At 31.9% G+C, this 288358-nt stretch overlaps 3 protein-coding genes across 5 annotated transcripts; 1 reads left to right on the top strand and 2 right to left on the bottom strand.

Moving 5' to 3' along the window:
- The first annotated feature begins 10074 nt into the window (after positions 1 to 10074).
- On the top strand, positions 10075 to 80996 carry LManII (Lysosomal alpha-mannosidase II). 2 transcript variants are annotated; one of them, XM_035371899.2, is made up of 25 exons: positions 10075 to 10315; positions 16406 to 16508; positions 16911 to 17084; positions 20812 to 21005; positions 23382 to 23487; positions 24639 to 24736; positions 24814 to 24885; positions 25705 to 25821; positions 30816 to 31019; positions 36059 to 36116; positions 39327 to 39366; positions 41644 to 41713; positions 42964 to 43086; positions 43217 to 43333; positions 46039 to 46165; positions 53014 to 53084; positions 59444 to 59662; positions 63143 to 63261; positions 66715 to 66816; positions 70274 to 70361; positions 70570 to 70656; positions 72852 to 73088; positions 75820 to 75969; positions 78946 to 79078; positions 80584 to 80996. In XM_035371899.2, the coding sequence occupies exons 1-25, from the start codon at positions 10223 to 10225 to the stop codon at positions 80673 to 80675; spliced, it is 2994 nt and encodes a 997-aa protein (XP_035227790.1). In that variant the 5' UTR covers positions 10075 to 10222; the 3' UTR covers positions 80676 to 80996. The 2 variants fall into 2 exon arrangements, with proteins under 2 accessions (XP_035227790.1, XP_035227784.1); XM_035371893.2 differs by having other exon boundaries at positions 10076 to 10315; positions 53011 to 53084.
- A 4733-nt stretch (positions 80997 to 85729) lies between these two features.
- On the bottom strand, positions 85730 to 137542 carry LOC118200008 (acyl-CoA Delta-9 desaturase-like). Of its 2 annotated transcripts, none has more exons than XM_035371920.2 (5): positions 137219 to 137542; positions 104282 to 104481; positions 98685 to 98815; positions 93549 to 93754; positions 85730 to 86663 (listed from the first exon to the last, which is right to left on the bottom strand). In XM_035371920.2, exons 2-5 carry the CDS (start codon positions 104466 to 104468, stop codon positions 86216 to 86218), a joined length of 972 nt encoding a protein of 323 aa, XP_035227811.1. In that variant the 5' UTR covers positions 104469 to 104481; positions 137219 to 137542; the 3' UTR covers positions 85730 to 86215. The 2 variants fall into 2 exon arrangements, with proteins under 2 accessions (XP_035227811.1, XP_035227815.1); XM_035371924.2 differs by lacking the exon at positions 137219 to 137542 and adding an exon at positions 115007 to 115155.
- A 1055-nt stretch (positions 137543 to 138597) lies between these two features.
- On the bottom strand, positions 138598 to 238718 carry LOC118199999 (acyl-CoA Delta-9 desaturase-like). Its single transcript, XM_035371909.2, has 5 exons — positions 238488 to 238718; positions 161485 to 161675; positions 154002 to 154132; positions 149923 to 150128; positions 138598 to 139627 (listed from the first exon to the last, which is right to left on the bottom strand). The coding sequence occupies exons 2-5, from the start codon at positions 161666 to 161668 to the stop codon at positions 139168 to 139170; spliced, it is 981 nt and encodes a 326-aa protein (XP_035227800.1). The 5' UTR covers positions 161669 to 161675; positions 238488 to 238718; the 3' UTR covers positions 138598 to 139167.
- Between the last annotated feature and the right edge of the window lie 49640 nt (positions 238719 to 288358).

The raw sequence follows: 288358 nt of genomic DNA on the forward strand, positions 1-288358 counted from the left end.
AAATATTATTTTTATACTTTTGAATCAGCTTAACTTAATTTAAAATACATGGAATTCATGATACATTTAATTAAAAAACATTAAAAAAATCTGAAAGCTTTCAAATTTTACGTTACGTTCAAAGCGGCCTTTTTTTTTAACGTTTTGTATGTTACCTTTACTCATTAAATATGTTCTTCGCATTTAAACCACATAAAATTCAATTCAATAGCAATATCACAAAATACTTAAAAACAGCAAAACAGCATATTTTTAGATTTTCTGATACACAGTCCCGCGCGCTGCATATAATTTTTTTTTTGGGGGGGGTATATAATGTTGCCATTGCTCGTTTTGAAATGGTCGAGTTTGTTAATCAAAAATACGTTAAAGTTTTACAAAATTTTAAGTAGATAATAAAACAAATTCGAAATTCAAAATTCGGGCTTCCAAGTGCCCATGTTTGGTTGTTGGAAGACTACGTTATTTAAAATTCGATGGCTCTAGATACCATTGTTTTTTCACAATGCGAGAAACATTCATGCAGATTCTTCCTTATTTAGTTTCTTCAAGTATAATACATAGCGATAATATTTGGTGGCAACAGTTTGAAAAGTGAATCGAAGCAAAATGCCATTTTGAAATTAATAGCCCTTCTGGGCTAACGCCCTTTGGGCTAAAAAGAAATAAAAGTAAAAATTCAGTTACTGATGAAACTTTTAACAAAGACTTCAGAAACATTTTATGGAAGGTTATTCTCGCTTAAAAAATGAAACTTGCAGCTTCGATAACGACTCATATATATTAAGCACATGTTTTGGGTCTTTACTTTCAAGGGAAGCATCAAATTCTCTTAATATTCGGTGTCTTTTTTTAAGCGTGTCTGTCATTTTGCAATGTCTGTGTCTTTTCAATTGTGTGTGTCTTTTTTCAGTCCTAAGTCCTTTTTTAATAATCCTTTTTCAATCCTAAATGTAAAATTATGGAATAAAATATCAAAATTCGTAGTTTTTTTCTTTTTTTGTTTTTCTTTAAAAATAGTAAACTGGGCCTTTGAATTACTGAAGAATACAGTGAAAAATATAGGTTTTAAAGCTTTACAATGAGCGAGATTATGTAATTCTTAACAATTAAAAAATTAATTTTAAAGCTGGTCTACATACAAATTTTGAAGAATCACCCAATGAGAAGAAATGGTTGTTTTCATATTTTAAAAAGAAAAAAAACACTAAAATTTTAGAGGCTGTTTACATATTTTAGGACGATTTCGATAAGGTATTAAAAAAAGAGAAAATATTTTGGAATAAAAATTTCTGAAACAGCTTATTATTTGAAATGAGAAATACGTCCGCTACTTTTACTCTTCTTTCAAAATTTTTCATGTAAACAAGATGTGCATTTAAGGAAATGTTTTGCGCTTTCCGAAGAGAATTATTCTTATTCCATAATTCTGAAATGTTGTGAAATGCATGGTATTAAAATTTCTAAGTGAAAAACAAGCAACATTATTAATCGGTGATAGAAAAACCGCCAATCATTACTTCTACATGGAAAGAAAACTCCGAGCGAATATCCAAAGAAAGGTATATTCTATTTCTATTGTTTGTAAAATCGTTAGTAACGAGACAAAATCCGCTGACGCAGAATCGTAAAGTCTTTAAATAGATCTGCAGCAACAATAAATAAAATAATAAACCAAGATTTAGAGTTTAAAAACTAAAAAAAGTAATGTTCATTAACTTTGCCCGAGGCATGTGGCCTAATGAAAAATGAAGGCAGGACATTTTTCAAAACCCTATATAAACACTATTTAGCAGGAAATAAATGGAAATGTCATTGAGTCTCTTGATGATGTATTTGCCTAAATAAGTGCAGCAAAAAAGCGTTATTTGTTATCTTAAAGGAAGAAAAAGAATTTATAAACCTGGTTCCGTCAACGGAGAGAAAGTTTCAGTAAGGGGTTCGTGATTATCGCAGGGTAGTCTTACAATAGGAAATTAAAAATAAGAAGAGAGGAAAAAATGTTAAAATAAACTCCATATACTATCAAGAGATAGTTTTGTGACCGATATTTGCAAAAGAAATTCTTTTTGCTTATACCAGTGATTTTTAAAGAGTGAAATTTCATCAAGGCAAAGCAACAAGTCATACTTCGAAAGGTTTCATTGCATTCCTTGAAAAAATGGAGACCGATACAGATATTGCATATAAGGTTTTTCAAAAAATTCCTACGAATCCCCTAATGTTTCAGCTATGGATTATTGCGCCCTTGGTCTCTTAAAAAGGGCTCTTTCTAAGCGCAAACCCACCACGATTGACGGACTGTGGAAAGTAGTGGCAGGAGAATACTTGGAAATTTTACGAAAAGGCCTTTCTTGCATCGAAGATTCGACTGCAGACATACAAACAGAGAAACACACAGAGAATAACAGAGAAAAGGGTTATTAGATCGAACATTTAAAAGAAGTATTCTTTATATTTTAAACATTCATTAAACGGCCCCAAAATAGTTCTAAAAATGTTTAAACACCTTCTGTAACTCTATAATATGTTCAGAACTATTTAAATGCATTAATTTGGTTATTTATATATATGTAATATATTCAGGAGCAGGAATTTTGATGGTGTCGAATTGTTGATCCATGATGACTAGGAAATTGGAGGCGACGGCAGATTAAATCTTCAGTTTTATTTTCAGCAACATATTGTGGCTACACACAAGTCGGCACATTAAATATGCCTTTTCCCAAAGGCTTACATTTTTGATAACTTCGTAGCAAGAACACAGAAGCAGACAGACAGCAATGTAGCTAGGCCAAAGGGTGGAAAGCAAGTGCGTAATGTTCAGGATGAAATCTCCAGTCAAACTGAGTTAGTTTTGGTTCTCAAAGCATTTTGATTGGATAATTAATATTGCTGTAAAATTATTATTGGCTGCTTGAGTTTTAGTTCAGTTTACATCACCAAAATTACGTAAGAGTCATATAACATAGATTTTTCTCGAAATGACGCTGCAAATAGATGTTGCTATTTTTAGAATACAGAAGGGAAATTAATTTACGCTGTTAATTTAATCTTTTACATATTCTTCATTTTTCTTACATATATATATATATTATATAGCAGAGGTTAAGCACACGTCAGCGAGCAAAGTAGCCTCTTGGGTGCAAGAGAGCTAAAGCTTAGTGCCCAATTATGCAATATGGAGGCTCACCCAGAGAAGGTTTGGATTTTGGTTGCTGATTAAGAGAGAGGTTTCAGTTTTCAGTTCTCGCAATTTGGAGTTCATGTTCTGAATTAGTTACGTCATCAGCATTACACAATTCATATGATATGGATTGATCTAGAAATGACGCAGTCCAGAAAAAGGGCATTACTGTTTTTTAGAATGGGGTGGGGGAATTAAGGATTATTGCTAATTTAAATTACAATTATGATTTACATATTTTTTAATCTTACATATATATATATTTAATTTGCACACATTTTGAAAATCATAGAATTTGGATAACTTCTTTTTTCCCCTCCTAAGAAGAATTTTTTCCCGCGTATCTCTTTTGTTGCTTCTTCTGACGTTGTCTTCGAAAGCCTGACGTTTAAATGAAATAAGACTGGCGTTTTCATTGAAAATGCTTACCCTGAGCTTACTGCTGTTTTATTAGAGTAAGATCTTTGCAATACATCTTACTCCAATTTGCACACAGTCAAACTGAGTGTTTTTAACTCTCGAGACACTGTTCGTCATTCGAGACCTTTTTTCCCCTTCAAATTAAGTACTTCAATGATGAAATCATGCGTTCGTGATCCGAGGTTTTACTGAATCTCATATGATCAATTTTTTTTGTATAAAATTTACCTTGCTTCATTTTTCGCTACAAAGTTTGCCGTTGAAGGAGAGGTATAGTTCGAAATTTAAAACTTTTATATTCATATTTAAATTCGCCCAGAATTATGCGGTTGTTTTCATTTACTATTATTCATGGAATAGCCGTAGTTATTGCTAAACTGACTAACCGAATTGGCCCTGTAGTTAAATGAGCTATCAAGAATGGAATGTAAGGAGACAATAACATGACTTCATTCCTCTATGTTTTGTTGAATTGCTTGATGTCAAAGAGATGAAAAAAAATTAAAATTTTGAATTTTGTTGTGCAGGAATTAATAGAAACTATTCCAGCTAACTTAAGGTAGCTAGTAATAGAGAACACAAAAGCACTTTCTTCTCCAATACCAGTAATGTCCCCCCCCCTGGAAAAAGGTTGCCATAATATTGGTAAATACTGGTAGTAAACAAACCCTATTTTGAAAAAAAAAAAAAAAAAAAAAAAAAGATAAGCACAGTAAAAAGTAAGATAAGTGTTTCCATATCAACATTTCTATTGAAATAAAAACTAAGTCAAAAGGAAAAATTGGTAATACTTATTAACAACAAAAGGTAATAATTGTAATTAAAGAATTATTAGTTCACCAGTAGAGAGCGGATAAGACCGCTAAATAGCGGTAGTTTATACCAAACTCACATTCTGAAAAATCGGTGGGGCTGAATCGATATTTTCTTATTTCCCCCTTACGTGACGTAAATACGAACAAGTTTCTCTTAAAAAGTCCCCCAAGTAAGTACACTTTCCCTTATGCAGATAGGGTTTACTAGCGGCAGAGCGGTAAACTGCTGAACACTGATAGTTCGACGTGGATTAGATTCCACGCAGATAGGCTAGCTGCATATTTAGCCATGTTTTTCTCATGTGTAAGGGAATATTAGTCAATTTTCATTAGAAAGTGCTCCACGAAGGCATCCCTTTTCTAAGGAGATAATCATTTTACTACCGGAGGTGGGGCACTTTTTAGTGGGCTATTTCGTAGAAAAGTGTATAATTATTGTGATTGTATAGAGGAGCGCGCGTTTACAATTTGGCTTCAGGCGAAAAATATCTACGCTCAACACTCTTGTATTGAGTTATGTAGTTTATCAGTCTAAGAAAGTTTTAAAAAAATCTTGAATTTGCAGCAATCTCTTCGTTTTGGAATTAAAGCTTTTGCTATTTATAATCACGGAAGTACTTTGGAAAGGGCGAATAGCAATGCCATTTAATTGAAGAATTTTAAGGACTATTGCTAATTTAAATATATAAATACCAAATAAAAGGTAGCTTCCGGAGATTTGATTAATTGTGCAGTGCAGAGAAATATATTTCAAAATATTGGCCGTAACAGTAATAGCAAGCTTCTTAGCTAAGATAAATTAATTTGAATATTATAGTGTAAAACTATATATTCAAATTAATTTATTTTGCTTATTATTCATTTTAATAAGCAAAAGCTTAATATTTTATTCTTGTTTATCATTTATGATTACATCATCGTTTTATCACCAATATTATCAATTAATATCATTGCATCATTTTTAGGTAACGGTGTAAAAAAAGGTGAGAAGATAATACTCTTGCTCGCATTTTTTTATTGAGTGACTAAACGTCGCAAATAAAGCCTTAAATGTCATGTAATATTCTGGACGCATGATTTTATCAAACGATTGATACATATCTCCAAGCATGTGTGTCATATACTTCCAAATAATAGTATGATGTATTTTCGTATTTGAATTATTTGGCTTAATATCCCAAACAACATTAATTAATAATCATTCCAGTTTTAATTCCTGCTTGGTAAATGAAATCAAAGTTTTAGAGCCACATTCTGCATGCGTAGAGAGTGCGTGATATAAAATTAGAATTAAATAACTCATAAACATTGGCAGTAAACTATGCATTCAATCCAAATTCTTTTAAAAGCACTTTCTTTCAGTGCGAAAGAAAATGATGTGTTCCAGTTATTCCTCTTCTAACAAACCGGAAAATTACATGAGTTCACTATGTGAAATCTGTCCTGATAGATGATCTATGTTGGGAAGAAAATAACGATTTCAAACAATCGATTAGAAACTCTACAAATCATTCGCGTTTTGTTGCAAGAAATCATTGAGATTTGCAAAAGTACAGTGCCGTGGTTGTGAATACCTTTTTCCTGCGTCCCTGTTTTATATCTTCTTTCTTCACATTTTGGAAGGCCTCACATTAATTGTAATATTAACAATTCAAATATTTAGCTTTTTTCGTGCTTCCGTTTTCTTAGTCCTCAGTACAAATTTATGCGTTTATTTTCTTATCATTTTTGTTCATATGGTTTCTGGTAATTACAAAGAGCACAAGGCATTTTCTGTAAGTAAAGTGCCTTGAAAGGAGACTTTCTAATATAAAGTTCTTCGTATTTTTCCGATCACATTACTTTAAAAGTCCTCAAGGAATTTCCTCTAGCTAGTAGTTAGTCATTTCGCTGGTGAGCTTTTTAACTAGCGATTTGGTGGATATTCGAAGTTTATTCGTTTCACTCTTATCGAACTGTAGAATATAAAATACTTTTAAATATTGCCCCTGTAGAGTCATTAGGTATTTTTGGAAGCAGGAGACTTGAAAAATGAACAACGCCTTCGCCGTAAATCGAACCAAGGACCTCTGGAATCCGCGCCCAACATGCTGACCACTACAGTACGAAGATATGCTAAGCAGGCGGGAGAAATACCTTATTCCTCGATAGTTTACCTTCTTTCATCATTTCGAAGCACTAACTCCCGTGTACGTTTATTGACCGTTTCCAATCATAAGAAAGACCTAGTAGTTAACACTTAAATAATCGCTGTTTTACAGAATTTGCTGATCATAAGATACCTAATGCTGTAGGAAAGCCAAACGAAACGGACAGATTTCAAAGAATTATGGAAAGATGATTGCGATCATCACAGCTATTTTATTTCTTGCATTTTGATTCTGCAATATGATCCTCAAGATCATATAAAGTAAAGTATGCATGCCTCACATCCCATTTTTCAACTGTAACAGAAGAATGAAAGCTGTTGAGTTGACAATCTATTTCTATAGCCTACAGCAACATACGATCGCTTAGAATCCCTCCCACAAGTCTCCTAGCAAATAATGTTAGAAAAGTAGAGAAGACATACAGTAGCAAAAATAGAAAAGATTTCTTTTGATACATGTCTCTCAAATCTACTTATTGTTACCAGGTGATAATGGTGCAATCGAAATTATGCAAGCGTATCCAAAGAATAAGTACCTGTTTTCCACGAATGAAAAACGGAAGCTGAGGTTTTACTGAATTCGCACAAATCCTCCTCCCCCCAAAAATTGAGTTCGAGATGCAGATATAAATTTTAATCGAGTCAATATTAAAAGCGTGTGATAGTGGTTTGGGATGATGTACGATGCTAAAAGATTTGAGAATGCAGGGTGATTCCAAACAAAGCTTGCATGATGTAGTTCGGAGGGGAAAAGAACAGAAAGAAAGGGGGAAACTTTGTCTTTGAGGGAAAAGGAACAACAGAACAAACTAATAAAACAATTCGCGTGAAGCTGCTCATAGTAAATTTAATCTCATGTCTTTTTATGACCGATTTATGAAAATTTTTAGTTAATTTGAATTTTTAGAGGCTCTTGATCTAAAGAGATGGTTATATTTACTATTTTACAACATTAATTAATAATTTGGGGACTCTTCAAAGCGAGGTTTCTTTCACAGTTGCGACCTCTGCAACACATAAATTCGTCTCTGAGGGTGTCTAAAATCATAGGCCGTATCAAGAGTCATTGCAAGGTATAAAATTATGTCTTAGTGAAATATAAGGGAAGAACTAGGTGTGTAGTTTATACGTCCTTTTGGGAAAGAAAATTACACCAGTTTCTTATTACTCATTACAGACTATGATGCGCCATTATGTAAATACAGTGTATGAGAAATTAAAGCAAATTTTACGATATTAAAAGAATAATACTGGAATTTGTTGGGTGAGATTTAGTGATAAGTTGTAGGGGTTGGCGTGAGCTCTTTGAAAAATTTGTTTCCAATTTCTGAATTCTTTTTATTTGTTTATTTATTCCAAGGAAAAAAAAAATGTCTTACTTGCCATGATCATTTTTAGATTACTATTTCTCTTCTTGAGAACTGGATCTCACCAGATACAGCTAAGGTTTCAACGCCTGAGGACAACTGAAGATTTTGGTCCCGTTCTGTTTGCCAAAATGCTATCGCGAAGGGCAAGAAAATTGTATGAATGCTGCGACCAGAGACAGATGTTCGCCATACCTCCTGGATACGCCACTGGTTCTCGTCTGGTTTTGCTTAAGTTCCATCGAACGCGATGTTGGTAACCTTAAATTTAAACAGGTCCTGTATAATGTCTTTGTTTTCAATAAATGTATTGTTGGATATTAAACTGTTTAACCCAAGACTGTGAGATGAGATTCTTGTTGTTTGATTTTCCATGTGAGAAAAAGAATCCTTTAAGAAAATTTAATTCTAAACTTTGAAAAATCGTCATTAGGCCTTGGAATCGTTTAGAAAACCAACTGACGTGAAAAAAGAAAATAATGTGTGACAGCTTCTGGCAAAAATACCGCCGCATAGTTAAATTACTTGTTATTTTTGGTAATATCTGTAATATTTTGTTAAGTTTTAATTTTAAAGATTTTTTTTAAATATTTTTTTCTTTTTCTTTTTGTTCCTTTTCTTTCTTTACGTAAAGTCATTTGCACTTCCTGCTTAAAATTAAAACACTTAACAAGAATTTGATATTAAATTTTTATAAAATAAAATGCGGCCCCAACTTGTGAGGATAAGACTGCAGAGTCATTAGGATTTTTCGCCGAGAATCGAACCACGGACCTCTGAAATACCGGCTCAGTGTGCAGAACCACTACACCACGAAGGACGCTAGGAAAGTGGGAGAAATACCTTATATACTCCCCTTTTTAAAGGGCGACTAGGGTTTTAGGGGACCTAGTCGCCAAATCCTGGGTGCGGAGAATCATCATCCACAACCCTTTTAGTTCGGGCGCCACTTGCAGAGTCATTAGGATTTTTTTAGAGGCCAGCAAGATGAAAAATTAGCAAACGTCTTCGCCAGGAATCCACGGACCTCTGAAATACCGGCTCAGTGTGCAGAACCACTACACCACGAAGGACGCTAGGAAAGTGGGAGAAATACCTTATAAGACTACACCCTCTTCAGAAGAATTTAAGTGAGCTATTGAGGTTATTAAAGGTATTATGTATGTATATGCTGAAAAAAAAAAAAGAAAGAAAGGGGATTCACATTAAGTACTCACGTTTTAACGCCTGGGTGTAGCAAGCATTACACTATCTGCTATAGAAAAGCATTACTTTAAGAAATAATAGTACAAGCCGGATGATATTAAAGGTGAAGTTAAGTCGAAAACAAATCCTTGATACTATTTAGATGCTGTCAATGACTTTTGCAAGCTCAAAAAGTGGAGCACATGAGAGCATTTAAATCCGGGAATAAATAATAAACTGCAAGACTTGGTGCAGTACAAAGCCCGAATTCTGGATTTCCAATACTTGGAATGATCTAATACGCAGCCATCTGACTACCAGCTAAAATAAATAAATAAATAAATAAAATAATAATACCTCCCTCCTTTACGAAGGTCTAGGAATGGAGAATATAATGTTCAACAAAAGGTAGGAGGCTTGTCTTAAATGCGGTTTACCTACATTTCTCCCGACTGCATGTCACTTTCAAGTACCTGCTAACTAGAACGTTCTGTGGTCGCCAATTTTTTTTTTTTTTTTTTAACGGTACGACGTAAGGTTCATACTTTGCTTTGTGGGTGAGCACTTTTGTGGCTGTGGTGAGGATAGTATTTTTCTACTTAACCTAAGCAATAATACTATGTCTGCGTGTCATCTTAACTGATGATCTAAAATCCAGAAGCGTTGAAGTTCCGACGATTCCGGATCTCGGAATTAGTGCTGTTTGTTGTGATTTTGAAGAACAAAAAGTTCCCGCATTTTTTTCAAAATGTACTTTCGATAAAATTATTCAATTTTATTTTTAACTCAAATATTAATATAAACAACGTTTCTTTTCATATATAAAAGAATCTTCGAGAATTAGATGTTTTTATTTATTTGATTAATTTTTGTTAAGCATTTGATAAATAAAGCTTAATGTTATGAAGAAGATACTGGAGATGAATATGGAAACCACCTGAGATGTCACGTGATGTAAATAAACGTAGTTTCGAGTGATGATCTTCGATACGTTATCGGCTTATTTCGTAAATTTTGCAGATAAATGTTCATTTATGTTCTAAAGTCTGTGAAGACAGAGTTTAATGTTCCAGTCGATGAGCGCTATTGAACTGTCACGATGAAACTGATTTTATTACTGACTGCAATAATAGCATCTGCTACTGTTGTGTTGTCCTTCCCAGTTCAAGAAACTCCGCGTTTCGGTTATGAGGTAATATTTCAGTAACATTCCTTATAACTGAAAACGAAAGCAGTAGTTTCTTCTTTTGCACTTTTATTAATCTTTCGGATGTTTTTCATTCGTTATTAACTCTTAACTACTCCTAAATTAAATTTTTACACTTCATATGTACAAGATATTCTGACTGTATATAGAAAAACCCCGATATTATAGCGTAAGATATTTGTAATTTCACAGCTTCTGTTAAGTTAAACTCGTTGAAATACAAGATATATTATATCTACCGGCTAGCTTTGACTTCTGAAAATATTACTTTGTTAATTCATAATTCGGTAGCTTAGTCAGATATGCGAAAAATTTGTCTAGCTTCTTCAAGTATTTTGAGTAAATAACGTGTCTAGTAAAAATACACTTTTTTTACCCCTTTCTTTCTTTTTATGTAGTTTGATTAAAAAAATGAGGCTGAGCAATTTTGATTCTAGTAGTCATAAATGTGTGTCGTTCGTTCTTCTTGAAACCTTTTTGAAAATATTAAATGCTAATTTTTCTCATATCATCGCAGTTCTATTCGTAAAGAGATTTGTGCCAACTGGGAGAAAGGAACTTTATTATGTAATGTTAGATGTTCCATTTTATTTGTTTTATTAAATATACTTGCAAACTGTTAAATGTTCTTGTATCCTGTATTTTATGAATGACATTAAGCTTGCATTTCTCTTATTAAGGGAAAAAAAAAAAAAAAAAAAAAAAAAATCAAGATATTCATATTATTTGAGATTAAGCTTCAGAATATGATATGGTTTTTTATATTCATGAAATTTTTAGTATTTACAGATGTTGCCAAATCAAATCAATATAATGTGTAGAATGTCTCACATAGTGTAACATAATTTATTTTTACAGATTTATTTACTAAATCTGAAGTATAATAAAAATATTTTCAAAACATCTCCTAATAGAAGAAAATGACTAGCGTACCATTATTGGCCTCTTTCCTTCTTCCGTGAGAGTTTTTGCATGTAGAGCTACATTAGAGGCTCATGATTTGAATTATCTTCCTCTCTGAGTGAAGCATTGAGGCGGACCATTGTCATAATATTGACATCTTTGAAAAAACTGATTGTTCTTGGTGCTGTCAAGGATTAGTGATGCATTAGCACTTCCATGTGTTCAAACTCTGTATTTCAAAGGATGTGCCATCATCAGGATGATTGGTTGCCTATATAATAGATTATAGAGTTAAAAAATGTTCATTTTTCATCATCATGAAGTGAAATAGTTGCTGTTTTTCAAGAAGAATAGCTGACAGTACATATCCACAAAGAATTTCTGCGGTATAGAATTCCCAAGGAAAGATCTGTATGATATTAATGAAATATACTTTTGATGCATGTATTTCAGTTTTATTAGCCAACTCTTGTATAAACTCATAAAGATTTACCAAGGGCCGACTAATTAAGGTATTTAAAAATTTACAAGTCATTGGTTTTATTTGTAAGCTTTTTTATTGTTTTGATTACATTTTACTTGTCAAGATTGGAGATATTTTCAATCAGTTTGATTATATTTTTTCAAGTATTATGATCAGGCCTTTTTACTTCCTTTTATGAAGTAAAAGTGTTGTAATTGGAAAAAATTTCAGTATTATAATTAAATAGAAATACCTATGCTGACCATTCCCGAGTTCATTTGGACAACTTTTTATGTGACATCTGTATGTATGCACAGAATGAAAAACTGTTTTCTCCAAAATTGATTTAAAGTGGATTCAGAAGGAATTTTTTCACAACATCTGCATGTACATACATATATACCTCGCATAACTAAAAAAAAAAAAAAAAAAATAGCCATAGAATGTTGAAATTTTGTATATGGGACTAATATAGCATTGAGTTATGCACCTTCTTTTTTTATTCCAGTCAGTGGAAGCAAATGTGTATATATATATGTGAGATGAGTTAAACTTAAAGGTGTATATAAACCTCTCTCTATGTATATATATATAGATATATATATATATATAGAGAGAGAGAGAGATCTTTAAACCAGGGTTTCTTAAACTTTTTTCAGTCGTGACCCCTTTTTATCAGTGAGATTTTTTCGCGACCCCCAGGACCCCATAATATTTACAAAAATTTTGTGGGACCCCCTTAAGTATTCCACAAATCTTACACACGCGTGAGTGAAACTGTCAATTTTTCATTTGTACTGTAATATACTATTGTAATTTTAGGTCATTAAATTTAATTTCTAATTTTAAGACATAGAACAATGTGAAAATTTTAAATAAGTAACAGACGAAATGACAGCGTCATGTGCAAAGCAAGGAAAATGAACGTCTATATTATAAAAAGAATGCATCGAAACGTTTTCGTTCTTTTTTTTTTTTTTTTTTGTATTGTCTTATGTTTATCTGTTTTCGGATACATTGTGTAAAAATATTTGGTAGTTGTAAAATTATTACAATAAGTTAAAGAAATATCAAAACTGCTAAAATTTTTGGCCACCCCCTGCTTTAGGTCATGCGAGCCCCAAGGGGGTCGTGACCCATAGTTCAAGAATCTCTTCTCTAAACTATATATATATATATATATATATACATAGGTTTTCTAAGTTAAACTTTAATTTGCGAAGCTGTTGAGACATAGCTAGTATAATTTAAATTAATAATTTTATTAATGAATTACTGCTTTCAGTCTCAATTGTTTCGTTTGACGAAACGTGCTTATGGTATTAGCTAAATTGGAGATTTCTTACGCTTTTCCCTTAATAAGTCTGTGAGAAACCTCGAATTGAGCTAATTAACCATTTATTGCAATTATTTGTATATAATTTCTTTGTCTTTAAAATGTTTTTGATCGTTTACAAACAAAATATGATGATGTTTTTTAGGTTTTTAAAAAGTTTTTTTAGTCTTTTCAAATTTCCAATTTTGTTTTTGTAGTTTATATAATTTAGTAGTAATTACAGTAGGTTTTTTTTTTTTCCCATGAAAATTAACTGCTTTAGTATTGTATAATTGTTTATACTTGGTGTTACTTGTTTGCTTTGGAATTGCAGTATCAAATTAACTTTAAAGCATTAGCAAATTTTAACTTTCCTCTTCTTTGCAAATATTTTAAAATTTGCAGCTCAGTGTGCAAATTGTTTGACCAACTAGGTCTCTCTTTTTAGTTTACTACTTTCTACTACTAAACTATATATGCATAGTTTAAAAGTTTACCTTTCACTTTTTTGTAAGGGTCGAAGGGGTAATACATGTGATGTATAATGCAGATAGTGTAATAGATGTCGTGAACTGTAAAATCCTTGGATAGGACCATAAAATTCTTGGATAAATACAATACAGTCAAAAGTCGTTTATCCGGACTCGTCGGGACTTCGGCGATTCCGGATTATCGAATTTTCCGGATTATAGATCATCAGTTTAAATATGGTAAGATGGCATGCAGAAATTATAAAATTGAAAATATGTAACTGTAATTTATGAAATAAAGAACAATTATGATCTTAAAGGGTATCAAAATTTACAAAAAAAAAAAAAGCTTAATATTTATTTGTTTACTTTTTTAAACATTTCTTTCAGTGTAAGTTGTTTAAGTTGCTTCGCTTTTTATGTGATAATACATTCTTTTTAATTCTATAAACAGACTTAATTTCATGTTCAGTTACAAAGTTCCGCTGTTCAAGTCCTATAATTGCTGTGTCGAGAATACCGACTAATTTGTGAATCGAAATTTTTTCGTTTTCAATAACCTCTGTCACTTTCTTTGCTATCGGAAGCGAATTATAATGACGAGGAATTTGATTTAAATCATATCAAAGACGAAGTACATCGAGATGAAATACCACATTTAGTAAGGAATTATAAGCCAAATAAAATAAAAACATCTGCCCTGAAGATAAGGTAGTGCTGACAGATCAACTTCCAATTCATTGCGCGCCCGTTGCGGCGTTAAAGATAAACAAAGTTTAGATAAACAAACGTTCAAGTTTAGATAAACAAAGGATATGCCTTTATCCATTTTTGCAGCAATTCTACTTTTTGTTTAATAGACTTCGAAACATACTTTCGCTTTGTAGATCCTTTACATATTAGTAAATATATATCAGAAATTGTATTTGACATAATCAAAAGTTCAAGCTTACTTTTATAAAATTGCTTTAACAGTCTGCAAAAAATAATAAGCCGAATCCAATTCGAAGATTAAGGAACAACGCAATCTGCAACATTAACTGAATTAGATAATTTTAGCTTAGCTTATACCATCCGTTATACATTAAACGTGCATTTGTAAACGTATTTTGTGCATGTGCACACACATATACGCAGCCGTAAAGGTCTATCGTCAACGTTAACCGTCAACTCGACGCATGCGCAGAAAGTTTGTAGCTTGGAGGTCCGGATTATAGATCATTCCGTATTATGGGTGTCCGAATTAACGACTGTTGACTGTATATTTTTATTACTTGACGATTATGCTGTTCAAGCATGATGCTGAGTAGCACAGTACAATGAAGGCAGTCTGCTCCGTAAAGTTTTAAATATACACTTAAATGTTTTTGAGCAATACAGAAAGAAGCCGAAGTAAGACATTGTGTACTCAAGCAGAAACAAAAGAGAAAAAGAGATGCATACTACCTTTGGTCATATTTATAACCTGGAAAATCTTTATTTCAATCCTGAGCAGTGATTGGGCTAAAAATTTTGCACTGCAGTGAAATTGAAGGGAAAGAGTGAGTTAACATACTGCAGAGGGATGAAAAATGGTGCAGAACATGTTATTGAAGCAGGGATGTATTTAATTAAAATTTATGAATTTAAAGGTCATTTACCAGTTGGTTCCAATTAAGTTTAATTATTTTGTTTGTAATTTTATATTTTACATATTTTGGGTCATATAAAAAGTCTCCATGGCTCTTTGCCTCTAGATGGTGTTGATGTCTATATATACGGCAACATTCACCCAGTTGTCTCAAACGAACATGTGTTTAAAAGGTAACATTCAGCTTCCATTGTTTGTGAAAATAGTTTTCTAATTCGTTGTTCATGTAAAAAGTTATATTGATTTGAAAAGAGTGAAATATCTGAAGAAATATGCTATGTGATGCTTTTTTACTATAAAAAAAGGTAAAAACTCTGCAAAAACATGCCGAAAAGTATACATTGAGAATGCTGTGAGTGAATGAAGGACCCAGGAGTGGTTTGATCGATTCCGTTCCGGAAATTTCGATCTCGAAGATGCACCTCGCTCTGGTTGGCCAGTTACTGAAGAAGTCAATGAAATTTTGTAACTAGGGGTCAAAACCAGCATGCAAGCTGTCAAGAATGTGGAGGCACTAAACATCAACCACATGACAGTTTTGAATCATTCGAAATGAACAAGCTACAAAAAGAAGCTCAATGTTTGGGTGCCACATGAATTAACTCACAGAAATTTGCAACTGCAATCTGGCAAAACCATCAATTCTGTCCTGTACTCCACAACTCGTCCTGTGTCCACAACTCAATCATTTGAATGAAGCAATCCAGAAAGAGCAACCAAAATTGGCTAACAGAAAGGAAGTTGTGTTCCATCATGACAATGCATGGCCACACACATCTTTGATGACTTAAAACTTGGTTGGGAAGTTTTGATGCATCCATCGTATAGTCTGGACATTCCACCATCTGACTATAATTTGTTTTGGTCTCTGCAAAACTCTCTTGTTCATAAAAAATTGGCTGACCGAAGCACCGCTGAAAATCACTTGGCCAAGTTTTTTTACAATAAACCACAGAAGTTCTACACCAATGGAATTATGTAGCTACCTGAAAAAGGGCAAAAGGTCATAGATAATAATGGTCAATATGTGCTTAATTAAAACTGAATTTCAATAAAGAAAATTTTTGTTTAAAAATGTATAAAAAAACCACAGAGACTTTTTATGTGGCCCAATATGTATGTATATCATCTGTTTTACTGAGCTTAAAAGTTCTTACTTGGCCTTTATTTTTGCATTCGTTGGTTGTAGTCATATGTTTTAAATGGAAAAATATTTGTGTTTTGGAATAGATCATTTTAGTGTGGATTACCATATTTGTAAATAGATCATAACTTTTCCTCCTCTTTTCTGCAGTCATGCCCAACTGGAGAAGCTGATAAGTTGAATGTTCATTTAGTGTGTCATACTCATAATGATGTTGGATGGTTGAAAACTGTGGACCAATACTTTTATGGAGGTGATTATCAGATTATATATTAGTTATTAAGAATTACAATATTTTAATTATATTGGAATAAGTTATACAAATTGTTAGGTTTATTACTGATTTGTTACTTTATAAAATATGTTATTGTCTATTCTTCTGTAGAATGCTGTGTGTTAATTTTTGTTGCAAAATTTTAATATCAGTACACATGTTAAGTATCTAGAAGAATGAACTTTTAAAAGTGTATAGTTTATTTTATTTTTTCAGAAATGGTTATGAAAGGTTACTAATGTAAAATAATCACACTTTTAAACCTAGTTTTAACATACTGAGTATTATAATTGTAATGTGTTGGCAAATATCTTTCAGCCCTTTATTGAAATTTTTTAAAGTTAATTAAAGAGTGAATATATATTTATTTCTTTTAATTAGCAAATCAGTCAATTCAACGTGCAGGAGTGCAGTACATTTTGGATTCTGTGGTCCAATCTTTGCAGCATGATCCAAAGAAGAAATTTATATACGTGGAAACTGCATTCTTTTCTAGATGGTGGAACGAGCAGCATGATTCAGTTCGACATGCTGTGAAAAAACTTGTTTGCAATGGTACGTGTTGAAAATAAGTCCTGTTAAAGTTCTGATAAATTTTGTTTATGCATCTGTTTTGAAATAAAAGCAATTATGTTGCAAGTGTTAAAAATAATATGGTAGTCCAATAATTTTATGTTTTATATTATGCACATCCTGTAAATATTTATGTATTTAAAGGCAATATGCTGAACCTACATTAATACGACAGGGTTTCACATGTGAAATGACCCTGCCTTTTTTAAAGTGAGTTAAAAAAGAGAAGAGCCTCACTGTAAGATATCTACTTGCATAAAACCCCAATCTGCTGAAAGTATTCTTAAAATATATATCTATATATTCAGTGTTCTACATAAGATTTGTCCAGCCCTGCTGTCCTCTGATTCTATTAATATACATAACTGAAAGAATGATTGTCTGCAATGTTAAATTAAAAATGACAATTTGTTGAATTGTTTTTAATGGAGGTGATTGTTTGAATGAAATGAACTTGTGTTTTAATGCCAAAAGCATATAACAAATGATGTTTCAAAGAATAACTCTACTCTCATTTGAAATCATCTGCTTAGTTAATTCTGGAACATTGTTTGGAAAAATCATGTAAAGAGAGCGAAATATGCAGTATTAATTGCTATTTTATAAGATAGCTTTAAGAAAACATCCACTGCATTTTAGTTATTTTATACTTTTTCCTTCACTGATATCAGACTTAACTGAAAGGTGAACGTTAGTAGTCGCAGTCTATGCAATATGGAGAAAACTGATTTTAGTAGAATTTTATAAGTTGTATCTGTGAATAAAAATGTTGAGTATATCATGAACATTCTCTGTTTGTGACATTAATTTTTGAAAATATGTATGTTTTATTGTCTTTATGTCCCCTGAAATGAATGCAAAAAGTAAAAGAATGACAACATGTCCAGGTGATTCTGAATATACTTTTCATGGTTGCTAACATGTCTCTCAGTGGTAATAGATATACTACTATTTCTAATAAATATCTCTGAATTTCTTAAATAGACATAATATAGATAATATTTTGTTTACTTTACTATAAGAAGAATGTATTTATTTCATTATAAGAAAGGCATGGTGTTATAAAGACTCTAAATATATAAAAGGAAAATTCTTGGCTAAGCATTAGGATGCAAATTTACAATAAGTGTTCACAATTATGGTCCTCAAATGTCCTGACATTTTGGAGTTGAGCAATTTTGACCAATGTTTGCACTAGGTTTTGCAGGATTGTCTTGCAGCTGTTTAAGTGCTATCCCGAAGTGTGGTTCAGTGTAGTTGGTATCTTTGGCACACCATATTCTTTGGTATCCATTACAGATAAAAATCCAGAAGCATTAAGTCTGGAGAGCATGTGGAGAAATTCAGTTAGATCTTTTCATCCTAATGTTCCTTCATCCTACATGCTGTCTTGTTAAATTCTAATTAATTATGATCAGGTATCTCAGTGGCAGTGTGGAGGAACCATATTTTGTTGGTAATGCAGCTTCTCATTCCCATACATTACATGAATGCTGGGTAAAATTGGTGACTGAAATATGTGCAGATAAATTACGCCAGTGACTTTACCTTCAAGAAAGAGGGTCCAGTTAGCTCTTTAGAGGATAATTCACAGTAAATATTGATCCCTGGTATATTGATAGCCTTTTGCTCAGTAATTAATATGTGAATTTTTTTAACAAATCAGTTTTCTCTACAAATCCCTGATTAGGATCTTCATTGTTTAATTCGTTTTGTAACCTGACAATGCATATTTTCCTTTTTACATCCTTTAAGAGTACCTCATGTGCTCATTATACTTATATTTCTTCCTCACAAACATTACCTGGTTTATTTCTGAGGTGAATATATTAGCTGTTCCGGCAGCAGAATTAAGGAAGAGCTGTTCTATCTAACTTTATATGACACATACATGTGTGTCATGAAATGTGAATTTAATCAAGTTTTGTAGAAACTAAGGCATAAAGGAAGGCAGCTGTATCTCTCCATTATTGTTGAATCTCCAATGCATTCTCAAATTTCAAATTTTATTTCTAGAATCCTTCAACAACTTCTCAAACTTCTCAAAGGTCATTTGGGATTCTGTCATGTTGATTTTCATCACTGCATATGTTGTATGGTGATACAAACTTTTAAATGGTATTTTAACCCCCTTTAAGTAAAATTGTAATATATGTTAATGTGTATGTATAAATTTTTTTCGCACACTCTCTGTATTTTCTTATGTAAAATGGAGAATGAAGTATATAAATATACTACTTTCTAAAATATTAAGTGAACGAATAAATGAAATTTGAAATCTAAAGAAAAAACTGTGTGTTTTATTTAAATCAGTATATTGGCTCATGCAGAGTGATTTTTAAAATCAAAACACAATTTTTTGTCACTGCTGATGAGGAGTGACCTTGATTGAAGACAATATGTAAATACGGTTTTTAATACTGACATTGTATAATTGTAGCGTGTGCTGTGGCATAATTTTCATGTCAGTTCAGTGCTAGGAATGGCGAATTCAAAAGTTCACTTTCATCATATTATGCTCTTTTTTTTTTTTTTTTTTTAAAGGCAGATAGCCCTTTAAAAGTGCTTTGCCGTAATTAAATACACCACACCTCTTTTGTTTTAAAAGAGGAAAAAATGCTCATCAGAATGCTCATAAAATTTATGTTGTATATGGACAAAGTGTTGTTTCTAATGACAGCTCAAAGATGGTTTCTGAAGCACAGAAATTTCAATCTCAAAGATGATGCCTGCCCTAAATGCATAATCTCTGTAAAAGTAAAATAAGCTACTGCTGAAATTCCACATCATTTAATTCAAGAATAATCAGACAGAATAAATATTCTGAAAGTACATGACCATTTAAAGAAAACTAGGTATGTAAGCCACTACTGTGTTCGATTACCTTCTTACTTTACCTAAGCAGAATATGCTTTCTTGAATTGCATGATGTGATTCCATGCTGGAACAAAATAAAAAAGCTCCTTTTTTGAAATGGCTTCTTTTAGGAGATGAGAAGTGGATAATATGCAGTAATGTTACTTCTTGTAGCATTTTTCGTCTTCTTGTTTCTTCTTGTAAAGATTATCAGGTCAGTCAAATGAACCTCGTTTAGTAACATCGAGAGGGGAATAACATCCCCATAAAGTAATGTTTTGTGTATGGTGGGACTACAAAGAAATTGCGCTATGAACTTTTGTCAGAAAATCAGACAATAAATTTGGAAAAATACTGTTCCAAAATGGCATTTTTAAAACCAGAAATTAAAGCAAAGCATCTAGAAGTGACCAAGGCATTTGTTGTCTTCCATCAGGGCAATGCTGAGCCTCACATTTTGCTAAAGACTTAGACATCATGGTCATATTCCATAGAGTATCGCCAATATGTTTTGTGTCACCTACCATATTTATCAAGCCTTTCTCCCTTGAATTTTCATTTCTTCAAATCACTTCTGTAAATGGCCTGGAGTTCACTTCTTTGGAAACTGTCAAACAGCACCACAGTAACTTATTTACAATTAAATGCAATGAATTTTTTAAGAAAGGAATTTTCCAGCTGCCAGATAGATGGCAAAAAGTCTTAGATCAAGATAATGCTTATGTGATTCAATGAAATTTTCAGGTTTTTCTGTACTGTTACTGTTTCATTTGTATATATCATTGAAAAATTATATGCACAACTTTCCGGATGACCCAGTATTTGATCTAAAATATGATTATATATTTTGTAGGTCAGTTGGAATTCATTGGTGGAGGCTGGAGTATGAATGATGAAGCTGCAGCTCATTATAATTCTATCATCGATCAAATGACTTTTGGGCTGCGAGTGCTGAATGACACTTTTGGCAAATGTGGTGTGCCTAAAATTGCATGGCAGATTGATCCTTTTGGACATTCAAGAGAACAGGCTTCATTATTTGCTCAGGTAAATTTTTGTTTTAATTACAGTGATAATGTAAGTTGTTATGTGCTTAAAGTAAATATTTTGTGAGTAGTACTATTTTTATATGACTAATAGTTTATACAACATGTTTAATATTCCAGTTATTTCTAGTGAAGATAATTTTAAAATTTTTAGAATTTTAATTACACTGGAATATATATAATTTTAATGTATACCGTATTTGACGGCATATAAGACACACTTTTTTTCCTAAATTTGGTCTCAAAAAAGTTACCAGCGTCTTATATGTGAAGGTAATTGCATTCAATAATTGTTTATTTGGCTTTTACGAAACGTGGAGAACTAAAAGAAACTACGCTATTGAAACTTTTTTTCCTTGTGTGTGGCCATCTAAATAAGGGTGCATCTTATATGCCGTCAAATACGGTATATATATTTTCGGTTAATCTTTGGATTATGGTAACTCGGAGATTTTTCGGCGAAAATTTGGCGACCAACCCTGCTACGGCAACCTGCTAGTTTTGTTTTGGACGCCATTTTGTTTTCACGAAGTAAAGGCTTTTTTTTTTTTTTTTTTTTTTACTCAACACTCTTTCCAACAATCTGCTAGCCGAATTACGCTTATACTAGAACTTTTATGGAACAAAAATGCTTAATCATGATGAAGATTAGGTGCGAAATTGGGAGAAAGTGCAGAATCGCCCACTGCTTGCCGCATTTTTAAGAATTGCACATACACGGTATCATCCATGTTCATGTCGACCTATTTTCACTTAAGAAAACATCCCAGAATTGCACAAAAATGGCATTGCGCACACTCTTGACTTTATCCATGTACACTGCTAAAGTCCTAGCTAGTAACCTTTATCGCCTTACCAAAATGTCGTCAAACTACATGTTACCATATTCCAAAGATTAGCCATATTTTCAAAATGCATATCCTGGTGCATTAAAGTTTAGGTATTTATAAATCAAGCATAGTCTGGATCTTGCTAATGAAAATAATTTTTGATTTGAATTTCTTTATTTTTATTTCTTATGCACATATTTTATTGATATCTGTTTTGTTTCATTTTATGCATATTGCATATTTTGGTTATCTATTGCTGATAGCTTGAATTGGCTGTTAGTGTCAAAATGAGATTTTGTATTGTCCACTATAAACGGCCATATCACTTTTCAGAAAGTTGCCATGAAATATTATCACCCTGTATTATTTTTAAAGAAATTAAGTAGTGAAGAATCTGCATGCATGTATGTTCCCTGCAGTGTGAAAAAAAAGGACAGCACCTAAATCCATCAAATTTTAAGCAACATAGACCTCTACCCAAACCTGAAACTGGGCAACTAGAAGCCCAAATTTTGAATTTTATATTTCACATTTTTATAAAAGTTTAATGTATTTTTGATTAACAAACTCAACAGTTTGAAAGCAAGCAGTGGCAACACTGTATATTATAAAATATTTTTAGTTATTTCCTGTGTGCGAGACTGTATATTGGAAATTCTAAAAATATGCTATTTTAAAATATTTTGTGGTTTTGCTGTTGAATTGAATTTATGTGACCTAAGTGTGAAGAACCTGGTATTTTAATAAATAAAGTTAATGCACGAAGCATTAATAATAAAAAGATTAAAAAAAATTTGAGCCAACTTTCTAAGAAAATTGAACATTGATGTGATGAACTGAGAAAAAGACTGAAAAATATAGAAAAATGTATGCCAACACATATGCATTAGGAGCTCAAAACATGTGGTGCTTTTAATTTTTTTTAAATTTTGCTGTTGAATTATCATAATGGTCAAAGAAAATTATGCTTATTAATAAAGCTAAAACGACAAAAGAAATGGGTTAACAGGAGTGAATGAAACAGCAGACTGGTTGACTGCAAGCTCAGTGAGAGTGTACCTTAACAAATCCTTTTGGGCAGTCATTAAAATCTGAACCCTTTTCAGATTTTTTTAAAAAATTAATTTTATTAAATTGGATTTTGGTAATCTTTGTTGATTATAGTATTGTATACATATGTTACAGCATTGCCATACATATGTATGTATTAAGCAAATGTATTTATATTTATGTGCTTAATAGTTTTGTGTAACATTTTTTAGAAATGCTGTGAAAAATGAGAAAAATTTCCGATATTTCATAAATTTGTCCTTCTCTTCTTCATTTTTTTTTTTAAGTGCTAGCATAAGGTTTAAAGTTTATATATTATGTTAGAAAATTTACTCTTTACTGGTTTGAAATGTAGAAACATGAATTTTAATCGAAAAATTATCTAAGAAACATGATAGTATATTAACTGAATTAGTTCCTATTTCTTAAAAATGAAATATGTCTTTTATACTTTTTAGTTACAATTCATTACATAATCTCCCCTTTTTTATATGTAGATGTTTTTTGATGGTTTGTTCTTTGGGCGACTGGATTATCAAGATAAAAATCACAGAGAGAGTACAAAAACGATGGAACATGTTTGGAAAGCAAGTGCTAATTTAGGTAGTACTCATACGTATTGTTTCATATTTATTTTTATAATCAAACCTGTGTAGAACGTTTTTACAAAATTCACAATTTAAAAAATTTTACAGTGTGCAACATTATAGTGATAACTATTTAGCAGATTATTTTTCAAGGTATTTTAGCATTGCTTTGAAAGTGTAATCAAAATATTGAATTTTAAGCAATGTATTCTTTTTATATTAGAATCTGTTTTCAAAATATTATTTTTCAGAGGCATGAATGCTATTAGTTTAAAAAAATGTTATTTAAATTAATTGCTTGTTGATATTGAACATATGATTGTAATAATTTTATTCAGCTTAAAATCTAAAATTAGTGATTCAGATTTATGATTTCTATAAATAACATTCTATGCAGTATATTTACTTTTTATTGGATTGGGGTTTATAATAAAAGTTTAATTCTTTTAAATATAGATTTTTAATCCAGATAATATCAAATGTACACACTTTGTTAAAATCATTTAGAAGTATGAACAAGAAATTTTTTTCCGCTCGTCTGCAATGAGAAAAAGAAAAGGAAAATAGGTAGCAATAAATTAAGAAGTTCCTTGGCGAAAACTGAAAAAATATGCCAAGATAAATTTTTGAATTTCTCTAAAATTTCGCACCAAATTTTACAAAATTTAATTTGAGTTGCAGAATCAAAATATGGAAAAAACTGGCCTGTCATTTTAGAAGAAATCCGATTTTGTTTAAAAATACCTATGTTAGAATGATGCTGTATATAAATTTAATATATATCCTAATTTGCGTTTTTGAGATGTAAAAAACGCACTTTGAATTTCGTAATTTGGCTCAGTAGAATGGGAGATATAAAACTGTCCCCGCCCTCCCCCTTTTTTCACAGTGTACATGGGTTATTATTGTAATTATTGTACATTGATTTATCATTTGAAAATACTGTATTTTGAAATCTGATTGTTTATAGTACCCTTGTCTTTTTTAAAGAGCTTTTAAAGACCCTTTATCAGACAAATTGCACACCTATGATACCATAAAATAAGTTTATTTTATTTTATTTATTTATTTTGTATTTGTGATTTTTCAGAGATAATGAATTGTGTTATAGAATGGAATTGTATGCATTCAACATAGCATACACTGAACTACTTTATAAATTTTTAGGTGCCAGAGCAGATTTATTCACTGGAGCTTTGCCTAATTCATACAGTCCGCCTGCTGGCTTCTGTTTTGATATTCTTTGTGACGACCCACCTATTATGGTACATGTGATGCTTTTTTATGTTCTCTTTGCCTAATTCTGTTTTATGTTTTCCTCTAATGAGCATATTTATTTTAGGATGATCCAAATTTAAAAGATTACAATGTAGAGCAGCGAGTGTCAGAGTTCATTGGAATTGCTGAAAGCCAGGTTAGAATTTGAAATTATTTTTCATGTTTATTAATTAATGCTTTTTAAAAGTTTGTAAATTTTCTCTTAAGGAATTTTTTTGACTGTTTCTGTTATCTGCTTATTTATGGTTTTAAATGTAAAAGATTGTTAAGCCACCATATTTATTACGGTACATATTTAAAAAATCTTCCTAAACCGATGTTCATTCGTTTGTCACACATGTGCATATGTATGCATTTGTATGTACATGTATATACACATATTTCTTTGTTACCTTTAAAATAAAGAACTAGTTATCCTGTCCTCTCCCAAAAGACTTTATATTCTAAAAATTATGTCTCTTGAATATATAGTTTTAAAAACGGCCTCCTGGGCTGGCTGCTTTATCCTGGTAGAGTCATGAGACACTTTTCAAATGTTGTTTAACATTGGAATGGTATAAAGTTCTGTAGAATGACAGCAATAATTTTGACAGTAATAAAATGGAGTAGCAAGGAAGAGGGTGGGTTTCTTGAGTAGTAAAGTCTCTATCTGTGGTGCATAGCAATCAACTTCAAGAAAATGAGAAAGATGTTAATTGGCAGGAGGAAATGTGTTTACTCACGTGCAAACAGTGGAGAAGAGAATAATTTAACTTGTCTGGTGGCTAATATTTATCAAGATTTAAATAGAGTAATGCATTATAAATATGGGCATATAATAAGCCACCTTGTACATTAGACATTTTATCTTTTGAGTAAGGTTTGTCCAGTTTTATTCAATTTTTAGTTAGAGGAAATATTCATAATATTGTATTTATTTTCAAAAACTAATTGAATGTTATTTTCTAATTTTTAGTCCCAATTTTATGCTACTAATCACATAGTGATGACGATGGGAAACGATTTCAATTATCAAAATGCAGCTACTTGGTTTAAAAACCTTGACAAGTTGATAAAACATGTTAATGAAAAGGTAAGTAAAATAATTGATTGTTTTTTTTCCTTGCTATTAAGGAGTGTGCTTTATGCAATTTATCTGATCCGCTGTATCACAAGCTAATATTATTATTATTAAATGAAATAATTCACAAATAATTTTGAAAAGAACCAAGCAGTTTGTGATAATAAATATAAGAATTTCTTGAACAACATCATCTCATCTCAATTCAAATTCTTGTTGCATTTTCAGTGAGCCTGTAATAACATAAGATCCATTTTTTTATATAATCTTAAAAATCACCAAAAAAGTTTTCTTTTTTTCTTTTTTTTTTTTTTTTTTTTTTTTTTTTTTTTTTTTAAGAAGAGAGAAGGAAATGACTGTAATTTTAAAGATATATTTGTAAATCGCAGATTTCATTGTATTGCCTTGTTTTAATTTGAAGTACTGATATATGAATAAGAAAAATATATTAAATTTGAGCGAATGATCTTGATTAAATGTATTTGATTGATTTTGCTTTATTAGCATTGAAGTTTTCAAGAATCTCCCGAAAAAGTTATCCTTGCTAATTATATATATTTTTTTAACTGCATTAAGTGCCATACTTATTAGGCCACATAAAATGTTTCTGCGGATTTTTGCCACTAGATGGTGTTGATGCCTATATATCCAGCAACATTCACCTGGTTGTCTCCAATGAACATGTGCTTAAAAGGTGACATTTAGCTTCCATTTTTTGTGAATGTAGTTTTTTAATTTGTTGCTCATGTAAAAAGTTCTATAAATGCTGCAAAATCATGCCGAAAAATTTGTGAAATGTACAGTGAGAATGCTGTGAGTGAATGAAGGACTCGGGAGTGGTTTGCTCGATTCCGTTCCAGAATTTCGATGTCAAAGATGCACCTCGCTCTGGTTAGCTAGTCACTGAAAAAGTCAATGAAATTTTGCAACTGGTAGAGCAAGACTAGCATGAAAGCTGTCAGGAAATAGCAGAGGCACTAAACATCAACTATAGGACAGTTTGGAATTACTTGAAAAAAGCAGGCTTTGGGTGCCACTTGAATTAACGCAAAGAAATTTGATTGACTGAATCACTATTGGTAAAATGCTGCTTGAAACACAATGAAATGGAACCATTTTTGATATGAATCATTACAGGTGATGAAAAACGGGTGAAATACAAGAATACCAAATACGAGCAATTATGGTCAAAGGCTGGTAACCCTCCACAAACACCTTCAAAGCCTGTATTGTCGCCAAACAAGGTGAGTGTTTGAGGGCATTGGAAAAGGAATTGACCATTTTGAGCTGCTGAAACCTAATTTTGCCTAACCTGGTGAAATCAGTTTAGCCCTGTACTGTGCGCAACTGTACTGTTTGAACGAAGCAATCCAGAAAGAGTGACCAGAATTGGCCAACAGAAAGGGAGTTGTGTTCCATCATGACAATGAGCGGCCACATACATCTTTGATGACTCAAAACAAATTGACGGAACTTGGTTGGGGAGTTTTGATGTATCTAGCGTATAGCCCAGACTTTGCACCGTCTGACTACCATTTGGTTTGGTCTCTGCAAAACTCTCTTAATGGTAAAAAACTGGCCAACGAAAGTGCTGCTGAAAATCACATGGCTAAGTTTTTTGATTATAAACCACAGAAGTTCTACACTGATTGAATTATGAAGCTATCCGAAAAATGGCAAAAGGTCATAGATAATAATGGTCAGTATGTATTTGATAAAATTGATTTTCAATAAAGAAAATTTCTGTTAAAAATATACCAAAAAACCACAGAGACTTTATATGGCCCAATATTTCTTATACTTCTGTCACATAGATTTAAATTTTTTTATTTATGTTAATCTAATCATATTTGATAATTTTCAATACAATTAACTTATTTATGCAAATCTTCCTAAACGCAGAATGATTCGTTATATGTTACGTCCATAAAACATAAAATATTCTCTTTTTTTTTTTCAAAATTTCCAATTTTTACTAAAAATAATAAATGCATAAATAGGTTAAGCATGATACAGCCATTATGAAAAAAATTAACTTTTCCTTAAATTTGTTGAAAGTGTTTAATATACTACTTAATTTGTTATACATTAGTTTTACAATGTGTTTACGTTTCTCTTAAATATTAAAAATATGCGAACATTTTCACTATTATGCTTAAAAAATATATACAAAAGCTTCACTGCATGTTCAAATGTATGTTTTTGTTAATTCAGTAACATAAGTATTCATAATCTTTTTTTTTTTAATTATGTATGTGTAATTTTTATATTTTTATCAACATTATACACTGCGAAAAAAATGGGGTATGGGGAGGACAGTTCTATATCTCCTGTTCTACTGAGCTGATTGATGAAATATAACATTGTTCTAATATAGGTATTTTGACACAAAATCGGAGCTTTTTCTGAAATAACAAACCAATTTTTTCCATATTTCAAGGTCTACGACTCAAATTACGCCAAACTACCAAGTTTTGTAACTCGTGCGATTTTTAAATTAGATCTCAAAATTTAAGTTCCTCAGTGTTAATTCAGTTTGGTATATATTTATTAATCTCTCTTTTTTATTAAACTTATTTGATTCCTCCTTTCACATTTCGAAATTCACATTCATTCCAAATAAAATTTGCCCATTTTTTATGATTTATTTTTAAAAATCTGTATTTTTAAATAATTTTTATAAATTTTTCAAAAAAAATTTGAATTATAATCTATAAAATTTTAACATCATCTTAATGTAGACATAATTTCTAAGCATACCTTAAAAAAATACAGTTTTTTATTCAAAATTTCCGAAGATATACATGAATTTATATATTGGTGGATTTTGAAATTTGGCATATTTGTTGAAAGTGATAAAACATCAAATGTGGTTTAGACACCTTGCTAAAATTATTTGAAAGTAGGAACAATGTGACTTTTTTCTCACTCATGCACAATGTAAAAATCTAGGAACAAGGTGCCTTTTTTTCCACTCTGGCATAATGGACGGGAAAAGAAAATTGGTTGCCACATATTAAGAAGTTCGCCAAGTGAATTACTCTTGGCGCAAACAGAAAAAAATCGCGCCAAGGTAAGTTTTGGAATTTCTCCGTAAATTTCGCACCAAATTTTACAAAATTTAATATCTAGGTTTAATTTGAGTCGTAGAATCTAAATATGGGAAAAATTTGTATGTTATTTCAGAAAAAGTCCGATTTTGTGTCAGAATACCTATGTTAGAACTATACTATATATAAATCTAATATATATCCTAAGTCGCGCTCTCGAGACATGAAAAACGCGATTTGAATTTTGTCAATCGGTCCCGTAGAACGAGAGATATAGAATTGCCCCATATTTTTTTTGCGCAGTGTACACCTATAATTGCATATAAAATATCAATTATAGATGTAGAATTTTAATAAAAGTAATATGTCATTATTATACATCCTTATGGAAGAAAGTGGATTTAAACAAATCCGTTGTTATTCCATTTGTTAAATTTTAAATAATAAATCCTCTTTAAATAGAAATTTTCGAAAAATTCTTTTTTGTTATTTTTTTTCAAAGAAGCACTGTAATTCTATATTTTAGTTCAAATTATTTTTTGTGAGTACTTATGATATTTTCTGTAACTTCATGATAACTTTGATGCTTCTAGACTAGCATCTGCCTGGGCTTTTCTTTCACAAAAATTTATTTCTATACTGTCTGTGTACATAAATGCTATTTATTACTAATTAATATGCTTCAATTAACAAAAACAAAAAATATTTCGAGGATTTGAAAATTCAGGTTTTGCAAATTACACCTAAAGCATCTGAGGTTTCACCATAGAAAAGATAAAACATAACTGAAAAAATAAGACAAAAATTTTAAAAACTAAGACAGAATTGTTATTCAGTGTAACTAAAAATATTTAAAACAAAATAAAAATTCAAAATATCAAACATTTCAATTCCAAATAAAAATATGGATTGTTGTTTTGTCTCAAATAAAAGTATAGATTGTATTTCTGAAATAAATTGCACCTTTATTAAAAAACATTTTGAAATATTTGCAACAGAAGCAAATATGAGTTACTTGGGATGAATAAATAGCTCAGAAAATCATTGACTACAAACTACTGTGCATTTAAGGATTCTTTGAAGGAAGTTTGATTTCTGGTGGTTTCAGATAATATACGAATTTTTATCAAGAAAGAAAGGTTATGAAAATAATTTCATTGTCATTCTAAAAAGTTTTACATATCAGATATTTCAAGTTATAGAAACTTAGCTATCATGAAGAAAAAAATAATATTAATTTTTAATAAATGTGTCTGTTGGAAATTATTGGGTTTGATTTACTGAAAATTTTGTGTTATTGAAGTTTAAATAATTATAGCTTTGTTATATTAGAAGCTGTGATATTTCAAGATCTGTTTTATTGAAAAAGGCATTATCCCAACCCTGAAAATGTTAGTGCCAACAATAATTTGAATGGTTACTGGGTGTAATAATTCGTTTGATTTCTAATATGATATAAACTGTTTTGAAAAAATTCAGAAATGTGGGATATAATTAAGGTGATTTCAAGGAGAAAAAATGATTAGAATATGATTTTAGCATCATTTTGGTTTATTTGATTTCAGACACACTACTATGCTGGGGCATTTTTTGCATTGCTTTTCTGATATTTTGTGTTATTTAAAAACATGCATTATAAGCAATACAAATGAATTAAAGGAATGAATTTGAATTATAATCTGATGGCCTTTGTGCAGTTAACTGTACTGGATTGCTGGAAATCCTTTGCATTTCACAATTAATTATGCAATCGTACGAGATTATTCCAGGACAGGAATAGTACGTAAAATAATTTGAAAAGACATGAATAAAGTCTAAACATTTTAATTCAAAATAAAATTTTATATTGTGATATTTAAATTTAGTGCTTATTAATCTAATGGTTAAGTATTAATTGATCATTTTGTTCATGTGATAAGCATGATAATTTTTAGTAACTATAACCATCTCTTGCAGCAAAAGAATGGTAGTCGTGTGAATGTATTTTATTCGACTCCTTCATGTTATCTCTATGCTCTGAATAAAGCCAATCGCACATGGACTGTGAAATATGATGATTTTATGCCATATGCAAGTGACCCACATGCCTATTGGACTGGATATTTTACCAGCAGACCATCAATAAAAGGATATGAAAGAGTAGGAAATAATAAAATGCAGGTATTTCTTTAAGGAATACAACAATATTTTTATGTAATTATAAATTATATATGTATTTACATATGTAAATCAAAATGCTAACTGTAATTTGCAATAATTCCTTAATTCTTTTTTTAAAATTTGGTTATCTCTTCTTCCTAGCCTAAAAATAGTGACTGCTTATAACAAATTGCTTTAAACTACATTATTTCAAAATTAATTCGTCTGTTATGCTCATGACGCAGATGTTTACATAATGCTTTAATCAGTAGCGATTTCAAATTTTGGTAACAAAACTTAATAGTAACCACTCAAAGTGTAAAGCTAAGCAAAAATCATTTCTTCTTGAACATGTTCAGTTCTCTCTTTTGCTTCCATCTTGCCAACCTGCTTACTTTCCGCTCCTTCATGTTCCTTCTTCAGATATTAGAAAATTTAAACATTTTTTAAAGAACAGGAGTACATATGGGCACAGGGCAATTCAGAGGTGCTTTTTAGAATAAAAAGTCTTAAAATAGTACTCCTGCTAACATCTTTAATGTAATAGCCAGCACTTGCCTGTAATAGGGCACAAATACTTTATAAATAAGAATTTGAAAAGTAATATAAATATTCAGGAGAAGCAATTATGAGATTAGTTTCAGATATTAAAATCGAATTGCATGGCTCTGATACTGTGCAGGTGGACTTTCTTTAAAGTATGCATCTGATTTTCTTTATTAAAATCAGAAATGTTTTCAAACAGTCAAAGTCAAAAAGGGATTGCTATATGTTTTAGTATTTATTTTATTACTACACACAAATTAAATAAACATTTTCTTAGTATACTTTCAATCGAAGAAAAATAGATTGTGCAATTTCTTAGTTTTTTTTATTTATTTTTAGCACAATAAATGTAATAACGTATTTATCTCTTTCAGTTAGAACTTAATTTCATTTATTTACTTTAGTTCAAATGGAAATTATTTGTATTTATAAAAATAAAAGTAATTCTACTATTTAATTTTGTAGGGAAAAAAGGAAAAAAAAAAAAAAAAAAGGCATATTTTATATTATATTATGGGCAGAAAATGATTTCAATTTTCAACTACATAAATTTACAACTTTTATTAAAGTAAAACATAACAAAAATATAAAACTCATATTACATTAAAAGAAATATTTGTTTGCCCTACAGTAAAAGGTAGAGGGATCATCTGGAGTTTTAAAATACTTGATTGACTCTCCAGGAATTGTCTTTCTGCTGTAAAGGAATTTCCAATAGAAATTTTGTTAATTTATTTGAATGTAGCAAAGAACATGAGGTCTGTCCCAATAAAAAGAATTTCATGAAGGTATATTTTCCCTTAAAATCAGTTTTTCTTCCACTGCATGGTGGCAAAGTCTTTTCTTTAATGAATCAATGTTTTAGAATATGCAAGTTTCCAAGTTATTACAGTGAAATTTTTATATTCCTTTCTGAAAGATTCCTTTCTTAATTTTTCTATGCTTTTTAAATACAACTGGAGAAATTAATATAATTTCATTTTTCGTTTCTGCAAATGATACATCAAAGCAAAACTAGATATGATATTAAGTTAGATAATTAAACTAGACATAATTAGAGGGGTAGATGTAATTTTTAAATAACTAATAAAAAAATAAAGTAACTTGTTTGCAGAAAGAAATACATTCATTTAAATAAAAATTATTATTTTTGATAGTTTATCAGAGTGTGTGTGTGTGGGGGGCCTTTAATATGCATTTTGATTTTTTTTATTTATAGTAATTTTTATTATATTTATACAAATTTCCACAATGGGTTAATTATGTTAAAATATTGCTTTAAATTAAATTTCTGTATGAAATAAAGTAACTTGTACTTTTGGACATGATTTAATATCAATTTGCGCACTTTTGTCAAAAATGCGATTTTTAACTTCATATATAAGTACAAATGAAATGTAATTTCCTTATTTTTATGTTGTTATCATATAATTAATGTATCTGTTTAAAAATTTAAAACTTTAATTATTATTCCCTTAATCTCTCAAGTAAGAAATACTCTTACATGTTTGGTTTTTCTTAATGTATAACATGAATATGAACCAGTTTCCCTTAAAAACATCCTCTGCAAATGCATTTTTCCTCTTATGTAGGCAACCCTTGTGTGTTTTGCCGTATTAAAAAAAAACCTAACCAAAACTAATGAATATTTTTTATCTAACTAAATTTCTTAATAAGGAAATTGGATTACTTTAACAACACGACTTAAATATGTAATATTTTAAAACGTAACATAATTTATGGGAAGAAAAGATCTAATTTTGGAAATTTCAGAAATTTAAAGGAAGCTTTGTAAAATTATAATAATTAAAAAACTTATTATAACTAGAACTTGCTTATGGAAGTATGGCATCCTTCGTAATGTGACAGAAAGTACCATGCATGGAAGTAACTAACTAATCTGTGAAATTAGTTTTGAAAAATAGCAGAACATGATGCAAAGTACTTCAATAAAATGCATAAAATAATTTCCTTTTTCACATTATCTTCTTATATTAAAAGCAACAGAAATTGAATTATATCTACTAAATAAAACTGGCACCCTAAATTAAAGTATCTAAGCAGTGAGACAAAAATGAGCGTAAACTTTTCCTGATGATTCCTTGCTGCCACACTCATAGTAATACAAATAAAAGTGAATCGACCACTAGTTTAGTATTTCTTTTTATTTGTAGCTTTTTAAATAGCACTATAAAGTGATTAGATTATTTTGTAGCAGGAGAAGTGAAAAATATGCAATACCCACTATGGGATTTGAACCTGGGCCTCTCAAATATGAGCTAAGTATGCTACTATTACACCACAAAGGCATGATGGAAGGAAGAAGAAAATACCTTATAATGCTTTTATTATAATACATTAATTATGACTGATATCATTCACATCAATGTACAATAAACAATGCTTACCTGAAAATGTAGGAGTGACAAGATATTCAGCTTACTGAAAGAACAGAACTAAAAAACTGGTTGTGAAAATCCTCAAGAGAAAAAAAAAAACAGTATACTAAACTCTTTGGTCAGTCTCTCTTGATAACACTAGATATGGCAGAATGTGTATGCATTCATCACAGATTGTAGTTTCATAATTCCATAGTATCACACCAAGTAAAAAATTGTTATAAACTATTAGTATTTTTAATAAAAAAGAAATAACTAAAATCACAAGCAATTAGCATAAAAGATAATTTATTTTGAAAGGTTTATTGAAACATTTAACAATGAATTAGAGAAAGGTGCAAGGTCAGCACACTGGAATACATCCCATTAACCTATTAACTACCATGATCCCCATTCAGGGATTTATTTTAGTAGAAGAAATTTGGTAGCTTTAATTAGGTTGGCAACAATGGTTAGTTTTTTACATTGTTGTTTAAACCTTTCTCAAGCATTTGCATGAGGTGTTGAGTAGTAGTTGTTAAATGAGTGAGCTTCACAGTATTATTTGTGAGAAGTAAAATTTTTGTTTCAAAATTTCAACATTTTCAAAATGCAGTATGTCATATTATTATGTACATCGTTTCCAACTCCTGTGTACTGCCATGTTCTCTAATGGTTTTAGAATATGTTTACTAACTATTTATTGTCAATTTGAATTTTATTTTCCAATGAGAGCTTCTTGAATGTTGTTCCCCATTTAGGGCTCATGGCAGATTCCATCTATATTCTAATTTCCAGTTTCTATGTCAATCTAGACACCCAGAAATAAATGTAAATTGAGAGAAAAAAAAAATTGGCAGTTAATGGGTTACAGAAGAATTAGATGAGCAAGGTCAAGAAAGGTTAGGGTGGGAGAGACTGAGAAATTTCTTGTGGTCACTTTGAATGTGTGTGGTGATGTGTTTGTGACACCCATATCTATATCACCATGTGACATCTCTGTAACATTGTATCATGATCACAAATGTTGTGTAATAAAAATGTACTATTGGGATGTCAGTGTAACATAAGAGCAACTATGTGTGTTATATGGATAGTGATCTATGGTGATTATCATTATGATACAGCAAATATAGGATAGAAATTAAGATGAAATTAATTGGTTATAAAACTTAAGTCAAAATATTCAAAGTAAAACATACCTTGATTTCATTGTTCCACGTGAATGACTTAGCTGGTGCCCTAAAAAATTCAGCAGTCAGATGGCTGCCTATGTCCTATGCTTGAAGGCAGCCATGCAATCAGGCACCAATATCAGGTCTGAGCAAAAATACCAATTTGTTGCCAGTTCATGAGGATCCAATTTACTGTTCTGATTTCATGTCTAAAGTAGAATAGTACATTAACTTACTAGTGTAAAACAGCTGAACCATTGAGCTGATTGCAGATGGGAAATACAGGTGCTGACATCTTCTGAACAGAATCAAAGAGAAAATTAGTAAGAGGAGCAGTCAAACTTATGGGATAAAATTTAAAACAAAATTAGGTTTAAAATAATTATTTAAAGTCATGCTTTTTTCCCCTTGATGTTTTTTTAATGATTCATGTTTTTTCAATTTTCCTCGTATGGAACATAAATCTGAGCCAGTTTTCCTTAGAAAATCCTCCACAACAGCATTTTTCCTTAGAAGCCTCTGCTTACTTTTTCTTGCCCTTAAATTAATGAATCCAAATTAAAAGAATTAATATGATTATTTTATTTAAATTTTTTTTATTAACAAAGTATTGCAGGTAGAATTTTTTTTTTTAAATTCTTAGTTCTTATATTTCATCCCTTTAATTACAATAAACAGAGCTTACCTGAAATTATGTATGAATATTTAAAATTATATATGAAATCATATCAGCTGCCAATGAATTTTTAAAGTGTAACAAACAGGTTTCTTTTCCAATGATTGCTTTAATTTTCTTACTCCACTGCTATTATATATATTTGCTTTATTTTAATGAAATAAATATTTTTGAAAATATGTTAACATTGGCAAATTATTGCATTCACTATACCCATGTATTTTTTCATATACTTTATTTTTGTTTCAAAATTGCATTTACTCTGATGTATTCATAATTTTTAAGGTATGCAAACAGTTAGCAGCCAGGACTGATATTGAAGAAGTTGCTCTTGATTTCATGAGTGAGTGCTTAATGTGCTTATTTTCTTTGTGTGCACAATTATTTATTTCAGTTAATGAAAGTATTATTATCAAATATTCCATCATTTTTAAGTGTGTTTCATTTTGTTATTAGGATGTATACATATTAACTTGTGTATTGAAAGCTATAATGCCTGCATTTGCTTATTATCATAACATCTACTAGTTCTTCAGTTCTTTTTTACTCTTATTTGATAATTATCTATTCCAAAAAATCACTCTGTAATCTGTTCTCAAATTATCATGTGATTTATAAACAGAAATTATTATTAATTATCTATAAATTGTTATTAAGTCAATTTTATTTTCATAAGTGGAATTCTTTTAATGGGTTTTACTGAAAAAGTGATTCAATATATTTTGAGAATATGTTTCAGTAGTTTTTCTTATTTAAATATATATTGCTATATTTAAATAAATATATAAAAATATATTTATGACTGCATATATTTCACATTATCATTTTCTAAATCTGATCTTGAACAAAGTTAATGCAGAATACCTGTGTATTGGAATTTAATGGCTTAATTTGTGGATTGGGAATTTTTAAAAATTAGCTGGAAATTTTTAATTGAAAATTTTACAGCTCTTTGTCTTAGCTGCAAAAGAGAAAGATTTAGCAAAATCTATTTTTTGAATATTTATTTAAGTTTTAATGCCAAATAAATATTAAATGAAATGCTTTAATATCAGTGTCATATTTGTCAGCAAAAATTACTTTCATGTTAATTATACAAAAATATCTCTTGGCTTAAATGTATTCTTAGCTGTGAAGTCAAAGCAGATAATAAAAAAGTATATTTCAAAAGCAGTAAATTTGCAGACCAGAATTATTTAAAATTTGTAACATATGGTATCATAATGTTTTTTGAAAAGAACTTTATGAATCTGTTCTGTAGCAGAAGTTTTAAAATTTTAGTATTTTTTCCTCATGATATCTGATTTCTGTAATTTAAAAAGTTTGTACGGAATGTTAATTCTTTTGAAAATTTCTCTAAAGGAACTATATGAATACTTCTCAAGAAAACCTTGTAAATTGGTAATTAAATTTATATTTCTTTAGCTAGATTTAAATATTTGTCTTCAGTCAGTATGAATCTATTAACAAAGGCCTGGGTGTTTGTTAGCAAAATATCTTGCTTTTTCAAAAACAGTAATTTTAGATAATTGTTCATGAACAAAAAAATATTTTAAAATAAAAATAAAATAAAAAAATTCTTTCAAATTTAAAAAATCAAAAATTCACAAAACATCTTTGAAACTGCATAAAGTAATGAATAAAAATAGGCTTGTGGTAGTGGAGTAGGCTCACGATCATTGGGTGATGGTTGAGTTATTTCGATATATTTAATATCCATATTCATGGTGCAAGTGCATTTTGGCTATGAATATCTTTGGATGTGGAACATTGTTACGATCACATCGATATGAATTTTATCACATTAATTCAGTTCTTGGCTGATTTTGAAATTTAACTAATTTACACATGCGAATTCAGTTTGGATCGAATGAACAGCCCTAGCTCCATCTGGGCTGTTTTCAAGTGTTTTTCCCCCCCCCCCCAATTTCCACCAAATTTGATCTCAGAAACTGTAATGAATACACTAAAGAAAACTTCTTTATTTCTGAGTGCCTGTGAGATTAGTTAATTAATAATTATTAATTTGCATGAGAGCTTTCACTGCGCTACCAGGAGATTGTCCTCATAAGCTACATGGATATCCATACTACTGTGTTCATTCTTTCCGTTGAAGTGGAGAAAGATTTTACAACTTCACAGCAAAGACTTTCAAATTTCCCTGACCTTTTAAGTATTTGGATGGTAGTGATGATTTCAATTTTGTGGATTTATACTACATTATTTTTTAATAGTGGACATCACCAGTGCTCATCCCCCCAGTGAGTATTTCATCAGGGATCTCAATTTCCTGTAATTCTTGCACTCAGGTCACCCCCTCCCCAAACACTGCCGAAAATCGTTTTAGTGTAGCGCTTATCTCAGAGGTACATTACATGACATTATTCTCAGGTTCCTGATTTTTGTATATTTCTGCACTGAAGTAGCGCAGTAGATTTTCCAGTATCCAGCGTTATTAGCATTTTTCATTTCTGTTTCTGCCGTATTTAATTATTGTGTATTTTTACTGCATTACTATTTTCAGTTCTTTAATTATTCTGCACTATTATAATTATTATTATCATTAAATTGCTTTACATTCATAATATGAATATACATATGAATATTTTTTATTTTCTCATTTTATGTATTTTTAAGTTTTATGTCTTATTTATTTTTTCTCAATGCATATGTTTTTGTATTTATCCATTGAATAGTAGTAGCGTGTAGTAATGTAGATATTCCTGTGTTCCAGGTAATTGTAAATATTATACTAGTATTTTTGTGAGTACAATTTTTCACGTTTGAGTTAAATAGTGTTACCCCCCAAAATTTTTTGCTGTATTTATTAGAGCTTTAGGAACCTTATATGTGTTCTATTTTGTAGAGGACTACCAAGATCAGAACATTTATTAGGACTTTAATGTTTTTAAGACCTTTCATCAGATTCTCTATTTAACCGTATTTATAGTCTCAATTATCTGTACAATTTCAGGGTATGAAAGTAGGCAATCAACTTCGGCAATCATAAAAGTTTTTTTTATGATTGCCTGTGCTTCATATATATGTAATTGAAAGTGGAAATACAAATAGATTTGAGAGAACTTGAGTTAGGAAGTTTTTGCAATATATTTTCGATTATGAAAGATTACTAAAAAGTGGTGGAGTAATAAAAGATGAGAAATACATCACTGAAGAATTTTAAAAGCTAAGAGAAGATCAGAAAATTTAAATTGCACTTGAAGTAAGAATTTTCTTTAGACAGGTTAACAACAATTAGTTCAAATCTATTTGTTAAACTTATAATGAAATGCAATTATAGCCTTCTTATAAGATAAGCTAAAATAGTTTTGCTAATGGAATATACTTGTTAAGTATATGCAAGCCTAAAAATTATTAAATATATATATATTATGTATGCCAACATTTTTGAAAAGTTTTAATATATATTAATGAAGATATATTCAGTCTTAAAGATTTAGGCTCCAAGTAAGATGTTAAATTATTCATTAACATATATTACTGAATACTATGTGCTCAATTATAGTTTCATAATAAAAAAAATTTTTTGCAGGAAGAGCCATGGGTATCATGCAGCATCATGATGCAATTACGTAAGTGGTTTAGTTATAATTTTTTAGTTTTAACAGTACAAGATAGACATGTTGTTTGAATTAACATTGGTATATTTCTAGAATATGATTATGTTTTTTTAAATTTTGCTAAATAATAAAATGTTGAATTTTCCAATTTGTCATCCATTTCATTAGGTTCTAACAGGTTTTGTCAATGAAGTATACTTTTTGTTATGGAAGGTATATGAAATATGAAATATATGTATTTTATTTATCACTACTCTTCGTAAATGTTTGAATGTGTATAAAGTATTTCTCAATCGGGGTTCATAACTGCTTTTTTGAAATATTTGAACATATCTGATATAATACATTTTCAACAAAACTCATTTTGGACCTTCTGAGTGATATTTTTTAAGCATAGATTTTGTTCTGGAAATTATTTTCCCTCTATTATTTTTCTATGCAAAAATTTATCATGATTTGCAAATGTATGAAATTCTGTTGTTTTCGCTCAACAAATTGCATGTTATTTCAAACAACAAACCTCTCCTTTCAACATAATATAGGTTTAAATGTTCTTTTAGCTGTTATGCTTTAAAAGACACTTTTTAAAGATATACTTCCTTGTTTTATGCATTTTCAAATTTAATTAAATAATAATACATCAGAGTATATATTAAGGTACTGGATTCAATTAAGGTTTGGGCATGCTTTTTTTTTTTTTTTTTTTTTATGAAAAGAATGCTAAGGTACCACTGAAATTTAATGTAATTTGAATAACTCTTTTATAAACGAGCAATTAGCTATTTTGAAATGTGTTATATTTAAACTTTGATCTTCATTTTGAAGTTGATTTTCTTGTAGTTGATCATTATATTTTTCATGTCTTCCAAAATTTATTAAATTCTGTTATTCTGAAGGAAAAAATGTATTGTTTTGTTCATCAAAATTTAAATTTTTATGTGTTACAATTCTAAGAATATGTCTCACAGTTCTTAAGAATGAGTAGAATCATTATGTGATAGTATGATTTGGAAACAAAAACCACATATATTGTTCATTTATGAAATGAATTTAGGCAACAGAAACCAATTGATATAAACTTTGATATTATTATAGCTTACTATGATTAAAAAGCTTTGATATTCCACTCAAATGATAATTACTGCTACTGAAAGTTTTTTTAATAATAAAGTGATTTTAAATAATTCTGAATTATTGGACTTTTCTATAATATTGATATAACTATTATTAAAGAATAATATCTTAAATAATAGTTATATCAATATTATTTAAGAATAAAGTGTTATCTTTAAATCATTTGCAATTAAAACATTTGTGCATACTGTGAATGAATGCTTGATATGCTAAATGATGTGTACAAATGCAGTTTAAGTCACTTGCTTACCTATCTAAAGATGTACATGCTTATTAACTTTTTTTTTTTTTTCCCTCAGTAATAGCCCTAAGTTATGTGATAAGTGGGCTCAACAAAAACCACATAAGTCAGTGTCTAATTTTGAAGTTAAATACATATGAATTTTAATTAATTATGACCAAGGGCTAAAAAATTCTTAGTAAAGTATATGATAAAGAATTTAATTTTCATACATCTTAATATAAAATAGTATTAAAATAAGTGTTCTGCATACAGTGGAGTTATTTTGATGTTATTAGCTTCATAAAATTTAACAAGCTTGTCTGATCCCTCAGTGTTTTTTTTTTTTTTTTTTTTTTTAAATAGGATTTGTGTTCTCCAAAATTTTTAACCTTTTGTTAATTTAATTGAGCTGAGACATTTTGTAAAGTTTGCAATTGTTATATGCTTCTTTGGTGGATCTGGATCTGAGATGCTGCCTTTTTCAGCAACAGATTGCTCATATATCTCTGCAAGTTTCTCGATTGTCATCTGTTTCCTATATAAGTACAGCTGTTCACTGACATTATCATTGCCAACTTGAACTTCCATGTTGGCAAGAGTGGCAACTTCTATTATATAAGTGACTTGATCAGTTTCTGGCATTGATTTAAAAAAAAAAAAAAAATTGACAAATTTACTCCCAGATAACATTTGAGGTTTTTCTTGAGAAGTTTCAAACCAAAATTCTTCAATGATTTTTATAGCATTTAAAACATTGCATTGTATATGGTATTGCATAACATTTTATGAAAGTCAAAGTAGCATAAGTTGGATATTCCTATAATTATATTTTATTATTATAAATCTGATCTCATATTTATTTAATCTCATTATAAATAAATTTTTCTTTTGAGTTTTGTACTTTTTATTTTTTTAATTAATTTTTTTAATAGTGGAACAGCAAAACAACATGTCACAAATGATTATGAGCAAACGTTGGCAGCTGCCATTGAGAGTTGTTATGTATGTATACTTTATCACTTGATTTGAAATCCTTCATATAAATGACTCCTATAAATCTTTATAATAAAGTTTAAAAAGCATTTTAAAAATTTTTACTTTTTTTAGAAAAATATGAAATTTAAGTGAAGAACTGAAATATTTATAACATAAATGAATAATTCATGATTGCATTTAAAGTTTTACTTCTGTTTGAATTATCAGTGAATCTTAGTATAAATAGAAATAAAACAAAAGTACAGAATTAATGTATATAAGATAATATTTGTAAATGATCAGCTAAATTACCTTATTTTTTCCCTCTTTGCTTTCACGTTTTCAGTGTAAATAAACATAAAGCAACAAAAAAAAAAAAATTAGTATAAAATATTGCTGCATGTAATCAGTTAAAGGGTATAATATTACATAATAATAAATTTCATTTTTAAATTTTAGTAAAAATAAATATTTGGTTTACATATAATTTAAATATATATTAGTTTAGTTGATTAGTTATTTACTTTAACTATTATTATATCCTCTTAAAACATTCATTAATTTTGAAATATGAAATTTCAGCAATATACATCCATAATACTTCATCAAGAATAATATTACGAATGTGAAGGGTAAATGCTATTAAAATGATAAATATGTTATAGCATTTACACATTAGGATTATTTGGTATGTGAAATTTTCCTTTATTTTGTAGAAAGAAGGTTTGTAGTTTAGGAAAGCTGTGACATTTCATGCATTCCGATGTTATCATTCTCAATTTCAAATCATTTTGTGTTTAAAGAGAATAGTAGAGTATTTAGTTGTAGAGGGCTAAATAAGCATAGATTATGGAATAATTAAAAAATGTCTACTTTCTTGGCTGAATTTCCTCATCAGAAATATGTGGCTCAATTTAGTTATATGTTTGCATCAATGGTAATAATAGAAAAAGTGCTAATTACAAGTGAAATTCTTTTATTTAAAAAATTACATAGATAAAAAATACAGTGTAAATTAATTACTTAAGTAAAATTTTCTCAAGCAATAAGCATATATATGGGTAACTAGGGATTTATTTTAGGATAGAAATAGTTGATTTATTTACTGGGTATATATTCCATTTTCTTTTTACAGCTATTGCATTTAAAGGGAATATTTTAATATGCATATTGATTTAGTTTATTTAATATTTTGAGAAAAGGAAGTGATTTCCAAAGTATTCTATTTTAATAATCTGATTTACTTTATTATTTAAATTATTTTAATATATTTTCAGGATATTGTCAATGAAGCATACGAAAAGTTAATGCCAGCTAATGTCAGTAATCCTTCTCTTAAGCAATATTTCTGCAATTTTCTGAATATTAGTCAATGTAATATAACTGAAGAAAACTCTGCTGTAAGTCTTACTTTTATATGAATGTTTTTTCTTGCAATCTTTGAAATTATTTTGAAAAGAAAAGTCTTAAAAATATGCACTTTGCTTTGATTGGAAATGTGAATTAAACTGTCTGACTTTTGTACTACAGATAGCTATCACAATTTACAATCCTCTTGCATGGAATGTTACAGAATATGTACGTGTACCTGTTACAGGAAAAGCTTATAAAATACTTGATTACAATGGAAAAGCTGTGGAAGCTCAGGTAAAAACTTAAGAGTTTTGTTTGTTAATTTTTTTACTGCTTTATTTTATATTTTTATTACATATTTTCAGGTTAAGTAATATAGGAATATTTGATACACTTTATTAGTAGCTATAAGGTGGTGCACCTATAGCTTGAAAAATACATACAGCAGTGTTCAGTTACTAAGCTTACTTATTTGCATATTTAAATCTTCATAACTCCTATTTTAATAAAGAGAAACAAATGAAATATCTAAACAAAAGCTTAAATGCAATACTGAAAAGTTTTCTTTAAAACAACTATAAATAAATTTTAAAAAAAATGTTGTATGCAGGTACATTAATTTGAATTACATTGTTTTGGTTATATTATTCCTTTATCTATGTTTAGGAATATTATTGCATGCTGTGCTACTATTTAAGCAATAAATTAAGTTTTCTAATTACTAAATAGTTCTCATGACCAGTAAAGCTTTACATTAAAAAACAATTCTAAATATTTGCTTTATGTAGTAAAATTCATTAATTTGTTAAAAAACTGTAATCGTGAAAAAGATATTCTGTAAAAATACAGTTTGCTTCTATCTCATTTTCCAGTCATTGTGCATTATACTGTAGAATTTTTTTTTTTTTTTTTTTTTTTTTTTTTTTTTTTTTTTTTTTTTTTTGAGTTTTTCTTATATATAAATAAATACAGGAGTGAATCAGAAAGTCTTTGCCCCTATTTTTATCAGCCAAAATAAGGTACATATAGGTAATTACAAAAATACATACTATTCTATGTACCTTAGACTGTTTTTCCACATATCCCCTCACCGGCTCTGACATATGCCCCATCGCAGCACTAAATTTGAGATGCCCCTGTGGTAGAATTCATCTGGCTGACTGTGGAACTTGGCTTCATTATTTCAGGTGAATCACTGTCCTGCCAAGAACTTCTTCAGGGGACTGAAAACATGGAAATCACTAAGGGTGAGGTACGGGCTGTCTGGTAGGTGGCCGATATTCTCGCAGTAAAATGACTACAGGAGCTTGTTGTCAATTTTGATTGCCATATGTGGCCTGACATCGTCGTGTAGGATAATCATGTTGTCCATATCGAGAATCCTTCAGTGCTTTCACCTGATGGCATGATGAAAGCCCACAAACATGACAGTGTGGAACTAGTAACTGTCACCAAAGATGGATGCACTTTGTAGCATGAAATCCAGTAGGAGAGGTTTAAGGTGATCTCAGAAGAGCATTAATATAACTTTCCCAACAGATGACACTCAACAGAAATTTTTTGGTCACAAGCAAACTGGATGTTTGCTGCTTTGATTCTGACATAAAATGAAGTATACACATTTAATCGCCAGTAACGATGTGGCTCAGGAAACTTTTACCCTCCTCAGCATATTATTGCAGATATTTCAGTGAAGCAGTCATCACTTGCTTTTCATACTATTCTTTGTACCTTAGAATCCACTGCTTAGGCACCCTTTGACATGAAACCTTCTGTAGCCTAAGGACCCGTGAAGAATGTTGTAAACACTGCCATATGAAATGCCAAGCTCATGGGATATGTTCTTGAAGTGCACACGCCAATCTGCTTTCACCATTGCACCCACATGGGAAATGTTGTTGTCAGTCAGTGATGAACGCAGCCTTCCCGAATGCTCATTGTCATGCAAGTCTTCATGACCATTTGCAAACTTATAACACCTCCACCTCACGCTCCTCAAATCAAGACACTTTTTCCTATACATGGGCTGCATTTCCATGTGGATTTTGATGTTCATTTGTCCCTTACTTCATAGGAAATGAATCATATTTTGTTGCTTGTACACCGTGGATGGGTGAAGCACAACTGCCATTTTCAACCAACTGGCAGCAGAACCTGCCATGGAACTACTGGGAGATAAGACTGGGACAGTTCAAGAAAGGTCCACCACTGGGAATGGGTGCATTGACTTCACATTTACAGTTGTAATTTGGCTAATGAGGGCAAAGACTTTCTTATTCACCCTCTTATGTATTTGTTTGAGAATCCTTAATGATTTTCATGCTTTAGAAAGTAATTTTCATTTCAACAGTTTTGTTCTCAAGTTAACAAGGAAAGCTAAGAAATTTTTTGTTGAAAATTTTGGCATACCTGATGAAACACTCAATTTCTGTTTGAAATAAGTTGTTAAGTGATCGGTATTTGAATCGAACATGAAATAAGTTGTTCAGTAATTTGATTCTAACATAACTCTTCAATTGTCCTTAAGCTTCGAAGAAAAACTGATAAGACAGGTATAAACGAATTAAAATAAAAAAATTTTTAATTTTAATTTTTAACATGGTGAAAGTTTATAAAGTGAACTTTTTAAATCTATATTTTAGCATTCTTACACTTAAGAATTCGACATTTTATCATAATCGATTTTTCTAGAAATAAATCCCAAAATATTTTGATCCTAAATAAACTAGTTCAGAAAAATGTGTGCTATTGTATTTACTATTTTGCTATTGATTCATAAATAAACTGACCTGCAACTTTAGTTACAGGTTTACAGTTTTTTTTAACAGTTTCCTTTATTTTCTTTTATTTTGTAGTAATTTTCTAGGTTTTTTTCAACATATGTTTCCTTTTTTTAAGACACAGTTAACATATTTTTGATTGTATGTGTTTTGCGAATTGGGTTATTGGTGTTATTTCATTTTATGATTGTACTTTTCTGCATATTTTCATTGTGGTAGGTGGTACCAGTGTCATCAGCAATGTTGCAAGTGCCTGGCAGAAAATCAAAAGCTGTGGCCGAAGTTGTATTTCAAGTCCAGTTACCACCTTTGGGGTATGCAACTTACCTTTTACGAAACTCATCGTGTAAGTTTTAGTTTTACTTTGATGATTATGATTTTTTAAAAATATTTTAAGGCGTTTTTCAGTTTTCAGTGTGTTCTGTATTTATAAAACTGAAACTTATTTAATGAGAATAATAATTTTTAACTCAATTTGAAATTTCTTTCGAACTTTTAAAATTAAACGATTTCTAAAATATCTGATGTGGCCAGAACAAGATCTCCTTCTAGATCTATCTACATTAAAATATAGAATTGGCAGAATAACAATGAGCTTTAAGTAAACTATCACTTCTTTTTGATTGTTTGTGAATATAATCTAACTTTTTTATAAACTTTATGGCTAAATGTTAATTATAAACACTACTCATTTTTCACTATTCTAGTCTTCCATATAATGGGTAATGATAACTATACATATTCGTGTACATATCTGTTATCATGCTTTGACTTGAAAGCATTGCATCGATCATAGTACATCCTTTGTTCATATAGTGTTTCAAATTCACAAATCAATGACTTAACAACCACAAATTTTTTAAAAGCAGCATGTCATTAGAATTCCCAGTAAAGTGTTGCCATGCATTTCTTTTTCAGTTTTGTTTTTTAGTTTATAATATCAGTGTTCAGTTTTTAATAAGATGACCAACTTCGTTTATTTTTAATTTTAGCTTTATTTATTGAACATCACTTTCTTTGTACATACTCCACATAAAATTCAACAATAAATCTCTAAAATCAACCTATCTTTAGAATTCCCAATGGAATGTTAAGTGTTGCCATACAGTTTTTTAATTCACTTATATTATATCTTTATTTCTTGAAAAATAATACATAGCAATAAGATTTGGTGGCTGCATCCTTTTCATTTGAAGAGTGATTTGACACAAAAGTGAAACAAATACAAAATTGGTGATTGAGGCTGATACATTTAATTATTTCATAATGAAAGTTCATCTTCGTAATGAGCATTTAGAATAACTCCAAGAATAAATTTAATGCTTATAAATGAAACATGATGTTTTCAGTCACATACCTATTTTAAATACCTTGGATTATCTCATAATATGTTGTTTTTTACGAAAGTCTGTTCAGAGCTTCAAATAAAGTAACACTTCCGGCTTATCAATTTTAGCCAAAATCTATTGTGTTCTTGATATAAAAGTCTTAAATAATAAAATTGAATAATTCTGGATTATAGTTTAATATAATATTTTAATTAATTTTCCATGCATTACAAGTTTGGCCCAGAAATTTCGAAATTCCTGAATATGTCATGAATAAATAATATTTTCATAATTATAATACCAAAAGACCTCCCTACTTTGTACCTTGACTCCTTTTCTTCCAATATTTATCCAACCCAAAATTGGATACATTAGAAGCTAACAGAAATTTTCGTGTGTGATGAATTGGAAACTAGTCCATCTATATGGAATTTTATGTTCATAACTCTTAAAGTGTTAAAAACTGTTATGGGCTTCAAGTACAGTACCACTTCCATACCTCCATTAAAGATTGTCATAAGCTTTATGTAAAGTACTGCTTCTGGGCTGCCCAGACAGTAATTCCAGATGGATATGGTTAGGGGAGCCGACTGTGATAACTAAGGGCCCGGGTTCGAATTTCAGAAAAGGCCTGGATATAAATTATCTTCCCCTCTAATGGTGGCCGCCTATTAGGTATTTCCATAATAAAATGACCACCACTTCTGGCCTTAGTAGTGGTGGCGAAGTCCTAAAAATGGCTATTGACCGCCATTGAAAAAAGTACAATTTCTGGTTGTTAAATTTTGCCCAAAATCTAATCTTCTTTTTTATATGAATGTAAAAAATTTAAATATGGAAGGAAATTTTGCAAGTTTGGTAAAGAATTGTCATGAACAGAAAATTCATCACATGCACACAGACATCATTGTAAAAATGTAAAACATATTGTGGGGACATTAATTTGTGCTTATTCACTGAAACTCACTATCAATAGACAGACACCACTGTAAAAGCATTTTGGGGGATACTATTTTATACTTAATCCCTGAAAACTCATTATTGCATTTTTGGACTGAAGACATTACATCCCTTACCTATGTATATAGGTTGCTGGAAGGTAAAAATGTATAATAGTCAAACCCTGCTGTAATGAACATTAAGGGAAGGAAATTTTAGTTCATTGTATCTATGGTTTGCTACATTCATTCCCAAAAGAAAAAACAAATTATGTGTAAAGTGTAAAAACTGGCTGATGAATCAAGTAATAACAATTGTAATTGACTAACATTATCACATATACAAAAAAAAAAAAAAAAAAAAAAAAAAAATGAATAATAACTCTTAATTTAAACAAAATATTATTAAGCTTTAATAGTAATTTGATGTTTGTTCTTTTTCAGTTTCACTACATATTCATAATTTTTATGCAATAAGTTAAAGGCATGGTTCTGATCCTTTTCTCAAATTAAGCACCTCCATTTGAAATAAACTAATAAATAATTCTTTTATCTGTAAAAGTGTAAAAAACCATAAAATGAATGACAAATGTTGAATTTAATTTTAACTTTTATTTAACGTCTAAGTAAAAAGTAATTTATAATTTGCTGTTGCTGTAATGCAGAACTCTTAATGAATCCAAATGAATAGAAAGAAGACTCCAAATGAATATCCAAAAAAGATACGTACTGTTTTTATTGTTTCAATTAAAACATTGGTAACAAGAGAAAATCTGCCGATGCAGAAATCAGTTACAAAGCATCTTAATACATCTCTCGCAACAACAAATAAAATAATAAACCAAGGTGAAACCAACTTGAAAACTAGAAAGCATAATGTTCGCTAGCTTTTGCTGAGACATGCGACTTAACATAGAAGAATTCGTAGGAGACTGTATGAAAACTAGCAATGAGGAGATAAATGGTAATGCATTGTGATCCATTAAGGAAGCATGGGTTTACCTCAATATCAGCAATCAAAAAAAGATCTATTATCAAAAATAAAGAGAAAAAATTGTACAAATCAAGTTCTGTCAATGCAAAGAAAGTTTCGGTTAGAGATTTATGATTGCCACAAGATTCTGTTACAGTAGGAAATTAAAAATAAGAATAAAAATAGTGGGAAAATCATTAAAATCAACTCAATATACTATCAAGAGAAAGTTTTATGTCTAATATTTAGAGGGAAAATTCCATTTTTGACCAGTGACTTCCAAAGAATGAAACTTCATCAAGACTTTTAGAAGAAATTCTGCTTTTTTTATCCCAGAGACTTTCAAAGAATGAAACTTGATCAAGACAAGTCATCTTGTCATACTTTGGAAAGTAACATTGTAATTATTGAAAAAATGTATTCTTGCAAGAGCACACCATATATACCTTTTCAACATATTCCTGCAAATTCCCTTGATGTTTCATCTATGAACTATAATGCCTTTGGTGTCTTCTTAGTGCAAATCCACCACATTTGATAAACTGTGGATAGAAGTGCAAGAGAAATGGAAATAAATACCTCCAGAAAATTTATGAAAAACTCTTTTAACATAAAAATCATGATGCAGACTTAATAGTCCAGAAAAAAAAAAAAAAAAAAAAAAAAGAACATTTAAAAAATAGTTTTTACAGTTTAAACATTAATTAAAAGGCCCCCTAATCATTCTAAAACTGTATAAACACCATTTGTACAATTACAGATAATAAACAACTATTTTTTAGATACTGAAAAGTCTCTTAAAGCCTTCAAATATATGCAACATATGGTATTTTTATACTTAAGCTAACACAGATGTTTGAGATGGTGTATATTGAAAACCTACAGGTTCTTCAACCAGTTCAACAATTTCTTGAAAATTTTCTTCGCTGATAATATTTTCTAATACTTTGTAAGATAAATTTATTGTGTTTAACTTAATCATATCTGTGCATTTAAAGAAATATGTAGACAACTTCATGCCAGCATGATAGGCCTGATTTTTACTTCCTTGTAGGAAGTTTTTCGCAATTACAATACTTCCTTTTTACTTCCTTGTACGAAGTAAAAAGGAAGTATTGTAATTGCGAAAAACTTCAGGCATAATATTTCAACGAAAATATCCATTTTGACCGCTATCGAATGCAATTTAATGATATTTTTGCGTGACATCCGTGTGTAAGGACAGAATAAAGGACTCTTTTTTCCCCAAAATATTATAAAACTGATTTAAAATGAATTCTAATCAGAATTTTTTGTGGCGTCTGTGCGTACACACGTAAGTATGTATGTATCTCGCATTTGAGTAGCCTCAGAACATTGAAATTTTGTATATAGGATTGCTATAACATGTAGATATGTACCTCGTATTTTGGTTGCAATCAGCTACACCAAAAACATAAAAATATATGTATATATATATATATATATATATATATCCACTCTGTTACTCGGCTCAGTAATCTCAGTTTCTTTATTCTTATATGTTTGGTCAGGTTAGGTTATTTAATTAGGGCAAAGCCTCGAGGACTATCTGCCTAAGGGGAGGGATGCCTTCGTGGAGGACTTTCTAAGCGAAACTGGCTCGTATACACGTTACACATGGGAAAAACACCCATGCAGCCAGCCCATTCGCGGGATTCGATCTTATATGTTTGTAAATTGTGCATTTTTTGCTTTAAAGATGATTGAATTATGTTGTTCTTATCTTCCGGTTAAGGTTTCTATGCCTTTAATAAATCTGCATGCAATATTTTTAGAATTATCAACAATTTATGTTGTTTATGTGCCGCTAAGCCTAAGTATTTTTGCCATGGCGGCCATATTTGTATACATTTGAAACAGCATAGTAATAGATTTATTGCCAATCTAGAAAAAGTAAGCTTCGCAATAACAAAGATAACGCCGTCTTTTATTATTGCGAATTAAATCATGCTTAATCCATTTTGGAATTTATTCAAGGAAATAATTGTGTAAGATTTACTTCATAATTTTCAATACAGATATTTTGAGAGTTTTTATGTATTTTTGCCTCGTTGTGAAGTAAAAACTGAATTAATTGAACGAGAAATACTGAATTGTCAGTGAAAAACTGTTTCTTGCAATTTTTGTTGTTGTTGTTGTTGCTTGCTTGATTTCTTTTGTACATCATTTTATATTTATTATAGTATTTGAATAGAACATGTGACAACGATTATATAATTCTTAAGGTGATATAAATTTTGTGCACTCTGAGTTAAAAAAATGAATGAAATGTAATGCTGTTAAGGAAACCTAGGGCCAGAGTGTCCCTATGGTAAACAAATATGATGAATTTTTAAGAGTGCATTTATTCTATTGTAGTTAATGCACTATCGACAAAGTAAACTTAATTCTATCCAATAAGTTTAAATGAAATGCTAGAAAAAATGCGTATAATTTAATATTCTGTACAAGGAAGTCTTGTGATGTACACATTATTAATTAGCCGTAGGCTGTATCTATCTTTTCTCATCTTGCATTCATATAAAAATTTATCTTGATTTTTATATTCTACACTGCTTTGATTTTGGCTTCAACCATTCTTTCCTTGAACAGTTTGAAACTGTAGCCCTTAAAGATGGAAACAGTCTGATTGGAAAATTATTACTTGTTGTTTGATTGTGAGGTTGATTCCTAATAATAAGTTTGAATCTGTACTATGTGACCAGTATCGTATTTCTTTATCTACTAGTAGCGGTAAAATACCTTCCTTTTGCAGTTTTAGCATTTCATTTAATTCACTAACCACTGATAACATTCCTTAGTTAGAAACACTTCTTTACAGTAACATATAAATTTTTTCTCTGTTTAGCATAAAATATTGTATTACTACATAAATAGTTTCATTACATATACATATCTCTTAAATTATCTCCTCATTAATCAGTTAAGAAATGTATGCCATTAGATTTATATAACTGAAGTGATTAATGTTAAGCAAAATGTAAATATTTGTGTATAAAGTGTTTTGAACCATATTGATTCATGGACAGGGCTGGTACTATTGATATGCATGCATAATATTATAGGCAGTTACATATTATCACAGCCACCCTTATAGAAGTCACCAAATTGCGATTTGTGCTCATGGCTGCCTTTGGAGAAATTGTTATGTGCATTAGGCAGCCATGCACATAACAATCTTTCAGTTTTCATATGTAGTCATTTTCAAACACACTGTTTTTGCTGAACTTAAAGTTCCAGTATTTTTTCCCATAAATTCAGTTTTAAATTTTGCAATTATGAGGTTTGGCTATTATGGAAAAATTTCCAGTAATTATAGAAAAATTTTGCAAAAATGCATAATATTGTTTCAAAATTGTTAAAGGAAACAATTGCTTTTAATGTAATTTTAAAGATCCTGAATTTTCAACAGTCCAAAGGAAACAAAAACCCACATGTAAGTAAGTCGCTTTATTGATTGATGTTTTGCTATAAATACCTAACTAAATAAAAAAAAAAATGTACATAATAAGAAATTTTTCACAATTACAAACCTTCACTTTTTCTTCTGTAAAAAATCACCAGACTGCATCAAGGTGGTTGTGTTAGTACACAAGTGCCATTTTAGTAACTGTTTGATGTAATTTACTTGTTTTACAAGTTTCTATGCAGTGCATTTGATTATTTGTAGAATTCTAAGAACATTTATGTACATAATTTTATTTTATTTTTTACCTTGGCTTGATGTTTTAGAGAGTATATATAATGCCTAAGTATTCTTTAAATTCCAGATTTTTCGTTTGGAGAGTAATATGTTCGTTAATACTTCAAGCAGTTATATTATTATGTGAAAATGATTTTGTGAAGAACTTAATGAAAGAACTTAATTTGTGAAGAACATCATGAAATTTCACGGTTTTTGTAACTTGGAATTTTCTTTGATTTTCTATAGCAGGTGCTGTTATGAAAGATCAAGCTAGTAAAATTCACAGGAAAGCTCAAGGGGATTGGATAATTAAGAATGAAGTAAGTGTATATTATTCTGTTCTGGGAAATGTTGTGGATGCCCTTAACTATTAAAAATATGTTTTGTGTTTAGCTAGTGTATAATATCAAAGTGAAGTTTCTCTGTATTACTATGAAAATTAACACAATTATATATTAATTATCATACACTATTGTTATTAGGTCTTAACTACCGCCTTCTAAAAAGGCCAAAGTTAACACTAAAGCCATTGATGATTAATATGCAGTATTTCTACACAGAAAATTTCACTCTTTTTTATATTTAAGTAGTTTTAGGGTTAAGGGTGAATGTAGTAAAAAAATAGTAATTTTATATGCAGGTAAGAAATAATAATAATAACTTAACTCCATAGTTGCTGATTCTTAAATACAGATAATTCAGAATAATTAGATTGAATCTTTTCATTGGTCATGCATAAATATAATCCGTGTATTTCGTCTAATCAGGAAACTTCAAAGTATTTAAAACATGCCAAATTAAAATTGATTCAATATTTAGAACAGGTAAAAGAGGTATCTAATGTAAAAATAATTCTGCATTCATGATCTTATTCAAATTTAATGAATTAACTATGTTTATCATAATTATTTAACTTTTAACTAATTCAGAAATTAATAAAACTTTTCTACAAATATAAAGAAGTATATTAATTGCATTCTACTATCATAATGCTTCTATATGAGTTGATTGAACCCTACACTGAATGGATTTTTATTTTAACAGTATAAAACTATATAGTGTTGAAAAGGCTTGAATATTTGGAAAAATATATTTCTTGTTTTGCTGTATTTAATAATAACAAGAAATATGACTTATAAATCAGTTTTACACACCTAAAATTTTACAGCAGTAAGGAGTTTTCTTGAATAGTGGAAACGAATATGATAACTAATATGATGATGTATTTTGCCTGTGATAAAAGCTTAACAAATTTAGAGTACAGAATAAAAGCAATATGTTTAGGAGAGAAATAAAATTATAGAATTTAATATTTTAATAATAAATGTAACTGTTAATTTAATAATAATTTTAATAATAAATGTAACTGAAGATGCATTGTCTGCATGAAAGCAATTGCAAAGTTCCAAAAACTTTTTTTTTTAATTAAGATGGAAATTAAATCTTAGACTGATGTTGATTTTATAAAAAAAAGTATTTTTACCCCATCTTCTAGTAGGTCACTGAATCTCCTGGTCTTTCATTTTTAGCCCTTGCTAAGGAAAATGTTCCCAACAATAAATGGAATTTATGAAACTTTAATTGTACAAATTTCATTCTGCTGGCCCTAGTGATTTTTAGCAAAATTTTTCTTGCAAAATTTAATTTGATATGAATTATGTTAACCTGCTATAGACATTTGTAGTACATTTTATGAAGATTCAGCCATAAATTTAATCAATTAATATTTGGATTTAATTTTTTTTTTTCATCAATGAATGGTACATTACTAAGTTTATCTACACAATAATATGTACATTCATCATGAATTTTATTTTAGTTGTATTTGAAAGTATTTAAAAAGGTAAATGAAGGCTTTCCATCTTGGCTAAGGATTTTCTTTGTATAAAATTGTAATAAAATTACAAAATGAAATATGCCAAAGAAAATAATATTTAGAATATCTAATTAAATATATGATAATACTTTTTTATTAGAATCACATTATAAATCTATAAGTAACCATGCCATGCATTTTAAACTGAATTTATGACAGTTTGGAGTTTTGTTTTAACTACCATCAATGTTCAGTATGAAAACCTCCAGAAACTCCCATTTTTTGCTAAAAGATCTCTCATTTTTTGATATTTTAAGGTATAGAGTCTTTCTTTTTAGAACAGCAAAAATATTCTGCATTATAATCTTTAAATATATTTAAACAGACAAAATTAAATAAACAAACAAATAAGGGGAAGCAACAATTAGGGCACTATCTATTAAGCAAAATAGGAATAAAATTAATCAAACAAATTGTGAAAAAAATCAATACATTAAGGAAGCTAAATAAAATTTGATTGCAGTTGAAATTAACTTCAGACAAAAGATTTTGGAATATCTAATAAATAAATGAAAAAAAATGATTGATTTTAATGCAGCTAAAATTGAAAGATCATTGTTATGGAAGATCTTTTAATTTATGCTTTTTTAGCATAATGTTAATTTTCTTTAATACAGAATTTAAACTTTTGTTAGTTTAGCCAATGTATGTTTAACATGCTAAGCACCAAGCCTATTTTATCTTCCTTCCCATTTACCCCACAATATTGAATCTCACTGATAAGCTGGCAGCTGGTGTGATTGATGCAGTCTGAATGGTAAATATAGTATCAGTCACTGATGTCCAAACAAAAAGTATAGTGTAAGTCACCAATGATTAGCATGGTGGTTAATGCTTTAAGAAAACCATTATTTTTATATTAATTTTTTAGGTACTTTTATTTTTTTTTAAGATTAAATTTAGAAAGTTGGAACTGTGAGTTGTTTTAAAAAGTGTTTACTGCTATTCATTCTTAAGACATTAAGCATCATGTGTGTTTTATCTCCCTCTCTATTTTACCCACAATATCCAATTTCATGAATATGCTGGCAGAATTTTTAAATATTATATCATCAATCAATAATGACTGATTAGCTTTGAACAGAACATATAGTGTCAGTCGTCAGTGGTTGATATGGTCTGAACAGAGAGCATAGTATTAGTCACCATTGATAGATATAATATTTAACATAATAACTACACAGACACGAATGTGAAAAGTTCCCAAGAATTAAAATATGAAACATAATATTTGAGGAATAAACAGCAAATTTATCTTGAAACTATTGTCACTAATAATAATTATTTATCTATGGAAATTAAAAACAGGCTTCTCATTGCAAATAGATGCTACCATGGTCTTAAAAGTCAGTTCAAATCTTGATTTATCTGCCATAATACTAAAATTAATATATATATATATAAACCCTGTTACATCTCATCATATTATATGTCTGTGAGTGATGAGCAATGACTAAAATAATTGAAAGTAAACTACTGATCTTTGAACATAAAATATTTTTAAAAATATTTGGCGCTGTTTATGAAAATGGTGTTTGGAGATCTTTAAAATAAAAAATCATCATTTATAAATCTTTAAGTTCTTTAAAATAAAAAAAATCATGTATAATCATGTAATCTACCAAAAATTTAGACAGCTTGATATTATCAAGGTAATAAAAAGCCACAAGATTCGATGGTTTGGTCATTTATACGGAATATATGAAGACACAAACCCAGTAAAACAAATCGCGTTTACCAAATCTGTGGGAACTAGAAAGTGAGGAACAATTAGGTGGCTTGATGCTGTTGAGGATGACATTAATACCATATATAGGGAAGATTGTAGGAGTATTGCCTTGAATAGGTCCAGATGGCGTAGACTGATTGAGATGGCCTTGGCCAGCAGTAGGCTATAGTGCCTAAGAAGACAAAGAAATAGCAAATTTCATTAGTAGAAGACAAAAAACTCAGACATGTGATGAAGATTTCAGACAGTTTTATAACATACAGAAGAGAAAAACATGGCATTCAGATTTAGATGTTTTTAATGAGATATTTTTCTTTGTAATGGTAAACAAAAAATAATTTAAAAACTTTATTGATAATGAAAAGAAAAAAAATATTAATAGTAACAGCTTGCAAAAAAAATTACTGATCAAGATGAGATTTTGCAGAACAAATCTTCTGTAGGGCATCTTCTGTATGCAGAACAAATTCTTCTATAGGGCATGGAACATAAAAAAATAAATACAGACAAAAGTCTTTAATCCAGACGTCCATAATCCGGACCTCAAAGCTACAAACTTTCTGCGCATGCGTAAACGCATAATGCACATATGCATTTATGCATGCCCATAATACCTTTACACATGCGCATAATACCTTTATGCATGCACGTTTAATGTATAACAGACGGTATAAGCTAAGTTAAAATTATCTAATTATCTATTTCAGTTAATGTTGCAGATTGCGTTGTTCCTTCGAATTGGATCTGGCCTATTATTTTTTGCAGATTGTTAGAGCAATTTTATAAAAGTAAGCTTGGACTTTCGATTATGTCAAAAAGAATTTCCGATTCTGGAGCTGCCAAAGGATCTACAAAGTGAAAGCATGTTTCAATGTCCATCAAACAAAAAGTGGAATTGCTGCAAAAAGTGGATAAAGGCATATCCTTTGTTTTTCTAACCATTCCGAAATCTGTTTATCAATTTCATGCTGCTCTGCGGGTGGGGTAGGGGACATCGCGGCGCATAATGAAACTGGAAGTTGATCTGTCAGCACTATCCTTATCTTCAGGGCAGATGTTTTTATTTTATTCGGCTTATAATTCCTTACTAAATGTAGTATTTCATCTCGATGTACTCTGTCTTTGATATGATTTAAATCAAATTCCTCATCATTATACATATAATGAATACACATCAAATAGTTTTCTGGTTGCAATTTTCTAATTTCGACTATGCGTAATATATGCTTAACGCATGCGTTGAAAGTAATGTTTAATAAAGTAAACAAATAAATATTAAGCTTTTTTTTTTGTAAATTTTGATACCCTTTAGATCATAATTGCTCTTTATTTCATAAATTATGGTTTCATATTTTTAATTTTTTAAATTTCTGCATGCCATCTTACCAGATTTAAGTTGATGATCTATAATCTGGAAAAAATCAATAATCCGGAATCGCTGAAGTCCCGACGAGTCCGGATTAAAGACTTTTGACTGTATATACTATTTTTAGAATAAGAACCAGATTTGGCATGAAAAGGAAGACAATCAGTAAAAGTTTCTGATAAATTGTCTCTATTTTTCACATCTTCAATGATGAAGTTAAGATTCAATTAAAAAAATATTGCTCAGAAACATGATTTATTTTCAGTAAGAAAATTGTCATCATATTTGTATTAATTAGAATTATATGTTTTATTATGGTAACAATAAAGTGACTTCAAGGAGCAGGCACTGTACAGTTTTAACGGAAAGTTATTAGAAATAGAATATATATTCATTTGTAAGGAAGGAATGTAATGTAGTTATTGTAAATTAAGTTATGGTAGTTTAATTAAAATTCTGTAGATCATGAAAATAACACATAAATGGGTAAAGGGGGGGGGAAGTTTTTTTCAATGCACCGAACATTTCTAAAATTCCACAAAATTTTAATCAAAATTGTTTGGAACTTGAAAAAAATATATAACTGAATGAAGATGAGAAAATTATTTTCTATATATGCACGATATAAGCATGATATGTAGTTTTCTTTTCTTAATATGGGGTCCACCAGCGGCCAAGCAGTAAAGTCGCTGAACACTGGTACTTTGGTCCGAGGTTCGAATCCAGTGAATGGGCTGGCTACATGGGCGTTTTCATGGTTTTCCCCATGTGTAACGTGTATTCGAGCCAGTTTCCCTTAGAAAGTCATTTACGAAGGAATCCCTTCCCTTAGGCAGATAGCCCTCGAGGCTTTGCCATGATCACACACACACATCTTTTCTTGATATGTTTTGATAAAGATGGGAAAAAAATAAGATTTACTATTTAAATATTTGCTGAACATAGCAGATTCCAGCATTATTTGTGAACATCATAATAAGGTTGATATTTGAATTTAAAATGTAAGCATTCTGCTTAAGAATGAAAAAAAAAAAAAAAAAAAAAAAAAAACTTTATAACCATTTAATTTACTTACTTGAATTTAATTCTGCTTATTTTTTCATTATTTATCTTGCTTGAAGTTGAATATTTATACAACTTATATAAAAATTTTGAGGTGAAGTTTAATCATTTGATTGGATTGGATTGGATCATTCATTTATGGCAAAGCACACGAGGGCTATCTGCCTGAAGGGAGGGATGCCTTCGTGGAGGACTTTCTAAGGAAAACTGGCTCGTATGCATGTTACACATGGGGAAAACCACGAAAACGCCCATGCAGCCAGCCCATTCACGGGATTCGAACCTTGGGCCACACTACCAGTGTTCAGCGTCTTTACCGCTCGGCCGCTGTTGGGCTTAATTATTTGAAGAATAGACTTGTGCTCTTTCAGTTGTAGAATCTGGGTGGTTATTTATTTATTTATTTTGTATAGGTTTGCTTGAGAATGCTGCAGTAGTTTGGTTTAAAAAAATATTTAGTTAAAATTACATTAGCTAAAACATTTTTATGTATATGAATGGTTGCTATAAGTATTCATTTTACAATATTTTAGCATGTTTATATAATAGTTTTATATCATGTCCTTTTTATTAATAATATAGTCATTTTAAGAAGGCGTTTCTTCATAAGTAGTGCTTTAAGTACTTGAATATTCTTTTTTTGTAGCATCTTACTGTCTTTGTTGATGGAAAGTCTGGTCTCTTGAAAGGAGTTCGTTTAGCAGATGGTTCCAATATAACTGTGAATCAGTCATTTTATTGGTACAGAGGTATGAATGGTAATAACAGTGAATTTCAGTTTAGAGCATCTGGTGCTTACATATTTAGACCAAATGGTACAGAGCCCTTACCTTTGGGAAATAATGTTGATATAACACTTATAAATGTGAGTATTAATATTTTATTTTTATTTTTAAAGAAGTGCATATTAGAAATTTTTGAACAAAAGTTTTGTTTGTTATAGACATTTAGAATAATTGATTTAAATTTTTGTTTTAAAAATCTTTGATTATCATTATTTAGTCATTATGATTTGAGATTCTTATCATCCTAAAAAATATCTCAACCTTATGAGTTAAGTATTTGGTAAAGAACATAAAAACTATGAAATTATTTTTAATACACTTTACAATATATTTATCATTTGTTTATAATCTGAATGAGAGCAATTATTTTTTGATAATTTATGAGAAATTTCTCATATTGAAAGCCAAAAGTTCATAGTTACATCTTTTTTTTTTTTTTTTTTTATTTCAGAAAGGCTCTTTAGTTCTTCGACATTTGGTCATTGAATGTAATTTAAGCTATAAAATTATCTTACATATTTGCTTAATTATGTGCATTTATGTGTGTAATAAGTAAACTCGATAATACTGAAGCAAAGTTTTCATGTCTAAGTGATGTTAGCAGTTATAGGAATATCTGTTAATATTGAAAATATCAAATATCATTTGGTGAATATTATTTATGAAAGAATTATGAGTTCTTAATGAAAGAAGACATAACACTGATATTCATAAATGCATATTCACAATCTATGTTGATATATCACTTTCATATCTGGGTTAAAGGTCTAATACTTCAAATTGCCTCAAGTAATAAGAAACAATTTATAATGTAGCTGAATTTATGCTGAAATGTGACAGAAATTTAAAGCAAGTGCAACAAAAATATTATAAAGCACATTTCCCGAATAACATTTTAGCAAAAAGAAATAGCAAAGTAATCATGTTAAAATTAATTTCCATTCAACTTTTTTTTTTTAAATGATAAGTGTCCCCCCTCTATGTAAATGTTTCAAAATAATCAGGTTGAGAATTGTTTCAAAATATTCAGTGACTCAGATAGCAAATTGTTTCTAGAAGATTCAAAATGTTCAATGTTACATATTCAGGCAATTTTCCCTTAACATTCACCTTTTTTATTCCTCCTTCTTAATTTTGTTAAAAAATTTCCGATTTTCACACTGATAAAGTTGGCAGGTATATAGATATTAAAAATTTGTTCTATCATTTATCTGACAAAACTGTTTTGCATGTGGAAATCCCTAAATGTGATTGTTGCTTTATTTGTGTGTGTGTGTGTTATGATTTTGATGTACTGTTGCATTTAAAAATTATAAACAATGTTCAAATGCAATAAGTGTAATTTTCAGTATTTTTTCTATAAACCGCTTACACATATCTTGAAGATAATTTTAATACATTAAGTGACTTAGTTTGTCATTGAGAATGAAAGTAAAATCTCTTAAATGTGTTAAAAATATCTGAAAAGTAGCTAATCTGAGAATTTATGATGCATCATGATGTCGCATAGTTCCCAAGACAAGTTCATCTTGGCACCACTCTCTTCAAAGGGATGATCCAGCCCCTTTTTAATTTAGTTCTGCCACTGTATGCCACAGTCAGAAAATAAGTAGTCTGCCATATTTATAGAGGAGAACATCACTCGAAGGCAATTTCAGACAAGTCACTGTGTCAGTGCGAAGATATATTATATTTGCTAAAAACAAGGAATATGTGATAAAAAAAAAATAGATGAGAGACAGTTTCTCAGATTGCTATGGAAATGAACATCAGTGCTGAATCAGAAGAAAAAATTCTGCAGGAAAAGTTGGCAGTGTTGTAGGATTCTCCACTGTGTAATTCTAAGTTACTGTTGGAATTGAAGAATCTTATGAACTGATAAGCAAATAATCGCTTGAGTTTGTGTGACAGGAAACAACAAGATAGAAGGGTAAAATAACCCTTTATTATTCCAATTAAAGTTTAGTAAAACTCCGTCTTGGAGTTGTACATTAAAGCCAACACTTGGGCTTGAACTTAAGAGACTAAGAATTAAACTAAACTAATCTTAACTAAAGAGATATAGCCGAAGTTATCAAGATTCTAACAGGGTTGGCCCTTTAATGCTAATTGACTGCGAAGCTATCAAGGGCCTAAAGTATGGCTGAGCATAATAATAGCTTACAAGAGAGTAGCCTAAAAGGGCGGACGCGTGCAGCTAGAATATCTGGTATCTCCTCTCACTAAAACTGTAGAACTTCGCTGTTATATACTGCTCTTCCTCATTAGCATTCAGACGTGATTCTAAAACGACGTTCTGGCTGGAAATGGTAAGTTGAAAAAAGAATCGATAGGAAAAGAATTTTAACTCAAAATTTGACTGCTAATAAAATTAACACTATCCTTACAGTGTCAAAGATAAGTACTTAGAATGTTGCTAGATATAAATAGGTACTCACAATAAGATACTAATATAGGTACTAGAATAAGTATACTCTAAGATAGGTACTCAGAATGTTGATGTCTAAAGTAAAAAAAAAAAAAAAAAAACATTTGGTCAAATATTTTAGAAAACTGTTCTCTATGATAAATGCCAATAAAAGGTTTTTGCACGACTAATGATAGGAGAGGAAATATGACATTACACACCAAGCAATGAAACAAGATAGCATGAAGTTGAAGCACAATCTACCTCTTTGTTTCATAAATTTAGGACTAAAAACTTTGTCCAGTAGATTGTGTGCATTTTTCTTGTGATGAAAAAGGATCATTAATTTTTTTATTATATGTCATATACTATCATGATATAGGTGTTATATTAACTAGTTAACTAAAATCCGATAAGCCATAAAGGTAAAAACACCATGACAAATTACAGAAATATGTTGTTTTAATATGACAACATTCCAGCACATAGGTCTCATGTTTTCAAGACTGTTGTTGAATGCTTTGGATCTCAGCTTTATGTTCATCCATTGTGTTCACCAGACTTGCCTCCAATTTATTTTGTATCTAATTTTTATTTATTTATTTATTTATTTATTTTTATTTTTTTTTTTTTAAGTGAAACCACATTTTCATACTTCACATTTACAATGATAATTTGAAGTATACCATTCGGGAGTTCTCTGAAGGTTGTGACAAACATTTTTGTGGAAAACTATGAAAGTAATTTAAGACATTTATCTTATAAGCATTAGCATTGAAAGTTCCTCATATCAATCCTCTTCTCTCAGATGTTGATAATTTAAGATCATACCTATTTACATATAATGTAATATGCTTGATCAGTGTAGTTCGTAATATAATGGTAACATAATTCTTTATTTATAAATATTTCCTTTGGAATATTTTTTTTGCATTTTTATCAAATGAAAAAAATAATATTTTTTCTTCCCCATACCATCTTGCCATCAATATAAAGTAGTTTGTTTTTTCCTTTCTTTTCCTGTAATATATTTTTTGCTTTTAGTGCTGAAATGATGAAGCAGTGATTGATAAAGCAGTGAGTGAACTATTATGGTTTACAATTTTTTAATGATTAAAATAATCTTTTTTTCAAATATTTATTAAACATTTAGGGTTCATTAGTTCAGGAAATTCACCAAATTTTTACTCCATGGCTGAGTCAGATCGTTCGCCTTTATAAGGGATCAGAGAATGTTGAAATGAAATGGCTTGTGGGTCCTATTCCTGTCGAGTAAGTCATATTTTTGTACTCTTAAATGTAAATTTTGATGAGATTAAATTATTTGTACTTCTTGGGTTGCTTAATTGGGTTTATTTCATTAGTTAAGATGAGGCATCTGAAAGGAAATTATATGAACTGCATTGCAGCTTTTTGTAGCAGGATTTTATTTTTGACAAATAATTTGGAATATGTAAATGATGGGAAACATTTCCAAGATCAAATTCCATTTTCTATACCGCATATATAAATTATTTTTATAGGGATTAAAAAAAAATTATGTTGATATTTTCCTAAGAATTTATTGAATATTTCCAGTTGACTGAATATGCTTAGTAATAGATATGTACTGCGCCCCAAGGATAGTGGTTTGCAATGCTGACTACCGTGCCAAAGGGCCCGGGTTCAAATTCCAGAGAAGGTATAGATGCTTACAGTTTCTGTGCAGCAAGGGGGGCGCTCTAAATATGTGGTGAGTCAAAAGGCCTCTGAAGAGGTTGGTAGTAAGGGCAGGAGACCTTCAGACCTGTTCCCCTGGAGTTCTCTCCATCAAAATTGGGGGTGAAGATGAGCAAATTTGTACTGTTACCTGTATGGTGTTCAAGGCCATTGCCAACAGCAAAGACAGTCTTGCACTCCTTGCCACAATGAATTTTGTGGACTTGTTTTGATGTTACGGTCAGACAAGTGAGATAAGTCACAACAACAACAGATATGTAAAATTCTATGAAGTAAATGAAATTCAACCTAACATTCAATGTATTATATAAACTGACATTACAGAACAACTTCTTGAAAATGACTTTTTGTCAGAAATTTTTTCTCTAGGGTTTTAAGTCCTGGGTTTTGATTTCAAATAGTGGTGTCATTTTCTAGTTATTATACAAAGAGAAATTGCTTGTAGCTTACAATAACTAAGGAAGATGGATGTTTTATAATATAATAAGAATAATGAATATGATATGTTAGTTCCTATTAGTGTGTATGTCTTAATGATTGTGCTGGTAAGAAGTCTACCATGATAGGATGAATTAAGTCATAAAGGAAGGGGTGAACATTGGTTTAAATTTTTCTAGATAACAGTTGAATTATATCTGTTCTCTTTTGTTTATTTTTCTAAAAAATAATTTTGTAAAAGCACTTGGTTTCATGTAATTAAGAAATTAAAATGGCTGTATAATATAATTAACAGAATGTTTATCAGCAAGTTTAGAGGCCCAAAGTTTGAATTTCTTACAAGGTATCTTTCTAATTTCATTCATTGAAATAGCATCTATCTTTATCTAGGCCAAAATATATGATTTTATGAAACCAGTAAAAGGTTTACTAAAGTAAAGTCCTAAGTAATTTCGTCTGTAATGAATAAAAGGCTATTGAAAAGAACAGTGAATTGCTTTGTGCAGTTGGGTAGATAGATAGCTGTAAATTAGTCTTTGAATTTAAAGTGCAGTTGAGATAACCTGTTTGACAGAGTGAAAACAAATTAATTTTGAGTTTGTAATGAAGAGAAAATTAATTTTGTTTAGCTGATAGAAATTGTGATTATTTTAGTTTCAATAACAACTGTTTTATGAGCAATTACAGTAAACATAGAAATCAGTTTTGGAAATGTTACATTATCTTATTCATGGAAGACTTGCTTATTCATCGAAGACTAAAATTGTAGAATGTGGCTACTTCCATTTTACATTTTTTTTTTTTTTTTGTGATACTGATTTGCATTTACCATTAACATTAGAACACATCTACTATATTTACTCCACAAGAAAACTCTCCTTTACATTTTAGAATAAATTTTAAGAAATAAAGGGTTGATTATTATGTGATGAGGGTATTGTTTTGATTAGAATTCAGTTGACTCTAATTAGAATGACAAAGATAAGCTATCTTATTAAATACAATATTTTACAATGATATAGAAAAAAAGAACAGGAAAACTCAGTGATACATTGTTGCATCTTGGTTCCTGGGTATACCAGTGACCGGTATAGTAGATACAAGCCTAAATTGAAATCTCTCAGCTAGACATGGCTGTAATAATGATTGGTAGCTATGGTGTTTATATATACAATAATTACTTTTGTGGTTTATTTAGTATTTAAACAGTGTAGTTATACTGTGTTGTAATAATTATGCTCCTTCCTCTTGTTTCCCAATTTCAATTATAAAAATACTCGATTATATAACACTACCAAATAATATAACCAAAAATATGCAAACAAAGGATCTTATATTCAAGTTATAAGATATTAGACTTTTACTAAATGTAACTTGTGACTAATCCTCAGTAAGATTGTGACTTATCGCTATGTCTTCAAACTACAACAGAGACTTGAGAAGGTTATAAAAGACCCTTTATTTTAAAACTAAGATGGACAGAAGGCACACGTGATGCTTACAAATCGTCCACATTTGTGGCGAGAACTCAAAATAGAAATTCAGTGTAAATCTGAATCTAAATAGCTAGCCAAAGGTTATGCAGAGTAAATTAATCGCAAAGTTGGCTTTTAAAGCTTCACCAGTGTGAAATGCTACCAGCAATTATAACTCACGACCAAAGACATGAATTCTTATCTCAGATCAGTACATCTAGCAGCATGGCCTTCACTAGGCAAAATATGAAGTGACTTCTCAGTCGCAAACATCTACTTAAATACACATGAGCTAATTTGCATTCTGGCAGGAAAACAGAAAGAAATGACAGTAAAGATTCTGAACATAAAATAACTGGTTAAATTAATTAAATAAAGGTTGAAAAGTCAATATAATATTTCAGTTGGAGGACCCATCATTTTTAAGAAATGGCAGCTCTAGTGTTAAATGTTTTGTTATTTTTATTAAAAATATCTTGAAAATTGCTAGTTATAAAAAGCATCCTTTGTCTGGCAAAATAATTTTCTCATTCTTCATTTTGTACTGACTATATGATATGTTCATTAATCTCTTGTATCAGAATTTAATAAATATCCCATTATCCTATGGTTCTAGAAATCTAGTCTCTAATTATATTATTTATGAACAGTTTGTATATGTTCTGTATTTTTAGCTTCATGCACTGAATTTTGTTCTTGTAGAGAAAGGAATGTTTTAGTCGAATTACAGAGAGGCATTTTCTGTGTTAAGTTATTATGAATGTCTTTCCTGAATAGAAATTTTGAAGCTTTTAAATTCCATACATAATTTAAAAGGATTTATTCTTAAATGATGCAATTAAATGATTATGTAGTGTGATCATTTGAAAGAGCGGGTTGTAATAGTTTAAAGCATAGGGTACACATTCAGTTTAAAGTGTAAACTAATTATTATGTTATGGAATGGAATTATTTTCTGTATTTAATTTTTCATGCTTGTGCATGTGCTTAAAATTTGTTTTGTTCATGTGCTTAAATTTTGTTCTTTGTATTCATAAATCAAACTTCTTAATATCAGATATTCATTTTCCCCCTAATATTCAATTTTTTCCAGAGATAATGTGGGAAAAGAAATTATTACAAGGTTTGATACAGACTTAAAAACTGGAGATCTCTTTTATACTGATTCTAATGGAAGAGAAATGGTTTTAAGAAAGTAAGTATTTCCATTTTATGTAGCTTTATTTTAATATGCATACTTAAATAATACAACTATATATATATATATACTGTTCTAATATATATATATATATATATATATATATATATATATATTTACTCATAATTACTTTTATTTAGAATATATATATATATGCATGTATACTTATATTCTAATGTATGTTTTTGTACATATATATTGTCCTAATATATATACTTTTATTCTAATGGAGAATAAATAAATGAAAAGTATCTCATATGGAATGTGAAGGTAGTGAATGTGTACTATTGGGGAAATTAAAATTTGATATTGGGAGTGATTAAACTGGAATCTTTAATAATATGCAAAATTAAAGATATGCAACAATAAGGACTAAAATAAAGTCTAAAAACAATAGAATTATTTCTGATTCCATAGAAAAATCTCGACTTATCAAGTGGGAATTAGAACTTCTTCATATAACCACCAACAATTCATGAGAAGTGTGTCGTCATTTTGCATATCTGGACAAAATTCCTTTTTCCAATTTTAAATTTCTATTCAATTTTATAAAATCCAAATTTAAATCTTAAAAATTCTTATGTTCTAATATGTGCATGTATATACAAAACATATATGTATGTAAAACGGACCAGTCGGTATAGTGGTTAGGGGAGCCGATTGTGATACTAAAGGGTCCAGGTTCGAATGCTGAATAATGCATGGTTGTAACTGTCCATCCCTTCATAGGAGGCAAAGGTGGTCCACCTATTAGGTGCCTCCATAATAACATGACCACCACTTTTAGCCTTAGTTATGGCCAAGCCGAAGTATGCTGAGGGCCCACCATTGGGGGCGGGAATATAAAACAGATCAAGAAAGACTTCTAATCTTTGAAAGAAAAATGCTCTAAAAAGTATGTGGCCCAATTAGAGAACATAATAGATGGAGAATTTTATATAATCACGAAATCTATAGAAGATGCAAATAACCTAATATTATTCGAGTCATCATATCTTATCATATCAGGTGGCTTGGACATATTTTTAGACATGACAACTTAAACTTTGTTAAAAATGTGACCTTTGCAATTGTAGAGGGTATCAGGAAATCAGGGAAGACCTTGCACTAGATGGCTAGACTGTGTGGAGTCAGATCTCAAGACTTTAAAATCTATCATTAGCGGACTGTAGTGACTGATTGGGTCCATTGAAGGAAGCTCATTGCTTATTGTATAAAATGTGCATGGAAAATATCTGACAAAAATGTAAAGGCAGGTAGAAGAGACTGAAATAAACAGATTTAGTAGCAGTACATATGTTTCCAAATAATACATTGAAATAGCAGAGGATGCTATTGAGTGGGAGGTAAAAGCATTCTTCTGACATAAACTATGGAAATAGAGCAGCTTCTCAGAGGAGGTACTTGAGAATAATTATTGAACCTCTTCTTAGTAAATGCTTCATTTAAGCCACAGTCTCATACTAAATAAAATGTATATCGGAGAGCTTCACAGTTATGTAATGATGCATATGCTCAAAATCTGCAAGGGAATGACAATTTGCACCAGTTGAATGCTTTTATGTTCTGCTTAACAGCACACTATACCATCACAGTGTACCATTTTGGCATGCATTTTCCTTACAAAATCTCTTGTTTTGGTCTTCTCTACCTTTCTTTACATTTTTTACAGGCTTTTTATTAATACAGTCAAAAGTCTTTAATCCGGACTCGTCGGGACTTCGGCGATTCTAGATTATCGGTTTTTCTGGATTATAGATCATCAGTTTAAATCTGGTAAGATGGCATGCAGAAATTATAAAATTAAAAATATGAAATCGTAATTTATGAAATAAAGAGCAATTATGATCTAAAGGGGTATCAAAATAAAAAAATAAAAAAAAAACTCAATATTTATTTCTTTACTTTATTAAACATTTCTTTCAACGCGCGCATACGTAAAGCATACATTACGCATAGTCGAAATTGCAGCGTGAAATTGATAAACATATTTCAGAATGGTTAGAGAATCAAAGGATATGCCTTTATCCATTTTTTTTGCAGCAATTGCACTTTTCGTTTGATGGACATTGAAACATGCGTTCGCTTTGTATATCCTTTGGTAGCTCCAGAATCGGAAATTCTTTTTGACATAATCGAAAGTTCAAGCTAACTTTTATAAAATTGCTGCTCTAACTGTTTTAAAAAAATAATAAGCCAGATTCAATTAGAAGATTAAGGAACAACGCAATCTGCAACGTTAACTGAAATAGATAATTAGATAATTTTAGCTTAGCTGATACCATCCGTTATACATTAAACGCACATGCATAAACGTATTACGCATAAGGTATTATGCGCATGTGTTGACACATGCGCAGAAAGTTTGTAGCTTTGAGGTCCGGATTATAGATCATTCTGGATTATGGACGTCCGGATTAAAGACTTTTGACTGTATATTTTTCTGAGTTTAAAAATCTTCGGCTTGGTTCAGTATTATGAGATGTTTTCCCTGTATGCATAATATGATACAAGGTAGCTTTTCTTAGAAACTTCTCAACAGAGTTCTTCCTTTTCTGTTTGGATGGTACTCGAATGTTTTGCCATTATTTAATTACTAAGACACAACAAAAACTACTATAAATAAACAAAAGAATTTAATTAGCATTTTTTTTGCTTATTACGTGCTTCGCCCTTAGGCACTACATGGAAAGGGAGGGATGCCCCGTAGAGTTCTTTCTAAGGGAAACTGGCTGGTATCCATGTTACTCATGGGAAAAGCCACGAAAACGCCCATGCAGCCAGCCCGTTCGCTGGGACTTGAACCCTGAACTGAACTACCAGTGTTCAGTGGCTTTTACCGCTAGGCCGCTGGTGGGCCTAATTAGCATATTGACAATAGAATTATCCTTGTCATAACAAGTGTTGTTACTGCACAAAACATAAGTTTGTTATTTAATCTTACATGTGACCTTACATCTAACCACTTCTCAAGAATTTTTCTATTTATCAAAGAGAAAGATCTTTATCTTCCAAATTTAATTAATTTGTAATTGTCCATCAAAAGTTATGTTTCATAATAATTTAATAGTTATTTTATTTTTAATAATATAGCTAATTGATATAAATAAAAATGTGTTTAATATAAAATATTTCCAGTGGATAATTTTTATGGAATTTTCAGGATAGTTATAATTAATAAAAAATATTTTAATGACATTTGTATGTATGTTACATACAATATGGAATTGTTTACTTTTTTAGAGTTATTTTTGATTTAATTCATTAGATAAATAGCATTTTTATTTATTTGAAGAATTGATTTTGTACGCTTTTGTACATTTATGTATTTAGTTGATTAGTATGTCTAATTTAATGTTATTTTGTTATTATAATAGTGTGATGTGTACTTTTATTTTGGTGAAGAATAGTTCTATATTTAACTGTTATTTAATTTTGCAAAATTTCTTTATAGGAGAAACTATCGTCCTACTTGGACGTTGAATCTTACTGAACCAGTGTCAGGAAATTATTACCCTGTGAATAGTAGAATCTTTATTCAGGTGAGCTTTTGTCATTCTAAAATTGATAATATTTATTTGCTTTAACAAGAAGTAACTTTATTTTTTTCATCAAAGTTTTTAAACAGCTTTTCATCATAGCACTTTGAATGCACCTGTTTATCTGTTTATTTATTTTTATAAAACATATTTAGCTAAGTCTGTTATTGTAATAAAAATTAATTATTCAGCTATAATATTGTGATTTTAGGATAAAAAAGCTCGTCGACAGTTCACTGTTTTGTCTGATAGATCACAAGGAGGATCAAGTTTAAAAGACGGGTCAATAGAATTAATGGTAAATATTTCACTTCTATTTAAATTGTATCTATTAATTTACATTTCAGGGGTGATTATTTATCAATCCAAAAGGGATATTTTTTTTATAGCTTTTAAATTTTAAGATGAAATTGATTAATCAGCAATTATTTATTGATATGCAAGTAATGCAACTTAGTTCATCATTATATCTCCTGAAACTATATGCTGATTATATCTGTTTATGTAATATATAATGAATTTGTTTTTGATACTGGGCTACAAGTTACTCTGATCTTATTACATTGTAAAAAATCATTTTTGTGTTGTACAGGTTATTGGCATAAATAATAGAGTGAAATATTGAGCAAGAAAGGACAATCAAAAGAGTTGTGTGCATGTTGATATGTTCAGTGCATAAATTCCCATTTGTGAATAAGAAGGATGACACTACATAGAATGCTCTAAATGTAAAGTTTTAAATGTTATGAGAACTTCTTTTTTAAACATCTTTCTACATTCTAATATTTAGCATTGATTTATAAAGTAAAAAACCTGCACTGTGTTTGAGTCAAAATTAATTTAAATTTTCATTCTTAGATGCTGATTTTTCTGCCTCAGCTAAACTGAAAGTTATTTTAATGTACAGCATTTAAATAATTTTACCTAAATTATTTGCTGTAAATCAATATATTTGTCAGTAATAAAGCATTCCTTTCAATTAACATTACTTGTATTAAAAAACATGAATTTCGTTGTTATTCAGGTAGTTAAAAAGACTGGTTTTTGCAGTTTACAATAAAATTAACATAAAAAGAAATAATGCATATTGTATTTAATATGTATAAAAATGAATGCAGAAAGTGGTATGAATGTTTTTGAAATTTTTAAAAGATTGAAGCTCATAACCTTAAACATATGCAAATTTTATTAAAACTTCCTATTTGTATATTCACAGATACAATATCCATTTTAATCAAACTGGAAATGTAAGATCTATTCATTTGAAGGAAAAAAAATGCTATAAAAGTTAAATAACCTCTGAATTCACTATTTCAGATTTAATTTTATGTAAAATTCATAATCATTAATAAAAATAGACTCACAACCAAGTAACCATCAGGAACAACATAACTATAGATCTGAGGGCAATTAACAAAATGCTGGAAATAAATATAACCCATGTTATAGCTAACTGAAAGATACTATAAGTAAGTTACCTGCAATTTTATCTGGAGGGAAATTTCACTGGTTATGCAAATTAAATCAGCATTCAAAACAAAAAGAAAGAGCTTTATATTATTCTTTTAATTTGATAAGAATTAGCAAAGGAAAAAAAAAAAAGATTAATTTCTTGTACATTTGATATTTTTTATGACCTAGCACTTTATTTTTGATGGATGAAATAACAGTCTTTATGTGTTCAGGATATTACATACAGTTAAATTATTTACTGTTTTGTTTAAAAACAGGTCTCAAAATAGTATGACATCATTTGCTATCATTGCTATTATCCCATGCATTTTAGTTTTCTTTTTTGTATTTTTTCTAACAGTTCTGTTTTACACTCATAGTTTGTTTTAGTAAATTTCCCGTTGTTCCACAATAAATAAACTATTTTTTTTTAAATATAGCCTGATTAGTTAGGTGCGTACTGTATGTATGTCTAACATAATTTAATTTTATATTCAAATTCGATCAAGTATTGTTTTACCTTAGAATTTTGAACTAAATATCCACTATAATTATTTGTATATAAGTGTGTGTTAATGTATTTTATGATTGTGCTAAGTTTAAAGTGATAAATAACCCTATATTTTTTAAGCAATGCTGTTTAGTGTGGTAGTACCTATATGAAGAACTGATGCATATATTGTATGATTATACCTAGACAAAACTCATTTAAATATTTTTTTCTGTGTTAAATATAAATAATAATGTGTACTTAACATGTGGCTATTAATGTGGCTATGAATTAAATGAATGCTAATCCAGTGCAACAAAATTTTAATAATTCATCAAATCTAAGTATGTATCTGATACAAATTAGAAATTGTTGAAATATTATTTTTGCATTTTCCTAATTTTCAGAAACAAAATGCTGTTATGTGTGTATGCCCTAGATAATTAAATTTTAAAAAATGCTTATAGTTTCTGTGTAAATAATGTTGTTCCTTGCTGTGCCCAAAATATTTTAATTAAAAAAAAAATAATAATTTTCTGTTTTGTTTCTAGATTCACCGTCGCTTGTTGCATGATGATGCATTTGGGGTAGGTGAAGCTTTAAATGAAACTGGTGTAGATGGCCATGGTTTGGTTATAACTGGATCTCATTACTTGCTCTTCACTAGCATAGATAAAGCTGCATCAAAGCACCGACCACTTGCACAGAAACTGTTTATGAAGCCTCAAATAAGTTTTGCATTCTACAATACCTCAGAAGATGAATATATGAAAGCATATAAAATGATTGTAAGTTTTTTTTTTTTTACTCTGTATTCTTTTAGTTTATTTATAAATCATTATTGATTTTTATCCATTGCATTTAAAGAGAGAATCTGATTTGTTTTAAATCATGAAATCTTATTAATTATGACCTTTTGTAATGTTATTTGCCTGAGAATTTTTTTTAAAGCCTTGAAGAAATGTTCATTGTTTTCAGTAAGTGAGTTTGTTATCCTGACCAAATATAAATAATCCTTTGTCACTTGAGAAAAATATCTGTGGCAAGCCTCCTGTTTAAATCAGTCAAGTAAATGCATAGCTATGGCTTAAGGAGTCTTTTCTTTATTAAATAAGTGCACATGATGTTAATTTACTTTGAAATAATATCATAGTAAATTTCTGTCATTTGCCATTGTTGTTATTAACAGCTTATTTTAAATGTTGTGTTTTATGTTCTATACTTCAAATTCCTGAGCAATTAATTTTAAAGTTAGTAAATAAATTTAATAGATTTAGTTGCTGTTGTGTATCTTAAAATTGTAATGAATATGCAAACTGGAATCTGGATACAATGTTTTAATTGCAAATTTTGAAATAAAAATTGTATAATTGCATTTTTTTAATTGTTTATTATTTTTATATTTAAAAATATTAATTATTTTTAATTTTAATTTATTTTTAATCTTCAAAATTTTAAATATTGTATTATTTTTTTTAAGTGTGGATAAGCATTATGGGGTAAGATATTAGTAGCAGTTTTCTCTTTAAAATTATATAATTGGAAATTGCTTTCTTTGCAAGATAATTATTTTCAATAAAATACCATTTCTGAAGTTTAACCTTTTACAATGAAATATATCAAATTTAATATTTGAAAAAAATTGCTTGTGGCTAAATTTTCTGGCTCAGTTCATTAGAAAACCAGTGGGAAGAATTTCTAAATAAAATGAATAATGAATCATAGGAAATAAAAACTAAAAGGCTAGAGAAAAAATCCTAAATTCATAGTTTTGGATTAAAGTGGAACTTGTATGAAAATATGTTAATGTTAGAATAAGATTTGGAATGAGTAACAAAATAGAAAATATGTATGTACATATACTGTGTATGTATCATTTTCTGCAGGCCAAAACCATGAATTTACATATTTTGCAGTTTTTATTTATTTAGATTTTCCAGTTAAAATAAAATTTTTACAATTAGAATATGTTTAACCAAGATGGAACGATTTTATTCATATTTGCGGGAAGAATGTACGTGTATCTTCATTAAATGTATTCTTCTTTGAAGGCACATTTGTATTTCTCAATATGTAGATTTTTATTGCTCTATAAAAGAGCTATATGGAGTATGTATCACACATTATCCTCTTTCTGTTGGATCAGTCTACTTGTTGCTGAATCTTTGTGTAGAAATGCAGCCTTTTTGTAAATAATGAACTGAAATTTCATTTTTTTGTAAATCTGGGTTGTCCATATTCCATTTAGTAACAAATTTATAGAAATGATGTACGTACTATAACATCTGAAAAAATCTTTGTTAGAATGTAAACCACTTAAAAATATGTTTTTGGAAAGTATCAGAGATTAGGTTAAAAAGCCAGTTTGGACCTTTTTATTAAATTATTTTGGCACTTGCTAAACTAATGGAAACTGAATACATCAGTTAATTTATGGGAATGATTAGACTTTTTTTATGAAGTTGCTTATATAAAAACCTGGGTGTATTGTGTGACCTTTTTTAAATAAAACTAAATCTAATAATTAATAAATGTTTGAGAAAGATGGAAACATACATTCTTACCTAGCTTTATATAGTAAAGGTATATTGATGCCATCAGCCCAACACTTTCTGTGTATATTTTAACATTATATTAATGTATTTTTAGTCTAAGTTTGATAGAGTGGTGTGTTTTAGTCTGGAAATTAAATAACTACCTTAAATCATTAAAAAACCTTAAATCATTAAAAAATAACCTACCTTAAATCATTAAAAAAGTCATGGCCTCTATGCACTGAAATTTCTCTTAAATCTTGAATTAATGTTTTTCTGTGATTTTATATTTCAACCTCTTAATAGTACTTGTTTTAATTTGTGAGAAAGCTTCCAGAATAATTTTTTGACAGAAGATACTTAAAATTTAAATATATTTCTTGCTTTGAAAAGAAAAACATGAATATTTTTTACTTTAGTATTCCTGACAAGCTTTTGAAATCCTTTAGCATGTGTTTGGGCAGTTTATGATGTTTATTTTTAACAGCACAGATCTTAAAATTACTCAAATCAGACACTGGCATGTGTACCAAGAGGCTGAAACATATTTCTGAAATATGATGAAATATCATTTATTGATAAGATTCTAGCTCGGACTGAAATATGACAGTCCTAGAATATTTACTGGCATTCCATACAAAGAAAAAAAAAATGGGAGATATATTTGTTATATTACTAGTTAATAAAATACATATCAGTATTAGAAATATTTATATTATATTCATATTGATTAAATTGTTCTAATATATTAAAAAATATTTGATAACTTTATCCTAATTAAAGCTCCAAATTAAAGTTCTGTTATCAGGTTTATATATGCTTATTCTAGTAAACAGAATTATTTAGCTTGTAATCTTTGATCTCATTTCAAACTGTAAATTTTCTGCTGCTTTGGTCCTCTTTAAACGAGCGATTTTACTATAATATTTGCCAAGCTCATATCTATTGTCTTTTAATTTTTATTTATTTATTTATTTAATTTCAGTCTCCAGGATTGAAAACATCACTACCACCTAATGTCCATTTTCTTACTTTGGAACCATGGAAAAGAGGCATGCTATTACTTCGTTTCGAACACTTTTATGAATGGGATGATGATGCAGTTCTAAGCAAGCCCACTAATTTTACTCTGAAGGTAACTGTGTATATGTAGATATATAAATTATAAATATTTATTTATAATTTTTTTAATGTGTAGTATTATCATGAAAGTCGCATTTTAAATGAAATAAAGGGAACATTTTATTTAGGCTTTACATTATATATATACACACACATTTACAGGGTGATTATGGATGATACATACAGTAAATATAAAAGAAAATAATTACCATATAGTTTCGATTATTAGCTATTCTGTGCGTAAACTGAAAAGTTAAATGGCGCTGTAGAAATTGAACCAAGCCAAAAGTGCGAATAATTGGTTGTCTAATTAAGATAAACGTATTAAAAAAAACTAAAATTGAAGATCACTTCAGCTTCAGCTTCTATTTGAAAAATAGGGATGAGAGCATTGCAGAATGAAAGTGTATTTTTAGTGCTAATAATTTCTGTTTCTGAACCTCGCCCCCCCTCCAACTTTGAGGCATGCACATTTGGCAGTTTGGAAATAAGATAGCAAATTTTAATTTGGTTTTCAGTTTTAGTAATTATTCTCAAGCAGTCTCTAGAATTTTTCCCGCTCAGTTGCATTCTTGCTTTTATAAATAAAATACAAACTATTTCTGCTGTACTGGGAAAAATACCTAAACAAGGTATCCTAAAAAGGACTAACTATTCTTCTAGTATTAAATTAAGCATTACCACTTTTGCCTGGGCAACAATGTGGGCACAATTGATGATGATGATATCTATAGGAAACAAGATTGGATTTTACTGTGCATGCTATTAAAAAATCTAAATCAGACTAATTAATAACATTCAGCTGTTTCAAGGGGGGGGAATCCACCATTTGCTTACCTCGGGTAGAAATCATAGTGTTTTACATCGTAGTTTTTTAAATCATAGTGTATTTTTGTAGAGCAGTATGTAATAATATTGAATTTATATGAAATAAAAATTGAATATTTAATATGTTTGAGGTAATTATTAATTAATGTGTATAAAAGTAGCAAGAATTAGAGTGTATGCAATTTGAGTTTGTAAAAGCACATTTTAATTAAAAAGTTTTAAATCTATAAGGGGTTTTTTAGAAATAAATATTTGCTGTGATAACCTAGTGTAATCATTTAAAACCCTAACCACTGCTCTAGCATACTTAAAATTAAAAAAAGAAAAAAAAAGTGATTTTCATAGTAGTTGTTTTTCACTTTTTTGAAAATATGTAAAATTTTGTGAAGTATTTTTGCAGAACCGGATAAATTAATATTGCATTTATATAAGGTCAAACACTGCGTTAGAAATAAAACTGAGAGGATGCTGATTTAAAATATTTTTACTTTTAAACTGAAACTTTTTTATACACTATGTATAATTTTATGCAAAAGGATCCAATTTGCTGGCAGAGGTTCTAATTAAAAACAATTATCTGTAAATATGTGGTAGAACTTCCATGCTTTCAAAGAATAAAAGTGATATTTTGAAATACTCATACAGCTTTAACATGTATGAAAAATTTAGTAAATGTTAAGATAAAAAAATTCCCCCCTTTTTTTTTATTAAATTTGACTGACTACTTACTAGACACATACTTGCACATGTCATCTTTTAGTATGGAGTAGTCTTAATGTTTTTTTTTTTTTTTGAAATATTAGATTGCATTAAAATGTTTATTCTCTTAAAACATCCTGCAGATAAATCCTCAAGTTATAAAAGCTGTAAATGTTTTATTTACACCACAGTAAAATGTATATTCATAATCAGTTAAAAACTGGAAATTTGCAATTTAAAAATCTGCTTTTTTTCAGTTGGTATCAACATTAAATAAGTGAAGGGATATATTAAGTTTTTTTTTTTTTTTTTTTTTTTTTTTTTTTTTTGTTGTTGTTGTTGTGATTTAATATGCTCACATAACATTAAAAAGTTTTTGCAAACTCTGTGAAATTTATTTGCTTACATTTAAAAATGTTGGCTAATGAGCGTTTTCTTAGAAATGTATAACGTGTTGACTATGTAATTTTAAATTAATTGATAACACACACACACACACCAAAACAAAAAAACAAACAAAAAAAAAAAAAAAGCATACAGATTGCGAAAGTGTAAAGTCATATGCAAAAATCAAATCGAAGTAATTGAATGTATCTAATATCGGATGGTGCAAGACAAAAATTCTTTGCAAAGACAAAACTGATGTAACTTCACACTTGTTTTATCTGTACTTCAAAAATGATGATGATAACCTTTTTTTTTTTTTTCTCTCTCTCTCTTTCTTTTCTCTTCCCCCCCCTTTTACATGTGTATGCATGTGTGGCTATGCAAAGATTCACGAAGTAAACAAATAATTGTAGATCTCTATGCATAACATATTGTTTTCCTATTAATCTCTGGTGATTATATAGCTACTGGACATTGCAATTCTATCTGTATATCATATACATTCACCTAAATTGCATAATTTCATAAAATGCATCTAGTAGTTTATTATCTTTTTAGATATATTTAAACCAATATACAGATCTTAGGTGCATAAGCAAACTAAATTTTATATGGACTAGAATGGAAAGAATAAGTGATACCAATAATTGGAATTCCAAATATCAGGGGTCTAATAGGAGTTCTGCTGTACATAGAATTATTAAAAGCTTTTGTTATATGTTGTTTAAAATATAGTCAATTAAAATAATTTCTCGTGATTATATATGAATTTTAAGATTCTGTATAGTTTAGTTCTAATGAAATTAATTTGTGATATTTCTTAATAGTTTTTCTTAATAAAATTTATATTTAATATAATTAAATATAATTTATTTAAATAATTAAATATATATATATTATGCTTTATAATAGTTTTTATTAAGAATATTATTTAATAATATTCTTCGAGTCATTTGGGGAATGTATGAGAATTATTCCAAGATTATTTCTGATTTTTTTATTGAGAAGAGTTTGCTTATTTTCAGAAAATATTACAAAACTAAATGGCATAACAATAAACCTCTGTATCTTGCAGAATCTTTTTAATGATTTTGAGGTCCTGAGCATTGATGAGACAACACTTAGTGCTAACCAATATTTAGATGAAGCTAAGCGATTAAGATGGAATATTGAAGGAAGGGCAGTGCATGGCAATTCAAATGTTACAGGTATATTTAAAAATTTGGAGTTTAAATTGTTTTAAATGTTTGTAAAATTTGTTTTATATGACATTAGGTAGTATCCTGAAAAGTAGTGATGTATAGTTGCTAATTTATGAATGCAAATAAAATGTAGCATAAGAAATAGAATGGATTTTATTTTTTTAACCCTTTTATTAAAAACCATTTTGGTCATCAGTGGCTGACTTTCAGCTCAGATCATAACAGACACTGCTGACCAACAATGAACTTTTTATTCTGCTATATCTAATACTGTGACTGCCAATATAAAATTTAACAAATATTAGTATTATATTATAATCAGAAAGTTTAAATTCTGAAATGAGGAAAAGTGTCCTCATATTATTTTTATTAATAGCACTTATAGAAAGTATCTTCAACAGTGTATACTGAACATTATTTTTGATGCATTGTGATATTAGTGTATTTGATTGATCCATTCTTCTCTGAAGAAAATATTGCATGATGCTTTATTTTTGACTGGCAAATATAATTTCCTTGAATCACTTTCATTATATCTTGTCATACATTTTGTTAGCATTATGGGTATGAAAAGAATCTTTTTATTTTTATGAGAACTTGTCAGAACTAGCTGATACAAACAACATCTTTTATTCAATTGTTTGTGGCCTGTGTTTAAAGACATGAGTTTTTAGGTATCACTATCTCCCTCCTTCCCCTAAAAAGCTGTGGCAGCTCTGATATTGCATGGTTGACTCTACTTCTAATCATTTTCTTTGGGAATAGGTTTCAGGAATGTATAGCTGATGAAAGCAAACATTTGTATAATATTATCTTTAAAACAAAAGCTTGTCAAAAGGAAAATTCTTGTTCTATATTGTCATGATGGCAAAATAAAAACTGGATATAATTTTTCCATTCCTACCCTCCTGTTTTAAATCAGACAGATATGAACTCTGTATAATCATCTCATATCAAGTATAGTAAAACCTGACTGTCTGACATATAATTAACCAGAAAACTCAAGTAACTTAAATACGTTAGAATTTTAGTATTTCTCCCTCCCCTTTTGAGGCCTCTGATAATTTTAGACTAGAAATTTCTTCTTCAATTTATTAAGGTTTTTCTGCCATGAATTGCATTTTTATATGCTCAGTTTTCTGAAATTTTCATTTGTCTTGCATTTGGGATCTTTTGAGCTTTATGAACAGTCAAGCTTTTACTGTAATACATTGCATAATACTGTATGGCTGAAATGGAAAGATTAGGAAGAGGTGCTTTTCACTTAATGTCTTTAATTAAAAATACTAAAACTTTTTTAACATTTAAAAATTTTAAAAAGAAGTTAGAATTTCAAAAGTGATGTTAAATACTGTAAAATTATTCAGTGATTCTTATTTTATATGATTACAGTAATTTAATGATAAAAGGATTATGTATTTTGCAATTTTAGAACATGGGAATCATTTAAAAATTCTTCAAATATTGTATCAAAATTTAATGTTATTTTAATTGATATTTCTTGTTTACAGATTATCACAAAGATGTTGCCCTTGATCATTTGAATATTAATCTTACGCCAATGCTGATACGCACATTCCTTGCAAAAATTAAACAGTTATGACTCTGTTAAAGGTGTTGAATTGTGCAGAGAAGAAAGGTGTAGGACTGTTTGTTTAATCGATGATCTACTCGTTTGTTGCAAAATGTTATTTATATATTTCTATGTACTTTTTGTTGAAAACAGGTGCTATTTAAGTTTGTTTCTTTCAATAACATTATACTGCTGTTTATTTAATTTGTCTATTTATTTCAACAACATTTTGAGGATATTTATGTAAAGTACAGTTGTTGGGAATCTCATTAAAGGTAATGAAAAATTTGTTTTGGTAAGATGTAAAATTCATCTCTACTTAAAATAGTTAAATAAAGAGTTAAATAAAGATTTCTGTTCTATTTTTGAATTTATTTTTTATCTTCCTTCCCAGTAATGGTTAGCTCAAATTCATAACAAAATCATAGCGAATTTGATTAATTATACTTATTTATTTATGCAAGGTTAACTAATTTTTATTAATATTTTGACTGTCAGTGATAATTTTTAGTAGATGATCTGGCTGAGAAGACTGACTACAAGATAATTAGTAGTTATTGGACTGACCTTGACTGAGTTTGATTCACTACAATTGAATTTACAACATATATCACGTACTCTGCTTTAGAAAAGCAGTGGCAAGTCGAGAATATTAATTCACAGTGCACTATTGTAAAAAAATTTTTTCTGAGACATACTAATTATGTGGCAACTTTTGAAAAATCTCTTTTTCCCAAAAGAAAACATTCCATATGCTTTTAATGACACTGTACATTGTATTTAGGATTTCAAATGTTGCAATGTAACTAAATTAAATTAGGATTTTGCTATGTGTGTCATTTTATAAAATTTCAGCTACTTTTTATCTGACATAAAATTGGAATAATTTTAATTTATCAAAAAATAAGCTGTATTGTGGATTGATTTGTAATTGTTTATACACACAACTTTGTTACTTGAATTATGGATAAGTAGAATTTTTTATTTACTGAAATGCTTTAGAAATATTAGAGAAATTACATTTAGAATCAACATTTGTTATGATAAGTTAAAATCATTCCTTTAAAAAAATTTGAGTGTAAAATTTAATATATTAGCTGAAAACTTTTCATTCAGATTTAATTGACAGTTTTTACTAAAAAATTTATGAAACGAAAGAATTTTTTTCGTTTCATAAATTTTTTAGTTTACAAATTTCGTTTTGTGAATGTTTGTAAGAAAATTTGATGAATAATTCATATTAAATTAAATATTTGATGATTAAATTCAATTACTTTAAATGCTTGAAAATTTATTAAAAAATTTTTTAAAAACGAAAGAAATTTACCTTTCTTGTTATTCTCAAATTTTACTATAGAATAATAAATTTTATTATATTGTAATTAAATGTTGCATCTTTGAAGTGCATTTGATGTTAACCTTTGTAAAAATTTATAATTAGGAAGACTAATATAATATATGTAGTTAAACAAAAATCATTTGACAAAAGTTTTTCTTTATCTGCTTTTCATATATAAGTTACATTCCTGGATATGTTTATATTGTTATTAAATGGGAATGCCTAGTTGATCAAAGGATAATTATTTTATACCATTTCACATAATTATGGTTCAGAGCTCAGTGATTAATATTAATGTGATACAGGGTTGATATTTTTTATAACAATTCCTCATATTGTAATGAAAAAGGCTATAAAATGGGTGCTTTAATGAACATGGATTAAAATGCTCTCATTAGCTGGGGAGCTTTTTACTGATTGTTGTAGTGAAATGGTCACTATAATAAACAAATTTAGAACAAGCATTGATCGCACTTTTCTTCAACTGTTTTGTATTAAAGATGATTGTGGAGGTTTTAGTGTTTTAATGAACATTATGCATTATTTGAAATTAATTGATACAGTAATATACATCAAGAAAGAATACGTATGAGTGTGAAATAATAAAAGTTTGGAAATGTAGGTTATTGATACAGTAATATATATCAAGATAGAATACATATGAGTGTGAAATAATAAAAGTTTGGAAATGTAGGTTATTGCTTATGTAATTTTTGATAAAAGATATGCTTTATAATCAGTGGAAAAGACTAAATAGAAATATTTCTTATGCAACACAATATTCCTACACAATGTCTTCACTGTAATGCCATACGGAATTTGTGAAACCTTTATATAACATGGAAATTCCAGTGAAAACTGCACTAATATTGATTCAAATTTTAAATATATTTTATGTATTCTTGCGTTTCTATTTTATGCACAGTTGGAAATTTGGGGTTTGCATTCGTGAACTATTTTTTTAAAAGAAAAGTTAAAATTTTTATGTGAATTAAGTTATAAATGAAATTTAATAAAAGTAACGGAAGGAAAAGAAAAGAGTATTCCTTAAAAGATTTTTCATTTTCATAAGAGTCAAAAACACAGATGTTTGACTTGTGTGAAGAAAAGAGAATATTATTATATATTGTCAAAACATCAGTTGTTAAAGAAGCAGTCAATTCATGCTGGAAAAGCAGCAGAAAATTATAGACTGTAGCAACAGGAAGAAAAGGGAAATTACAGAGTTTATAAAGAATGTGGAATATCAAAATCTAAATGTGCCAAATGCAAAAGAAATTTCAGAACATGATAATTTTGCAATTAAATAATTCTGCTTAGCTGCAGCGAAGAAGATAGGTACAGTCAACTTCTGATTAACAGAAGATGTTCTCTATGGCTAACACAAAATCGCGGTTTATATGAAGCAGTTACAAAAGTGTACCAATGAGAAATAATTCATATTATAATTAAGAGAAAACTGCTATTAACAATTTAGCTATTTTCAAGCTTCTTAATATAGAGAATACATTCATTAGGTTACATAAAATGAGGTTTTGTAACAGTAATTCTTCCATATTCTGCAATAATGTTCTCCCAGACAGGGCTCGATTAATCGACCCTTCAAGCGGCATTTGGCGTCGATTTATCTCCATATATTTAGTTTCGTATTTTTACTTTCATATTTTAAATAAAGTTAATTTTACGTTTTGCAAAAGTTCTCGACCTTACTTTTGACAAGTGTGAAATCTGGTGGCATAAACCATCGCCACATTTGGTGACCCATGAAGTATATATCTGGTCGTAAATTTGTGTTAAATTATTATTTATTAATTTTATTTCTCCTCAAATTTTTTGTTTTTCCCCAAATCAAAATTTAATAAAATTCATTTAGAAAAAAAAAAAAAAAAAAAAAAAATCTGAAAAGATTTTGAAAATATCAACCTGCTTCCTGAAGTAGAATTACAATTTATCATATTCAGTCTACAAGTGTTGGATAAAAACTAATGGCGAAACGTCAATAACTTTGAAAAGACTTCATTACAGGTACAGACACTTCAGTTCTCGATAAAATTGCCTTCCTTGTCTACCATCTTCTGATAAATTACGGAAAAACATAAAACACCATCAGCACGTCCTTTCTATCGATACCCCATAGTGGTTGTCCTATGGTCCTAAAGCACTTAAAAGCTTTTCTTTACTATTGTAATGGATCTCTCGCAGTGAAGATAAAACAAAAGAACCCTGCTGCTCCACAGATGTGCAGTACCACTGCGAATAAACTAACTCGCAGTTTAAAAGATCTTTAAAAGAAAGAATAAAAGAACGAGATCTCTCGTTCTTTTATTTCGGCGATGATCTCGTGGTCAGATGGGCTTGTATCGGGTGAGTATAGCGGGTGTTAAAGACCTCCCCTTACCACTGTCACTAGAGATCTGTGTCAGCGCTTGCACTACCACAACAGGCATTGTCATAGATGATGGAATTTTAATCCAACAAATGTCGTCGCTTTCTATGAGTGCTAAATACAAATACCTAAAGTGATAAATCTTATCTTCCATGATAATGCACGGTGTCATAATGCGAGCGTCACCAGAGATTTCTTCCGACGGTGGCGATAGGAGTACTGGAACGGTACTGAAACTGCAGGAGATGGAACACCATGCCAATCTTTCTGTTATCGGTTGTTGGGCATACTCATCGGATATGTGTGTGATTATGAACGCTTTACCAAAACGAAAAAGTTATAATGAGGGATTCATGACAATGTTAGAGAGGAGGTTATCCGTGCTTTAGAATAGTTATGCGGGGATCAGCAAAAGTGGACGTTCTGATGGTGTACCACTCCTTACAGTAATTTAGTAGGAGCTGCTAGGCACGGCAGTCGATTATATTGAAGATACGTGACGTGATAATAGAATCGTTTCAGAAATATCAACGTGTTGCCATTGCTTTTTATCCAACTGTTGCAACTCTCTCTTTTTGCATATCTGAATTAACTCTTTGCTTTTTGATTTTTAGCTATCAAGACTAGTTTCCTCATGAGGTGCAACTTAGAAACTTTTAAAACTTTTTGCTTACTTGCTTACTTTTTTTTAGCAGCAGCAACTTGCTTGCAACTAATGTATCTAAAGATTTGATTTCTTTCTCCTATTTTCTGATAAGTTATTTATTTCGTTCTCATTAGTGTACTGTAACTGTATACTAACCTATACGATGGATACGGTAGTTATATACACAGTCAGGGTGCTTGTGAAACATTAAAATGATGAGAACCACTGGTGTAGACAAATTAATTTTAAATCGATAGTTTAGCTCATTTTACTCAAAACGCGTAAATAACATTTGATGATGAAACTGAAGTCATAGAAGCTGTTTTTCTTTGTAAATTTCTTTATTATTTTTCGTTTAATATAACATTTTGATACTATAAAACTGACTGCAGGCTATAGAATATTTAATACTCTATTTGTTTATTTTATAAGGTATTTCCTCCCCCCTTTCCGCATGCCCACGTGGTGTAATAGCATACTCGACACGTATTCGAGAGGTCCAGCTTCGAGTTCCGGCGAGGGCATTGCATTTTTTCACCTCTCTTGCATCAAAAAATTCTAATCAGATTCGTTTTATTAAACGAATTTAATTATAATTTAGCATTAATTAAAATTATACTTCATTTTGTTCAAACTTTAAAATAAAAGTATTTGATAGGTTTAAGTATAACATAGCCATATTACTGATAAGTAATTTTAAGAGGAAAGAAACATAAATAAAAATACTATTTAATTTTATAATAAATTGTAAATCAACAAAGGCAGTAAAATAATTCTACACTTGTTACGGAAATATTAACTCAACTTATAATACACATGTTTCAAAGAATATAATAAAAGTAAATTCTTTATATGCAATTACATATTCATGTAAGCAAGGAACATACGATCATAATAAAACGATTACGCTGTGATTACATAAACTCCAACAACAAAACTCAATTGTTTATTTGGGATTTATTTCTTTGGGATAAGTTCGCAGTTCAGGTAAAGCTCTTCAATAGTAACAAGCTCTGTAGATATATTAGAAAAATGTCCATGTTTCCTGATCATACGTGCAGCTCCATCTTGTGATACCAGGAAAAGGTATTTTTTTTTCTAATTTGCAATAATGTCTTCAACAAAAGGCTAGCACTTAAAGGTTCCTTGCTTTTAGAATAAAACCCTTCTCATATCTTCAGCTTCCTTGGAACTTATGATCAGTCTTTATGATCCTTGTTTTTGAAATAAGACCCATCTCCTGTCTTCAGCTTTCTTTGGTGAACAATTTCAGGATTTGCAGTTTTAAGGTCGTACGCTTGTCCAATGTATGACATGCAATCGATGAAAAACGTGGTGAAATTGTATTTGTACCCTAATTCGCTGGTGGCATAATCCCATGGGAAAGTGTGATGGTAATTGTGGAAACCTTCACCAATCGCTAAAGCAGAGACCCACTTTGATTCGGTAGCACTGCTGTACTTGTCATAAGGCTTGTTGCCCCAGAGATGTGCAGCACTATTGACAAACCATGTGAAATGCAAGGAAACCATAAATCTGAAGAATCCTATTGAAAATACGCAAACATACCAGTTCTCTTTCCAACAATAGTAAGGAATGGCTGCAGGTATTACAAAGCAACATAGAACAGCTAAAGGTACGTAAAACCTAAAGAGAAAGAAATGGTAATGGTTAAGAAAGGAACAGTTGGGTAGTTTATGAACATATGCATATTAAGTGTGAACAAATGAAGCAAAGAACTTTTGATGAGCAGTGCAAAGGAAGTTCTTACCAAGGTGGGCGCACGACATTTCATTCACTGATCTACAAGGAAAGTTATGAGACTTTCCGGCATCAATCACTATAAGACTTTCAAGAATGATAAAGCACTAAAAAAAAAGGGGTTGTTTAGTATTTTTCGTACCAAACGAATTAGTGTGATTTTGCAACATTAGATGGCGTTGCCGCCTGATGATTCAATTCTGGTTGCTATAACGAACTTTCAACTCATAATTTATGTGATTTGTATTCTATTCTTTTTTGTTTTATTAATTGTTGCTGTGCTTGGAGTGATGTGAGCTGTGTCGTCACGTGGACGGCATTCCTTCTATTTCAAAGTGTTATGTAAAATAAACAAGTGATAATTACAGTCCGCTTACCTTTTTTTGTGAAATTATTCTTAACATTCCTGGTCCTAGCGACCGGAGAGAAGAGTTAGCGATCTTTGGATATGATGTGATTTATTCAAATATTAGCAAGTTAAATCACTTTCGATTTGTGGAATACTCCCGTGGTATGGTGTAGCGTAGAAACCTCAACACTGAGGTGAGTACGTTCCAATATTTCATCTTCTTTTGCTAGAGTTGTTAGTATAATATTTATTGTTATTCATAATGGCTGATTTGAAACCAGTTTTAACTAAAAAGAAGGTTCTAAAAAGCAATATAACAACGTTTAAAGCCAAGGTAAATTCGAATTTAGAACAAGCAGAAATTTTAGAAGTAAAGTTGTTCGAAACGAAACTAAACGAAACTAAATGCTTTTAACAGTGAGCTTTGTTCTATTTATGAGGAAATATTTTTGTTGTGTCCTGAAAAGGATTGTGATACATTCATTACGGGACAACAAACAATACAAGAAACTTTAGATGAATTATGGATAACTATAAATAAAAAGTTACAGAAACTTTCCAGTGACTCTGTTATCGAAACAAGTAGTGTAGCAAAAGTAAATTCGTCTGACGTTCGATTACCAAAATTAGAACTTTCTACCTTTACAGGGGAAAATATAGATGAGTGGATTAGTTTCTATGATCTTTTTAAGGCTAGTGTAGATAACAATCCGAATATTTCTAAATGTCAGAAGTTTCAATATTTAAAGGCTTCTTGTAAAAAAAAAGGCTCTGTCTATTATTGAGTCAATTCCTATTTCTGATGCTAATTATGATATAGCGTTGCAACTTTTACAGGAACGTTATTCTAATAAAAGAGAATTAGCTAATGCATTAATCCGTAAAATGTTTAATTTGCCAAATGTTTCTGATTCAGCTCAAGCTATTTTACATTGTGTTGATGTAGTGAATGAATGTGTACGCTCTTTGAAAACTCTTAAGCTAGAAGTTTCTGATCTTTCTGATGTTCTTTTTGTTTATCTGATAACTGAGAAATTAGATAAAAACATAAAATTTTGGTGGGAAAGAACTTTGAAAAAAGATGAATTAGGCACTTTAGATAATTTACTCGAGTTTCTAAAAGACCACGGTAGAACCCTTCAGAATAGTAGAAACCAATCTAAAGATTTTAGGAAATTTTCTAATTCCAAATTAACTTCTTTAGTGTCGAGTAAAAACAGTTGTATAATGTGCAAAGAAGATCATTCTCTTCACAAATGTGGTAAGTTTTTAAACTTAAGTGTCCAAAAAAGAATCGAATTTGTTAAGAAACACAAAACTTTGTTTTAATTGTTTATCTTCTCAGCCTCATTTAGTGAAAAACTGTCGTAGTTTACATAAATGTATGACGTGTAAGTTACCTCATCATACTGTTCTTCATTTTGATAGAAATATCAAAACTAGTGAAAATGAGAAACCAAAACAAACGTCCTCACTCTCCCCCAGAGCCGAAGTGTTCTTACCAAAGAATGAAGTCGTTACAAATGCCACAACATGTACAGGACAATTTAGTTATTCTAAAGGTGAATCAAAACGTGTATTACTGTGTACTGCTCTCATTAATGTTAGTGATTCTAATGGTAAATCCATCCCTTGCAGGGCTTTACTAGACTGTGGCAGTGAAGCCAGCTTTATAAGTGAAGAGTGTGTCAGTAAACTAAAGTTAGTTAGATTTAACAAAAAAATTGAAGTATCGTGCCTTGGTTCGTTCAACACTGTAACAAGTGGAGAAGTGGAATTAATCTTTACCCCGCACTTTGAGTCAAATTGTAAATTTCGAACATATGCAATCGTGATTCCAAGGATAACTTCAGATGTGCCTAACGTGTCGCTTCCTTCTAAAATTGTGAATCATTTTGACGATCTAGTCTTAGCTGATCTTAAGTTCTATGAAAGAAAACCTATAGATATTTTGTTAGGTGTAAATGTATTTTTTATTATGCTTAAGGGGGGCATCATAAAGAGAGGAGAATCATTACCCTTTGCAATTTGTTCTCAGTTGGGTTGGATCATTTCCGGGAACACTATTACTGATGATTCGAATCTAACTAACACTTTTACAGTGAATAATCTTCAGTTGAATACAAACGAATTAGTTGAAAGATTTTGGTCTTTAGACACCATTCCGGAAGTCAAATTTCAAGTGAAGATAAAAAATGTGAAGAGTTCTTTAAAACAACACACTTCCTTGATCAAAATGGTTGTTATGTAGTGAAACTTCGATTTAAAGATAACCCTTCAAGGTTGGTTAATTCTAAAGATCTTGCTTTACAAAGATTTAAATCTTTAGAGAGAAATCTCTTAAGATCTCCTGATACATATGATATGTATAAACATTTCATGAAGGAATACTTGGATCTCGGGCACATGGAACCAGTCCGTAGTTCAGAGTCCCCAAGTCAGGCATACTACATGCCACATCATGCAGTAATTAAGGAATCTAGCTCTACGAGTAAAATACGTGTGGTATTTAATGCTACTAGTAAGTCTTCATCAGGACTGTCTCTTAACGACATATTGATGACAGGTCCCAGAATACAAGAGCTGTTTCCAGTTTTGGTCAAATTCAGATGTTACCCAGTAGTTGTCGCAGCTGATATCATGAAAATGTTTAGACAAATTCTAGTTAATGAAGAGGATAGAAACTTTCAAAGGATATTTTGTCTTAATTAAAGGATATTTTGGTGGAACAGTCCAAGTGATCCTATTCAAGAATTTCGACTTAATACTGTCACATACGGCACTGCCTCGGCTCCATATTTGGCTACTCGTGCTTTATACCAACTTGCCTACGATGAGCAGAATAACTGTCCTTTAGCTTCGAAGGCTGTACTTCAAAACTTTTTTGTAGATGATTGTTTGGTAGGTGCTCAAAGCACTGAAGAGTGCAAATATCTAGTAAATCAACTCTTGCAAATGTTAGAACGTGGAGGATTTCTTCTGCGTAAATGGTCATCCAATGACTTGTCAGTGTTAGAAAATATACCCCAGGAGTTGAGAAATGATTCTGAGGCTATGAAAATTCAAGACGAGACCTCAATCAAAGTTTTAGGAATTAATTGGAACCCCCGTGAAGACTACTTTAACTTTTCCGTATCCATTTCTGGTGAAAAGCTTAAATACTCTAAAAGAGATATCCTTTCTGATTTAGCGAAAATATTTGACCCATTGGGTTGGCTTGCTCCTTGTATTATTTATGTCAAAATCTTGATACAAGACATGTGGAAACTCTATTTATCGTGGGATGAACCTGTTAGTGATGAGATTGCTAACAAATGGAAGATTTTCCGAAATGATTTACATCTTATTCAACAATTAAAAATACCGAGATTTGTTTTGATTCCTGACGTGAACTATATTGATATCTGTGCTTTTTGTGATGCCCCCGAGAAAGGCTACTGTGCAGCAATTTATTTGCGTTCAGTGTCACGTAATTTGGACATCAAAGTAACACTCTTAACATCAAAAACAAGAGTTGCCCCTGTGAAAGTGCAATCATTACCTCGATTAGAGTTATGCGCCGCAGTTTTGTTAGTGAATTTGCTTAAATCAGTGTTAGAACATTTAGGGTTTCCTATACGTAAAGTTTTGGCCTGGACAGATTCAACTGTTGTACTGTTCTGGATTTCTTCAGAACCATACCGTTGGGTTCCCTTTGTTGGAAACCGCGTTGCTAAAATACAGAATGCAATTCCTAATGTAAGGTGGAACCATATCAATGGAAAGCGTAACCCAGCTGATTCTCAGGTACAAGAGGAATGTTTCCAGCAGAATTTCTGAAGTGTGAACGATGGTTCATTGGACCTACTTGGTTATATTCACAAGATTTCGAACCATGTCCTGACAGTGAACATCTTTCTGATGTAGATTATGAAGGAGTTCGTAGAGAAGAAAGAAAAACTTGCATTTCAGTATCTTGTGCGGTAAAGGAAAATGACATTTTTAAACGGTATTCATCTTGGACAAAATTACGTCGTATAGTTGCATTATGCCTAAGATTTATTTACAACTGTCGAAACTTTTCCGAAAATCGTTTGAGAGGTTTTCTGACAACCGATGAGCTTCGATTAGCTACAAAAACAGTGATAAAAAATGTCCAAGAATCATATTTTCCTCAAGAGCTCTCTTATTTAAAAACATCGAGAGAATTAAAAGGTGTGAGCAGCCGAGTAATACAATTAACTTCCTTCCTTGATGAAGAAGGCGTCATTCGAGTAGGTGGTCGCTTAAAAAATGCAAACATTCCTGAAAATAGCAAACATTCTATTTTGCTTCCAAAGGAAGGACATGTCACTAATCTCATCGTAACTCATTACCATGTCAATTATTTGCATGCTAGTCAAGAGTTATTAATATGCACTTTACGAATGCAGTTTTGGATTCTTTCGGTGAGAAGCGTAGTGAGAAAGATTATTCACAGATGTATTCCTTGTATTAGAAATCGAGGCAAGACTGTGACCCAGATAATGGGTGATTTACCCTCGCCCAGAGTTCAACCATCAAGACCTTTTGCAGTCACCGGTGTTGATTATGCTGGTCCATATTCTATTAAGTCCCAAGTTGGGAGAAGAACAAAAACTTTCAAGTGTTACGTATCCATTTTTGTGTGTTTCTCAACAAAAGCTGTACACTTAGAGTTAGTCAGTGATTTATCAACTTTAACGTTTTTAGCAGCTCTAAAAAGATTTATCGCCCGACGAGGCAAACCATCTAAAATTTCGAGTGACTGTGCTACTAACTTCAAAGGTGCTAGTAAGGAACTGAAGGAGATTTATAAAAATGCAGCACGCATTGAGAAAAGCAGTGAATTATGTGACTACATTACCTCAGAAGGTATAACTTGGTTATTTAATCCTCCGACATCTCCTCACTATGGTGGCTTGTGGGAATCTAATGTGAAATCCATGAAATTTCATCTTAAACGAGTATTAGGATCCACACTTCTAACTTACGAGGAATTTTTAACAGTGCTTACACAAGTGGAAGCGTGTATGAATTCCCGTCCTCTTTGTGCGATGTCTAGTGATCCAAACGACTTTAGTGCATTGACTCCAGGTCATTTTCTGATTGGAGCCCCTTTGCTTGCCATTCCGGAATCTGACTTGAGTGATGTGAAATCTTCACGACTTAAACGTTGGTCTCTAGTTCAACAGACTGTGCAACATTTTTGGAAACGATGGTGTGCAGAATATTTAACAACACTTCAACAACGTGCGAAGTGGTTTCGTGCGTCTCCAAATCTAAAATGTGGTGATTTAGTTCTGATCAAAAACGAACAACTGCCTGCAAACCAATGGAAAATTGGAAGAATTGCCTTAATTCATCCAGGTAGTGATAAAAAGGTTCGAGTGGCTACAATCCATACAGCCGCTGGGGATTTCAAACGAGCTGTTACTAAATTGTGTCTTATCCCCAATCATGACTAATATGAACTATGAACTATTGACTTTTTTCATATTATAGAACTTTAATTTTAGTTATATTTTCAATTAATTTTTTGTTCGTTAATGTTATTATGTATGCTTTAACTATTTGTCTTTTTTGAACCCTTAGAAGGCTTCAAGGCCGGGGGCTATGTTTAGTATTTTTCGTACCAAACGAATTACTAGTGTGTCTTTGCAACATTAGATGGCGTTGCCGCCTGATGATTCAATTCTGGTTGCTATGGTAACGAACTTTCAACTCATAATTTATGTGATTTGTATTCTATTCTTTTTTGTTTTATTAATTGCTACTGTGCTTGGAGTGATGTGAGCTGTGTCGTCACGTGGACGGCATTCCTTCTATTTCAAAGTGTTATGTAAAATAAACAAGTGATAATTACAGTCCGCTTACTTTTTTTTGTGAAATTATTCTTAACAGGGGTGATAAACCTGCAAAATGGAACTTTTCGCAACCGCGAAAATAGGGCTTATAAAGTGGTTCGTACCCCCAGTATTTGCAACTGTTAGATTGGCAAAAATAATGTATTTATGAAATGGCAGATGGAATATTGTAATATAAAGCACTGGCTATTAATAGACAACATAGTATCAACAAGTACTTAGCGTAAGAGATGTTTACCCTGTTAGAACAATGAAAATCCTTAGCTACAACTGCCAAAAAATATAAGATAACTAACACCGAATAAAGTGTGGCAAATTTTCAAGGCCCTCGTACAGGCAGTACAGTGGAACACAAAGTGGCACGAATTGATTAGCATATGTACGTGAAACTTCAGGAGGCGTATGATGTGGAAATTGTTGATAATAGATTGCCTCAAATTTAATCTAACATCACTCAAAGTTTTTCAGTTGTCTCAGTGTGTATTAGTAGACAGAGAACCATTAGCAATACTCTTTCAGATTCATAAACAAGTTTAAAAAAAAAAAAGTAAATCTTACCTGTGCTGAAACCTAACCACCGGATCTGCCCAGACGTCACTCACATCAACAGTTTTGCCTTTTTCTTTAACATCTTCGTGCTTCCTCACCATTAACCATCCCATGTGAGCAAAGAAGAAACCACGATTAATGTTATGAGGATCAGCATCTGTTTCAGAAAACTTGTGATGAACTCTGTGATCCCGTGACCACTCATATAAATCATTCTAAAAGACAAAAGAGTAATTAGTATACGGAATAAGATGTTATGTATGTATTTTTTTATTGCATATACATGTGAATCAATGTGACAAATGCATTAGCGACACAGTTCTGTTACAATAATTTCAGATACTTTCTAGTTAGCTCAGCCCCACTTTTTGTGCTTTTGTGAAAAACGAGAAGGATTGAGAAAAATGAATAAAACGATCTTCGAGTCTCCTAAATTACTGGATAGGAGATCTGAGTCTTTTGGGCTTAAAGACATAACGGAGTACCCGAAAAATGATAGAAAAGCGAGAAAGTGTATCAACTATAGAATCTCCATTATTTTTATTGCTTCCTGCGTCTGAGAATACGGCATACGCTTAAAAAAGTCGTAAAGATTCATGAGGCATAAATAAACAATCAATCAAATGTCTTTATGTTTAAATCCAAAATACCCTGTAACCAAACAACTGAGACATAGTTTGTTGGTGTTTGATTTTGTCTGTATTACGTAGAAATGTCAAAAGGTTAAAGATGTGAATGGGAAGTTGAAATGCAGGACTTGCCAAACAATTTTTAATGGAAAAATTTGTATATGGACCTTTGATTGTCAAGATCTGGCTAGGTGAAATTCGTGAATTACATCTAAAGCAGCCTTGGTCCCCCCCCCCAAAAAAAAGTGTGGAGTCCGTCTATTCCGCAGAATGTTGGTTTACGTGATTACGGCAAAGCACTCGAGGGCTATTTGCCTAAGGGAAGTGATGCCTTCGTGGAGGACGTTCTAAAGGAAATTGGCTCGTATACACGTTATACATGGAGAAAACCCACGAAAACGCTCATGAAGCCAGCCGAATTCGAACCTCGGACCGAAATTGTTCAGCGACTTGAGCACTCGGGGGGATCCACAGTATGTAGAAAAATGATTATTGAGAACGTAATTCCGTTAATAAATTTCAAGTTTCCTGTAAATCATAAATAAAAATTGACGTATATATGTTATCGCCAAAGTATGAAATCCGGCATTCTATAGAATGCTAGGCATTGTATACAATGCCTAAAACTAGCCGCCAGTGTATGAAACGATTCATATTTCACACATTTCCTAGGCAGCTCTAGAACAAGCAAGATCTCAAATTCATATCCCATGGTCTAAATCAGTTCAAACTAAAACAAATGGCGAATGAAAAGTGGCAGCGTCAATGGGAACAAGGACCACAAGGACGACGTACATTCGAACTATTACCCAAGGCTGATGAAAATACCACAATTTCAACCAATTTCCTCACCCAGTACATCGCGGGTGATGGTCCCTTCCTCAAATATTTTTATGATCGCAACATGGCTACGTCGTATAGATGCTATGCGGGGAAAGCGGAGACTCTGAACATTACATGTTTCAGTCTCCGCTAACGTCAGCCCATCAAATTCGCCATCCCACCGTCACTGGAATAAAATATAGAAGATTCATCATTAAGCACCGTAAAGTTTTTCAAAACATCAAAAATATTATTGATTTCCTACATCGTCAAGGACTGGACCTGTTTCATCCATAGCTTACAACCCAAAATAAACCTCTAAGTTCATAAAACGCAACAATAAGAATATCCACTCTCACTCTTATATTATACAAGTCTTTAGAAAACACATTTAAATATCTCCATTTATTGAGACAACCGTGACTTTTCTCATACTACTCAAAGTATGAACTACTTCATACTGTGCTATGTGTGACAGATACACCAGTACTAGGTACTCAACACTATGTATCATGAAATGAATTCATAAACTGTATGCTGAACTATGAACTACATTATGAATAAACTTATAAACTGTGAACCGTGTAACAAAAAAACCAAACAAACAACGAACCACACACCATAAACACTCCCCCCCCGCCAACAAAGCTCCAAACCGAAACACAAAAGAATTATGTATATACATCTGTAAATAACTTATTGTATTTATTAATCCAACTGCAAAGTACCCGTGTAAAGTATATCTTAGACAATATTGTCTGCAATGTAAATTATGCACCATTAATATACGAGGGCTATCCAGAAAGTAGATTACGTTTTGGAATAAAAAAATAAACAAAGTATAGGAAACAAATTTTATTATATACAGATGAAAGCCACACTCAAATACTACTTTTCTACATAGTCACCATACAAATTAAGGCATTTATCGTAGCGATGTACGAGCTTGGAAATTCCTTCGTCGAAAAATTCGGCCGCCTGCGCCTTCAACCACTTCGTTACCTCTTCTTGCAGCTGTGCGTCGTCATCAAAACGCTGCATAGCCAGCCACTTCTTCATTGCTGGGAATAGGTGGAAGTCGCTCGGTGCCAGGTCGGGACTGTAAGGCGGATGAGGAAACAACTCCCACTTAAAAGATTCAAGAACTTTACGAGTGACATTTGCCGTGTGGGGCCGGGCGTTGTCGTGAATCAACAAGATCTTAGAGCTCAACATTCCTCTGCGCTTGTTTTGAATTGCTCTTCTGAGTTTTTGGAGAGTTTGGAAATACCTGTGAGAGTTTCTTGTAGTGCCTCTTTCCAGGAAGTCCACCAAAATTACACCTTTTCTGTCCCAAAAAACAGTCGCCATCATCTTCCTTGCCGACATTGTTTGCATGCATTTCTTGGGTTTTTGGGGAGAACGTGTGTGCCCCCACTGCATTGATTGCAATTTCGTTTCACAGTTCACATGTTTCACCCATGTTTCGTCACCAGTAACTATGCGATCGAGTAAAGAGTCACCATCCTTATGGTAAGCGTCCAAAAAGTTCAACGCTGCAGCCATTCGCTGATTTTTGTGGCCCTCTGTCAAGATTTTTGGAATCCATCTTGCACAAAACTTGTGGTAACCAAGCTTTTCGATGATGATTTCGTGCAACAAACTTCGCGAAATTTGTGGAAAACTCAAAGAAAGTTCCGTTATTGTGAAATTTCGATTTTCACGGACTTGAGCATCGACTTTTTCGAGAAGTTCGGCGGTCACTATGCTGGGTCTCCCACTTCGATCTTCGTCGTGAACATTGGTTCGGCCATTTTGAAATCTTATGACCCACTGACGCACTCCACCTTCAGTGATAATGTTGTCCCCATACACTTCACGAAGCTGCCGATAGATTTCTATCGGTTTACAGTTTTTTGCAGTCAGAAACCTTATTACTGAGTGCACCTCGCGGGATTTTCAATTAACGCAGACATTTCAAACCGTCACAGTATCTGAACGGAGCACAGCACGAACCTCTCACTAGCACGGCTAGATGCAGACTGAGCTGCGCAACGCTCTGACCCCAAGATGGCCGCGCTAGCCCCGCCCCTAGCGGACACAGACGGAAACGTAATCTACTTCCTGGATGGCCCTCGTATAACTGCATATTATGAATGCTGCAATGTAAACAAATTCTCGAGCATGGTGTTAGCGTTCCCGGTCAAGGTACACTTCCATAGATGGTTAGTGCAGTGGGGCGATACCAGTTTTGCCCATGGCGATGTTTTCTGTCTGTCTGTAGAATTAATGAGAAATCAGAGCTAAACTTTAGCAAATATCATAGCCTAAGAATCGATATGGCGGGATTGAAATTCGTCAGTTTAACAACCAATCAATAAGAAATAATATAAATTCTGGATTATGCACTTTGCAGTTTCGTTTTTAAAAGTATTCTAATTGAATTTAGTGCATATTTTTCTCTGTTGGAGTGAATGCTAGATATTTGTCGACCAAGTATCTAAATGAAAATTATATTTGACAAAATACAATTTTCTGTGCAGTATAAGCCAGATTTGAATTCTGGCGAAAAAGGCCTGTTGTATGGGTTTTTTGTGGCTTCCCATGTGTAATGTAACTACGAGCCAATTTCTCTTCGTGAAAGCTTCTCGTGGCTTAGGCAAACAGCTTTTGAGATGCTTTGCAGCATCCGCTTAAAGAAGCAAGATTTGCAGTATAAGAATAAGTCATGGGCGTTCCATTAAAATCAAATCTGTTGATTACAACTATCAGAAATACGTTATGCTCTATTCTGAAACCTGTAAATAGTTTTGTTTTTAAAATCAATGGCGGGCCCTTGCCAATTCAGCAATGGCCACTCCTAAGGCCAGAAGTGATGGCCATTTTAGGCACCTAATAGGCGGCCACCGTTGCCTCCTATAAAGGGATGAACAGTTACAACCATGCCTTCTTCGGGATTCGAACTCAGGCGATTCGGTGTCGTAGTAGGCTTCTCTAACCACTATACCATTCTGTGTGGCTAATCTCGAAATAGCACGAAAGTATTGACGTTGGTAAAACACTTAGCCCTGTTGCAGTAGTTCATTGCTAGATGAACTTCAGAGGTGATGATACGTGAGTTTTCAAAAGTTTTTATTAGTACGCGAGTTCAGCTAGTGTTAGTAATACGGAAATATTCAACAAGTTTTAGCAAAGGCCTTCTATTGGGGGATATTAATATTAACACAACTAAGAATTCGGAGCTGAGAAATAGTATTGGCTCACGTTTCATACAGTCTGGACTTCGCATTGTGTAATTTCTAGACATTCCAACATCGAAAGACTACCATGAGGAAAAAAGTTTTCTTCAGATGATAAACTGAGAAGTACCATCGCCAAAATGTTACGAAAAGGAATGTTCTAAAATAATCGCTAGTAAAACACTGAAAAATTCTAATCAATAGGAGTAACTGTATAGATCTTGCAGAATAATTTGATTCTGAACTAAAATACCAGTCTAAAAACTTTAAAGTCGGTTTTTGTAAGCTCTTTATTATTATTAATGAATGTGTTAAAAGTTTGCTTATCCATTCATTCCATATTACCTGTCACAAAGCGAAATCGTGCAGTTGTCAGTTGTATTGAAAATCGTCAAAAGAAGAAACATGTTTTCCCGAGGCTGCAACAAAGCCTTTCTGAAACGGAATGAAATGTAATCTATGGATGATATACGTACCTGTAATGCCATGCAGTTGCAAAAGGCCAAAAATATTCTTAGAGGTAATTTAGCTTTATAAGCCCTGTGAGTCCACAGCCTGTGAGCTCCTGCTGTTACTCCTAGACCACTCACGTGAGTGAGAATTACAGCTACAAAGTAAATAAAAAAAAATCTTATTTTCAACATGAAAAACACATCAGTTTTAAATTTAATTATTATGAAGTCTGGTATTGTTACATGCGTACGGGTTCGTAATAAATTGAATGCACACAGAACCGATGATAGCTTGATAACAATTATTTTGTCAAAAGAAACACTTCACAGAAATACTCGTACAGGTGTTCACAGTATCACAGAGTACAGTCAGTAGTTACGCTTCAAACTACTAAGAACGTTCAGTACAATGCTATGCAAAGTACATCTAAGAGGCGAAGCTCACTTGGATATCTCAATATTCCGAAGTCGCTTTGAACTAACAACAACTGAGAAACTGCAGTCGACTCTCTCCGATTTTATATAGTTCTCACCTGGCTGCCGAGAAATCTCTAGAACTTTCTACTTTTCGAAATTACTGGAAGGTATATGAGGGCCGGATACTGTTACAGCTAATATACAAATAGGAATCAATTACAGTTATCCATTGCAGTTTTACAGGTACCGGACCAAAATGTCGCTAAGTTTGGAGATTTTGGCGATTTCTAGCCAAATTTGGCGACAAAAAGTAGTCGCCAAAACTGTTGCCAGCTGCCAGCTTGGTGATATCTCGCCAAATTAGCGAGATAGTCATTTAATCGACGTTAAATAGACTTGCCCCTGTATTTTAATTTTCCGGCAGAGCATCATTTCTCTCATGCTTTTCATGGTACATTATACAGCGAAATACAATTTCACTAAAATTATCTATTTATACACAAAATTCTTAACAATATAAATGTGAGAGACAACACAATTAGTATTTTAAAATTGATTTTAATTGATCATGTTTACATGCTGGATTGAAACTATTTCTCAATTTCCTTTTAAGCAATATCTTTTTAAGCATTTATTTAAGCACTGTAATTTTTTTTTTAAATTACGTGTAAAAGCCATGTTGCACAACACTGCAGCTTAGAAATACTGTAGAATTATTCAAATTATTGGAATCGTTTGATATTCGATCTTAGCAAGTAAAGTTCAACTTTGTTAAATTATCTGTCTGATTTTAAGTTTTACCTTAAATTAAATCGTTATACGAAAAAGTATTTTACTTTCATTTTACATCAGTTTATATTATTTACTTATAGTTGATTATTTTATGTCAGCAAAATGAAATAAAGAATTAACGGTTTAGCTTGAATTTTACCGAATGAAAAGGAAAGTTGTACGCTTTATTTGCTCAAATGGAAAATATTTTCTTTTGCTTTTAATCTAATTTAAGAATGTAAAAAAGAAACCATGCACTTAATTTTAGTTTTTATATCACTAAGAAATTAATTTCATTATATTATTTAAACGGAGACTATGCAACTAACCTTTATGAAACTAAAAATGATTTTGCTGTTTACTTTTTCAAAAAGGAGAATGTTTTCTCATATATTTAGTTGAAGAAAAAAAAATTGTATTATAATATTTTTGATACAAAATGCGTCAAACAGAGAATAAATTTCTTTCTTTTATTTAACAATAAATAAATATTCGACTAACATAAAAAAGATGGTCTAATTATATGGATGTGTTCGAAGTAAATTCTAATAACTGGAGTTATAATGTACTTGGAATCATTTAAAATTTCAGTAACACTACTCTGTTGTCTTTTTTGATATCTAGCATTGGCTGCAGTGATATTAATCATTTACGTAACCATTTATAACTGCAACCGCAAATACATGTTCAGAATTATGTACTGGAATTGAAATTATACTTTTTTCGTTGTTATTTGCTGTTACTGTTATTTCACGTGAGAAACTCCAATTTGCCTCGTCGATAAAATTGCAATCATTCAAGAAAGTTTCTGAATTTAAGAAAAAAAGACGTGATTCTGAGAAATCGGTTCTCATACTGAACGAAATCAAGTCATAGTTATATGAATATGGAATCGGTGGGTGCAAGGAGGGATGAGTCGACCGAAGAGAGCAATTGCATCGGCCTCGTTCAATCTCTGAATATGGGGACTGGCATGTTGAGCGTATTGCAGTGATGGATTGCACAGTGACATCAAGAACCTTAGCGCAATTAATTAAGGTCTGCTCCTCTTAACAATAACGTGTTCAGACGAACAATTAAAACTGTTTGCAAAGGAAAGGAGCCTTTGCAATACAATATATTGTTAATTCTATATCCACGCGTATCCAATTGCAGTAGTGTGCTGAACGCCAGATATGGGCAAACGAATGAAATAACGTCTTTTCAAATAAATCTTGGCTTTGCCTGCAACAACACGCGATCGTCTCTGAATTTGGAGGCTTCGAAGTGGTAGATATCGTTATGTTAATGTTTTTACATGGTGCATCACTTTACCTTCAGATTATGATTTGAAGTGCGATGGGATTTTACTCCTACACATGTCATGCCTCTAACACGTGCCTGCACGCGCGTGTCCCTTGCCGGCGCAATTAACAGACATTGCTTGATTTGCAGCCAGTTGTCCTCTCTTGCTTTCGAAGTTTACTTAACGTACCATTCAACAAGTTTTCATTGCCCCCAAGGTGGCACTGCTGCTTTGGGTCATTTGTCTCCTGTTATGTCACCAATCGAATACATCTAATCGGTGATTGACAAAATGATACAGCATAAACGAACCAGAGGAACTTTGGTAACATGTAATATTACTTTTAATTATATTCTCAAATACCAAAGGATAATGCACACAAAGGTAATAACGTTTGCCGATGATGCCACTTTTGTTGTTCGAGCGCATAACAGAGACGTATTCCAGGCAAACTGTAACGAAACAACAGCTCTCTTTAATCGCCCCTGCAACCAGAAACACCTGAATATTTCAAAAGCAAAATCTTGGTACATCTTGCTTCGCAAACGCTAATGCGTAATCCAATTATAGAGATAACGGGAAAAAAGTGAAGTGCATTAAGGAACTCAAGCTCTTGGACCTCGCCCTTAGTTAAGATGTATCTTTGTTACCGCACTTGCGTGTGCAGAAGAAAACGATTCAATGTATAGAAGCTAGGTAATAGTAGTAACTAAAGCGCACCCAGTAGTCTTCAAATAGTAGTAACTGTAGGCTTTGGACTGATTCAACTAAATAGAAAGACTGAAATGGTCACTGGGAAATCTGTTAATGTTTTAAGGTTATAAAAGTTCCCTCAGATTCGTTCAGTTCTTAATTGAGACTTCGGCTTTTTATGGTCATAAATATGTTACCAGAGGTAATCGTTTGTTTATCTTTATTTCTTTATGCAATCTTCAGCTTTAAAATTTTTTTCTACCATTGTCCAGTATTCTCCTTATTTTCGTTCATGCTTTGCTATCGTAGCTTTCGTGTTCACGTATTTCTTATTTACTGCATCAATGGCCCCAAACTATAACATTAGAGATTCCGCTAATTCTTGGGTATTAGAAAATGAATAATTCTCATTTATACTACACGTGTAAATAGTACATTATGTTGTACAGCGCCGGAAGTGGACTTTTCTTCCTTATCGCACTCCTTTTCTGTATATTAGATTAAAATATATAAGAATTTCTTTCACAGGAACAACAGGAAAACAATATAACGTATTGTATAATATATTTTGCAATATTTCATCTAGTATTACAGTACAAAATGTAACACAGTGTATTTTATTATTCACTTTGTTCATTTTGGAAATATCTTACATTGTAAAATTTGCCAGTTAAACATGACCTTGCTCATATAAGTAACGCGAATATCTTGTTTTTATATATCCTTTGCTGAAAGGGTTGGAAATGTAGATATATTTTAAAGGCATGTTTTAGTAATTAGCACCGTAAATAATTATGAAACTTACTGGTGTTTCTCTGTGTTAAAACAGTGCTCTTACAATGAAATACATGAACACAGTCTTCCTAATTAGTTAATTATGTGCATTTATTTATTAAAGTAGTCTGAATTGGGAGGTTTTAAACCATAATTGATATATAATAAAATTATCAAAGAATTATTAAATTGTATAAAATTTTCTTATTAGTATTTCTAATAAATTCGGTTAATAATTGGTCAAAACTCAATTTAAATAAAATGGGTTATAACGTAAATTTTTCATTCTTAAGTACATTTTTTTATGATTATTATTCATTTTACAATGAATTTATCCTATTTTACTAAATACGAAACTCATTATTGATTCGGTACATATTCATTAAAATAATTTTATTAGTACAAATAGCATGTTCTGGAAGAAAGACCCCTTGCAAGCGAAAATAAATTAAAGTCTAGAATAAATATATATCACGTTGGGTGGAACTGGCGAAATTTTACAATGGCGAAATTTTCTCCATATAATGCATAAAATGTAACCAGTGCTTTTTATTTATACCACATATATTAATTCGAGATACAATCTACCTCAATAAATGGACTCTCTGTTTCAATGCTATAGGCATATGCTACGCAATGACGATGGGAAGAGTTTCAAGTCAAGTAACAATATATAACTTTGTAGGTAGGATGTTCCTGAAGTAAAAAAAGTGAAATTGCTGGAAATGCAGAAATGACTGCTGTAAACTGCTGCTGAAAACCACTTCGAGAGTGGCTTGGAAGGAGAGACCTTTCTTATGCTGTATCATTAAGTCGGATGAAACATGGACATAATCATCAAAACAAAAATTGGAACACAAACAAAAATTGAAACTTCGAACATTGTTACCGGTCATCAAGAAACTCAAAAGTTCATCAGAACTTCAGAAATAAGATTGCGATGATCCTCGTGTACAACTGTAATGGCGTTATCCTGATGCATAGTGTACAGTATTACCTTTCATTTTTGGAACTTAGCCTTTGACGAGTACTGGAAAAGTAGCAGAATATTCTTAACAGAATCTTACTATCAGTTTGCAGAACAACATGTGGGTGAATGTACCGTAAGCTGCTGCCGAGTTGTTAGTTTATTGGGACAAAAAAGTACTATACCCTCCCATAATATTTCTAGAGCTTGCATTCTCGGGACTGTGATTTGATTTCGAAGAAGAATAAACTACTTTATGGCATTAGCTTTCGGAATGTTCCAGACATTTTTCAGGCAACAGACCACTTCATTTGAGCCACCAATGGAACAGGTGTTGCTACAGCAACGTTACATCGCAAGTAACAAGTTGTATATAAAGCTGGAGATTACATCTAAGGACAGTAAACGTTTCCAGCAGATATCTTTTTATATCAACTGTAAATGAATAATTGTACCCTTAAATTTCCTGTATAGTTTCCTTCGTATGTTGAAGTCTATCATGTGTTGATTTGTTAGCCTTATAGTGGAGAGTAGGAAACAATTTATACTTTTCATCAATTATCTACGCATTATAATGAAGTTTAGTTAAATCTGTATAGGTGCTTTAAGCAGTGAATTTCAATCGTTAGCAGATAATATAATATATTTGTAAGGAAAATTTCATAAAATCCTATACACTTAATTTTTTAATATATTTAAAATAAAACATCTTACCATACAGCCAAGATATTAGTTTGGCCTGAACGCAGTAATAAATTCCCACAACAGCAGCTATATGAAGTCCTAAAAATAAGAAAACGTTTCTCCATACGATTTTGAGCGGCTTTAAGGGCTTTTGTTGTGATTTACGATGGTCATGAGGGTCCTCCTGTACGGTTCCAGACACAACATTTGGAGCCATTTATCAGCTAAACCTGAAAAAGATTGAAACATTGAAGCATTCCTCACATTTATTTTCAGCATTAAAATAAAACTTTTAGTGTTAGTACCTCGCTACAGCGAACCCGGCTTTTAACAAACCCCTGGCTATAACGAACAAGCGTTTTGTTCCCATTCAATTTATGTTATTTTATACGGCTGTAGAGACATTAGGATTTTTGGAAACAGGAAAGAGGAAAAGTTTGCAACACCTTCGCCGGGAATCAAACCACGGACCTCTGAAAGCCAGCGTGCAGACCACCACACCACGAAGGCACGAGAAATACCTTCTACGGTCATAGTGAACTTCCAAATATAAAAAATCGGGTATAACGAATTTTATGGGTACTTTAGAATGAAAATGTTTTGCATCTTCCTTTTTTTCAGAATTTTCTGCAGTCTTCGGGTGAAAAATTATTAATTCTTAAATTCATCCTGTTTAGGGCATTAGAATAACGAAAAACACCTTTAAGTTACCTTTCTTTTACTCAGAACCCCCCAACCTTTCTCTTTTTTTTTTCTGAATAGGTTACATTAGGTTATTTAATTACGGCAAAGCCACGAGGGCTATCTGCCTAAGGGGAGGGAGGCCTTCGTGGAGGACTTTCTAAGGGAATTTGGTTTGTATACACGTTACACATGGGGAAAACCACGAAAACGGCCATGCAGCCAGCCCGTTCGCTGGATTCGAACCTCGGACCGAACTACCATTGTTAGCGACTTTACCGCTCGGCCGCTGGTGAGCCCCTTTTTTCCTGAATAAGAGGCTGTGCTAGTCGGGAGTAGCACTCAACCCTTGGAAGGCCAGGTCATGAAATAAATATATCTTAAGAAATTTTTACTGTGTCTCGCACTGAGCCAAAGAATCACTCATCCATTGAGACAAAGAGCTTGAATCAGTCTTTGATTCCATTTGAGTTCTTTGACTGAATTTTGAGAACTTCCTGCTCATGGCTTATTCATTTTTGAGCGAATTTTACATTAAATGGAAATGTGTAATTGGAGGGACAGGTCTAATCCAGGACTCTTACGCTAAAAAATTTTTCGTATAAAATCGTTAACTTATGACGAAACTGAAAAACAATGAAAAATATTAACTGTTATTAACATTTATATTTTTTTATAAATTATAGCGATTATTAAAATTTCTCTTTGGAGATTTTACAATGTTAATAATTTTTCTGTGAGATTCATCAATAAATATTTACACTATTTTGTGATGATTCATTTTTTCCCCTTATTTCCTTATTAGATCGGATATAACTATCCACCGGAAATATCCAACGAAAGTCCCTTGAAGTTAATTGTGAGGTTCCTGTTGTAGTAGCAACTTGTTGATGGTTCAGTTAAGACTATTGCCATATATACAGATGATTAAGCGTCCGTTGGTAAAATTGTTTGCCACCGAAAACGTACTACATCATCCTTCCTTCTACATTTGTTTGATATCCCAGAGAAATTGCCCTGTAGCATTACAGTCTGTTTAAAAATAGGCATTTTAAGGCTATTTCTTTCCTACAAACCATCCTGCTTAACTATGGCAACGACTATTGCGGAAAATAAAAGGTTTAATCCTCTAATATATTAAAATTTTTAAATTCCTTTTTGCATAATAACGATGACTTATATTGCGATCGCAAATGGGGATGGGGAAGGTTACTGTTGTAAAGTAAGAGGCTAATAATAACCTCCTCTATACTATACTGTTGGAATGGTTCGCTTGCAATTTTTTTTTTTTTTTTTTTTTTTCATTTTAGAGACAGAATTCTCATACAGATTCATACGATGGTACAGGAACAGCAACCATACACTGTGTATAGTTGCTGTTCCAGTACCATACATCGCCACCACCGCCAGAAAATCTGTGACTGCTATCGTATGATCACACAGGATGATGAGATTCGGACATCATCTGTGTCCAGCACTCAGAATATGACAGCATTTATTGGTGTTCACGTTACTTCCATCGTTGCTGTTGGGGGAAATCTGCAACACAACTTGTGTACAGACAAGTAGATTTGTTGTGGAGGATGATAAGATCCGTTATCCTCCATTGACAATGAGCGGTGCCATTTTAACGATCCGTCAAAAATAGGTCGAAGCTATAGAGTTTAATGCCGAAATTGTGATGTCTCATCTTCTTCTAGCAGTACCTGTATTTTATTCTGCAAACTCAACAAAATTCCTTTCTTTACTTTCAATGTCTTACTGAAATGTGCTTGACTTAATCGCATTTGTAACAACAACTCCCCTTCCTCCAAAAAACAATCTGAAGGTATATAAGTTTTAATGTCGCAACAAAGGGTTTGTTAAGATTTTTTATGCTCTCGCCGAGTTCGCAATTTACCAATCTGCTTTGAGACTTACTTGTATTTAAACAACGTTTTTTGTCTTTTTAGCTTTATTATTAAACATTCTTCAACTTGATCCTCATGAAATTTATCAGTAAAATCACAAAACTTTTAAAAGCAGCATACATTTAGAAATCCCAATGGAATGTTAAGTGTTACCATATATTTTTCTAATTTTTCAGTTTTTTTTTTTCTCAGCTTATCATATCAATGTCCATTTTTCTTAATAAGATGACCCATGCTTTTTTTTTTGTTTGTTTTTTTAACTTTATTATTAAACAAAATTTTCGTCATACTTAATACAAAATAAAATTCAAATTGAAAATCAAAAATTAAACAAAAAATCCTAAATAAGTATATTTATATAATTCCCAATATCATGTTAAGTGTTGCTATGCATTTTTGGAATCTTTTCTCATTTCATCGTATCAATGTTTAATTTTTTTTAACTGGATGATCTACATAACTTTTACGCCATTTAACTTCAATATTATACATCACTTTCTTCACACATACCCTACATAAAATCCAATCGCAAAATCACAAAAGCAGCATACGTTTAGAATTATCAATGCAATGTTAAGTGACGTGTACATTTTTAATGTACAGTTTTCTTAATAAGATGCTTTTTTTACATTCTTTTTCGTAATAAAATAAAGTTTTTCTTAATAAGATAACTTTTTTGTCTTTATATTACTAATTGTTTGTCGTTTTTAATTTTATTTATTAAACACCACTTTTTTCGCACTTACGACAGACCTTCACAGCAAAATCAAAAAAAAAAAAAAAAAAAAAAAAATTTAAAAGCAACATCTCTATAGAGTAGCGGTTTTCAACCTTTTCACTAACGCGTACCATCTGAACAAAAATTAAAAACCTTTAGTACCACCACTATATTTTACTATGATTAATTTTCAGTTTCTGAATAGAAATATTAAACAGCAACAATAATAATAATAACAATAATATTAAAATCTGAAAGCATTCAGATTTTACATTACGCCCAAAGGGACGCTTTTTTTTAACCTTTTGTGTGTAACCTTTATTTATTAAATATCATGTTCTTCACACCTAAGCCATAAAATTCAATTCAACAGCAATATCGCAAAATAATTTTAAAATGAGCATATTATTAGAATTTCCGATACACAATCTCGCGCGCTGGAGATAAAAATCTTGTTCTTTTCGGTACAGTTTTGCCATTGCTCCCTTTGAAATCGTTGAGTTTGTTAATCAAAGATTCCTTGTACATTTAGTTTCAGGTGTGACTTTCTTTATTTGAGAAATCTCTCCGGAATGTTTTCCTGTTAAAGCCCGAGCTCTGTCACTGCAATGCACTTAATTCGAAGGACATTCTCAGACATAAAAATTATCAATTACTTTGAAAATTTCATTTGCAGTTGCTCTATCATGAAGAGATTCACAAAATAAATACTCTTCAGCAAATTTTTTGTCCTCTTCGAAACGTATGTAAACTAATAATTCAACAAAGCTCGTTACATCAGTACTTTCATCCAACTGCAATGCGAAATACTCACTGTGTTTTATTTTTATATTGTGTGTTTTATTACTGTGTTATGGAGTTTGTCATTTCATGAATTCGTCGACTTACTGTATCATTTGATAACGGAATATTATTTAAGTCCATTAGTCTCTTTTCGTTGAATAATTTTAAAACGATATCTTTAGCTGCTGGTATTATCAGGTTTTTTCCAATAGCGTGAGCCTGCCCAGCTTAGCAATTCCGAGGCTTACCAGGTAACTAGCTTCCAAAGCCTTTTCACTTGAAGTAACAAAAACCTTTCATTACTTGTCTACTATTTTTTTGAACTCCGATAACTTCCTTTTAAAATAGCCTTCAGATATTTCCTTTAAATTGGCATGCTTAGATTCAAGATATCTTTTAAGAGACGATGGTTGGATAATAGTTCACCGCAGACAACACATTGAAGTTGAGGGCCCATTTCATCTCAATTACAAGTAAATCCAAATGATAAATAATTTTCATTACATTTTCTAGAAACATTTTTCTTTTCTTTTCAATATTCTTAGTGCTAGTAGATTGTCCTGGATCCATCACCTGCGAATCGTCACTTTTCCGCTTAGTCAAACCTAGCCATTTTTCCATTTTGAAAATCTAAGTTTGTTTGATTATTTTTTCACAAATTTTTAAATGCGTAATATACTACGAGTTCTTCAAAAACAGTCGACGATATTCTTAAATCGCGTAGAAAAGTAAGGAATACGAAGCAACAAGAAGACAAAATACGTACAGCAAACCGACTTAAAAAATGATATTTATTGAAAATGGAGCAATGTGAGCCCGGAAATGGTGACATATAAAGTGTTGATATGCTAATAAATCGATAAACTCTAAGAGAATTAATAGAACTATCCTTTTTATAGAACTTTATTTCCTATATTAATTACAGCGTCCATTTCTATCACGCCTTTTAAAAACATCATTTATGGCAAATTTTGTTATGTCGACGACTAAAAGAATATTTGTGAAATGTACAACATGGAATAACCACGAAACCTGTCAATGCAAACAGATCGTTTGCTTTTTGCTAAAGTCTATGATAGGCTACTGACCTTGAATAAAGCTCAGATCGCATGAATTTAGGAGTGCTGGAGAAAAACCTGAAGTAGGATGTCAGGGGTTTAATTTTTGAATTTAAATTTCAAGTTTAAGTAGTTTCTAGTAGTTCTTGCCAGTTTTATAAACCTACTGGCAATTTACACTAAAATACTACGATTTCACGTCTTGTATAAATGATCTCTTATTTATTCAATCATTATGGTGAATCCGTATAAAAAAAATTGGAATTAGTTCTACACGAAACGCATTGCATTTGTTATATTATCTCGGAAAGTCTGTGCAGAAAACTTTGGGATGTTTAGATCTAAAGGAAGCAATTTTTGTTTATTAGTTAAAAATACTTTGCTTCTTTGCGTACTGCTTATTTTTCGCTTGCGTACCACCGGTTCGAATCCCTGGTATACAGTGTCAAATGTTGTCTTACATTTTTTTATATACGCTATATTATTTTTTGAAAAATAATGCATATCTATAGTACTTGGTGTCAACATCCTTTTATTTAAAACGTGATACAGAAGTAAAAGTGGTATGGCCAAATGAGTTAGGTTCGACAATAGTGCGTCTGGTGCTAAAAAAAGAGCGATTAGTTGGAAAATATAACAAAAATGGTTTGTTTAGAAAGATTTATGAACTTATCTTTACCAAATACTGTACAAAACCTATTTCATTAGGAACGAAGTGGAAGAAAGGCTGAATAAAATTCAATACAATTCCCGATAATAAAGTCTGATTAATAGCATACATAATTTTATACAACTTTGTGATACATTTATTTTCTTGAGAAAAATGTTTGCTTTATTATTTGTTATAAATTCGTAACCTTGAACGTTAATATATATATATATATATAACAACCTTGCAAGTTTACGATAAGGAATATAATTTTATATGTGTAGTTTAATAGGAAACAAATGAAGCCATTCAACGTAAATTAGCACAGATAAGCATGGAACTTATTGCTGACTGCAGTTTCATAAAAAAATCTGGGCAATGTTGTCATAGCATTGTTATTATACTGAAGAGTTTGAATAATATGGCATTACTCATGTTTTGCACGTATAACTGTAGCGCTTGGCCGAAGCTCTGCATAAGGATGTGCTTGCTGGAAGATGAAGGACATATCTAGCGTTTGATACGTATGTACTCCAAACAAGATAGAGTAGTTCTTGCCAGTTTTGTAAACCTACTGTCAATTTACACTAAAAAACTACGATTTCACGTCTTGTATGATTATTCAACCATTATGGTGAATCTGTACAAAAATTTGGAATTAGTTCTACACGAAACGCATTGCATTTGTTATATTATCTCGGAAAGTCTGTGCAGAAAACTTTGGGATGTTTAGATCTACAGGAAGCAATTTTTGTTTAGTACATCTTAGAGAGTCTTTAGATGTTCTTCATGTCTTAAATTCATCATTCTGCGTGAGATAATTATGATAATATGATTGCAATAATTCGTCAAGAAATGTTCAAGTTAATACTAATGAAAAAAACTATAACTTCTGCAGTAGTGTATGCATTAAGTGGGATTGCTTAATATAATCTACACGATAATCTATACATTTATTGTCATAACATACCTATATTATTTTAGACATCCGTTTGTTTTCGCTTTTACCAAAACTCACATTAAGAAATGTTATTTTTTATATTTTGATTATAAGTGCTTATACTTTTATACCACGATTGTAAATTACGATTTTCTATATTACAAAACTTAGTATCATTAGAGAAGTTAGTTTTTATTATAAAACACAGAATATTTATTTCTGCCCAGTTAAACTAATTGATAAATTACTTATGTCGTTTGATTTGTAAATTTTTTCGGCAAAATCTAATTTAAAGTATATAAATTGAGAACACAGTTTTAGGTCAGAAATATTTTTTACATAAAAATGAATCATATTTTCTGATCAAATATATATATATATATATATGTATATTTGATATATATATATATATATATATGTGTGTGTGTGTGTGTGTGTGTATGTATATATATCAAATATACATATATTATCAGGTTCAATGTTCCGTCTTACCTTCTTCGGGAACATGCAAGGACCTGACTCGGAACAGAGAGCTTACTAAAGCTATGTTCAATCACTGTGGGAAGTAGACAGGATACACAAGAAGGGTATACAAAACCCTTTATTTTTCTCTATTTACAATAACTTCCGTACTTCGGAATACACAGACCCACTACTTGGGGTCTAAACGTAAAAAATATAAAAGATAAAACTAAACTCTAATTTAACTTTAAAATGATAAACGTGGAAGATTGGCCTTATATTAACAGGAAGCCGTATGTAGTACAGAGAACTGTGAACACTACAATACGTTTAAAAAATTATCAAGAGGATTAAAACCTCTGGGCTGGAAGGCAACCAGCAACTGAGTAAAACTTCTAAGGTAAGCCGCCTGCTTCGACTCACTGCTTTCTCTCTCTCGCTTGGCAAAAAGCCACAACTTAAATACTTGGCGTTCGCCAGACAAACTTTGCATAAATACATTAATGCTTATAATTCTGGCCGAAAGTAGAAAATAAGAAGTGATAGTAAAGATTTAAAATAAAATAAACGTTAGTAAAACTTAAGATCCTTAAAATATATTTCGAAAAGTTGTAAGGAATTAAATTGCTTAAAATAAAAAAAAAAAAAAATAAATAAATTAAAAAAAAATAAATAAATAAAAAAGACAAGTGGTTAATCAATGTCATTGCTGTTTAGAATAAATTCTGTTTAAATATTCGCAATAAAAAGGCTCACTTATTCATATTAAAAACGCTGTACTGAATATTTTTGCGATTAAATACGTTTTGGGAATTAAAAATAAATATAATTTTATTAGATCCGATATTAACTTAGGTTTTACTACGGTCTTTAATAAATATCAAATTTTATGTGCAAATCTTAGCATTATTCAAAATTTTTGAGTTATACAACCAAAAAGCTTTGAAAGATTAGAAAACAATCATATATATCAGTAACCTCTAAATTTTGAAGGTCGAAAAACCAAACTATAAAATTTTTCTGGAATTCTCTTCGTGATCAGAAATAAATGTGCAAAAAATGCTTAAAAGACAACGTAAAATGAAAATAAAAGAATACAGCAGCTCATATTTGTTTCCGAACACGTGTATTTTAGACATTTTTTTGCATATATCGTGTACTAAATATTCAAATATATAACTTCAGATACTTTTCTGATATGTTATTATTTCTTTTTAAGGCTTGTAAATATCATCAAAACACTCAAAATAAATATCATCAAAATACTCTTTCGTAATAAAATAATTTAGCCAAAAGGCATTAATCAGTAACTCATATAATAATTCGGACTCTCGAAAGTTTTGCTTGGATATTTTAATGGCTGAAGGTTTTTGGCCACAATTTTTCATTTAATGAAAATACCGTGTTTACTCCCGTAATAGGCGCACTCTTGTTTCCAGTTTTTCATTGTGAAAGTGTAGGTGCAACTATTACGAAGAGAAACCTACTTCACAATACTGTACACTTTTGACGATTTTTTCTGTTTAAAAAGGGGGTGGGCGATAACTTCGCGAGTAAATACGGTATATTCTTGTTGTTGTTGCTAATGCTCACTTGTCTGACCTTGTGGCAAGGAGCGCAAGTTTACGCTTGTCGTTGGCAACAGCCTTGAGCACCATACAGGTGACAGTGTGATTTAGCTCAGTTCCGGATCCAGTTTTGATGGAGAGTACCCCGATCAGACGGATCCGAGGATCTTCCACCCCTCTTCCCTAACCACCAAACTCTCGGGAAGACTTCTGGCTCGCCGCATATTTAGAGTGCCCCCAATGTCACACGGACACTATACATTTACAAACATCCATGCCTTCTCTGGGATTCGGACCCGGGCCCTTGGGTACGGTAGTCAGCGACGCTAACCATTATACCCGTCGGGCGTCACACGGTACATCACAAAAATTATTGTCATAATTTGAAAATCGTTATTCGCTTAGCAAAATATATTAACATCTGAAGCGAACATAACAAAATGCTACAAATGAAAGTTAAGTTCTTTCGGAAATTTAAATGTTCTTCATTTTGAAGAAAATAAAAGTATTAGAAATATCCAAAACATCCTTGCTGTGAAACGTTCAACTATATTTGACGTCATAAAAGATGGAAATTACCCGAAAATATTGAAATTTGGACCACATTCGAAACTAACCGCAAGAAATCGGAAATTTATCCTTTAGAAAATGAAACTAAAAAATTAGTGCTGAGAAACTTGTAGCGGATTTAGAACAGCGGTTTGCAATAAAAGTTAACCCTGAAACTGTTAGATCATAAGAGCACGTGGGTACAATGGGAAATCAACAAGAATGAAATTCTTCTGTAACAGAAAAACAGGGAAAATAAGCCTAGCGTTAGCAAAAATCCATGATAAGGCAATATTTATCTCATTGAAACATTGTTATATTTGGAGGGTTGCCAAAATTTATATATTTGTGTTCAATGGATGAACTGCGTACCAAAAGCTGAATGATAAATATAATCTGAGAAGCTTATTGCTTGCTGTTTAAGCATGGGATTTGATAATTGGAGAAGTCAAACAATAAGAATTAGTGTTATATTTGTAAACTTCTGCAGGACTATTTTTGATGGTTTAGGTACAGAACCATCTTTCTCAGCTGCCAAAGGGAAAATTACTTTCTTAGCTGCCCATTTGCACTTTGGCAACTGAGGGGGATGGTTCTGTAGCTAAACCATCGAAAATAGTCCTGCATAAGTTTAGAAATATAAAGCTTATTCTTGTTGTTTGACTTATTCGGCGTGTTAATTTAACCTAAATTATGAGATATGAGGTATGGCGGAGACGTCTTTTGTGTAAGAAATTTAGTTTTTATAGAAAATAATGCAAATGAGTATAAATATATGAATATTGTTAATGCAAACATGGAAACGTGTGTAAGAAATCTTCGAATGCAAAATACATCCAAGCTACATCAGAATAACGATCCTAAACATATAGCCCTACGTTGTTCACTTGGAGTTATTACACTATCTTGAAATTATCAAAACTCCCCCATATTTTACGGATTTAAATCATATTGAACATGTATAGAATGAGTTGAAACAAAAGTAAATAAACAGGAAATTTCTTCGAAAGCTCCACTAGAAGCAATTCTGACAGAGGAATGGAACTTCTTACTCGAAAACATTATTTTAGTCCCTACCGAAGAGCATGAAAAGTGCAATTTTCGCTAAAGGATATCCAACAATATTTTGAACGCCCTTTCATTTTCATGTTTTTATAAAATATGAACTGTTTGTTCAAAGCGTGTGAATATTTATGCGAGTTCATTTTCAAAACCTTCTGAATAATTGTTTTTGAACGAAAAAAGTGATAAATAATTTTTTTTTTCAAAATAAGCAGGCTTTAAAAAAGGTTCAAGAGTATACGAGAAATTAAAATAGAATAATTTCGCTAATATTTAATTAGCTGGTATTTTCAAATATAATTAAAAAAATATGAATCGCTGTAATCTTATTATAAATGCTTCTAAGTACATAATATAATTAGTCCATTTACTTACCATTGATAATTACATTGAACTTTGACTGTCCACTTTTCTTGTCACATCCTACAGATGCTCTGTATGATATCCTTTTGTCATGATACGTCCAGTCTGCAGCAAACGACAACTCGTTGTTCTCTTTGCTTCTAAATTCGCTGGACCTCTCATTCTGCCACATTATTCTTTTTGTATTTGTGCATATGAGGAGGGGGAGGGGAGGCTAAAGATATCGTTCTTGTGTCGCTGTTGCCATCCAACCTTGATGAACTCAATATCCTCATCAATCAAGCCGTTGCATCGATCACATCGGATATGCTTCAGCGTTTTATGGATTGAAATGGGACATAGACTGGAAGAGTGTCACGTGACAAAAAATGTCACCTTAAGCATCTGTGATGTGTGACAAAAATTCTGGATAGCTGGAAGTTCAATTTGATGCATCATAGGTAAAAATATGTACCAATTAAATTGTGTCACAAGATAGGTTATTTTCATGTGTTATAAGATAGATTATTTTTCAGCATATCTCTGGCAATGCTACTTGCGTTTTATGAGGAAATTAATATAAAAATTATTATTTCGTTATAATTTTTACTCAGGAAAACAGATTTATTTATAATAACGTTATTTAATTAATTATTTTAGATGTTTAGTTTTGCGATCCGCATGGTATTAAAAAAATTCTTTGAAACTTTGATTCTAACTTACGGAACACACACAGGATTGGCATGGAACCCCGGGGTTCCGTAGAATACATTTCCAAGAACACTAATTTATCGAAGAACACTCATCACACATCATTTTCGAAGAACACTCATCACACATCATTTTTGAAGAACACTCTCTCACAAAGCTAAGAGCCGTATTACACATAAAAACATTTCGGAAGAACGATTTTTGAATGTGCTTTTTCATGTGAATGGGCTTTTGTCACATGATATTAAAACAGACAGTCACCACGGATCTCTTTGGGGTTATCACGTAAAACAGAAATTAGTTTTGTATGATAAATTTACATGAAAATTGGTTTTACATGGAAAAAAAAAAAAAAAAACCCTATCAAAAAGGAATTCTCATTCAAGTTCTTTATTTCAAAGCCGATAACTGATTGGGTGAAAGTGTACAATCTACAACATGTCTTTGTTTCAATGATAAAACCGGCAGAAAAACTGTTTGTAACAACTGTTTGTTGGAAACAGACAGACGTGTCCATAGAGCAGTGGTGTCGAACTAGAGGCCCCTCATGCAATTTTATGCGACCCGTCAAGACATTTCAATTACGAACTTGTTGGAAGCATTTCGACATTTTAGTTATTGAGTCTGAATTTATATTATTTTCATTTCCATTAAAAACGAACATAGGTAAAGCATCAGAAAAATCTATAAATTGAGCTAATTAACTAACGATGTGATATAAATCTTATTCATGTATTTTGGCTTACAGATTTTACTAACTTTTATTTGTAGATGTCAAAAAGTAAATAAACTGATTTACAAATTTTGGCACTAGCAATTATCACTTTGCTTCGGGAATACATTTATACGCGAACAGCTCTTTCTTACAGTTGAAAATTAATAAAAAAAAGAGTCCGGCTGACCAATGGGGACATCTACAGTTTGTAAAGATAATTTCTAGTAATTTATCTTCAAAGCTCTAGTTTAGCTTCAACTTTATCAGAATCGAAACGCTATCAAGTGTCAAGCTATAGTAAGAAATAAAGTAGTTTATAATTATTCACTTACAAACACATGCATTTAAGCGTGGAAGAAAATTTTAATAAAAAGGAGGAAGTGATTAAGTTGCTATTATTTATTCTAGAGTTTTGCCCATTTTCTCTAAAACCTTAGAAAGTTTTCATAATTTATCTGTTTTTAATTTAAATTAAAGTAAGGAATTGAGTGATAAATGAAATACTTTAGAATTATTAGAAAGAAATGTCAGTTTAAAAATTTAATATTTAGTGTATTTTAATTACAAAATGTAACCAATAAAAGTATCTTGCAATTACCAAACTGTAGATTTCAGGTAAAAAATAAATATAAATTTGAATTTCTTTTATTGTTTATGCATGTTTTGATAAATATTTAATAAGCAAAATTTGAAATGTTTTTATTCTGTTGGTAAAAATTTTCATTTAAAAAAAAAAAGCATGTTCTGGCCGTCAAGTGTTTTTAGATGCAGTTTGGGTTCGAGGCCACTCTCTTAAAGTATAGATCAAACGAAAATTAAATAAAATGAAACGAGACATTATCTTTGTGCAGTTCTTTGTAAATACAATACATTTCCATTTTACAAGGTTTTAGAGTTATCCGAAGACACCCGTACGACAAAAATTGACAGGGTCATTTAATTTCAAAATTTGCAGTTTTTGATGTCATTTTCAACTTGCATTGAGTGATTGGTTAATTAAATTGGAATAACTCGTGTAAATAAGTTTAAATGAAGTGCAGAAAAAAGTGTGTATAATGTGTATGATTTAATAGGCGTACAAAGGGGGGGGGAGTCATACAGAATCCACGTCAGATAGTTTATTCTGCAGTTGAAAGAATGAAAAATAAGGCAGATAATCGAAAAATTAAAATCAAAAATAAAAATAGACAGACAATCGTTAATAGCAGGATTAATCGATGGAAGATTTCACAAATTCGAGATTCGAAATCTTCCGAATAATTTTATTAGTGTTTCTCCAAATAATGCTTGATGTATCTAATTAACGCCACATGAGTTCAAGAAATTAGGATCAGTTTATTGGACGATTCTATTCTGACGTCATATACGAGTTGATAAATGTATAGTATATATAGTAAAGATATTATCTTTTTAATACGACCTTCCTTGGCACAAGGAAATTTTGATCATTGGTGAAAGTAGTCACTATCGATATTTGTTTACGTTATAAGAAATTCTGATAATTTTCAGAGGTCTTCTGGAAATGGTTGCTAATTTCATATTAACCGTATACCAGCGATTAATTGCTTTATAAACTGAAGCGAAGTGACTAATGACCTTTAAAATTTTTGCAAAACATTTTTTAGGATCACTAATCAATGTTCAGTGCGTAGTTTCTGTAGATGCATCTGCTCTACTTTCGCTGATTTTACGTCAAAGTAAATTTTTACGAAACTCTTGATCATTATGAATCATACTCATATTGATCATACTCACCACAAAACAAGTAATATGAAATTTTTTTTTTTAAAGTCAACTCCTACTACTACTCCTAAATTTTAAAAATACAAGAAAAAAATAAAATAAAATAAATAAATAAATAAATAAAAATAAATAAATACAATAAAAATAAAAAATAAAAAAATTGTTTTAAATTAAAAATTTAATATGTGAAAAAACTGTATTAACACCAAGTGTCATCCACTACAAGTTAAAAAAATGTATTTGAACTTGAATGGATGAATAAAAAGTATTTCATAAACGATTGAAAATTTGAACAAGATGTAGGGAGAGTGTGAGCTAATAGTACGAATTTAATAAAACTGAGTCTGTTCGTTATTTTCAGAAATACATATAAAAAAAAACTACCAAATAATATCAAATTCAGAAATATACTACCAAAAATTAGATATTGCATTCTTTCGCATCCAATGAAGTTGCATTCCAAGGAAGAGCGTATTTATTGGTAATGCAAGATCCGCACACGTCGAAAAACTGGTTCGATCCGCTCATGTCAAAAACTGGTTCGAAGGAAGAAGCATTAACGTATACAGCAGCTTTACGATTCATTTATTGCTGGTGTGAAGAATTAACGTCAATCAAGTTCTGCCAAAAGAAACTAAAAATGGAAGACAAAACGGTTGTTGATTGAGATAATTATTTACGGGAAGACTTCATCCTCGAAATACTGGAAAAAAAAATTGTCGGCCCGATAACATGTTTAGAAGTTTAGAAGACGAAAAAATAATGCTGGAAGAATACTGTCTCCCTAGTAGATAATTAGGGGCAAATTTCACAAAAAAAAAAAAAAAAAAAAAAAAGTCTTATGTGTACACCACATTACTTCTTCGCACGGTCTATTAAGCTATACACATTTTTTGCTACATTTCATTCAAATTTATTTCCCCCGATTATTCTAACTCAATCTCTCTAAAAGTAAACTGAAAATTATATCTAAAATTTCAAATTTTGAAATTCAATATCCCAGCAAATTTTTGTTATACATGAGACAATTTTTTTTGGGGGGGGGCCCTAGCTCATAGGGGCGTTAGCTCAGTAAAGCTATTAATTTCGTTTTGGCATTTTCGTTGGTTCACGATAAAAGTCCGAATCACTTTTCAAATTATTGCCACCAAATATCAGAGCCCCCCATTACATTTAAAGAAGTTAAGCGATGAAGAATTTGCATGAATGTATGTATGTTTCTCGCATTGTGAAAAAGCAGCGGTATCAAGAGACATCAAATGTGAAATAACGTAGTCTTCCATTCGAATAGGGAGATCTGAAAGCCCAAATTTGGAATATGTTTTATTAGTTATTTCCTATTTTGTAAAACTTTAATGAACTCAACGATTTCAAAAGCGTTCCATTAACATTAACATCGCGTGCCGAGTGCGAAGAACATGATATTTAATAAATAAAGGTAACACACAAAATGTTAAAAAACGCCCCTATGGACGTAATATAGAATCTGAAAACTTTCAGAATTTTATCGAGCAGTGGAAATATTATACGGGGGGGAGGGACTTTTTTATGACAAGTAAAAGACTTTCCCAAATATAAGTATAGGAAACCGGAGACCGTCTTATGATTTCGCTATTTGTACAAATCAAAATTAAAATTTTTAAATCTGACATTGCCAAAATTTGAATATTTTCGTCATTTAAAACCCTCCTATAACAGGATATATATGACTACACCCAGCGATTGTGACAATAAATGCTAGGTAGGACTTTTAAGTCTGGTGCCAGTTAAGAAACTAAGTACAAATGAATATTTTCGTCATTTAAAACCTCCTATAACAGGAAATATATGACTACACCCAGCGATTTTGACAATAAATGCTAGGTAGGACTTTTAAGTCTTGTGCTAGTTAAGAAAATAAGTACAAAAATATTGCTGATTTTTTGTGTTTTGACCTTGAGCGCATATAGAAAGCAAGAAAAAGGCCTAAAGTAGTCGCTGAGTTCCACTTTGTTTTTGTTGCAAATCAGTAACATTATTGTTGTCACCTCCTAAAAGACTGACGAGGGAAAGGCCGAAATGGGTTACTTAGTAACTTTAACAACATATAAGAGCTATTAGATTTATTTTACATTTCAGCTCGAAGTTTAAGTAAATTAGCAAAACAGTAATGCATTAGAAAAAAAATTCTGCTTCTTGCGGGCTGGTTGGATGGCGACAGAGAACGGGGGCGGGCGCCTGATGTTTGATAGAGGTATACAGGCACTGGACAGACAACAATTAATCAAATTAATTATAAGCCATATTGATAGATTTTAAATTTAAAAAATAATTTAAAATGTATCAATGTGGCTTCGCCATTCAGCGACTAATAAGTAAGTTTAATTAAAGACAAATTCAGTAACCCGGCTAAGTTTGTAGTGGCCTATTAAAGGTACTAACAGAAGAGTGTCATGAAGGCAGACTGAGGTTGCCAACCATTTCTCCTTAACTTAAATTCTTGTTCCTTATTTAAAACTTACTTCATTTACAAATCTTGTCGAGAAGAAGCGAAGCAGTAGAAGTGCAAGGGAGAAGTCAATTTATTATTTGGAATGTAGCTGTAATTTTCATGTCTTACTTCAAAGTTCAACAGTTAAATATTACTTAAAAAATTCAAAGTTGATGTTTGTGAAACAAATGCGTCATTTACACTATTTAACTTGATAGAAAAGAGTTCACAACGATCAGCTTACCATTTTAACACAGAAATATTTCATAATGCAGGTTTAGTATGATTTTATTATAGAAACCGAATAAGAAATAAAAAAAAAAAAAAAAAACCTGTAGGATTAAGGATAATAACAGTTGATTTACTGTTTTTCTTTTTCGGTTAGGGCAGTACCAGCGCAGCTTATATTTGACCTTTTAATGCTCTGATTCTTATGCTTAAAATAGGTTTCATCCTTTGAAACACCGAGCAATGACTTCACATCCATTTCGGATTTTTAGCGGGAGGCAAAAATGTTTGAAGTATCATGAATAGAGGATAAAAGGACTGCATTTAGTTCTTGCATTTGGATCGTTTTTCTTACATTCGGTTAAAAAGGGATACTTATATGCTTGGCAAAAAGGATTTTTGATTAATTGTTTTTTGATAATGAATAAACGGCTGCATAAAGAGGGAGAAACTGTATTACTACTGCACCTGGAAAAATACAAAAGAAAAAAAATCTGAAAGGTTTCAGATTATAAATTACGTCGTCCAAAGGGGCGTTTTTTAAACATTTTGTTTGTTACCTTTATTTATTAAATATCACATTCTTCGAACTTAAAGCATAAAATTCAATTCAACAGAAATATCGCAAAATAATTTTAAAATGAGCATATCTTTAGAATTTCCGATACACAGTTTCGCGCGCTGGAGATAAAAATGTTTTTTCTGTACAACTTTGCCATGGCTCGCTCTGAAATCGTTTAGTTTGATAAAAGAAATTCGTTGAAGTGTTACAAAAATATAAAATTAATAATAAAACAAATTTCAAATTCAAATTAGGGCTTCCACATGTCCATATTCTATGGAAGATTACGTTATTCAAATTTTGATGGCTCTAGGTACCGTTGTTTTATCACAATGCTAGAAACATATATACATTCATGCAGATTCTCCATTATTTAATTTCTTTAAATATAATACAGGGCGATAACATTTGGTGACAACAATTTGAAAAGTGAAACAGCGCTTGTAGTGAATCAACGCAAAATGCCAAAACGAAATTAGTAGTCCTTTTGGGCAAATCGCCCGTTTGGACTCTAAAACACTTAAAGAACTGTAAATTTAGTAATGCAGTTTGTATAATTTCACTTTAGAATTACTCTTTTTTCTTTACAAATTTACTGAAAGTTCTTAACTTTTTGCTAATCAATGTTTCTAATTAGAAACATAATTATTTTAGTTACTTATTATCAAATTTTTCAATGCAACTGGAATCTTGTATATTTTCTGGAAATCAGTAGAATAAAAAGAAACTAAAGAATTCTTTGCGAATTTATTAAAAACCTCAATTAATTAAATTATAGAAATTAGATTGAGAATTCAATTAATTGTTTATCTAAATTGATAAATCAAGTATATTGTAACATTTAGAATTTTGCTACTTGTAAATGGCAACCGATTAAAAATATGTAAAAACAGAATGCATTTTGGAATGTGAATCACATTGTAAGGTATATTTTAATTTTATAACAGTTATTTTAAATTTATGACACTTTCCTATCTCTTCTAGCTTCAAGTTACAATTCCTCACCAGAATAAGTTTTTAGAATCGCGTTAAATGCAAATGAGAAGTAGAAAGTATTTAAGTCATATTTCCGCTGACTTCAAGAGAGAGAGTTAGGATTCCTGAAAAGTGAGTGTTTGGCCTTTTGGCTACGTCTTTCTAACTGTTACTTCGTTCGGCCGTATTACGTGCCTTTTGATAGCTTCGCTGACTAAGTTAATATTACGGGCCAACTAGTTTAGAATTGTGTTAACGTCGGCTAAATCTCTTTAGTTAGTCATTATTTAGTTCTAAATTCTTACATTTTGTGTTCAAGCCCAAGTGGAGGCTTTTCTGTACGCCCTGAGAAAGGGACCAACCGCGAAATCTTTATTTTGAGCCAATAATGGGTAATTAACCCTTCTTGAGTCTACGTTTCTGTTCCTGGATTTAAGCGATTATTCGCTTAGTGGTTCACTAGGTTCCTCGACATTACATTTAGCAAGATAAGAGCGAGGGATCCTACAACCTTAGATATCCTGTATTGGAACATCTAGTATTTTTCCGTTTAATTTTGAGATAACATTTGTCCGGTACCTAAAGGCAAATTAATTTTTATTACTTACATTAACATCAGTCCATTTCATTTTGAGTTTAGAATTTTAAGTTGTGAGTGACAACCGATTTAAAATACATAAAAACAAAATATGCTTTAGAATGTAAGTCAGCTTAGTAGTTTCGTATCATGATTTAGAATTCTATATTTATAAATAAATAAATTTTCTTATTTAAAACTGAACGTTATATATATGATCATGCATGTGGTAGTCAATAAAACCTTACATTTGTTAAGTATTATGATTCTTATATGTGCTAGTGGTATAATAAATAGAAGAAATTGGCTGCTCCACTTAGAGCTAGGTCACAAATCTAGCCTTCGCTAAATTATTTGTAACGACTTATAAAAGGAAATAACACCCTATTTTTAATATTAATTTTTATTTTCAGGAAAGCTGCTTAAATGTTTAATTTAAACGAGACCAGGAGGCAAAAGATATGCTTAAAAATACTGCACAAAAGCAATGAAAATGCCCTTAAATTACGTACGTCTCAGGAAAAGTAACGAGGAAAAAAAAATATTCGGGAACCAAAAAAAGTATTTAAATGCAGATAAAATTTGATTTAAGCTACTTGTAACATTGATATTGTGACATTGATTAGCACTCACACTCACTTGCTATAGAAAAATAGTTTTATGATTTTGAAGCACTTTTTCGATTCTGAACTACTTCAACCGACATCATTTCTTTTTTACAACACAATTTTCTTTTAACTTAAGTCAGTTTGAATATCTTTTTCAACTCCGACACGCAGTCTACTTTTTGTTAAAGCATAAAGCAGAAGTTTTCCAAACCGAATAAGACTTATTTTATAGAGACATTGGGTTATTTTGAAGCAGGAGGCGTGAAAAATGTGCAATCCCTCGCCGGGACTCGAACCTCTCGAATATGCGTTGAGTGTGCTGACCATTACACCATGAAGGTATGCAGAAAAAAGGGAGAGAATACCTTATATACTCTCCCTTTTAAAGGGCGACTGTGGATAAGGGGATCCAATCGCCAAATCCTGGTGGTGAACAATCATCCTCCATCACCTTTTAGTTCGGGCGACACTGTAGGGATATCAGGATTTTTGAAGCAGAAAACATGAAAAATGAGCAACGCCGAGTGTGCTAACCGTCACACCACGAAGGCATGCAGAAAGGAGGGATAAAATATACTCCCCCTTTTAAAAGGCGACTGGGGATTAGGAGACCCAATCGCCAAATCCTGGTGGTGAAGAATCATCATTCACCACCTTTTTTTTAGTTTGGGGGACACTGTAGATACACTATAGATACATACACTGTAGATACTGTACTTTATACTATTTTAACTACATAAGACAGAAAAAAAGAAACAAGAAATTAGATGACATCAAATATGTACAAAGACTGCACTATCAGCAAACAACTATAACTGAACGAACGAACTGAACTGGATTAACTGCCTAATTATTTATAATACAACTGCGTAATTATATCTCACCAAATTAAAGACTCATGAGCTTGACATGATTTGGAGACTTAGAAGAGAGTTACATGTTTTGCATGTTACTCTACAACTGAATTAAATATGAGGTATGCGATTTACGAATTAAATACTAGGTGTGCGATACGAAGCTTATGTGATATATCTCCATTCGGTATGGCTTAAATGATGCCAAAGGAAATGGGTAATCTTCCGCTAAAGACAAAGAAAAGACAAAGAAAATGGGTAATCTTCTGCTAACAAAAGTATGTTTACTGTATTTATCAAATGAACATACTGTGCTGATTTGGTTTGGAGTGAATTTTCCGCATGTAATACGTGTCAATGGGATAACCGATTTGGCTGTATGTTTCAGAATATTTCGACAAATAAGCGAAATAGAGTATGACATCTTAATCCCCAATTATTGCTTTATGCATTTTGATTATGTTTGCCTTTGAGATTAAGAAACCTTGCTTGTTTTCAGATGAATATATTCTAGTTTTTTGCCCCTTGTGTCTAAAATAATTTGCTACTTATGACGCTCGAAAACATTTTCAGTCTTCAGAAACCGTTCAGAATATTCTCCATAGTGGGAGAACGGAATCTATTAAAAAATAAAAGTCTTACAAATCAAAATAATAATGCGATCTTCTTTGCGAGTGTAATTGATTATTGTCAATTTTAAATCTTCTAAAGTAAAATTTAGTTGCGAATGAAAAGCCTAAAACTGGAAAGAAATTTTAACTTCCTTATTTACTTGAGGTGGAATTAAATTCTGCTTAGAACACCCAGCTGCTAAAAATGCGTTTATTGTACATGAGCTTGCTATATCTTATAAATAAACTGAAAGAGTCTAATTAAAATCAATATTTATTGTACTAGAAACTTCTAATAAAAGAAAAACAAATAATATAAAAAATTTAAAATCAATTTCTACTTAGATCAACAACAACAAAACACAATTATTTTAGTTACTTTTTATTAACATTTATTAAACTGCATAGTTTGATTTTCCTTGTTTCATCTTATACAATTACGTGTTTTCTTTATTAAATTTATTATATTAATTATTACTAATTATATTATTTGATGTACAAGTATTGATGTTTACTTACGATGCAATAATATCATAACAATTTTTTATTCCACCAATTAGCTTTGTTAGTTTTAATAGCTTATTTTAAATATAAGACTTTATGTTCGCTGTTCTTTAATTCTAAGGAGTTAATTCTAATATACCTTAGTTTAAAATTAAATAAATAATTTAAAAGCATAGTTTAAAATTGTTTCAGGTGTTGAACTCAAATCTGCATCACAATTTATTTTTAACTTTTACTTTTTTAATTACTTATTAAACTTTTGAAACTTCACTGGAATTGATTTTAATATGTGAAAAAACTGTATTAACATCAAGTGTCATCCACTACAAGTTTAAAAAAATGTATTTGAACCTGAATGGATGAATAAAACGTATTTTATTAACGACTGAAAATTTGACCAAGTTATAGGGAGAGTGTGAGCTAATAGTAGGAATTTAAAAACTGTGACCATTTTTTTCAATAATGTATTGAAACCCATTTCGAAAATATATGAAAACATTTAAAGCACTTAAAACAATGGAAACGAGAGAAAAAGTCTTCTACCTCGAGATGTTTGGTGGCAAAGAAAAAGGGGTGGAAATCACCCGGATCCGTCTCCCGGGGTATTTTGCATGAAAACTGCAACGGAACATCCCCTGCTCAAGAGTATAAAATTGGACGTCTTCTGTGGTGCACCCTAGACAACGTTCTGAGTTATGAGATGGCTTAATGACGAATGGATTGGGCCTTTCTTGACGAATACTTAAATAGTATCCGGTCGTTAATGGTGGAAGTATATCTTGTTCTCCCACTCACATTGTTAGACTGCCATTGCGCATATAAATCTGTTACTTATATGCATTCTGTTATTATATGCATAAAACTTACTTCCAAAACCTTTTTCTGTCAATCACAGTTCTTTGGAAACAATAAGAAAAATATCTTTAACGTTTCGTACTAACTGATAGGATAATTCATCATCGACGGGATTGTTGTCCTAAAAGGCAGAAGGTAGTTTTTAGCGTTATAGTAAAGCACAGAAATTCTAAGCAAGCATTTTTTTAAAAATTAAGATTATACTTGATAATAAGTTAACTTTTAAAGATTTTATTAACAATGTACTATAAAAAACGAAAATTGCATTCATGTGTCGAATTTCACTATGAAGGAGGAATTCAGTACGTCTTCAGCACTAATGGTTAATTTTTTTTAGAGTAAAACAAATTTCTTTTTACAAACAATAGATGTTTATGAAAAAAAATAACTTTTGATCTGCGTATGAAGCTATCACCTAACTTGCTGAGCAATACTTCGAACGACTGTAAGATTTGAAAATTGATTCAGCCATTTTGTTGTAAAACGTCACATAATATGTTTATGTGATTATATTTTTGGGCTTTGTTTGAGATATTGATATTTGTTTGAGGTATTGATATGCCATGATGATCTAGGTAATCTTTGTACCGTGGACAATAAATATGTTCGTGGTGAAAACTTACATACTCTGTATATCTCACAACTTCTCTAGCAGCCAGTGATAATTAAACTCATGGCCATTTCCAGTTACGTTCATTTCTTTACGTACCGAAGTGCTAAAAATCAGGTATATCAGTTTTTAAATCTTTGAAGTATAGAAAACTGGACTCCACGAGTAGTACGTCTAAGTATTCTGTAGCCGACGAAACCGTAATTCCTGCAGAATAGTCCTTAGGAAATGCAGGAATTCTGTGTTCCACGGTGCTTCGAATCACTACGAGATGCATTCCGTAATTTTAGAACTGATAGCCAATGTGGCTATGGTAAGACTCCAAACTTAGATGGGCCCACCAGCTGCCGAGCGCTAAAGTCGCTGAGCACTGGTAGCTCGGTCCGAGGTTCGAATCCCGCGAACGGGCTGGCTGCATGGGTGTTTTCGTGGTTTTCCCCATGTGTAACTGTATACGAGCCAGTTTCCCTTAGAAAGTCCTCCACGAAGGCATCCCTCCCCTTAGGCAGATAGCCCTAGTGTGCTTTGCCATAATTAAATACACCACACCGCCAAACTTAGATGAGGGTTCCTCTAACTTAAATTTGGTACCTAAGTTTGTGGGACTGCGCATTGGCCTGTCAGACGAATTAAATTAGTCAAAATGAAGGCAAAACCTGAAAGGGTGCTTAGTTACAATGATCCGAAAAAGAACGCACACACAGAATTCACTTACCGAAGATGTTTAAAGTAATACCATAGAGCTCATTCAAATGCAGCTAAGCAAAGTTCATACAGTTCAGAAGCCACCACAGCTTATACAGTGTTGACATGAAGCATACATGAAATGAGGGTTTGTTATCAATACGTATATTCTTCCATCTATCCAAAGCAGCCGGAAATGCGATTGGTCTGACCAAATTACCTTTTTTCGAATCATCAAATGACGGTACCAGAATCCCCAAGCCTAGGTGAATTTCTGTATCGTGCTTTAATCAAGGGAACTCAGGTTGAAAGGTCAATATTGAGGGCTTAATATTGGCTTTAATATTTTTCGAAATACATTGGTTTCTAAAGTCAATGTTAATGTTATAAAACGAAATATATTGGCTTAATAAATATATTTATTTATACATAATACGAAGTATATTGCTTTCTAAAGCCATATAAATATATTGGTTTAAATATTGGTTATATATACATATATATTATATATTGGCGAATTATATTGGTGTTATTATATATTGGTGAAATATATTGGTTTCCAATACTGGACTTAGAAACCGATATATTTCGGGCTTAATATTGGTTACAATATTGGCTTCAGAAACCAAAATCGGCTTCTAAAGCCAATATTATAACGGGAACGTTTTCACAGTTTTCACGCTTTTGCTTGTTGAGCATTGTATCCGAATGTATATGCTTTCTCGAATAGGGTAGTGGCTTGGGGCAATGTTGTACCTCTGTCGCATGAGCACATACTAGTCATGCTCAACCAAAGATATTTTATTACCGTAAAATTTTGGTGGAATTCTTGCGGTCACGGTATATTCTTGAAACTGCCCATATGAAGTTCACAAACTTCATGTGTCTAAATACAGATTTCGTTTCTACCTTGAAGTATTGTGACCCATCTCACGAGTAAAAATCACTTAAATTGTAAACCCTTACCATTATTTTAACGGAAACAGTTTTACAAAACATTTTCCGATGTCTGTCACTTTAAATGCGTACTGTGGGCACTATTAGAAACGCACATAGGTTGTATTGTATTAGTACGATGTTTTCTGTATAAGCACCCATTTGTACAAGTGTTTTGGTGTTTCGTTGCATTTATTTTCCGCTACTATTTCAAATCATATATCAAAACTAATCAATGAAACTCACGCAAAAGCGTTAGCATCTTGTGTAGGAACTCCTTATTAACTAAATAATCATAACTTAACGTCATTTATTGGATTACCATTTCTTCTATTTATGATTCAAATCCTTTGGAATTCGCATCTTTGAACTTTTTCCAAAATATATCTTTTCATAAAATTTACATATATCAGCTTACTAAAAAGATGAATTGTTTAAAACAGCACGAAATATTTTTCAAAACACTGTATTGTAAGCACTATTCATCCTTTCATTTCTTGCTTCACATTTTAACTATTAGGCCATAAGACACATTTTAAGTTTATAAATTCTCAGTCTTAAAAATAATAAATAATTCAGTTCGCAAACCTATCCTTAAAACATAATTAATAAAGAAAATACCATTATTAAACTAGTGTATTAACCCGAATATAAAACACTTCGCACGTAAGACCACCGATGTCTTCAAAAATGAGTCTTCTGCAGCAAAAGAAAAGACTTTTATACACGGTTTACGGTACAAACATAGCGGAAGAAAATAATGCGTCAGTAAAATATCGGCGCATAAAAAATCGTGAGAGAAGGGGGGAAAAAAGAAAGAGAAAAAAAAATCTGAAAGATTTTAAATTATGTCCGAAGGGGCGTTTTTGTTTTACATTTAATGTGTTACCTTCCTTTATTAAATATAATATTCTTCGCACTTAAAGCATAAAATTCAATTCAACAGAAATATCGCAAAATGATTTTAAAATGAGCATATCTTTAGAATTTCCGATACACAGTTTCGCGCGCTGGAGATAGAAATGTTTTTTTCTGTACAACGTTGCCATGGCTCGCTTTGAAATCGTTTAGTTTGATAAAAAAAAAATCGTTGAATTGTTACAAATATATAAAATTAATAATAAAACAAATTTCAAATTCAAATTAGGGCTTCTACATGTCCATATTCTATGGAAGATTACGTTATTCAATTTTTTATGGTTCTAGGTACCGTTGTTTTATCACAATGCGAGAAACATATATACATTCATGCAGATTGTCCATTATTTAATTTCTTTAAATATAATACAGGGCGATAACGTTTGGTGGCAACAATCTAAAAAGTGAAACAAAGCTTATCGTGAATCGGCGCAAAATGCCGAAACGAAATCAATAGTCCTTCTGAGCAAATTGTCTTTTTGGATTAACAAGGAGAAAACATCCCATTTCTAAAACATGCGAAAAAATAAATCGGTGCAACATCTACAAATCATCGCATGATGATAACAGCACAGATAGGCTTTCTAACTCTAAAAGGTATGTTATAGATACTAATTATACACATCTATTATAGTAGGATCTAACAAAACTATAGATTCTAACTATAAAAATAATTAGTAAAATTTTGAGTAATTATTTGTGAGCACATGAAATAAATTTTTACCTCTATAGCTCCTATTCTTGTGTTAAGTAATATGTAATTTTATTTAAGAAGTAAGGAGGGAATTTGTACATTCAAAATCTGGAAATGAATAAAAATTAGTGCTTGTTACAGCAGTCAATAGAATTTTAAATTTATGTATTTTCCCTCTTTCTAATATTTTTTATATTATATTTTTTCAGAAAAGTCTACTCATATACCTTTATAAAAGCGGCTAATCAGATAATGACTTTTAATACTTAGCAACGTAAGTTTAAAATGAGTGCTATGACTGGCTTTATCCGGTTATGATATTTTTCGCCATTTGGCATATTTAGCTTATAATTTAAGATATTTTGCTTTCTTACCGTTTTTAATAATGTAAATAGAATCTTAATGAATATAAGTTTATGTTCCTAAAAGAAGGACTTATACAAATGTAGATAATAAATGCTGTTTAAATACAGATCTTCACGACAGATCTAAAATCCCGCTCCCCTCAGAGGGTTAACTGCTGTATGTAGTATTAATTTCTGTCAGCCTCTTAATGATCATCAACGAGCTCGGCTCGTATCCCCGTAACGTACCGCAGTGGGCGCAAACAAACACAGCTCGCATTCCAGATTTTAAATGCTTAAGTTTCCTCTTTGCTTTTTCGGTCAGAATTTATTTGTCAACGCAACAATATGAAATACAAAAATAAAAACATTATTTACTTCACCTAGTGCTTAATAAATCATTTAGTTAAAATTTTAACTGTCAGAAGATGCATGTCCGAGGTATTATTATCTTGCGATTATTTGTAGATGCTTTATTTTTTTATCGCGATATTTTGAACAACTATATTTTAAAACTGCAATGTTTTTGCACTGCTTTATTTTCTGCTACGATGTTTTAGAACTGCAATGTTTTCTCTTAGCTTTTTTCTCTCCTCTGATGTTTTGTATAACGACGTTTTTCTAAGCATTTTTTCTTCCCGACGTTTTTATCAACGATGATTCTGCCGCGATAGTTTCGGCTGACACCTCAAAGACATATATAAGACTACCTTTCACACATGTTGGGAATTGATAGTGCCAACCATTATGTGGTGCTTCAAACATCCTTTCTCCGGAATACTTTGGTTACTTGACTTTAGGAATGCAATAATGAAGGTGTTAAGCCTTAGGATATTGAAGGCGTATGCCTTATAATTTTTGTTGTAAAACAGTATCTTATAATGTAAATAAATTATTTGTATGTGTATCAAACCCAGATGTGAAGATAACTTATCTCTCAAACGAACGGTATCATATATACAACAGCATATGATATTGACATTAAGAAAATACTCTACAAGGAGAGTAATTAAACAAATTGCATTGCTTTAAATAAAATTAAGAAACGTTTTAACATAAAACGTATAAATGATAAACTACTTTTATATAGAATTTAAATGGTTTATTGCATTTATAAAATAAGTATGCATCTTGAGCATTTTGAAGGGAAAACATTGCCTTATATTTGGGCCAGTAATGAACACAGACCTCTTAAAAGAAATTTCAACTGTTAGGTATAAATCTCGAGATAGGTTATAATATCCACTGGAAAACATTAACTGAAGCAAACTATGCTCAGTTATGAAAATTTGGATATATATTATATGCCTAGATTAGTAATTTTATTACAAAAAAAAGGGAGGCTAGGGTCGAAATTCGCGAGCTAATTAGAAAAATTATTAGTTGTACACGTTGTACTCTCAAACATTATTAGTTGTACACTCAAACAGAAATATGGCAGAAAAGGAAGGCTGTATAAACTATATAAACATTTTTTCTCATAACAATTATATTTTTCACGTAACCAATCAGTAATAAAAAAGAAAACACAAAATAAATTAGTAATATTTCAAGTGTAATTGGATCTAGACATTTAACGTAGTTAAAACAGTGTCGGTATTGTAATTAATTACGCTGTTATAGCTTAAAGATAGCTTTCGACTTGAAGATAGGTCTTTTATATGCAAAGCACATTTCCTCTTTATCTTCTTAAATCATTATTTTTAAAGAAACTAATTCGAAAGCTAATTCACTAACTAAAATAAATTATCATACAATTAGGTTTAAAAATATAATGCAATATTTGCTAGAAAAGAAAGTGCTGGTCATTGCCAATGATGTTTAAACAATAGTTTAAATGTAAAACAATCGCATTTGATGATGCAATATATGAAATACACTTTTTCACTGTTGTTTAAAAATATGCGTTACACTTTTTTACTTTTGTTGTCAGAATATCCTCTAAACCGTTTTTTAATTACATAAAATTTAGAAGTAGATAAGAAGCTATGTTTATATAAAAAATATATGATGATATTTGCCTGTGAGAGGCTGGAATGTTTAAATTACGGAAAAGCATGCCGAGGCTATCTATCTAAGGATTAAACTGGCTTGCATTCATGTTATGCATAGAAAGTTCACGCTTTGCCAGGATGTGAACCCGGGAAAGCTTTTAACCAACCTCTTTGCCGTAATTCAAACCTGCATCCAACTGCAAGTTTTGAGTGGTTTTAAAGTTCGCATTTGGATGGGCCTGTCAAAGAGTTTCAAGGCACAGACTTAAAGGTATCATTATACTTAATAATGTTTTTATGGCTTTACTTATACACACAAGATAACACAGATTCCTACCGTCTAAAATGCCTGTTTTCAGCGCTTAGGAAAAGTATCTGGAAAACTTCCAGTCAATTTCCTGAAGCGGTGGCCATTCACAGCTATTACACATGCACTGAAACAAGAAAGATGCTCAGCAAACATACATTAAGCCTTCACCAGCTACCTCTCGAGCCGCGTTCAGATCGTTCGTGTATAGCAATGGCATCATGCAACGAAAACAGACAGGGAGATATCCACAAGGATCATATGTCAGTCCAATCTTATGGAATCAGACCTTCAATAGCATATTAACTACTATCTGGCTCCAGCATACACAAGAAATAGCTCACCGAAATAATCTGAAAACGAGCTAAAGATACACGGATCTCAGACCTGTCAGCAGTTCTATAATCTTTGCAGTGCCTTGAAATTGACCATCTCAGGAGGCAAATTCAAGGTCTTTATTATTCCAAAAAAAAAGTGAGTCAAGAAACAACGTTAGTCCAAAAATCACAATCAACAAAAGCAGGATTAAAACCGTTAAAGAATTAAAATGTCTTGGCCTTACGTGGGATTGAGAATCGACTTGAACTCCCCACATTAAGCAACATACTAACCATATTGCGCAAGAACTTCGACTGTTTCAAGGAAATAATTGAGGACTAAATTCTGCACATTCAAAAGACTCTCTACTTAATGAATAGTTATATATGTCATAAGAATAGTTACACAGTTTGTGCCCAGCCAATGCAAGGCAGAAAAGCAAAACATCTCAACGTTCCATCTGCGCTAAACATCCCAAGGGCATTTCGCATAACAGCAACTGCATCGGTTAATGTCCTGGCAAGTCTAGAACTGTTGCATATTCGTGTTGAGCAAGAAGAAGTAATCCAGTCAATACTTTCATCTTTGCATTCCCACAAGCTTATTCAATCAACGGCATTATCGAAACAATTATGAAATGCGATTGATGACCCAACATGTTCACCCAACACTTTTAAACGGCAAGGCCCAAACATACTTCTGCACCATCATAACAACAAACCCAGCAACAACACTCCGACTATATGCACAGATAGCTCACGCATGGAAGAGAAGGTTAGCGGGTTACTAGTTCATCAGCATGGAGAAGAAACCTTACATCTATAAGAAGCTGCGACTAAGCGATAATAAAAGTGTTTCAGGCAGAAGAAGTATTTATTTCGAGAGCTATCCAGCACATCACTCAGCGAAACCTACAGCACATCACCATCTCCACAAACAGCATGTCGGTACTTCTGTCCATTCTCAAACATCAGCACACGTCTCTATAGTTACAAATCCACAGAGACTTACGGAGACATCGACATCATAATATCACGCTCTCCTGGGTAAAAGTGCATGCTGCAGTGAGTGAAAATGAAGCTGCTGTCAGGTTAGCCAAGGAAGCAACATTAGGAAGCATTTATTATTCAAAAACCAGAACTTTGGTCACGCTTATACTTGATGAGGCCACGCACATGCTACCACATCACACATGTAGACGACAAACTCAACATCACTTCCCCGCAATTAACAAAATTTATTACAGTATATGATCCGTTTATCGAAATTTAATTAAACGGCATCAGCAACGCCGACCTCTGTGTCTGTGGAGAAAGTGGTACCCTAGACCATTATCTTACCATCTGCCCACTTATTAAAGAACACTACCCTAAAATCCCCAGTAACACAGGCCTTCTACAAGTTTATGGTAAAACAATCTCATCTGTTATAAGGATCGCCCAAATTGTCGACAAGCTTACAAAACTTAGAGCTGACCTATGCCCCGTTATATAACGTTTTAGAAAATTTAATTTTATTTAAAAAAAGCTTTTTTTGGTGGGCGCGGTTAATAGGAACATTACTAGAGTAAAAATTTAATAGTCACTCAGTTTGATTCTAGGATTTTAACTCTCTGTATAACTACTATATTTGGATGTTACACAATATAGGTTTATAAATTTCTGTAAAGTCTGTACGTTCTCTAAGTCTGTCCATAAGCTATTTCTTGTGTAAAGTGTATTTGTAATATCTACTACTGAATGTGCTGCTGTGATCTGAGTATCCAAAATTGCGTAATAATTGTGTAAATTATGTAATTATGTCCTAAACTATAACGGCTACAATATCTTACAATGTTATTTGATGTATTTTCTAGTCACAGATATGCGGAGACCACGAGACCTAACCCATTGGTATAATGATGGTGTCTCCTTCTTCCATCAAAGATCAACTGTATGCACAAGAATAACCATAAGAACCTCATGGAGTGAGTCCATTTAATTTATGCGATGATCGGACGAGAATCGGTATTTTCAGCCTGGTACGGCTGTTAACATATCAAACATCAGTGTGTATGTTAACAGTATTGAAACGATGTTTATATCTACATCGAAATTATCGAAAATCCTGAAAAACAGTTCAACAGAAAGAAAAGTACATGCATTTATTCCCTTCTCACCTCTTTCAGCTTAACATCTGAACATTCATAACGGAATACTTTAGAAGCACGGTTGATTTCACACCTTACTTTGCCCTTTCCTACAAAACTATCTATTAGAAGGCATGTCTTTAGACATGGAACAAATTCAGAATCACTGACTGGGCTTGGACAAGCTAATAAGCACCATTTCAAAGTGAATTAGTTTTTCTGTCAGCGAAGTAAGGAGTAACGTCCATGTAACTAACCAGAATAGAACCCAATATGCACTAGCAGTGCTTTATGATTCTAGTTACTTGGGTACTATTCGGAGCATAAAATTTAAGAAACCATCTTTTGTAGACAGTTGCATCACAAAATTGTTTGTGCTGTCTTTCATTAAATATTTTAAACTTCATATCAGAACGTAAACAAGTTATCTTAATTGCATTATTTATCAGAAAGAAATATCAGTTTTTAATTTTGATTTCAAATGCATGCATTAAAATATCGTTATATAATAAATAGTTAATAAATATAAATAAATAGTTAGGTTTTATTTGAACAAGACAAATGTTTCTAAACTGTGCCTGCTTAGAAAGAAGTTATTTAATTAAAAAGTCAAACTAAATTTAAATAACCATGTAAATGAATACAGTAAATTATCTAAATATACGCAGCGATTTTGAAGCGAATGAATGCATTAAAATCTTTGAAAAATAAATATTAATTTCCATAATTTGATATCAAGTTCAAGCTCTAAAATACCTGAATTAGTTATTTATATTAATATTAGATGTCAGTCTGACAAGTCAATCAAATTGCAAGACACAGTTTAATAATCGTGCTAGAAGATGTTCAAATTGGGTTGCTGGACCAGAAGTCGTTTTTCAAAATGTGTTAAGTTTTAAGTCAAAAGTTTTCTTACTATAAATGTGTATTCCTTCAATATCAGCCAGTTTCCTTTAGACATTCCGTTATCGTACGTTTGTTGTTATGCTCAGTCACAAACCTTCGCAAATCAAAAAAATCGCATGATATTTATGTTAAATCTCTTTATAATATTATTTATTTAAAAACTCTTAATTCTAACATTATTTTAAAACAAGAAAAGGGATAAAAAATATGAAATCTTTCAGATTTTAAATTACGTCCAAACCGGCGTTTTTTTAAACATTTTGTGTTTTACTTTTATTTATTAAATATCACGTTTTATGTACTCAAACTATGAAAGTTAGTTCAACAGCAATATCGCAAAATGATTTTAAAATGAGTGTATCTTTGGAATTTCGAATACAGTCTCGCGCGATGGAGGTAATTTTTTTTTCTCGTACAGTGTTGACATTGCTCGCTTTGAAATCGTTTAGTTTGTTACTTAAAAATTCGTTGAAAAGTGTTATAAAATATGAAATTGATAATAAAAATTTTTTTTAATTCAAATTAGGGATTCCACATTTCCATATTCTATGGAAGATTATGTTAATCAAATTTTAATGGCTCTAGGTGCCTTTGTTTTATCACAATGCGAGAAATATACATACATTCATGCAGATTCTTCATTATTTAATTTCTTTAAATATAATACAGGTACGATAACATTTGCTGGTAACAATTTGGAAAGTGAAACAACGCTTATCATGAATCGATGCAAAATGCCAAAACGAAAGTAATAGATCTTCTGGGCAAATTTCCCCTTTAGACTAAAAAAATGAAATGAAATTTAAATGAAAAAAAAATTAGGAAAATTTAAAGAATATGATCTGGAAATTTACATTCTTTCCTTCACTGAAAATTCAAAATCTTCCATATTGTTAGTAAATGAAATTGATTCGAGAGCCTTCTTTCTTTTCAAAATTTCAATATAAAATCGGAAAGAAGAAAACTATTAAAAGAAAACGAAATGTAACTTACCGCCTCAAAAGACTTCTCAGCAGTCCAAATGTTTCTATGATACGCACTTCAAAGCAATTAAAATGAAATTCCTAAAAGTTGTATCTTTGAACTTTTCCCCCCTTTGATTAGTAAAACAAACTCAACAGAGCAAGATGAAATGATTGGAACCGTAATTCCGTTAAATATGTTTTGGTAAACCGTTTTCAGTAATACGTTATTCCTCACATGGAGACACAACACACACCGAGAGACGTTGCAAATGCACCTTGTCACGTCGACTGATGTGAGCACCTAATGTCACTCAGCTCGTCTCAGCCGTTATGGGGGCGTGAAGCCAAGCGCAAAGAATGAAATCGAGAAAGCTTACCCTCTAAATGAGTCATTTTTCGGCTTAAATCCGCTTTGAGTAGAGGCCTCGTTATCGTGTATAACCGGTGCTACTTTAAGATTGAGGAGAAAGCCATGGAAGCATAAAGATAATCTTTTGAGTGTATAGGCGGAACAGAGTCTTAAGAGTTTTTATTTGTAGTTGAATATTAAGCAGTGAATGGTTAGGGGGAAAAAAGATTGATTTGCATTAAGTCCTTGGGAATTTCTTTATAACTTATAATTTGATATTAAAAAAATTTGAATTTTGGATGTACTCAATTTTTGCTTCATGGAAGAAAATTGCTATTGCAGATATGAAAATCAAGGACATGGTTAAAAGTGTCTATATAATAAATTAGCGTCGGAGAATTTCTTTAATTTCTTTTACCATTCTTATCTTATGCATATTAGCTTTCGATCGTTTGAAAGTATTACACAGTGCATCTAAAAGTTTTAGCAATAATGGTTTTACGAATTCTAGAAAATTTGTGAAAATGTAACAGACATAATTTATTACTATGACATCCCATTCGCTTTTCTTAATATATCGCATTCTTGCGCACATAATTTTATATGACATCAACCATTTCCTTTGATGCAATGAACATTTTTTGTGACTTATTCGAAAACTTTCCAAGAAACAGCAGTTAAGTTTGTTAAAAGAATTTTAATTTTGGATATACATGATCATACATTTTGAAGCAAAATATTCGTTTCAAAATGTGCGAAGGTAATTTTAAAATGTTGCATAGTTTTGATTTGGAGAAGGGGAAGGGTTAGGATTTGATTAAAAGTAAAGTTTACGCCTCCCTAATATCAAGGTAAAATTTCGTATTCAATGGCATATTTGCTCCAAACACCCTACTCATTTGATCAAAATGGGATTTTTCCAAATATATAACTTTCTAAATAAATAGATAATCCTATTAGCAGAATCGATTGTAATGACCTTGAAAGATGAGATGATGGCTTTTTAAATACTCAGTAGCTTATAAAGTACGCGCACATTTATTGAATCTTGGAACAAATTTATTAACTTTCAGAACACAATTATTTTACAGGCTCAAGTTATACAAAATTACCATACACTTGTGATAAAACTGAGTATAGATGCAGTAATTATACTTGCTTTCGTGACTTAACGAAGTAATGTATAAAACACTTATGATGTTTCAAAAGATTCTCATAAAAGAATTAAGAAAATGATAAGCGTTCATATAAAACTATTAAAAAAGCATTAACAAGGTTATAAAAATGACTTTAAGAGTTTCAGATAAAAAGACAAACTCATTATGCATTACTGATTCATACAAATAGCTAATCCATAATGACAAAAATCTTCCATCAGTACCGCGAATATATAAAAACACCAGCAGAAAAAATTGCAATCGAATAAGTTATTTACTTCGCCGTCGTTTCTGTGGAAAATAGTCTACAGTAAATTAAAAGTAAAGCTCTTCAAAAATTCCAACAGAATACTCTGAGGTAAGTTCTTTCACTTTCTGACCATGTTTCTGGTGGAGTCAGCTCTGGTTTGTAGTCTTAGGAAGAAACATTACGTCACATATTACATTAGTGCATTTTTGGAATCACAGAGGTCAGTCTTTATGAGTCTTGATTGGATCTTTATCTTCAAAATAAGATCCGTCTCCCGTCCTCAATTTTCTTTGGTGGACATTTTCGGGATTGGCTGTCTTCAGGTCATACGCTTGCCCAATATATGACATGAAATCGATGAACAATGTGGTGAAATTGTATTTGTAACCTAATTCGCTGGTGGAATAATCCCATGGAAAAGTGTGATGATAATTGTGGAAACCTTCACCAATGGCTAAAGCAGACACCCACTTCAATTCCGTCGCACTGATGTACTGATCATAAGGTTTGTTACCCCAGAGATGGGCAGCACTGTTGACAAACCAGGTGAAGTGCAAGCAAACGACGTATCTGAAGAATCCAGCACCAAAAAGGCATGTGTAGAATTCTTCTCCCCAACAGTAGTAGGGAATGGCTGGAGGGATGACAAAGCAGCAAATAGCAGCCAGAGGCACATAAAATCTGTAAAAGGAAAATTTTAATAATTACTAATTGGATATAAATATACTTTAGAAACATTTAATTAGTAATTCTGCTGTTCGAAGCTATGATTGATACAATGACTCAAACTGATGAATTGCAGAATATACATCTTCATTTATCATCCATAAGATCGCCCATATCTAAAACTTGCTGAATCATTGTTTCCAAAGGCTTAATTGAGAGATTTCGTCAACAAACTTGTAAGGATCCTAAGTTTTACTAACGTTTATTTTATTTTAAAACTGTACTATCACTTCTTATTTTCTTTTTCCGGCGGGAATTAAATGCTTTAACTTGTTTATGCAAATTGTCTTGCTAACGCCCAAGTACTTAAGTTGTGGCGTTTTGCCAAGAGAGAGAGAGAAGGAGATTTAGGAAGCAAGCCGCTTGCCACTGCAGTTTTACGAGTTTTCACTCGGTTGCTGGTTGCCTTTAAGGCCAGAGGTTTAGCCCTCTTGATATTTCCAAACGTATTGTAATTTCAGCAGCTCGGCGTACTACATACGTACCCCTTTTAAATAGAGGCCAGTCTTAGTGTTAGGCATTTGTATACTAATTCAAAGTTAGCTTTTAGTTAGAGTTTTGGATAGTAGTTTTATATTCTTACGTTCAGACCACAAGTGGTTGGTCTCTGTATCCCGAAGTTCGGGAATACCTGTAAAGTATTGAAAATAAAGGGTTTCCTATATCCTTCCTGTTTGTGTTGTCTACTTCACACATTCTTGAACATAGCTTGAGTAAGCTCCCTGTTCCTATTCAGGACCATTCATGTTTCCAAAGCAAATCAAGAGAAATACAAGTCCTAAAAGTGGCGCACAAACTACAAAAGGGTTGTAGATGATGATTCTCCGCACCCAGGATTTGGCGACTAGGTCCCCTAAAACCCTAGTCGCCCTTTAAAATGGGGAGTATATAAGGTATTTTTCCTACTTTTCTAGTGTGTCTTCGTGGTGTAGTGGTTCAGCACGCTGGGCCGGTATTCCAGAGGTCCGTGGTTCGATTCCCGGCGAAGGCGGTTGCTAATTTTTCATCTCTCTGGCTTCCAAAAAATCCTAATGTCTCTACAAACTGTTTCAGCTTTGGAACAATATTCGTAATTATTATTTTCACCTATATCGACATCTCTCACCTATGGTTGGTTCAGTTTGCCAACTTTGCTCAGTGGTTAACTAAGCATTTCAAACATGTTCTAATGATACAGGCCCATGTTCCAGGTATGTATCAAATATTATTTGTAACAACTTGAAGCGGTAACTTATCAACAGAGCCGGATTAACTAAAAAAAAAAATAAATAAAGGTTTTAGAATTTAATGGTCGCTCATAAGGGTTTGTAAAGATTTTTTATGCTCTCGCTGAACTCGAAGTGTACCAGTCTGCTGTTACACTCAATCCTACTACCTCCCCTTATCTTTTTTTGTTAGCTTAGCATCATTTTCTCCGCACTTTCGCCACATACAGTTCAACAACAAAATTACAAAAATTTTAAAACAACAAAGTACTATACGTTTAGAACTCCATATGCAGCGTTAAGTGTTGGCATACATTTTTCTGTTTTTGCAGTTCATCATATCAATGTTCAGTTTTCTTACGAAGATAGCTTTACAAAACTCTTGATTTCTTTTTATTATTAACGTTTTATGTGTTTACTTTATTTATTAAATATCACGTTCTTGGCGCTTACGTCACATAAAAATTTGATTCAACAGCAAAATCTACAAAATATCTAAAAACAGCATGCCTTTAGAATTTCAGACAGACAGTCTCGCTCGCTGGAGATACAAATTTTTTTTCTCCATACTGTAATGCCACTGCTCGTTTTGAAATCACCGAGTTTGTTAATCAAAAATTCGTTAAAGTTTCAAAAAATATGAAACAGATAATAAAACAAATTCGAAATTCAAAATTCGGGCTTCCATGTGCCCATGTTCGGCTGGAGGACTACGTTATTGAAAATCGGAAGGCTATATGTACCGTTGTTTGTTTCAAAATGCGAGAAACATGCCTACATCCATGCCGATGCTGCAATGCAAGAACTTAACACTTGAACAAAAGCTCAAAATTTAGCCTCCTAAATATTTCTGTTCTTTACTTTGAAATTAATATTTAATTCAGTATATTACAATTTTGCATCCATTTTCATATTTACATGAGGAGTGTACCTTATCTGCCCTACTTTCCGTGCTGATCTGGGTTATTATAATCACGCCCAGTGTTCTTTTAACCGAATATTTAATTTTGTTCCTTTCTGTTTCTGTGTTCCCCCTTTAATAAACGTTGGCCATTTTTAATATAATTTATTTAACGTAGTTTAACGCATAAATTAAGGCCGTAACTGGAAGTAATGTATTGAATTACTTACGTTGCCTAGAGCGGCTTAGGTTAGCCGCTCTAGGCTAGAATCTGACATAACGCCCAAATCTAGAAAATCTGACATTACGCCCAAAGGGATATTTTTTAACATTTTGTGCGATACCTTTATTTATTAAATATTATGATCTTCGCACTTAAACCGTAAAATTCAATTCAGCAGCAATATCGCGAAATAATTTTAAAATAAGCATATCTTTAGAACTTCCGATGCACAGTCTCGCACGCTGGAGATAAAAATGTCCTCCCCCCGTACAATGTCACCATTGCTCGCATTGAAATCGTTGAGTTTGTTAATCAAAAATTCATTAAAAAGTTACAAAATATGAAATCGATAATAAAAGAAATTCCAAATTAGGGCTTCCAGATGCCCATATTCTGTGGAGGATTATGTTTTTCAATAGTTGATGGATCCGGGTACTGTTATTTTATCACAGTGTGAGAAACATGCATACATGTATGCAGATTCTTCATTATTTAATTTCTTTAAATATAACACAGAGCGATAATATTTGGTGGCAACAATCTGAAAGGTAAAACGGACATTTAAAGTTTTCAACGCAAATTACAAAAACGAAATTAATAGCTCTTCTGGGCTAACGCCCTTTTAGGCCTTTTGGGCTATAAAAAATCAAATTAAGTGCATATATTATACTAAAATTCTGGAAATTACACATGGAGATTGTCTAGCACATTTTCTTTAAAAACTGACGCTTTATGAAATTTATTACCAATTATCCTACTTACGGAGTTCTACTCTAGTCTTAGCAACAGAAGAAGCATTTAAAGCATAATGAGTATAATGCTTCTTACCAGCATGCATCCAAACATAAACGGCTATGCAAGAATGGGCAGGCTCATCCATCTCTTAATGCGGGTACGAATATTTATTTAATTTTTAATGTTAACAGGTAAAGAATATCCAAACTCTAAAAGCCCTGAATTATTAAAAACAAACATAAATTTTCTTAAATTTAATAAATTGCATTTAAAAAATGTAAGTGTACTGCTAGTAACACATGCGGAAACAACAGTGAGGTGGTTTGCAGAACATCGGAATTTACATAAGTAGTTCGAAAAAATATTTGGAAACTCTTGGATTACAGCCATTACTGAGTACATTCTACTGGAACGTGTTATAGAATCAGTTTATTGAAAGCTGTAAGGTAGGCATTCCTTCTAAGATTTCAGCTGATGGTTGACTTATTGTGTTTAGTTTGAGTCAGTCAATAACACTATGTTACAGTATTGCAAACAGAAACAGTTGAATCTATAAAACTTTAAATGCATTTCGTTGAAATATTTAGGACTTTATATAAAATATATTATATTTGCAATTAGCAGAACAGTAACTAAAACGAACTCATCTGCCGACGTAATAATTCATTGATGATTGGTAATGTTTGTTTTCATCTCCAGACACAGCAATGATACAATTCTAACTTTTTAATACATAAGCACTGTTCAAGTAGAATGTAAACGTTGAAAATTGTTTAGATCAGTTGACAATTTGTTTATATATTTATTACTGAAATTTTCAGTAAATAAAATATTTAACCAGACAGTTATACGGAGGATGTTCCCGGATTTTTTAGACGATTTTACTTTGCTATAGGAAAATATTGTCAGCTCTGAAATTCTTTGGAATTGCAAGTATACTTTCCAAAGTATAAATTATGATAATTTTGTTTTCATGAAAATGGCGTTTTTAAAGAAGGCAATGGATGGAAGACAAGTTTGTGTTTTTTCCGAAGAAAATTATGTGTAACTTATTAAAACACGTTGTGAAACTCTCAGCTTTTCGATATCTAAAGCTACATTAAGTAATATTATATAAAATAATAATAATAATAATAATAAAAATCTGAAAGGTTTCAGATTAAAAATTACGTCCGAAGGAGCGTTTTTTTAATGTTTTGCGTGTTACCTTTATTTATTAAATATCATATTCTTCGCACTTAAACTATAACATTCAGTTCAACATTAATGCCTCAAAATAATTTTAAAATGAGCATATCTTTAGAATTTCCGATACAGAGTCTCCCGCGCTGGAGATAAAAATGTTTTTTCTGTACAACGTTGCCATGGCTCGCTTTGAAATCCTTGAGTTTGTTAATCAAAACTTCGTTAAAGATTTACAAATAATAAAATCCATAATAAAACAAATTCCAAATTTCAAATTTGGGCTTTCACATGCCTATATGCGGTGAAAGATTACGTTATTCAAAATTGGATGGCTTTGGGTACTGTTATTTTATCACAGTGCGAAAAACATGCATACATTTATGCAGATTCTTCATTATGCAACAATTTGAAACGTGAAACGACGCTCGTAGTGAACAGACGCAAAATGCCAAAACGAAATTAATAATCCTTCTGGGCAAATTGCCTCTATGGACAAAGAAAAAAAAAGGAGGGGATGGGTGGGAAACTTCAGAGTTTGCCTTCAAGAGGTAAAACTGTTCCAGATTCATGCGCAAGGAAAACACGGAATGTTTCAAATGTTGCAAAGATAAGATGTTTAATGTTAAAAGAAAATCCGCCTAGTCAAAGGACAGTTGCAAAATGAATAAAATTCTCTTTTGAACTGTAAACAAAGTGATTAATGCTGAGATTAATCTTACAAAGGCGAAACAAACGTTATTTGCTTCGTCGTTCTTCACGAAATTTCGAAGAACTCGCTGCAGAATTCTTTATGAGAAACATTCATCCCAACAAAAGTGGAAAAATGTTGTCACGATGAATCTTGGGTGTGGTCAGATGACTGCAATAAAAAATGCTGCAATTCTTATCATGTCAGTGGAGAGAAAAATCTTAAAACATGGTTCAGAGACTCTAAAGAAAGTTCTTCAATGAGAATTATAATTGTTGCGGGACATGTTGAGACGACATGTAAACCACAAAGGCATGTTGGAAAGACGAAAAAAGTAGATTTATAGAAATCTGCATAACACTGTTCATTATTTAATCTATTAACATCAGAAAATGTTTCCCCCTTTTTTTCTTTCTTTTTCGTTTTTAATTGATATTTTACTTAGGTACAAACACTTCGCTTTTTAACGTGTGTAATTCAAGGTGTATTCGTGCCTGTTATGTAATTCAAAAATTAAAATTAATACCTTGATCAATTCTGCAGTGCAGATGTCAAATATTTCGTATTTTATTTCTTATAATGAATATACATTTTTAATATAACTGTATGAATAGGAAGAATATAGAAAAGATTTCGGAGTTTTACAACACTGTTTCTTTTAAATTTAAATATGTTAAAACATCAATATTTGCGTCACCGAAACATTTTTGTAACTAAAAGTGTAAGTCTACGACCAACGGTTTTAAAAATAAAGACCGCATAAGAACTATTGTAGACGTAGTGTATACAGACAGTGGTTAAAATTTGCATTACGACTTATTACGTCCACGAATGGATCTTGAACATTTATAAGCAACAAGTGGATTGCATTTGAAAAACGTAGATAAAATTTCATTAAGAAGTGGGTCAAGTTTCATTACTAAGGGTTAAATTTCAAACAAGAGCATTAAACTCCAAACATTAAATATTGGATTAAATTTTGAAGCTATGCACAAATATCTAAGCCAGCTGCGAATTTCACGTTATTTTGGTATCCACTGAAATGGAAATTTCTAAAAGGAAGAAGAATGACATATTTTTATTGAAAAATCCACCATAACAAATAGAAAGCAAAGAGAACGATTAAAAAGTATTAGCTATTCATAATTCGAGCAGAACATCCTTGTTTGGAAACTTTTCATGGTAAAAAAATAATACCTTGAAAATAATTATCTGACGTTTCTAGTACAACAGTTTCAAAACATAAAGGTGTTGTGGTGTATTTAATTATGGCAAAGCACACTAGGGCTATCTGCCTAAGAGGAGGGATGCCTTCGTGGAGGACTTTCTAAGGGAAACTGGCTCGTATACACGTTACACATGGGGAAAACCACGAAAACGCCCATGCAGCCAGCCCGTTCGCGGGATTCGAACCTCGGGCCGAACTACAGTGTTCAGCGACTTTACCGCTCGGCCGCTGGTGTGACCTCAAAACATAAAGGACTGATGCTAATGTGATTGACAGTTTCTGAACAAGTAGTTTCTCCTTTTCACCGACTTTTTTAACACCATTTAAGAGTAGCAGCTGACTTGAATCTCACGCAACTTATGCGCTTTTTAGTAGAAATCCGTTACGTGCTAGATTACAACCCCATGCGGCCGAATCAGCCCCTTATGAAAATGTCTTAAAGAAGACTATAAAAACAATCGATGTTAACATCTTTAGAATTATGACTCAGTTTTCTATAAGCTTTGTAAGAATATAGAATTCTATTTTAGATATAGTAGCTTCTGCATGATTATGTATAGAAATTCTATATAGATATGTGTAGATGTTCTGCACAAAGTTGTGCAGATATTGTACAAAAATCTGCACAGAATTTCCACAGATCTCACTGATTAGAATCTAATATAATCAGTTAATAGAATTCTACTAAAAATATCAGATCCAGCTTACTGAAAACTTGGCCATAATTTTAAAGAATTCCAAACAAATGTCCTTGTTTTAAATTTCTATAATAAAGCCTATAGACGTTTCGAGTATTTAAAAGCATTATAATATCAATGGAAACTTTGTGTGTGTGGGGGGGGGGGAAGGTTAAAAAATTAAATGTATTTTCAGTTTTGAATAAAATTCTTTAACCTTTCTCAAATTTTGAAATAATCTATTAGTATTGGTGGGTGGGATAAAAAACTTTCGGAACAGACAGGAATTGTTTTAATAAAAAAATTTAATATCGTTTTGATTCAAAAATATTTAACTGAAAATAGATACATTTTAAATAGATTAATTAAGAAACTATTTTTCTTACCAGGGGTACATGCACAATAATTAAGAGCCTTTAATTTCAAAAATTAAAACTTTATGATTAACATCGTAAAGAAATTAAATACACTGAGGGAAATTAAGAAAATTTGCATAATATATCGAATTTTTGAAAAACTGATGGACATGTTTTAATGAATTTGGTATGAATATACATTTATAACAAAGGAAGAGATGCAGTCAAAAGCCATTCTATGTAAACATTATTATCAGTAAAGCTCTGCAGAAATGTTCAAAACCCATGTTGTTATATCTAACTGAAAATGAGTTCCTGACTGCTATGAGGTACAGATATGAGTAATATGGGGTATGGTCCTGTCTGGCGGCTAGACAACTAGCGCAGCGTGAGAGCATACTGGATAGGAGCCAGTTGAAAAGTCCCTGTGGCAGTCGATCCCACACCTGCAGCAAGAGAGTTTCCAGGTCTAGGAAGGTTCTCGGAGGCGGATGGCGAGATGATAATGGTCTCCCAAGAGCTTCCAGACATGCTGTATTTGGCTGAAGTCAGGAGATCTGGCTGACCAATTCATGCAGCGAATATCTTCAATTTCTAGGTAATCGTCGACCAGCTGAACCGTACTGGGAAGAGCTTTGTTGTCCACTAAAAGGAGCCCAGGGTCATCTACAACCTTGAAACTTCAAACATAGGGCTCTAAGATCTCATCGCTATACCTCATAGCAGTCAGGGAGTCTTTGTCAAACACATGCAGCGATAGGGGGTAGGCGTTCAACGTAAATACCTACCAAAACCATTACATTTCCACCACCGTAATGATCCTTTTCCCTGGCGATGGAGACATCACATCGTGTTCCAAGCTCTTTCCAGAGATAGATATGCCAAGAATCAATGTTCAGCCTGCATCTCGATTCATTTGTAAAAGGCAAGGTGCTCCAGGTGCAAGGCGCATGTTACCTGCACCATGCTAAACGCTTTCACTTGTGTGCTGCAGTGAGAAACACGCAAACAGCGGATCTTCTGCATTCAGCCTAATAATGAAGCCGTCACGCAAATTTATAAAAAATATTGTTTATTTATAAATGGCGTGAATCTCGGGTTCCAGTGGCAGCATACAGCTTACGTGAGAGCTGTGAAGATGTAGCAGTCCTGTGTCGCCGAGCCGAAAGTGCCAAATAACGATCCTCATTCGTAGTTGTGGATCTTGTTCGAACTTGTCCAGGTCTTCTCGATACGCATCTAGTGTCCTGAAACTGTTTCCACAAATTACAGACGACACGGGGCGTTACATTGAACTCTGTAGCCATCTGTGATTAAGACTGACCTGCCTTCAATCTACCGACAATTCCCCATCTCATTCTGTCATCCACGTTAGTACCTACTGGTCATCCACGTTATCCACGTTAGTATTTTACCTGATACCTGATAAAATTCGCCCAACTTTTGCAATAAACACCTCGAACGTCGCGTACGAGCATGTTAATAGCTGGAAACCCATCCGGTGCTTACTCCAGAATCACAACTCCAAACACGCAAATGTACGCTTACGTATTCGACACGTATGTATTCGAATATTTGCATAATTCTTCGGAGGCAGAATTAGTACTAAGAACCCTCAATAACTTAAAAGCTGTTCTAGTAGTTTAAAAACATTTACGGCTGGTTCTAGTGAAGTTTGGGATGATTATACATCTTAATAAATTTGAACATTTTGACCTATTTTAAAATTATTTATTCTTTTACAAAATCTCATTTCTTATTCCTTTTCCCATTTTTCAATTGTGACTTTTATGTCTATATTCCATATGTGTTTGTAACTGATTCTCGATTAAGAAATTATGCATTCAAATGTCATTTAAACCTAACGTCATTCAACTGCACAGAATACTTTCCAGAACATGTAATTTCTGTGAATTAATTGTGAATGAATTTTTGCAGTTTATGAACTTCTTTTTATTATTTTAAAAATGTTTTAGCCGAAATTGGCAATTTACCCAGAAGAGCTGTTTCGTTTCGGCATTTTACGTTGGTTCACTATAAATGGTGTTTCATTTTTCAAACTGTTGCCAGCAAATATTAGAGCCTTGAATTATATTGAAAGAAATTAAATAATGAAGAATTTGCATGAATTGAATGTATGTTGGTCGCACTGCGAAAAAACAACGGTACTTAACACTTCAAACTTTGAATAACGTAGCTCTCCACTAGAGTATGGGCATCTGGAAGCCCACATTTGAAATTGTTTTATTATCTATTTCATATTTCGTAAAACTTTAGGAATTTTTGATTAAAAAACTGAACGATTTCAAAGCGAGCAATGGCAACACTGTACAGAAAAAAATACATTTTTATTTCCCGCGCGCGAAACTGTATATCGGAAATTCTAAAGATATGCTCCTTTCAAATTATTTTGTAATATTGCTGGTGAATTGAATTTTATTCGGTTTAAGTGCGAAGAGCACGATATTTAATAAATAAAGGTAACACACAAAACGTTAAAAAAAGTCCCTTTAGGCTTAATATAAAATTTGAAATCTTTCAATTTAAAAAAAAAAACTATTTTTTATTTTATTTTGTTTAAAATTCGTAACATTTCATGATTTACCATTTTAATGTAATGGACTTACTTACAACTCAATTATTTTACTTACAATTTACAACGATTACCGTTAGTAAGATGCACAAAACTGAATCCAGTTAAATATTTGTGGAAACTGTAACGTTTTACCCATTTGTTTTTGTTCGAATGCCAACAGGAGCAAACATTCTAATTGCTTTTCTTTACAGAAACTATAGGTGCAGAGTATATGAATCGGTATTTCATAGTTGACCATCATCACCAACTAAAAAGTGAAATTTCAGAAATTCTCCTTTAATTTGATAACACATACAATTATTATACGAGATAAGTGTAGGAATAAAAATGTACAAAATTTCAGTTGTATTATTTCGAAAAATGCATTATTACTTGAAATTGATTAAAGTTAGGTTTTGATAAATACACTTGTAAATACCAGTTTCTAATGCTTTTTAGAAATTTTTCGAATCTTACCTATGTTGAAATCTAACAACCGGATCAGCCCAGACATCGCTGACATCAACTGTCTTGCCTTTTTCAATGACATCCTTCTGTTTCTTTGCCATTAACCACCCCATATGAGCAAAGAAAAAACCACGATTTACATTATGTGGATCAGCATTGGTTTCGGCAAACTTGTGATGGACTCTGTGATCTCGTGCCCACTCATACAGGTCATTCTAAGAAGCAAGGAACATTAATTATTTGAGGCAAATAATAATTACTCAAACAAGCATTACTTATTTGAGGCAAATAATAATTACTCAACTGAGGATTACTTAATTGAGGCAATGTAAGGCACATGCATATACCAATTTTTGAAATTGTAAATTGAAGAACTGATAAGAGTGCGTACTTCCATGTTTCCATAGTTCGACTAGTGTTATGTTTCGAATCCTTATATGTAGATAAAATTACATTTAGAAAACAAAATAAAAGTTGTATGTTGTGCGTATTAAGTGCACTTAAATGAGTAATTATTTAAGTGCATTCTTTAAGTATTCTGAATATTACATTAGAAGCTGCTGATTAAATATAACTGTTTTTTCCCTAGGATTCGTTTCTATACTTATAAATATACTGTCTAAATTTCTTATATTTTAAAAGAAAACAGAATGCGCTTAATTTTCACAAATATTATATATTTGACTCAAAGTTTTGCTGACTGCATGTTAATATTTCGTTTGAATTTTGAATTTTGAATTAAATGAGTTTATGCTTCATATATAAAAATTTAATTGTATAGTACTTTAATTAGAATTTACGAAAAGACAAATAGGAAATAGACAAGAAGTATACACAAGGGAGGGGGGAAATAACTAAATATTTGACATATTAGTTTACTATCTAATTATTCAGATTTGGTATTTTCACTTAATTAATTGCTTACGCGGCTAGCCGCCTACAATCTCTACATATAATAAAAGAAAAAGTCTGTCTGTGTGTGTGTCTTTCGTTCGTGCTGCGCGTAAGCTAATAGATCCAAGGCTACAAAATTTGTTACATAGGTTCATCTAGACAAGAGCCAATGCACCTCGAAACGATTTTTTTCAAACTTCGAATCAGATTCTTTTATTTTATCTTTTTTGATGAAATCGCATCATTTTAAATAGTTTTATTCTTTTAGAAATGTGGTTTTGGCAACAGTTTTTCATTCATTGCTTTGGATACTATATAGAATTTGGATACTTATTTTGCATAACAAATTTACTTTAAGTTTGATACCTGTTCTAAACTTCTCAACTTCCCCTCACATTCTCTTGCCAGGATGGAAATTTAGAGTGAAGTGAAGTGCTATTTAAACGTGTGAATATCTCAGTTTATTCAGAGCGTGTTTCGCTAGCCAAGCGCACGTTTCGTTGTTATTTCGCCTTCCACGCTAGTAAGCCACTTGGCCTTATCAGTTTAGTACCACGAAGTTAGATTCCAGTGAGTCCATCTCTTAGGCGTAAACTTAAGTGCGCTCTTGCACTATTTATTTCAGGTTGATTTGTATTATATTCTACATTTTAGTTTCCCCTGCAAGTGGTCGGTGTCTTTGTAACGACGAAGTCCTTGCCTTTCTGTTAATTAGTATGAATTAATAAAGGGTTATTTTCATCCTTCTTCTGTGCTGGTATTTAATTCACGCCTGTGCGAGAATTCGCCAGGTTCATTCCACGATCTAATTTAATTTATGTGGAATAACAGACAGATCTTACAACTAGATTGCTGACTGTTGAAAATATGAGATAAAATATACACGCATTATATAATAATTACACATTATATAATAATTATACACGCAACACGCACATCGCATCGCACTTCTTATTCTGACGCGCATGTCTCGCGAGGCACAACAGAAAGAATTTCTTTTTTCTCTCTCTCTATTTATTAGCTAAAGGTAAAGAGGTTTGTATATTTTGAATTATGTCATCCACATAGCACAATTTTGATTGGTTATTGCTTTCTGATGATAGTTTCATTCCTTTTAGAAATGTGGTTTTTGGCAACAGTTTTTCATTCATTGCTTTGGATACTGGACTGCTGACTGTTTTCTCTTAAAAATATGAGATTTATTGCTTATTTCAATGTAATTGTTTTGTTTTAATTACATAAAAAGTTTTACATGATTTTTTTTAGGAAACAAAGTTCTTAACTTCTTTTATACCATTTGAATTCTTAAGGTTTTGCAACGGGAAGTTGGTTAATTTATTTATTAGGATAATTAATATTTGTATTAAGGCATACTGCTTTTTTCATTGTAATTTTTTTATATATAATACATTTTTATTTAAATTTCTATTTTTTCTTTTTTTTTTTTTTTTTTTTTTTTTTTTTTGTGGCTGTTTGTTTTTTTGATAAAGTTGTTCTGTGAGTACAATTCTGTGAAGTTTCTAAATTTAATGTTTGGTGTATCAGAAAAATGCCTAAAAAGCCAGACGAAGGCTGGCCGCGTAGCGGCTAGTTTATTACAAAAAAAGAAAAAGTATATCATGATTTTAATCAGTCCAACATGCGTAATTTGTGCATTTAATGCTTCTAAATTGCTTAGCTTGTTCATGAGTTTACAAATAAAAATAAACATTTTAGGCTTTGCCGAATGATTAATCACTGGTGTGCGAAAGGCGAAAATATTTTATTTCGAGCAGTTGCAACACATTTCTTTTAAATCGCTGAATTTGTTGATAAAATTTGAAATATAAGTATCTGACGTTTTGCTAGCGGCAGCATACTGCTTTTAAATCGCTGAGTATGTAAAATCAAAATTTCATTATTTCACATAAAGCAGAAAATAAATAAAAAACACAAATTCGAAATTAAATATTCTGGTTTTGAGGTACACATGTTTTGGAGAAAGAGTATGTGTTTCCAGAATTTGGCGGCTGTGTGTGCCGCCTTTTTTCCACAATAAGAGGAGCATACATACATCAGCAAAAATAGAAAGGATTATTGATGATATTGTAAGGATTTCAAGTTTTACTAACGTTTATTTTATTTTAAAACTTTGCTATCCTCTGTTATTTTCCATTTCCGGCCAGAATAAGCGCGAGTAGAATTGTTTATGCTGATGAGGTTGCAAACTGTATAGGTATTTCAGATGTGGCTTTTAACCAAGAGAACAGAGAGACTTCTTGCTGCCTTACCACGTGCGTACTTTTCAGTCAGTTCATGTCTGCCGTTAAGGCCAGAACTTAGTCCCTGCTGATATTTGAAGATGTATTGTAGTTTTTTTCATTTCGTTCACTACATACGTAGTGTCGAAAGGCCAATCTTCGCGTTAATAGTCTATGTAAAGCATTTAAGTGTAATTCTTATTTAGTTAATTTAGTTTTTTGTTATTTTCTACGTTTTAGACCAAAATTGCAGGTATTTGCATCCCGAAGTGCGGGACGGCTATACGCTGTGGTAAAGTTAACCCTTCTTAGTGGTGTTGTTTGTCCTACACACGCATGATCATACTTTGAGTAATCTACCTGCTCCCATTTAGATCACTAAATGTTACCAAAGGCAATTAGAAGAAATATCAGTCCTGACAATATCATGCGTGCTTTTTTTTAATATTATAAGGGTATTTATTTAAATATTTCTTGAAGAGGTTTTATTTCTTACTTGCAGTTATGAAATTTAAAATCATCAAGTCTCGTTGCCAGCATAATATGTGTAACATTAACTGAAATGTCATTAAAAAAGGGTCTAAAGTAAAAGTACAAAACTAACTATATAATAAAGCAAGTTACTATATAATAATAAGCGAACTATATAATAAAGCAAGCGAACTATATAATTAAGCAGGTTAACAATCATAAATTTCCTGAGATAAATGCAGTTGGCAATATAGTTCAAAACGTTATTTTAGATTTAAACAGGAATGAAAAAAAAGAAAAAATATAAGAAATATAAAGGTTGCAGATCTAAAATGAGTTTTCACATTGAAATTATTTTTAGAATATGGATATTAAACGCTTTTCACTTTTTTTTTTGTTACTTTTCTAATAATACGAAAGTGCTACGTATAAAATTGCTGTTATAATATCGAACTTAAATTACTAGCCAGAAGGTTTACTAACCTGTAGTGCCATGCAGTTGCAAAAAGCCAAAAATATTCTTAGAGGTAATTTAGCCTTATAAGCCCTGTGAGTCCAGAGCCTGTGGGCTCCTGCTGTTACGCCGAGACCATTTACAAAACATAAAAATACACCTACAAAGAAAAAAAAAAGCTTTTAATTTTTTAAAAATTTTTACAAAAGCTTATACTTAACTGCATTGAACTGCATGTAAATGCTTAACAAATAAAGCTATATATAAAACTAATAAGTAAATATACGTCCAAGAGCAAACTTTCTTAACCTTTGCTGTTTTTTGTACCCATAAATGCTAGGAGAATATACGCTGCTAAGACATAAATGTCTCAAATAAGATGCATTGTGTACTCTAATTTCGTTGTGTGTTGCTTTGGTTGCGTGTTCTGGATCATGAATAATAGCAGCCTTGGGTTCTATCATAGTTATAAATAATTTATAAAAAACTTAATACCTATTAGCATTTCAAAGAATATTAACAACATAAACTGGCAGTTACCTACTATATGCATAGATGTAGCAAAGAGTTATCCAGTGGGCCTCCAAGTGGGGTAAGTACAATTAATTGTCTTCAGGTTCTGAAGACAGAGCTCTTGCTAGCCGCAAGTTTTTTAGAGTTCTCTTTAGGGAACGTTCCAGCGCGATATATGTACTTGCTTTATCTGATATATTTTGAGGGCTGAATTAATTACGCACTTTTAATTTTTCTGTTGAGTTTTTAAGGCCTCTGTTCCGCTATGTCTGAAGACGATAACACAGGGCTGCAAAATCAATGGTCGATGGTCGCTCTGAATTTGAACTGTTTTGCTGAGAGATATACTGCAGGCTCTTGAGATCTTCTGACATTGGTTTTAGAACAAATTATTACGAAGAAAAATTTTTACACCTGGCGTATTCCATTTGGGAAATGTATGTTACTTTACACCAGTATGTTACTTTAAAATAAGTACTTTGACATTTTCTTTAAGCATGTTAACAACAGCTGCAGCAGATAGTTCAATCCCCTAATTATTTATTTCCCACAGCCTTGTCTTTTAGCCAGTTTTCTTTCGAGAAAAGCACATGAATTAAGGCTGACTTGAGCTAAGGTGGAGGAAATAAGTACTGTGTTGTAATTACACGTGGATAAGGGAAGATCAGAAAGGCTTCGAAATGTCTATTTTAAAATACCAAACTATAGTTTACACACACATTTTAACAGTTCTGAGACATGCGTGAGGCAAACAAGGCACTCGAATGAGGTGAAAATTAAGAAAGGCGTGGAATAAACAAATTAAAAGTTAACTAACTAAAGGAATTTTTATATTCGGTATATTTTACACAAATATTTGACTTTCTGAATCAGGCGGTAAAACATCTAAAACGCAACAGTAACGTGTCTGCCTTTTACTATGAACTCATCTATATCACGTTTTCAGGAATCTAGTGAGTACAGTTTCATTAAATAAATACCAAGTAAACTGTTTTGAACTCGATAGTTTTAAATTTTGCAGCTTTTAAGTAAACAAATCTTTAAAAGCAGACGTGACCAAAAAATAACCAATTACAACAATTACGCAAAGTAAAAAATCTGAAAAAGAACAATTTCATAATCTTTATGAATGTTTCTAGCCAGGGAAACTTGCATATACTATAGTATCATAGTAAAGAATTATATAGAACAGCAGTTTTCAACCTTTTGGCCTCACACGTATCATCTAAACAAAAATTAAAAACCTTTAGTACCACCACTACAAAGTACTACTAACACCACCACTCTTCAACAAAGCGCAGATCGCATAAATTTACGAGTGTTAGAGAAAAAGTTCAATCAGGATGTTGGGGTTTTAATTTTTGAATTTAATAACTAAAAATATATATATATACTTTTATTAGTTTATATATATATATATATATTCGTAACTTAAAAATTAAAAAACAGTATCAAACTAGCATATATATATATATATATATGCTAGTTTGATACTGTTTTTTAATTTTGTTTTTCTGAAATATAAAAATCATGTGTACGTGGTTTAGTTTTAAATGATCTGTAAATGTAAGTAATCCGCTTAATTTTAAATAATCTGATTTTCAATATTATTTATTTAATTGTGGTCGAGAAATTGAGAAACAGGACCAAGAGACTTCGCATGATGCAATTTCTGCGGATAACATCATGGCATCACATCATAAACAAGTGTGAGTTCTGAAAGTGTAAAATTTGGTAATCCAAATGTAAAATTTGGTTGAATTTACGCGGTTCATAAAAAAATAAACAGTCATTTTACTATGGCAGAATTTGAGGCCTTTTTTAACATACAGCTTTTTTCTATATTTGTACTTAAAAAAGTCTAAAAATCTCTCTCATAAAACGATAGTGATGTTGAGAGTTCAGTGATATTGTGAAAGAAGGGCTTCATTTCTAAAATCAGAAGTGCCTGAGGAAGTCTGGAAGAAGTTAATAAAAATAAATAAAATAACTAATATAAATAAAATAACTAATATAAATAAAATAACTAATAATTAAAATAATTCAATAATTAAATTAAAATTAAATGAAATATAAAGATATAAATAAAAATGTAATAAATTATTAAATGCATGATAAGTAGTTAAATAAAAGAAGCAAAATATCGAGCCTTGTCCTCTTTGGAGCTCCGGCTGGACTTAAATTCCATTCAGAAAAGAAAAATTAGAAATTCAGCTAAACAGGCTGAATTCAAGCCCAGAATATATGGTATAACGTACTATTTCAAGGGATGAGAGGAAAAAGCATTCTTTTTTTCAGCACACGAATGAAAAAAAGTAAAACGCTTAAAACGTCACTAATGAGAATAACGTGAATGCTAGAAACAATATTAGAGCATTAAAAAATTCAGTGGAGTCGTTAGCTATGAAAACAAAGAGAGAACAGTCCAACGCTTTCTGACCGCGATGCCCTTCCGATATAATTTTAACTATCAGACAAAGTGGGACTGGGAAAAAAAAAATTCCCTCGATTCCGATCCCATAACAACTTGAGACCAAACATAAGGTCTACACGAGTGACAATTTTTGTCTCCCGTATTTGGTTACATTGTTTAAGTTTGCAAGAGCTCCGCAGTGAAAGGTCCCTAGCGCTCGAAGTGCACGGCCAAGGTGATCACTTTTAGTGCTTTCGGGAACAAAACATTTTATCGGCTCTCATAAATTTGTTACACCTGGAGAATAAGCCTTTGACATGTGGATGGGGCTTTTCTTTCCTTTCAAGTCTTAATAAAAGTCTTTGTTCCCTAGAGGAAGACAGGCATGCATTCAGAAGTTATAATCCATTTTTAACGCATATTTATTTTAAAAATAAAATGTGTCCCTTGAAACTGTGTTTCATTTATATAAAAGAAGAGGAGCTTCTATAATCACGATTTACCTCAGAAACTGAGAAGTTCGACGCAGTTTAAGGTCTGGTTATGGGATAAAACGACTTCTCAGCTCTGATGACGTACACCTACAAGTTTTACTGCGTATCCGCAACGGATCTATTTAACCTGTCGAGTTCAGACCGAGTGCAGTCCTGAAAAGAAGGAAACGTCAATCTTCATTCGCTAATTTCTTCCAGTGTTGCCGAATCATGCAATTTTGTGCAAATTTGCTATTTTTGACAAACCTGTGCTGCTAAAATTTACGTGTAATGCGATTTTGAGAATTTTCTGCTACGCTATCATCTCCTAGTGTCACTTTTCGCTGCTTTAAAAAAAATTGTTATACACCATAAAACGCGTATATGTTAAGATAACGCATATGTTCAGAAATTAATTTATAATAAAAGTTACTGATTTATGTAGGCATAGATTAAAGTTTGTAAGGCATTTTCTTCCTCCTTTCTGCATGCCTTCGTGGTGTAATAGTTAGCACACTCGGGGCGTATTCGAGAGATCCAGGTTCGAGTCCCGGTGAGGGCATTGCTCATTTTTTAAGCCTCCAGCTTAAAAAAAATATCTAATGACTCTCTCCAGTGGCGCCCGAACTAAAAGGTGGTGAATGCTGATTTTTCACTGGGTTCCCTAATCCTCAGTCGCCCTTTAAAAGGGGGAGTATGTAAGATATCAGAAGTGGACGCCCTTTCTAGGTGCCTTCGTGGTGTAACGGGTTGTTCACTCGGTGCGTATGAGAGATCCAGGTTCGAGTACCGGCGAGTGCACTGCTCATTTTTTAAAGCCTCCTGCTTAAAAAAACAAAAAAACAAAAAAATGACTCTACAAGTTGGCAACTGGCAATCCTACCATCATAGGCCATGAATGCAGATGTACTCAATTTTCAACGCTAGTTGTTGGTGTTTTCACGTGTTTTATTAATTGTTTTGTTTAGTATTGTGGTGGTCTATGAGAAAGCATAATGTGAATTATGAGTAACACGAAAAACATTATAACCACCTCTCAAAATCCCTGGCTAAAATAGCCATGTTTGACAATTCGTCCAATACAATGATAAGAGACTACACACAAGTCCGTTGCTAATCATGTAAATGTAAACCCAGGGTGCATAAAATTAATTTAAATTCTTCTTTAAAGCATATACAAAATTTTATGTTTGAAAGCGGATGGTTGTCTCCAAAGTGTTCACTAGATTTGTTTTACGATATATTTTACACCAAATACTACTTGATTAATTTTGAAATGAAAATATTTCAGGATAATTGATATAATGCAGTCTAAATAAAAATTTCAGTCATACTTTCAGAAGTTAAGACATATACGCAAGCTCATAACTGAAAGGGATATCTTATTCCAAAAATAAAGTACTATTTAATTTTATAAAAAATTAAACCTCCAACTCAAAATAATTGCTACAAAAATTTTAATTATCATTAAAAGAGAAAACAACCTAACAGCGGATACGAACAGATTAATTGAAAATTTTCGATCACAAAAATGACGTGATTACTGGTATTATAAGCCATGTTTTACTACTTTTCGATTTTCTCTTGCTATTTTAGCTTAAAAGATTTCTGGCAATACTAATTTCGTTTTCGACGCTTGTTTGTGTTTTCCAAAGGCATCTGAAGATTTTTCACAAGTTCCTAGAAATGTAGTGTACACCGTTTTAGAATGCTTTTGACGAAACAAAGAAGAAAAACATTCTAAAGCATTCCAAAAGAATCTACCACTATGAAACTTAATTATCATCTCATATAGTCAAATATTACTTGCTTTAATGAATAGAAAAATTAGAACAAAAAATTACTCAACCGCGAAAGCGTCAGAAAAATATTGTGTTTTGCACGAGAAACTTCCGTAGATGACTCCACGTTCATGGGCTGCTTGCAGACGTCAGATTCTTCTCTATCTTCAGCATTCATCACACTGATTTCAACTGATTTTTCCCTGCTTCAGAAACTGAAGTAACTCTTGCATAGTTCAGATTATAGCAAAAAAAGGAAATAAAAATTGCCATTCAGTATTGTTTTCTGACGTATGACAAAACAATTTTTATTTCTGGGGCGTGAAGTCAAGGAAAATTGCATAATGAGCAGAGTAAATCGCTTAAGACATTTATCTCATATACGTGGAACAGGTTTGAACTTCGTTTGCGTGTTTAAACTTGTAATCTTCGTTGAACATAATCTCACCATTTAAAATTTAAAAAAATAATTTTTCAACTTTGAATGATATTAAAGGCTTAATTTTTTTTAAATTCCATGTGCGATTGCATAAATCATTGCAACCATGCAGCCTACTTCAGACTTCTAGTTTCTTGAAATAGATTCCAAATTTTTTTTTCTAAAATTTTTAATTTGGGGCACAGCATTGTTTCACAGACTTTCACAATACCTACTTTCCTCGTTTATATGAAGGTAATTACGAAAATATCTTACAGAGTTCTATAAAAAATTTTAATGTTAAACATCTTTAGAATCCTTTGGAATTTAGAAGCAATTTTATATAAACTAAGGCAAAAATCGTCTATAGAATTCCATAAAATTTTAGGTGTAACTTCAATAGAGTTATGTATAGAGATCCCATAAAAATTTGAGCGGAGTTTACAAAAGTCCCAAGTATAGAATTTCACGTAACGTTTACAGAATGTACTAATATAATTCTAAACAACTTTCGTTGCTTTGATTTTATATAAAATATTCTCTACAAGCGTTTAAGTGTTTAGAAACATTATATAATCAAGCAAATCTTCTTTTGGGATTAGAAAAATAAGTTTGCATTTTTGTCTAAAATTTTTTAATTTTGTCTAACTTTTGAAATGATCTATAACATGGAGATGGGGGGCATAAATCTTTCAGAACAGATATGATTTTTTTCTAAAAAAATTGTTAACATCATTTTGATTTAAAACAATATTTAAATAAAGTAAATGCATTTTAAATAATATTAATTTAAGTAGTGTAATTAAAATATACTTAAGTATATATATATATATAATATTAAATTAAGTAATTTAATTATAATATTAATAAGTTCTTTAATTAAATTAATGTCGTATTTTTTCTTTTCAAGGTCCCTCATATAATAATAAAAAGCATTAATTTCAGGAATTAAATTCCATAATTAACTATATATATATTTAATCTTTTAATTAACTGTATGATTCAAATTAATTTTATACTTTTCTAAGATTTCATTCTTGTATTATATAGGCAGCATTGTAAATAAGATTGAACAAAATGTTACATAAGTTCAAAAGCTGCAAAACGTTAAACTAGAGGAAGAAAGGAAAACATTTCCATTCAAAAATGATTAAATACTTTTAAACAAAAATTTTTATTTTTGCTTTTCTGTATCTCATATAATTTATGAGATACTGAAAAAAATTTGTTTTGATTGATGTTTGAAAATTTTGAAGATTTCTATAGCATACCAAAATGTAATGCGTTATTAAAATTTCTACGTGATTTTGCAAAGCAAAATTTCTATAATATTCTGCTGTGTGAAAGCTTCATAAAATTTCTATAAAATTTTACAGAGAAGAATGTATATAGAGGACTGATTAAAAACTTCTATAGGGATTTCTATAGAAATCTATCGATGTCTCTTAAACTTTTTTCTTAAGAATAGGAGCAATCACTTGAGCCTCAGAAAGATGGTAGCGTAACAGTTGCTGATCCAGGCTAATACAGTTTTTTCAACTGTACCTTGTCAATAAAGCTACTACTGTAAAATTTTATAGGAATTTTTATTTTATAGGCTCTCGTTCATGGAGGGTTGAACACAATTTTGAGATGTTTGCTGGAATAAAATTTTACATAATCAAATCTTGAACAAAAATAAGCTTAAAATTAAACGTGAGAATTAAACGTTGTTTTCTGCCACACACATTACAAATTTATTGAAATAATTTTTTAAAATTGTTCTTTGTCTTTTCAGTCGCTCCGTAGAAATTTTATGCTAAAACATAGTGTTACTTCAAATAATGTTTTCAAGTTTAATTATTGTTAAATTTTTAATTTCGCAATCTGGATGAGAAAAATGATTCTATGTTATACGCATTATAAATGTCTTACCGTAAAACCAGGATGTTAATGTGGCATTAAGTATGACTAAGTACATTCCATAAAGGGCGGCTATATGCAGTCCTATGAATAAGAAAACATTACGCCACACGATTTGGACGGGCTCGAGAGGTTTCTGTTCTGGTTCTGTTTCATGATGTTCTTGTACCGTCGTAGATACGACATTTGGTGCCATTTATAACCTGCAACAAAAGAAATATTTATTATTGTAAGCACTTTTTTCCCTTAAGGAACATTAAAAAGCATTTTGTTGCATTACTTCTCTCAAATTTCAGCCACATAGCGAGAGACGCAATAATTTAAAATATAATTCATATTTTAATCACTGTGAACTAAAACTTAATTATGAAGTACTATTTTTGTTACAATAATAGTTTATTCTTTTCCAACAAATATCCCTTCAGTGTTCGGTCAGTTCTTGAACAAATGAAGATTAGCAGTTGGATGTCATAAAGTATCATTTCATAAGAATTACTTAAAAGCACTAATTCATTTTAATCAAAACCCTTTTCTGGGTATTCAGAATCACGATTTTTGTAAAAAAATAATTTTGAAGTACTTGAAATAACTCCAAAAGACAATTACATGTTCCAAAGATAGACATCCCTCCCCCCCCCAAAAAAAAAAACATAACGAGCCAGTTTTCGATACTGCAATAGAATTTGATTCATTCGCTTCCGGAATATTATCGATTTGGAACTTTTCTGAATGTTATTCATCCTAAAACTAATAAATACCCTCTCCGCGCCAAAAGAATGAGATTTTCTTATGAATATTTCTGCAAAATTTGGTAACCAAGTACTGATAAAGAGAAATGAATGCAGCTTCCGAAGATTTCGGACCTTGAAGCTCTAAAGGATAAAATCTGACCTTGCCTCTGCCCGCTGTGCATTAGCTGACCGAGGAATAGCACTTCACAGACCGCAACAAGATCATCATACCAGAGCAATATGGGTTCCGGAAGAAGCATTCCACCGTACATCAACTGTACAGGGTTACGGAGATGATCTCCTCAGGATTCCAGGAGCGGGAAGTTACTGGTGCCATATTCCTAGATGTAGACAAAGCCTTCGACCGTGTCTGGCTTGAGGGACTCATCACTCTGGGTTTTCCAGAGTACATTACATCCATCACGCATTCCTACCTTAAAGAAAGACATTTTATCGTTCGTGTCAACAACTCACTCTCTACACCACGGGTTATCAAGGCTGGCGTCCCACAAGGGAGTCTCCTTGGGCCCGTCTACTATAATATTTACACGAACGATATACCACAAACACCACACACCACCCTGGCTATGTACGCCGACGACACGGCAATTCTCTCCAAAAATGCATCTCTTGGCTCAGTCATACAAGCACTACAAACCCACGCCCACGCACTTGAGTCCTGGCTTACTGCCTGGAAAGTGAAGATAAACGTGGAAAAGACAGAAGCAGTTCTCTTCCACAAGAGAAGAAACATAGACGAAACCACCTGCGTCCAGATATACAGTACTCCTATCCAGAGGACTGGGCAGGCCCAATACCTAGGTGTCATTTAGACAGATCGCTCACGTGGTCCCCACACATAACACAAGTTGTTGCCAAGTTCCGTGTCCGTAAACGAACACTTACCTCCTTAATTGACTAACTCTGTTCTATCTATTGATAATAAATTACTCATTTACAGGATCCTTTTGCGTCCCATGCTGACCTACGCCTGCCCTGTTTTTGGGATACACTTGCAAAACAAACTTAAGGAAATTACAAGTACTACAAAATATTGTACTCAGGCAAGCGGTGAACTATCGATGGTTCATACGAAACTTGGTAGTGCACCGTGAGCTGAATATACCTGAACTTCACTGCTATATTGCGAAACTTGCTGCAAAAATTTTTCTGCAAGATCCCTGATGTGTGTAACTGTACACCATTCCGATGCTTTTTTATAACTAAGACGCTAATCGCAAAAGACCGCTTGCGGTCTTAAGATACCTCAACAATTAATTCTTTTCGTTCCCACCTTTTTGTTCATGTAACTTGCTACCTGCCAGTTCTACCTTCCCGTTATATTATTACTCCTGTACATCATTCCTTTGCTAATTGTCTTTTCTTTAGGTACCCTTGCTGTATATTAATTTATTTTGTATATATTTTGTATATAGTTTGCATATAGTATGTATCTCCTGTACTCCTACTGTATTTGTTACCCTGCTACCGTATGTATCCCACCTATCTCATGACGTCACTAGGACTCACTGTACTGAGGCATTTAGGCATTTCTTTGTATTTTGCCATATCAATTGCATATGTTCTACTTGCGCATTTACCTTCGCCTGAGGCCTACTGCCGCAGGTGTTTCCTTCGGACTCTCACAAAGGGTACTCCGCAATTATGGACTCATACCCATTGGACTTCTAATCACTATTTTCTGTTCTTAAGTGTTCGTAAATTTCAAGGAATCGAAAATCGTATAATATTATGCCAGGTTAGCGATCAAATGCGGGCACCCCTTGTTGCGAACTCGAGTTTGCCTGAGCTGCGGAATAGCGCCGTCCCCGACGTAATTCGCCCTTCTACCAAGTGTCCCCCCCCCTCTTCACTATGAGGCAACAGCAGAAGTAGGGGAGGTCCTGCTTTTTCCTTGTTTCAGTTGCTGCCCTTGTTTTAGCTCTGTTCAAAATCTATCTAAATGATGTAAACATGGTGAACATTATCTAAAAATTCAAATCTACAGGACATCTTTATAGTGGTTTTCACCGCATGTAAGCATCTATGGAAACTGGAAAGCTGATAAATTGACTAAGGAAGGCAGCCAAAGATATACCAGAGCTCTGTGCTCTTTTTTATATGGAACTTGTTTCTAGGCTAAGGTGCCAGATCAGTTTGTTCTGAAGATCTAGTCCTGATCAGAACTAGCATGCTTTCAAATAGGTTGGTGCAACTGTACCAGCTAGATTCCACAGCGGTCATCTACGTTAGGAAAATATGTTTCTAGATTCAAGGTTTATCATCCATGCCTCAAGTGAAGCTCTTTGCAGGTCACTGCTTCACATATCCACGTGTATTCATCTCACAAAATGGACTTGAAATCGATTCAAAAGGGATGTTTTTCCGTCGCGTCACTACGTACGTATCTGTACGTATGTATGTATCTCGCATAACTGAAAAACGAATAGCCTCAGAACGTTGAAATTTTGTATATGGGACTGCTATAACATATAGTTGTGCACTGCCCTTATTGGTGCAATCTGCCGCACCAAAAGCGTATATATATGTATAATACCGACTCTTGTACCCGGCTCGGTGAGCTCTGTTTCTTTAGTCTTAAATGTTAGTAAAGCTTGTATTTTTAAATTTAAAAACAAATTAAATTATGTTGTCCTTACGTTCTGGCTAAGGGTTTTATGCCTTTAGTTAACCTGCCTGCAATAACTGTAGAATTATGAGCAATTTAAAAGCAAGCTAGTCGTGCTAGGTGTATCAGCTATTTGTAAATTCAGTTAACTAGTGAACCAACATTTACCCAGTGGTACCAAAAGTTGACTTTAAATTTTTGTGCGCCATAAGTTTTGCCTTTCTACTCGTTGGCGTAATTGCTTGTTTTCGCATATAGACTTTAAGGACAAAAATTACTTTTTTAACTGTTTTCAACTCCATTTGGTGTTTTACGTTTTTCTGTATTTTACAATTTTTAAGCACAATGTTTTGAGATTTTATGTATTTTTGACTTGCCGCTAATTGAGAACTGAAGTGATTGAATGAGAAATATATCTCGAATGAAATTCGAGGAAATAAGTTTAAATGAAGTGGAGCAAAAAATGTGCATAATTTAATACGCCGTAGAAGGAAGTCATGTAGTGCCCACATCAGAATTTGTTTTTTAAAAGGAAGTTTAAATGAAAAAAAAAATAAATAAAGTAAAATAGCCATTATATCATCGCACTGTAATATTATTAATTGATATTAATAAAGATTACATTATTATTAATTTCAAATATAATTTTCTTGCTTCATAACTTTATTATTTTAATTAAAAAATAATGAGTTGTTTAAATCTGCCTACTCAACAATTATTCACTTTATGCAGCATAATTTAGTCGTGAAAAATTCTTTAAAGTTTTTAGAATTAACTTATGGATTATTAAACATCATTAATTATTAAATAGTTTTTCATGTATTAAGATACTTACACTCAATTTACATATGCTTTCTGAAACTGAATGATATTGCCGCAATAATTAATCTTTTATTTGTTTACAATTGAATTTTCATAATATTCTAAATTAAAATAGCTTTATATGAATCAGATAATGATCTTGTGTTTGTTAAATTCAAATTTCATTCCTTGCAACAATGGCGCAAGAGAATTATTTAATTTTATTTTTAACTTTATGTTAGTTTCTAATGAAACAATATATATATTATTTTCGTTATAGGTGGTCGTAATCATATGCTTCCAATTACAAAAATGTGTTAAATGACGAAAATGCTCATGCTTGGGCAGCGTCAAATTTAAAAAAGAAATCAACAAATAACGAAATATAACTTTCATTACAATGTTTCAGTTCCTTTTACTTATATTCGGAAAAGTTTCATTATTGGTTAAGAAAAAATAAAATTACAGGAAGTTTAACTCCCGTACGACAAATACTGACCGGGACATTTAATTTCAAAGTTTCAAATTTTTCAAGTCATTTTCTATTTGCCTTAAGAGACTGTTTAATTAAATTAGAATAATTCGAGGGAATAAGTTTAAATGAAGTTCAGCCAAAAAATCTGTATAATTTAATAGGCCGTGGAAGGAAGTCATACGGTTCTGCCCTCCAGAATTTTTTGTTTTACGCAGGAGATTCCATCCGTTATGGATTTAGTGAGTGAACAGAAAAGAATGGAAAAAAAAAATTAATTACTGTGTGCAAGCAAGATACTCTCCGTTCCCTTAAACGATTTCTCACCTTAAACGATGTTATTTTACTTGCAATTCGGAAATACAGAAATCTCTATCCTTGGGACTAAAGATTTCTCCAAGAACTGACTTGTGTGAAAGTATTCAGAAGTTCCATTAAAATGCCCAGAGGTATATAGCAGCCGAAGGAATATATACACAATTGGTACAGTATGTACACATGATGTGTATGTACGCGTACATAATTGGTTACAGTGGTCAGCGATGATGACTTCCGTGTCGTTAGGCACGGGTTCTGACTTGTGTGAAGCCATTTAGAAGTTCCATGAAAATGCCCATAGGTATATATCGCCCGAAGGAATGTGTACATAATTGGTACAGTACGTATACATAATTGTATATGTATGTACACGTACATAATTGGTTACAGTGGTCAACGATGATGACTTCCATGTCGTTGGACACAAATTTTGACTTGTGTGTAGCCATTCAGAAGTTCCATGAAAATATCCAGAGGTATATAGAGGCCGAAGGAATATATACATAATTGGTACAGTATGTATACACAATTGTATATGTATATATACATAATTGTATATGTATGTACGTGTACATAATTGGATACAGTGGTCAACGATGATGACTTCCGTCATGGGTTTGAACCCTGGAAAAAGAGTGATTGTTCGTAGGCGTGTGTGGTTGCCTGAAAGTATTTAAAACTCTGTGAGCTGAAAGTCTTGTAGAATGGGAAGAGGAATGGGATCCTCATCCTCAGAGTTCTCTATCAACAGCACAGAACTGAGCTTGAACCAATCTGATATTTCTGTTCTCTAATGGGGAGGATCATATTAGCCGTGATTGTTACAAACAACAGATCCCTCAAATGAAAAACTGAGCATATATCTAAATTGTTTCTGTGAAATTAAACGGACGTTTGAGACTTAATTTTGTTTGTAAATGAACTTTTAATTGCGTCATTTTTTATGCTTAGTATTCTTTTTAAGCTTAAAACAAAAACCTAGGCATAAATGTTTAAAAAATATGGATAAGTCATATTATATTGTTCACGAAATTATGTTCCTTTTTCATCTTTTCCAAAAGAGCAAAAGTCTGACATATCCCTTGACCAAACTCTAGGCGCTGTATTTCTGTGTCGACAATACATCCGCATGGCAGTCTGTAAATGTAGAGCATTCTGCATTGAAGATTAGGTGAACATTATTCCCCCCCCAAAAAAAAAATGCAAAATGGATGCAACTAAATCGCTATCTGCAAAAATATAGTTTATCTAAATCTACATTTCATCTGGGAAAATTTTTCTCGATAATTTCTGCCTATCAAAAAAATTTGGATATTAGGAAAATGTTTAGAAAGGCCAAGCATAAGGATGTTGTAGAAGCATTACCGAAGTGATTCATCATTCTAAGCAGACAAAATTTACCAATATCTAGACATGTGTATAAGATCCATAAATTTGCCAGCCAGACATTTTGGAAAAATTGCTCTTTTGTGAATGGTTGGATACGTTTAAGGAGCAGAACAATATTTCTTCAGAAAAAACTGACGGAAAATTAAGCAGCGTTCTAAAATTAGATGTTAAGGAATGGGAAAGTTTTTGGGATAGCATTTCTCGCCACTGCCAAGGAAAAGATATTTCAACGCCGAGATGAAGAACACCGAGATCTACAAATTATGTCAAACCAAACGTTAAAATTTAACGGTCACAAGTGCACTGACGGAAAGTCATCAAAAGTATGAGTCACAATTCTCGTATGTACTAGTATGAATGCCATTGACCGTCATAGGTTTCCGGTGACCGGAAAATCGCAAAAGCCAAAATGCTTTAAAAATGTCCCTATTTCTACTTTCTATAAATTTAATCGTAATGACGTCAAAACGACATAAACGGCATCAAAACTGTTTGAAGAAGATTTACGAAAGAGAGATGAAGATCTTTCAGCCCAAAAGCGAAAGATTCAACTAATAATATTGCACACATGTTGAAAATTTAGAATAAATTAATATTGTGTTTTTGATCTCGAATGCAACTTGAATGCTACCTATAGACCAAAGCGTAATCAAAAGCTTGAAGTATCATTACAGGAAGCAGTTAGTTTTAAGCATTTTTGTGAAGTACGATAATGACGCCGATTATAATGGTTCACTTCTTGATGGAACGCTAGCTCTAAATCTTGGCAACTTGGTTACAGAATCACTCATCCTAAATTGTTTTCGGTATGCTCATCTAGCAAAGGGTGTTGAAGATGAAGACGAAAACGAGGATTTACCTACCTCTAAATGACTAGAAAAAATGGCGTTTCAATTATTTTCAGAAAGTGATATGGAGTTTTACAGTCAAGCGCTCAAGTTATTGCATACGAAGACCTAAGAGATGAAGATAATTGACATAATTTAAAATCAGAAAATCCGACGCTGAAGATTCGTCTTTTGAAACTGGTGAATGTTGAGGAATGCAACTTTCTACAACATTTTTATCAGCCCCAGAATCCAAGACTGAAATGCATTCCATTAATTAGTTACACAGTCTGTAGAACTGAGGACGGAATCTTTCCAGTTTTTGGAAAACTTGTGGTATAATTATTCTGCAGTATTTATCACCGCAGCAGAAAATTACAGATAATTTTTGTATTCAGAAGTTCAGCAAAATTTAAAGGTGAATATGTAATATTGTTTTGTAATTAATTTTTATGAATAAAATAATTATTCATCGCCATAAATGTGTAACTCGAGGGAAGGATCAGAACCATGGTATTTATGCTAAATAATTTATTGTACGAAATTATTAGCGCATAATGAAAGTAGAGAAAAATGGGCAAGAAATTTAGTAAATGCACGTAATATGCAGTAATTGTAATTAAATTTTGATATTATTTTTTTTTAAATTGCAGTTATTATAAATGTCTTTTGATGGATGCAACAACGTTAATCAGTTTTCTTTCCTTTTTTTTTTTTTTTTTTTTTTCTTTTCTCTCTCTCTCTCTCTCTCTTTTTTTTTTGGGGGGGGGTGGGGGTGGGGTGGGGGAATAATTCATCATTAAATTTTTACACGTTTTCGGGAGGTAATCCATTTTTCTTATCGAATCGAACATAACGAATCTCGATTACAGCGAACCAAACTTCTGGTCTCTTGAAATTCGTTATAGTGGGGTTCGACTGTATTTTGAATTTCAATGTCTTTCTTCGTGTTTCCCAACAATGTATGCCGAAAGCTGGCCAGTTGGGACATAGTCGTATTTCGTTCAGTCTAAATCGCACTCAAATAGGTTAATATCATTTTAACCAATTCGCAATTTTTTCCCCTGCAACTTATTCCTGGTTGAGTGAATCTATTTTGCAGCAGTAGACTGTCTTTTACACAAGACAGAAACTGTACACCTACGTTCAAAACGTTTTGTTAATCTATACACGTCAGACAGTTTATGAAAATAAAAATAAAAGAATTTTGCAATGGGCACATTGCTTAGAGTGCCGTAAATGCAACCTTGCATAAAACTTATTCTTGAAATCCATTCGAAAGTGTCCGCATTGGGTGAACTGCTTCGCGCATCGCCATGGGGCAGAATAACCCGGATATGTTCCACTTCAATGGCGTCATGCCTCGAAGCAAGTTCAAGGTTCTTTTGGTATAAAACAAGAACGTCATGATTGGTTGACCTTTTTAGAACTTCTGTAGTAATTTTTTTATTTCACTAATTATAGCGGAGATATGCCACCTCGAGAACCGAGTTGCATATTAAAATTATTACTCAATTAAATGCAACTTCTGTACTATACGTAATCTAAATGTTCTAGACGCAATAAACTTGATATAGACAAGGCGAGGGATATTCGCCATAATAAAATAATCATTACATATTTGTTGCCACCAAATGTTATTTCCTTGCAAAAGATGAGAATGACTTAATTAGCCAATGTAACAGACAGCTATAATCTATGTATGCATGTTTTCGAAACGTTTTAAGATTTTGGATGTAAAGATTCATTGGTTCTTTTAAAATTTAGTTCCAATCATTTCTAACTATATTTGTATTTAATTAAATTTTAATTTTGAAAGTGATAGTTTCATCGTTTCATAGTTTCAGTGATAGTTCTGTTAGTGATAAATCATCTCTCTATCGATGGAAAATTCGCTCATCCTTCCCCAAGCAAGGAATTTTACAAAAAGAACCTAAAGAAGTATTGTTCGATATCAAATTATTATAGTGAAACTCACGACAAAGAACAGCGAAGAGGAGTGGCTGAAACCACGTGACTCCCAAGAATGGGGTGAAGAATGGGATGAAAAGCTGGGTATAATGTACGGACAGGCATCTACAGAAATATTTCCGTATTTATAGTCATTAATAATAATAATAATAGTAATAATATTAATTCAAACCTTTTACAATATAAACAAAGACACCTTCAAGCATTTGGTTACTAAAGACTGTTTATCATATGAATTCAAAGTGAAGATTAAATTTATATAAAAAGTTAAAGCTTCAAATTTAAAGTGAATGTATTAAAATTTAAAGTTAGTAAATATAATTAAAATGAATGAATAACGTAGTAAATGAATAAATTTAAAGTGAATAAAGAAAACCAAGTCCAAAATTTAAAGTGAAGAGTCTTCAAGAATTACGGCCATGCATATTTAAAATAATTTGACAGAGAAATTATAGCCCAACGAATCATTCATTCTGGCTAGCAAAGTTAGTCTAAGTCTACAAAAGTAATCGATGACCTCCCTTGTTCATTTATTAATCTCGGCAAACTAAAGGATTAGAGAGAAATAAAACCACGTTAGCGTGCAAATTTTAAAATTTGCAACAAACAAACAAAAGAAATAAATACTATACAAGTCCCCCCCCCGAAAAAAATATGAAAGGTTTCAGATGTTAAATTACGTCCAAAGCGATTTTTTTTCACGTCTTGTGTTGTGTGTACAAAGGGTTTTTTTCCCCGTAGAATATTGCCATTGCTCGCTTTTAAATAGTTGAGTTTGTTACTCGAAAATTCGTTGACGTTTTACAAAATATGAAACCGATTAAAAAAACAAATTCTAAATTTCAAATTTGGTTTTCCACATGCCCATATTCGTAGGAGGATTACGTCATTCAAATTTCGATGGCTCTATGTACCGTTGTTTTATCACAAGGCGAGAAATATACATACATTTATGCAGATTATTTAATTTCTTCAAATATAATACAAGACTCTAACATTTGTTGGCAAAAGTTTGGAAAGTGAAACGGACATTTATAGTGATTCAACGCAAAATCGAAAACGAAAACAATAGTCCTTCAGGGACAAAGCCCGTTTGAACTGAAAAGAAAGGAAAAAAAATCTGAAAGGTTTCAGATTTTAAATTACGTCTAAAGGAGCGTTTTTTTAACATTTTGTGTGTTACCTCTATTTATTAAATATTATGTTCTTCGCACTTAAACCATAAAATTCAGTTCAAGAGCAATATCGTAAAATAATTTTAAAATGGGCATATGTTTAGAATTTCCGATATACAACTTCGCGCGCTGGAGATAAAAACGTGTTTTTTTTTCTGTACAACGTTGCCATGGCTCGCTTTGAAATCCTCGAGTTTAATAAAAAATTCGTTAAAGTTTTACAAAATATGAAATAGGTAACAAAACAAATTTCAAATTTGGGCTTCGTGATGCCCATATTTGCAGGAGGATTACGTTGTTCAAAAGTTGATGCCTCTTAAGTATCGCTGTTTTATCACAATACGAGATACATACATACATTCATGCAGATTCTTCATTATTTAATTTAGTGGCCACAATTTGAAAAGTGAAACAACCTAATCGTGAATCGATGCAAAATGTCAAAACGAAATTAACAGTCCTTCTGGGCAAATTGCCCGTTTAGACTTTAAAAAAAATAATAAACAAAAGAGACCGCATAATCTTTTTCCCCTCAATCTGAAGTCGGAGTTGGTCAGATGGACTTCGCTTTCCTGCTCCTAACTTTTAAACTTTGCCATCGTTGGTGGGGGGGGGGGGGAAGCGAATGAGACAATATGGCGTAAAGATCATACACGCTTGTCTGTGGTTTTATTTTTTTTGTAATTGTTTAATGTTGCGTTTTTTCAAGTAAATACATTCAGGTTAATTCCTGAGTTGTTATTTGGGGAGGAAATTACCTTCTTATGCTACACTACCCAATAGGGGATCTTATGCGACTTATAATCGTAGATAATCTTATATCGTAGATAATCGGCATAATATTTAAGAGTGAAGAAAGCTCGGGAAATTATCTGAAACAATATCTGCACAGAAATGATATATTTCAACGCATATCTATTCCCTTCCATGTATAGTGTCTCAATTCAGTGTATAGTGTCTCAATTCAATATCCGTTCCTCTCATGGTATTAATTAAGGACAACGCCCAGCTCATCGGAGAAGGTATGAAGCCAGACCTCACATTGCACAGAAAACCTAAAACACCTGCATAGTCTGAGATACAAAACTGGAAAAACTTCCATCTCTTCCGAAGATGTTGAATGATTCAAACGCGACATAAACAACCGCTAGCAATATTCAGCCGTTTTTCAACGGTTTTGGGGAGCTACTTCTTAAATTGCTTTTAGTTCGACAAAGCAGTGTTTAAAAACTGAAGTGTAACATTTAGTAATTTAAATACTCCTTTAGGTAGCGAACGGGTTAGAGTTGTAGAGATATTAGGCTGTTTCGAAGCAAGAGAGATGAAAAATGAGCAACGCCTTCGCTGGGACTCGAATCACGGGCCTCTCGAATACGCGCCGAACGTGCTAACCCAGGGCTATAGGGTTGGTTTTTCAGCTTCTTGCAGCTGAAACCGGAAGAAGAGACTGATGACGCAATTGGGTTTGCTTGCTGCTTTGAGTGTCTTATTCCGCCATCGTTTTCATGAGTATTTGCTTGAAAATCAAAAGGTTTTGAAAAAATTGTTTGGTAAATAATGTGCGCAAGAGATTTTATCTCATAAAATTACGATATATATGCATTTATATCTGACCTAGTAATGTAGCTATGGCACATTTAATTAAACTATAGTCCGCGTAAAACATAAGCTTAAACTAATATTTAAAGTAGAATATACATTAAATAGAGTTCGTTTCTTCCACAGTATTTTTTTAAATGCATGTAAATAGTAATCCATCGACCCAAAACATTGAGCAATTTCTGTATTTACGAAGAATTTTTTTAGTCCAAAGGGATTTGAATCCCGAAGGACTATTAGTTTCGTTTTGGCATTTTGCGTCGGACTCATAAATGTCGGTTCACTTTTCAAACTGTTGCCACAAAATGTTAGAGTCCTGCATTATATTTGAAGAAATTAAATAATGAAAAATCTGCATAAATGTATGTATATTTCTCGTATTGTGATAAAACAACGGTACATAGAGTCATCGAATTTTGAATAACGTAATCCTCCAACGAATATGAGCATGTGGAAGACCAAATTTGAAATTTGAAATTTGTTTTATGATCGATTTCCTATTTTTTAAAACTTTGACGAATTTTTGATTAACAAACTCAAGGATTTCAAAGCGAACAATGGAAACGTTGTGCAGAAAAAACATTTTTATATCCAGCGCGTGAGTCTCTGTATCGGAAATTCTAAAGATATGCTCGTTTTAAAACTATTTTGCGATATTGCTGTTGCACTGGATCTTATGGTTTAAGTGCGAGGAACATGATATTTAATAAAGAAAGGTAACACACAAAATGTTAAAAAACGCCCCTTTGGACGTAATTTAAAATCTGAAACATTTCAGATTTTGTTTTTTTAGAGTTAAAATATCACAAATGTCACAAGTTGCGTTATAGAAATATTAAATAAAATTATGCAAACGTACTTTCAGAGAACGTGCTAGAAAGACCTTACAAATGCATCTGATGAAACGTTAATTAATGCTAATAATAAATTTCATACATTAAATTCAAACAAATTTCGCATCATTTAATTTTGTGTTTCAACTAGCACTAGAAATGAGTTAATCAGACTTTTACAAGTCTTGGTAGTGACTATTAGGAAAGCATTATTATGGATCATCATGATTTCCATGCAGCGTCCATTACTCATAGAATAATAAAAATATTTTAAATCGATATTTATTAACTTTTTTATGTATACTCATGTATTTTTATATTTTAAAAGTATGTATTCTAACGCTAATTTATCTCAAAATGTTTATTTTTCAAATTTAATCAGAAACCTCAGAATTCTTGTAGATATATGACACCTGCAAAAGGCCGAATTTTATAGTCATGTCACGTTTAAAATTAGATATGTGAGGCTACTAGAAGAGCTGATTATGAAATAACCTTTCCAAAAATTTACAGCTCATCGAAATAACCTTTCCAGCACACACTTGGAGCTTTTAAGTTTACGAGAAAACGTAATTACTCTGCATCCAAGATCTTTGTGAACTTTGTATATTATTTTCAGAGGCACTCTCAATTAAGAACACTGGTGTAATTCTACGATGTAATTCTCGTGTAAATTTGTGAACTTCGTGTTTAAGCTTTTCTCAATTTCTTTGCAAATTTAATAGAGGAATCACGTGACTTAAAAACTACATTCTTGTTGTAAACTGAGTTTGGAATTTCAACCACCAAACACTCACAGGTAATACAAATTTTATTATAATATTTCTCCTTGTATTCCAGACAAAAATGCAATTTAAAATTCTCACTCTCTTAATATTAGAAACCAATCATATTTTTAGCAGCAAAAATTTACCATATCTGATAACTCATATCCTGTTTATTATTATATATTTAGCAAGTTGCTGGCGAGCTTTAATAAAGGAGACAAAATATTTATTTTGGATATGTACGTTGTTTGAGAAACATTACACAATGAAAGCATCACGACAGAAGTAATATATATTTTCATTGATTTATTTTCCTTCCCTCAAAGGCATAGACGAATCTATTCCAGATGAAATGACATTTATGTATAAACTCACTGCATTCAGATAAAATAATTCCTCAGCTGAAGCTATGCGTAAATAAGCATCAGATTAGACGATCGGAAGAATGGAAGGGAAGGCAACTAAAAACATGAGAAAATATTTCATGTTATAAAGCAGTAAGCATATAAAATCCTTTGCGTGCTTTTCCGAACGAATGGACTTTAGTACTTGCTTGTTCTTTTTCGAAAGTAACTTTTAGATAATAATATGTAGGAACTTATTCTAAATAATTAATGCAATTTGCATGAATGTTAAACATCTGCAATCACGACTGAAGAAATAGGCTGAAAAACAAAAACAAATGCTTCATTTTGAAGAACATTTTTTAAGATTATTTTCATTTCAATTAACCAGTTATTTGCAGTTTCCTTCTTTACTATAACTTTCCTTTCAGCTTTAAATTGAAATTTACTGTTCCTTTAGTTGAATCACCACGAGTTGTATCAGTAATTATCTAATAGATTGTTAAGTGATAAATGTTAAAAGTAATCGCGTAATCCGAAACGTAGCAACACTTCCACAATCAACAAATATCAACCAATTTCAGTAATTTTTAATTAAAATTTTATACGCAAAAACATATTTGTTACCTAAGAAAAATTAAAAGAAAAAAAGAAAAGAAAAAAAAAAAAAAAAAAAACCCTGAAAGGTTTCAGATTTTAAATTAAGTCCAAAGCGGCGTTTTTTAACATTTTGTATGTTACTTTTACAGACTCTGTTCGCACATTTTTTTAGATGATTTTGGTAAGCGGTAATAAAAAATCATTTGCTGCAAAAGAATTGCAATTGTACTATGTTTTTAATAAGTCAAAATAATCGTCTGTGGCTTGAAAGTTTTCTTTTTATTCAAAATGGCGAATTTAACTAAGCAGTGGTTCGAAGGCTACATTTACGCTCTTTACGAAGAGAAATATGCATACTCCGTTATCCAAACACGATGTGAGAGTCATGGTTTTGTGATATCTAAAGCGTCGATAGGTAATATCAACAACAAGAAAGGAAAAACACGTCAAATTGGAGCCTCAAGGTGGGACAAAATTTCCAAACAAGTATCCAAGGAAAAAAAGGACATCTTCGACTATTGCAAAGGTACGTTGTTTAATGTTAAAAGAAAATCCCCCTAGTCAAAGGACAGTTGCAAAATCATTAAAATGCTCGGTGTCCACTGTAAAAAAATGATAAACGTTGATTTAAATCTTAAGAAAGCGAAAAAACGCAATTTGCATCGTCTTCTTCCAAAGCATATCGCTCAACGCAGGCACGCTGCAGAATTCTATATGAGAAACACTTATCCAAAGAAAAATGGAAAACAATTCTCACAATAGATGAAGTATGGGTGTATTTAAATGATTGTAACAAAAAAAAGAGCCATTTATTATCATAAATGGGGAGAAAAAATTTAAATACATGGTTCAAAGAATCGAAAGAAAGTTTTTCTAAGGGATTCATGATTAAGACACAATAACACGCCGAATAAATACTAATTCAGAAGTCAAACAACAAAAATCAGCGTTATATTTACCAAATTTTCACAGGACTAGTTTCGATGGTTTTACCGAACCACCATCTTCAGCTACAAAACCGCAAATGAACCAGATAGGAAATAATGATTAGATAAGATAAGAAAGCCTGGACAAGAATAAGCAAGTGGCGCCATCTGTTGGTGAAACCAGAACTAAAACATAATTTCTTTAAAGGCCGAAGGCAAATTTGGATTGGAATTAGGATCGTTAACGAGAACAGAAAGATTTTTATGAATGTGAAATGACTCTAGAAAATCCAGTTCTCCAATGGAAGATGTTTTTTGAATAATTTTGGCAGCAGAAAAACTGAAAGTGTGGTTTTCGGACCAACAATGTTGAGCAACAGAAGACTTCTGTGTTTCCTTTTTTCTAACATATGCCTCATGTTCCTTGACGCGAAATTTTAAGGCTCTCTTAGTTTGTCCAATGTAAATTAAACCACACTGGCAAGGAATCCTATAAATACCCCAGGAATTCATATCCGGAATGGGGTCCTTGAGTATGGAACTCGGAATTTTATTGATGGGAGAATAAACAACCCGAAAGTTAAATTTCTGCAAAATATGTGCAACTTTATAGCTAATTGATGGAAAGAAGGGAATGACAACATAATTTTTATAATCTCCTAAAACAAGAGTGTGCCTTTTAGTGTGTTGAGATGAGAATTTTTTAACTGCTTGATTAATAATGTTGGGTGGAAAGCCCCTGTCAATCATTAATCAAGCTTATCAAGTCTTATTAATCAAGCAGTTAAAAAATTCTCATCTCAACACACTAAAAGGCACACTCTTGTTTTAGGAGATTATAAAAATTATGTTGTCATTCCCTTCTTTCCATCAATTAGCTATAAAGTTGCACATATTTTGCAGAAATTTAACTTTCGGGTTGTTTATTCTCCCATCAATAAAATTCCGAGTTCCATACTCAAGGACCCCATTCCGGATATGAATTCCTGGGGTATTTATAGGATTCCTTGCCAGTGTGGTTTAATTTACATTGGACAAACTAAGAGAGCCTTAAAATTTCGCGTCAAGGAACATGAGGCATATGTTAGAAAAAAGGAAACACAGAAGTCTTCTGTTGCTCAACATTGTTGGTCCGAAAACCACACTTTCAGTTTTTCTGCTGCCAAAATTATTCAAAAAACATCTTCCATTGGAGAACTGGATTTTCTAGAGTCATTTCACATTCATAAAAATCTTTCTGTTCTCGTTAACGATCCTAATTCCAATCCAAATTTGCCTTCGGCCTTTAAAGAAATTATGTTTTAGTTCTGGTTTCACCAACAGATGGCGCCACTTGCTTATTCTTGTCCAGGCTTTCTTATCTTATCTAATCATTATTTCCTATCTGGTTCATTTGCGGTTTTGCAGCTGAAGATGGTGGTTCGGTAAAACCATCGAAACTAGTCCTGTGAAAATTTGGTAAATATAACGCTTATTTTTGTTGTTTGACTTCTGAATTAGGATTCATGATTGTTGCTGGTTTTTCTTATAATGGCAAGTTAAAAATAAAGAGAGTGCAAAAAAAATGTCAAGATTAACTTAATGTCAAGATTAAATACTATCAAACAGATTTTATCGCCAATGTTTCTGAATGAAATACCATCGCTTTACCCACAGTGCCATCAATCTGTGAGACTCCATCAGGACAAAGCTAGCAGTCACACATCAAAATCCACTGTAAATTTCCTAAAAGAAATAGAAAAAAAAATGGTATCAAGGCCATACCCTTCACTGATATCCCTACTAAATCTCCCGATGTGTCACCTATGGATTTTTGTCCTTTCGGTCTTTTAAAAACTGCATTGTCCAAACGTTGTCCCAAAACACTAACAGGACTATGGAAAGCTGTTCGGGAGGAATGGGATAAAATATCTCTTCTGCCACTTCAAAAGGCATTATTATCCTGGAAACTGCGGTGTCCAAAGATAGTTCAGAATAAGGGATGTCAAACAGAACATTTAAAACACAAGAATTTTATGTAATTTAGTTTTGTGAATACAATATACATCGTCTAAAGATGTGTGAACAGCCTCTGTATTTAGTAAATATCATGTTCTTCGCACTTAAACCATAAAATTCAGTTCAAAAGGAATATCGCAAAATAATTTTAATTTGAGCATATCTTCAGAATTTCCTATACCAGTCTCAGACACTAGAGATAATTTTTTTTTCTGTACAACGTTGCCATTGCTCGCTTTGAAATCCTTGAGTTTGTTAATCGAAAATTCGGTACAATTTTACAAAATATGAAATCGATAATAAAACGAATTCTAAATTTCAAATTTGGGCAACCCATATTCGCAGCAGGATTACGTCATTCAAAATCGGATAGCTCTAGGTACCGTTGTTTTATCACAATGCAGATTCTTCATTATGTAATTTCTTCACATATAATACAGGACGATAATATTGGGTAGCAATAGTTTGAAAAGTGAAAGGGATATTCAGAGTGATTCGACGCAAAATCTTAAAACGAAAACAATAGTCCCTCAAGCACAAAGCCCCTTTGGACTAATAATTAGAAAAATAAATAAAATCTGAAAGGTTTCAGTTCAATTAAAAAATTAAGGCAGAAACGTAGTGTTGGACAATCAACGTTTTCAGACATTAAAAGAAGCAACCCTACGCTTTTAAACTTCGTGTCACTAATTGAAAACGAAGATGGAAGTTCTTCAAAAAAATCAATGAAGGCAGCAACAAACGAAAATTTAGAAGATGGCGTTTTCAAGTGGTTTTTCGCCGCAACATTCTATGGGAAACCCAATTTCGGGTTCGATTCTTTGTGAAAAACTAAGGTCTTAGCTCAGAAGCTTAGCAAGTAACGGCTGGCTAAGAAATTTTAATTGCAGGCACGAAGTCCGTAAAACAGCTCACTTTGAGCGAGATGTTCAGCTCTTGTAAGTACTGTACAGTACACTATATAACATGTATAACATACAGTACATACAGTAGTTAATTAAAGTGTACATAGACCTCTTCTTCGGAAAAAATTCAATTATTCGAATTTTTAATTATCCGAATGGGTTCCGCTCCCATTTGATTCGGATAATTGGAGTTCTGCTGTACCTTAACAAGTTCTCCACGAAGGCATCTTTCTCTTTAGGCAGATAACTCTTGCCATAATTCAATGAACCAAACCCGTTTGGGTCAAACTACCAGTATTCAGCGGTCTTAATCACTTGATTGCTGGTGCAACGTTTCGGTTAAAAAAACATTTCTGCAGCATTCGCTCGCACTTAATACAGTTCATCGTAGAATCGTCTCTTATACGTCAGCATGCCATGATTCCTTCTCGGACTACGTCTTGTGCGCTCACACTACGTCTTGTTCTTTCATTTTTTTAATCTAATGGCCAGAATTTGCCTATTCGAAAATAGCCACTCCTAAGACCAGAAATGGCGGCCATTTTATTGAGGAGGCACCTAATAGGCGGCCACCATTGCTTCCTGTGGAGGGACAGACAGTTACAAGCATGGCTTTTCCGGTATTCGAACCCGGGCCCTATGGTACCGCAGTAGCCTCCCCTAACCATTATACCATCTGGGTGGCTGTGTTATTTCATTTTCATACTGCGCACTATAGGCTAGAATCTTTACTTACTGCACAGTACAGGCTAGAATTTTTGCAGAACAAATTCAAAGCAGCTGATTTCATCGCTTCGGAACAACGACTGAAACACAAACGGCAATTTTCCATCCGAGGCGAGTGTCAAAATTCACGTGACATTGGAAACGCCATCAGCAGGTGTATTTTAAATTTTGCTGCTTTATTTTTTTTTGGCACAACATGGAATTGGAAGTGTATGAAATATGAATCGTTTTATACTTACATCTGATTTTAGGCATTCTAAACAATGCCTAATTATTCTATATAATGCCTGATTTCCATACATTACTAGCAACACATGTGTCGCTGATGTTGCTACTAAATTTCGAGGCTGAATTCCATTGACATTTACTGTTGTGGTATGAATGAGAAAAAAAAACATTCTTTCACAATACAGGCCTAAACCGATGTATCTCAAGAAGAATCAGCTCTGTTAAATAGAGTTTTCAAAAAGAACTGGAATGTCTTTAGAGGAAGATATAAGTGGATTCAATTATTAATAACCTATTAGATGCCTCCATAATAAAGAGGCCACCACATCCGGCCTTGTATAAATTAATGGACTGGGTTACATTTGTAATTGTTCACAATCTGCCATTGGAAAAGAAAATGATTTCCCAATGACTGACAGATAAAGGAGTTTATTACCTGACTGAAGTTCCTCAATAATGACAGAGGTTTCTCTACTTGAGCTCTGTGTAAGATGCAGAAACAACGTTGAATATATAGAATATTCAAGGCTACCGCTCAGTCGCTGATAGGCCACCGTTAGCCGTGGTGAATTAGCTCTGGAGATTGCATTTCTTAAATAAATAACTATGACCTTCGAAAGCTTATCTACGATGACTGTAACTAATAAAAGATTTATGGTGGCCTATCAGCGACTGAGCGGTAGCCTTGAATATTCTATACATTCAACGTTGTTTCTGCATCTTACACAGAGCTCAGCGGGTCTTCAAAGTGAAGACTTCGGTAAACCATAGACCTAATCGTAGACCTTTGTAACCAGTAGTGTCACTCGAGTGTATGGCTTTCACAGCTTTAAACTGACACACAAGGGCAATAGAAGAAGAACCGATGAAGGTTTTTTTTTTTTTTTTTTTTTTTTCTTTTTTCTTTCTTTTTGTGAAAAATGTAGAGCATTAGGTTATTTTGAAGCAGGAAATTTGAGAAATAAGCAATGCCCTCGTCGGGTCTAGAACATGAATCTCTCGAATACGCGCCGAGTGTGCTACTGTTACACCGCGAAGGCTTGCAGAAAGAAGCGAAAAATACAATTTATACTTAAGAGCGACTGGGGATTAGGGGAACTAGTGGCCAAATCCTGATGCTGAAGAATCATCATCCCCCCACCTTTTAGCTCTGGCGCCACCGTACAGACATTAAGTTATTTTGAAGCAAGAAACATGAAAAATGAGCAGTGGCCTCGCCGGGCCTCGCACATGGACCTCTCGAATACGCGCCGAGTGTGCTACCGTTAACACCACGAAGGCATGCAGAAAGGAGGAACCTTATAAACATTTTTGTAAAACATGGAGTAGCTTTTATGAAAGGAAGATGCTTTTAGCGCCGAAGATTTTGGATACATAAAAATAATACAAAATGGTTGAAAATATAATTATTTTCGAGCCATTATGCAGATTTCTGGGAATAAAATTACCGTCCTACAAAACAGAAGCATTAGTTATTTCATATCATATATGTAGTTTTTAAAAATTACAAGTAGCTTGCGTTGCCAAAACGCCTAAAATATAAGTTATTATTAAATATATATATAATGATTTTGACTAGTCCAGCTCTTTAAGTAATAATGAATTTATTTCTTTTAAACTGCTCGGTTTGTCAATGAAAATTAAATATCTTACGCTTTCCTCAATAGCAACGCTCTAGCGTGTGGAAGATAAAAAATAATTTATTTCTGACATTGAGAGACATACTATATAGTTTAAATTGCCGAGTTATTTGGCTAAGTTTGAAACATTAATAGCTTTGCCAATTGACAACAAACTGATTTTAAATCGCTGTTAATCAGCATTCCATTATGTTCGCACAAAACTTAAAATAAATGAAACTCAAATTCAAAATTCGGGCTTCGAGATGCATATGTTCGGGTGGAGAAATACGCGCGTTCGAAATTTGGTGGCTGAAAGTGACCTGAGATGACTCTCCTCGTCGTGCTGTTTTTACAGCACATAAATACATCCGTATAAATACGTAAAAAATTATACATACGATCAAACATATCTGTAATCCATACATACAAGCGTACAGATCTTTCATCAGCCAAGAATAGAAAAATGCATACATTGAAACTTTCGTGTTAATTGTAAAGAAGAAAAGAAAAAAATGTATAAAGTTATGTAAAGATTTGGTTTATTGAGATTACAGGAAAGGACACTAGGGTACTCTACCTCAGGGAGGGATGCCTTCGTGGAGGAGTTTCTTTGGAAAACTGTCTCGTATACACGTTACACATGGGGAAAACCATGAAAACTCCCATGCAGCCAGCCCGTTCACGGAATTCGAACCTCGGACCGAACTATCAGTTTCCAACGAATTTTGCCGCTCAGCCGCTGGTGGGCTTTAGTTGTGCAAAGAAAGTCTCAAATACAAAAATTCTTGAACTTTGAAAAATTCAAATCACTAAAAATATTAAATTGCATAAAATTACATAGAAAAAAAAAAGGAGAAAAAAAAATTTGAGTTTTGAAAGATTTTTATGAAAAATATGTCACCCTCAAAAAAAATTATAAGGGGCAGCAAATATAATCATCACCCAAGGGAATCGAAAGTTCTGGAGACGGGTCTGTTTACATGCATGAATTTTTTTCTCGATTGGCTGAGCATGGCATTGTCCAAACTCTGTTTCAAGTTGAGACACCCTAAAATTTCAGTCACAGAAAATGTCACGCATGAGCGTTTGTAATTTCAGATAGCCTTGAAGCTGACTGTAAACGGAACGACAAATGCAGTTATATTAAGGTAAGCTTTAATGTAGGTAAATATACATTATTTTTGTTGAAAATTATATCAAGAAGATACACGTGCATTAAAATCTTTCTTATATAAGCTACTTTGTATTACGGTTAGAAAGAAGTGTGCATCAAGGACAGGACAACCTCTAATCGGTTGGATGATTTTGTTCGAGAAGATACTTCTAATTTGTTTTCGTATTTTTCATTTGTGGAAAGTAGAAAACATTTGTTTACTGTACCGAAACTGCGTACTTCGGAAATTCTTCGCAGAAGTCTTATATGAAAGATGAAGAGTGTGCCATTGTGAATCTTTCAAAAGACGATTTTCAACTTCCTGAACGAAATGTTCGTATTATTCACCCAACTGTAACTATCCAATCAGAAGCTTATGAGATTAACTTCGCTTTTCCCTTCTCGCAGAAAATAAATAAATTAATTAATTAAAAATTTTTAAAAAATCTGAAAGATTTTAGGTTTTACATTACGTCTAAATGGGCGTTTTTTTTAAAATTTTGTGCGTTACATTTATTTATTTAAATATCACTTTCTTCCCACTTCAACCATAAAATTCAGTTCAACAGCAATATCGCAAAATAGTTTTAAAATGAGCATACTCGCGCGCTGGAGATAAAAATGTTTTTTCTGTACAACGTTGCAATGGCTCACTTTGAAATCCTTCAGTTTGTTAATTAAAAATTCGTTTTACAAAATAGGAAATCGATAATAAAACAAATTAAAATTTCAAATTTGTGCTTCCACATGCCCATATTCGTAGGAGAATTACGTCATTCAAAATTCGATGGCTCTATGTACCGTTGTTTTATCACAATGCGAGAAATCTACGTATATTTATGCAGATTTTTCATTATTTAATTTCATCAAATATAATGCAGGACTCTAACATTTGATGGCCACAGTTTGAAAAGTGAAACGGACATTTATTGTGAACCAACGCAAAATCGCAAAACGAAAAAAAATAGTCCTTGAGGGAGAAAGCCCTTTGGACTAATAAAAATATTAAAAAAAATTAATTTAAATAAAAAAAATCTGAAAGCTTAAAAAAATGTAATCTGATAAATTATTCCTGGTAATATAACAAACATAACACGCATCTTGCAGATCGTTTTTCTATTGTTTCTGGCCATCCGAATGAATAAAATAATTTGAAAAATATAAAAAAAGCAAAATACCTATTTATTTTTTATTATTAAAATAAATTAGGCCAATAAATTAGCAGTAGATTAAAAATTCCTACGAACTTTTTATTCTTCTTTGCAACTATCACAAAATTCTTTCCACTTGTAGTAATTATTTGTTCAAAGTAGAAGGTTAGGTTAATTGATTAAAGTATAACAATTTGAAGGCTGCCTGTCTGTGGGGAGAGCTGCCTTCGTGGAGAAATTTTTAAAGGATACTTGCGCGTATCAACGTTACACTCGGGAAAACCACGGACACTAAAAGGTGAAGATAGCCCGTTTCCTGAGACTCGAGTCCTTTTTTACTTGTAATGTGGAGTTATAATATTGAATTTTCTTTTATTTTGTTCTTCTCCCTTTTCTTTTTTCCATCCCTTCTTATTTTTTACTAGCCTAAAGGGAAATTTACCCAGAAGGGCTATGAATTCATTTTGGCATTTTGCGTCGTCCACAATGCTACGGAGTTTCACTTTTCAAATATCTACCCTTCACTATATTTATAGGAATTAAATAATGAAGAATCTGCATGAATGTATGTATCTTTCTCGCACTGTGAAAAAACAACGGTACCTAGGGGTATCAGCTTTTTAATAACGCTGTCCTCCACTCGAATATGGGCACCTGGAAATTCAAATTTGGAATTTGGAATCTGTTTTATTATTTATTTCATATTTTGTAAAACTTTAACGAATTTCTGATTAACAAACGCAACGATTTCAAAGCGAGCAATGGCAACACTGTACGGAGAAAGAAACATTTTTATCTCCAGCGCGCGGGACTGTGTATCGGAAATTCTAAAGATACGCTGTTTTGAAATATTTTGTGATATTGCTGTTGAATTGAATATTATGGTTTCAGTGCGAATAACATAATATTTAATATATAAAGGTAACACACAAAACGTTAAAGATCCCTTTTGGGCGTAATATTAAATCTGAAAGCTTTCAGATTATTTTATTTATTATATATTATTTCATTTTATTTATTTTTTGTTATCTTTTCAGATTCTTAAAATATAACACCAGAAACACACTTGGCCTACGGTTACAAGAAGGTAAGTAGACGTTTATGCCTTGATCTTGGGTATTTCATCTTAGGTTTGTTTTCTTAAGAGGGCTAATTGACGGTACATTTACAGTTTCTTCCTTAAGGAACGTAAATACGAAATTCTTAGCTTTGAACTCTTAAAAGACTTCGTATTAAAAACGTATGCTTTAATTTTCGAGGATTTATTCCCAAGACATGTAGCCTTGGTTATTTCATTATAAAATTTTTATCAATTAAAATCCCACACTATTATCTAAAAGGCAATTCTGAAGACATTCATTGTTCATTTAATTTGCATATCGTATTTATTATTTATCTTCTAATATTTTTTATTTGCTTAAATTAACGATACAACTTTTTTTTTGCATTTTACTTTATTTTTTGTTTGCTTATTATTTATTGTTAGTCCAAAGGGGCAATTTTCTCAGAAGAACTATTATTCCGTTTTGGCATTTTGCGTCGATTCACTACAAGCGTTGTTTCACAATTGTTGCCACTAAATAATATGGCCCTGTATTATATTTAAAGAAATTAAATGATGAAGTATCTGCATAAATGTATGTATGTTTCTCGTATTCTGCTAAAACAACGGTAGCTAGAGAAATAAAATTCTGAATAACGTAATTCTCCTGCGAGTATGCGAATCTGAAAGTCCAAATTTTAAATTTGGAGTTTGTTTTATTATCGATTTCATTTTTTGTAAAACTTTAACTAAACTTTAATGAATGATTAACAAACTCAAGGATTTCAAGGCGAGCAATGGCAACGCTGTACAGAAAAAAACATTTTTATGTTCAGGACTGTGTATTGAAATTCTAAAGACCTTCTCATTTTAAAATTATTTTGCGATATTGCTCTTGAGCTGAATTTTATGATTTAAGTGCGAAGAACATGATATTTATTTTAAAAAAAAAGGTCACGCACAAAATGTTAAAAAAAGCCCTTTTGGACGTAATTTAAAATCTGAAAGCTTTCAGATTTTTTTTAATTAGTTATTTTTTGGTAGTATTATTTTATTTAATATGATTGTTTATTCACCGTTCCTGATGGCCTGTTCTATAGCTCTGGCGTTTCTAATATAGAAATTAAGCTCTAAGGATAAAGCATATTTGAAAAGCACCTCGAAAAGCAGGCTATGCAAAATAACCCACACAGAAAACATCGGTTGGAAAATGACATCCATTACGACTTGCAGTTGTCATCGGTGTCACGACACTTACGAAAAATCCAAGACAGACCTCGCAAGAATTAGCAAAACGCTTCAATGATATTCTGGATATTTTGTGGCTGTATTGCATCATAAATAAAGATAAACAAATGTGATTTTCAAATTTAAACTCGATAATTGGGTCCTTTTTAAACATACTGCTCTATTTAACTGCAGCGAAATCCCCAGCAATTAAATCAGATTTGACCGATGCAGAAAAGTGGGTTGTGCAGAGAAATATAGTGAGGAAAAAATATAAAAATATTGTTTTTAGAAAAATAATTTATCGTATGGAATCATTTATTATAATAGGAACAACAGATTAAAAAATTCTCTTTACATAATTTTGTTTACAATTTTATATCACGAATAATGAAAGCGTGGATCACCCTTTTTAAATTTATAAAGGTAATGGCTTATGATTTTGACAACGCAATTAAATTAATAGGTTTCGTTACTTAGGAGCTCACGCTTTTATGATTTGCGTTATAAAATTGTAGATGAATTTTTCAAAAAGAATTACATTTTTTGTTCCTATTAAACTATATGATAAATTATTTCTAATTGTTTTAAATAAAAGCTTATCTATAAAAACTTTTAGTTGTTTTATTCTTATTGTTTTAGTATGAATAATGCGCTATCGTAGTTGAATAATATCGTTTTTTTTTAACGATGAATAATCGTTCGTTTACTTCTAACAATTCTGTTACGTCAAGTGGTCAAAACAAATACGAAAAAATCACACGGTACAAAACGCTCTTGCGAAGTATTTTAAACTGTAGTCAACGATACGGCTAGGACTGTGGTATTAGTTAAATGATATATGAAAGAGTCGGATGATTGGTTAAGTATTATTGGTTAAGTACAGTTTTAGGTTAATTAATTAGTTAATACAAAAGTACGTGAAGTTTATCTGTTTAAGGGAACAAGTTTTAAAGGAGACTTCCAAAGAGAAACTGAATCGTATTCACGTTGCGAATGGGGAAAGCAACAAAAATCTTTTCAACCAGTACGTTAGCGAAGAACCGAAATCGAACTGAGCGACCAGTGTTCAGAGGAATAATCCACTTGGCCACTAATGGATGCTAAAGTTTTAAGAAGTAAAACAATTATTTGCTTCCTAAAGACAAAAGGAAATGTTTTCTAGCAAACCCAATACTAACATCGAAGAAACGATTAAATTTTCGAAACAGGATTCAAGAAACTGGCCGAGATTCGAATCTCAGATCCTCCAGTTGCCAGCTCGATACCTGATGTTTCCTTACTGAGGAGAAACGCGAGATCCAGTCAACTAAACTAAAGCAGTGACTCATTACCGTCAACCTTATTTTTAATTCCAGCGAAATGTTTTAAAGCAAGAATCATGAAAAGCAACCGTACCGCTACCCGTATTCGATCTAAGGATCTTTTAGTTTCTTACACGAAGCTGCTAATCATTTACACCACGAGAAACCACACGGGGAAAAGGGATAATTCCCAACATCTTAGTAATTCTAGATTTATTACTTTAAAAAACGGAAATCACTTAACATTCTCATGATATTTTCATCGAATACGGCAAAGCACATGAAAACTATCTTGCCTATAGGGAATGATCCATTTGTAAAGAATTTTCTAAATGAAATTAAAAGAATTTTTTAAGAGAAAATGTGTTCATGATTTAACAATCGTAAAAAATATTTAACTGCCTGAGAAATGTTTATAGTTTTGAAAGCAATTAAGTAATTTATGATCTACTCTATAACTTAAAGTAGAATGCATGTAAATCCAGAGAAAAAAAGCAGCGAAGATCTGAAAATCTTCAAAGTGCAATCAATTGTTATTTTTATAGAAGCTTTTAAAAATTATGAAATATTTAAATACTTAATTTATTCCCTCTTGCAAAATGTGTAACTGCAATTGCTTCCGCAAAATTTGCACATGAGATTCATCTGAAAAAGCCTAGAGTGCAAATGTCGAATCTCTCTCTCAGACAAATACGAAATATGGAAAAATTCTTAAAAAGAAAAGTTGTGGGCTGAGGTGATGTATTTTCGCTACTTCTAGGAATCTATAAATATGGCAGAAACTACAAAATATAATTTAAAGAATCCCTACGATTTGTGAGAACTGAAAATGCAGATTTAAATTTATGAAGTATCAAATGAACTGACGTAAAATCTTAAATTCAGAATCCAGGTCTGAATGTTATAAAATGGAGCTTTGGCTTTCTTTGACAGAAATACAAAAATTTGTCAGAACTTTTCTTCTGTTTATCGCGTGTCTCCGCCATGGTATAATTGGAAGGACATCCGTCTAGGAGTCAGGAGATTCGGAGTTTGATTCCCGGCGAAGGCACTGAAGATTTATTATGTTTCCTGCTTTAAAATAAACCTAATGACTACGCATTTACTCTCATAAAATACTCTAAAAGCATTTATATTTTGTAGATAAATGCAAGGATGTAACATATTCCGACGAAAAACTGCAAATAAAAGCAGTGGGTTTTTGTTTCTTGGTCTATATGGAGATCGAGTGCTGATGATACAGAAACTTTTGGTGCTGATGGTATTCTATGAGCTGCGATAATTAATGGCGATTTAAAGAAAGAATATTCTCATGTATTTTTGGATGAACATCTACTGTATAATGATTCACTTACATGTTACGTGAGAAGAGTGAGCATTTCAACGAGAAAATCCAAATGCGTTTTTTTATTCCTAAAAACAAAATAAAAACGTACTTAATTTGCCTTCATATTTCGAGTCCAGATATGAAGCCATCAGAAAACCTTTGGAATATTTTAGTGGGTGTCACCAGAAATATCGCGGACGAAAACGTCGCAGAGAAAACAACGCAAGGTGAAAACGTGGCAGTACAAAACATCGTGAGAGAAAAGAAAGCAAAGAGAAAACATCGCAGTTCTAAAAACATAGTGGTACACAATACCATCGTCGGAAAAAAAGCGGTTCAAAAACTTCGCAGTTTAAAAACGTCGTCGTCGAAAATATCGTGATAAAAAATAAAGCACCTACAAATGATCTCATGACGATAACATCACAAGCGTGTATTTTCCAAGCTTTAAAAGTCGTAAATGCATATTCGTATAATGATTTGGGAGTGCTAGAAGGTATGAGGAATATTTTTATTTTTATATTTCATAACTTTGAATTAAATAACCAGGTTTGCTGAGCAAGTAGGAAGGAAATTTAAAGCAATTAAAAATTGAAAACGAGTAGAACATTAAAGCAACTTATAGCACTTAATGGTATTTTAAACTTATATAGTTAACTAATAAGGGTTATTAACAAAAAAACTCTTTTTTGTAAAATAATCTGATAAATACTTAAACAATTTTCTGGAGGTAATCTCTTGCAGTTACTTATCTTCCTTTTCTAATCTTTTTAGACGTTATTATTCATGAAAAATTACCAGTAAAACCTTATAAGAAAGGTTAATTTACTAATGACTTTTGTTAGTTAACTATGTAAGTTTAAAATACTATTAAGTGCTATAAGTTGCATTAATTTTCTTCTCATTTTCATTTTTTAAATGCTTAAGTTTCCGTTTTAATTTTTCAGCAAAAATTCAAATTAATTCAAGTTCCTCTTTCCTTCTTGCACTACCATATCGGTATACGAATGTGCATATGCTACTTTTAAAGTCTGAAAAACGCATGTCTGCGATGTTATTATCATGCGATGATTTGCAAGTGCTTTATTTTTTAACCACCATATTTTCGACCACGATGTTTTTAAGCTGCTTTATTTTCGGCGACGGTATTTTGTGCCAAGATGTTTTAGAATTGCGATGTTTTCTCTTTGCTTTCTGTTCTCGCACGATGTTCTGTTAGGACGCCATTTTCGCCTTGCGTTGTTTTCTCCGCGATGTTTTCGGCTGTAACCATTTTAATGCAGTATATTTCAAAGGACCCTTTGCTACAGACTTTAAGCTCTCTAGAAAAAATACGAAATCTTGGTTTATCATCTGAGTATATTTTTTAAATTAACTTTTTTCGCAAGTTTATTGTCAAAGCCAATGAGAAGACAGCACAAGACCACGTGGACTTTTCTTATTTTGGCACAGTATTCTTATTCATGTATATATGTAACTAGTTTAAATTTAATCAAGAATTTTTCTTCTACCATTTTATCTGTTGCATGTGTAAAAAATAAATCTCCAACTCGCGATGGATAATCCTCACGGTGACATTGTAGTCACTCTTTTCACATTTCATATCCTGTCCCCTGGATTTTTTCATAAAATATGTTTACTTTCAGGAACACCCTAACTGACAACTGGCAAACAGCTTGCAAATCCACCAAGCTACGACCATTATATAGTGGAAAATGAAATGGAATGTTCCGAATGAAGAAAGAATTCATCGATGCGGCCAAGAATTCTCAGAAAAAAAATCAAAACTCTAATTAAACTTGATTAAATTTAGTTACATGACAGAAAAGAGCAAGTTTGATTTGTTAAAATAAAATTCTCTTCATATCTTTCGGATGGTTGAACAAATACCGGGAAGAGTAAACAGAACAAGTTCGCTGCAGCTTTCAGCTGTTTAAAGATGCGTGAAGATTCAGTTCTATTTTCGATAAAAGAGAGAAATCCTTAAAGGGACTGGAAGGTGCAGTGAAATGCATCTTCATGATCTAGATTTATGTTAATGTGGTAAAAAATATATTTCAAAGGGTTTTCCCATATAAAGAAATATTTTCACGCTTTGGTGAAATCGCATCTTGGAAATATCACCGCTAGTACTGATGGAGCATATAAGAGCAGGAAAAAATCTGTTTTTAAATAAATCGGTTGATTTATGATCCAAATGGCTAAGTCAACAGACGTGCGTTCTCCATCCCGAAATAGTGCATCAAGGCAAGTTGTCGCTATACGTTTGATCCCTATCAGAACGAAAAGTAGTTAAAGATTTTTTATAAAGATTTTTATTTGTTACTAGTATTAAATAATGAAGAATTTGTATATATGTTCAACACCTTGCGCAGAAAAAGCGTTATCTAAAACCGCCAAAGCACGCAGGCTTTCACCCGAACATGGCTCCTTCGAAGCCAGAATTTTGAATTTCGAATTTGGTTTTTATTTATTTCATAGTGTTACGAATTTTTGTATGTATGTAAATAATTTTAGTGAAGTCATGTTTAAAACTGTAATATCTCTTGAATAACAACACGAATATCTGAAGCTCAGAAACTCTACCGAAAAAATAGGAATATAGGTGCAGATCTATTTAACATTGAAGTTAATGGGTATTTTGGCAAATTGGAGAGATATCGCAAAGTTAGAGACGGTTTTGGCAACTTATTTTGCTCTTGGCGACCATTTGGCGATATTTTGGTCCTATTTCTCTATAACTAATCGATACCGTAATTGATCTCTTAATATGACTGTAACCGCATCCATCCCTTATGTGTTACTTTAATTGCACATTCCTTCCAATAATTTTGAGAATAGGAAGTTACTAGAAATTTCGCGGCTACGAGGAAAAAACTATAAAAGCCCGAAGAGAGCATCAGTTCTCAGTTGTTCAGTTCAGCGTGAGTTCGAATTACTGAGAGATCTCCGCAGGAGCTTTGCACTGAGCTGTGTTTAACGTCCTTAGTAGTCTGAAGTGTAACTACTGTTTGTACTATTTGATACAGATTAGAGCTGTACGAGAGTTTTTATGGAAAATTCCCCAACTAAAGAGTATTTATTTTGGTAAAAATAAATTTAAAAAAAATCTGTCATCGGTTCTGTATGCCATCAATTAATTACGAACCCATATGCCAGCAACAATATTTTGTGCGAATTTAATTAATTTTTACATAACAAATTCGGCGATGAAAAATCAATATGTTGCCAGTCGGTAAAAGAAAAAATATTTATATATATATTTTAATTACAAAGTTCCACGATTAAAATAAATATGTTGCCGCTCGGCAAATCGTAAGATATTTTTCTTTCAAATTTAATCAACACCCTCAGTGATTTAAAAGAAATGCGTTACCACCATGCGAAATAAAATATTTTTATCTTCCACGTTAACATTATGCAAAGCGTATGATATTTAATTTTTCTTTTCAGTTTAATGTCTATTATTCATTAACAAAGTAAGATATTAAAAAGCAATAAACGTAGTTCTTTATATCTTCTATTATTAATTACTGGCCGAACACGTGAAATTACACCAGCTAGACATATTAAAAACACTATACATTGTTCCTTTTTTATAATAACAATATTAGCCGGTCGAGAAAACGGCTAGTTTATTTATTTGAGAGCACTGTGAAGTTGTTAAGCCGCAGCATTTCTTTCTGCATTTTGACAACAGTTATCACGGAAATGCAAGAGCATTTGTTACAGCTGAGGCTACGAGACAGAATATTCAATCGATAACGGCACAACTAATTGGAGTTACATGACAAGTAAAAAGGAAAAAGTGAGCAAGCAGACGGTCACTCGGTCATTTCACGGTCGATCCATATTATTACGAATGCCATTCACACAATGTGACAAAGTGGTTCTTGAATTTTGATTTTGTTGTAACAAAGAAAATAATCTTGCAGACTGAAGTATTAGCCAGTTGAAAGAATGGGAGAATGGTACTGATGCTTCCGTATGCAACTGAGCACAAAAATATCCTTTTATTTTATTTATTTATTTATTTATTTTTTTTCAAAATTAAATACCTTTTTTAATTTCTGTTGTATACAAGTCAAACGTTTTCTGCTGTACTTTTTTTTAGAATAAATATAAACTTTTACTAAATATAACTGTAAGGACCTCATAAAATTTAACAAAATCTCATAACTTTAACAAAATTGATTTTAAATACATATATATATATAGAGAGAGAGAGAGAGTTTCTCGATTTACAGCCTCTTTATGTAACGATTGTACTCAATAGGTACAATTCGTTACTATGCAGTTCTATAGATCTGCATGGTTGTCTCGATTATCCAGTGAGTACTTAACAGGTACAATTCATGACTATTGAATTCTATAGGTCTGTACTACAGTCTCGATTATCCGATGTCCGCCCATTCGGTACAATATCTTTCTAGCTATGTAGGTCTTCAGGACAGTTTCGATTTCCCAATGTCTACTCGACAGGTATAATTTATAGTAGGTACAACTGTAGATCTGCACATATCTGTAGTACAGTTTTGATTATTCAGGTTACTGGCTAGCTTCTAAAATTAGGTAGCAACTTTTTAAGTTAAATTATTTACGTAGAAAAGCTGTACGCAATTAATATCTTATTAGCCTGCTTCTCATATGTATATTGATTAAAGTTTTATGAACAAATGTTGAAAATTATTATGTAAAAAGTTTTTGAGTATAAGATGCCGGTAAGTTGAGAAAAGTTCTTCGAAATCTTCCAATCGCTCTTCGGCTAATAATTAATGATTCAATTCTTGGATTCCTATAACTTTTCATTGACACCTTTTCTGTATTCGCTTATCATAGCTTAAACTGATATTAAAGATTTTTGTTTCTTCCCTTTACATTGTTTCAGTTTTTGGGAGCTGGCAAACAACTTTTTTTTAGTGTATTATTTTTAATTAAGGTGTCTAAAAGCAAAACAACTGTGTTGTCAGTCACAGTTAACAGCTATAATTATTTAAAAAAGATTAAATAAAAACTACCTTATCTGCTATTTATAAAATGTTCAATTATTTATTGCAGGCACTAAATTTCTCCGCCTCGTCTGAAAATTATATTTTAATAACGAAAAAAACACTTAACGTTTGAAACAGAAAATTTGTTTGGTTAAAATAAGTAATAACGATTCGATTGAAAGGGAATAAATGAAAATTTTTATTATTTCTAACTGAAATGATTAAATGGAAATTTCTCTGATTATTTAATTTAAATGATTTAACTGAAACAGTAAATTAATTTAAATAGAAAAATCAGTTAGCTGAAGAACCTGATTACCTGAAACCATCCTAGTTCCACTCTGTTCGGTAAATTCAAGGCTCTGTTATATTCGCATTTATTCTTTTTAATCAGCCAGTTTTGTTAATTTCAATTTGGGGGGGGGAAGTAGCATGTTTATAGCACGTTAATGTTTAGTGATTTCAAAAATTAATCTTCACAGAAAAAATAATAACACAGTGCAAAGAAAAATAATTGCATATTTATGTGGAGAATTGCAAATTAAGTGTTTCAATTTTCAGTAATCTTCATTGTCTTACGTACGTCGCTTTTAATAAAGATCTACTGAAAAGCGAAATAAATGCATAATCTAGTGCCATCTGGTAGACGAAATCGAAGTTAAAAAATACAGCTTAAAATAAAATTGCACAAATTTTGCTCTGCATTATGCAAGGTTTCTAAGAAAATTTTTGTTAATATTGAATACATTTACATTAAAGTTTATTATGTTGTAAAAGTATAAAGAATTAAATATGTTTTACTAATGTTTTTACTAAATTACGGCTTTTGATGTTCATTTATATCAAATTAAATGAATCATTACGGTTATATACTATATATATAGTTAAAATAAAAGAAATACATGCAGGAAAAAAAGTCTCATGTGTTATTTTGATCCGTGAATAATCTCTACTTAAAGAAGAAACTGTACGGTATGCATGCATGTTTGCACGTCTCATTGTGGAAAAACGGCGGTACCTAGATTGACAGAATTTTGAACAGATTTAGTCTTTCGAATATGTACACATACACATTATTCGAGCATGTACGCCTCAAAGTCCAAAACTTTGATTTTTAGTCCAAAGGAATAATTTGCGCAAAAGAACTATTAATTTCGTTTTGGCATTTTGCGTTGATTCACTACAAGCGTTGTTTCACTTTTCAAATTGTTGCCACCAAATATTATCGCCCTATTTTATATTTAAAGAAATGAAATAATGAAGAATTTGCATAAATATATGTATGTTTCTCGCATTGTGGTAAAACAACGGTACCTAGAGCCATCCAATTTTGAATAACGTAATCCTCCTGTGAATATGGGCATCTGGAAGCTCAAATTTGAAATTTAGAAATTGTTTTATTATCGATTTTCATTAACGAATTTTTGATTAACAAACTCAAGGATTGCAAAGCGAGCAATGGCAACGTTATACAGAAAAAACATTTTTATCTCCAGCGCGCGAGACTGTATATCGGAAATTCTGAAGATATGCTCATTTTAAAATTATTTTGCTATATTGCTCTTGAACTGAATTTTATGGTTTAAGTGCGGAAAACATGATATTTAATAAATAAAGGTAACACACAAAATGTAAAAAAAAAAAAAAATAAAATAAAAAATAATAAAAAAAAAAAACTTTCCTTGGACGTAATTTAAAATTTGAAACCTTTCAGATTTTAATTTTTTGAAATTTTAAAATGAGTAAAAAACATACACACACATAGAATGAATTATTTTTTTATTTTCTACTCATGAGAAAAATAGTGCAAAGAAGCATGAGAATTCTTCCAGAACGTAAATTGAAATGATTTTGTCAGGTGAGGTTCAACTCAACTCTGGCGAAACAAGTCTATCAAACTTTTAATTAAAAAAGGCGCGGAAGCGTAAATAACATTTATTCAAATGCCTTGCTAGACGAATTGCTGTTATAAAATTACCACATCACCCATCATCGTGAGTTCAAAACGTCAAAAATGAACTTCAGCAATAGAAGAATAGAATATGGGACAAGAAACATCGGTCAAATGGATATCTTCTCTTATTTGATTGCAAACCAACCTATAAATTAATGTATTTCATGCAGCCTTTTTTTATTGTTATAATGGACATTTATAAAAAGATATACCCCAGACGATACGGTCGAATATGTAGGACACTTCCGTCTCAATGAATATACTGTTTTATGCACCTCGAACTGTGAAAGAATGAATGACATTGATGCAGAAATGCATCCATGGTCTAACTGCCAATGGGAAGAAAACTGAAGAGTTCTGTTTTTGCAAGAACTTATTATTTGAGCTGTTTCACTACACCTGTATTCTTTAATTAAGTAGAGACGAACGAGATTTCTATAGACGTAGCAAGCAAAGATACTATGAACATAGATTTAGACTGACATGGAAACGTTATAAAGTTTCTGTATATTTGAAAAGTGAAAAAATTTATAACGTAATTCTATAAAAGTATCAGATATATATAGAGAGATAGACATAGAAATATATATACATATAACACATGTAAGTTTATAGATAAAATATACTGCTTTAATTAATTCCTCGTATTACTAATTAAATGCATTTTTATTAACTAAATCAGATTCCAAAGTAAGAAAATAATATTCTTAGGAACTGTATCCTTTCTTTTTAAATAGGTTAGTTTGTTCATCAATAGCAGACAGATTAAATTTGAAAAATAAATATCTTGCATTTTGCCAAATGGCAACAGACTTAAATGAAAAGTGAAATGACACATTAAAGTAAAACAACGCAAAATCGCATTTCTAGACTAATTAGCCATTTGGTCTAAAACGGAAAAGGCGTCATGTTAATTTTTCTCCTATCATTAGCATCAAAGACAATGTAATGAGATTTGAATGTCATAAATTGTAAATTGAAAATTAAATTAGTCTTTTAGTAGTGGTGGAATTACGCTTGAATGTAAATTTCGACTTGTAAATACTTAGAATCATGGCCGTTTGTCATGCCAGCAAGAAAACGACTTTAAAAGGTTAAAAATAATTCAATACAAAATTGTAATAGATAATCTGTTAATTATTCAGCGACATTTTGGAGATTAGAAAAAATAATACACAATATAAATGAATTCATTAGTAAAAAGGGTATACGACATATGAGTAACGAACATGCCACAAAAAAGCGAAATAACTGGATACCAACGGACTAGAAAATTTAAAAACAAAATTATTAAAATTTTAACTATACCATATTCGTCACGGAACAATTCTATCTACTAATTAAAACTAACCTGAGTGAAACAAGATATTACTTAATTTTATTAATCGTTTTTCTTGCTGAAATTGATATCAATTAATAGTTTATTAAAGAAATATGCATTCATTAAATATTTTGCAACGGGAACCTACCACACTTTCTTTGTTATGCATCAGCAGTGTAAATTAAAAAAAAAAAATGATGTGTGCTCCACATGACTTCCTTGTACGGAATATTAAATTATACACATTTTTTTCCTTGCATTTCATGTAAACTTATTGGATTGAATTGAATCTACTTCGTCGATAGCGCATAAACCACAATAAAATAAATGCACTCTTTAAAATTCACTATATTTGTTTACCATAGCGACACTCTGGCCCTAGGTTCACTTAACAGCGCTACATTTCAATCATTAACTCAAAATTCACAAAATTTATATCATCTTAAGAATTTTCTAATCGTTGCCATATGTTCTATTCAAATATTATAATAAATCTAAAACGAAATACGAGGGTCAGTCAAAAGTTAGTTGCACTGCTTTAGAAAACAAAACAGGAGAGAAATTTTAGAATAAATTTATTTGTATCTTAAAGTTCCATTCAAAATCTACTTTTCAACGTAATTACCTCCGTTATTTAAGCATTTGTCGAGGCGTAGTACAAGTTTGTCGATGTCTTCTGCAAAGAAATCCCGTCCAATGCCCGATAACCATTCTTGGGTTGCCGTTTTCACCTCGTCATCCCAGTGATATTATCGCTTTGAAAGTTCTGCTACTATGCGACCAAAACCAAATCACGTTGCAAGGTCTGGGCTATAAGGAGGGTGATTCTAGTCTTCCCACCTAAACGTTTTCAGAAGGTCACACGTTTGTTTTACTGCATGCGGTCTTGCATTGTCACAAGCGGTCTTTCGACAGTTTACCTGGGCGTTCTATTTTTAAGTGATTGTCGTAATCGTTTTAGCGTTTTAGAATAGGAAGATGCATTAATTGTGGCACCCTTCGGCATGAACTCTGTATGCAGCAAACCTTCTCTGCCGAAAACAGCTGCAGCATCACGTTTCCCGCAGATAGAACAGTTCCACGCGTTTTTTGTGTCTAGGAAGTGGAATGTTTCCACTTGAGGGAGTTGCGTTTCGTTTCAGGTGAGAAGTGGTGAATCCAAGACTGATCTCCGGTCACAATTTTGTCCCAAAACTGATTTCCTTTCTTTTGGTAACATTGCAGAAATTTCAACGCAATTTCAAAAAGCTTCCCTTTATGTTCCTCCGTCAATAGACGATGCACCCGTTGAGCACAAACTTTTTGAAATTGAAGTTGATCGGCAGTAATTTTGTGTACATTTCCATAAGAAATATCCAGTTCATTAGAGATTTCGGCTATTGTTATGCGTTTGTTTGCAAGAATGCATTCATTCACTCCAGCAGACATTTCAGAATTTATGGCAGTTGATGGTCGTCCATCGCGCTCAGTGTCGTCAATATCTATATGTCCGTTCTTAAACATATCGCACTACTTCGCGATAGCTTGACGTTACATTGCATTTTCACCATAAACTTCATGCAACTGCCGATAAATTTCACAGCCGTTACGCGTTTTCGTCTACAGAACGCGAATCACTGCACGCATTTCCAATTTGGACGCCACTTGCAGCTGTTCAGACATGCTTATCGACAAACTAAATCGACAAACTTAAATCGACAAATTATCGACAAACTAAAATTGCCTTGTAAAGGCTCCTACGCCACACGATACAGCTAAATGTCTGAAGTGTCGCCAGAGAGTTTCATTGAAATAGCCTTTAAAAGAAAGATTTTACGAAGAGATGCAGCTAACATTCTGACTGACCTACGTATAAAAGAAATTAAGCAAAGAACAACAACAACAAAAAGAAACAGTTTTTAACAGACTTTCAATATTTCTCATTCAATTAATTCAGTTCTCTCTTCTCGACAAGGCAAAAATACATATAAACGTAAAATGTCTGTATTAAAAATTATGAAGTAAATCTTAATCACTTAATTACTAATTCGCCGCAAAGAACATGAGAATTTCAAAGCTAAGACTATATGGAAATCAAAAATCATTCAGCATTGATAACAAAGTTCCACATTGATTCACTGATGCGAAAGGTAATTTAGCTGAAAGCCTGTGTGAGGAAAGTCATCTGCAGCTTCCTAAGTCACGTATTTCGACTAAATTTAAATGTAATTTTGAGATAAATAGACCGTCAATGGGAATGTCTGAGAAAGAATAGTTGAATATATAGTAGACTCCCAATAAACGGGCACAAGGGTGAATGGATGTTAACCGAAAAAGCATAGTAATTAGCGTTTACATAAGCTTACAAATTAGCCGCCCTGATAGGCACAGTTATTAGCATTCTGCGCCTGTGTTTGAACCGTGGTGGGTATGGTTATTTGTAAAATGTATAGAGTTCTTTGTGGTGTAAGGGGACTTAAAATACCGTTAAGCCGGAAATCCCTCATAGAGGTTGCGGTAGAGGAAAATAATTAAGAAAATCTTACGATCCTCTATCAGAATTAAGGATAAACAGGAATTATAAGAGAAAGGCCTAGACCGACTCAAATGCTATTGACTGCCTCTTGGCGACGATAAAATTCGATAAACGGAAATCTCATCCAAGACCAGGAAAATTAGAAACACCATCAAAACCTCTACGACATGTTGTAAATTAGATTTAGAAATGTGTATTCTATTTTAATATTTAACAGAGATTTATTTATTTAATATTATTTCTATACTTTAAATTTTAGTTTAGATTTGAAATAAAATTGTAGGCTCTGCATTAAATAAATTAAAGCTCAAATTTTAAAAAAATCTAAAAGTGACATAAATATTCTTAATATCTGGACTTCAGCGAACCCATGGTAAATGGTAAGTAGTTCTAAGTCCCGAGGATATACTGAGGTGTGACATTAAGCACTCAGGACATAATATTAAAGTTTTTCTCCCTGTTTTTCTTCACAAATTTTAACAGTTTAAGGGTGTATTTCAGGAAATCCTGAGAATATCATAAATAGGACCTTTGTATCCTTACAGAATGTCGCTGAGACATAGAGAGAACGTCCTCAGGATATTCTAGGATTTAAATTAAACTCTCGGAAAGTGTATTTAACAGGTTTATGGGATATTCCGGGTTGTTCTGAGGATTTAATTTCTAGGACTTACACCCTAATAGCATTCTAAGTACGAGGCCTAGCGAGGTTGTCGTCAGGATATATTGGGATATGACATTAAGCTCTGAAAAGAATGTATTTAGCAGTTTTTCGGATATTCTGTGATGTACTGCGGATGTTATATAACTTGAACTTCGGGGACATAGCGAAGATATCCTGGTATATGAAAATAAACACTCGAGAGGATATTTTCAGGAGCTTAGCTGATTAGTTCCGGTTGTCCTGAGGATGTGTACTTATCCTGTGAGGAACCAAGGATGCTTTTGTGCTAGGTGGTATCACGCTTGTAGTTTTACTTTAGCAGTTAGCATGTTCCCTTTCTGCTTGTTGAGTTCAATATTTCAAATTAATGTAAATTAAAAGACAGGAAATAAACAAAATTATATATACCAATCAATTACAATCATAAAGCTGGTGTGTGTACTGGTGTTGTGGTGTATTTAATTACGGCAAAGCACACTACGGCTATCTGCCAAAGGGGAGGGATGCCTTTCGTGGAGGACTTTCTAAGGGAAACTGGCTCGTATACACGTTACACATGGGGAAAACCACGAAAACACCCATGCAGCTAGCCCGTTCGCGGAATTCGAACCTCGGACCGAACTACCAGTGTTCAGCGACTTTACCGCTCGGCCGCTGGTGGGCCTCTGGTGTGTGTACTATTACATATGATGTTACCACGTGTATGTTTCACATCCTAAGATCTTATGATTACGTTCATCGTCTTATGATGTTACGTCATATGTATCATTAAATCATACGTTCGATAATTCTCAAACGTTGATTAGGAACACTCTTACTCAATTTTTTTTCTTTTACACAAACCAGTCCATTATGTCTGAGTACAATGCATTGTATTTCCTAGGATTGGTCGGATTGACAATGGAAATTTAATTTGGGGAAAAGTTATTGGCAAAATTTCTTCCTTCTCCAAGAATGTTCTTAAAGAGCAGTTTTACGCCATTAGTTTTAATTTAGCTACATTTTTTTTAAAACGAATGGTAGGCTTAAACTTCTAAATTGTTTAAGTTTTCCGTAGGAACAGGGTTAAAACATATATCTAATTATTCAACAGCTATCTGCGTTTAAAACGGACGTCTTTGTAGAAGAACTTAATTTATTTATATCATACTCGAAAATGTCGCAAAGCCAGGCCTTTCAGTTACCGGGAATGGAATCCGAACAAACTACTAGTGTTCAAAATTATTAGTCCACTAATGGCCGAATGCTAAGACCGCTGAACACTGGTAATTTGGCCCCAGGCTCAGATCCCGAAAGAAGATTTTCAATGTTTTCTCAGATAATATGAGTATGAACAAATTTCCCTCAGAAAATTCTCCATATAGCCCTCTTTACCCTTAACATGAAAATGAATAAGTTTCCTTCAGAAAGTCCTCCATAAAGGCATCTTTATCCTTAAGCAGATAGCACTACTGTGCTTTGCCACAATGCAAATTATCCAATCCATTCAAAGGTCTCAATCGGTCTCTGATGAATAGTAACATAGATTAGAGTTTCTTGAATTGTGGGTCGCGGAACCTACAGCAGGAGGTCGACAGAAATTTGAGCAGTTTTGATATTTCTTTAACTTATTGAAATAATTTTACAATTACCAAACATTTTTATACAATGTGTCTGAAAATAAATAATACGGACAAAGAAAAAACGAAAACGTTTCGACGCTTTTTTTTTATAACATAAAGGTTCATTTTACTTGCTTTGCATATGACGCTGTTTGTCATTTCGTCTGTTAATAATTTAAAATTTTCACATTGTTATATATCTTAAAATTAGAAATTAAAGTTAATGACCTAAAACTGCAATACCGTATTACAGTACAAGTGAAAAAATTGACGGTTTCACTCAGGTGTGTATTGGATTTGCGCAATGCTTATGGGGTCCCACAAAATTTTCGTACATGTTATGGGATCTAGGGGTCGCGAAAAAAATTTCAGTGATAAAAAGGGGTCCTGAAAAAGGTTTAAGAAGCCCTGATATAGATTAATATAGGCTCAGGAACTGGACTTTAAGGGGGATATCACATGGTTGATAATAGGATTAGCCAATTTAAGTGTGTAACTTAATGTTTACACACTTAAAAATGTCTGAAAGTGTTTTAAAGCATGGCGCAACGACAAATGTTTTAAAAATCCACATGCCTAATTTGCAAATTTCTGAGGTGCGCACCGGCATAAATTAAATTCTTCACAGCTTCTTTGTTTTACTGCGAATCAGAACATAAGACGATAGTAGTTTTAATTTAAGAAGGAGTTCCTCCTGAGAACCAAAAATCATACGTTGTATGAACAAAGAAAGTACTACTATTGTCAAATACATGCCTGGACTACGGAAACACAAGTAGAAAATCACGGCCGGGTAAGCAGTTCCTGGCGTTAACTATCTCGACCCAACGAACTTGACAGTCCCACCCAAGTGAGGTTCCTTTTCTCCAGACCAGACACAACCCTCTCCACCTCTAATCCTTCCCTTAGAAAAAGCGGGGAAATACTTCCTTGCACTTGAACTTCTAACTAGGCAAAGATGAGAGACGCCGGTCGATGACCCAGGAGTTTAAGAAGACACGGTCCGCTAGAGGTCAAGGTGACGTCGACGATCGAACGAAGAATGTAGGATGCATGGAAGGAGCGAGATGTTCAGCTGGAGGCTGAAGTGCCAGTTACCAGGAAGGCAGAAATGACGTAGTCAATCGCGCCGTAAGTAGGTCTGGTACGTGAGTCAACTGTCAAATCGGATATTGTAAAGAGGGTATTGGGGTTGGCTAAGTCTGTTAGAGTTGAGGAAATTAAAAGTTGGGCTGGTTAAAGCAAGAGGTCAAATTTTTCTTTTGAAGGTATTCCACCTAGGGGGGAATTCCCCAAGGAAGAACATCTAACGGGTGCAAGGTCTGGCTTCCCTAAATATTGCGAGGAATCTCAGAAGAGTCAAGGACACTACTATGTTACATAAATCTCTTGAGTATAGTTGAATGTTGCGCAAATCCATGTTTAATCTTACGTATTGCAGGAGGGCGGAAATAAAATGAACGATTGTCCTCAAGTAAGGAAGAACTAGTTATATCCGGAGTCACTGTGTTCGAAGTATCACATCGTGTGCTTTGGTTCGAAAAATAAAATAGCTCAGTGCTTCAAGAGTTCGATTTTTTGCTCTTGCCTTGGTTTAATGAACTAAATGAAACTCTTAATTTTTTTTAGAAATCTATTTAATGAAGTTTATATGAGATATTAACATAATTTCTGACTTTGATGGCAATCGATTATTTGATGTATCACAACTGCTGGAAGTAAAAGAGTGATTACTCATTATTGAAAAATGATTTTTCCATAAAATAATTTAAATGATAATCTGTCATTGAGAGTAAAAAGATGAAAATAACAAAAAAAAAAGCTCATAAATCAAGATTGATTCATTTATGACCATGTTCGTTAAAGCTCATAAATCATGAATGAACTAAAAGGGAAGATTTAATTTATTATAGAAGTAAATGTGAACAAGATACTAAATAATTATCTTTACAAAATTCATCTCACTTTTACATCACAAATAAAAAAAATCATCGACGCTTAAATAACGTGTAGAGTCATTAGGTTATAAAGATGCAGGAACGTGAGCAATATGCATTATCCTCGCCTTGGTTCGAACTCCAAATCTTACGAATATGCATCGAGTGTGCTTCCAGTTACACACCACGAAGGCATATGTAAATGAGGAGGTATGAGTTTTAAATAAAATCTTATTTATTAAAGAGTACTTTTTATATTTTTTAATTCTACCCATCGGTAAAGTTATGCTAGTAACATTTTCGAAAGACAACTTTGTTAACGAATGTAGTGACAAAAATAACTGCCGCTCATTCCATAATTTACATTTGTTCCTTACAGCCAGTTTTTAAACAAAGAATTTTCCCGTTTTGTAATATTTTTTTAATTAATATATAATGCGCATAACTAAAAATCTTGAGTTGTTAAAATTTATTTTATTCCCCATCCCATAAATTCGTTTCAAATCAGTTTTATTATGAAAAAATATTTAAAAAATTAATAATTAAAAAATATTTATGCAATTTTGAATTAGTAGCTGCTTACACAAAACAGATGTTATAGAAAAGCAAAAATGTATACTCATTTTAATGTAACCAGTTAGTGCTTGAGATAGTAGTTAAGAAAGGCCGAAGATTATCCACTTTAAATAGCTTAGTTTGTTAATACATAACAGACAAATTAAATTTGGAAAGAAAAATTACATATGTTACACTTCGCCGAATGGCAACACTCCGGCCTGTTGAAAGGTAAAAATATTTTATTTGGGGCGATGGTAACACATTTATTTTAAATTCCCGTGCTTATTCACTAAAATTGAAAGACAATAAATATCTAGTTTGTTGAGTGGCAATACACTGCTTTTAAATATCTGAATTTGTTAATTAAAGCTGATTAAAATACAAAATCACAAATTTCAATTTAAAAAAAATCTGAAAGTTCCATGTTTTATATTATGCCAAAGGAGCGTTTTCTCACTTACACGATTTGAGAGCATTTGGGATAAAGCACTTTTGGGCTAAAAATGTTTAAAAGTTTTATCTTTAGAATTTCCGATTGACAGACTCGTGCGCTGGAGATAAAAATGTTCTACTCCGTACAGTGTTGCCACTACTGGCTTTGAAATCGGTAAGTTTTTTAATCGAAAATTCGTTAAAGTTTTACAAAATATGAAATAGACAATAAAACGAATTCGAAATTTCAGAGTAGGCTTCTAGGTGCTTACATTATGGTAGAGACTATGTTATTCAAAATTTGATGGCTCTGTGTGCAGTTATTTTTTCACACTGCGAGAAACATACATACATTCATGCAGATTCTGCATTATTTAATTTCTTTAAAGATAATACAAGGCGATAATATTTGGCGGCAGTAGTTTAAAAAGTGATTCGAAGCAAAATGCCGTTTCGAGACTAATAGCCCTTCTGAGCAAATAAAAAAAAAAATAATGTCTGTTTGGGTAGCGGACTAACTGTATTCAAAATGTAGTGATTTTAGGTGCCGCCGTTTTTACACAGTGCGAGGAATAAACATACATGCATGCAATATATACACATACAGATTTTCTGTTATTTAACATTTGTATGCGGGCCACAGAAACTAATTTTTTTGTCTAATAAAGTCATTTAGTCAACTATTCAATCAGCAAGGAACAGAAAACTAATCGATTGTGTCTGCTATTTTCAACTCCACATTAATTAGCAAATTTTAAATCTCAATTGTAAACTAATTTTTTTTAAACCTTATTAAATGTAGTGAATGCGTAGACATATATGTCCCAGCAGCCAGGAAAGTTTCATAATACAAGAGTTGTTTAACAGATTAAATTTTTTAATTTGTTTGTTGTAATGCGTCTGCAAGTTTTCAAACACTATACACTTTAAATAATAATAGCATAATTTTTGAAAGGAAAGCCCGGGCAGAATAGAAACCAATACAAACCCTCATTGTTCAAAGTGTCAGTTATTATTTATATGCTACTCAAACATTTATGTTATTGCTTTATCTCAAGAGACGGATCTAAAGCCTTTTTGCATTACTTTTTACGGTGGCGTATAACTGCGCAGTTAAGGGGAAGCTAAGAAATTACCAAGGCCATGCATTAAGACGGAAAAAGAAATCAAAACCAGAACCCTCATTTTCTTTAAGTTTTTATATACAGAGTTTTCCTTTCAGTTATTGTGACTCGATAAAGAAAGGGACCATAAAACCGCAAGCTGACATTATTAACCTTGCAATCATGCTTGGGAATACCACATGACATATCGCTGAGCTGTTCGTTTCAAAATGGGGAAACCTCACGAAAATGACTAAGACAAAACTTGTCGGTATCATACAACATTTATAAATAATTAATGATGCTTTTGCAACAAGCTGGGGTTTTAAAGTGTTGTTTATAGATGTATTTACATTTTAAATCAGTTTTAAAAAATATTCCTTATTTACATTTTTAATAAACGATTTTGTCATTTCATTAAAAGTTCTATTAATTTAGAAAAATTTAAACTAGTTTCATTAATTTTAACACATCTGTGCTTATATTTGTCGTAATAATAATCGTAAACCTAAGGGGAAAAGGACAAGCAATGAACACTGATAAGGTAATTAGTAGGTATATCCAAAGCGTCTGGCCTCACTTACCAAAAATTGTTTGGAAATATAATACGTGTATTCTTGCGGACATGTAGTGGCAACACTAAGTGAATAAATTGAAAACTTCTGTTAGAGAAATCTTCTGCGGCTTTTTTTTTCTTATGGAATAATTACTTATTGAATAAAGTAATGTACTAATTTGTTCTGAAATGTTTTAAAATTGAGTGTCATTCTATGATTAAATTTTGATCGAAGAAAGTCTTAATCCCAAAGAAATAAAACAACGCATGGATAATGTGTATGGTAATTCGTTCGTCTGCTGTTTTGTATTGAAGGATTATGTAAAACAATTTCCCATATCAGCCGAAATTCTGTCGAAGATGATTCTGAAGGGACATCATCAAAGGCACTGATATCAGAAAATATTACTTGTGTCCAGGAGAATATTCAGTGACAGGTGATTAGGCAACATCAGCGAGATTGAATCTATCTAAAACAGGAATTCTTAACCAATGAAGAATTCCCTGATAATTTCATAACATCACAGAAAGACTGAGTTTAAGAATTTTATTTACCTGTTAAGTATTTAGTTTTAATTAATGAGTGCAAAAAACTTCTTGTTCAAGTTTTGCTATTTATCAATATTTTCTACACTTTTTCTTGTTAAATTTATAAAATATTATTAGCTCACTTTTTTACGTCAAAACAGAGTCTACGAATAAGAATAAAGAGAGTCTTGAATTACTTCAAAATTAATTTGTTGTAGCAACTCTACCAGAAAAGAAGTTTTCTTTTTACAGGATACAAGTATGTATTCTAATCTGCGAAGCTTTTTATTAATAAACTTTATTCTGGATAATAACATAACTAATTTTTTTTCTGAATAGTATGTGTCTAGTAAACTTTCAATGCCTTAGATTATCCATACCGAGAGAGATAAATAATCCATTACAAGATGATAAACAAAGATAATCTGCAACGACTCGCAGTTTCATGCAAAAGTACATCCAAAGCAGCTGCACACACACAAAAAATCCAAGCGAACTACAAAAATTTCTAAATCAGTGTTCATGAGACGAAATCTATGGAAAATAAGTTCAGTTATTCTCAGCTTAGCATTTTTTTCGACGATAGTTATATTTTCTATATGATTTTGATACTTCAACTCCTCCGCTTGATAAACTTGCTGCATATATAACGTCATTAAAAACTAACAGTCTTAAAATCGAAATTTATAATAAAGAGTCGTAGTAAACTGAACTGATAGTATGCTCATTTGTAGGAAAATATCAAAACGGAACAGAATTCCGTAATTTAATCTTTCGATTTTGCCACCGATCTCAGGAAATCAGCTCATTTTGTGAAGGATAAATGACCGTTTACTAACTGCAATGAATCGAATACGGCAGCTAAAGATTCACAGAACACATTTTTGTCTAAGATATTTTAATTCAAAAGTGTTCGCTAAAACAAACATAAAGTACACATAGTTTATAGTTAGCATGCTAATAGATATTAGAAAGCTGTACTACAAAAATTGTAATCTAAATTAAGATTTAGTTAATTAATTATCTAGAGCAGGGCTTCTTAAACTTTTTTCAGTCGCGAACCCTTTTTATCACTGAGATTTTTTTCGCGACACCAGGACCCCATAATATTTACGAAAATTTTGTGGGACCCCATAAGTATTGCGCAAATCTGACACACGCGGGAGTGAAACTGTCAATTTTTTCACTTGTACTATAGTACACTATTGCAGTTTTAGGTCATTAAGTTTAATCACTAATTTTAAGACACAGAATAATGTGAAAAGTTTAAATAAATAACAGACGAAATGATAGCGTCACGTGCAAAGCAAGTAAAACGAACGTTTATATTATAAAAAGAATGGGTCGAAACGTTTACGTTTTTTCTTTGTCCGTATTGTCTTACCTTTACCTATTTTCAGATACGCCGTATAAAAATATTTGGTAATTGTAAAATCATTACAATATAATAAGTTAAAGAAATATCAAAACTGCTAAAATTTTTGGCGACCCCCTGCTGCAAGTTCCGCGACCGCCGATCTTGAGATCCACTGCAAACATGCGAACATTCAAGTCCAAAAGAAACTATTCACTACTTTCCTTCTACGACACAGTGCCCTCTATTGGTGAAAAATGACAATTAAGAGAAAATTCTTTGATCATTCCAGCATATGATTTTCGTTCTAAACTTACAGTATAAACGGCAAGATGTCCATTTGGAGAGAAATTTCAGAACCTCGTAAATTTCAAAGACAGTAGAAATCAAATCATTCTCTATTGCCCGTGACATCTGAAATGGTCAATGTACCCAAGCTTAAAATTTAACCGCTTAAGATAAGGATCATTAAGCGGTTAAATTTTAAGCTTGGGTACATTGACCATTTCAGAAAAAATTGTCCTCGTTTAAGTCGCTATCCATTTAGCTCCGTGGTGGCTTATCTACATTAAAATAACTAAAAGGGATATAATGTAAAACTGTTATTTATATTTTTGGCAACATTAAAGGTCTGTAATCAAATGGCAATGTAGCAAACTCTAATTGTTAGAATCTAAATTAAATACATGGAATTCATTTATAAGACCTTCTTGCAACTAGATAATAAAACTAATCTTATAGGACAACTTTTCTTTAATAATTTGTTAAATGCTCATAATAAAAAATACAGAGAAATCCTTTTCAATAACGTATTTAATACTTATAATAATGGCTTTGGAATTTTTCCTTTGTAAACACTGTTATTTTCGAATTACAGTGGTTGACTTTTGTGTAACAAGAGGATTATCCTTTGATGCTTGAGTAACAGAGAGAGAAACTATCTGAAATATTTATGGAAATGGAAAGAAGATTATCGAATAAGGAGATGGAGTAGAGATAGGTCGCTATAGCTTGCCTTGACGTATGACACATTAAGTGCGCTGTTCTCTTCTTAACAACTGTGAACTCGCTTGCTGTTCATAGTAACAAACGTCTGTAAACATCTCATTTAGCTGAGTAGCATTCGAACATGGTGTTAGTTGCTGTATGCACCTTTTTGCTCGGAACTACAATTACTCTCTCAAAAAGCTAACAAAGAATGATGCTGCTGTCAAGACGTAAATCATTGTTCGAAGTAGAATTCAAGTTTCTTGAACTTCCGGTTTTAAAGCCAAACCAGGTAAGATTTTTACGCTTTTCAGTACTGTGTTCTACTGTTTTAATATAACAAATATTTGTACTGTTTAATCCCTTGAAAGGGGTAAAAAAGGATGCTACATTTTGAATGGCTTACTTATATTATTTTAGTTACTGCATATTTGATAGTTTAACTAATTGCAGCGTTTTGAAAAGAGTTAAATAAAGTAACATTTTTAGCGTAATTACTGCAATTATGGAGCCGCCTTCATCCCTACAGTGGTTAACGACGTTGGCTCGCCTACCCAAGGGCTTTTGTTCGAATCCTGAAGAAAGCATAGATGTTTATATTATATAAATGTATAATGTCTGTGACAGATGGGAGACATTCAAAATACTATTCAGCCTACAGACTTCTCGAATGATTTAGTGGTAGGAGAAGAGAGGCGATAGACCCTCAGACCACCGTTCATCGGGGTCTTCTTCATCAAAATCGAAACGGAAGTGCACAGTTAAGGCCCGTCCACACGAGTACGCTCGAAACGTAGCTGACTAACGCGCTTTTACGTTACCAGCGTAAAAGCGTCCAAACGAATACGCTTGCGAAGAGTGCGTTTAACCAATAGAATTATTTTGCGCAAAAATCACGTGACGCTGTAATATAACGTCAACAGAGCCGTATCTTATTACTTCGCTGTTCTTCTGTATGTTTGCGGCAAGTTGTCCGAATCAGATGATTTTTTTTTATAGCTGAAACTTTACTATTATGTACAATTATTAAGCAGAGGCAAAACCGCAAAAAATGGCAAGAATGAGTCCGAAAGATTTATTTAGAGCGACCTGTTCAAAGAGATTTTTTTTTTTTTTTTTTTTTACTGCCTTGTTTGCGAAAGGAATATCCGGAATTATTAAATTCCTACTATTAGCTCACACTCTCCCTACATCTTGTTCAAATTTTCAGTACATAAAATGCTTTTTATTCATCCACTCAAGTTCAAATACAATTTTTTAAACTTGTACTGAATGACACTTGATGTTAATACAGCTTTTTCACATATTAATTTTTTTTTAATTTTTAATTAAAAAAATTCTGTTTGTATTTTTATTTATTTATTTATTTATTTATTTTTAAACTTTTCTTTGTGGACCTAAGTAAAAATTGACTTAATTTTTTTTTTTTTTTTTTTTTTTTTTTTTTTTTTTGAGGGGGTATATTACTTGTTTTTTAATTCCTTCAGGCATGAGTATCGACTAGTTTGGCAGACTTGCAGATTCTATATCGTATGAAAATTAGGATTTATAAAATTGGTTTGGAATACAGTATATAAAGAGAATTAAATTACTTAATTCTCTTTATATACACGATCCACCATATAATAAAACCAACTTCATATTTTTTTAACTCGCTCTCCCTTGGTCTTTTGTTTTTCTTTTTATTTATTTTTTTAATTTAGAATGAGGTTCAAACTTTGGACAGTTTATGAGAAATTTTGTGCATGATAAAATATGCAATAAAGTAAAAATAAAGAGAGAATTTATAGATGATATATGATAAAGAGATGCAGATATATTACTACATAAGGATTCTAACTATTTGCACTGCACATTTTTAAACTAAATTAAAAACAATAATAATAATAATGAATAAAACAAGAAATGAAAACAATAATAATAGGTAAAATAAGAATATAATGATTCACGATTAAATATAAGAAACACGTTTCAAAATGAGAAAAGCTAACTGAATTATATACCGTCTACGGGTGAGGATTGAACTCGCCACCTTTCCATTCCTCCGCCACGAAAGCAGCGCGCTGACCACTCAGCTATCTGCCATAGCAATGTTTACGAAAAATAATGTAACAAGTAGAAGTCGCTGCAAAGGTAATTTAATTAAACTTCAATAAATAATTGCTGTATGACACAAGTTGTAACTTTCCTCCAAAATTTCGTAATAGTATTTTATTGAATACTCTTTCACAGTCAACTGCTTTATTTTAGAAGTTGTTATATTGCTGAAGTTAGTTTTTGGTATATTTAATATTGGGATATTTATAGAGCTTTTTATTACACATGATATAGCCAATATTTATAATAATTAAGGAGAATTTTGCAAGGCAGAAACTTTGATTTCGTAGAAACTGTAATTTATTTAGGTTCTTATTAATTACGGTGTTATAAATAGGTGAAGCATATGGATATACTGGTTGGATCATTGCTTTATAAATATACAGTTTTTCACTTTAATGATAATTTTAAATGTATACCAATATGTACGGTTTGAGAAATCTGAAGATGGCATGAACAATGCTAATTATTTTATTGCTGTATGCAGTTATATTTCTAAGCAAAAACTCATCTCTGAGTGGCTCTGACGCCATATTGAAACGGGTAAGCAAGAAGGTTTTCTGATTATGACACGTGATAAGAACTCGGTCGGCTATTGGCTATACGCGCGCGTCGCGGGCGAAAAAGCTGAACAGAAGCGTACTCAGTTTTACGTCTTCTGCGTCCTGCGAATTTACGCCGGCGTCAAAAAAGTTACGTCAACTACGTCGGGAGCGTCCTCGTGTGGACGGGCCCACCAGCGGCCGAGCGGTAAAGACGCTGAACACTGGTAGTTCGGTCTGAGGTTCGAATCCCGCGAACGGGCTGGCTGCATGGGCGTTTTCGTGGTTTTCCCCATGTGTAACGTGTATACGAGCCAGTTTCCCTTAGAAAGTCCTCCACGAAAGGCATCCCTCCCTTTAGGCAGATAGCCCTCGTGTGCTTTGCCATAATTAAATACACCAACACCTCGTGTGGACGGGCCTTTAGTGCGGTGGGACTGTACTTGTAGGAACGAAAATGGCGAAAGCTTTGTGTCCCGCGCCCTTGTACCTGTGCCATTATGGCAAAGCTAATTTTGACTTTTTGCTTCAGAAACTTGACTTCATTGCTTCTGCATCATACATATAGATTCGTATTACTTAATTAAATATTATGACTTTATACACTTGATTAATATTTATAATCCTTGAAATGCTATAATGGAATCATTCTTACTATTTATTTATGGATACTAAGTTTGAAAGAATTTGCTGTTATGTTGGGCTTTGTTGTTGTTGTCTCTGATCCCCGAAGTGGTCTAGTCCGCTTAGACCAGACCTTCAAAAAGTAGATTTAGAAAAGTCTCGTCCAAGGTAAAATCAAGACAAAATAAAATATGATCAGATAATACCTGAACAGTTGTACACTTAATATAGATCTTAAAAACTTTCTGCCCATGTTCAAAGGAGAGACTCCTTAAGCGTCCACTGATAAAACGTGATATGCAAGTCTGCTCGCTTTTATGATCCCCAAAAAGTACGGCACCACGAGGGCGAACTCTTGTGTACCAGTCGTGTACTAGAGAGACATTATAGAGATCCCATACTAATTTCTTACACTCGGAGAACCCCTCACTATAAGTATAAAGCATATCTGACTGGGAGTCTCTAAAGCAGAAGCCTTTGCCAGAGAAACAATTCCACAATGGCTTGTCCACTAATGCCCACATGGGAGGGAACCCATTGGATGTGCACCTCGGAATTAACTGAAAGTCTAGAAAGTTAAGTTCAGGATAGACATGCCAGCACTGTCCCGAACCTTTGTCCAGTCACTTAGATTTTCTCTTATTATAATATATATGCCCTTCCTAAATTTATTGCAAATTTTATTATGAAATTTTTCCAATCCTAGATTATGATATTCCGTCAGATTCCATTTTTTAAAATTAAATAACAATCTTTTTAAATATACAATGATCGCTTTTAATAACGTCCAAAGTAAAAAAGCGCATATTTTCCTGCTTTCTTGTGAAACACTGACTACATAGATGCATAATACACAGATCTACGGTTTTCGCTCAGATTTTCAGTAGCGTAGAATTAAAAACTGATTTTCGTCGATTCGTTTCTTTAGTAACATTTCTTAGTATGATTAGTAACAGTAAGTTACTATTCGTTTCTTAGTAAGATTTAACTAGTAACTAAGGTTTTCATTACCTTTTGTTACGGTTTAAGGGCATAAATATTTTATGGAAAAATATATTCTAAATTGCGTTTTTAATTTATCGTGCCCATGATTTTACATTTCGTCATGATGTTATTTTATCTGATAACTATTATTAACAAAAGATAATTCGAAATAAATATGACTATTTTTAATAAAATATCTCAAGCCTATAATATCTTTAGTACTAATGCTTAATGCTTATACTTCTTCTTAATTCTTAATGTATATTTAATACTAACTTTAAAAAACTACACTGACTGCGGCATCAACACACGCCTATTTTTTTCTTATCTTTTATTGCTAAAAATAAACGCGTCAACTTCATTAAATCTGAAAGAGGAAAAAATTAGCAACAAGATCTGGTGTAGTGTAAATAAAAAAAAAATGTATTGCTATAGTTCTGATTGCCTAGATGTATCTTCTTTAATTACCAGTGAACATATGAGATGAACAAAGCGTATGCTTAGATGCTAATACAAAAGAATCTCTCAGAATGTTAGGCCAAATGGTGGGAAACGAAACCTTATCGCTATCTATTGGACGAAATATGAATAAGAAGTAATTCAAGAAACAAGGCATTTAGAAGGTATGAGGAAATAACGGTTAGAATGTGGATCAGAAAACAGAAGGATTTTTATTGATATGAAAAACCGCTATGAAATTTAATCTGACAGCTGAAGACTGATGTTCTAATTAAGTTTTGTAGTAGAGAACTTGAATATACCACTTTACTTCCCCTTTTAAAGGGGATTATGAGACGCAGTACTCACCAAATCCTGGTGGTGAAGAATCATTCTCCACCACCTTTTAGCTCGGGCGCCACTGTAAAGTCATTAGTTTATTTTGAAGCAGGAGATATAAAACATGAACTAAGCCTTCGCCGGGACTCGAACCTGGATCTCTCGAATACGAGTCGAGTGTGCACCACACCCGAAAGCATGCAAAAAAGGGGAGATACTGCCATGAATGCCAGTTTTTTGCTATTCGTTAAAACGGCAGTTTTTGATTTTGCTTTCAGATTTCAGATTTATGTGTTACTGAGTAACAAACCAGGTGGATTAAAAACAATAAACAGAGTTCTTCATCCCTATTTTTAGACTCATTAAAATAATTTTAGAATTTTTTTACACTAATTATTTTAGGCGACTGGCTGCATGAACCGCTGTTTTAATAAAAGATGAGACTGGAAAGTGTAATTAAGCTCTAGAAACCGTTCTTTTTATTACTCATCCTGGTCCACTAGTTTCAGGTGATCGAAACTCCCACTAATAATTCAATAACACAGCTTTTAAAAAACTTCAGATGAAAAAAACTGGGTTAAAAGCTCAATGTTGTGTGGTTAAAAACCATACAAAAAGGAAATTTACAGCAATACCATCTAATAATATCGCGTAAAAGTCATGCTTGATGGCACGCACTGATGTAACCTAATTTCTTCTGCCCACAAAAATCCCATTCTTAAATTATTTTCAACCTTTTCTTGAGAAAGTTACTTTTTTTTTTTTTTTTTTTTTAAATCTTAACTTATGTTGTCGGTCACTTCAATAAATCCGGTCGACTCCTGCTGCATAAATTATTAGAAGATAATCTTTTAACATTATGCTTAACATAGAGAAACTAAATAAATTTTATTTTGCTGATCCACGTAAAAATATTTTATACGTAGTAAATTCAGAAAATATTTTCTCCTTTTACTTGGTTGAATTTTCTGCTTCGTCATGACTCTCCATTTCTTTTATTTTCTACTGATTCAAAGCATTTTGATTTAGGATGTTGTCTCTCAACTCGTCCATTCATTTTTATCACTTGCAATCAATTCAATAACTTCGTCTTCAATAAGAGCGATTAATGGATTTTTGAAGGAAGATTTTTCAACTATGTTCAATAACTCGGTGCGGTAGAACATTAATATTTCTGCCTTCTTTGACAGAAATTTTGCTTCACAGAATTTAGCCATAATTTACTCGAATCATTTTATATTGATGCATTGTTTGCATGTTTCTATATAACACCAGCGAAAAATTCCTCCTTTACATTGAACTGAACTTGAAATTCTTTCTTGGCGCCGAGTTTAATAAATTTTTTATAAATAAGTGTATTAAAAAAGTTTTGCACAAAAAATTTCTATATCAACAATTAATGTTGTGAATTCTCCCTCCTTCCAGCATGCCTTCGCGGTGTAATGGTAGGCACACTCGGCGCTTATTCAAGTGGTCCAGGTTCGAGTCCTGGTGATAGCATTTCTCATTTTTCATGTCTCCCGCTTCAAACTAACCTAATGGCTCTACAGTAGGGCCCGAACTAAAATGTGATAGTAGCGCCATCTTATGGCAAGAGTGTCAGTGAAAGAGGTGTCGGATTACAAGGTGTGCAGACATACTGGATGCCGGATATCGGGCTTTGATGCTTTTATTGTTGCTCAGAAAAAAGAAAAAAAAAAAAAAAAAACACATAGCTTCCGATATGAGTACGATATGAGTATTTCCAAAATAGAAGGAACTGAATAGAATCAAACTCCAGAAAAACTAGTTAGCAACTTAAACGTTACTACCTTTTAAAGCAACATTAAACAGCAAATCCTTGCCGAACTCGGGGATTGCGTCATTAACAAATTGCACGGGTTAAATCAAACGTGGCAAAATCGCGTTCCACAAAGTTAACGTTCTGTGGTAAAAATGAGTTAGGTATAATTTAGATTAAGAAACTATGTATAATTTATATAAACCTAAATACTATTATTGTAATTAAAAAGGCAAAACGAAACAAACATTAAATTAAAAGGATTTCTATTACTCTTAACAAGTAGGTACGTGATACGATATCTTTTTTAATATTTGGCGATTTTTGCTCGGGGCGTAGTCTGACACAACTAATTAAACGTTTGTAGTGCAAAGTCTTTCAATACCTCATATAAAGTTTCCTCTTATTTCTTCATTTAGATAATCTCTAATACAAAATCAAACAGTTCCTGTGCCTTTTTTAACAATTCGTTTAACTTCTTTTTGTACATTAAAGGTTCTTTATCATCTTCCCTGTTGCTGTTCTCACCATCTGCTAGTGTTATAAGATCGTCAGTTTTTTCGTTGTCATTTCACGATCCTTACTTCTCGAATAGTTCTTCAATTTCTTCTTTCATATATAAAATTTCTTCGCTGCCTGTTGCTTTGAAGTTTGTACGATTTCTTTGGCTTCATTTTTAATGCATGGAGATTTAGTCATTTCTGTGCAGCATCTTATTTGAAAATGAGTGCCATTAGTGTGTCATGCTTTCCTGTGTCTAATGCTATATTGCTGTATTTGCTAATGCTGTATTTGCAGAGATGTAAATATGCTTGGCATAATAGGCTTTGAATATTTTTATGACTCCTTGATCCATTGGTTTAATTAAGAAAGTGATGTTCGGTGGAAAGAATAAAACCTCTACATTTGGATGCATTGTTGTGTGGGTACGAGCATCATGTGTTGGAGCATCATTGAGAATTCGGAGAACTTTAAAGCTCAGGTTTTCCTGTTCTAAGCATTGATTGACTTCTTTAATGAATGAATTTTCAAAATGGTTATTAAACAGAACTATCGCAACTTGGCTCCCACTCTGCGGCGTAATACGTACAACTGAAATTTTCACGCTGAAAAAATTAAATGCAGACAATAAAGATAACTCGTATACGCGAAATCGCATTCCTCAAATACGCGTACGGTTTACTGTATTCATATATAGCATCTGTATAACACCATTTTGCACATTTAAGTTTCAAAATTTAAAAATTAAGCTACGATGAAAATATAGCAAAATATTTCACAAAAATGTGGAGAGAGCACAATACTCAGATAACATGGGGGAAAAATTATTTGTGTAAACGTTTATTTGAAACTAGCCAAACACACTAGAGCTACCTGCTAAGGATTACCTGGAATTCGGTAAAGTACACGAGAACGATCTCCTTAAAGATAGGTTGCCTTCGTGGAGGACTTTCTAAGTGAAACTTGTTTGTATTATCGTTACACACGAGGAAAATCATGGAAACCAACCATGTAAACAGCTCGTCAAGCTTGACTCGAAACCAGAATGAATTACAGGTATTAAGCAGTCTTAACCATCCAGCCACTTTTCTAGAGGTTTTCCTGATAAGGGTTCTTTGGTTTTAACCTTTCACCGACAGCTTTGTTTCTTTCATAGCTTTGTTTGACGAACCCTTATTATAGCTAAGTAAACTCTTAACTCCAAATAATATTTTAAAATATATAAATTAAGATTACAAGAGATGATTTTTTAGATAAAGGGAAAAATAAATAATTAATTACAAATGCCTGTTTGATGTAATAGATTACTAGAAATTTTGTTTAAAAATTAAACAAAATTTCTAGTAATCTATTACATTAATTTAAAAATTTTTTTGTAAAGATTTAAATTTTGTTTGTAAAACACATGTTAGTGTGAAAGCTGTTGCTGTCTATCTGCATATTTTTTCCCGCGCTTTCTAAAACCAAGAGATTCGCGGACTTTAGTTAGAAACTAGTATTCTAAAGGAAACTAGTTCTTATATACAATATTAATGGCAAAAATCATGAAAACACTCATGCAACCTGCCTACTTGCCCGAATTTGAATTTCGGTGGAACTACCCGTTTCAGGAGCATTCATCTCTTTTCCACCCATGAAAACCTTTGTTGAATGAAAAATCTGGTATATTAATGCAAAAAGAAAAGTCTACCTGTTCTACTTATCTTCTGTGTTTTTAAAAATTAAATAGATGAAAGAAATTGCATGATAATTGCAGCTGTTTGTTCAATCAGTGTGTCTCCAGCTCTAGATTGCGAAATACCAGTTTGAGATTGTTTAAGTATGAGAAATCTCGCTAGAACAGTCTTATCAAAAATAATGATACCTTTGTGAAGGAGATTTCAGAAGATATTACCTTCTTTGTATTTATGTTGCACAGAAAAAACCACGAAAATCTCCATGCATCCAGCTTATTTAAAAGATAGGGATATGACCCTGGAGAAACTTTCAGCGTTTTCTGAATTTAATCATTCAGCTGCCATTTACGCAGTATCAGCTATCATACTATTATGTAAATTATAATAATTCGGAAGCATTTTAGAACATGTTCTTTTGAACTAATAAAATGCAATTAGAAGATAAAAGCTGTTTTGTCTTTTTATTAAAAGAGTGAGTTAAAATATTTTTTTGATTGTCAAGAGAATTATTATGAAATAAACAAAATATTTTTTTCAATCCATACACGACAGAATCCTTCTTATCCAAACGTCGCTTCTCTGAAAAGAAGAAAAATGATGGACGAAACAGCGAATCACCAAATCCAAAAATATTCCTTTCTCATTCTTTAAATGCATATATATATATATATATATATATGGATGGCTCTGACGTCTACTTGAATTACTACAATAAATGGACATTTTCATGTGATAAATAAAGTTTCAATTAAAACAAATATTTTAATTTGCACCAACATAAAGTGGCAATACAACTGGCCGTTATGTCTTCTCAACAGAATTCTAACTCTCGTTGCTGCCAATTTAGAAAAAGCATTCTTTTAAAGTAAACACTATTTCCGTTTAATGGCAAACGATTATTTTATGTTTTAATATTCTCAGATTTATGAGGAAATAAATGATTTCATTATATTGCAGGTAAATGTACAGAACTGAAATATTCCCTCAGAATATGGCTTTCACGTACGTACATTACTCGCTGCTTGATGGTAGGAGCTAAAAATTATAGAACGTATAAACTGTGTTTTACGGATTTTAATGTATTGTAAAATGTTCTTTCGGTTATTAATGTCATACGACCTTTTCACAGTCTGTCCGAAAAAAAGGAGTTAGCCGAAATGGTATCAACCTCATTAGTTCAGAAAAACATGGTTTTACAGTAACAAGATCCATTCAGTTCAGCGACATTGAAACTATTCACCCCTGCAATGATATCGAAATAAAATGAAAGACGCGTATTTTATTGACGCCGAACAGGTTTTTCTTTCCATAATGATGTAAGTAACAAGAATTTTATATTCCTCTCATCATATGAATCGAGGAATTGTGATGGATTATTTTCCTTTTTATGCACCTGTGCTGATAATGGTCTTGTGTTTATGTAGATTTGATTCTTAGGTTTATGCACCCATGAAACTCAAAATTTGTAGTACAGAAATGCTTTGGAATAAATATGGTGTTGGTGTATTTAATTATGGCAAAGCACACGAGGGCTATCTGCCTAAAGGGAGGGATGCCTTTCGTGGAGGACTTTCTAAGGGAAACTGGCTCGTATACACGTTACACATGGGGAAAACCACGAAAACGCCCATGCAGCCAGCCCGTTCGCGGGATTCGAACCTCAGACCGAACTACCAGTGTTCAGCGTCTTTACCGCTCGGCCGCTGGTGGGCTTGGAATAAATATAAAATAACTTTTTTAAGAATATTTTGTATTTTATTAAATATTATGTAATTATTTTTAATCAGACAAATTCAGAAAATACTAAATGATTCTTTTGAATAAATGAATTAATAATGTGTTGTAACTTATTAATTATTATTAAATTATTATTAATCAGACAAATTTAGGAAATACTAAATGATTCTTTTTCAATATATAAATTAACACTGTTTTTATGTAAGTAATAATTAGCCCCAAAGGGCTATTAATATCGAAACATGGCTTTGCCATGTTTTACTTTTTATTCGAGTCTGTTGCCATTCAGAAAAACGTAAGATAGTCTTTCATATATAATCTGTCTGTTATTAATTAACAAACTCAACTATTTAAGAGCGCAGGTGCAGTTTTTAAGAATATTTTTTTACTTTTTAATTTGATTGACTTAAATAAAAATGCATTTCATTTCATTCATGACATATCTGATTAAAAACATTTAAATGTTTTCACAGAATTACATTGCAAGTTTGCTCACTTTTCAAATGTACACAAGATACATAACGTTCCCATGTTTGTCTAAATGCATATTCATCTAGCATCCTATAAAACATTTCGCTATTCTACTTAGCTTCTCTATTGATAGTTTATGCTTATGAACCATATTAAACTTTAAAAGAGCCCTTTTGGGCATTTGGTAAAATCTGAAAACTTTCAGATATTTTTATTATTTATTAGTCCAGAAGGAATATTAGTCTCCTAGCGGCATTTTGCTTCGAATAACTAAAAGCGTTGATTCCATTTTTATATTGTTGCCACGAAATATTATCGCCCTGTATTATATTTAAAGAAATTAAATATTAAAGTTATGTACGTTTCTCGCATTGTGAAAAAACAACGGTATCAACTTCTGAATAAAGTACTCCTCCACCCGAATATGGGCATCTGGAAGGCTGGATTTTGAATTTCGAATTTATTTTATTATCTATTTCATATTTTGTAAAGCTTTAACGAGTGTTTGATTAAAAATCTCAAAAATTTCAAAACAAAAACAACTAATTTGTATTCTGGTGAGGAATACGGAAAGGATGTGTTAGAGTGAAGGCTTAAATCATAATAGATAGTTAATTAACATAAAATAACTTATATATAAAACAACTTATATAAAAAAATAACTATATATAAAATAACTTATATATAAAATAACTTATATATAAGACATGTATGTATGTTCCTCGCATTGCTGAAAAACAGCGGAAACTAAGAACCACCAAATTTTGAGCACATGTAGTCCTCCTCTTGAAAATGTGCACCTCCAAGCCCGAATTTTGAACTTCAAAAAAAAAAAAAAAAAAAAAAAAAAAAATTTAACATATATCATTAATGTGCAAATTTAATCATCTTTAGATTTAAAAACAATATGTTGCCATTGGACAAAGCATAATACATTAATGTTTCAAATTTAATCAGAAAAATTCCGCGATATAAAGAATATTGCTACTCTATATGACGTTATGTATTTGCTTGTCTTTCGAACTTAATCAACAAACTGAGCGATTTTAAAGAACTGTATCGCCATTGCAGGAAATAAAATCTTTTTATCTTCCACGTAGCAGTGTATTGCCACTCTGGAAAGCATAAGATGTATATTTCATTCAAATTTATAACGTTATTAATAAACAAACTAAGCCATTTAAAGCTATTTTTTAAGCTAATTTATTTTTACATTTCTATGAAATAATTTTTTACATACATAATTAGTTATCACAACTTAAAATATTATTTTCCTTTTTATTGTTGCAAATCTATAGGTTTGCAACAATAAAAAGGAAAATATGTATAAAGAATTTATATATGTAAAGAAGAAAATCTGTGCATTTGACCTCTAATAACTCAGTCACTACTGTAACTATCGTCACGAAACTTTCTACAGTTATTTTCTGAGTCTAGGAAAAGGTCGACGTCCACTTTTTCCAAAAAAAAAGAAAGTAGCTAAAATCAGATATTAATTAAAAACTCGGAGAAACGATCATTTTCGCCCTCATTTTTCCCAGTTGCAACAGCCTCGCAAGCTGGAGATTCAAATCTGCATTATTTCGAGATGTGTTGCCACTGCTCTCTTTCAAATCGTAGAGATTTTTAACAAAATATTCCTAAGTTTTACAATGAAATAAAAATAGCATTGCCAGACATTAAATACATTATTCCCGATTCCAAAAATTCGTGGGAAGCCATTTCGACGGTTCTCATCTTCATACGACTTTAATCAGCCAAAATATTAATTAAAAACTCTGAAATTGCTAATTTTCGCACTCATTTTTCCGCGTGGCAAAGGTGTCGCCCGTTGGAGAAAAAACTCTTGCTACTGCTGGCTTTCAAATCGTAGAGTTTGTTAATAAAAAATTCGTAAATTTTACAAAATCGGAAAAGCTAGAATAATTGAAGCTAGAATAGTTTACGGAAAAGCTAGAATAGTTAAAGCTAGATAAAGAATAATGTCTATATATTTGTTTGTTTGTTCGCGTTATTGATTTCTGATCAATTGTGATCAATATTTTCGGACATTTAATCGACTAAAATTGAATATAAGTGAAATATTGAAATGGAACTTGAGCCTTTACGACCATTTGATTAGAAAGACAAAAATCATTAATAACTGATTGCTATTGTAGCTCATATAATGAAAGAGAATTAGCTTATTTTTCTACCGAAAATTTTTATGTGGGTTCCATATCGCATGAGACTGAAAAATGTATGATTATGAATCATATTTTTTGCATCGTTATTAGAGAAGGATTACAGCGGTATCGTTATCTCTGTTTTTAGAGTTACTCTCATTCTAACTTTTCTGGCATTGGGTACTTTCGCTAATATTAAATAAATTCCTTTTTATCGTTGCAAATATACATGAAATAATGAGTTAAAATGCATTCCCCCTTTTTTAAATTGGTATTAACTTGAATCAAAAATCCAGAAATTCCGAACTCCCCCCCCCAATTTTTTCCTCACAGCTGCAGTCAAAAATGATTTTAACTTTCTTAACCGGTGAAATAACATTTACTCTTACCGCTTCCCTTTTCCGCTTTACAATTATTAAATTACTAATTTATTTCCGACATGATCAGTGCTTTTATCTGAAAACCTTCGCCATTTTCTTCTACGCTTGTTTAATGAATGAAAGAAATGGTTTTGTAACATGGAATATACAAAAATAAAAAACTATCGCGTGATCTTAATGCGTTTTTTTGCGAGTTTCGTGCAACATGGAATTAGAAAAAAAATAACTACATGCGAATATTTGATCATGTTTCGGACCATTTATTTTCTTTCGTAAGACATTAAGTCCGTAGGAATTGAGCAATATGTAAATAAAATGAGCGTGCAAAATGCATAAGCAAAGATCAGAATGTCGGACAAAGAACTCTACCGTAACAGGAAATAACAAAAAATAAATAAAAAATTAAACATGCAAACTTTGATGATCAAGTTCGTCGGTGCGAAACTTTGGAACAATTTAGAAACATCTGCAGTCAATGATTATTTACATTCTGTAATAAAAAAAGGTATACTATTTTGGAAACGGTTAAATGACGGAAAAGCTAGAATAGACGATTCATAGAGTTTGTGAATTTTTTTGAACTAAAGCCTATCAAATATAGACGGATGTAAGCTAATTGTTAATTTCAAGTCCCATGAAAGCTGGGTTCACGAATTAAATTCATTCCCGAAGTCATCAACCGCGTTTGTAAACCAAAGCAATTTTTCTCATAGAAATTAATATGAAATGGATAGTTTTGTTCCTGAGTTGCAGATAGTTGTTTAAAACTTTGCAACCATACATTGGGCGAATGTTTATTAAAACAAATTCAACGGAAAGAGTTAAATATAAAAGAAAAAGAAAGAAAATCAAAAAAGAAAACAATAAATAAAAATCTGAAAGGTTTCAGATTTTAAATTACGTGGCATTTTTTTTTAAACATTTTGTGTGTTACCTTTATTTATTAAATATCATGTTTTTCGCACTTAAACCATAAAATTCAGTTCAACAGTAATATCGCAAAATAATTTTAAAATGAAGATATCTTTAGAATTTACGATACAGAGTCTCGCGCGCTGAAGATAAAAATGTCTTTTTTTCGCATAGTGTGGCCTTTGCTCTCTTTGAAATCGTTTAGTTTGTTAATTAAAAATTCGTTGAAGTGTTACAAAATATGAAATCGATAATAAAACAAATTTCAAATTCAAATTAGAGCTTCCATATGCCCATAATCTATGGAAGATTACGTTTTTTAAGTTTTGATGGTTCTAGGTACCATTGTTTTATCACAGTGCGAATACATTCATACCGAATCTTCATTATTTAATTTCTTTAAATATAATACAAGGCGATATTTGGTGGCAACAATTTGAAAAGTGAAATAACGCTTATCATGAATCGAAGGCAAATTCCCCATTTGGACTAAATAAGCACAATATTAAATAGATAAAATAGTCAAAAACTTAACTTTATTATACCTATAACACTATCGAGAGTGACCGGCATAAGTGAAATATGATGAGCAAGACGTGTAAAGTATTTTATTTCAATTAACCAATTATTATCATTTAAACTTTTACCCTAAATTCTCCTTTCCGTAATCTTTACCAGGATGCAAATTATTTAGTAGAGTATTCAAGTCGAGAGTTTTTAAATGTTTTAGTGTTAAAAATGTCGGCAGGGTCATTCTGATTTACGTTATAACGCCCAGATTTGCCATTGAATATCCCCGGCTTTAGCTATTTTGCTAGCTGTTGTTAAAACGCGTCATTAAACGATTGAGTCAGCTTAAATAGACCACTCTGTGCAGTGGCCGACTATGTTACCTTGAATTTTAAACTTCAGCTTATGTTATTTTAAATATCCTACATTACCTATGTTTAAACAACGGGTGTCCACCATACCTCAACATAACCATATTTTAAATATCTGCAAATGATGAAGTTGTACCTTCTGTTTAACTTCAAGCGTTAAATAAAAGGGTATTTACCACCTTCTTAAGATTATGTCATAATATTTTCCGACGGAGCAAAAACTCACTTTCTAGTCTAATAAGTTTTGATGGCCTTTGATTTAATTACAACATGCCAGGACTTTATGTAACTGTTTGGATGTAAAATTCCCTTTCATAAAAACATCAGGTAAATGTCTTTAAGGCGACATTTTCTTTTATCGTTTCCTTGTTTCTAAGAGCCATACTCTGTCTGAGACTGACGGAACCCTCATTTTACTCATATTTATCATTTTGCGCCTACGGTTTAATTCCAAATTAAGAGTTGACATTATCGTTAAAAATACTTATGCTGTGTCTTGTTGAGTCATAACTTAACGTGAAAATTTTTGTATCTTATGCTCTTTATGCACGAATTTTGTGGATTAGAGAACTGGAATAATTTTATTCTCCTTCTTCTTCTCCGCCTTTTGTTGCTGCTACTGAAGTTGTTGTAATTTTTTCTTGTTCAGCTCATTTTAATGGTCCTCTACGTCTCGGTTGCTGACTTTCTAGACCACGTTTTACTCAGAAACGAAATATCGTAAACAACAAGAAGTTCTAATTGCTGAAAGTGTCTGCCCGTAATCCTGTCTAGCCAAAATTTCTCCCAAGCCGAATCCATGGTCATGTAAATCACTTGCTGCCAGGTTTGGTTTTGGTTTATTTGATTATGGCAAAGCAGTCGAGGGCTATCTGCCTACTTGCTGCCAGGCTTTTTTAGTGATGGCTAAGCAAAGGAAAATTAAAATGATGTTCCCAAATTTCCCTGAGTGTTATTTCCCATAGATTATCCTAAAGCAACTTTGAAAATCATATGCAGTCAACTTCAATGTTCATAACTTGAGACACTATTCCTCATCCGAGGAGTATTTTGTGCACATAATGTTTTTTCGTCAACTGGGTTGTCCGTTAGCTGAAGCATTCGTAATCCGAGATTTTGATGTAGCAAACAAATAAATAATGTTTCTTTCCTATTTTTTTACCCTGAAATGACTCAGAAATATGAAGCACGTTCTCATATATATATATTTTTAGCCCAGAGGGACAATTTGCCCAGAAGGGCTATTAATTTTGTTTCGGCATTTTGCCCCGTCCGCTATTAAAAGCGTGTCACTTTTCAAATTGTTGCCACCAAATATTAGAGCCCTACATTTTATATACGAAATTAAATAATGATGAATCTGCACGAATGTATATACGTTTCTCACATTGTGAAGAAACAGCAGTACCTAGAGACATCAAATTTGAAGAACATAGTCCTCTGCTCGAGTATGGGCATCTGGTAAGCCCAAATTTAGATTTAGAATTTGTTTTATTATCCAGTTCATATTGTGTAAAAACTTAAACGAATTTTTGATTAACTAACTCAACGATTTCAAAGCGAGCAATGGCAACTCTGGGAAAAAAAATTATCTCCAGCGCGCGAGACTTTGTATCGGAAATTCTTACGATATGCTCTTTTTAAATATTTTGTGATATTGCTGTTGAATTGCATTTTATGGTTTAAGTGCGAAGAACATAAATAAAGAAATATAACACACAAAACTTTAAAACAAATGCCCCTTTGGGCATAATATAAAATATGAAAGCTTTCAGATATTTTTCTCTTTTTTACCTATTCATTTATTATTATTTTTTTTTCATGCGTAAATGTTAAGAGATTTCAGTCGAGTGCAAATAAAATATTCATGAGTTATTAAAATAATGCACCAGTCATAACTAATCATGTTCATTCTTCCGAGAAATGATAATTAACTGCTTTATCAATGATTCGCAACAAGAAACAGAGTGATGCCATTTACATTACTAGAATTTCTACTTTTGAACATCTTATATCACAATAACCTTCAGATAGCGTCATCAAATGTATCAATGAAAGTTTAAACGACGCAGATGTATGTACTCGATATAACGATAGTAAAAATTGCTTCAAGTATTATTTGAAATTAAAACTTCTGAACAAAGTAAATATACAGAAAATTAGAACTGATCGGTGACTCCAAAAAGCAGCTATGACTTTGCATTTTTATTTATTTCTTTATTTATTTATTACTTTTTTTTGTTTTTTAACAACAATATTTTCTCAATGTTATGTTCTTCTTTAGAGGTAACTACGTTATTTTACACTATGTGTCCATAATTCAAAGTGACCTAAATTTAATGTATAAAAATTATTTAACTGTGAAATATTTGCTTATCAGACGACTTTTCCTGATGTGCAACGCTCATCAACAGTGAAGTAACATTTGGTAAGGAGTTGGGAGGAAAAATTCATTATTTTTTTCCTTAGAAAGCCCTCGTTGAAAGGATTACTCCCACATCCATGAATAATCTTAGCGGACTTTACCACATTTAAATAATTCCAATCCTTAATTACTTCCTTGTAAGAAGTAAAAAGGAAGTATTGTAATCGCGAAAAGTTTCAGGCAGCATATTTCAACGAAAATATCCATTTTGACCGTTATCGAACGCAATTTAACGATGTTTTTGCGTCATATCCGTACGTAAGGGCAGAATAAAATACTCTTTTCCTTCAAAAAAATTATAAAACTGCTTTAAAATTAATTCTGAAGAGAATTTTTCGTGGCGTCTGTACGAACGTATGTACGTTCGTGCGTACGTACGTATCTCGCATAACTCAAAAACGAGTAGCCTCAGAACGTTGAAATTTTGTATATAGAACTGCTATAACATGTAGATGTGCACCTCGTACTTGATAATACAATGCATTTGTTTGATACAATTTATGTAATTTATATGTGTTTGATATAATTTGATACAATTTATATGTTTAAAAATTTTAAATATTCTATTACAATAAAAGATAAAATATTTATTTTTAATTATGTATATTCTTATTTTAATAAGTCCGGCTGTAGTTGATATTAATGGCGTTGAAGAACTGCGTTTATTGCTTTTAAATCGTTTAATTTGTTAATCAATAAACAAACAGATTAAATTTGAAAGTAAAATGAAATATCTTATACTTTGTTGAATGATAAAAATATTTGATAAAAAATATTTAAGATAAAAATATTTGATTTCGGGCAGTGGCAACACATTTCTTTTAAACCACTAAATTTCCTAATTAGGTTTGAAACATCAAACATTTTATGATTTTCGAGTGGCTACACATTGTTTTTAAACTCCTCAGTTTGTGAATCCAAAAATTCATTGAATTAAAATCCAGAATAAAAACAAATTCGAAATTCCAATTTTGGGCTTTGAGATGCATATGTTCGGGTGCAGAATTATGTGTCTTCAAAATTTAATGGCTGTAGGTGCCGCCATTTTTTTACAGTACAAGGAACATACATACGTACATATTTTCATACCTATTATTAAATAATAAGAATCTGTATGTATGTATGCTCCTCGCATTGTGGAGAAACGTCGGCACAAGCAGCTAAAGACTAAAACACCTAGATCCACACATATTCCAACCCTCCCCAAACATATGCGTCTGTCTCGAAGCCATAATTTTGAATTTAGAATTAGTTATTTTTTTAATATATTGCTCGAATTTAATAACATTTTGGTTATCAAACTCAATGACTTAAAAGAAATGTGTTGCCACTCAACACAGCGTAAAAATTTATGCTTCAAATCTAATTAGAAAGCTCTGCGATTTAAAGCAAATACACTGCCACTATCCAAAATAGAGTATTTTTAGTTTTCATAAGCCAGAGTGTAGCCATTCGGCAGCGCGTATGATACTTAATTTTTTTTACTTAACCTGTCTGTTACTGATTAACGAATTACACTATTTAATAACAATAAACACAGTTCGTCATCTCTATTTTCATTAATTACAAGCTAGATTCATGAAACTGCACTAGGTGGACTCATTAAAATCATTATAGAGTTTTAGCCCAAAGGGGCAATTTGCCCAGAAGGGCTATTACTTTTGTTTTGGCATTTTGCGTCGTCCTCTATAAAACGCCGTTTCACTTTTCAAATTGTTGCCACTAAATATCAGAGCCCTATATTATATTTAAAGAAATTAAATAACGAGGAATGTATGTATGTTTTTCGCAGAGTGAGAAAGCAGCGTTACCTAGAGACATCAAATTTTGAATAACGTAGGCCTCCACTCGATTATGGGCATCCGGAAGCCCCAAATTTGGAATATAGAATTTGTTTTATTATCTATTTTATATTTTGGAAGTCTTTAACGAATTTTTGATTAACAAACTAAACGATTTCAAAGCGAGCAATGGCAACACTGTACCGGAGGGGGGGGGGGACATTTTTATCTCCAACGCGCGAGACTGAGTATCGGAAATTCCAAAGATATGCTCCTTTTAAGCAATGTGTGATATTGCTGTTGAATTGAATTTTATGGTTTAAGTGCGAAGAACATGATATTTAATAAATAAAGGTAACACATAAAACATTAAAATCCGAAAGCTTTCAATTTTTTTTTTCCTTTTGTATACTAATTCTTTTATTCGACTGGCCACGCAAGAGAATACTCATTTAATAATATACGCATACTACACTCATTTGATACAACTTATGACATTTGTAATTAATAATTTTTATGACTATTTACGCAGTTAATTAATCAAAAGTATTCCCAATGTTTAACTAATTAAAAGTGTTTTCAGAGCGTATATTAATATATGCATGTCTATACAAGGAAAGTAGGAAAGTAATTTAACGCTACTTGTTTAATAGACATAGGAAATATAATTTTTTTAAAATTAGGTTGCATAAATTAGATTTAACATAGTGCGCCCAATTTCCGCAGCAGACATTTTCTTTTCTTTCTTCTCAATACCACAAGATTTCTTTCTTATTCTTTATTCTTCCAAATGCATAGAAAGGTCACTTCCTTTCAAAAGTCCCACATAAAAATACCACTCATTAAAAAGATGCAAAGAATACCAAAGCCATCCATATATAATTTCAGAAAAGGAAACGAGTAAAACTTTTGGAATGTAAATTAATACCTTTTCTTCTTTAAAAAAAAAAAAAAATGTAATTATTTTTTGCAACTAAACCTTACTTATTTTAGTCTTTGAAAGACGTGATTTTCCCACTCATGTGATCAGACCTGACGACAGGACCGGTTCTGAGCAACCACCTTTTGACCCAGCATTGAACTTACCGTAAAACCCACCTTCGAATGACGGCTTTTACTTGTTGTATAACAAAATTGAAGTTCTATCATTCTTTTTTTTTTTTTTTTTTTTTTTTTTTAATCAACATTTCCTGTTCTTCGTTCATCGAGTTTTCGTTCAGTACTGACTCTCGGGTATAAATGTGGATTTTTTTTTTTTTTTTTTTTTCCTCCCTTACAATGGTTTTTGTGTATATCTTTAAGTGTTCGGTAAGAAGTTTGTTATTTTGAATTGAAAAAATCAAAACGTTTTAAATGAGATTATGACACTTAAAAAGGACAATAATTATCGTTTAATAAAGAATAGGGAAAAATGTTTTCTTTATTCCAAACGTACTGTTAGATTCTAAATCGGATTTTATTTGTTTTACTTTTCATTCGGGTCTACTGCCACTGGTAAAACCAAAGATATTATTCTTTCATATTTAATTATCTGTTAATAAGTATCAAACTAAACTGTTTGTTGCGTTGAATTTACCTGAATATTATTTCATTCAGTCGTTCTCGCCTTTAAATTAAATCTGACTCCATTTTATAACACTTGAAAAGAAATATTTTACATAAACAATTACATTTCTTGCTTAAGAAAGCCAAACTTTATTTGCTCACACACTTAAGGAAATCAAAACATTATTCTCATCTTTCTTACTGTTGCCAAACTACAAAAACAAAACTCTGTCTAAAAAGAAACACAGCGGCTATTGAATAGAGTTAACAAATATAAATCCTGGAGCTCACAACACTGTTTAAAATCAACAGGTGCAGTTCTTAAGAATATTATTTTAGTAATAATCTCGAAATGCGATTTTGCGTCAAATCATGATAAACACGTTGTTTAACTTTTCATTCGAATCTATTGCCATTTGGCCAGTGGCGCAGCTAGGGTGGGGCAAGGGGGAACATTTGTCTCCGGGCGCAGCATCCAAGGGGCGCCAAATTGATGCTACGAAATTTTTAATGAAATATTTTTCATTTTTGGCACACAGAAAATGGCGCAAATTCTTCAGTTGTCCCCGGGCGCTGGAAACTAGCTACGTCCCTGCATTTGGCAAAATGTAAGGTCCCTGCATTTGGCAAATGTAAGACAAAAAAAAAAAAAAAAAAAAAAAAAGAAAGACTGGTGAGCTATCTTACTAGAAAACTGACCACTGATATGACGAACTGAGAAAAGACTGAAAACAAAATAGAATAACTGCATGCCAACGCTTAACATTGCATCGGGAATTCTAAACATATGCTGCTTTTAAAACTTCTGTGATTTGGGTGTTGAATTTATATGGCATAAGTAAGAAGAAAGCAGTGCTTAATAATAAAGCTAAAAAGACCAAAAGAAAAGGGGTTAACAAGAGTAAGTGCAAAAGGAGACTGGTAGACTGCGAGCTCAGTGAGAGCGCAAAAAACCTTAACAAAGTCTTTTGGACAACCGTTACAATCTGAAACATTTCAGATTAAAAAAGTTTTTTTTTTTTACTTTTTGATCTGATTGACGTAAATAAAAATGCATTTAATTCTTGACATTTCTACTTAAAAAAATTAAATATTTTTATAGAATTTCATTGCATTACATATTTTTCTATCTGTTTTAATTAAATGTACAGATTTCCATTTTAATCTAAATGTATTATAAAATGTTTTGCTATTCCACTTTACAGAGCCCTTCAGGGCGATCGTTAAAATCTGGTTCCTTTCAAAATTCTTTTAATTACTTATTTATTAATTATTCAGTGTTTTACGTCTAAAATAAAATCTAATGGAATTTTACATCTAAAATAAAATCTGTTTATTAAAGGAGAAAACGTACTGCAATCCTCTCATTATTATTTTGTCTTTAAATTTGTTAAAAAAGGTGAGACACGGTTTTTTAATAGTTTAAAATTTTTTATTTATTCGATTTTAAGTTCATAAAGTACCAAAAAAAATGCCAGAGATTTTAAAATTATAATTCATTTTGAGCTGCTTTATTTTACAGTAAAGTTTCGTTGGTAACAGAAGATATTATTCTTATTTAATATGAAAACGGAACTATTCGTATAATATTTTAAATATTTTTTTCTTAAATTTTTAACTGTTTTTAAATTTTTTAATGGTCCTCAGTCTTTATGATGTCTAGATTACAGAGCCCCTTCTTTCTCTTTTAGATTACGTCTCTTCTATCATCTAAGGTTGTCAAAGTTCAAGTCAGCCTTGGCTGCTCCAATCACCCCTTTCACCTTTCCTAGACGACCATCCCGCCTCCTCTCCCAAACTCAAAAAATATACATACACTTATTTCGATGGAGATTTTTTTTAACGTTCTTTTATGAATTAAAACAACAAAAAAGTGTAGAAAATGTTGAAAAATATCAAAGCTTCAATAAAAGTAATTTTTTACATTCATAAACTAAAACTAAATATCTAAGAGCTAAATAAAAGGCTAACCTCATCCCTTATTGAATGTACGAAATTCTCCCTCCTCCCCCCCGCTCAAGAGGAAATTGCTTTCTGTTTGAGAACCTCTATCAATAATAATAGAGGAAGATCATACTATTCACAGAGTTGGCCTTCTCAGATTAGGCTTTTAGAAAATCGGCGCATTTCAACCTTCCCATTAAGTCTCAATACTAAATCCGAATTGTGAAATATTTAATAAATAATGCCAGAGTGACTTAAATGAATAAGAAGTAATGGAAAGCAATGCGCCTGGAAATTTAACAAAAAGCCGCTCTAACATGGAAATCAGGATGCAGACTTATAGGTCACAAATAAAAAAAATAATAATAATAAAAAAAAAACTATCAAACTGAACATTTAAAAAATGCTTCTAACATTTTAAGTAATAATTAAACGGCTTCGAAATCCTTTTAAAAATTAGTAAACACTCTCCGTAGTTTCATTATTTTGCTGACTAATTTTTTTAAAAAATGCGCATTTCAGTGTAGATGAGAAATGGCGGTAATAGTTGGTTAAAAAAAAGTCTGTCTCGTGATGTTAAAGAAAGACTGAAATTATACTATTCTTAATACTCTTGTCATGAACACTAGTAGAAGGAAAGAAAAAAGATTGCAGCGGTATGCCTTTTGTCGCCACTTCCAGAAAGCCTGAAGTGGGAAAAGCTGAAATGGGACATTCTGATTCCCAGCGTGTGGTTCCCTCTTTAAATGTCTCACTAAACACTTAAAAACTAAAAAAAGAATATTGATTTTTGTTGTTAAAAAAATCAACACAGCTTACAAAACATTTGAATAATAGCTGCGTACCTCAGCAGCACTGCATACTGACACAAGAAATAGATTCTTTTAACAAACAAAATAGGCTATCTATCAAATGAATTTATTAGAAACGGAATTGAATATTTTCAGAAAATGAATCTTGTAGTATCAGTACAGGATTTGTTTTACACGATTTATTCCAATCCTCGCGGCAAACAATTTACGCCATGTCGTTCTTGTTGTACAAATCTAATCCGTCTTCGGTCGAATGCGCGTTCGTTGAGCCGTTCCGTAGCGAAGGAATCCGGTCTTGATCTTCGTATTTGTTCTCACATTGTTAGATTCAGTTAGAAGATATAGATTTAGAAAATTTGCCCATTCTTTAAGTAATTTCTTGAAAGACGAGAGGAAGTAACCATTTTAACTTAGAATGTTCTATTGTCATTCCATCTGGCAAATAACATTTTCTATTTTGAAACTTTTCTGTAGTTTCAAGTTGAAATCATGAGCAGGCGCACCAGCGGCCGAGCGGTAAAATCGCTGAACACTGGTAGTTCGGTCCGAGGTTCGAATCCCACGAACGGGCTGGCTGCATGGGCGTTTTAGTGGTTTTCCCCATGTGTAACGTGTATACGAGCCAGTTTCCCTTAGAAAGTCCTCCACGAAGGCATCCCTCATCTTAGGCAGATAGCCCTCGAGGCTTTGCCATAATCTCACACACACACACATGAAATCATGAGCAAACGTAATTTTTTTACCTTTAGCCCAAAAGGGGCTTTTAGTCTCAAAATGGCACTTTGCGTCGACTCACTATGAACGGCGAATCACATTTGAAATTGTTGCCACCAAATATAATCGCCCTGTATTATTTTTAAAGAAATCAAATAACGAAGAATCTGCATGAATGCATATATGTTTCTGGCATTGTAAAAAACGACGGTACCTAGAGCCATCAAATTTTGAATAAAGTAGTCCTCTCTTGGCCATGTGAACCTCGGAGAGCGAATTTTGAATTTCGAATTTATTTTATCATATATTTCATATTTTGCAAAACTTTAAGGAATTTTTGATTAACAAACTCAAAGATTTGAAACCAAGCAGTGGCAACACTGGTTCGGAATAAAATATTTTTTATTTCCAGCGAGCGAGACCGTCTATCAAAAATTAAGGTATGCTGTTTCTAAATATTTTGTGTTTTTGCCGCTGAATTGAATTTTTTGTGGCGTAAGTGAGAAGAACGTGATAATAAATAAATTAGTTAAACATGAAATGTTTGTAATAAAAAGACAAAACTTTAAGTGAAGTAAACCAACTTACTGAAAAAACTGAACATTGATATTGATGAACTGAGAAAAGAATGAAAAAAAAAGAAAATCTGAAAGCTTTCAGATTTTACATTACTCCCAAAGGGGCATTTTGTTAACGTTTTGTGGGTTGCCTTTATTTATTAAATATCATGTTCTTCGCACTTAAACCATAAAATTCAGTTCAAGAACAATATCGCAAAATAATTTTTAAATGAGCATATCTTTAATATTCCGATACACAGTCTCGCGCGCTGGATATAAAAATGTTTTTTCTGTACAACGTTGCCATTGCTAGCTTTGAAATCCTTGAGTTTGTTAATCAAAAATTCGCTAAAGTTTTGCACAAAAACAAATTCCAAATTAGGGCTTCTATATGCCCATATTCGGTGCAAGATTAAGTTATTTAAAATTGGATGGCTCTAGGAACCGTTGTTTAATCACAATGCATACATTTACGCAAATTCTTCATTATTTAATTTCTTTAAATATAACGCAGGGCGCTAATATTTGGTGGCAACGATTTGAAAAGTGAAACAACGTCTATAGTGAATCAACGCAAATTGCGAAAATGAAATTAATAGCCCTTTTGTGCAAATGGCCCCTTTAGACTAAAACGTATAAAAATGTATGCCAATACTTAACACCGCATCGGGAAATCTAAAAATATGTTGCTTTTAAAATTTTTGAGATTTTGCTGTTGAATGGTATTTTGATTTTGAAGCCATGTTTAACTAGCAACAGATAAATCTCGGCCTTAATTTGGATTTAATTTCGAATTAAAAAAACGTTAATGCGTTCCAAGAGAAGATGAAAGATATTCTTCAATTATAATCAAATTCAAATCATATTCTTGAATTATAATCAAAAACTACGATTATAGCTACATAATCGCATATAATAAGAATTTATAATTATTCATTATTATTATAATTATAATACATTTATAATTATTCCATAATTATGCAGTTATTCCTAAAATACTTATAATCTTAATTTAGGAAAATTTATATTTTAAATTTACTTTGCCTTAATAGTAAAGACCTATCATGAAAGAAATGACATAAAAATGGCTAATCGAACTAATTAAATTACTTCAAGGGTTTCTGGAAGTTAAGCTAAATTATACAGCACAGGTACGCTGTGTTAGAAATGTCTTTTAGTGAGCTTGGCGATCCCCCAAAATTATCAAAATATTAATTATAAATTGAGACTTATTTCTGTTATTAAATAATAAAGGATCTGCATGTAGGTATGTATGCTTCTTGCACTGTGCAAAAACAGCAACACCTAGAGATACCAAAATTTGAACACATGTAGTCCTCCGCTAGAACATGTGCACCTCGAAATCAGAAATTTTAATTTCGATTTTGTTTTTATTATTTCGTATTTTGTAAGAATTTAATGACATTTCCATAAATAACAAACAAACTCGATGATTTAAAAAAAGTGTTTTGCCACTCGGTAAAATGTGCAATATTTTTGTTTCAAATGTAATTCAAAAACTCAGCTTATGATTTAAAAGCATTGTGTTGCCACTCGGCAAAGCATAAGATACTTTTGTTTCAAATTTAATCAAGAAACTCAGTGATTTAAAAGAAATGTGTTGCCACTGCTCGTAATACAATATTTTTAACATTCAACCCGCGAGTGTGTTGCTATATTTAAGTTTTCTTTCAAATACTATCTGTCTGTTATTGACCCTGTGAAAAAGCACTATCTGGATGATAGTGACACTGTGAAAAAGCACTATCACTAAAATATTTACATATTTTTTCTTTCTTTTAATAACTGTTCTAAGTGGCTGGTCCGTGCAAGAAGCTAGTTGTGTTTACATTTCTTTTTTGGTTGCATTGTTACTATGAAATTAAAATTTGTAGATAATTGTTAAATCTCGTGTGAAGTGACAGTTAACGTACGATTTTAATGATAAATGCAATATTTCATACCTCGTAAGTTGGAAATTTGCCAAGCCACGTCAGAGCTATATGAAATGTGTTATACTGCGTAAATTAGCAATTATCTGATTCGCTTGTATGATAAGTCTGCAAAGAGAAAACCGGTAGACATAGATAAAATGGTGGAATGTAATGTAACATGTCGGTATGAAATTCTCAACAAAACTTCTTAAAAGAAGTGAATTTTTTAACGAAATTCTCAACAAATGTTCTTAAAAAGAAACCGAAAACAAAAGTTCTTGATTGATTGATCTTTTTGAAATGAAATTGATTTTTGTTTAGTGTAAAGGTAATTATATGTACTATATCTTATTGTAATGGAGATAATTATATCCATAATTTATCGGTTTGAATGAAAATTCGAAACATGATTTAATTTAATAACACTAAAAACATTTCTACGCCATCTCAAAATATAAATCATGATTTTGATCGCGTCTTGCTTTGAATTAATTACTGAACATCGAGAATTTAAACTCTACAAAGGATTTTTGGAACAGCTCGCAAAAATTAGATTGTAAAGTAATCCAGTTCTAATCTAAAGTTATTTTTTACTACTTACTCCATACATATTTGAATAAATACAATTGAAGCGTGAATTAAAAAAATCTGAAAATATGAAAGTTTTCAGATTTTATATTACGCCCAAAGCAGCGGTTTTTGTTTTGTTTTGTTTTGTTTACACATACATACACGTTTCAAGAATATTTGGTCTAAAAATATTTAAAAACAGCATATCCTTAGAATTTCCGACAGACAGTCTTGCGCGCTGGCGATAAAAATGCTTATTCCGTACAGTGTGTTGCCACTGCTCGCTTTGAAATCATTTTCTTAATATGGCCGGAATAGTCCTGCATTACTTGTTCATTATTTTAAGTTAAGAATAAAAGCTCAATAATTTACCAACAAAATATAAATTTTTGTAATTCTGTAGCAAAAATACATTGTATAAAATTATCCCAACTTAATAGCGTCTTAAAATACAGAACAGATTATGTAACTTCCATCCCAATTAAAAAAATAATGCAAACATAATAAATTAGAATAAACTAAATACATTCTATAACATCCTATCCTATCATTAAATTTATTTTCGATGAGTTATATATTTAGCCTGGAATAAAAAATTCAATTTATCGAAATATAAATATTCATAGCTATTACATACTTGATGTTCGTGAGATTCCTTGAAGTCCACCAAAGTTACGAAATCCTTCAGTTTTGATTTTTCAAAATGAACAAATGCATTCACTTCTTTCAAAGTTTGCCAACGTAACACAAAGCAACGTACTTCCTGGTATTTCGTGAGGATGCCAAACAAATACTAATAACAGAGAGGCCAAACGGACAGGCGAGCTTAGAGATCTTCGACTGAGGTCTTCCCAAACCACAGCTCCATTTTGCTCCCTCCACAGATTCGCGGGCTCAAAAAAATATCTACGCATGCGCAGTAAACCCAAATGAGCCGGTCACCGCAAATGTGGCCCGAAAAAAATTTCCCATTCGCAGATGCGAGTTCCTCCCGCAATATTGCAACATGCACACAATCCTGTTTATACGCGGATATAGGTCTAACAAGGTTTAAAACTGGGCAGGGATTTTAATAAAACTCAACTCATCAAGAATTTCGATATTAAAATCGCGAGCATTCTTTTCCATATTTCATTTGTTTAACGCAAAATGGGTTTAAATAAAATAAGATTGAAAGAAAAAAAGCTTTTAAAAATAGGCTTTTATTTAAAATTCATAAAGTAATTAATGAACTAAAAGGGAATAAATAATTCATCGTAAAATTAATGATAATCAGAGATTGAATAATTCTCTTTACAAAATTTATCTCTAATTCTATATTACAAATAGTAAAAGCTTTGGGCGGCCTCTATAAATTTATAAATATAATGGCTTATGGTTTTGAGAATGCAATTCGATTAATCGATTTCGTTACTTGGGAGCCCACGCTTTTATTATTATTCACGATGAAAAATGATCGATGAACTTTACGAAGAGAATTATTTAATCTCTTTTTCATGAAACCATATAAATTGAGTTTCATCATCTAGTTTATTAATTTTTTATGAAATTTAGATAAAAACTTATTTTATAAAACCACTTTTCTAACCCTATTTTATTTTCATCTGAATGACACGTTCCCTGTCAAATTGTTCAGTTCAAATATCCTTTTTTAACAATGAAAAATCACTTTTTTACTTCTAATAATTCTTTTGAGTAAAACCGTCGAATAAAAGCAAGCGATTTGCAAAGCAACCAAAAATTCACAGAAATCACAAATTACGTTAAATTTTACGTAATTTCTGTATTTGTGCATTAAATTTTCCGTTAATGTTTTATATAGACTTCATTAAAAATAATGTTTTTCCGCTCTATCCCATGGTGCAAACAGTGAAATTCTGCAAGTTTTAGTTTATTCGTTAAGCAAAGATACAAGAGAAAATCCCTTTAATATATATATATCACTATATAAAAACTGAAATTTGAAAAACATATCGCTGTAGCACATTGTATTCTCATCCACAATGAGTGTGTGAGCGAAATTTCAGCAAAGTACCTTATCAGGAAGTAATGTGGAAAAAAAAAAAGGTTTGAAGGGTGCTCAGCAGGTAAAAGATGAATTTCATTCGTACCTGGCCGAGTACACGTGGCGGAGGAAATACTCTCATTTACCTGCGACTGATCGCTTTTCGGAATTTCTGAGAGCAATTAAGATTCTTTATTCGCTACAATCATCAGATGAAATGCAAGATTCATTTTTGTAACTTTTTCATAGATTTGTTAATCTTTCTGAATCGGTTAATACAGATTTTCATTTAAATATAAATGACAATAAAAATATATTTCACATTACGCCCAAAGGGACTTTTTTTAACATTTTGTGCGATACCTTTATTTATTAAATATCACTTTCTTCGCACTTAAAATATAAAATTCAATTCAACAGCAATATCGCATAATAATTTTAAAATGAGCGTATCTTCAGAATTTCCGATACACAGGCTCGCGCGCTGGAGATAAATTTTTTTTTTTTTTCGTACAGTGTTGCCATTGCTCGCTTTTAAATCGTTGAATTTGTTAATCAAAAATTCATTAAAGTTTTACAAAATATGAATTGATAATAAAAAATTCCAAATTTGGGCTTCCACATGCCCCTATTCAGGTGGAAACATATGTTATTCAAAACTGGATGGCTCTAGGTACCGTTCTTTTATCACAATGCTAGAAACATACATACATTTATGCAGTTTCTTCATTATTTAATATCTTTAAATATAATACAGGACTCAAGTATTTGGTGACAACAATTTGAAAAGTGAACCGATATTTATAGTAAATCAACGCAAAATGCCAAAACAAAATTAATAACTCTTCTGAGCAAGTTACCCCTTTGGACTAAAAAAATAAAATCTGACAGCTTTCAGATTCTATTATTACGTTCAAAAGGGCGTCTTGTAACGTTTTGTGTGCTACCCTTATTTATTAAACATCATGCTCTTCACACTTAAATTATAAAATTCAATTCAGCAGCAATATCGCAAAATAATTTTAAAGTGAGTATACCTTTATAATACTCGATACACAGTCTTACGCGTTGGCGATAAAAATGGTTTTTTTCGTACAGTGTTGCCATTGCTCGCTATGAAATCGTTGCGTTTGTTAATCAAAAATTCGTTAAAGTGTTACAAAATATGATATCGATAATAAAACAAATTCCAAATTAGGGCTTCCAGATGCCCATATGGGACATTCCAGTGGAGGATTACGTTACTCAAAATTTGATGGCTCTAGGTACCGTTGTTTTATCGTAATTCGAGAAACATACATACATTTATGCAGATCCTTCATTACTTAATTTCTTTAAATACAACACAGAGCGGTAATATTTAACGGTAACAATTTGAAAAGTGAAAAGTACATTTAAAGTTTTCAACGCAAAATGCCCAAACCAAATTAAATGCCCTTCTCGACTAACGCTCTTTGGGTTAAAAATATTTAAAAACAGCATATCTTGATAATTTCCAACACACAGTCTCGCTCGCTGGAGATAATTTTTTTTTTCGTACAGTGTTGCCATTGCTCGCTCTGAAATCGTTGAGCCTGTTAATAAAAAATTTGTTAAAGTTTTACTAAATTTGAAATAGTTACTAAAACAAATTCGAAATTCCAATTTCTCATGTTCGGTTGGAGCATTACGTTATTCAAAATTTGGTAGCTCTAGGTACCGATGTTTTTTCACAGTGCGAGAAGCGTTCATGCATCCATGCAAATTCCTCATTATTTAGTTTCCTTAAATATAATACATGGCGATAATACTTGGTGGCAACAGTTTGAAAAGTGAATCAACTCAGAAAGTGAAACGACGCAAAATGCCATTTTGAGACTAATAAACCTTCGGGTCTAACGCTCCTTTGGGCTAAAAATCGGTGCCAAAGTCTTGACCGTAGACGTTATTAAAGAGTTAAAAAATAGCTTATAAAAAGTGTCTAGGTTTAATAGGTTTAAAAAACTCTAAAAAAACGATTAACAATATTTTTTACCGTTGTTGTTTTAAAACAGAGTGAACTGTGTGTTTCATAACGAAGAAAAGTTTCAAAACTTTGTATTCAATGCATTTTTAGATATTGAAATTTAAAAAAAGTAAACTTCAAATATTCCTAAACTCGAGTAATTTTCGAAAATTCGCCAAAAATTCAGAAATTAAATTAAAAATTTCATAAGTGTTTCACGTAAAAGGATTTATTCGCTCTGTCGAATGTTGCAAACAATAAAATTCTGATAATTTTAATTTGTTCATTAAACTAAGATACAGTCAGAAATTATTAAAGTATTAAATTAAAAAATATTTAATCGAAATTTGGAAAAAAAAATTGCTTTACCGAATTGTATTTTTATTCTCAAACAGCGTGTGTACTCAAAACCGATGAAAAACCTTTAATCATACCGACAAGCACCATGAAGAGAACTAAATAAACGTTTATTATAATAACTGTAAAAGATTCAATATAACGTCAATTCCTGATTAATCCGGTTGCGGATTAACCGACCAGTGTCTAAAAGTAAAGCTTCTGAATTTACTTTATTGCAGAACGATTTAAATTTAGTCTCACAAACTGTCCACATGAAACAAAACTGTCTACTGAAAATATGAAATGGAAAAGGTAAAATGCGAGGAATAATATCACTGGTAACACATGCTGGAAGTTGTTTTTGTTGACAACAATACGTAATTAAATTTACTTTATCAGGATTATACGAATATTCTACAGTAAAAACAAAGTTTCAACCTACTTTTTATGCGAGTGTTATAAGACACCACTCTCCCTCTTTTCTGCGTGCCTTCGTGGTGTAATGGTAGCACACTCGGCGCGTATTCGAGAGCTCCAGGTTCGAATCACGGCGAGGGCGTTGCACATTTTTCACATCTTCCTGCTTCAAAACAAACTATAGACTCTACAGTGGCGCCCGAACTAAAAGGTGGTGGATGATGATTCTTCACCAACAAGATTTAGCGATTGGGTTCCCTAATCCCTAGTCGCCCTTTAAAAGGGGGAATATATAAGCTATTTTTCCCTCCTTTTTGTATCGGCGCGTATTTGAGAGGAGCAGGTTCGAGTACCGGGGACGGCATTGCTCATTTTTCGTGTTTCCTTCTTCAAAAATCCAATGACTCTGTAATGTAAACTCTACGATATTGTTCAAGATCTCTCATAAATATTATTCTTTGATGCTATTTATAATTTGCTTCTATTTCTAATAACTTTCTTTAAAATTTTTGATAGTACTTTCGTTTTTAGAATAAACTGACTAAAAATGTAAATTACTTAATAGTATTTTTTTGTTATTATAATATAGGCCAGTTCTATTTCCAGTGTTTTTTTAACTGCCTCTGTATTATTAAAAATTACAATACTGTTTGAACAAAATGTAAAAAAAGTATATGTAGAACAATCGTAATTAACGCGTTCCCAATTCCCGCGATTTTGCGTAAATTTGTCACTCAATTGTAGCTGAATCGTAATTCAAAATTCCAAAATTCTTTTCGCATTTTGTAGTATACATCTTCATCTGTCAAATGAAACATAAACCAGTTCTCTACACTTTGTAGCTCTGTAGAGCTAAACATTTTTGTAATCCTCAAAAGCGTCGTAATTTTTCCTTTTCGTAGACCACCACGTTAAGAAAATAAATCAAAGCATTAATTTTTTTGCAGACATTTTTAAGTAACAATTCCAGAATAAATATATTGTTACTTTTAAGGTTAAAAATAACTTTAATGTAGGATCGAATGTAACTGATGATCATCAAAGAATTCAGACTTTTAAGAAGTTTCTTATAGTTATATAAATTCAGTAATTAATGTCAAGTAAACTTTTCCAAGTAATTATTGACGTCTGAAGGATATCCGTTTTCATAATTACGAAAGTTTATTAAAAATTAGGCAAGAAGGCCATCATAGTTTGGAACATATTTTAATTGAAGGGCCTCTTAAAACTGTTATAAAAAAGAAAAAAAATGTATAATGATTTAAATAAGTCTAGCTAGTGAAATACATCTAATAATTAAAAACAGAAATAAAGAACTTTTTCATTTTACTGTTCATTTTATATCGAACAGACAGATTAAATTCGAAAGAAAAATTAAATATTTTACGCTTTGCTGAATGGCAACACATTGGCATGTGCAAGATAGCTATATTTTATTTTGGAGAGTGGAAACATATTTCTTTCAAACCTCTGAATTTCTTGATTAAATTTGAAAAAAAAAAGTATATATATTAAAAATATCTTCCGCTTTTCCCTGTGGCAACAGGATAAATATTTTGCACTTTGCCGAGTGGTAAGATATTGCTTTTAAATTGCCGAGCGGTAAGACATTGCTTTTGAATCGCTGAGTTTGTTAATCAGCATTTCATTAAATTCGCACAAAATATGAAATAAACAAAAAACAAATTCGAAATTTAAAATTCGGGCTTCGAAGTGCCCATGTTCCGGGGGAAGGATGCTCAAAATCTGATGGCTCTAGGTATCTGCGTTTTTCCGCATACATAAATACTATATACAGATTCTTCGCCATTTAACAGTAGAAATAAATAAGTTCAAAATCTACTCGAAAGTTAAGTTGATTTTTCTTACTTATTTTGAATTTTACATTACTGCGTTTGTCTTCCGTTTAACAAAAACCTCATAATAGTAAAACTGGAAATGAAATTTCTGTTAATATAAAGGGAAATAAAAGTACGAACATGAAATTTAATTCTTAGAAAGATAAATTCTAAGCTAGCAATTTAAAATCTTTAAAAAAAAATTACGATCTAAAATCCATTATTGTCTGTATATTTAAAATTGTGTTTACAATAGATTTAAAACATTTTCTGACATTCGATAAAACGTAAATGTAATTCTTTGAATTTAAAAGCCTGTTCTATTCTCTGTCACACGTAAGCCCATTTGCATTGTACCAGGAACTGTAGATATTTCAGAAATTATTCCTTCAAACATGCTTTCCTCTTCAGGACATAACAATATTTTAAATTACAATAGATGTGGCTTCACTCAGAACCATTCCAAATGACTGGAATTGTAGAGCAAATTGGTTAGTATTTGAGTAGTAGGTAAATCTTTGCAATCTGGTTTCTCAAGAAGAAAAGCTCTTGATGAAAAGGTTTGGCATTGAAGTCTATTCCACGAACTATTCAAGACTAACTGGTCTGCAGTTAATTGTTCATATGATGAGTAACATTTTCTCTGCGGGAAGTTTCGGGCCAAAGTAAATACCATGACATTCATTCAAATGCCAAAATAATGACTCAGTTTATTTATGGTGATAATTCAATTTTTGACTGAGAAATTGTTTTCTTTTTTGGGGGGGGGCTAATTTTTTTATAATCGTTTGAAAAATACTGCTGTTGTGTCTCGTTATAAACTGCTTTCTTTAACATGCCTTAGAGAACTTAAAATGTGTTCGAAAGCGGTATTAATTTAGGTTCTCATTTGATAAAATTCTGAAATGTAATTTATGGTGAAGTCATCAAAGGTTGACTTCGACATAAATGCACGTTGATAGGTAAAAACATGCTGTAAATTGTTTTGAGCGTATTCTTACGCGGATCTTCTAAATACGCAAGTGTTAAAGAAATATCATTCTTTTCTTATAGTGTTGCCATACATCATCTTGGAACACTATTGATACAAAATAGGTGTTTCTAGAATACATGTTACAAATACATAATTAATCATATAGAGTAATTTAGAGCTATGGGGCAATCTTTAACGAATAGTAAAGCACTCTACAACAAATGTTTTTTTGTTGTTTTTTTTGTATAGGAATGCACGGCTTAAAAGATTTGTTGAAGAACAAACCGGAGAAATAAGACATAAAAAAACATAAACTGTGCACTTGTAGTATCGTTGACAAGCGCTCCTACCTTTACAGCAAGGTTTACGACAGCTACTCAAAACTGCGTTTCACCAACAATAGAAGTATACGCTTTGTACGTTTACTAGACTCGGCGATGATTCTGTTGAGGATCTTTGTCGTTTGAATATTCGCTGCGGCTGCACGTCCGCGAGGAAATAATAATTGGCAGCTTTGAAACTGTATGCTAATAACTCTGTCGTCGCTTCCAAGTATGTATGGGAATGCAAATTTGAGCAATTTTGTAAATATTGTTGTAAAGAAGCATTTACCAAAGATGTTGCAAGTACTAAAAAAATGTATTTCCTTTCATGTTTTATTTCTTGTCTTTGTACCTCAATACGTGAATTTCCCCCATACATTCCTAAATAAAAATTTGTTTGCGTGATGTGCCACCCTCAGGGTAGGAATCTAAAGAGGGGTCATTGAAATAATAAAGGGGGTCAATAATGATCAAAAGGTTGGACAGCCGAGTATGTACTGGCGGTTGATCGGCATACTGAAGGTCCATTGCTTACAAAAAATGTACTAATAAAACTGATAATTAATTTTTTAAATATAAGGTAGTATTATGTTGTAACGAAGAAGTTGTGTAAATGAATGTAGGGGCGAAGTACTCTAAAATTATTTAATATATTTTTTAAATAAATATAATTTGTGTTGTAATAATATTTTTTTATTACTGTTGTCAAACAATCGAGGAACTGTTTTCAAAACAATCGAGGAACTGTTGTCAAACAATCGAGGAACTGTTGTCAAACAATCGAGGAACTTTAACCAACCTTGGTCAACCATTCAAGAACATTTAAAGCAGATTGGAAAAATAAGCAGAGCAAGTGTTTGGTCCTCCATAATCTGTCCAAAGAGAACAAAGCCAGCCGATCCATCTCATGCAACGTATGGCTTCAACGGACCGTTTTTTGATTACTGGAGACGAAAAGTGGATCCTATATGATAATCCAAAACGCAAAAGACAGTTTTAATAGGGGTTACAAAGGGTTTGCATCCCAAAAAGGCGCTTCTATGTGTTTGGTGACGTATTCGCGGAATTGTTCATTTTGAATTGCTAAAACCTGGACAAATGGTGAATGCAGACCTTTATTGTGAACAATTGGATCGAGTGAACCAATCTTTAATCGAGAAATATCCTGCGACTGTCAACAGAAAAAGCTTCATTCCGCAACACGACGATGCAAGACCGCACTGTGCAAGACGAACACTGCAAAAAATTAACGAATTGGGGTGAGAGGTACTGCCTCACCCATCATACTCGTCCGATATCGCACCCTCGGATTTCCATATATTCCGATCCCTACAGCATTTTCTTAGTGAAAAAAATTTGAAAATCTGGATGATGCCCAAAATGCCATCTCGAGATACTTTACTCAAAACCCAATTGATCTTTTATCGGTCCGGGTTTGAAAATTTGCACACTAGATGGCAAAAGGTTGCTGATAGCGAGAGTGATTATATTATTGATTAAAAATAAGAACTTGTTAAAAATTTATTCGCTTGAATTTAGTGTAAGAAAGCGACATTACTTTCCGGTCCCCCTATTGCTAAACAAAATACAAGACAATTATTTTCGAACAAAGGGATTTAAGAATTACATTAAGCAAATTTATGCCAAATATTTAAACAATTGCATTAATACGTGAAACCTCTTAAAATCTAACTCTTTTGCAGATAGAATTTATGTATATTTGTAAAATTAAAAATAATATAAATGCAAATAATAGCAAAATATAAATCTAAGAAAAATTAAGCATTTTATTGATATTCTTACTCTAATTGTTATCGTTAGGTTCTTTATGTGGAATCACTGTTATTATGATTATGATTTATGCTATGTACTATCGAGAAAATGTATGGCGAGTGGATAAAAATTTTAAAAGGAGGCGATGCAAGAAACAGTTCGGGAAGCCCTGCCTCAGAATTTGTTCCAACAACTCTGATTCAACCTGTGTAATACCAAGTAAAGCATTTAGATAATAATATTAACATTGAAATCGTATAGTAAAGAAAATTATAGCGATTGCATGTCCCGTGTGAACATTGAAATCGTATAGTAAAGAAAAGTATAGCGATTGCACGTCCCGTGTGGACAGAAATCTCAGAACTCAGTGTAACCACGCTTTAGCACTAAACTTACAACTCTTAGCTATAACTTCTATCCGGAATTATGTAAAGTCCTCACGATCTTTTCTTGTATGGGTTTATCTTATTTTCATAAACTCAGATTTTCTCAATACGTTTATATACTGCAAGGTTTTTTGAAACTGACCAAAATATTTTTATGTTTATTCTTTCCTGTAACCTCTGTTTTTTTCGTCAGCCTCTGCAGAATGCAAATTGGGTCAGATTTTGACAAGAACTGAAAAAGTAAACTTATGGAGAGAGTTTGGTATCGCAACAGAAAAGCTGTTTCTCTCGTGAACCTCTCACCACTAATTCAAGATGATTTTGGTGAGTGATTTCTGGCATTTTTTTAGAGTTTATGCTCAGAGGTTGCGAATAATTTGAAGCCAGGTTAAGCAATTAGTTATTATTTTGTTGTAAAGATTTAAACTCTTTTTTTTTTTTTTACTCCTTAAAGAGCGGTAAATAAGTCTTTTTAAATTTTCACTCAAGTAGCTTAGTTTTTACTTAAATTGTAGCGTAAACTTGAAAATGAACTTTCAGTTTAATCTTTTGCCTGTCTGTTTTTCAGGTTTAAAAACCTTCTTCCATGTGTTTCAGAAGAAAAGGCTGGTAGAACTGACTCTTTATAACATTTGTACCGCAATGCTAATAGCCTCTGTATGTACGTATGTAACTCGCAGAACTCAAAAAGATTAGTCTTAGAAAACATTGCAGTTTTGTATATTGGACTGTATAACATCTAACTGTGCATCTCCCATTTTTTATTTCAATCAGCAGAACCAAACGCATGTACCCGGCTTAAAAGTCCTTACAGGGTCCTTACTTTCACCATCGTAGGTCGTAGTCATATACTTCCAAGCATAGAAGTAGTTAATCATAGTAATAGTCATATACATCCATTAATATAAATGATTAAAACTTTCAATAATATGTTTCGGCAATATAAAATTTTAAAAAAAAATTTAAGGCAGAAACTAATTATATTTCGCGAACAAAAAATGCAAGTTTTATTAATGAAGTAAACATTGAAATAGTTAATGTGTTTATTACTTACTGAATGAGATAGACAAGACATACAAGGTGAGGAATTGTTTTTATAATATTAAAAATTGTGTGAAAATTTAGATAATCATAGTAGCTTAAACTGTTTTCTTCTTTTTGGTCTATTTTTCTTTACAAGTGTGAGACTAGAACCACATTGTTACATTAAAGATTTTGTGCTATTTTGTTTAAACGCATGTAATAATTTTTATGACTATTTTAATTTTCATTATTATTAGTTTGATGAAGAAAATTTCTAATGGTTTTTTCATAAATTGCTTTTGAAATAGAAATAGATTTCTGAATAATTGATAGAGTTTATTTAATATTAAATGTGCTAGTCTTGGGAGTATAAAAATGAATTATTTATTTTAAAAAAATTACGCTAAGTGAAACCTCATATAGTGGTTATTTTCTTAAATGACCACCTCTGGCAGTGATACATATGTCAGGAACATAATTAAATAACAGTATTTAAAATCACTGATAGTTTTATAAGGCTACAAGAAACTGGAATTATCTGGAATTATGGAGTTAATTAATTGCTTTAGGAAAGTTTCACTTTATAATTAATTGATTTACGTGTAGTAACTTTTACGTGGGTATGAAATTTTCAGAAGTAATTGAAAATTTTTAAAGACAATTAAACCAAAGCTTTCAAATCAGTGCTCTGACCTGATAAGTGTATATATTTATTTACTCAATAATTATTTACAAGAATTGTTCATTCTACTATTTTATGATGAATTACATAGATATGACTATGTTTTTACTTTGTTTTACTCATCTAGTATTTTATCATCTCATTTTACTATTCTGTTTACACAAAATAACGGCGTTGTCCTACTGCAAAACTTAAAAGTTACTATTCTATTTACGTTTAAAAATCACATTTTAGTGCTTTCATTTAGTGCGCCTAAAAATTCGCCAAATTTTGAAGGCCAAAATAGTTTGGCGCCAACTTACCCCGCTTATGGAATATTAGCCATTTTATCAATACGGCAGAACTTTAGTTAAGAGTTAATATTACCACCGATGTACTAAATATTTCACCTAACTAAGAAGTGACAGCCGAGCATTGAAATTGAAATTATATTCAATGAAAGAATATATTAATTACAATAGATTGTTTTATAATAACAAAAAAAATTCGCATGATCGCTATAGCATTTATTATTTAAAGGGGTTTAAAGTACAAGAGGAAAATCCTCAGCTAATAGCAACGACTTTTAGTAATTTAGCATACGAGCAAGAGAAAACTGTAAAATACAATCCTTATTTAACAAACGAAAGGCTTAAGAATAGAAAGAAACAATTTTTTGTTTAACAAAATGATCAGATTTGCAAAGGAGACTGTAATCGCTCCTCGATAAAAATAGTAATGATGAAACATTTTTAGGCTTCATTGGAATGTCAAGGAAAACAAATTTAAAACGTTTCAAGAGTAAGTGGAATTTATACGAAATGAATGCTTGTTAAACATTTTTTTTTGCAGTCAGAAATTATGAAAATGTCATCAGCCTAATACATCCAAAAGGAAAAGTATTTCTTAAAAACACTTTTCGGTCAAAACCCTTTTTCAGTATTTTCTAATATTTGATGAAAGCTTTTATAATTTTTATAATTAGCCCGTAATACTGGGATAATAATTATTCGGAAAAGCATTGATTTGTTTAATTTTAGATTACCCGGCATGTTAGTATCTTATTTATGATTGTACCCTGTTATAAATCTTCCGTTTATGGTTTAAAAAATCTTGGGGAGTCATCCTTACCTGAATGACGGATATACGGAACGCCGAAGGGCAGCTAAATGATTTAATGATTCCGCCAACTTACAGTTTTTTACAGAAACGTTCATTCCGTTGTTTAGAGAAAAAAAGACGTGAAAGATGATTAACAATCGTGTGACGCTTTACGGCTTTTCGGTGTCGCATCTTCGTCATGTAATCCACTTTTCTGGGTGAGTTTGGAAATACGTCATTGAACCCATTTATTAAGAAACTTACCACTCCGCGGCTCGCCTTTTATTTAGTGTCTCTTTCTGAATCTTTCAGTGGGCTTAGAATAAACTTACACATCAATTTTGCTAATTGTAAACGAGCATCATTCCTCCTACATTCATCAGAAAGTATTGCTGTAACACACAAAAACTCTTACAAGGATCAACAGAAATAATTAAATTATTAATCATTTCACTAATATTGCAAATTTCATTCAGTTTTAATTTTAAACAAAGCCAAAACGTCCGTTTTGGGAAGAAGCAGCTGTATAAACTCTTGCTTTCTTTAAAATCATAGCTCGAAGTTATAGGAAATGGTTACCGATTACGATGTGAAGTATGTTCTGTTAAGAAGACTAAAAGAATACTCATAAATTCAAAGAAACGGCGTTTCGTGAATACATGAACGACAGAATACAGAAAGAGAAAGGATGCATACAGTTTTCTACGCCATTAACATACATACCAAAAAGGCTGACCCATTATATATGACCAGAGCAAAATTGATATGGAAAGGTGTCATTTGCGTGAGCAGTCGTTTCACCTTACCTTGTTTCTGGGGTATTTTAAGAAGCGCTTGCGGGAAAATAGTTTTCTCGGATATTGACACCGGTAAAATCCCAGCTGATGTTCTTGTGTTGGTATCAGACAATTTCTTATATGCATCTCAAGTGATCGAGTTCGTTCCCTTAATTAACTACGATTTGTGCATCATATTGCCTCGAACTTTTTATCACCGCGTTCAGACATAAATCGTTATGATGTGGAATTTTCATGACAGGAAAATTCTATACTTTAATTAAACTATAGGACTTTTTTCAACAATTACTTGATGACGCATTTTTTGTTGGCACAATTTATAACGAGAAATTTATGCATTATTGTAGGTACAGAATTTAATTCTTTTTAATTCTGATCTTTGTTAATTTAAATACTATGGTTAAACAACGGCAGTAAATAAACATTTCATCATTCATTTATACAGTACCATATTAGATCCTGCTCTTTTGCTTTAAATTAAAAATTAAACAATATCATTTCATTTTAGCAGAATACTTATTATTCAAATAGTACTAAAATACAGGGTGTTTATAAAGTCCCGGACCCTTTTGATGTTTAATAACTCATAAAATAATAAAGATAGATTAAAATTAATAACATAAATGGTTAGATAGACGCGAAACGTTTCATGACCCTTGTCAATGAACTTCCACGTGTGCCCCGTTCGTCGCACGAAGAATATCAAGTAGATATTCAATTTCACGCCAGGTACCGGCAAGCATGTGTTTGTGGTGTATGCATTCTCCTTAATATCCAATCGAATAAAACATCACATACAAAAGTACTAGAACAAACACATCAAAAGTAAACATAACATTGCAATAGTTGCTAATTATTAGTTGCTAAAACAAAAGAGAGAAAATTGCAATTAATAAGCAGACGATATTTAGAAAAGTACAGGTATTTAAACTGGAAAATGAAATTATCTGAAATTAACCACACGCGCAGACGATATTTACAAATGCAAAGATATTCAAACCTGAAAAAGAAAATATATAAGTTATTCCATCAGTAAATGCCATAAGTTCGTTTATCTCTTCATTATTTTATGAGTTATTAAACATCAAAATGAGTTCGGAACTTTATAAACACCCTGTACTTTGAATAAGAAACATGAAATCACATATTTCTTTTGCCTGTAATAATTATTGGGGTGAAACATGAGTAATGGCCGTTTTTTTAATTTAAAAATTTTTATTTTCACAAAACAAAAAACAATAAATTAGTCAATAATATTCGAGTTTTAAGATTTTCCCCATAGACTAAGGTGACCAGATTTTAACACTGGTAAAGCGAGACACCATTGATCGGGGGGGGGAGATACTTGATTAAAAATTTGGTCTATATGGAGCAACACAAATTTTCATAGAACGCAAAATTGTATTGTAATATATATTTTTTTAATTTCAACATAACTGCAATTTAAAAATACAGTGTCTCACAAAAGTGATGGGACACTTGTGCTTTACAAAAGGAAACTGTAATAAAATAAATTAAAAAAACATGTAAAAATTTTTTGTGGGTGTGTTTCATACTTAAATTTAGTAACAATTATTACACAACATACATTTTTCAAAATATTAAAATATTAATTTAATAAAAATACAATTGTTTAAAACGGAGCAAAAAATGGCTCACATAAGTGATGGGACACCATTAGATACTACTACGTACTACAATAAAAATATTTTTTGGGTTTTTTATTTTTACTGAGAAGCAATTGGCAATAATTTATAAAATCGTTTGCAGTATTTCTTTCCAGTTTGATTTGGAATTTTTGTGTTTTTTAGCTCTGTACAGCCAGGAATGCTAAACGAAAGGAAACTTTGCCTAAAATTCGAAAATTAGTTGTTAATTTGCATATTGAACGTGGAAAATCTATTAGAGAAACTCCTGAAACAGTTAATTTGAGTCATTCAACAGTTTACAATATCATTAAACAATATAAAAAGAATCATATGACTCATATGATTTATTATCATATGATTCAGGATAAAAGAAGACCTGGCAGACAATGAAAGCTATCCAATGGAATAAAACGAATTATCGTTCGAAATATTAAAAACAAATCCAAGAATGAGTGCTCCTAAAGTTGCTGCTGATTTACAAGCATTATATGGAGTAATTGTTAAACCTGAGACTATTAGAAGAGTAATTCGATCTGCTGGATATCACGGTAGAGCAGCCAGGAAAAAATTCTTCGTAAGTGAAAAGAATAGAAAACTCAAACTGGCTTTCGCAAAATCCAAGATAAATAAAAATTCTGATTACTGGAATGAAGTTATATTTGCTGATGAGAGTAAATTTAGAGTAAATTTAATATATTTGGTTCTGACGGTAGAATCTTGGTGTGGATAAAACCCAGGGAAGAATTTCGAAAACAGAACTTGGTGCCAACAGTAAAACATGGTGGAGGAGGAGTTATTGTATGGGGGTGTATGTCGTCCGCTGGAGTTGGTACTCTTGTTTTTATTGACAATATAATGGATCAGTACAAATATATTGACATTTTAAATCAAAATTTGAAATCTTCAGCGCGAAAATTGAACTTTCATAACGATTTTAAATTCTACCAGGACAATGATCCCATGCACACTGGTTTGAACATTAGACTCTGGCTGCTGTATAACTGTCCTGAAATAATAAAAACACCATCACAATCTCCAGACTTAAATCCTATACAGAATATTTGGCAGTCATTGGAATCAAGAATTCGCAAACACACCATTTCTTCAAAACAACAATTAAAATCGGTGCTTCAAGACGAATGGGGTAAAATCACTCCAGAAATCACAAAAAAATTAGTCGAATCCATCCCAAGAAGATTAAATCATGTTTTAAAAGTAAAAGGAAATCCAACAAAATATTAAAACCTTTTAAAAAGTAAAATTTTTCGATAAATATTTGATGGAAAAGTAAATGCCCCATCACTTATATGAGCCATTTTTTGCTCCGTTCTAAACAATTGTATTTTTATTAAATTAATATTTTAATATTTTAAGAAAATGTATATTATGCAATAATTGTTACTAAATTTAAGTATGAAACACACCCACAAAAAATTTTTACATGTTTTTTAATTTATTTTACTACAGTTTCTTTTTGTAAAGCACAAGTGTCCCATCACTTTTGTGAGACACTGTATAATACATTAAAAAATTACGTATAATATTATTTTATTCTTTGGCATATTTCTCATTTGAGTGAATTCTTTTAGGAGATTGCTGTCGTTTTTTGTTGAATAACTTTTGGACATTTTGTGATGTACAAGATCTGAAGGAATGATTGTGATTATTAGCATGAAAAGACATAAGTCCTTCTGCTAATGCTAATTTCTTTTCTTTGTCTCCATAAATTGTTTTCCGAAAGAACTCCTGCATTTTGGAGGAAGATGCAGTAGTATTTAAATACATTTTATGTTTTGTGTCTCTGTGTGCTTTGAAATATCATTCTTCCAGCCGGGCGAAATAGAAAATTCACCATTACATTTCTCCCATTTTAACCATGTGATCGCTTTTTTTTTTTTTTTTTTTTTTTTTATTTTTTAAATTTACTTCTTGATCATCTTTGAATTTGCATCTTCTGTTCGTACTCATTATGTTAAAAATCTAAAAAAGTAATTTGTTATAAATTTATAGATTTTTATCTATATATATTGCTTTAAAACACAGTAAGTAGGTACATAATTACATGAACATATTTTATTGTTAGTTTAAAAATTAAATTAATTTGTTTGTTATAAACTAACTATATTTTAAAAATTATTTAAATTTTAATCCTATAATTCTTTCTAAATAATAACAGTAACTTGTATTATTTTTCCTCTGAATTTGACGTAACGTAAGTCGTAAGCGTCGCTTTCAAGACCGACGCTACACCTTTTGCCGCCACTATAAAATATAAATAATAAGAGTACTGTCTGCTAAGTTCAAGAAAATTTATGTTTTTGTGAAATAAATAAATAAAGTACGTACCTAAATTATCTGAATAGCTAATTTGTTGACGTCACTTGTTTAACTAGCACTAGTACGCAGTACGATGTGTATCGTCTGAGAGACAGTTACAAAACGTTTTCGTCAATGCCAATGCCAAAAAATGCCATTAAGTCCAAATAACGGTGGTCGAATTCTAACAACTGATCAACAATGAAAACTTTGATAAGCAGTTCTCGACAATCAGTTGTCAACAATTATTTGTTATTAAAGTTTAACATTATAAAATGAACAAAAAGAATATAAGACACATATCTGGCGAAGTAGCCACATGGCCGCCGAAAACCGTATTCTTCCGCCGTTCCCTAGCTTATCATGCATTGTTTCCAAAAATCGGGACTTTTTTAAAACGTCGCGAGACAAATTGTTAGAAATCGGGACGTCTGGTCACCTTACCATAGACCCAAGATCTCGAACTATATTTAGCTACAACCCATTGGCTAGGCTAATTCTTGAGTGGTTTGAGGCGCGTCTTCGTGCAAAAGTTGATTCAAACCCTCTTTATCAAACTCATTTGGTCGTCCGGAACGAGCAGCGTCTTCGAGGTCGAAATTTCCATTTTTGAATTTGGCAACAGTTCGTTCAGGCATTGCACCTTCTCATACACTTCACAAATCTCTCGGGCTCTGTAGCATTGGCGCCTCGATTAAACGCAAAAAGAAGAAGGTGTCGAAAATGCTTATTTTTGTGGCCTTGACACTCCATTTTAATGATCTTTCAAGTAACAAAATTAGACAAAAAATCAAATACGCTATCTTGTAGAGGGAAAGATTCTCTTTCGAATAACACAAAACATTATGCCAATACATTGTATTTTTTTCGCGTAATTTTAAACACAACATAAACGGTCATTACTTACGTTTCAACCCAATAAATGGTAATATGCTTTTCATTATTTCCATAACATCAAAACCTTTGTTTCAGTATATTTAAGAAATATTATAATAATACAAGTATATTAAGTGCAGATACTGTGAGAGAGCACATTTGGCACCATGAGGGGGATAAGCGCACGGAGACAGTTAAATAATTTAATTTACTAAATATGCATTTTATAATTATATGCATTTATTGCAGCCCATTTGGGAACTATTAGTGTTTTATTATAATTTTGTGTAAGTTTGTTTTGCCAAGGATAAGATGTAGGATGTTATTTACGAAATCCATTTTGAATAGCAGAATTATGATTCAGGCATCACTGATGAATGACATCTACATCTGTAAATTAGATGAAAGCAATAATTTACGTTAGCAACAAACTTCGTCTTAAATTTTAAAATTTAAGACGAAGTTTATTGCATGCATTTGGAGTTAAATGGTGTGTCTTTCTCTAAACATTTCTTGAATCACATTTATCGAAAGTTGGAGAACATCCCTAATGTGAAAATGATAGGCGTGATTAGCAGACGAAAATTACTATTCAAAAGGAATGAATATAATGTTTAAAAGAGAGCATATTGTTGATGTAAAACGTGTCAAAATGAATCGTCCGTAATTTACAGTTAACCACCTCCGATGTAAAGCTCTTTTTTAATATTTGCCATGTTTCATATTTTTAAATTCATGGTTAATATATAAGTGTAATGACGCAAGCTTATATATCAATCATTAATACTCAAGCTTATGCATCCATTATTAATACTGAAGCTTATACATTGATAATTAATACTGAAGTTTATATATTAATAATTAATTTATAAGCTTGTTATATATATAAGTTTAGCAAATGTTTTTACCAAACTAATTGTAAATGTTTTTAAATATGCAAGCATAAATTTAAACATTCAATTTTGAAAGGTTCTTACCACTGATATTCTCACAAATAAAAAATTTCATGAAGTCATCGTTTTAGATTTTAGGTTGATCGTTCTCGCGTACTTTGTTATAGTTTAAACTGGAAATATTTCAGGTCTTGAAGGTTATCGTTCTCAAAAGATGAGGCTGTCTCACATATTGCCTTATAATCCGTGATTATGCACTACAGAATTGTACATTAACGAGCGGTAAAGTCGCTGAACACTGGCGTTTCGGTCCGGGGTTCAAATCCTTGCAAACGGGCTGGCTGCATGGGCGAGCCAGTTTCCCTTAGAAAGTCTTCCATTAAGGCATCTCTCTCTCTTTAGAGATATCTTCCTAGAGATATCTCTCTTTAGGCCATAATTAAATAAACAAAACAAGCCAAAACAAAATTTTTTTCGATCATAAGAGCTATTTCATAGCCTGCTTCGTCAGTCGTTAGAATGTATTTACAATTTCTGGAGCTGTTCGTAATCTGAAGTCACCGACCTGAAGAAAAGATGAAAAATATGCAATCGCCTTCGCCGGGAATCGAACCACGGACCTCTGGAATACCGGCCCAGCGTGCAGAACCACTACACCACGAAGGCACGCTAGGAAGGCGAGAGAAATACCTTATAACCCTTTGGGTACATTTGACGACTTAGACTTATCATGCACTTGTTTTACCTAAGTTATGGCTAATGAATCTTAATCGTCATTCAAACTAGGACAAAATTACACATGTATACATTCTTGTTCATGGCAAATGTGATTGGTATTAGTTATAAGAACAAGTTTCTTCTAGTACTTTAGTTAACGTTGTTTGTGAAAAGTCAACAGAAGAATTTTTTCAAATAAATTCGTACCCTAAGGGTTAAAAGAAATAGTTGTAGATGCTTAGCATGCTGACAGTTTGCACGATTATCCCACGATTGCCTGACAACATTTAAAAAATACCTTTTTAAAAACATGTGTTGTTGTAAAGGAATGACACTGATGCAAAGCATTGCATGTTTATTACATCATAAATGCGTTTCATACTATTTATTTTAATCTCAAAATCCTGCGATTGCTTTAATTATTAAAAATGAAATTTATTTAAATATTTATTATTTTTGTTCTCTTCTGCTGCTTTCTTTCTCTCTCTTTTTTTTTTTCAGAACATCTACATGCATTTGGGCAGCGATGAATTGTGGTTTTAAACTCAAGGTGCGGTGTAAGAAATTTTATGAAGCGCTGGATCTAAATGTCATCGAAACAGCTTTTTTGCCCATTGAACTGCTACCCCAGCTGACAGTTTAGTATCAAGGTAGCTATGTAATATTGTGCCCAAGAAACGAGTAAAGTTTACAGAGATATATTACGCTAGAAATTATTTGCTTTTGATATATTTTGTCATTTTATTTACATCTTCAGTTATCTATAAACAAAGCAATCACATTAAAATGTCAATGCAGCAATATTCATTATTTTTTTTGTCTTATTGGTCGTTTAATAAAGGACAAACCTAAGAAGTAAATCTGATGTTTATATTTCTTTCTTTCCATAAAGCATTAATTTCACGAAGGCATTGAAGGAACCTTAACACGTTCGCTGCCAACTACGAGTTATCTCGTAGGTCGAAGTTTGTGTTTAGGCGCCAGCTACGAGTTAATTCGTAGAAAGTTTTTGTTTCACTTACGCCACATACGATCAAAGTTGTAGTATTTTCATGTTCTTTGAAGATTTAGATTTCATTGGCTTCGAGGATCAGAAAAAAAAAAAAAAACACAACAATTCGGGCAATTCAAGCGATTTATTGTAATTAGTGTAAATTAATTAATTGTAATTAAGTAAATAACATAGGAACTGTAAACATAATCAAGCAATTTATAATAATTGTTGTTATAATAATTGCTGTAAAAATAATAAATTTTTGCTATAAGCAACCGTCAACTACGTCATAAAACATTTTATCGCAAAAGCCAACTACGATATAACTCGTATAATTAATAAAGAAATTAAAAATTATCTAAATTCAAAATCTTTTCCATAAATACATGTTTTGTATTTTTAATTAATTAATTAATATTTATTGGCGTGGTGGAACCGTTTTTGAAAATGTCGCTTGGCAGCGAACGTGCTAAATGTGGTACACTGACTGACACAAAATAGTTTTGACACGCGTAGTTTTCCACACAAAATAGCTGCAACTCTACTGTTGCGTGCGAGAGCTATTAGTCTCAGAACGGATGCCATTATGAAAGACTTCATGTAATATTCAAGTTAAACATAAGGAAGGCTAGAAAAATACCGTACAGCCAATCGCTAAACATAAGGAAGGCTAGAAAAATACCGTACAGCCAATCGCTAAATCTAAGGAAGGCTAGAAAAATACCGTACAGCCAATCGCTAAACCTAAAGAAGGCTAGAAAAATACCGCGCAGCCCTAGAAATACCCTCGTGACATAGAAAAATACCCTCGTGACAAACCATACATTACGAGATGAACTACCAGTGTTCATCGATCTCTTAAATTGGTCATTAATGGAATTCAGTTCACATTACTTCCAATAAAAAGGATTCTTACATTAGTTGTGTGCGTGATGATAATTTTTTCACGTATGAGAGAGAAATAAATTTAAATTCCTTCACTGAAGATATCTGTAGCAAAAGTTTAATACATGTTCCACTTTATAACAACAAAAATATGTGAGTACCTGATATTCGTAATGTTTATGTTAACAATTCGATAACAATAAATATTCTTCAGTTTAGACATTAGAGATAAATATAAACACATAATTTTGCCCAATCATTGCGTTTATTTATGAGTAAGAAACTGGCAAATTCAGCAGTGCCCTTTCGACTGCTAGACGGACGTCCTTCGCGATTACATCACGAAGTCATGTGGTAAGAAAGAAGAAAATTCTATACATTCTTACCCACTTAAAAGGTGACTGGGAAGAATCGCTGCTACTAAATCCCAATCGCCAAATCCTGGCGGTGACGAATTATCGTCTACCAAACTTCATTTAGGGCGGCACTTGTACAATGTTTTAGAATTTCGTTGGAGCAGAAATCTGATAAATCTGCGGTACCCTGGCTGGGATTCGAACTCCAGATCTTCCGATTGCAACCCGGCCGTTCTTCCAGTTACATTACGCTGATATACGGTAAGGCAGTAGAAAATTCCAAACAAGTTAAATGCATTTTTGAATGTGTTGTAGTAGTATAAAATAGTAGAAATGCAGTGTAAGAACTTACACTAAAAGATGATAACCCTGAAAATAAAATTCAGGATTCCTTTAAAGGCAGACATGTTTCTTTATAATGAGAGTATACGTAATTTAAATTGATCAATGAAACCCTTTTTGAACATTAACTCGGTAATAAGTAGTACATGTCAAGTTGTGCATCACTAGACATTTCACATATGACTAATTCATTAATCACAGTCGCGGTCGGATGAAATATAACACAAAGTGAAAAGCTTTTTTATAAAATTATTTGACTTATTCAATGACCCGGATTGTAAACGTCAAGCCTGAAAACAATACATTGTTGATAATTAGTTGCACTTCAATTGGCCTAAGATGTTCAGTAAAAAATTTAACTGCCTGAGAACCCAAGCGTGAATATTTTCAAATTACCTCCTATTATATTTGAAAATTGTAGTTTTCAATTTGAAGAAATTATAGATTAGGCAAATACTTAAAGTGATATTTTCTAATTGTAACTCAGAGAATTTAGTGATTAGACAATTCCTTAAACTTAGAGCGTCGCTGTATGTATACATGCGTCTTTTATGTGAACGTGGTATTACCGCTTCACAATTAGTGCAAAATAATGCATTAAAAACCTCTTCAGACGCTTTGAAACATGCATTTTATTTCATGTAGTAATATTGTAAAGGGACACATTGACATATTACAGAATACTGAAGTTCAGAAAATGATGTAATACATATTTTGTGGAATTTGGAATAATAAGCTATATTTTTTATATTAAAAACAAGTTACAAGAATTTATGGAAATGATAAAAGTACAGTTTATGTATACAGTATTATATACAAGGTGTATCAGAAATGATGGTCATAATATTTAAGAGGCATGGCAAAAGTAACAAATTTCGTAATGCAGTGTGAAGTACGAATATGGAGACACAGCAGCTACGATGAAGAGCATCGAAAAAGAATAGTTATATTAATCACGGATATTTACAATAATTGTAACATCGAAAAGGAATAGGCATATTAATCACGGTTATTTACAAGAATTGTTCAAATAAACGGCAAGCAGCTGCAATATATGACGACGCATTTCACTTACGAGATGTACACTGTATTCAAAAAGTTTTACTATTGTCCTGCTCAATCAGATCTTTTGTGACATTCTATTTAAGTCTAACTAACGATAATGATTTTGATTTACATCTTTCTTTATACGTTGTTTTGTGACACATCCGCTCAGTCCAGAGAGTTATGCGAATTCAAATGGTAAGCGGTTGAGAATTAAACGAGGGAAAATATTCGTAAACGTATGAGTAGTAATAGATAAACATTTGGATGTGAAAATGGCTGTCGCTTTTTCTTGCTATTCAGAGAATGCCACTTCTCTATTAATTTAGATTTACCAGACATTATCCTAGGTGCTAAGTTAATCATGATTTTATATTTAGGTTGTTGGACCTAGAGTGCTGTGGCCTTGCTAGGAATTATTTATATCGTAGCCAAATAAATGACTTACGCTCCAATTATTCTGTGCAAAGTCCAGGTGATTTATATTTTAGTTCTGTAAATTATTATAACCTGCCCTAACGAGTGGTAAGTTATAATGAAGTTAAGTTCATTTGCTTATTTACTTGTATTCCCACATAGAGGTTAAGCTACAGGTTATAATTCGAATTATTTCTTTAAAATAATATCAGAAACTTTGATTTAATATTTAACGCATTAAAATCGTTTGCAAAGCTTTGCAATAATAAACTATAGAAACGCTGAGTTATGATATAATTATAGAAGAACTACATACTAGAAAACTAGAAGATGCCGAAAAGTGAAACAAATGGACGACGAAGAATCGCCCGACTATAATTTCAATTACCCTATCAAACAATTCCAAGTTACTGTCATAAATTTTATAATAGGTAACACCATTTCATTGACGAAAAGTAGATTTAAAGGGCATAGTAAGTGGTACGAAGATTTGGGGATTGAGAAGAGATTGACATATCTCTTCTTAGTCCCACAAACTTTTGGAAGCAATGGTCGCCGAATTCTTTAGACTATTTATCTATATTATATTATTAAGGCATTATACAGGTTTAGTAATTGATAATTTTAAGGAAGAATATCAGGACCTAGTAAGTAAATGGAAAATACTAAAAAATGCGATTGAAAATCGTTATTTTGAATCTGGTATCGAGTCGGAAGGACAGAGTGCTGTATCTGTTAATGAACATGCAATTCAAAGCTAAATGCAATTTTTACAAAAACTGCATTTCGTATGTACATAAATTACTTTTGAAATATAAGTTATATAGTAACACGTACGCCAATGTCTTTATAGCTTATGAGTTTGTACTCACTTTATCTGTAACTCAAATTGAATGCGGGAAAAACTTTTTCAAAATTGAAAATTGTAAAAAGTAGATTAAAGAGTACTGTGAAGCAAGCTAATTTGAAGTCATTGTTATTAATGAACATAGAGAAGGATATTTTGGCTAAATCAAAAATTGAATATATAATGGAGGATATATTTGCCCAGGGGCCTGGAATTAAAAAATATGTAAATAGCTAATAATGAATCTACTGTGATAGATTGAAGCACACAGAACAGGTGATGGCTTGATAACACTTATTTTTACAAAGAGAAACACTTTACAATTATAGAACTTTCCCTCAAAATACAACTCTTCTCTGTATCACAGAGTAAAATTAGTAGTTACACTTCAAATTGCCAAGAACGTTAAACACAGTGCAATGCAAAGCTCGTCTACAAAGGGAGAGATCCTACGGAGATATCTCAATACTTCTAACTCACGCTGACCTAAACAACTAAGAAACTGATGTTTTCTACTCTACATAAACAATTTACGTAGTCCGGTCTTAAATAGTTTTCTCGCGAGAAATCCGTAGTACCTTCCACTTCTCAAAACTTCTAGAAGGTATATGAGGACCAGATACGGTTACAGTTAATTATCAATTAAAGACTGATCAATCACATTTATTCAATCACAATACCAATTACAGGAACCGGAGCAAAATGTCAAGAAATGGTCGCCAAGTTTGGCGATTTTTGAAGACTTTACTCCAAATTTGATGACAAAAATTAGTCGCCAACTTCGCAATATCTCGCCAGTTTAGCGAGACAGAAAAACGTTACGACGAAACGATTGTGAACGAAACGAAAAAGTTACGATTGAAAGACGGCCTTTCATTCATTTTCAAAGATTATCTTCTCTTTCAAGCACTTCATGTTACATTATACAAAAAGTGCTTCAGTTTCACATTATTTTACTAAAGTTATTTACATGTATCCTGAAATTCAAAAAGACATTGTATGAAAAAAGGAAAAAATACAGTATTGCTGTTTGTTGGCAGGCGATTAGCTAAACGTTTTATTATTCTCCCTTATACAGCAATATATATTTATGTTTTGTGCACTTTATTTACTTTGCATTACACAATCGTTTTCTTTTTATGTAATGAATGCAAAAAAAAAAAAAAAAAAAAATTCTGAAATTTAATATCAATTGTCTAATATTTTCAATAGCTCGATAAGTATGCGGTTATTTTCAATTCTAGAGTCCTTCAATTTTAGTGCGGGTATAACGGGAATCTTATTTTGGAATTTCAAACATTGAAGAACCTTATAATACAGAAGATCTTAATGTAACACTGAAGAAATACTTGTTTCTCGAATATCAGTTTCGCTTCTTAGACCTTCTGCAATAAATAGTTCATGTGTAAAGCAATTTCCTCCAATTTCATAAAAAAAACACTTCATTTTCCCATTGCGTGTTATTTAATAAACAACCTCGCCATGCACGATAACATCTCCTTCCTTCCGTTCTTACCGAACTGGCTTACAAAGTAATAAATATTAGTTAAGTCATACCTACTTACTGCAAATTACATATTGCAAAGTAAAAATAGAAGACCTTTGATGCAATTTATGAGATTAATAGACCTGGCAAAGTTTTTGAAAACTGTCGAGCGGAAAAGGATGAATGTATTACATTCAATTAGTATGTCGCTTATTTCTAAAGATTCAAATAATATACAGAGATTTATTAGTATTTATATGTTGAAATAACATTAACAGTATGGAGCTAACATTGAATACTCAATTGAATGCTCAATTCAATATTAGCAGTATTGAGAAGGTTCATTCAAAGGTAGCTCATACCGCAGTTGCATTTATTCATTGCAGTAGTTCCATACTGCAATGAATTCAATGAAGAGGTTCATTCAGTGTTTGCAGTATGGTAATTTCAATAACATGATATAGGTATGGTTTTATTGAATAACTTCTTGGAACCGAGATACAAGCCTTATCTAACTTCAATGTTAAAATACCGAACCGGCCGAAATGGTTTTCGAGAGTTACAGCAATTTCCTCCCGTCCCCATCTATTGACGCACAAAGAAGTGTGAAGATTTCAAATGACATCCTTTCTACTTCTAACAAATAAAGCTAAAAAACCACAAATAAATCCTTTTAGGATAAGCTGCTTACAATATACTGATACAATGCATTTGGGGAAACTGCAGCTGCTACTGCATACCTTAGGAAGGGAAGAAAACAACATCGAAATTATTGCCGTTTCGGGCGGTTGTAGTCGTTTGAATGAAAGGCCGTCTGGAGCGTTATGGTCTTCAAAGAGTTTTAAGAAATTCCTGATGACAGAGAAATTTGACGTATTAAATATATCATTTTCCTGCAGATAGGAGCGTTCAACCGTAAAATACGTTGCCATGTTTGATTGTTGGTTAATTTTCGTAAAGTATATGAGAACATCACATTGGAGGTCATTAACAAATTGATGCTTGAAGCAAAATACAAACAAACAAATCTTACATTAAGGAAGTGTATCATCAGCTCGAACCTTTACAAAACATTGCAATGAATGCCCAGGCTTTCAATGAGATGATCAACAAATGCAAGTAGTAGCCTTTCCTCCATTAGAACAGTTTCTAACTGCCAAAGACTTGCTGAAGGAAGGCAAAATTGCAAAGGCAGCGCGTTCAAGGGCTTCCCAAAGATTTTCAACGATATTAAAGTTCGAGAGAATACGGCAGACGTTTCATATATATAGATAATTTCATCACTGTCGAGGTACTTGTTAATGATGTTGGCTCGATGGGAATAGACATTATCATCCATACCGAAGAAATCAGGGCCTTATAGTGTAGACACTTACCATGAGGTGTAGGACTCTAACCCAGACTCGCGTATTCCTCACAGAACTTCCGATGTTGTTTTCCTCCCTTCCTAAGATCTTCAAAGATATGTATCTAGATTCGATATCCCATTAAAATTTGAGCTCACACCAATATCCTGACTCCACTGAATGCATAATAATTGATGGCGCTCGGGCCTGAATCCGTCTGCTTCGTTCTCTCCAGACACTCACACGCTTATAAGCTGATTCCAGAATGAATCTGGACTCGTTCGTTAACAGGACGTTGCTCCAATTTGAAGCATCTAATGGAGAGGTTAAAGACCCAATTTAACCTTGATCTTCTGAATTGGGCGATTAGTGAAACACAAAAGCTCTATACTCGGACATACACCTCCTTCATCCGAAGCCTTCATCTGGTACTAACAGAAATTGTCTTCCCAAGTGACGTTGCAGTTATGGATGTACCAGTTGTGGAGATCGCTTATCGATATCGTTTGGTTCCCGATTTTCACAAGGGCTTGTAATCCTTTTTAGTTGATCGGTTACAGGTCTCCGAACAATTTTTGACTTTTTTTGGTATTGTTTCCACATTCGAGAAAATACCGAATAATCAACCCCAAAGAAAAGACCGATATCTTGATTGGACTGATTGAGTGTCCTGCTCAAATGCGCCCAGCAGCACTCCAGCTCTCACCGTCTGCCACTCATCTTATTTCAGCCACAGAAGTGAAAAATCATTAAAACTTATCATACGAAAGTTAAAAACACTTCGTATCAGCATTTAAATAAACCACCCTTAAAAACCATTTAGAATACTGAATCTTCAACGAACTATCTAATTATGATAAGTTCGGACAATCAGTCGTGATTGGCTGCGACATACGATATTTGCATCCTGCCGTCTACTTCCCCTGCGATTTTTATCCACTCAGTATCAACTACGCTTTCAGAAATTGCTAATTTGTTTTGCGTGCTTAACCTCTGGAAGACAGCGCAATTAAAATAACTAATTAACCTTAAAAAACATAAATATTCTACACTTTTTAATTTACTCATATACCATATTAATGCATTTCTTTAACAGATGGATATATTGTTTCTAGCACTACCAGCCGAGATGATTTTATGCAGCTGCCCTATTAAATGTTAATATAATTTTTTAACGGATTCCAGTAAACCAGTCAAATGGTAATTGAAAGATTTTATTGCTACGCTATATCAACTCTGTTTTTCTTAAAATATCATCGTCTGTATCGATATTTGAAGTAATTATGAAGAAACGTTTTGAATAAGAAGCTTTGCAAAAAAAAAAAAAAAAAAAAAAAGGAACTTCAAAGCTAAATTATTTTCATGGAAATTAAACGGATCTTTGAATACTAAAATTAACTGATACATTGTTTTATAAGAAGGAGAAGAAGGATGAGCTTAACATCTTTTGATAATTTTAAGCTAAGGAAGGCAGCAAACATTTTATGAAGCCTAATTTATATCTACTTTAATTAGAGGAATTAAAATAGCTATTCGATCCATTTTATTGCGTATTTGCATCTGCCCTTCACGAAGAATATCCATTTGCCTGGAGAAATTCATCGAGGCTGATGGTAACTATGTTGAATGGTTCTGAAAAATTAATTAAACTTTCAGGAGAAAATTATTGACCAACATTTCAGTTATAGCTAAACGATGTTCTGAGCTTTCCTGTACTGATATCAAATGATCGTTAAAAGTGGCATCTGCATTTTATATATTTTGTGCAATTTTTTTGTCGAGTTATTGAAGGTCATAAGCTAGTTTATGATTGTCATTTTATGTGTTATTGAAGGTCATGTGCTTGTTTGTGATTGTCATTTTATGTGTTATTACTAAGTTGGATGCATATATAATATTTCAGATTATATGCCTAATTATACCATTATTTATTTTTCAGCAGAATACGGTTAAAAACATCTCATTCCCATCAATTAAAGTTAGGCAAATCTCAGCCACATTTTGGAAATTTAATAATTTATTATATGAAACAAAAACCTTAAAAATGAAAACTACACTTTTATCATAGATCTAAGTTCTTATTAGTAATCTACTATCTTTTCGACATATATTTTTATACGCAATGAAATTCCTTGTACTGAAAACGAGTTTTTCCGAAGCAAGAAGGAAAAAGAACATCTCGGTAGTGAGTTCAAACACGTGATACCTCCGACTATTTTTTAATTTATTTTCTTTATTATTTCATTAATTTGAGAAGGGTCTATATCACGACGTTAACAAATAAGCATATATAGATGCTCAAAATATAATACTGATTAGAAATTTGAAAAATTAATTAAATTATTATAAATTAATTATTAATTCATTGTATTGGATTAATTTAATTAATTACATTTAAAAAATATTATATTTAGTATGGTCCAAAATATTTCAATATTGTACTTTTACAAATATTGTACACACATAGATAATTTTAGTGAAATTATACCTGAAATTGTTGTACCTTTTGTATAATGTAACATGAAAATCTAGAGAGATGATGTTCTGCCGAAAAAATAAAAATACAAGGACAAGTCAGATATTTCTCTGAAAAACTTTGATAAAATAAATTTTATTTACCTATCATCGGATCTATATGCATTCAATCCATTAGGAAACCGTACGCTCGCAACAGTATTTCAAGTAGAAACAGTCAGCAATAAAATGCAAAATTCTGAAGCTTGTTTTATGAAAAACTAATTCGAAAATGACAATTTTATCGAAAACCGTGAGTACGAAACTGAACCATTTCCGTGCATTCGTATGCTAGCAAATCTGTCCATGATACATATAGATATCTAAAATGCTAAAACGGCTCATTGGCCAAACTAACAAAATTTTTGTTTGGCTGAAGTTTTGCATAATTTTCTCTAATTCTAAGTGACGTTTTATTAACTAACTAGCCGCCTAAAATAGTTACTATGAAAAACAAAAGCTATGTGAGTATTTTAATGAGTCCAGGTAGTGTTATTTCACGCGTCTAGCTAATAATTGCTAATTACAGAAATGAAAAGATACGTTTAATGTTTTTAAATAGTTTCGTTTGTTAATCACTATCATGTCGTTTAAATTTGAAAGGAAAATTAAATAAGTCATGCTTTGCCGAATAGGAACAAAACAGTGAAGCGTGAAAGAAAAAATTATTTTATTCTGGGACTGGCAACGCATTTTTTTAAAAATCGAGGAGTTTGTTAAAATTATATTTTAGGTTCTAATCAAAATTTCATTTAGTTCGTAGAAAATATGAAGTAAATTTTAAAACAGTTTCGAAATCCACAATTCGGACTTCGAAGTTTGCATGTTCCGGTGGAATAATATGTTGTTCAAAATTCGGTGGCTCTAATGTGCCGCCGTTTTTCGAATATACGTTTTTTCCTTAAGCGCGCAAAAGTTTATCTACCTAAGGAAAAGGATATGTTCACGGAAGGACTTTCTAAGTTAAGCTGGGACATATTCCTGTGAGACACGTAAAAAAAACACAAGTGATGATGTCGCATTTCAAGCCTTTCCAAATGCGGTTATTTCAAAAATTTTCCCATTTCAGCCTTTCCATTTAGAGTCAACGCTGAATCCGAAAATGTAATCGGAAGTCACATAACTACGAAATATGTATGAAATAATGTCACTATGATGATCTTAAACGGGATATGTCCAATCAACATTTACATACAAAATTGTTCAATCAATATTTATATGCAATATTAATATAAAATAAATCAATATTTATGTACAATATTTAAATGTTCAATTATATTTATATACAATAATGTAAAGTAAATCAATATTTATGTATAATTCTTAAATGTTATCCTTAATGTTGGATCAGTAACATATATAAAATGTTAATGATAATTAGTGGTGAAATCTAAAATAGTAAACTTGAAATTCTTTTTATTTGATTTCAATTCTTAGTTGCCATCTTAAAATAATCGCGTGGATTTCTAAAGAATAATTTCGGCTGGAATATTTTGAGAATATTGCTCTTAATCGAAAGTGAAAGTTGTAAATATTTGTGGATTGCGTTAGAGTAAATTCGAATATAAAAACATATGTGCTCAAAGGGCTAATGAGAATCATAAGTGATATTGCGAACTCAGTTTTTAATAAAATAATTTTATTATTTTACTGTCTAAGATTAGAAAAATTGTCATTTCATTGCGCAATCTGCATATTGAGCCTTGTGTGGTGAAATGGAATTTTACAGCCAGATTACTATATGGTATTCAAATAAAGAATATGTTCTCCTCTTTCAGTTTTCTTTGCTTTGCAACAGTTTATTTCAGATTATTTAAAATATATAAATTTTCTTTTTGAATTTCTGCTTCTAAAAAAATAATGAGTTCGTTTTGTCGCTAAAAGTATTCGATGCCGAACAGATTTAATAAAGCATCAGTGCGATACGTGCACAATATTCAATTTAAGCTATGATGCTGTTTGATTTTATTTATTAGTTATTTATTAGTTCAAAGGGACTTTGCTCCTGAAGACTATTGTTTTCTTTTTGCGATTTTGCGCCAAATCACTCTGAATGTCCGTTTCAGTTTTCAAACTGTTGTCGCCAAATATTATCGCCCTGTATTATATTTGAAGAAATTAAATAATGAAGAATCTGCATAAATATGTGTATGTTCCTCGCATTGTGATAAAACAACAGTACCTAGAGCCATCCAGTTTTGAATGACGTAATCCTACTGCGAATATGGGCATCTGGAAGCCCAAATATGAAATTTGGAATTTTTTTTATTATTGATTTCTTATGTTGTAAAACTTTAACGAATTTTCGATTAACAAACTCAAGGATTTCAAAGCGAGCAATGGCAATGTTATACAGGGAAAACATTTTTATCTCCAGCGCGTAAGACTGCGTAGCGAAAATTCTAAAGATATGCTCAAATTAAAATTATTTTGCGGTATTGCTGTTGAATTGAATTTTACGGTTTAAGTGCGAAGAACATGATATTTAATAAATAAAGATAACCATAAAATGTTAAAAAAAAACCTTTGGACGTAATTTAAAATCTGAAACCCTTCAGATTTTCTTTATTATTATTATTATTGTCATCATTTGAGGTGGGTGGTAATTAATTGTAGAGAAAAGAATTTTTACATATTATAATAGAAAGGCTGAAAGGATTCAAAAAATGTAAAATTCTGAAATGGGACATCACAGCAAAAGCATGTTCGCCAGGTTTAGGTCGCACCAGCATCAGCGGTCGCGTCTCGTCCATTCGACGTTGATGAGCCTGCATATCAGGACTTCCTTTTCCGTAAAGAATGTGAGTTAAATTAAAAAACACCAAAGCCTATGATAAATAAATTAATGAAATGTAAATTATCATTAATAATTGCAAAAGTAATTAATAAACAAAACAGAAATATAAGTTACTGCTGTAAATTTATGTAATTATTTCCGTGCTCATATTTTTATTTGTTTGTGTTGTATTAGAAAATTATCCAGCCCTCGATTTTATAATGACTCGAATAGGCGAAGGCTTGAAACTAACTACGCTGTTAATTAGACGGGAATGAGAATTGGACAAATAAAAAACAGAGAATATATTGAAGTTAAGTTTTAAATTTGTATATATATTTTTTAAGACTGGGCGATAGTACTAAACTAAAATTAAATAAGAAATAAAAAAGAAAAAAATATAAAAACCTGAAAGCTTTCCGATTTTATATTACCCCCAAAGGGGCATTTTATAACGTTTTGGGTGTTACCCTTATTTATTAAATATCACGTTCTTCGCACTTAAACCATAAAACTCAGTTCAACAACAATATCGCAAAATAATTTTAAAATGAGCATATTTTTAGAATTTCCGATACACAATCACACGCGATGGAGATAAAAATGTTTTTTTTTTTTTCGTACAGTGCTGCCATGGCTCGCTTTGAAATCGTTGAATCTGTTAACAAAAAATGCGTTAAAGTTTTACAAAATATGAAATAGATAATAAAAAATTCCAAATTTGGGCTTCCATATGCCCATATTCGGGTGGAAACGTCCGTTAATCAAAATTGGGTGGCTCTAGGTACCCAATTTTGATTAACGGACGTTTTATCACCATGCGAGAAACGTACATACATTTATGCGGATTCTTCATTATTTAATTTCTTTAAATATAATATAGGGCTTTAATATTTGGTGGAAACAGTTTGAAAAGTGAACCAACGCAAAATGCCAAAAAGAAATTAGTTGTCTCTCTGGGCAAATTGCCCCTTTGGACTAATAATATTAAAGGAAGCTATTAAATATAATATTGCTACGAAATTTGTATAGTGTAACATGACAGGCCTCAACAGTGAAGCTTGACGGAAAAATAAGATTACAGCGGGAAGTCTACTTAATATTGAGGTAAATGGCTATCTCGTTAAACTGGCGAGAAATCGCTAAAAGTCGCCAAATGTTTGGCGACATTTTGGTCCGGTGCTTGTATAACTGTAATTGGCCTAAATGTCTAAGTAACGTTGACCCTATCCGGCCCTTATATGTAACTTTAAAGGCGTATTCCAGTAATTTCGAAAAATGGAGAGTAGTGGAAATTTCTCGTCATGTGGGGGAAAACTATATAAAACTGGAGAAAGCATCAAGCCTATGTTTGAGTTCAAAATTTTTAGTTTAGCATTGACTCCGGAATACTGAGAGATCTCCGAGCGAGCTTCGTTCTTTAGATACGTTTTGCGTTCCATTGTGTTGGGTTCTTAGCAGCTCGAAGTGGTAATTACTTATTGCATTCTTTCATACTGAAAAGAGCTGTACGAGTGTTTTTGTGGAAAGTTCCAGAACTGTAAAGTGTTTCTTTTGGGAAAATAAATTTGATCAAGCTATTATCTGTTTTGTGTGCGTTCAATCAATTTGGAACCGTACGCATGCAATAATACTAAACATAATATAAAATAAAGGATGGGGGGATCAATAATTTTATAGCTTATTTTACAACTTAATTCCAACTGTCCAAAACAATGAGCAGTAAAGTTAATAAAATAAATCACGAAATTAATCACAGTCGTTACTGTAATCGATGTTTCGTGTAAAATCATTGTTAAGCATGTGCAATTCTTTAAACTAAATATAATGTTGGGAGCAGAAAGTTTGCCTTTAACTAAACAGTAATAAACTGCGACTTTATCTTAAACTTAATCATAAACTGCAATTCAATTATTGGTGAATAACGAACACTCACATTTGACCGCAGACGGAGAAAATATTTTTTGCTCTCACGTTGTAGGAGTGAAGGAGGAAAAACGATAATCGCTTGGACCTTGATCAGCTGACTGCGTCCACGGCACATACATTCGCTTTTTCAAATATGAGATGGTTTTTAATTAATTTTGTGTAAATGCTATATTTTCCCTTTATTAATAACTATTTATTAGGTTTTGCATTTTATTTTATTGTAATATTGCGTATCTTCCTTCCGTATTTTGTACACCTTATTGAATAAATGTATTTTTATGTGTTTACTTGGTTTATTTCTTGTACCTTTTAATAGTTAAAATCTTATGTAAACTCATATTGGAATTATGGTCAGAGCCAGACATATATCCTGTAAAAATTTACAGTTTTAAGATAAATTTGGTAACATTCTATTAGATCTTATGCCACTCATTTGCGGGTCAGTTAAAATCAATTTATCCAGTTTGAAGTTCTGTTAAATAATCTGTAATTTTTCAGCGAACGAAATGTAATTTTATCACCACTTTTGAAGGTCTAGTTAGGAATTTTCGACCGTCGGAAATTCTGCATCTTCAGTATCTTGGTGGTGTGGTGTATTTAATTATGGCAAAGCACACTAGGGCTATCTGCCTAAGGGGAGGAATGCCTTTCGTGGAGGACTTTCTAAGGGAAACTGGCTCGTATACACGTTACACATGGGGAAAACCACGAAAACGCCCATGCAGCTAGCCCGTTCGCGGGATTCGAACCTCGGACCGAACTACCAGTGTTCAGCGACTTTACCGCTCGGCCGCTGGTGGGCCTCTTCAGTATCTTGAATTTCGTACCTGTGTTAAGGAAGATTAAAATAATTCCTTTCGTTCTACTGGAGCCAACTTCGGTTTTTAATTTATTTTTCATAGCTGGTATTGCTTGTATGAGTAATGAAAGTTTTTAAATGTAGGGTTTCATCTAGCTTGTTTATTTAAAAAACTACATGAATCGTGAACACTCGGTATCATTAAAAATTAAACGGAAAGAAAAATAAATAAATAAAGTAATATAATATGTTAGTAAATAAACAGATAAATCTAAATTAGTTTAAAATTAACAAGTAGCTTTATATGATTTCGTCATAAGTTTTAGCAGTTGACACATTTTTTAGCTTTACAAATAAATCACATGTAATATGACATTTATATAATACTCTTATATCCCTTACATGCAGCATTGTTATACACATGGATGGAATACCAAATGACCGATTAATCAGTAGCTATATATACTACTTAGAATTGTAGTAGTGGTTTGTTTGTTTTTAATAGACTCGCACATTTCACTAGAGAAGATTCATCTTTCAGATATTAAATTGATAGCTTGCTGTAAATTAATCTTTTTAAATTAATTAAATTAATTTAGTTTCAAAGTTATTAATTAAATTACTTTTTTGTATAATTGTAAAATTTTGAAAATTGAATTAAAATATGATTCTGGAAATCAAAATAGCATTCTATCATAAAGCAATTTAGAAGGTTTGATCTCTTAACGTATTGCATATATTAATTTTCAACATGAAAGTGTAATTTTCTGGTCCTATTTCAAGAAAAAACCAATGATATTATACAAAAATGAAACAGTCGAAATGAAATAGGTTTATGAAATCCGAAACATTCCGCTTTGTTTGTTAAGTAGAACGATTTGTCCGTGGTTTAAAACAAGAAAAAATCATCGTTGCCAAATTAGCGGTAACAAATGCGTACGAGAGAGAATATTTACTTAACAACTATTTCCCACCGCAGCTGGCTTTGTTAACAGGATATTACAAACTCTAGGAAGATGAAGGGAAAAAAAAAAAAGAAAATAAAGAAAAGGGAAAAATAGGTCATTCCAAAAAAAAAATTTTTTTTTTCGCTGACAAAAGCAGAGAATACTAACAGAGTATTGCTCTTCCTTGCTAGTTTTTCAACGTAATAAGGTCAGCCTCCAAGTGTCGCTAGACACGCAGAAGTATTTTCGTCAAACAGTTCAAGTGCAACTCTTTTCAAAGTTCAAGAATTCTTTTATTTCTTTCAGTAAACTTACCTGAAACGAGTGACGTTCTTGGTGCAGAGAATTTCTAATGGAAAATAAGCATGCTTTCTTCATCAGTGAATACATATTTGCTCTATTAAATCAGCTTAAGTAATTATATTAATTAATTCAATAATTTCATTAAAAGTTTAATCATAATTTCAACAAGATCTCCTTTTTCACATATGATCTCTCTGATCACCAAAACAATTTAAGACATAAAATGCTAATTACTTGCATTTCACTGAGTTTAAATGCAAATTACATACTTAATTTTGTGCCAATTAATTTGACACTATAGTAACATAATCTTACAGACGTTGGGGGAAAGAGTTTGGTTAGAAAATTCTAGCTCGTAGGAAATACGACGAGCTATTAGAACAAATACTTGGCCACCAGCGGACGAGCGGTAAAGTCACTGAACACTGGTTGTTCGATTCAAGGTTCGAATCCCGCGAAATGGCTGGCTGTACGGGTGTCTTCGTGGTTGGCCCCATTTGTAACGTGTGTACGAGTTAGTTTCCCTTAGGAAAGTCCTCCATGAAGGCATCTCTTGTCTTAAGCAGATAGTCCTCGAGGCTTTGTCATAATCACACAAACCAAACCAAAACAAGTACTTAAATCGGTCATTCAAAATAATTTTAGCTTACAGAACATGATTATTAGTGATGGCGCTTATGAATTCACGTAATTGTTTTGCGCTTTTCAAACCTTCTGGATATATAAAAGTATCTTGAAGCAGAAACACTATATATCAGTTTATTGATAACGTGATATTAATAAAACTGGGAATTAATTACAAACGTAAATAATAAACGATGTAGCAATAAAATATACACAGGGAAAATGTTTCCTTATAATTAATTTTCTGAAAAACTGTAAGTGGCTATTATTTTAAAATATGGCAAAATATTCCTATATGTAAAGTGAAAAAAAGTTTGCATTATATATTTTATTTATTAATTTCAAAAGCATTTACTTTGATTAATATATTCATTCCAATGCAGTTTGCCTGCTTGATATCCAAGAATGGTCCAAATTTGAATAAATTTAATACAAAGAATGAATTTTAATATCCAAAGAAGCTTGATAAACTTTCTTAATTATTTTTAATCGTTAACCTGCTTTTACTACGGAACGGCAAGTATACGTTCTACACAGGTTATTTTAGTACTCTGATACTGAAGTTTAAACAATTGAATAATTCCGAGATCCAAACATTGATTTCTTAGCTGTACTAGCAAGTAAAAAGCAATAAACTGAATAATATTTTCAGATATCATGAGCATCGCATGAAATTAACAAAACGTTTCTTTTCTTGGACTTCAAAAATTAGAATTTTCAAGTTTCTCAATTTAGGGCGAAAAACAGCGCTCATCAATGTGAGACTTGGAGATGAGAAATGGGAAAACACATGACGGTTGGTTTTTTTCGTAAAACGTTCATATGCAGCATTACTTTTCATCTTTTATTTATTTTTTTAGAAAGATGCACCATAGAACTTAAGAATGAAAGGCATATTTAGTGAATAATCACCAATAAAGAAGGCTAAAAGTGTTCTTGAAATCGTAACATTTTATCAACGGCAGCTTTTGCAACCAGTCTGTGGTAAGCATTCTCACTGACGAATTCATTTTCATCCCACAAATATTTAAACTCAAAAATAATTTCTCCAACCAGTCATTACTTTCCGCACTTCAATAATCGTTCATTTGTTAAAGATTCGCAAGCTAGATCTATTCGTGCACGAACTCCTAAGAAGAATTTCCTTTTCTTTCTTTTGTTGATATTTCTAATCCTCTTTATTTTTTTACCTTTACTTTTAAGCTATGCAGGATCTTCGCCGTACTATATTCGTTCTTTTCCTTTGGCTACTTTTGGAACACATCTCCAATGTTTCTTCAGTAACATTTCAAAGCTTATATATAAAAGCGTGAAAGATTCGTGCTATTGTATTTAAGTAATACTGTACTTTTGAAACTAACTTCAATTCGAAAGAAGCGCTACTCTTTATAAAATAACGAAAAACAAGTACTACGATACCTCGGTATACGTCCACTAAGAAATACGTTCAACTTGGTATGCATACTGTTTGCATTCGGAACATTTTACTGGTATACGGCATTTGTTAGGAATCTGACTCGGGTTTGATGAGTCACCGATTACGTGACTACACTTTTACCTCTTTCGATACGATGGTACGACTTCCCAAGAGAGAGCGTCTTTACGCCTGTTGCTACAATTCGTTAAACACATCACGTTATAACTCTGAATTTTAAAGCAATTTGTTTTTTTTTTCTTCCCGAGCAATTATTTTGAAAATTCAGTAACAATGAGTTTTAGGAAACCTGATGAGAAGAATCAAACAAAGAAGAAAATTGTTAGGACCACTATGCAGGAATGGAAAAAAAAAAAGAGATTTTGAAAAGCATGAAGATGACATGCGCATTTGGCTGTTGGTATGCCTTACGAGTATGAAAAAAATGACGCTATTAAATCGGCTAATCGATGCAAAGGGGCTGAAGTCGATTACCTAAGATCAAACACGTTACAGCATTCTAAAAATTTTTTTTTGGATATTAGAAAAACATTTATATACAATACAATGTGCAGTGCTTCATTTATGTACAGTATATATTTTATCCATTACATTTTTATTTTAGTATCAAACATAGTTATCCTAACCATAGGATATTTTATAAGAACGGATTAATTATTTTTCATTTATCTTTTATTTTGGTGGAAAAGGTTCAATATTTTATTTATATTTTTTTGTATACTTCCAAAGATCTGGAACGGATTATAGACGTATACGAGATACCAATGTAATTATGTTTCGATTTGTATTAATATTTATATAATTCATATAATTGAAAAGAAGAGCTGAAGGGATTATAAAAACATGTTAAGGGATGTAATAACTCAGCTACACCGTTACAGAAAATTAAAAGTGTGATTTTCATCTACTAACATATTAGAAAGACGAAACGTTTTAGTAAGATGCATTTTAGTTTAGATTTTCACCCATAGATGGCGCTGTCAGTATCACGCTAAAACCGACATAGGAAAAAAAAAATATATATATAACATTTATTTATTTGCATTTGCAAGCATATTATAATTTTACTACTCAAACAGAAATCAATCAAGACCTCTGAGTCGCCCATCTTCTTACAAAAGACTAAAATTTGCACATTTTTCGTGATATTAACGGTGTAGCGCCAGCTATCGGTGAAACGAGCCTGCAAATCTGGACTTCCTTTTTTCTTAAAGAGTATGAATTAAAATTTTAAAAAAATATGTAAGTAAATAAATAAATAAAATATAAATTATCATTAATGATAAAAATATAAATTAATAAATGAAAACTATTGCTGCAAAATATGTACAATTATTTCTGTGCTCTTATTTTTATTTGATTGTATTTTATTGTATAACTAATCAGTCGAAGATTCTATAACAAATCGAATAAGCGAATGAGGGAAACTCATTACCGTACGAATTTCATTGGAATGAGAATGAGAGAGATAAAAAGTTCAGAATAAATTCAATTTTTGCAGATACAGTTTGATATTTGGCGATAACATTAAACGAAGATTATATGATAAATAAATAATATTAAACGAAGGCTTTAAATGTGTATGAAGCGAACGTTGTAATGTTAAACGATAATGGATCAGTTATTTTATTGTTTTTTTTCACAACATAACTCAAACCTCGACAGCAATGAACAGTAAAGTTAACAAAATAAATCATGAAATTAATCAAAACCTTCTCTGTAGTCAATGTTTCAGTTAAACATTAATATATACATGTACCGTACTTTAAACTAAATTACTGGATTTTTTTCAATAGCTTTGGTACGTAAAAAGCCATTATCATAATTCCAAAGTACATTACAAAAGTAATAATACAAAAATTTGGATTTTACGAGTTCACAACCATGCACCTATTTTCGCTTGTCTTTTATGTACGTCTGGTATTCGGCAGTTATCCTCATGATGCAAATGTGTTCTTAATTATTTTAAAATTGTTACTGAGGCTGAGAAAATAACCTACCGTATTTATTCAGAGGAAAAACAAAAAGTGGAACCGGCTTTAAACTATTCACCAACCTACTCAAACCCGTATTCCGGCTAACCTGCGCTATCTTCGGGTTAAGTTGTCGTCAATAAATAATTATCTAATGCCGGGAAACCAAGCTTGATTGTTTCATAAAAAGTCAATAACCCGCTACAGAATCTTATCAAACGTGACCATTGAGAGAGACGAAGCAAACGTAGTTTGAATCAAACCACATCAGCTAACCAATTGTATTAGTTCTTCTTTACTTCCTTCTTTAAGTAGAACAATTCACTGATTTATCCGAAGCTTTGTTTTATTTTTTCCCATCTATGGAAATGAATATTAATAGAAAAGAAGAGAAAGAGGATCATACACACGCAGGTTGGTCAAAACGTAATTTACAATCCACTATAGCTTCGTAAGGTTACGCACTAGCGAAACAAAATTTTGTAGGTAAAAGCACTGGTTCTTTCTTTACAAGTGTTGCCCATAGGATCCATCTGCTTTCATTGTAGCTATTTTTGTTTTCATGACATGAATGCACCCCTCATTGTACTAACTTACTTTTGCTGTCAGGATCGAAATAAAATAGAAAGGTTTGATCACACTTTAAGCATTGACTCTATTTAAGCACTCGGGACAGTCCCAACCGAAACTCTGCGGAAGATCATGGTACACGTTCTTCCTGATTTGCATCAGCTCTTTTGTCAAGAGCCACAGAGGCTCGCGAGCACACATTTTTCTGTGTCCCAGTCGTTATATTAGTCTTAACAAAGGTTGCCATTATATGTGTGCTCCATGATTTGCCTCTTGGTGATGTGTATGTCATTTTCGACGAGTTGAATTACTCCCGAATTTTAGAGGAATTCGATTATTGCATGTCGGCGCAGTAGGGTCGCATGCTAATCATCCATTTTGACTTACTTGCTACAATAAGAAATAAAACTCAGATAAAAGTTGGATGATGAAAGACAAAAGTTTCGACATTTAAAATTTCATTTATATAGTGCTTCGCCTATACTTACGACCTTTCGACAGACTTACGTATAGAAGCATAAATTTATAAGCAAAAATAATAAAACTTGCTTATAAAAAAGGTTTCTTTGTATACATTAGAGAACTGAATCTTAACAAAAATGACTCATATGTAAGACGACTCGACATGTTTGAAGTATTTCAAAAGAAAAAGTGGTTTTATTCACAAAATGGCCTCACGTATGAGAGAAAACTTTCAATTATTGAAGGCGTTTAAAAGTAAAACATGCTGTTGCATATAAAATCTTTGTACATAATATGACATAAGACTACAGTGCATTTTTGAAGGGATATTTGTTGTTGCATATGAAACGGTTTCACAGGCATAAGCTGGACATTTTGAAGGTGATCTACAAAGAAATATAAAAGACTTAAATACGTAGGGTTTTATATTAATTAACCAATTACCTCATTATTTTATCTATATTTCGGTTGCGTTATTTTCTTCCTTCACGTTCGTACGTACGGGGTTCGTGCGGATTTGGAGTGAATAATGACGACAGCACCTGAAGTATCGAAACACACTTTATTAGCCAGTATATCTCAGGACAGCTCCAATAACACGTTTACACAGTCGTCGAAGAACTACAATAAACGCGCCGAATCAATCAGCTACACAGCCTTCACAATATCAGGCTATAACGGTGGAGACAGCTTCACGGCAAAGCGCTAGAGTACAGCTCCCGATTCCGCTTTGTCGTTCCCGGAATTTCACGTACTCCACGTTACAACTCGTTACACTCTTCCACGTTACAACTCGCGATGCACTCGACGATACACTAGAGAACAGCTCCCGACTCCTCGGTTCCTTCGTTCTCGGAGCTCATCGCGATGCACTAAGAGACTCTTGCGATGCACTCGACGACCAACTGGGCACTCACTGACCGACTGTCAACTCGATAGACTCCGCACGGACTAACTAACTGACTCGACACTAACTAACTCTCCGCGTACCAGCAGGGTTTATATAGCTTTTGCCTTGTGTTCGAGCACATTCTGGGCTAAACGGGTAAGAATTCGTTTCAGAAGGTTATCCATCCATCTATGGCATATCGCCATTTATGTCACTATATGGGCGATTTCTAGCCAAATATGGCAACCCTGCCTTCCCTTGTTATTTTATGGCAACCCTAAAACTGCTTTGCAGGGAAGCCATCTTACCGCGCCTGGACATTTCATAACACTTTTGCTTCTACTTTTGTCAGCTCTCACCACGATGCAAATTAGCTAATGTGTTTAAGTACAAAGTTCTAGATTTCACTGAAGGTCACTCTACTACTTCTACCCTGCGACTAAAATACTTATATTGGCTTTAGCTCTGTTGTTGTTGCGATTACTCTCGCTTGTCTGATATCAGATCAAGCCCACAAAATGCATCGCGGCCTTGTGCAGCATACATGTGACAGTACGATTTTGCTCAGTTCCGCCCCCAATTTTGAAGCAAAGTATTACGGGGTCTAATGGTCTCCCACCCCCTTCCAATACCACCAAACTCTCGATAGGAATTTAGGCTCGCCGCAAATTTTAAGTACCCCCATGCACCACAAACACTATACATTTTCAAACATCTATGCTTTCTCTGGGATTCGAGCCTTCAGTAGCCCTTCAGTACGGCAGTCAGAATCACTGACCGCTATTCTGGTTGGGGGGTCTGTCTTTAGCTTTGTTAGCCATAACTGTTTCCTAACAAACTGAGAGTACAAGCCAAATTTAGTCGGCGAACTTTACTTTATATTTAATAATTTAATTTCAGCAGTAGTTCTGATTTTCCCACATACTGAGGAGATTTAATTTTCTGTTATTAAACAGACTGTGTAACATCAGGCTGACACTTATACGAAAAGATTTATTTTAAATCTTCTTCTGAGTTAATGTTTTAGAAATGAAGAAGGGAAAATTAGATGTTTGATTGTCTTTAGGATTCTTGCCCCTGACCTTCGTCAGCGTTTTATTTGCTTATGCATAAAAAATTGCATAAAAAATTACTTATGTGAACATTCCAAAATTACGTATAAAATTTATTCTTCGATGTCAAGAACGTGGATTTTCATCTGGGGCAACTGGTTCAGAATCGCTTTCATACTTGAAGATGCTACTTCACATTCGTGCAGAGTTAACATTTTTGGCCATACCGTGTAATCGGTGAGCAGATGTTGCGAACGCAGTAGATGTTGCGAACGCAAAAATTCTAGCAATTTTAATATTTCTTTACCTTATTATAAAGATTTTACAATTGCCAAATAATTTTACATAATGTATCTGGAAATAGATAAAAATAAGATAATATAGACAAAGAAAAAAGGAAAACGTCTCGCCGCAATTTTTTTTATAATCGAAACGTTCCTTTTACTTTAAGAATTAAAGTTGGTGACATAAAACTGCAATAGTATATTACATTACAAGTGAAGAAACAGACAGTTTCACTCACACGTATGTCACGTGACAGTTGCCCAACGCTTATGGGGTCCTACAAAATTTTCGTAATATTATGCTGTGCCCACACCAAAAGGTTTAAGAAATCCTGGTCTAGTTAGCAGTTTGTATATGTCGCGGTAACCAGACGTCAAAATCAAAGCTCTTTCTGGACTTTTAAAGTTCTTTCAGAATTGGTCTCGATTGCAAGAAAATGGCTTTCCAGTTTGCTCCAAAGTTGAAACACTGCATAGATGCTTTATAATGTATCTCCCACCTTCTTGGCATGCCTTCGTGGTGTGGTGGTCTGCACGCTGGGAGCGTTTCCAGAGGTCCGTGTTTCGATTCCCGGCATTGCTCATTTTTCACCTTTCCTGCTTCCAAAAAATATCTAATGTCTCTACAGTTATTTCTAGTTATAAAATCTGGTTCTTCCAAAGGAACATTTGGAAACGAGTTAGCAGATACATTAGCAAGAGAGGCAGCAAACAATATTACTATTCCAATATCTTTTCCACTTCCAAATCCTATTTCATTTTTAAAATCAAGACTGGAAAAAAGATTTAATAACACAATGGAATGCAAACTGGTCAAGAGACAATGCAGGCAGACGAACATACTTATTCTTACCAAAACTATTAAGGAATTTAATAACTTCAAATAATGCAATAACTTATTTCCTTACCTCACAAGGACCTTTTATTTCATATCTTCATCGTTTTGGCTTCCATCATACTGACAACTGAATCTGTGGCTCAATAGGAACAATAGATCATTTATATGTTCGAATGCTCAATAACCAAAGATCTCCACTTTCGCTCCTTCACAGCTGTCAACTTACAAATCTGGTTGAAACAATTTCTTAAAAGTAATTTCCTTCGTAATAAACTGCATAACTTAATCAAATATCTAATAAAAAACTGCGAACATTTAAAAGGAACATAAAGTCAATCCAAGATTCAAGATATTTCATGTTTCAATATATTTCCTATTTCGAAATATTTCATCTTATAAGCTGTTACAGAACTTTCACATTAGAATTAATTAATTTTTATGTATATTTTTCAAAATAATTCTTATAACTTTATTTAATGTATATTTTAATGTATATTTAATGTATATTAATGCATATATCCAAATTTTATAGTTATAAATTTTAAATAAACATGGTCCCATTGAGTGAGCAATGAAGCTGAAAGTCTTCTTTGGCAGTACACTTGCTCACCCAGTGGTCTCCTGTCCTCTCCTGTTGACCAGGATAATCTGTTACGCAATTTATAAAGTCACTGTCAGTTAGGGATTCGTGCTAGTAATTTTGTCAGTATTAATTTCAAGGAAAATATTAAAACTTTCACTATCGATGTCATTTGCTAGCCAAACGATGTCTTGTTTTCTTGATGTCACTATATTGAGGTGTTTTCGGGTACAATCCTATTAATGACACATTCTGGATGTGCTTACTAGCATGCAATTTATGCCATTAACAACCGCAATAGCGTGATTTATGTAGTTAAAGAAATTGAAAACTTTTTAGAAGCTTATCAGCTATATCTGCTGCTTTCTTTTTAAATTCTTTTTTTTCCCACTTTTTATTCATATTATATATTTTGACGGACTTTTTTTTATATACTGCATAAAAAAGGCACAAAAGAGTAGCAGCGGATAAAAGACAGCTTTGATTGAATTTAATTGATTTTCTTTCTTAAAATCTATCAAAACTCTCAGCTTTGTAATTGTCGCCTAAATGCTAAATAAACTTTAATGGCAAATATTGCTATGAAAAATCGCTGAAATAAATCATGTTTCAAAAAGAGCTATTTATAAAAACTAGTTGTAAACTATTGCCATAATAGAAAAGGCAAGATGGGATTCATTTCTAGTTATAAAAAATATATTCTGGGACAAATTGGTTAGCTTGAATGGTTTTTCAAAAAGGGCAGAGAAGGGTATTTTTTTCATTTACTTTTTTTTTGGGGGGGGGGGGTTATGATTCCTCATCTTAACTATTTCCGTATGACTGACGCCCTTGACCTTGATTTGGTGTTATAAGCCCACAATCTTGAGTTTCAGTTCAATAGCGTGATTTACAACGTCTACAACTTTTTTTAATGTTCTCTTCAGCTTCCTAAGACATTGTGCTGCTTTATTTTTTGTGAAGATCATATCTGGAGAAACGTAATGTTTGTATTATTTATTTATTTTTATGTTGGGGATGACTAGTTTCAGGAATGACAACTCTATTATGATAAATAATTAGATGAATACAAAAATCTGTATACATTAAAAAAATTCTAAAAATTAAATTAATAAATGTAACGAAACTAGTTGAAATATCCAGCTTTGCTGGGGCTTTACGCAAAATAAAGAAATAAAAAGAAAAACATTAATTGCAATCGCTGTATCATCTTAACCCTTTAATATCCCCAATTATTTTATTTTTTGAAAAAGTGTTCGAAAGTTTTTTTATTATATTTCTATATGCAGGAGAATAAATTCACTTTAAATTTATAAAAATATGATATTTTTTCATTTTTTTTTTTTTAATTTCAAGTTGGGACTTAAAAGTCCCGCTGAGAGATAATTTGATGCATGTAAAGTGATACTAGCAATGAATAGAAAAAGGAAGATTTAGTTTTTCACTCAATTATTTTAATTAGAAACATATTACCCCTTAGAACAGAATAATTCTTTTTTATATATATATTATTGTGGTAATCATAAAAAATTTCTTTTTTTATTTACAGAGAAGAAGATTTTGCATAAAACATTGAGAATGTGGCTTTGATTCAATTTGTTTCATTGAAAATAATTCACAACGCCTCTGGATTTAAGAAAAACTAGCCAGTGTGCTCCTTTATTTTGTTTGCTAGTATCGTCAGATACACTTACGTTTCAGTGTAGATGGTATTTGAGAGGCTTCAGTGGGGTACCTTGGTCTTTCTCGTTTTGTGGGAACGGTAAATGATGTCACTCTGCTTTCGTACTGAAGCAATGGCAGTTTCTCTATCAATTCACAACGCGTTATATACGAATGATAAAAGTAATTTCCAAAATCTAAAACGTGGTGCCACCACTTTTGTATTTCCTATTTGTATTTACAAAGATTTCAACATATCGTTCTTGTCAACAGCACCCGTGAGGCTACTGTAGACCTTCACTACTACAGGTATTACAATATCGAGTTTGGAACCATCCTTTTGGGTTCTTTGAACAGTTTCATAGTAATTTGAGAAAAAGAATGCAGAACGATTGTCTGTCCAACTGAAACAAGAAATCTCTAAGTCTGTAATAGGGAAATCAAAATCTCTTTTTAATGATTTTTCTTGGGCCAGAACTGGAACATCTTGATGACTAATTCTTGCTGTGCTACATACTCTTATTCCAACATACTTTAGACTCTCGAAAAGTTCAAAGACGGAAGAAAGTGAAAATATGATTGAAAAATGTAAATACAAAATATATAAATGGAAAACTAAATGTCTAAATTAAATTTTAAAAACTTAATAAGTTAATACAGAAATTAAGCTTGACACTTGAAAGGAAAAAATATATCCATATATAAATTAAATTTTAAAAACTTAATAAGTTAATACAGAAATTAAGCTTGATACTTGAAAGGAAAAAATATATCCAATAAAATCTTAAGTATACAGTACTTATAAATGAAAGGCGTCAGAGTCCTAGGGGACTTCGTAGTTTCGCAAGAAAACGTTTTCCTTACTCAAGAAAAAATGTAGGTTTGACTCTCAAAATTTAACCATAAAATCGATGAAATGTATTAAACACGCATAAAAAATATGAGATATTTATCTCTATAAATAATCAGAGATCCAAATCTTAAAATTTAAGCAACAGCACTGCCTCCAAAATGGCCGTTCCGAACAACGAGTTAGCAGTTAAACACCTGTTAGCAGCTTGTTTGAAACGGTGAATCTTGGCCATATAAAACGAGCTCCTGCTGCCATCTGATTTTGGTAAATAAAAGCTCAAAATAGAGGGAGCTTAAAGCCCCAATGGAATCTGAAAATTTGAGTTCTATTTAGCGATTTTATTGATGAAACTTTGAAGTCCCATAGGGAAATAACGGATTAAAATGAACGTAATACTTTTTGTGTGCAGTGCAATTGTAAAATCGTAGTACAGGCTAAGCTGAGCTATAAATTATGTTTACATACTGAAAAAAGCCACTAAGCGCATCATAATGACCCACGGTTCCTGCATCACAGTCCGGGTCGTAATTTCAAACATCTTTTCTGATGACGATAGTCTATTTTTATTCTTATTTCTTGGTTTCCGCTGTATTAAGGATAATACACATTTTTCTCACCCTGTTTGTGTCATTTCTTTCGTATTTTGTGTCATCACTACAGCGTTTCCGACCATGCATTGTTATGTGCTTTTCCATCGTCTAGGTGTGCTGTATCTCTCCTGAAAGTTTATAACAGATCAGCTGAAACACCCTGTATTTGTATAAAAATACATCGGTGAAGAATTGTTATTTTGTTGTCCTCTGGAAGAATATGCAAGAGGAACTGACATATGTAATAAAGTCGAGGATTTTTTAAACTGAAGGTGTATGATGGAAATATTGCTCTGCTGTTTGCACACATGGCACAAAAGCAATGGCGAGCAAGAATATTAGTTTGTTAAAACTGCTGCCATTGAATATGTAATGCTCAAACACTGCGTAATATATCGAAATGCCTTTGCAGCAAAGGATTAGTTACGAACCTGAATAGCATGCTTTAGAATGCTGTCAAAATTATAAACGTTATTAAATGATGAGCCCTCAACAGCCGTTTGTTTTCAAATTTCTGTAAAGACTTGAAATCTGAATAAAACTTATTACTACGCGCAGAATTAAGATGAATGTCGAGAGAGTGAAGCTTAAGAAGATTATTATTATTAAAAGAAAAATCTTATATTTTTAATCATACAAAAATCGGATCTTGCTGCTGTTTTTCAGGAGGACTTATTGCTATCAAAGCTCTTCTATTTGCCAGATATTGTAGAGAAATTAAATTATCTCAACTTGTCTCTTTAAGAAAAAATTAGCAATATCTTTACTTTTTAATACAATTGAAGATTTTATTAAAAATATTAGGCAATTGTGGATTGTGGCAATCGTACGAAGCAAATGAACTTGTAAACTTTGCTGAAGGAGAACCATTTCCTTTGCAAAAGAATTCAGTATGTACCATTCTACCCACCACTAACGACTCTGATCCAGACTTCTAATAAGCACCTTTTAGAGCCATAATCTTCAAGAGACGAAGTAAGTCGAGTAAATAAACTCGATAAATCTCGGCAAATAGTGGAGTTGGAATGACTATTTTCTTAAACTATTCTTCTTGCGAACAAAGAAAGGAATTCTGATTTTCAAAGTAAATGTTAAATCAACAAGGCAGCTGATTAACTTCAGAGGGCAAGCAACTGTCGGTAAAATAAATTTCTTTGAACTCTTCGGACGAGGAAGTGGAAGGGTAGGTCAAGGACATAGAATTGCTTTATGCTTTATGTATCTCCTTGTTCGTCTCTATGTTTCCAGTTAGTGGCGTTTTTATATGACAGGGAAAATGTAATGTTTATCCCCAGCTCAAGGCCGAAGCATAAATTTTAATTACTAATTTTATGTTGTAGATTGATTGCTTTATTAAGAGAAGATTGCATAAGGAAAATAACTGCCAGAGGATTCGAATTTGTTTTCGGGTAAAAACGATTTATGAAAAGGAACATACTATCATGTCTTGAACGGAAAGAAATATGTTTGTAATATGTAAATAAGGAAACTTTTAATTTCAGCGATTCTGCAACATTTTTACTGAAGAAGAAAAGAAAAAACTTGTTTTAATATCTGAAATCAAATACGACTGTTAGCTTACAAAAGGAAGAATTACCCTCTCGAAAAATTAAAAGTTATTACCAATCGGCGAAGAACAA

This window comes from Stegodyphus dumicola, chromosome 7, assembly GCF_044657685.1.
Source record: "Stegodyphus dumicola isolate Sdum_Otavi_A_Nest chromosome 7, ASM4465768v1".
In the NCBI taxonomy this organism is placed as follows: domain Eukaryota; kingdom Metazoa; phylum Arthropoda; class Arachnida; order Araneae; family Eresidae; genus Stegodyphus; species Stegodyphus dumicola.

Excerpts from the sequence above, each read along its gene's own strand:
- LManII (XM_035371893.2), top strand. The coding sequence starts at position 10,223 with ATGAAACTGATTTTATTACTGACTGCAATAATAGCATCTGCTACTGTT. Across the intron at positions 25,822-30,815 it reads TAAAACATGTTAATGAAAAG|CAAAAGAATGGTAGTCGTGT; the intron begins GTAAGTAAAATA and ends CATCTCTTGCAG. Across the intron at positions 39,367-41,643 it reads CAGCATCATGATGCAATTAC|TGGAACAGCAAAACAACATG; the intron begins GTAAGTGGTTTA and ends TTTTTTTAATAG.
- LOC118200008 (XM_035371920.2), bottom strand. The coding sequence starts at position 104,468 with ATGGCTCCAAATGTTGTGTCTGGAACCGTACAGGAGGACCCTCATGAC. Across the intron at positions 98,816-104,281 it reads ACTAATATCTTGGCTGTATG|CTGTAATTCTCACTCACGTG; the intron begins GTAAGATGTTTT and ends TTTACTTTGTAG. Across the intron at positions 86,664-93,548 it reads GTGGTTAGGTTTCAGCACAG|GTTTTACGTACCTTTAGCTG; the intron begins GTAAGATTTACT and ends CTTTCTCTTTAG.
- LOC118199999 (XM_035371909.2), bottom strand. The coding sequence starts at position 161,668 with ATGGCACCAAATGTCGTATCTACGACGGTACAAGAACATCATGAAACA. Across the intron at positions 154,133-161,484 it reads ATTAACATCCTGGTTTTACG|GTGTATTTTTATGTTTTGTA; the intron begins GTAAGACATTTA and ends TTTTCTTTGTAG. Across the intron at positions 139,628-149,922 it reads GTTGTTAGATTTCAACATAG|ATTTTATGTGCCTCTGGCTG; the intron begins GTAAGATTCGAA and ends TTCCTTTTACAG.